The sequence below is a fragment of the Ochotona princeps genome, chromosome 2 (genome assembly GCF_030435755.1).
Source record: "Ochotona princeps isolate mOchPri1 chromosome 2, mOchPri1.hap1, whole genome shotgun sequence".
Classification (NCBI taxonomy): Eukaryota; Metazoa; Chordata; class Mammalia; order Lagomorpha; family Ochotonidae; genus Ochotona; species Ochotona princeps.
Genome location: NC_080833.1, coordinates 112,403,059 through 112,691,416, shown reverse-complemented (window position 1 = coordinate 112,691,416; position 288,358 = coordinate 112,403,059). Strand labels below are relative to the sequence as shown.

The 288,358-nt window shown below is 39.9% G+C and overlaps 13 protein-coding genes across 13 annotated transcripts; 10 read left to right on the top strand and 3 right to left on the bottom strand.

Annotated features, from left to right (window-relative positions):
• Window positions 1-19,591: 19,591 nt before the first annotated feature.
• On the bottom strand, window positions 19,592-34,822 carry LOC101535778 (myeloid cell nuclear differentiation antigen). The gene is made up of 7 exons (XM_012928137.3): window positions 34,617-34,822; window positions 29,626-29,910; window positions 28,793-28,938; window positions 27,827-27,991; window positions 23,463-23,873; window positions 21,967-22,155; window positions 19,592-19,729 (listed from the first exon to the last, which is right to left on the bottom strand). Exons 2-7 carry the CDS (start codon window positions 29,888-29,890, stop codon window positions 19,592-19,594), a joined length of 1,314 nt encoding a protein of 437 aa, XP_012783591.2. The 5' UTR covers window positions 29,891-29,910; window positions 34,617-34,822.
• Window positions 34,823-64,757: 29,935 nt separating this feature from the next.
• On the top strand, window positions 64,758-65,702 carry LOC101535545 (olfactory receptor 6N1-like). Its single transcript, XM_004589261.2, has one exon. It carries the CDS (start codon window positions 64,758-64,760, stop codon window positions 65,700-65,702), a length of 945 nt encoding a protein of 314 aa, XP_004589318.2.
• Window positions 65,703-72,927: 7,225 nt separating this feature from the next.
• Window positions 72,928-73,872, top strand: LOC101535296 (olfactory receptor 6N2-like). Its single transcript, XM_004589260.2, has one exon. It carries the CDS (start codon window positions 72,928-72,930, stop codon window positions 73,870-73,872), a length of 945 nt encoding a protein of 314 aa, XP_004589317.2.
• A 9,617-nt stretch (window positions 73,873-83,489) lies between these two features.
• On the top strand, window positions 83,490-86,062 carry LOC101525915 (olfactory receptor 6N2). The gene is made up of 2 exons (XM_004589059.2): window positions 83,490-83,572; window positions 84,968-86,062. Exon 2 carries the CDS (start codon window positions 84,974-84,976, stop codon window positions 85,925-85,927), a length of 954 nt encoding a protein of 317 aa, XP_004589116.2. The 5' UTR covers window positions 83,490-83,572; window positions 84,968-84,973; the 3' UTR covers window positions 85,928-86,062.
• LOC101525676 (olfactory receptor 6N1) lies at window positions 83,502-99,189 on the top strand. Its single transcript, XM_004589058.2, has 2 exons — window positions 83,502-83,572; window positions 98,187-99,189. Exon 2 carries the CDS (start codon window positions 98,205-98,207, stop codon window positions 99,141-99,143), a length of 939 nt encoding a protein of 312 aa, XP_004589115.2. The 5' UTR covers window positions 83,502-83,572; window positions 98,187-98,204; the 3' UTR covers window positions 99,144-99,189.
• A 7,328-nt stretch (window positions 99,190-106,517) lies between these two features.
• On the bottom strand, window positions 106,518-107,471 carry LOC101535046 (olfactory receptor 6K6). Its single transcript, XM_004589259.2, has one exon. It carries the CDS (start codon window positions 107,469-107,471, stop codon window positions 106,518-106,520), a length of 954 nt encoding a protein of 317 aa, XP_004589316.2.
• Window positions 107,472-118,497: 11,026 nt separating this feature from the next.
• On the top strand, window positions 118,498-119,537 carry LOC101534804 (olfactory receptor 6K3-like). Its single transcript, XM_004589258.4, has one exon. It carries the CDS (start codon window positions 118,553-118,555, stop codon window positions 119,510-119,512), a length of 960 nt encoding a protein of 319 aa, XP_004589315.3. The 5' UTR covers window positions 118,498-118,552; the 3' UTR covers window positions 119,513-119,537.
• A 9,787-nt stretch (window positions 119,538-129,324) lies between these two features.
• On the top strand, window positions 129,325-130,275 carry LOC101534559 (olfactory receptor 6K3). The gene has a single exon (XM_004589257.4). It carries the CDS (start codon window positions 129,334-129,336, stop codon window positions 130,273-130,275), a length of 942 nt encoding a protein of 313 aa, XP_004589314.2. The 5' UTR covers window positions 129,325-129,333.
• Window positions 130,276-142,478: 12,203 nt separating this feature from the next.
• LOC101534318 (olfactory receptor 6K2) lies at window positions 142,479-143,456 on the top strand. The gene has a single exon (XM_004589256.2). The coding sequence runs from the start codon at window positions 142,479-142,481 to the stop codon at window positions 143,454-143,456; it is 978 nt and encodes a 325-aa protein (XP_004589313.2).
• A 20,568-nt stretch (window positions 143,457-164,024) lies between these two features.
• Window positions 164,025-240,172, top strand: SPTA1 (spectrin alpha, erythrocytic 1). Its single transcript, XM_058660488.1, has 52 exons — window positions 164,025-164,206; window positions 165,794-166,033; window positions 167,721-167,846; window positions 170,452-170,592; window positions 171,316-171,462; window positions 173,313-173,446; window positions 173,978-174,122; window positions 175,774-175,928; window positions 176,872-177,007; window positions 177,111-177,212; window positions 178,907-179,044; window positions 179,622-179,732; window positions 180,592-180,669; window positions 180,809-180,964; window positions 182,649-182,853; window positions 184,232-184,413; window positions 186,155-186,398; window positions 187,550-187,672; window positions 193,246-193,463; window positions 194,315-194,407; window positions 197,230-197,367; window positions 198,583-198,734; window positions 199,343-199,529; window positions 202,355-202,456; window positions 204,963-205,054; window positions 205,866-206,010; window positions 206,939-207,120; window positions 209,380-209,479; window positions 209,590-209,787; window positions 210,804-210,947; window positions 211,819-211,922; window positions 212,579-212,741; window positions 213,019-213,150; window positions 213,940-214,077; window positions 214,261-214,365; window positions 215,593-215,801; window positions 216,940-217,060; window positions 217,602-217,723; window positions 218,710-218,842; window positions 222,508-222,606; window positions 223,386-223,548; window positions 225,051-225,127; window positions 229,292-229,501; window positions 232,453-232,749; window positions 233,562-233,674; window positions 234,976-234,993; window positions 235,521-235,572; window positions 236,766-236,953; window positions 237,858-237,911; window positions 238,221-238,367; window positions 238,814-238,958; window positions 239,655-240,172. The coding sequence occupies exons 1-52, from the start codon at window positions 164,183-164,185 to the stop codon at window positions 239,784-239,786; spliced, it is 7,260 nt and encodes a 2,419-aa protein (XP_058516471.1). The 5' UTR covers window positions 164,025-164,182; the 3' UTR covers window positions 239,787-240,172.
• A 7,561-nt stretch (window positions 240,173-247,733) lies between these two features.
• Window positions 247,734-248,675, bottom strand: LOC101525439 (olfactory receptor 10Z1). Its single transcript, XM_004589057.2, has one exon. The coding sequence runs from the start codon at window positions 248,673-248,675 to the stop codon at window positions 247,734-247,736; it is 942 nt and encodes a 313-aa protein (XP_004589114.2).
• Window positions 248,676-264,162: 15,487 nt separating this feature from the next.
• On the top strand, window positions 264,163-265,098 carry LOC105942062 (olfactory receptor 10X1). Its single transcript, XM_012928169.2, is given in 3 exon segments — window positions 264,163-264,421; window positions 264,424-264,769; window positions 264,771-265,098. Coding segments are annotated over 3 exon segments (912 nt in total). The 5' UTR covers window positions 264,163-264,183.
• Window positions 265,099-277,684: 12,586 nt separating this feature from the next.
• On the top strand, window positions 277,685-278,638 carry LOC101525199 (olfactory receptor 6P1). The gene has a single exon (XM_004589056.2). It carries the CDS (start codon window positions 277,685-277,687, stop codon window positions 278,636-278,638), a length of 954 nt encoding a protein of 317 aa, XP_004589113.2.
• The last annotated feature ends 9,720 nt before the right edge of the window (window positions 278,639-288,358 follow it).

Sequence of the window (288,358 nt, the reverse complement as noted above, 5' to 3'; positions counted from 1 at the left end):
TTCTTTTTTTTTTCTTTTTTTATTTATTTATTATTTTTAATTCATTAATTACATTGTATTATGTGACACAGTTTCATAGGTACTTGGCTTCTCCCCACCCCTCCTCAAACCCTCCCACCATGGTGGATTCCTCCACCTTGTTGCATAACCACAGTTCAAGTTCAGTTGAGATTCCCCCATTGCAAGCATATACCAAACATGGAGTCCAGCATCTTATTGACTGGACTCATTCTTTACCCCAAATACTGCAGTGTCCAGGTGGTTCTGCAATCTAGCTCGACAGGACTCCCCTCTCCCCAGTTCCAGCACTTGCCAGCTGATGCTGTGGCAAAGCCCAACCTTTCTGTCTTTATTCTGGCTCATGCTTGTATTACTGGGTACAATCAGTTAGCCCAGTTTGGCTCTCCTCCTAACTCAGCTCACATGTAGATCAACAGATGCTGTAGTCCTGCCCAGCCTGGTCTGCTGCCAGTTCCAGCTCTCACTCTCGCCAGCATGAGCAGTGTTCCAGCAGTGGAGTCCCCACTACTCCCCTCGCATACACTGGTGGGAACTGCAGCCCAGTCTGGTGTGGCCTGTCTCACCTTGGCATTTGCTGATGGGTGCTATAGCCTGGCTTGGCCCAGTCTGCTCCCATTCCAGTTTGCACCATCCGGAGCTGCTGCCCAACCCTGCACAGTCATCCCTCAGTTCTGGCCCTAATGTGAACCAGTTGATGATGCAGCCAGACCCAGCTTATCCTGCATCCCATCCTGTTTCTCACAGCTGCCAGTAGTGTTAGGTACTGGTCCAGTCTGGCTTGCCCTCATACCTGTGCCGCACGTATGCTGGCAGGTATTGTAACTACTGTAATCTGGTCTGTCGTGGACTACTCCTTGCTTTGGTTTTTGTGCTCACCTGTACTGACTGTGCCCCAACAAATAGAATTTCCCAAAGCTCCTGTCAGTGGCAGATCTCATGAACACAGGTGGGTCCTTGGCCCAGGTTGACTTAGTCCACCTCCTATCCTGGCAGGAACAATAGCCTTGCCCACCTGGCCCATACCCAATCCGGTTCATACTGTTGGATGTTATAGTCCAGCCAAACCTAGTCCCCACCAAGACACAGCTCTCATACGGCTTGTCCCACACCCATGCTGGCTGTCATGAGCACTAGTGGATGCTGGAGTCCAGTCCGCGCCAAGGGACACTGCAACCACTTGACTTGTTAGACCGAAAAATGTGATTCTCTCAAAGCCTAAGCCAAATTATTTTGTTCACGGAAAACTAACCCTTGTCTATCCAGTTCCTACATGAATGAGCTTCCACCTTGAAGTCTATGCCTTGAGGTCTATGCCTCATTGTGTCTGTCTTTTCTCTATTATCCAGTATTTCATATAAAGTTTTGAGTTACTTAATGACAGGGAAATATTCAGAGAAATGTGTCCTTAGTGGATTTTGCCATTGTGCAAACTTAGAAACCTGTAAGACCATGGTCATATATACATTTCATCGTTTACCAAAGTTTAGTTATGTGGCACATAACTACTGTGTTCTACTTGGTATGCATATCTCATATAATAATTGAAGTTACTATCTACTATGTTATAGGAATGTTAAGCTATGTAGACAGCCTTGTTGAGAGAGATGGGACACTCCTGTCAAATACGAGTGCACTGCATTAAAATGATGGTTGTTAGAACCAGAATTGAGAATGACCCTCAGCAATTGAAAGGGAAGTTTAGGCGAGAGAAAGAGGCAGACTCTCCAAATTGGCAGGCAAAGACTTATTCAGAGAAACTCATCTTAGGTGGAAACAAAATGAGGTGTCTCCAGCCTTGCAGCAGTGTCTTGCCAGCCTCTTTTACCATGGGTAGGAGAGGGAAAAGCAGAGGAGGGGAGGATCAGTGGTGTGTTTAAGCAGAGGGCTGCCATCTTGATCTGTTTGCTCTGTGCTTTATTTATGAACATTCAGAAGTAGAGGAGCATGCTTCCCAGAGAAGGTGTGTTGGTTCCCTGTGCTTTCTCAGCTTGCTGTCTCCTTTGATTTACTCTCTGCTCATCTACCCCTAATATTCTCGGCTCTCCCACTTGCTATTTAGTACTTATTTCTTGACATTCCATACTCTACATTAAAATTTTTCTTCTTTAACCCTCAAATACTGGGTGACTCAGATGGCTGAAAGAGCCTTGATAGTTTCAGGGATGCCCTTTTGAATCTGAATAGAATAACAAGGATGATAGGAAAGGAGAATGAAGCCTTATATAAATATCAAGGATGGTGTACTAGCAGATCAGCTTGACTTTTTAGCTGATTTACACCTACATATGTAGAATCAACATCATTAACCTTATCTTCGTCATAGTTCTCTGCGGAAATGTGAGAACTGACTTATTCAGACTTAGATTCTTTTACTTTTACCGCAATAGGCAGGGTGCTCTTCCGTTAGCATTTTCATGCTGCACCAACAGAAAACTACAAACAGGATATTCTATGAAGAACAGAAACATTTCTTTTGGTGGCAGAGGCTGGAAAATTCAAAATGAAGGCACTAATATTGGAGGGAGCCTTCTTGTTATGTCATCCTATAGCAGAAGAGTGAGCAAGGATAAATGACTCCTACAAATCCTTTTTACAGCCACATTAATGCATAGGTGAGGGAAGAGTCCCTGTGAGCTGAACAGTTCTCATCAGACCCAACCTCCCAACACCGCTGCATTGCAGATGAGTTTTGGAGGGAGCAAATACTTCCAAATCATAATGTCAACTTTTCTGCCTGTATCCCTGCTCTTTCCACTCTCCATTTGGCTCCTTCAATCCAAGATCATTCCCCAAAAGACCTTCTTGAGATTCCTGACCACACTCACCGTGAAACTGATGAGATTCTTTAAATGTTCCGTCTGGCAAACTCGCCACGTTAAACATTTAGATAGCTGTGGGAATTTCTATCTGAATTTACTAAAATCTATAATTTACTCAGCAGTAAAGGTAGAATGAATTTCTTTTTTAAAAATTTATTTTATTTTATTGTATAGTTGTTGACAATCTTTACATAGTTAATTATGGTTAACAAAAAAAGGTTCAGGGGGTATAGGGAAGTGGGTAATACTATTATGTCCATATTGTTTCCATCATGTATCCGAGGTAAAGGGGGATATTGAGGGAGAAGCCCCACCCGTTTCCCGCCCACCCCAAGTCCCAGATGTGGGGCATGCTCTGAGATATTTGCTCAAGTGGTTTTAATAGTTCTCCAGTTATGAATCGCTGCCAGTAGAATGAATTTCTTACATTTCCTACAATTCTTAATGCTCTTGTTTGATTTTGAATCTTGAGGAGAGAAAAACAATTTACAAGTGATAGAAAAGTGGTGTTTGTATCTACTTTCCTTACCGGTTTTGGATTTAAGACACAGAATCATTGATTCGAGGCTAGATACTCTTCCGCACTCAAATAAATGTCACTGAATTCTTAAGTATTTATCACTTTATGAATATGAGAAAGCAAAAAATAAATATATACATATTTATAGACAGGCAACTACAAGACAGAAAGTGGAGCCAAAGCCGACTGCCTTGACCTTTCTTGCTCCCAGTCAGTGGTAGGTAGCTAACTGTTACCCAGCCTAACAGGATCAAAAGCGATCCCATCACTTCACTCAGGGATTCTGGCTTTGAGAGAATGATCAGCTAAGAGCAGGAATCATGATGTGCATACAGATTTATCTCCCCCAGGTGCTTTGAATATGAAATTATTATTTAACATGAGGACGAGTTTTTGTATGATTTTGTAACTGCAGAATATTATGACACAGATGAAATTAAAGTACACCCAAAGCCTAAATAAACAGGGAATTATCCAGTAAAATTATGGTAAAAAGCAAATAATAATAGAAATATGAAATTAAAGCTCTCTCTATATTTTTTGGTTATAAAAATCTGTGTCAAGGGGTGAGCATTTGGCATGACTGATATAATGTCAGTTGGAAAGTCTGCATCCCGTATCAGATTGCCAGGGTTTGGGTTGTACCTTCACTTCCTGCTAATGTAACTTCGGGGAGACAGCAAGTGACAGATATATCTTCCATGGATCCCTACCGCTGATGTGGAAGGCCCAAATTGGGTTGCTAATTCCTGGCTTCAATATTTCATCCCTGGCTGAATTTGAATTTGGGACTTGAGCCAACAGATGAGATCTCTCTGTCTATGCCTTTCAAATAACTGGAATTAAGTAACAAAAGCTACATGTCTGCCATCTGCTTCAGGGAATTTCTCTGGGCTTCCCTGTAGTGGCCCCAGAGCAAATGTGTTTTCTCAGGAATATCCTCTCCTTCTAACTCAGGAATTCCTTTTCCTCCCTCTACATCCTTCCAGTGATGACAATGTAAATTGCCCACAACACAGAGGTTTCTGTTTATAGGATTAAAAACCACTGGAATCTCCATCTGAAGTATCTGCATTTGTTTAAACTTCTGAAGTTTCTCTACCCTATCCCCCTGAAGAACAACTGATGATCCTAACTTTATGTCTACATAATTTAAAACAATCATAAAACATCTAACTCATCCAAGGATTCCTCAAGATGAACACTTCCAAGTGCAACAATGTTAACACTTTTAGTTCAGCTTTGTTTAACAACCAAAATCGTGACAGTTTTTACATTGTGTGTGTGTGTGTGTTTACAGTGTGGATGACTTGGCTTCTCTTATGATTTCCAGGAAGGAGCAAATGAGGTCATCTGAATGATTACATAAATACCTGATTCTATAGGGAAATGAACTTCCAAGTAGTATAGCTTGTAATGAACTGTTTTCTATTTTCTAGCTAGAAGGTGTAGTTAGCAGGATGGCCACAAGGTGGGAGTAAATACATGCAATGAGCTAAAGCTACTTCTGCCCTGTAGATGAAATCAACTCAGTTCTGTTACAGCCCTGAAATCGCATTCGAGCTCACTCCCAAGTCTACTTTGTCTAGAAAATTTCTATGTGCCCCATGCCGTCCCTGGCTCTCATGTGACACCGGTTATTCTGAGTATTTCCTTTGTAATTCAGTCGAGAGAACCTCCTGTGGAGTATTATGCGTTTACATAGAGTGCTCGGTGCTATTCTGCTTACAGCCTGAACTCATGGAAGACAGAAAAAATCTGAAACGTAATTCAGAGCCGATAATCAGGCGTTGAGAAAGATCAGTAGATGGAAAGAAAGATGACAAATTAGAAGAATAGTTAAGCCTGGAAAAAAAGGAGCTGAGAGAGATAGCAGCAGCAGTTTATACAATGAAAACGGATGAAATAATTTAGAGGGAAAACCTGAATTTTATGAAGTAAAATGATATATGCAGTAGTCAGGAATGACTTTCCTCCAGTGTTGCCTTGGCTCTGCATTGTGTGAGATGTAATCTGGCTGGTGTGATAGAGCATGCTACAGTGATTTCCTTGGCCTCTGTTGCTGGTTTTCTCTTCTAACCTTTAAACACAGAAGGGAAACTCTTTCTAAGCCATGAGTTTCATGGAGCTACCCTTCCATGGAAAGATTAGTTTAACATTTTTGATATCCTTTTTCTGAGCTTCAACCACTTTCTGGTCTTTTTTTTTTCTTTTTAATTATTTTATTTTGAAAATCTTTACATAGTTGATTAAGGCACAAAGGGCCAAGGGCTACAGGAAAGTGTGTAAGACCAATGTTTCCACACTATTATTGTTGTTATTTTCTTCTGTATCTGGAATAAAGAGAAAGAAAAAGGATGAAGCCACATCCAGCCTCCCACCCATCCCAGGTCCCCAACGTGTAACATGCTCCGAGGGTCCTGCTCAAGTGGTTTTGATATTTCAACAGTTCTGAATTGCTGCCAATCTCCCCATCCAAGCATGATGAAATGTCTCCAGAATCCACTGGTTGACATAGTCCACCTTAGAGTCTCCATTTACCCAGATTTTTACTGACAACACATGGCTGGCATAGTTGAATGGTTTGTTCTGTCGTCTGTCCTCTATTGTGGTACTGGGTATCCTCTGCAGGATCCTATGGTCTGCCATATCCTCCATGTGCACCTGGATGTGCTGTCCATTGCTCCATCTGAGCCTCCGAGGAGTCTCAGCTTTGACACTTGCACTCCATGGTCAGACCATGGAACCTGCACTTTTCTATGGTTGGGGTTCTGAGATTAGCAGTTGAGTTGGAGTTGCCCAGACTCCTCCATCAGAACCTCTCCCAGTGCCAGATCTTGTGCATACCGGTGGGTCCATGAATCAGCCCTACTCAGTCCACCTCCTGTCCTAACAGGAACAGTGGCCTTTCCTGACTGGCCTTCAACCCATTCTGGTTCTCACTGTTGGATGTTTCAGCCCAGTCAAGGCTCATTCATACCCAGACACAGCTCACACATGGCTCAGTAGAGGCAGAGACCTAGCCTAGTCTGTAATACATCTACCCTGGTTCTCCAGAGCACCAGATGGTGCTGGAGTCTAGCTCAGCTTGGTGTGCCCAGTCCCAGTGCACACTTTTGCCAAAGGAGACTGCAGCCATATCCAGACCAAAATACAGCCCTCACTCTGGTCCCTACCCTCATCAGTGGGAACCCCAACTAAGCCAGGGTGTCCTCTTAGCTCCCCAACCAGGCCTGTTCCCAGCCATAGATTACGCACATATCAGTAGTTGCTCTGATCCAACTTGGCATAACCCCTAACCTGTCTTGTCTTTTGCCTTTGATGCTGTGGCCTAGCATCCCCGACTCATGCAGAACAGTAGGTATAAGAGCCTAGCTCAGCATGACCTGTGCTCCATCCTGATTTCTGTTCTTGCTTGTAAGTTGAGGTTTGCTCAGCCCTGCCCATTCTGTCCCCTTCCATAAGCAACTCACACATTAGCCAGCAGTAGGAGCTACTTTGCCCAACTTGCCTGATCCCCGTCTTGGACCATGTGATCATATGTGAGAGTCGTGACCCACTAGAGGAGTTTCTCAAGTTCCCCCAGTTGATCCACTCCCAGACACATATCTCATACATGCCAGTGGGTGTTAGGCCAGTGCCCTGTATAGTCTGCCCTTCCATTTTGGCCTTGTATAAGCTGGTGAACATTGCAGCCTGGCCTACGCCACATCCTGTTTTAGGATGCACATTTGGGTACTGCTGCCTTAACCAGCCCAGACTGTTGTCATTTCCTTTACCTGTGAGTGATGGCAGGTTCCATGGTCACACCTAACTCAACCCATCACCACCCCAACTCTTTTTTTTTTCTTTTTTTTTTTAATTAATTATTTTGCATTATGTGACAGTTTCATAGGATCTGGTAATCCCCCCACCCCTCCCTCTCCCCTCCCCCCTGGTGGATTCCTCCACCTTGATGCAGTATTACACCTCAAATTCAATCAAGATTCTTTCCTTGCAAACATATACCAAGCATAGAGTCCAGCTACTTATTGTCCAGATGAGTTGAACAGTTTCTTGGGGAGACCATTTCTGGTCCGAAGTTAGAGCTGGCAGAATACCATCCCAGTCAATTAAGAGTCCCAACATAACATCAACAGCAATTTGCAATATTATGGAATTGACATGGTTTTGAGTAACCAGTATGTTAAAAAAAAAAAAACTACCAAGCCCTAACCACAACCTATGATTAGTTCATTGACATTTCAATTTTAGTTTATATACAGCACCGGCTGCTATATACCTTAAAATGGCTATAAGGTACCATTCAGCTGTCTCGTGTCTATTTCATTCTAGTATTTAGCTATTTGTTGTGTTGAAGTATAATTTTGCTGATCTTGGCAGATTTTAGGATAATCTAGACTGGCTTGTAACTCTAACAAGATATTTGTTGACATTTAAGGTGCAGAACACATTTTTTGGGGGGGGGAGGGGTTGTGCAGGAAAATCTTCAACACCACAGTGAGGAGTAACTAATCTTTGTGTCCCACCCAGTGAGGCATGAGCCAATCCACGCCAGCTCTTTCCTGTCAGATTTCAAACTCTACTTTCTGTTGTTTGTCTATTTATTTTAGTTTTTTTTTTAATTTGTATGATTGTTTGTTTGCTGTGAGGGGTTTTCAAAGTGATCCCGATGGTCACTGCGAGGGAGGGCGGGGGTCCAGAGGTGGAGCCAGGCTCGGACCAGAGAAAGCTTTCCTCCCTGGTCCTGAAAGACATTTATTGTTCTTCTGTTTCTGCGGACCGCTCAGGGCTTCTGGTTGTCTTTCCGATTACGTTGGTTTCTGCGTGGTAGTGTTTGGACTTCTTCCATCCCTTGTGGAAGCTCCGGTTGGGGGTGGGTGACCTCAGAGTACTCGGCCTCCGAGGGCATCCAATTCCCTGTGGCCTCCTTGGCAGTTGGGATATAGTCCTTGTTGCTCGTATTAATAGTTTGTGGTGAAGGTCTGAGTGTCTTCATGGTTGACCACCCCAACTCTTGAGCTAACCAGTGGGTCTAGAATTTCCACAGGGTTTGGCCCACACATCCCCCACAGAAACTACCCCCGGACTTGGTTCTCTCTTGTGCTGGTTAGTGTCATGGCCCTGCCTAATGTGACCCAAGCCCTGATTCAGCTTTCTGTCAGCACTAGGATCTAGCCCTGCTAGACAAGCCCCCAGCCTTAGTTTTCACATAGACTTGTGGGTGGTGGTCAGCATTGTTCAGTGATAGCAAGTTCTACACAGGACTCATACGTAGGTTGGTGTATCACTCTTACACATACAGATAGTCCAGTCTCTTTCCTCCAAACCACCAGATCTCAGTACCCTTGCTTATCTTCAGGGAAATGTATTCTGTCATTGGGAGTCCTTCAGGACTGATTCACAATCCATAAGCACAATGGCCTCAACATGGACATACCTAGGCAGCAATTCCACACCCCTGGACCCCAGAGCTCAGCTCCAGGCAGCCAGCAGGCAGAGCCTAGACCCGCCTTGTTCCCCAGAGATCCCTTCCTAGCATACTCATCAGGAAGGGAGAAGCCTCTTGAGCCCAGTCAGGCCTAGGCCCAACTCACCACAAAGTCACAGTGGGTGGAGCAAGTATTGCAAACATGGAGTCTGACCTGGCCTGGGACTTCACAGCAGCCAACAGACTGCTGGAAGTTCCACTTTCTGGTCTTTGAAATGTGGTAACAGAATTTATTATGCTTCCTGAAACAGCTCATTATGTGCTTCTACGGTCCCACTAAATGAGCATAATAACTAGATCAGCATTAAATTCAAGTGGATTCAAGTGGATCATCTTATTACTTTTGGTTAGAACTGCTCGAATTCTACCAGAAATAAACTATTAATTTCACATGTCCTCTCCACTCGAGTATGCTTTAGTTAATTGAATATGACTGTCTTGCTGCATGCTGCTTTCCCTTTTGAAAAACTATTTATTTATTTGCTTGAAAGAATTGCACATAGAAAGAGGCAGAGACAGACACAGATCTCCACCTGCTGGCTCACTCCCCAGTTGTCTACAATGGCCTGGACTCGGCCAGGCCAAAATCAGGAACCAGGTCTCCTGCATAGGTTGCAGGGGTCCATACACTCATGCCTTTTTCTGCTGTTTTTCCTAGGTGATAATCATGGAATTGGATTGAAAGTGGAGCAACAGGGTCTGGCACAGTAGCTTAGTAGCTGGGATCCTCACCTTGCAGGTGTTGGGATTCCATATGGGCACCGGTTCTGACCCTGGCAGCCCCACTTCCCATCCAGTTCCCTGCTTGTGGCCTGAGAAAACAGTTGAGGACAGCCCAAGGCCTTGGGAAATAAATTAAAAAAAAAAAAGAAAAAGAAAAAGAAAGTGTAGCAGCAATAACATGAATAGGCATCCATATTGAATTCCATTGCTGCGGGCAATGCCTTTCCACGCTCCACATTACATACAACATTAGCTAAATACATCCTGTTTTAAAATAATAACCGAAAGCATATATTTTAAAAATATATTTATTTATTTTTATTGCAAAATCAGATATACAAAGAGAAGGAGAGACAGAGAGGATGCTCTTCTATCTGATAATTCACTCCCCAAGTGAGTGCAATGGCCAAAGCTGAGCCGATCTGAAGCCAGGAGCAAGGAACCTCCTCCAGGTTTCCCATGTGGGTGCAGAATCCAAAGGCAAATGGGAAGAACATCCCAGTAAAATGACAACAGAAGACTAAACCAATGAACAGCCCGTTCCTAAAATGACAGGACCAAAGTACCATCCATACGTATTAACCCTGAATGTAAATGGCTTAAGCTCAATCAGATGTCATAGATTAGTAGACTGGAGTAAAAAACAAAACCCATCTGCTTATTGTCTGGAGGAGACACACTTCAATAAAGATCAGCGGAAACTATATCACATGGGATTTGATATTTTCGGTTAGTTTCATCTCTTCAAAGCACTTTCTTCTGATTACATCATTCAATGACTCACAGATCATGAGTAGCATCATTTTCTTCAAGAAGGTTCTTGATTTTCATTTCTTCAGCTACATGTTAGTCATTTAGTAGCATGTTATTTAACTTCATAGTGTTGTTAATTTGTTTTTTCTCCCTGATGTTGATTTTGTTTTGTGGCTCTTCATCTAAGGGTATGTACAGTAGCTGTGTAATGGAGACTGTCATATCTAGTAACATGTTATTTAACTTCATGGCATTGTAAATTTCTATTTTTCTTTCTGTTGTTGATTTTGTATTATGACTTTTCATTTGAGGGCATGTACAGTAGCTGTGAAATGGGGACTAACATCCAGATGTGAGGATACAATGCAGTATGCATTTCTACTTCCAGACAAAGATGGGCTTACAATGAAACTGTGTAATATATCTTGAGAATAGGATGTTGGATTCTCTGCCATTGTCCATGCCCGCAATGATGGACATATGACTGTGTATGAAGAACTGTACTTTAATAATGATATAGAGGAACTAGGTGGTGGGGGGAATTGGGGCTGGGATAAGGGAAATACCAGGAGCGTATGAACTGTATCATAAAATGATAATAATAATAATAAATACTAAAATTATGAAAAAATAAAAAATAAAAGCATCATAAAAAAAAGAAAGTGAAGAAGCAACCAACAGAATGGGATAAAATACTTGCACACTACACAAGTAGTATGGGACTAATATCCAGGATTTACAAAGAGCTTCAGAAACCCAGGGACAGTAAAACAAAGAACCCTGTGAAGAAATAGACAAAGGAAATGTAAAGACGTCTTTCAAAACAACAGATTCAAATGGCTAAGAGACATATAGAAAGATACTCAAGCTCCCTAGCCATCAGGAGTTACAAATGAAAACCATGTTGAGGTACCACCTAACTCCAGTGAGACTGGCCTACATTCAGAACTCTACTTACAAACCTGCTGGTGTGGATGTGGGGAGAAAGGTACTCTCCTTCACTGCTGGTGGGAGTGCAGGCTAGTACAACCACTATTGAAATCGGTATGGAGAATGCTTAGAGAACTGCAAATAAACCTGCCATATGATCCAGCTGTTCTGCTCCTGGGAATATACCCAAAGGCAATGAAAACTCACATGAGAAGGGGATCTGTAATCCTATATTTACAGCAGCACAATCTACAATAGCAATGACATGGAAGCAATCAAGATGCCCATGCAAAGAGGGGTGGTTCAATAAATAAATCTTAAAACAAAAAAGAGAAAAAATATGCCTATATTTCCTTTAACAGAGCATTCACTGTTGGTCCTACGCTCAACTGTCGTGTCTTCTGGGATAAACATTTTCCTGAGACTTGTTAGAGTTTCCTGTACTTTGGTAAATTTTAATTGTTGTAAAAATTGTTTACTTCTTTCCTACCTAGACTCAAAAATTGCTTTAATATTTTCAAAATTCATAAACAGCTTTAAAGTAACTCTGGGTTAAATTTGTGATTATTATCTTTAAAAGATGCTTTTCTCTTAATTAAGAGGTGTTGAGGGACTGTTTAGGTTGTGAATTGAAAGAACCAGTTAAGCAGAAAACTGCGAGCATGAGAATGTAAGCTTAGTTATGGAAGGCTAAATGAAATTTTGGAAGAAGTTGTTCTTTTTTTGTTAGGGAGGGGAACTGAAGGAAGAAGCATGCTGTAGATGTTTTGTGGAAGTTGAGTGATGTGTAAGATTAGCCTGGGGCCCCGCATAATAGCGTAGTGGTTAAAATCCTCACCTTGAACGGGATCCCATATGTGCCCTGGTTCTAATCCCAGAGGCCCCGCTTCCCATCTAGCTCCCTGCTTGTGGCCTGGAAAAGCAGTTGAGGACAACCCAAAGCCTTGGGACCCTGCACCTGCGTGGGAGACCTGGAAGAGGCTCCTGACTTCGGGTTGGCTCAGCTTTGGCTGTTGCGACTGCTTGGGGAGTGAATCATTGGACGGAAGACGTTCCTCCCTGTCTCTCCTCCTCTCTGTGTGTCTGCCTTTCCAATAAAAATAAATAAATCTTTTAAAAAAATTACCTTGGATGGAATTTGAACCATAGTATTTCAGAGTTAGCTCTTCTGAAATAATAGCAGAATTGCTTGATTTTCTACCTCTTTATTCCATGACGTATGTAACTATTCTATGTGATAAGTTCATATGCTTTAATCTCATGCTTTTAAGAAAGGATTATTTTTAATTGCCCAATTAAGTTTTCCAAATAGAATGCACAACCTGTTAATCCTTTTAAATCAAGGTTTTTCTGTTTTGTAATTCACCAAAGTAGTAAAGTTTTATGCATCTCAGGAAAGTTTCATGTGTTTTTGTTGCCTTTATTGAATGTAATTGCCAAAGAAAGATTGAGTCTCTTTTTTTTAATGATTTATTTATTTTTATTACAAAGTTGGATATACAGAGAGGAAGATCTTCTGTCCGATGTTTCACTCCCCAAGTGGCCGCAACAGCTGGTGCTGCGCCAATCCGAAGCCGGGAACCAGGAACCTCTTCTGGGTCTCCCACGCGGGTGCAGGGTTCCAAGGCTTTGGGCCATCCTCGATTGCTTTCCCAGGCCACAAGCAGGGAGCTGGATGGGAAAGTGGAGCTGCCGGGATTAGAACCGGCACCTATATGGGATCACGGGGTGTTCAAGGCGAGGACTTTAGCCACTAGGCCACGCCGCCAGGCCCAGAAAGATTGAGTCTTAAAGAAGCTAACCATTTCTATTTCACATTTGTGCATGTCTAGTGTGCAGCATTGGCCAAGATGCTCAAGTTTGTCTCTGGCACTGTGTAGTGAGCAAAGCTGTCACCTACAGTGCTGACATCCTAAATGGACATCAGTTCAAGATTTCAAAGGAAGGCCGCTCCACTTCCAATCCAGCTCCCTGCTAATGTGGCTTAGAAAGCAACAGAGGATGGGCAGAGTGCTTGGGCCTCTTCATCCATATGTGAGACCTATCAAAGTAGCTTTTGGCTCCTAGCTTTGGGATGCTCCATTGCAGCCATTTGATACGGAGTTAGCCAGATAGCTGTTCAGAGTCATGGGTTTGAAAGCCTCAGTCTCCCACCTGTGTAATCCTTTCTGCCTGCCTGTGAGGCAAATGACACTTAACCTATCATTACCTGGGATGTGAGGGGGATAATGGTCTTTAAACACTCTCCTTGCAAGACCCTTAAAAACCCATGCAGAGAAGAGGCTTGCTTTTTATTGCTTCCCATTTTGAAGGTAATATATTATATTTAGACAAATTGAGATTCTAAGTGGGAGCTTAAAAACTATTCTAAATATATAGGCAGAAAATAGCTAAGGATTAAATGGAAAGCTGAGAAAATAAAATTCCCAAACTCTTATTTTCGTTTGTCGATTTGCATCTTAGTATCCCTTATATAAAGATCTTGAAGCAGGAATCATAAAAGGGTTAAATGGGGAAGCTGAGGCAAGTGTATTGCAGACTTAAAAAACGTTAACTTAGAATGTTGCCAAATAACACTCTAAACTGATTGCAGGTATTGTTCTTTAACCCCCAAACTGGGTCTCCTGCCCAATGTACATAATGCCAATTACTGATATCAGGGTGGGGGAAGAAAGTAGGTATTTATTGCAAAGCACAGAGCAAAGAGCCAGACAGCCTTTGTGTAACTCCCAGGCTCCCCAAAGAGTTAGGACTGAAGGTTCTTTTTTTTTAAAGATTTATTATTATTGGAAAGCCGGATATACAGAGAGGAGGAGAGACAGAGAGGAAGATCTTCCGTCCGATGTTGCACTCCCCAAGTGGCCGTAACGGCCGGTGCTGCGCCGATCCGAAGCCGGGAACCAGGAACCTCTTCTGGGTCTCCCACGTGGGTGCAGGGTCCCAAAGCTTTGGGCCATCCTTGACTGCTTTCCCAGGCCACAAGCAGGGAGCTGGATGGGAAGTGGAGCTGCCGGGATTAGAACTGGCGCCCATATGGGATCCCGGCGTGTTCAAGGCAAGGACTTTAGCCGCTAGACCACGCAGCCGGGCCTGAGGACTGAAGGTTCTTAAATATTGGAATTGGGGCTGAGAGGTGCATGATCAGCTTGTGTTCAAGTTCCTGGTTGGTCAATGGAGCTTGTAACCTCTCTGATTGATCAGTGATACTTTCTCGTTAGGAAGTTTGTGATGGCCAGGTGGGCTCCAGTTGGTCTGGGTTTTATGTGAATGCAACAGTTACACTCTACCCAGACCTGAAATTGCCCTGCACAAATCACTCTGGGACAATATTATCTATTGATGTCTTTACCCATTGTGGAATCAAATGACTCCTTGAGTCAGGTGATTAGAGGCTTGAAGGTCAGCTGGATCACTTCCTCGTGGCCGTCTCTTTTATCACTTCCTTTTGGTAAAAAGGGAATCTTTGTGCTCAGGGAAACAGATGGCTGAGGCCTGCTCTTACACGATATGATTTCAGTTTCAGTAAGGATGTCACTAGAGAAAATTCCAGGCAACAAGGAAGTAGGTAGAGAAAGGCATTAAGGAAGTCACTAGTGACAGAAAAGCCACTAGCAACTAGCAATTTAACTCACGCACACAAAAATTACAACTGATAATAGTCTGTGGAAGCAGCCCATGAGCTCTTAGCTCCTTTGACTTCCCAATGCAGCATATTTAAGAAACCTAACTCTGCTCACTCTATATGACAGTTCTGGGTAAATACTTTCACTTCCCAGAAGCCGGCCTCACTCAGTCACTTCCCATGATACACAGGAAACATCTGCTTATCAGGTTTTGCAGAAACACTGAAACTTCAAAATGGCAGTTTAATGAGTCTTCTTCTTACAAACTCAGATTTACTTCTGATTTTTCATGAGGCAGACAGCAATAACAAAATGACTGCAATAGCATTGTAAAATAGAGTTAAAATTAGAATTCAATATGGGTGTGAAATTTTGTGGCATAATTTGGGGCAATGGGTTGCTCCGAACTCCTGATATAACACCTAAATAGTGGCTGTTGGAACCTGCGTGGAATACACACACTAATGTTGGAAGAACAGGGCAATTAGTGAACAACCCTGATGCCATCAGACAGTGAAGTGCCATGTCATTTTTCTACCCCAAGGAAGAGGGTACAATGAAGAATTCTGAGAGGGGGGATATATGACAATAGTTGGAAGACAGCGGGTAGATCCAGAGGGTGGAGATGTTGAGCAACTTGCCATGTTATGCTAGAGGGAGCCTCTGCTAAACTTTCTCTCTCTGTCCTGCACCTCGGCCTCATCGTACTGACAGGCCTGGAGCTTGACACTCATGATGGTGATGAGTGGCAATGACCCAAGCCACACACTGGCCTCCGGAGCCCATTGTGATGGAAACAGCCTGGTGGGGTGGAGCAGGGCTGGTAGCAGAGGAGATCCATGCTGCCACCACTCCATCTCACTACCTCCGATGTCTTTGCTAAATCTTTCACTTTGTGCTCAAGAAAATGGACATTACTAAAGATTTCTTTGTTGTCTACTACCCGTTGGAAACCCAGGTCACGGGCTGGGTTCTTGAATGAAGTGCTGAGCTCATGTTGGCAGAAAAGTAGGTATTTGCTACCCTTACCCAAGTTGTGAGTCTCAAGTTTCCCCCAAATTCTCCCCTAGACATGGTAGATACTAAGAAAGAAAGTACTGCTAAGGTCAGAAAGATAAATAGCTGGGGAAGCAGGGCATGATACTGACACAGACCTTTTGTGAGGTGCCCTGCCTTGACCGAAGCATCTGAGGCTTTTGGAAATGACCTTGAATATCTCTCAAAGTAGAGCAGACTGAGCCCATGGTGCCGTGAAAACAATGTGAGATATCAATAGTCCTGGAAACACTTCAAGGAAGCAGTTTTCACCTAGGCTGATGGAACAGATGCATGTTCTGGAAGGTGGAGGAGGTCAAAATCTTCAGGAGCAATCCAACAGAAAATGTCGGACAGTCTTGACATTATCAGCCACATTCTCAAGATCAAGCTTCCATGGGTTATTTATTTCATCCTGGACACCAAAGCTATGGTTTGGGTCCAGAAAGAGTTCCAAGAGTTCACCACTGGCAAACACAAGAATGTCGTTTGGTTGTGTTTGTCAGCATTGATTTCATCTATCTTAACATAGATTCCATATTCCAAGTGCCCCTGTCCTGAGGCTGGGTACTACTGTAGGATACTGCTGAAAAGGCTAAGGAGAAGTTTCTGCTTCTCTGGACATGCAGAACGCTGACCAGATCTCCAAGTTGTTGGAGTAGTCTGTGAAAGGCATCTTTGAGGAGTTGATGGTGAAGACCCTGGGGATTGATGCCACCTACAAAACTGCATGATTGGCTAAAGCTATCTTGAGTGCGTGGAGGACACCCTGGACCACATGGTCATTGGTGCTTGCCTGGGCTGGAGAAAGTGATCCATCAACTATGCTGGTTGTGATGAGTATAGTGAGGAACAACAGGTCATATTCACGTTTGGGATTGGCCTTCACAATGTGGAGCTGCAGGAGCATCACCAAAAGGCTCTGACCTCTGCTGCTGCATGCTCTAAGCCTCTGTGAATGAACAGGTGGCTCAAAGCCTCCTGATCGCTGACTGGATCCCAGTGCTGTGCAGGAGGTCAAGTGCATCCTACTCTCCTTCTCCCCGAACTATCTTACTGCCTTGGACCTGGTTTATTGTGACACAGGATCTGCCTTATTTTCCCTTTGCATCCATATTTCTGGAAGGCAAGAAATGAAAGGAGGCTGTCACCAGTGCCAAAGTATGCTCCCAGGATTGGAAGAAAAACCATATTAAGAACTACCTAAAAAAACACTTGGATTTTGGCTTTGAAGCTGTCTACTAAGCCGTGTCTCACTGGAACAGAGCGCAGCAGTGGTGAGGGAATCCAGGTATATCACTTCTATTTTTAACAATCTGATTTTGCAGTCTACATGATTTTGGCAGTTAGATATGTGAGATTCATCTGATTATTTCTCCCAATAAATAAGTAGCAAACCAAAGAGAGTATGGAAATATTGCAGCTATGCTTCTGAGGAACTGTGATTGTGAAACAGACATTTTCAACTATATGTGTGTGTTTCTTTTCATGTTTTTTTCCAATTTCTCAACTGGGTTATTGTTTATTTTTTTATGTATTTATTTAATTTTATAAACTGCTGAATATAAAAATGAAACTAGACACGAGACAGCTGAATAGTACCCTATAACTATTCTAAGGTGTATAGCAGCCGGTTGTGTATAAGCTAAAATTGAAAAGTCAATGAAGTAGTCACAGGATGTGGTTAAGAACTTGCATTTACTTTTCATGTTTTATAAAATGCTGGTAATACCATGGAATAGGATTTTTCTGTGAGCAAGTGCTTTTTCTTCAATTGCATGTCATGGTAATTTTCATACCATTATCTTGTCTTTTACTCAGATGCCTCTCTGCCTATCATGATACCTGTTACTGGCAAAACTCAGTGGGTTCTTTCCTCAGTTGAACACAGAAATAAAAAGCTGAGAGAAGCAGAAGACAGGTATTATTTGTAAAGTGAACAAGAGAATGTGAAAGGAAGAGGAGAGAGGAGAATTCCTCCTGGGAGGAGGCCAGGAGATACAGTGTCTCCTGAAGGGAGAGAGGGAGAGACAATGGCCTTCAGAAAGTGTCTTGCATATTTTTAAAATACTGTGTTGCTCAGCTTGGTTGGGAACCCTTTGTGGCAAGCCAACGAGGGGGGTTTCCAATGAAGACCTTCCTCATCGGTCCTCCATAATCAGCCAGGAAATGGATGGGCAATTCTTGTGCATCCCACTCAAAAGTGATATTTTCCTGGGACGTGGTGACTGACAAATAGTGAGGTGACTGACAATTGGTGAGTTTTTCTCAAACACAAATCTCCTTCTCACTGAGGTGTCAGGGTTCTCAGGGTTTAAGCAACACCCTGTTTGTCAATACATGAGGTACGTGCACACACACATGGGGCAGTGAGATGGTGGCCCAGGGAAATGACCCCACGTGGCTTGCCCTAGACCTGACATAAGATTTTAGACTGCTTGGTTAGTCTCACTCTCTGTGCACCTTCCAGCCAAGAAAGCCTTCTTCTGAGAACCAGTCTCAAAATCTGCAATCATCAAAATGTGTTTTCTGTTTTTCCAGGCCTATGCTTTGATAGCACAGATATCTATTATCTTTCTAAGTGAAAGATTAGAATAAAAAATAGCAGTTTTCATGTGCTAAATATAATTCATAATATTCTGACTTCCATAACTCTGCCACCTAGGAAAACCAAAACTAATTTCCACCTGGTGATCTGGTTACAAACTAAGTTTCTTGATGTGTCTGTGTAAGTGCAAAAACTCATGGGATTTGCCTAGCCTGGGCTTAGACTAGGCAGACTAGATATTGAGATGCATGTCAAAAGTAGAGGACTCACTGGTTGCTTTAAGGGAGAGGATAAGAAATCAATAAAGATCATAAAATTGAACTTTAAAGTATGAATATCTCATGAATGAAAGGCAACAGAAAATGAAATATTTTCATCTCTAACAGGAAAAATAGCTCCAGTTAGTCACTTGGGGACTGGATCAGTGTCAGCCTTATGATTTTGGCCTGTCTCCCAGAAAAGAGGAATTATGTGATCCGAGTTGAGACTCCACCCACCAGGGTTCTTAGCTTTTGATTTCCTCAGCAGGGGAGACAGAATGGCTTCCTTCTTGTACTTGCATTAGTCATCATGAAAGATTCGAGCTGAGCTTTCTCTACAATGATTTTGTTGTCACAAATATCTGTAATCCCAGTACCTATGAAACTGTGTCACATAATACAATGCAATTAATGAATAAATTAAAAAAAAAGAAAAAAGGAGCTACATTAGAACTTTTAAGATGCTGTTAAATGAAGGGTAGAGAGTGGGATGAAGGAGGTTGGACATGATCCCAATCCAAAACCCGGCGCAAAGACACATACTATGAACACGACGAATCGCCAAAGTATGTGATATGAACATTCTGTCAGTTTCTCAGGAAACATGTCAATTAAATACTGAAATAAAACAGTTGTCAGAAAGAAAGGCTTTTAAATCCATATACTGTAGTTGAACTTTTACTATATAATAAGAAACTTACATATATTTATGATACACAATGTGATGTTTTAATACATCTCTATACTGAATAACTATTCATCTCCTTAAACATTTAATGTTTCTTCTAATGTGCTTATCTCAAAAAATATTTCTCTTAATTCTATGTTCCATGAACTTTATAAATCGGTGTTATCACTGATTAACTATTTAAAAGAGAGCCTCGGTTTCCACAGTAAGATCTTCCCATAAGTGAAGTTGACTTGGGGAGTACATCATTTCCTGAAAAGCATTCTGATTTAAATTGGCGTGCACGGGTGTATTCCTGTGTTTTTTTGCTTTGAAGACCTTGAAGAAGAGATAAAAAGACACGTTGACATCACAACAATGTGAAAAGCTCAACTTTCATGCACAACTATCAGTTTTTCCCCACAGGTTACATTAATCTCTTCTCTCAAGAACTGCTCATTTTTTCTCATTCATTTTCTCTCGCAGTACCTTTTGAGTGACACATTTGTCATCATCTAGAGCCTGAAAAGAGATCATTGTTTTTTCACATCTAGTATTTGAATCCAGTATCCAGTCATTTGAAAATTACCAGACTTCTTCAAGTAAGATCAAAGGAATGATTAAAAAAAGAGAAAAATTTATTCCATGTGAAGCACTGACTGTGTAAGAAAAATGGAAATTGTCAATATAAGGTATTGTGTTTTCTATTCTATTGCTTAGGATTAGCAGGTGGATATAAAATACAAGGAATCTTTCATTAGGGCATCTGAAAAATAGAACAACTCATATAAATATGAGTGTGTGTGTATGCGTGTGTCTGAATATAGGAATATGTCAGCATTGAATCAACTGAATCAACACTTGATTCATTGGGACTTAAATTTAGCTTTGATTTGTACTATCAAGAATACCATATGGGGCTTGGCAGTGTGGCCTGGTGGCTAAGTTCCTCGCCTTGATCCCATATGGCCGCTGGTTCTAATCCCGGCAGCTCCACTTCCTCTCTATCTCTCCTCCTCTCAGTATATCTGACTTTGTAATAAAAATAAAATAAATCTTTTAAAAAAAAAAGAATACCATATGAATGTCCAATGCTGTGGCTCAGTGGATTAAGCCAGCCAGTACCTTCCTATGCCAGCATCCTGTTTAAACACCAGCTCAAGTCCCAACTCCACTTCTGATTCAGCTGCCTGTTTTAGCGTTCTTGGGCCCTTGTCATCCACCTGGGAGACACAGAGTCCCTGGCTCCTGGGTTCATCCTGGCCTAGCTCCAGCTATTGCAGCCATCTAGGGAATTAACCAGCAGGTAGAATATGTTTTTCTCTGTCTTTCCTCTGTGTAACTCTTCCTTCCAAATCAATGAAATGAAACTTAAAAACCAAAGGCAAAAGAACCTCACAGTAGACTTCTTTAGATGTGATTATGGGAGTGTTTTTGAGTTTCAAAGACATCACAATGTCATGTAGATTGTGTATTAGCTTTCTCTTGTGAGCTGGGATGTGCATTTCATTAGAGAGTATTACCATCTGATTTTAGATACAAAATTCCAAGAGATTGGGACCCTTTGATTATTTGTTTCTATCATGAGATATTTGGCTCCTTTTCCCCAAGAGATCTATTTTGATGCTATTGATATGTATTTCCCATTTGAACTTTTCCCAGCCATTCCTAAGTATACATCACTCTTTTTACATGACTCCACCGTCATTGCCTGTTTTTACTCCTTTTGCATAAGAACCTGCCTCCTGGGAAGGGCATTCTCATCTGAATCTCAATCATATCATGTACTGGTTGTGTGTGGTAGGGCATAGTACTTATTTTTCCTGAGCATCAGGATCTATATTTTTTAATGTGGATAATTATTACAGTTCCAACATTGTATCAGTTCCAAACACACATTGAGTGCTTCACAGAAGATTTCTATTATCATATCATCATTAGTTACTTCAGACAATACCTCTCAAGTCCATAACTTTAACATGTATCCCTAAACTCACAAATGTAACAGACAACATCTGCAATCTGTAGGACCAACAATTTTTTTTGTCCTAATTCTGTATCTCTAGATCACAGCAAAGCTGTATCTTGGATACTATACAGAATGTCAGCTTTCTAGAACAGAACATGTTTTTTCTTGTACTATCTGGAATATCTCCAATGCTTCTCAAATCTATTTAAATATTTTAAAATTCAGGACAACCATTTCATTAAACTTAAGCCTATGTGAGTATTTATTCATTAACATCTCTTAGAACTCATTGCTGATGGCCCAAATGATTGGGCCCTTGCCGCACATTTGGGAGACCCAAATGGCGTTTCTGGCTCCTGGCTTCTGAGTCCCAGACCTGGTTGTTCACAGTATTTGGAGAGTGAACCAGCAGATGCAAGATCAGTCTCTCCCTCATTCTCATTACATTTCAAAAAATTACAAATTAATTTGCAAAAACTAAAATTAAAAAAACCCACCGCTTAGCAATAAGTGAAATAGCATTGCTTAAATTCTCCTTGTATTTGCTCCCCAGATCCAAACATAAGATTTCACTGTTTGCAAGCTCATTTTCCTGTCTAGTTCTCACCTTAATGAAACTGTGAATTCCAGATTTCAGCTTCATAGTCTTATCCACGGTTTTCAGTTGAAAGCAGAAGAGGTGAAGTGTATCACCTTCCTCACAATTCATTTTGTAGCATTGTCCTCTTCCCACAACCTCCATCTTTCCTGTTTTATCTTCTATTTCATAAGTTGTGGTTGTCCTTCTCACTGTTTTCTGAAAAACAAAATATTCAGCTCCTGTCATGTTTGAGAATCTAAAAACAAAAGCAATCAATTGTAGGTACAGACATATATGTGACTTTGACAAGGTTTCTCCAATTCCTCATCTTCTTTTTTTTCTTATTCTAGATTTTTCTGCGCAGGAATTCTAGAATGAGAATGTCTTCGATTTTCCAGTGCTTCCTTTTCCTTCACATGACATGTTTTAACTTCTTTTAAAGGACCTGGCATCAGAGGAATTATGACAATTTGGTAGATTTCTTTGGCCCCTCTTTTTATGCAGAAGTTAACGAAAATCTGTTACTGTTATGAACTCACTCCACATATTATGGGGAATTTATTTAACAAGCAATGTTCCAGGAGTTCAATAATTCCTTTTTGACCTCTTACTGATTTATGCATCTCAAGTTACATGATATGGTAGTTCATCTTCTACCCTTATCAAATTTATAGCAACATTTAGAAACATGATCTCTTGAAAAGGTAAAGGTAAAGGTTATAAAATGAAGGTGCTACACTGAAATAAAGATATATAGTTATGAAGCAGTAAGTTATATAATTGAATGAATTCATGAAAGTTTGTGAAGTTTTGCATTGATTGAATATATCATATAAATAGCATGATTTGGGGCAGTGAGATGTTAACCAAAATTTCTGCTTTTCTATACTTGTTTTTGGTAAATGAGCAGGTTACAAAAATGCTAATTATTGTGACATAAAAAAATTCTTAGTTGTTCTATAAATTCTTCTTAAACCAAAAATTAAAGGAATAAGCAGACGGTGTAATGGTTAGATCATTTGCCTAACTATTGAATATGTGTTTGTATTCAAAAGCATGTCATTCGATCTGTTTATTATTATGAGTACATATCATAAACAGAATTCTGCATTAGTGAAATCAATTCTTCAAGATAAAAAGAAAATGATGATTTATACAGTTGCAGTGGTGCTTGGGAAACATGGTAATTAGCAGAAGCATACTGTAGGCAGATAATAATCTTTGCTGGAATTAGATTTCTTAGTCAATATGTTTTACATAACTTACACAAAGGGTGCCTGGGGAAGCAGAATACAACAGACTACCTAATCCTATTTCTTATTGTGTGGGAAAATTTAACTATGTTTTTATGCATAAGACAATATCTTGAGTTTTAATATTCGGTCAAAATGCAAATCAGTTCTAATACGCAGTACAAAGCTTGGCAGACACAGCAAAAACCAGACCAAACTAAGCCAACAACAACAACAACAACAAAACGCAAACCAAACCCTCCCACCACCCCCGCCCCCAAATTGTGTTACCTTGTGCAGCTTGAAGGACCCATACACTATCGTTCCTGTTTTTTGTCTTTGGAGTTGTGCAATTGTGGGGCTTGTAGTTGCTCTACGCTTAATGTCGTTGGGGATCTCTATCTTTTGATCGGGACCAGCTTTAGACACAGATGATGTCTCATTTATCTCCAGGATTCCTTTTTCTTTGAAGTAATTGGAGATAATAATGACGTTATCTTTTGTGAACAGCTCTTTCAGGCTGGTGTCAAGCACCTTCACTTGGAAAAGCTCAGTCTTCGTAGCCACTGTTGCATGAAACATTTTGCCTTTTTCTTCTTCTGAAATCTCATATTCAAATGTACCTGTTGCTTTCAGGACCATCACTATTTTGGGGTCCTTTGGTTGCTCCCTTTGTCTGGCAGCCAACTGATGGCGGCTTTTCTGTGTCAAACAGACAGAAGAAAATAAACTTAACGCTTTTGTGCAGAGACTACAAAGTCATTTTCCTATGTCTCAAAACTCAATGATAACTCCTGGAGAAACTTAGAGCAAGAGAGATTACTCAACAGGGAAGAAAACCCCAGGATGAGCATAATTTTTAGCTAGAAAAAGTATAGGACAGCAGATAACAGTCAGAATTTGCAATACTGTCACTGAATAAGCTCTTTGAAATAAGAGATGATTCTCTGCATGCATAGTGTAGGATGGTGGGTGATGCTCATTTTAATGAGGTACTTAAGTGAAAGGTCACAACATAAAAATACATATATTGCAACCCACTTAACAATACCACAAATCGCAAATGGCAAAGGTTTTTGGTTACCAGTGGACTATCAGGACCATTTTGAGAGATCCTTTTTCCCGATAAATAGTGGTGTGATTTAAGTGATCAGAATGACATGGACTGTTTCAAACCCTGCCATTTAAAAGAGACTCAGGTACAGACACTGGGGTTAAAGCCACATTCATAAACATGAATAGGGACTTTTAAATCAGGAACAGACTTATACACCTCAATCTTCCTTTCTCCACAATATTCTGGCTCATTGATTTAGAGCAGAGTACTTCAATGGAAGAAGTATGCTGACCCTGAAAGAGAAGTGTGAGGCCAAGGTAGATTATAAGCTTTGCATATATAAGCATTTGGAGAAGTACTCGTTGTCTCACTGTGGTCTGAACTGTATTTCTACCCAAAATAATCTCCAGTGGCTGAAGGACTTCACTTGGATCGGTTGAAAGTTTCATCAATGTAAACAATTATCATCACACAAGAAAAACTTTGGAAAAGGAATATAGTCAATTATATGGATGCATATCTAAGAAAGACATTAATAATTATGAGGTTCAAATTGACAAGAAACCTGCAGATTATTCATAGAAGAAATGACACAGCTATTCTGAAGGACACAAAAGGAGTCCCAAAGGACACAAAGCCAGGTATATTCAGTAGGTCGTTTAGAATGGGATTCCAGCATGACAATCAACATAGAATTATTTATTAAGAAATTATTTTTTTTTTAAGATTTATTCATTTTTATTACAGCCAGATATACAGAGAGGAGGAAAGACAGAGAGGAAGATCTTCCGTCCGATGATTCACTCCCCAGGTGAGCCGCACGGGCCGGTGCGTGCCAATCCAAAGCTGGGAACCTGGAACCTCTTCCGGGTCTCCCACGAGGGTGCAGGGTCCCAATGCATTGGGCCATCCTCAACTGCTTTCCCAGGCCACAAGCAGAGAGCTGGATGGGAAGTGGAGCTGCCAGGACTAGAACCGGCGCCCATATGGGATCCCGGGGCTTTCAAGGTGAGAACTTTAGCCGCTAGGCCACGCCGCCGGGCCCAAGAAATTATTTTATATTGATGCAATTCAGCATCATATACTTATTAAATGATCACTTATACGTTATAATTTTTGAAGTTGATTATGATATGCTAGATAAAAAAGATAACAAATTGTGATAATTGTGGAAGATCATATTGATAAAACTTAGTAAGTGATCATGAACATAATTATTTGGAATGACACAATTTGATAATATTTGATTAGTACATATCCTGATAATGAAGTAAATTATTTGTAAGGTTTTATTTTAAAAGCAGATAGAAACATAAAGTCAGAGATGGAGAGAGGCATCTTTCATTGCGTTGTTCACTTCCCAAATGCTTGCAAGAGCAAAAGGTGAGCCAGATCAAAACCTGGTCAGGAACTCAGTCTGGGTCTCTCCGGTGAGTGCAGGGAGCCCAGAACCACCGCCACCATCTGGTTTATTCTCATGCATTAGTAGACTATGACTCTGCATTATTTTCCGTAGTACAGATGCCAGGGAGGAAAAGACTTCATTCTCAGAAATAAGAAGTGTTGACTTTTCCATGTGTTATCAGACAGACTTTTGTGTCACATATAACAATAAAGTGCCAGATCTACTCTGAAGGCAACACAAACCAAGAATGAACCTGAAGGTGGAAGCTCCAGCCCAAGACCTATCATGTAAAGCTACCTTTGTGTAGCTTTACATGATTTTTCACTCGATTTTTATAACTTCTACACAAGTTTTCCTAAATCCCTCAACTCTCCCTTTTAATCTTCTACTTTATCTGTTGCTGATTTTATAGATGGCTTTTTATTTTTGTGAAGTTGTATTTTAGTGCTTTAAGATATTATTGACAAGAGGGCCTGGTCTGCATGGTTTCACATGACAAACAGGACAGCCATAATCTTACAATGCCCAGTCAAGTGGGGACACACATTCAATAGTTTATAGTTGTCAGAGCTGTAGGAGGACAACTGATAAGATCTGTAAGAAAACAGTTGGTTAAGAAAGGGTGTTGGGAATCCTTGCCTGTGTGGAGCCAGAGCTAGTTGTGATTCTGCCGAAAAGGCCCCGGGAGCAGCTACTATGGAAACGAACCGGCATGAAATTCCTTCATCCTCAGATAGTAGATTATCCTTTGATAGTACATTAGATAGATGAGATAGTAGATTAGATAGTATATAGTAGATGAAAGAGAGGTGCTTCCTCCTCTAATCAGGGGAACAGGAATGAAAAGACTGAGGAAAGGAACCTGCAAGATGAACAAATTGTTCTGTTACTGTTGAAAAGTAAGTTCCTCAAACACCTCTCCCTGATGCCTACATGATCACCTGCCTTTAAAAAGTCTGATGCTATGGGCTTGGCAGCGTGGCCTAGTGGCTAAGGTCCTCGCCTTGATCCCATATGGCCGCTGGTTCTAATCCCGGCAGCTCCACTTCCTCTCTATCTCTCCTCCTCTCAGTATATCTGACTTTGTTAAAAAAAAAAAAAAAAAGTCTGATGCTGTCAATAGATTTTGGCTACTGACCATCAATTAGTAGTCCACATGTATTCTTACCAACTCCATGCACCAAGTCCATTGTTGCTAGACAGTGAATACATAACTGATAGGAAAAAATTAACTCCCATTAAGACTGAACAATACAGTTTTACCTCATTTGCAGGGGTTTCAAGAATGGATTGGATACTGATATTGGAATCCACAGGGAGGGTAGCTTTGTCCAGGTAAGAGTTATCCAGTGGAGTTTATCAGTCAGCTTTTTGAAGCTTTAGCTAATATATCTGAAAGACTGCTTGGTAAGGCAGAGGGCTTCTTTTGATGTAAAGGTTAAAGTCTCATAATCCAGTGAGTATACTAGGGAGTGGAAGCCATACACAGGAAGTGAGCCAGAGCGCACACACACACACACGCAGAGAGAGAGAGAGAGAGAGAGAGAGAGAAGAAGCATGCTGCTGTGTACAACCATCCCTCTCACTTGAACTGCCCTTTCAGAGCAAGCCTCCAGTGACCTAAAGATCTTCAACCGGGCCCACCTCTCAAAACATCACAATGAGAAGAATTGCTCATCTTTAAAACATCGACCATTGGCATTAACGCAAACTCTTAGCACAGGAGTTTGAGTTCCAGTATTTTCTTGAATTGGGAGAGCCAAATTCTGCTCAAGTCATAACACAGAGCAGATATGATGTAGAAATTTAGGACAAAAGGAGTATGGTGAGTGTTGCAGAAATTTTAATGTGTTTGTGAGGAACAGGTAGAGATGTGAAAACTGGGAAGAGGTGGTGATGTGCTCAGTGTTGCATCTGTACTATTCTGGGCACTACACCTCTCCCTTTCCCCTGCCACCCTGGAGCAGCATGGGACAGGAAACTTTGAAGAGTCAGAGATGATATGAAATTCATCAAGCATTTCTGTGGAAGCAAAATATAATGTTGTAAATTTTCAACATGCACATTTGATTCACTACTTAAATACTGTTATTTTTAAGTAGAGGATGGATGGATGGGGTGAGAATTGGAAGAAAGAATTCTCACATTTGAGGTTGAGAAGGATGAAGGAAAGGGAGAAGAGAAAGACATTACCTTAGTGGAAGGAGTATTTGGTGTTGATGATGAGATCTGTGGAGGTGGGACATGGTCCGTGTCTGTGGATGTGCTGGGTTCTGCAAGACTGGGAGGGCAAGCCTGCCCCTCAGGGACCTGCTTTCTTTTGGTTCCAGGATTTTGTCTGATTGTTTCAAGTATTTTCTGAAAATGGTTTAATTTTCTTGTTAGTAGTTTTCAGTACTAAATGAATTGAAAGAACATTTTCATTATTAGGTGTTAGGTAGTAGATTTATTCTATCTAAAATGTTTTCTTAAATATAGAGTGCTGTTCATTCCTTCACAGTGGCTTCATAACAAAGGTTAAATTTGGACATATATTTCCACTAACTTCCTCTTTCAAAGCTTGTGACTGTCTTTAACTGTCTCGGAATTAGGAAAATTATGCTTGGGAGTGGCCTGGTGGTGCAACAGGCTAATCATCTTCTCTGTGGCATCAGCTTCCTGTATGGGCTCCAGTTCCTATAGTGGCTGTTCCACTTCCAAACCGAATCCCTGCTTATGCCTTAGAAAAGCAACAGAAGATGGCTCAAGTCCTTGAGCCCCTGCACCCATGTGGGAGACTAAGAAGAAGGTCTTGACTCCCAGCTTTGTATCAGTACAGGTTTGACAAACTGCTACCTTTTGCAGAGTGAGCCCATTGGATGGAAGGTCTTCTCTCTTTTTCTCTCCTTTCAAATAAAAATAAATAAATCTTTTTTTTTTTAAAGAAAGTGCATTTTTCTTAACATAGGCAAGGTGGTTTCCTGTTGCATACCTCCCTAGCAGAGATGACGCTATCATATTTATGTAATACATATTTTCACGATATGGCTTAAGTCCTTAGCTTAATGCCTTGTATAAAGATGATTGATTATTATGCAGCTTGATAAATCTGAGACTATGGGACAGCCATGTCAGTGTTTTCTGTGAGACTGTTAGCCTGCTTCTCATCACGAGGCTTACCTTAGCTGCTGCAGTCTTCTTCACTCCTTGAGTGCTGGTAATAGTTCCTGTGGCTGGTGCAGATGCAGCATCATCCATTCCACATGGATTCTTTTTTTTCAATGGTGGTGTTTCTTTTGCTGATGTGCATTTATATTTCTTCACAACTAATCACATATACAAAAAAAACACACACACAAAAACTCAGAGCAGGTGGTCTAGGGCAGTGTGGGTAGCTCCTATACTATTTCGTCCCATCTCCAGGTGATGAATCTAGCTATGCTTGTGTCTACCTTTATTGTACTGACTCAACCAGCAAAAGGTGGTCCATGGTATCAAGATGGTCAGAAGCACTGTTTCTTGTGTTTTGATTCTTGGCTCCTGTGCTATGCAATGAGCACATGTTCCCATCTTCCAATCTTCATGCACTTCAACACTTCCTCAGTCCTGTTTTCCTGTCATCTCCTATGACACCTCTTAGATTTTTGTTGATTCTGACTAGTCATATTTTCCAAACAATCTACGCAAATTACATAAACCAGTAAAAGAAAATGAAAGTATCTTCAAAGAGCTATTGGAAAATCCATAATGAAAAACATTCATGGATTTTATGATTTTTGTTGCCCCAAATAAGCTTATTTTAATTCTATTTCTTAATGCACATTTGGAATTAGAAAAATACAGTGAGTTGTCAACTTGTTGACATCTGAAGCACCAAAAAAGCCATGGCCACTGAGTCATGAATTGGGAAAGATATTTATCAAGCCTGATCAAGGTGGGTTTCAGTTAAAGTTACAGAGGGGCAGAGAGGGTGGCAGGATAATAGCAAGGTACTGTTCCCTCCCCCTCCTTACTTTTTAACTTCTCTGTTTGCAGCTCTTTAGCAAGATCTTTAAGTTCTTCTGTATCCTTGAATATTTCTATTAGTTTGCTCAATCCAGCATCAACAGGGAACATGTCTGCCATTAAGTCGGCAATCTTAATTCTGTCACACTTGTCTTGCATGTCCTTATTAATTTTTAAATCTGGTGCCAGTATGAACATAATTGTGTGAAGCTGCTCGGTTCTGAGGCGATTTAATCCTTTCAGCAGAACAACTTGCCTGTATTTACTTTCCATCTTTTAAAATATAGGTAAACCTACAAGAGAAAAATAAACCATGGTGTCATATGTATCCAGAGAATTTCAAGAATGAGACTGCTTTTTCTGAGTGACCCAGGCCAGAGTTGGTCACAGGCTATGTGCCTAACAAGCAGGGACTTAATTTTTTATTAATTACATTGCATTATGTGACACAGTTTTATAGGTACTGGGATTTCCCCCACCCCTCCCCGTGCCCTCCCCCCATGGTGGATTCCTCCACCTTGTTGCATTACCACAGTTCAAGTTCACATGAGATTCTTTCATTGCAAGCATATACCAAGCATAGAGTCCAGCATCTTCTTGTCCAGACAAGTTCAACGGATTCTTGGGGAGACCATCTCTGGTCTGAAGGTAGAGCCGGCAGAGTATCATCCCGATCAATTAAAAGCCCCAACATTACATCAGCAACAATTTATAATGTTATGGAAATAATTGACATAGTATTGAGTAACCAATATGTTAAAAAACTGCAAGTTCTTAAACACATCCTGTGACTTCTTCATTGACATTTCGATTTTAGTTTATATACAACCGGGTACTATACACCTTAAAATGGCTATAGATTACTATTCAGCTGTCTCTTGCCTATTTTCATTATAGTATTTAGCATTTTATAGCGTTGAAGCATAATTTTGCTAAACCTGGCTTTTTTTCGGGTAGTCTAGACTGGCTTATAACTCTAACAAGACGTTTGTCAACAGTTTAGGTGCAGAACAGTCTTAGGAGGGGTGTGCCGAGAAATCTTCAATACCCTAGTGAGGAGTAACTAATCTTTGTGTCACACCTGGTAAGGTATAAGTGAATCCACGCTGACTGTTTCCTGTCTGATTCTAAGCTTTCCTTGTTGTTCTCTATCTATTCTAGAGTTTTTGTTTGTTTGTTTTGAGGGGTTTCCGGAGCGATCCTGATGGTCATTGCCAGAGAGGGTGGGGGTCCAAAGTTGGAACCAAGCCAGGACCAGAGAAAGCTCCCCTCCCTAATTCCTTGTGAGAGTCACAGCATTTATTGGCTAGCATATTGTGGTATGTATTTTCCTCCTTCTAAACTCAATTTTTTTCTTCTTCAGTTGTTTTCAGAATGCTGGCTATATCTACAAGCTACATTTGTACCCTCCTTGACGCAACTAAAGTTTTTCACTGTCTTTGGAAAATATTTTGCTATTTTGCCTGACATAGAATGCCATAGGTTTCTCAAAGGCTTTGCCAACTTAACAAATTTTGAAACTGGGCTTTTATATCTACCCAAAATGACAGTTAAAAGATGATGGTCTGTTGATCATTCTCTGATACTGGCTCACACAATTGAAATCAAGAGCAGTAACATTAAAACAGCTACCCACTAATCTTGTATAAAAAAAAATACCCAACCAAAAGAAAAGAAAAGAAAAGAAAAGAAAAGAAATAATAAAGAAACCTAGTTGAAAAATAAAATTCATTATGATGGTAATATGGGTTGGGTATATGATGTCCCCCAGGGGCTGGCATGGTGGCAGTAAGCAGGCTAATCTTCCACCCTGGCATTCCATAAGGGCACTAGTTCCAGTCTTGACTGCTCCACTTCTGATCCAGCTGTCTGCTTGTTGGCCTGGCAAAGCAGCAGAAGATGGTCTAAGTCCTTGTGATGCTGTGCCCTCCTGGCAGAAACTCCTGGCTTTGGATCAGCTCAGTTCTGGCCATTGTGCCCATTTGGGAAATGGAAGACCTTCTGTATCTCTCCTTCTTTCAGCATAAAATATGCCATTCAAATGAAAATGAATATAAATATTAAAATAAAAATGTCCCCCAATGTTCATTGTATTGAAGGTTTACCAAAACAGAGTGGGCTTTCGGTAGGTATAGAGTTTTCAGGAGTTAGGGCCTCGTGAGAAGTCCTTAAATCATTGAAGCTATACATTGAGAAGGCAACCCTTATTCACGTCTCAAATACCTACAACAACCCGAGGTAAGCCAGGCCAAAATCAGGAGCTGGGAACATGTTGGTGGCACTGAAACTCAAGCTTCCATTTGCTGCCAGGGTGTGCCTCAGTAGAAAGCTAGAACTAGGGGCAGAACTGAAACTGAAACCCAGGCACTCTTGGGTGTTCCAGCAACAACTCAAGTTATAGACCAAAGACCTATTGCAATTGGCTGTCTTCTATGTAAGAAACAAAGCCCTGAACAAGCAGGAATAAATTAGGAAATGGGTAGACAAGGTCAGGCGAATATAGTGAGGAAAGATGATATTAGGTTTTATTAAGTTATATGTGCTTGAGGGGAAGCTACAGATAAAATTTAAAATATTGGCAAAGGAGATACAGAAGGGAACACAGAATAAGTGCTCCAATTTGAACAAACATAGCAAGACTTAAAATTTAAGTTATATCAATGGATTTAATTGACATTTATCGGTAAACCCATTAAGAAATAGCTTTTCCAATCATCATCAGAGTGGAACTTTCACTATTTCATAATACTATGATTACCTTCAGAAACATGCAACAACTCTAATTATTATCACTTCATACAACTACATCTCATATTTTGTTAATGTAAACAATAACAGGCAGCATGCTTCTTTCTCTCGTTGGTCTATTTTAGGGTGTTCAAAACAAAATTGAAAAGGTAAGTCCATTTGGGAGTAAAGTTTTTGAGACTTAGCAAAATTTTTCATAATGTACACTTTCTAAGAATGTTTTTAGGTGGCTGGCTTGCAGAATTCCAATTTTTGGCCACAAAGTAAGCTCTGTCTGAACTCTGCTTTCTATGGATTCTTAGAATTTATATATATGTAATGTTAATGTTAAATATAGGAAAAAACTGATAAAACTTTTGATTCTATTTTAATATTCTAGCATTTGGTAGTCATGTTTTAGAAACCTGACATAATCTCATAATAAATGCAGTTTTATGGCCTGATTGTTTTTTTTAATTTTATTTTATTATTTTTTAAAATTCATTGATTACATTGTATTATGTGATACAGTTTCGTTGGAACTGGGAATCACCCCACCCCTCCCCCTGCCCTCCCCCCATGTGGAATATTCCACCTTGTTGCATATCCACTGATCAAGTACAGTTGAGATTCCCTCTTTGCAAGCATAGACTAAACATAGAGTCCAACATCTTATAGTCCAATCTAGTTCCTCAGTTTCCTCACTTACTTTTTTTTAGTGACACTTTGAATTTTTAGAAAATTATTACCATTGTAGAGAAAGAAAAGATTTCATGCATTTCACAGACACCGTTCTAAGAAGATACTGTACTCTCCTACCCATCCCTGCTTTAATCTCCCATCCTTTATTACCTTCTTATTTTTTCTTTCAAATTTTTTTGCAATAACAAAGTTTTTATTTTTTTTAAAAGATTTATTTATGTTTATTGGAAGTCAGATTACAGAGAGAAGGAGTGACAGAGAGGAAGATCTGTCTTTTGATTCACTCCCCAAGTGGCCACAATGGCTGGGGCTGAGCTGATCCGAAGCCAGGAGCCAGGAGTTTCCTCCAGGTTTCCAACATGGGTGCAGTGACCCAACACCCTGGGCCATCCTCTGTTGTTTTCCTAGGCCACAAGCAGAAAGCGGGATGGGAAGTGGGGCTGCCAGGATTAGAGCCGGTGCCCATATGGGTTCCTGGTGCATGCAGGGTGAGGGCTTAAGCCAGTAGGCTACTGTGACAGGCACTTAATTTGCTTTATAATCACAGGCTTAATGTAAAAAAGTCAAAAGTACAAAGACTACTATTCCACAGAAATATAAACAAGGGATATAAAAATTAGTCAAATCTGAAGATGTAAAATTCATTCTTATGCTTTATTACTGTCTTATATTAACTACTGCAGAGAGGAGAGAACATTTAACATTTGTCTTTTGGGGATTGCCTGTCTTTTGCAACGAAATAGATACCACTGGAGACCATTATGTTTAGTGAAATGTTATGATAGTTTCTTAATCTCATTATGTTGTCTGAAATTTTATCTCATCTCAATAAATGAAAATCAGTAAAAATATGTAAAAATCTGAAAATTAGCAACATGGCAAACATATTCAACTAGCATAAACATGAAGTTCATAAAATACTTACAGACATTTTAAAGTTACATGTAAATTAAAAAAAATTTTATGGCACAGTCATAAAGCATTTTATAATTTCCTACAAATTCTCACCCTGCCTCTGTTTTGAACAAAGCAGGAGGAACCAAAAAGATGGCTGCCTTTTATACAAAATGGAGTACAAAATGAAACTCAAGTGGAAGTTAGACACAAGTACAAATATGTGAAGACATATCTGGATAACTATGTGAAATATATGCCTTTTACCAAGTATGTGTGCATGCTGCAATATTAAGATGATCTTATTTAATATAGCTTTATATTCAGATTGTCTTTTTGTTTCAACATCAGAGTCACCAAGTTTACGTTGTGAAAGCTAAAGTTTTCTAGATGTCAACTTCTGTCAACACATGCTCAGAACATTTATTTTAAAATAACGGGATAACAGAAACACATTTTCCCTTGTTCAGGTCTCAGCTGTGATGGAACAAAAGATGTCTCTTGTTTCCTTAATCAGTGAACAATTAACACCAAACAGTTTTCAGTTTTCTGAATACAGTGGATTCCTCCTTATTCCTCCCACTTAGCCCATCTAAAGTAATCAATGCTGATTTCGCTTTCTCATCTAGATTTCAAGAAATAAACCAAATCTTCCTTGCAGAATGTGCTGACTTACCTCACGGGTGGCTTCCTCAACAGCGGTCCAGGAGTGAGATCTTCAGAAATGCAGGAAACAAATGCCTATTTTGAGAAGGAAGATAAATCAGTAAAGCTCTCAGAAACAGAACTGCAAATGAAGGTTCTACAGCCTGGAGATGGAATGGAAAGGAAGACAGCACTCTGTATAGTGCTTGCTAACTTGGCTGGTGTGGGGAGAGACTACCAGGCAGAGGAGTTACACAATCAGTGGAAACTCCTCCCATCAGAGTCCTTTCCAACACATCTTTTGGTTTTCTAATACCAGAGTAATGGATCAGTTTTTTTTGTCTAAATATCTTACTCTTGCCGAAAAAATTAAGCTGTATTTCCTGATGTTTAAAAAAATAAATACATTTGAGAAAGTACCAACTTTAGAATTTTATTATCTTGCATGCTGAGTTGTGAATCATTGAAAGGAAATGAGTGACTCACCCACTGCTCTCTCTTTCTTCATAGCTTTGCTATTTATATATGCAATTTCCCTATTTGCTTGTAATCTTTTGTCTAGTTTTGTAAGATAGAAATTAATATTATTTCTTTTGATGATTTTTGTTTTACTTATGCACAAGTAACCTGTTTTGTACCCCCTTTTCTGGAAGCACCACTTTTTGCTCTGTTAAGTTGTATTTGATGCGTTTTGTTTTTTCTAGTATTTGTTGCCAAGCATTCTTTCGTTTAAATGTGCTACAGTATGGAAGTTTAGTATGAGTGCATGCCAGAACATCGCTCTGTGATAGGATGTACTCTCCAAGACAAGGATTTTTTTCCTCATGTCTATTTATCAAAGTCTTTGAACATCCTCTCTTCTGAACTTTTTGTTATTATCATTTTATGATACAGTTCCATAAGCCCTAGGATCTCCCTTATGCCCTGCATAATTCCCTCCCCCTCTCTGAGTTCCTCTATATCAATACTGCGGTATAGTTCTTCATATACAGTCATATATCCATCATTGTGGGCATGGACAATGGCAGAGAGTCCAACAACCTGTTCTCAAAATACAGTAAACAGTTTCATTGGGAGTCCATTTTTATCTGGAAGTAGAGTTATATACTGCACTGCATCCTCTCATCAGGATATGATAGTCTCCATTATGCAGTCACTATACATCCCCTTAATGAAAAGACACAATACAAAATCAACAACAGGAAGAAAAATAGAAATTTACAATGTCATGAAGTAAAATAACATGCTGCTAGAAATGATAGTCTCCATTACACAGTTACTGTACATCTCCTTAAATGAAAAGCCATGAAACATAATCAACAACAGGAAGAAAAAAAATGAACAACACCATGAAGTTAAATAACATGTGACTGAATGACTAATGTGTCGCTGAAGAAATGAAAAAGAAAATCCAGAACCTTCTTGAAGAAAATGATGATATTGTATGATCCATAAATCATTGAATAACTTAATCAGAAGAAAATATTTTCAAGAGAAGAAACCAACAAAAATAATCAAAATTCATGAGATACAGTTTCTGCTGGAAAAGAATTGGGAAACAGCATCCAGGAGGGGCACAGAACTCCCAACAGGCTTGACCAAAAGTGATCTTCACCACGACACATGATAATCAAGCGTTCTTCATTCAAACATAAAGAAAAGATCTTTGTATGTGAAAAAAAATCAACTGACAGGAAATATCTTCCAATTCTAAGATTCTTCTGCCTCCTTCATTCTAGTTTGGAGACTCTCCACTGTGCTTTTAATTTGCTCCACTGCATTCTTCATTTCTGATATATCAGCTTTCCTTGGATTCATTTCCAGTGTGACATATTCCTTGAATGCCTGCTTTATGTACTTCTTGTTGTTGATAAGAAGCTTTATAACAAGTGTTTTGAATGTTGTATTCTCCATTTTCTCGATGTCTTCCACAGTTTACTCTGGGTTTGGCAATCGTTTTTGCTCCTCTGCAGCAGAGTCTTCAGTAAGAAACATTGGGCGGAATGAGATGATGGCCGACCATGGAGAGTTGGTATAGGGTGAAGTACGGAGAGAGGGTGACCGATCCAGCAGAGGAACAAACCAGGAGACACAGAATTGCAGGGAGAGGAGCGGGAAGGTCACTGGACTTCACTGAAGATCTACACAGCGTGGAGGGGCAGCCAAAAAAAAAAAAAAAAAAAAAAAAAAAAGAAAAGAAAAGAAAAGAAAAGAAAGAGAGAGAAAGAAAGAAAGGAAGGAAGGGCAGCACACCGCACAAAACTTGGTGACTTGCAGTGCTAGGAAGGCCAGTGGAGTCTCAGCCAATCCAGGCAAGACAAAGGCAGCTAGAAAACAAGTACCGACACCAGTGGGGGCCCCAGACCACTGGAGTGCTAGAGACCCTAGAGGTGGCTGCAGGACTGAACATAGGAGCCATCAACCTTGCAGAGGTTGAGGACAAGCAGGGGGGGTGGGGGTCCCAGCAGCCCCTCCCAACAGGTCAGCATCATTGAGAAAGTGCAGAGGGGACTGACGCCGCGCTCTGGGGCTGGGCCGCAGAAATCCCCGACTCAGCTCTGAACTGTGGACTAGCTGCTGGAGGACCCGGTGGAATTTCCTGTTGTTCTCAGCCAGAGCCCCAGAGGCGGGGCGCCACTCAACAGAGTCTGCCAGCCTGGACTGAGACGCAGGCTAGCAGGAACACGGCCGCAAGCCTCCCAACAGAGTAGCACCTTTGAGAGAGTGTAGCAGGGGAAGGAGCCTCACACTAGGGCCGGGCCTGCAGAACTTTCCAACCCAGCTCGGGGCTGCTGCTGACTCCCAGCCACAGGCAGCTGGAGACCCGGCCTAATCCCCTGCTGTGCTCAGCTCGAGCTCCGGAGGTGGGTCGCTGCTCAATAGAGTCTGCCGACCCAGACAGAGGCACAGGCTCGCAGGGATACAGCGGTGTGCCTCCCAGCCGAGCAGCAGCTTTGAGTGAGTGTAGCAGGGGAAGGAGCCTCGCACTAGGGCTGTGCCCACAGAGCTTCCTGACCCAGCCTGGGGCTGCTGCAGACTCTCAGCCACAGGCAGCTGGAGACTTGGGCTGAATCCCCTGCTGTGCTCAGCTCTCCGCTCAACAGAGTCTGCAGACCCAGACAGAGGCACAGGCTTGCAGGGATACAGCAGTGTGCCTACCAGTGGGGCAGCACCTTTGAGTGAGTGTAGCAGAGAGAGGAGCCTCGCACTAGGGCTGGACCGCAGAGCTTCCTGACCTAGCTCGGGCTGCGAACTCCAGACCCCAGCAGCAAGTGGCTGGAGACCCAGGCGGAACCCCCTGCTGTGCTCAACTTGAGCCCCAGAGGCAGAGCCGCCACCCAACAGAGTTTGGTAAGCTGGGCAGAGGTACAGGCAAGCGGGGCTACAGCAGCTTGCTTCCCAACGGGGGAGCACATTTGTGAGAGAGTAGTAGGGCGTGGAACTACACACTCTACATCTACCCAGAGCAAAGACAAGAAGCCCAAGGTTACAAAGTCTCTCATCTACACTCTATCCCTGTTGGCACACACAAGACAACACCTAACCAACTAGCTGCAAAGGAACCAGGTTGCAGAGATATAAACCCAGGGGCAAACGAAACAACCCAACACCCACCCCCACCATTGCCTGGTGTCCCCAATAGAGTAAGAAGAATTATGCTTCTGCCAACATTCCATGCAGTAGTAGCTCGATCATACCCCCTCTAGGCTACAGCACTGAGGGCAGCGGCTGTGGACAAGCAAGTCAGAGGCCAAAATCCCAAAACAACAAGAAACAACAACACAAAGAGGAGAAGTATCAGAAAAAGTAATGACTCAGAAGAAAGATCAAGCACTCCCCCCCCCCAAAAAAAAACAATAACTAATCTCAATCTCTGAGATGCGAGATGAAGACATGGAGGAATTACCAGATAAGGAATTTAAGAAAATAATGATGAAATTCATCAGAGACAGTGAGAAGCATTGGGAAGAGTCCAAGAAATTAGAAAACCTTGTCATTGCAGAAATAAATCAAGTCAAAAAGGGAATCCTTGATCTAGAACACAAAATTGAGAGCCTACCAATAGAATGAATACAGCAGAGGACAGAATATCAGAATTGGAAGACAATCAGAAGGAAAGTCAGCAGCTCATCAAACAGTTGGAGACAAACCTGAACAAAGCCAACAGGTCAATACAGGAAATGAAAGACAATCTCAAAAAGTCAAACATTAGAATAATGGGTCTTCCCAAAGGAATGGAAAAAGAGATAGGCTTGCAAGGGGTGCTCAATGAGATAATACAGGAGAACTTACCGAACACTGGAAATATAAATCCAGCACAAATCCAGGAAGGACAGAGAACCCCCATCAGATTCGACCCAAAGAGATCCTCACCCAGGTATGTGATCCTCAAACTCCCCTCAAGCGAATACAAGGATACTATTCTAAGACAAGTAAGAAGAAAGGATAAGATTACTTTCAGAGGAAGGCAAATCAGAATCACAGCCTATCTCTCATAAGAAACACTCCAAGCAAGGAGAGAATGGGGTAAATCCTTTCAAATCCTGAAGCAAAACAATTGCCAAGCGAGAATAATGTACCCAGCAAAGCTCTCATTTGTATTTGAGAATGAAATTAAATTCTTCAACAATAAAGAGAAACTCGAAGAATATGCCAGCATGAAACCAGCTCTAGAAACTCTCCTTAGGAAGGTGCTAAACCCAGAAAGAAAAAATGAAAACCAAAATCAAAGATGGCAAATGGAAAGACCTCCCCACTAAAATCCATACGAGGAAAGTCAACCTTATCAGAGATACTAATAGATGCAAATACACACTTGCACGTTTACACACGCTTGTGGCAGCTCAAAGTCACAACCTCTCAATATTATCCCTAAACACAAATGGCCTAAACTCATCAATCAAAAGACAGATTAACAGAATGGATCAACAAACAGAATGCAATCATATGTTACCTGCAGGAGACACATCTAACTAAAAAAGATGCGAAGAAACTGAAAGTGAAGGATGGAAAAAGATGTTTCACGCCAATAGACACGAAAAAAAGGCAGGAGTAGCTGTTCTAATCTCAGATGACTTAGACTTCAACGTGACAAACATTGAAAGAGATAGAGATGGACACTTCATATTCCTGAAGGGAACCTTCCAGCAGGAAATGATCACCATTATAAACATCTACGCACCAAACACAGGTGCACCCAGCTACGTGAAGCAATTGCTGATGGACTTAAGAGGGGACATAGATGCAAACACAATAATCGTAGGGGACCTCAACACCCCGTTAACACCAATAGACAGATCAATGAAACAAAAACTTAACAGAGAAACAGTAGAACTCACACAGACCATAGAAGTAATGGACTTGGTAGACATCTACAGAATCTTCCACCCCACAGACACAGAATATACATTTTTTTCAGCAGTACATGGCACCTCCTCCAGAATTGAACACATGATAGGGCACAAAGCAAGCCTCACTAACTTCAGAAAATCGGAATCATACCATGCACCTTCTCAGACCACAAAAGAGTGAAACTGGAAATCAATAAATCAAAATGCCCCAGGAAGCAAGTAAACACATGGAGGCTGAACAATATGCTACTAAATGAACAATGGGTCAGAGAAGAAATAAAGGACGAGATCAAAAAATTTATGGAAACCAATGAAAACTCAAATACAACATTCCAAAATTTGTGGGACACTGCCAAAGCAGTGTTGCGTGGTAAGTTCATAGCATTTGGTGCCTATGTCAAAGCCCAAGAAAGATAGCAATTACTAGAATTAGATACACAACTCCAGAAATTAGAGAAACAGCAACAAAAAACCCTTCAAACAAAAGGAAACAAGAAATCATCAAAACAAGGGAGGAGATAAACTAAATAGAAATAAAAAAAAACTAAAAACAAAATCAATAAATCAAAAAGCTGGTTCTTTGAGAAGATAAACAAAACAGTCCACTGGCCCTTTTTACAAAGAAAAAACAAGAGGAAACGAGAATTAATAGCATCAAGGATGCAAAAGGCTACATAACAACTGACACCACAACCAGTAAGAAAATAATCAGAAACTACTATGAACAACTGTACTCCAACAAATCAGAAGACCACCAAGAAATGGAAAGGTTCTTAGACTCCCACCACTTACCAAAACTTAGCCCAGAGGCAACAGAAGACCTGAACAAACCTATAACTGAGGCAGAGATCGAATCAGTGATTAAAGATCTCCCAACGAAGAAAAGCCCAGGACCACACGGTTTCACCCCAGAATTCTACAAAACATTCCAAGCAGAGCTAACCCCAATCCTCCACAAACTCTTCAAAGCAATAGAAAAGGAAGCAACCCTTCCAAACTCATTCTATGAGGCCCACATAACCTTAATCCCCAAACCGGACAAAGAACCAACAGAGAAGGAAAACTACAGACCTATCTCTCTGATGAACATTGATGATAAGATTCCCAACAAAATCCTAGCCAATAGAATCCAAAAAAACATCAGACTGATCATTCATCCGGACCAAGTAGGATTCATCCCTGGAATGCAGGGATGGTTCAACATTCAGAAATCCATAAATGCAATATACCACATCCAAAAACTGAGTAACAAATATCATATAATAGTATCAATTGATGCAGAAAAAGTTTTCGACAAAATCCAACACCATTTCATGCTAAAAACCCTAACCAGGGTAGGCATTGAAGGAACAATCCACAACATAATCAAAGCAATATATGAAAAACCCAACACCAGCATTATACCGAATGGAGAAAAACTGGAACCCTTCTCACTGAGATATGGAACAAGACAGGGATGTCTGCTATCACCACTATTATTCAACATAGTACTCACAGAGGCCATAAGACAAGACAAAGAAATCAAAGGAATACAAATGGGAAATGAAGAAGTCAAGCTTTCACTATTTGCAGATGACATGATCCTTTACATAGAAGAACCAAGAGACTCAATACAGAGAGTTCTAGAACTTATACAAGAGTTTGGTAGAATGGCAGAGTACAAAATAAATGAACAAAAAACAACAGCCATAGTGTATGCAAACAGCCCCAAGATGGAAAAAGATCTAACCAGCAGAATACCATTCAAAATAACAGAGAAGAGTATGAAGAATCTAGGAATATAACCTCACCAAAATCATAGGAGACCTCTTTGAAGAAAACTACAGTAAGCTTAAAAAAGAATTTGAGGAAGACTTCAAAAGATGGAGAAACATCCCATGCTTCAGGATAGGGAAAATCAACATCGTCAAGATGTCCATATAACCAAAAGCAATATACACATTCAACGCAATCCCAATCAAATTACCCAAAACATTCTTCATAGAACTCAAAAAAATGATACAAAGATTCATCTGGAAACACAAAAAACCTCAAATAGCTAGAAACATCCTGAAGAATAGGCAGTTAACATGGGGAATCACATTTCCGGACCTCTGGACCTCTGGACATACTACACAGCGGTGGTTATCAAAACAGCATGGTACTGGCACAGAGATAGAGAGGAGGACCAATGGAGCAGAATAGAAACAACAGATGGGAACCCATGCAGATACAACCAAATAATCTTTGACAAAAAAAAAAAAAAAGACGACAACCTATACAAATGGGAAGGTCTCTTCAATAAATGCTGTTGGGACAACTGGCTAATAGCCTGCAGAAACCAGAAGATAGACCCACATCTTTCACCATACACTAAGATCAAATCTAAATGGATAAAAGACCTAAACCTACATCCAGAAACCTTCAAACTTCTGGATGAAAATGTAAGAAATACGCTGTAAGATTTACGAGCAGGCCCTGACTTTCTAAATAGAACACCAAAAGCAAGAGCAGTCAAGACCAAAATAAACAAATGGGACTATATCAAACTAAGAAGCTTCTGCACAGCAAGGGAAACAATCAACAAAGTGAAAAACAACCCACAGAATGGGAGAAGATCTTTGCACACTACATAGGTGATAGAAGGCTAATCTCCAGAATATACAAAGAGCTACAAAACAATCAAAATGCCAAAACAAACAAGCCACTCAAGAAATGGGCACGGGAAATGGGCAGACATTTCACAAAGGAACAAACCCAAATGGCAAACAGGCATATGAAAAAATGCTCAAGTTCCCTGGCAATAAGGGAAATCTAAATTAAGACATCAATGAGGTACCACCTAACGCCAGTAAGAATGGCTCATATACAAAAATCCATCAACAACACTTGCTGGAGAGAATGTGGGGAATGGGGAGCCATACTCCACTGTTGGTGGGGCTGCAGGTTGGTGTAGCCTCTATGGAAACCAGTATGGAGAACACTCAAACAACTGAAAATCTGCATATCATATGATCCAGCAATAGCGCTCCTAAGAATATATCCAAAACACCTGCTACATGAGAAACCAACATGCACCCCAATGTTCATAGCAGCACAATCAATAATTGCAAAAACTGGAAGCAACCGAACTGCCCATCAACAGAAGACTGGATAAGAAAGCTGTGGTTTATTTACTCCATGGAATACTACTCAGCTATTAAAAAAAAAAAAAAAACAAAATGCAGTTCTTTGTGGCCAAATGGGTCCAACTGGAAACCATCATGCTAAGGGAAATGAGTCAATCCCAAAAGGTCAGATACCACATGTTTGCCTTAATTTAAGTTGAAATGCTGTCAATCTGAAAAATGGTACCTGTAAAATGTAGTATTATTTCAACCTCTAAAAACCTGTAACTCATTCAACAACATATTGTGATGTTATCAATGAACCAACAATCATTGTGAGGCAGACTGCTAATGATCTTCATAAAAAAACTGTAAAACCTAATGCAATTTTAAGACCCTGTGCTTCTCTGTAATGGGAAGGGAGATCAGACAGATCTTCCATCTCCCTAGAATGGGTGAGGCAGATGTAAAGCATAACCTGTCAAGACCATAACAGGTAACTTATAGACAACAGACTCGAATCAGCATTAGACAATAGTAAAACCACGAAGACATGGGGTGGGGGGTGTTAAGAGCGACCCTGTTTGGCCACAAAGAATTTATTTTTAACATGTTGGCTGCTTAATACTATGTCAATTAATTCCATACCGATGTTAATTGTTGCTGATAATGTTAATGCTTTTATTTGATCGGGATGATACTCTGCTGGCTCTGCCCTCAGACCAGAGAGGGTCTCCCCGATAAGCAGTTGGACTTGACTGGACTATAAGATGCTGGACTCTATGCTTGGCATATGCTTGCTAAGAGGGGATCTCAACTGAACTTTATGGTTACGCAACAAGGTGGAGGAACCCACCATCGGGGGAGGGTGTGGGGAAGTGGGGGGAGAATCCCAGTTCCTATGAAATTACAACACAATGTAATTAATGAATAAATTTAATTAAAAAAAACATAAAAATACAAGAGCGACCCTGACAACCTCTTAATAGGAGCTCATATGCACAGAGCAGGGGGGATTCCAGAGTGGAGCAGGAGGACAAGAGGAGACCTATATTCCAACCCTAGAGACTTCCAGATCCTTACCAAGGACTACCAGTATTGGCACCAAGGGCTACATCCCAACTGTCAAGGACACCACGGGGAATTGGAGTACCTCTGGAGGCTAAGTACTCTGTGGTCATCTGTCCCCACTTGAATCTTCCACATGGGATAGAAGAAGTCCAAATCCCTCCTGGCAGAGCCCAATGTCACTGGAACAACAGCCAGGAGCCCTGAGGGGTCTACAGAAACAGAAAAACAATAAACTCCCTCTGAGACCAGGGAGAGGAGCTCTCTTGGGTCCTTGCTTAGTTCCAGTACTGGATCCCCACCCTCTCTTGCAATGACCATCAGGGTCACCCTGGAGCCCCCTCCCCAAACAAAACAAAACAAACAACAAACAAAAAAAATTAGAATAGACGGAGAGCAACTAGGAAAGCTTAGAACTAGACAGGAAATGATCAGTGGGGACTCATACTTACCTTACTAGGTAGGACACGAAATTAAGCTACTCCTAACTAGGGTATGGAGGATTTCTCTGCACACCCCTCCCAACAGTGTTCTATGCCTCAACGGGTGTCACATGCCTTGCTAAAAGGATAAGCCAATTTGGACTAGCCTAAAATCTGCCAAGTTCAGTAAAAATTATGCTTCAACACAATAAACTGCTAAATACTAAAATGAAATAGACATGAAGTAGCTGAATGGTATCCTATAGCCAATTTAAGGTACATAGAAGCTAGTTGTATATAAACTGTATTTGAAATGTTAATGAAGTAGTCTCAGGAGGTTGTTAAGCACTCACATTGCCTAGCATATCAGTCACTCAATACAATGTTAATTAACCCCATAATGTTGGAAACTGTTGTTGATGTTATGATCTGGCATTTAATTGGTCAGAATGATATTCTGCCAGCTATGTCTTCAGACCAGAGTTGGTCTCCCCAAGAAAGTGTTGAATTGAGCTGGACAATAAGATACTAGACTATGCATGGCACATGCTTGCAATGAAAGAAACAAGACAAGATTTGAACTGTAATACTGCAATACGGTGGAGCAATCCACCATGGGGGAAGGGCATGGGGAGGGGATGGGGGAAGCTCAGAGCCTATGAAACATTGTTACAAAATGAAATGCAATAAAAAAAATATATATATATATAAAGAAACATTGTGTGTCTGTCTTGTCTTTTGCTCTTGGTCATTGTGCTTCTCGTTATCAGATTCTTCTCCTTGGGATAGGATTTACAAGCTGTGTCATCCACAGGTCTATAGTTCAATTTTACTTGTTGCAGTTCATACACGGCTGTTTGTTTACAGTCACCTGTACCACTACCTCCAGCGAGTTCCAGGTCTGGGTTCTTATGTTCGACTTACAGCATCATCTCCATAGCCACAGCTCTTGACTCACTAGTCTCCACGTGCTGTGATACCATGCTGAGGCTGTACCATTGTCTATACAACCTTTCTCCACTTCCGGTTGTAGCAGGTCCCAGGATTAGGGAAGATACCAGGTGTCCTATATAGTCAGGTTATTGTTGGCACTGATCTTGCCAGAACCTGTTGGCCATTAGGTCTGAGGGCCACATGGAGCTATTTTGACCCATATGATGCCAAAGTTGGTATTATTTTCCTGTGGGAACAGTGCAATGTACTGAACTCAGTGAGTTCTTGCCAAGCTCAGCACATGTGTAGCTCACTGTTGCCCATGCAGTCTTAAAGTTTTTCACACTGTAGAAAATGGCTCCAATTTGGCTCTAGGGTGCTGACTGGGTTGTGAAATCCACTCTGTTCCTGCACTGCCCATCTGAGACCTGCTGCTCTGTCTCTTCTCTTGGTCAAATCAAACACACCAGCAGGACAGGCAATTCGTTGTCTGAGTTTAGCTCCTGAGGTCCTGGTAAACATCCATTACCACCTTCTTGCTGGTGGAGTTCTGGCTGTGGGTGGATTTTAGATTGTGGCTTTCTGAATGCCGCTGGGGTACCAGTTACCGCAACACCACACCATCATGTCTGCTGCTTTCCTGTATCTGTCCTCAGAGTCTGTCCGTGGGAAGCCGGAGAGCAAGCAGGTACTGGGGAGGCAAAGAAATGAGAGCGCTAGAGCGATAGAAGCACCTGACCAAGAGCATCCCCTCTAATTTGAACAATCTGATATTGCACTCTACATGGTTTGGGGGAGTTAGATGTTTGAGATTCATCTGATTATTTCTCCCAATAAATAAATAGCAAACTGTTAGGAGCCACAGACTTATGGGCCTTAGACTTGGCCTACCTGACAGCCTGTTGCATTGCAAAGTCTGCCTTGGGCAAGCAGGGCCACAGCAAGCAGGATATTAGGCCAGAACATCCTGTGTAGGGCAAGCAGGAATAGAACCTCCACCCTTGTTCCTCTTTCGATGATTAGTTCCTCCCCTGCTTCAATGAAGATAATTAGTTCCAGGAAACCCTTCCCTTTCTCCTCCTCCCCTAGAGAAGAAGGTATATATTTGAGGAGTAAAATAAAGAGAAAGAGGCACTCTTTTCCACCAAGTACGTGTGTCCATGTGTTTCTTGGGCCAGCAGCCCGGGGCTAGCAGCCCGGCATTCCCAGTCCACCCTCAGGGTTTGAGTGTTGTGTCCTGCAAGTCAGGACAGCAAACCAAAGAGAGTATGGAAATATTACAGTCATGCATGTGAAGAACTGTGCTTATGAAACTGAGACATTTTCAACTGCATGAGTGCATTTTCTAATGTTTTATAAAATGCTGGCAATACCATGGAATAGGATTTTTCTGTGAGCAAGTGCTTTTTCTTCAATTGCATGTCATGGTAATTTTCATACCATTATCTTGTCTTTTACTCAGATGCCTCTCTGCCTATCATGATACCTGTTACTGGCAAAACTCAGTGGGTTCTTTCCTCAGTTGAACACAGAAATAAAAAGCTGAGAGAAGCAGAAGACAGGTATTATTTGTAAAGTGAACAAGAGAATGTGAAAGGAAGAGGAGAGAGGAGAATTCCTCCTGGGAGGAGGCCAGGAGATACAGTGTCTCCTGAAGGGAGAGAGGGAGAGACAATGGCCTTCAGGAAGTGTCTTGCATATTTTTAAAATACTGTGTTGCTCAGCTTGGTTGGGAACCCTTTGTGGCAAGCCAACGAGGGGGGTTTCCAATGAAGACCTTCCTCATCGGTCCTCCATAATCAGCCAGGAAATGGATGGGCAATTCTTGTGCATCCCACTCAAAAGTGATATTTTCCTGGGACGTGGTGACTGACAAATAGTGAGGTGACTGACAATTGGTGAGTTTTTCTCAAACACAAATCTCCTTCTCACTGAGGTGTCAGGGTTCTCAGGGTTTAAGCAACACCCTGTTTGTCAATACATGAGGTATGTGCACACACACATGGGGCAGTGAGATGGTGACCCAGGGAAATGACCCCACGTGGCTTGCCCTAGACCTGACATAAGATTTTAGACTGCTTGGTTAGTCTCACTCTCTGTGCACCTTCCAGCCAAGAAAGCCTTCTTCTGAGAACCAGTCTCAAAATCTGCAATCATCAAAATGTGTTTTCTGTTTTTCCAGGCCTATGCTTTGATAGCACAGATATCTATTATCTTTCTAAGTGAAAGATTAGAATAAAAAATAGCAGTTTTCATGTGCTAAATATAATTCATAACATTCTGACTTCCATAACTCTGCCACCTAGAAAAACCAAAACTAATTGGTGATCTGGTTACAAACTAAGTTTCTTGATGTGTCTGTGTAAGTGCAAAAACTCATGGGATTTGCCTAGCCTGGGCTTAGACTAGGCAGACTAGATATTGAGATGCATGTCAAAAGTAGAGGACTCACTGGTTGCTTTAAGGGAGAGGATAAGAAATCAATAAAGATCATAAAATTGACCTTATAGTATGAATATCTCATGAATGAAAGGCAACAGAAAATGAAATATTTTCATCTCTAACAGGAAAAATAGCTCCAGTTAGTCACTTGGGGACTGGATCAGTGTCAGCCTTATGATTTTGGCCTGTCTCCCAGAAAAGAGGAATTATGAGATCCGAGTTGAGACTCCACCCACCAGGGTTCTTAGCTTTTGATTTCCTCAGCAGGGGAGACAGAATGGCTTCCTTCTTGTACTTGCATTAGTCATCATGAAAGATTCGAGCTGAGTTTTCTCTACAATGATTTTGTTGTCACAAATATCTGTAATTCCAGTACCTATGAAACTGTGTCACATAATACAATGTAATTAATGAATAAATTAAAAAAAAAGAAAAAAGGAGCTACATTAGAACTTTTAAGATGCTGTTAAATGAAGGGTAGAGAGTGGGATGAAGGAGGTTGGACATGATCCCAATCCAAAACCCGGCGCAAAGACACAAACTATGAACACGACGAATCACCAATACTAGGAATCTTTCATTAGAACATCTGAAAAATAGAACAACTCATATAAATATGAGTGTGTGTGTATGCATGTGTCTGAATATAGGAATATGTTAGCAGTGAATCATCTGAATCAACACTTGATTCATTGGGACTTAAATTTAGCTTTGATTTGTACTATCAAGAATATCATATGAAAGTCCAGTGCTGTGGCTCAGTGGATTAAGCCAGTCAGTACCTTCCTATGTCAACATCCTGTTTAAATACCAGCTCAAGTCCCAACTCCACTTCTGATTCAGCTGCCTGTTTTAGCGTTCTTGGGCCCTTGTCATCCACCTGGGAGACACAGAGTCCCTGGCTCCTGGGTTCATCCTGGCCTAGTTCCAGGTATTGCAGCCATCTAGGGAATTAACCAGCAGGTAGAAAATGTTTCTCTCTGTCTCTCCTCTGTGTAACTCTTCCTTCCAAATCAATGAAATGAAACTTAAAAAACAAAGGCAAAGGAACCTCACAGTAGACTTCTTTAGATGTGATTATGGGAGTGTTTTTGAGTTTCAAAGACATCACAACGTCACGTAGATTGTGTATTAGCTTTCTGTTGTGAGCTGGGATGTGCATTTCATTAGAAAGTATTACCATCTGATTTTAGATACAAAATTCCAAGAGATTGGGACCCTTTGATTATTTGTTTCTATCATGAGATATTTGGCTCTTTTCCCCACGAGATCTATTTTGATGCTATTGATACGTACTTCCCATTTGAACTTTTCCCAGCCACTCCTAAATATACATCATTCTTTTTACATGACTCCACCCTCACTGCCTGTTCTGGTCCTCTCATAACTTTGGATGTTGCATTCATCAGTGAGAGGTCTACAGTGACAGGGAGTCCCCAGCGTTTCCCTAAACATCCCGTCCCCAGCCCTAGGTATTTTGTCTGCTGTCATGTGCTTTGATCCAACCTGGCATAGCTTTTTCTGGATGGAAATTTATTGTAGTCTAGCCCATCTAGGCATGGCTCACATTCTTTCCTGGCTCTTGTGTATACTAGCGGGTGTTCTGAGGTCTGGCCCAACCTGTCCTGTCCCCAGATCTGATGCACACAAGTATTGAGTGCTGCATACCTGCTGCCCTAACCTTATCATAATTTTGGCTCTTTTTCTCCCCACCAGGAGTTGTTGCCTAGTAGGGGAGATCCCCATGTTCCCGTAGCAGATCTGTTGCCAGCCTTGGATCACATTAATGCAATGGGGGCAGCAGCCCTATTTGGCATGGTCTGCCCTCAGTCTCTGCCCTTGCATGTGCTGGCACTTGCTAGAGCCTGGCCCCAACCAGCCTTGTTCCTCCTTCAGTTCCTGGGAGTATCAGGTGGGTTCTTGCTAGATGAGCTCTATGATTTAGCCTGGTCAACCTACTACCACTTCAAGATCTCCATGTAAATCAGTAGGTGCTGCATTCCCACAGAGGTGAACCCACAATTCCTCTATAGAATCTAACCCCAGATATGGTACCCTGGCATATTTGTGGGCATCTGCTGCCCAGTCTGACATGGCCCACTTCTTGGTCCAACCCTCACAACTGGGTACTGTGCAAAATCCAACCAGACATGCCCATAGTCCCAGCTTTTGTGAGAACCAATGGACAGTAGGTGATACCATTTAGCTGAGCTCAGGTTCCCCACATGGGCGGGTGCCTTAGTGTGACCCAGATATGGCCCCTGCTCTCTGGTCTCCCCTACCCCGCCCAAATCGCTAATTTTCAACTCTCCTACCTGTGGGTACATTCGCCTAGGATATGGAAGACCTCAAAAGTCATTTCTCCCCTGTCAAATATGCCCTTGGCTGCTCCCATTTCAATATGTCTTCAGACCCCCTTCCCAGGGCAATCTGCAGCTCCCCCTGTCCCGCTGCCCAATGGGGCCAGTATGGTGTGTCCTGGCACAGAGTTCTCTGCCTTCCCTACTTATCTTACAAGAAAAAGAAGAATAAGCAACTAAGCTGACATACTGCTATAGTTAGCACAAATTTGGCATTAACCAGGCCCAGATTTCTGGCTGGTTATTGGCTGCTTTTCTGCCAGCTTAGGTACAAGGCAACCTACACAGTTACCTACAGTTGGGAATCCAATGTATTTGTGTTGCCCTGATGATTGTTAAAGTTGAGCACATTTTCATACATCTGAGATATAAGAACATTGGTTTTACACTTCATATTTAGTTTCAAAAGACCCAGAACAGAAAACATAATATAAAAGCAGAAAAAGACAGGTCTGTAAAATGGTGGGTCCCGTATTTACCACTAACTAGCAAAACTGACAGAAAAACTCATAGAGAAAAAGTCTAAGAATCCTTCCTGCTGATATGCACTCCTTACAATAGCAGACTTTTGCAAATGGAGTTTTACAGTCTATATTTAAAAATTGTATGTTTGTAACAAATAAAGTATGCAGAAAAGTGGGAAAAAAAGCAGAAAAACAAAATTGGATCACTGATACTACTTGACTTCTGGAATAACTTATTAGTAATTAAGACAGTATAGTATTGGTGAAATAATAGAGAAACAGGTTAATGAAGATAGCTCAGAAACAGACTAATACAAATAAAGTCAATAAAGAACAAGCTAGTTTAATGGATACATATTAAGATTTTCAGCAAATGAAGCTGGAGCAACTAAATAATCACATTCAAAAATAATTTAAAAGAAGAATCTAGGATTAGACATTGCACTTTTTTGCAAAATCCATGGGCCTTGTAATGTAAAAAACATCGCTTTATATAATTTCTGAAATATAACAAACAGAAAATGTAGATGACATGGAATAAAGTGATTATTTTCAGCTATAATACCAAAGGCATCCAGAAAAGCAATAATTGTTAGCCTGAACCTCATTAAAGTAAAACGTCTCATTCTGCAAAAGAACTACCATAAGAATGAGAGGACAAACCATAAGGAGAAAGCATCCTTAAAAGGCATGTTATAACAGACTATAATAGGAGCCCAGAGTGATAGTCTTGTGGATAAAGTCCTTGTCTTGCATGTGCCAGGAACCCATATGGGCACCAGTTCATGTCCTGGCTGCTCCACTTCCCATCCAGCTCCCTGCTTGTGGCCTGGGAAAGCAGTCAAGGATGGGCTAAGGCCTTGGAACCCTACATCCTAGTAGGAGACGTGGAAGAAGCTCCTGGCTGCAGATCGGCTTAGCTCTGATCATTGCGATCACTTGGGGAGTGAACCAGTGGATGGAAGATCTTTGTCTCTCCTTCTCTCTGTATATCTGCCTTTCCAATAGAAAAATAAATAAATCTTTTAAAAAAAAAGACTAAGAAAAATAATAAAAGAAAATTACTAAAACGCATGTAGGAAAATGAACACCCTGTTAATATAGAATATGACATGTTTTGAGTAACATGTAGTTTAGTACATAGCTATAAATATGGTTCATGGAATCATACTATGTAAATTGCTATGTAAGTATGTGTAAACAATATGTGTAAAATATATTGTTAGATAATCTTCTTTTGTCTCGTTGTGAGCAATGTCATTTATCCCTCACTTCACAATAACATCTCTGTTTTCAAAAGAAGATGTAGCTATATATATACACATATATATGTGTGTATACAATACCTTAATATGTAAGTATATATATCCATCCATCCATCCATCCATCCATATGTTTATATATGTGTGGGTATATATGCATATATACTACCATATATATAGATATATACAACACTACACACATGTGCATGAATACACACCTGCATATAGACTAATATACATATATATATATATATACTACCATATGTACGTGTGTGTGTGTATTTGTACATACCATAAAAGATTACCCCATAGAAATTTCAATGGTCTGGGTAGAGCTGAAAGGAAAGAGAATTTTATGTTAACTGAATTTCTTTTCTAACAGGGCTATCATCAGGGTCCTTTTTTATGTCTCCTTACCTTTCTTCCCAATCACTCCTTGAGACTAATAGCCCAAGTTGGGCCATGGTTTTTTGCTGTTTTCTCTTTCTGGGTCATAACTGAAACATATCCTGGTTGGCTTGTTTCTGTCAGAAGTTAAGTTTATCTCCTCAAAGAGCTGAATCTGGTTCTGTTTCAGAAGTAGCTTTGACAGCAGCCTGTAAGATGGTCATCTGTGTATAGCTATAGGGCTTCTAATGGGAACCATATTGACAAAGAACTAATAACAGTGGAATTTTAGTCTTTTGTTGACTCTCCAATGACATGATACTGTTACGGACTTAAAATCAACAAAGCTAGATAATATTTCTATGTCAGATATAGTATGTAAATTTAAATTATCTTAATTTTACCAGTAATCATATATGTTGATGCTATTTTCAGATTCACAAAAGGCAAAAGTAGTATGAAAATGCACATTAAAAAAAAAATTCATTGATCTGCTGGGACAAAAGCAGCTATCATCAGGATAGCAGGCATCCTGAGCTGGTTAATGCCAAATTTGCGTTAACTATACCCATGTGCCAGCATAGTCACCGATCCTTATTTTATTTTCCTTTTTTTATTACTTTAAGATATGTGAGAGAGCAGACACTGGCCTGCCAACAGACAGGGTATGGGGAGCTGCGCATGAGTGTGTGTGGGCACTGGGCAGTCAGGCAGAGAAATGGGCCTGGGTGGCTGTGAGTCGCTCACGGAAGTAGGTCTGCAGATATGTCACAGGGAGGGCTGCTGAGAATGTGGCAAGTGAGGAGTGACTTCTGGGGGACTTCCATCACACTGCCTACTGTACTTGCCAGTAAACGAGGGGGCCAATCCGGTGGTTTATGGAGGGAAACCAGAGAACCTTTTGGGGCCAAACCAATATATTCACCCAGTACCCACCAGTGAGTGTTGGGATAGGAGGTGGATGATGTTAGGCTGGGTCATGACACTAACCAGCTCATGAGAGAACTAGATCTGGGAGTAGATTCTTTGGGGATTGTGGCTCACCCCTGTGTGACTGCCATTCCAGCTGGTTTGCTTAAGAGTGGGCAGTAGTAACAAGCCTAACTAGGTTTGATCATGGAATTCAACAACACTCATGGGTACTGGGGCTGGGAACAGTCCAGGCTGGCCAGGTTGTTATACCTGCAGACACACCCAAGAATTGAGTGTGGGGTGGGCCAGGCTGCAACGTCCACCAGCACACACAAAGGCCTACACTTAGGGGCAGACTGTGTTGGGTAAGCACCCACTGGCATGCTTTCTTTAGACCTGGGTCTAGGAGTTGGCCTGGCAGGGCAAGTTGGGGAACTCCCCTGGTGAGCATGAGAGTCAGGGCTAGGTGTTGGTCAGTTTGGACAGGGCTGTTTCACTTGTCAGCAGGTGTGTGGGTTGGCTCTGAAGGATGCAGACCAGGCATGGCCAGGAGAAACCATAGCACACTGGTTTGTGCAGGAGCCAGGGTGGAGTGTGGGCCATGCCAAGCTAGTCTAGGCTAGGCTATCACACCTACCAGTTTGCATGAAAGCCAGTAATGGGAGCAGATTGGGCAAGGCTAGGCTGTGGCATCTACCAGTTAGAGTTGGGAATGGGGAAAGACCAGGCCAGACCTGGCTGCAGCATCTGATGGCAAAGGCCAAGCTGGGTGATGGGTTATGCCAGGTTTGGAATAACCACTGGCATGTGCAAGATCTGTGGCTGGGAGTGAGTTTGGTCAGGGAGATAAGGTAGCACCGCTACTGGACTGTGATCTGCATTGGTGAGCATGGCACCTGGAATGGGGGTGGCAAGCTGGGCTGGACATAGCTGCAACATCCATGAATGTGAACTGGATCTGGGGTTTACCAAACTGGGCTAGGTTCCAATATTCACTGGTGCTCACAAGAGTCAGACCTGGTGTAGGTGAGGCTGGGAAAGGTCTCTGCACCTGCTGAACCATGTGAGAGCTAGGTCTGGTGGTGGACCAGGTGGGGCTGGGGCAGTAGCACCCAACAGTAAGTGCCAGAATGGGTGAGGGCCTGTTGGGCAGGGCCACTGCTAGGACAGGAATTTGGGCCACGTCAGTCTGGACTAAGGACCCATTGGTGTGCACTAGATTTGCCACTGGGAGGTGACCTGATGGAGGAGCTTGAGGAGCTGTCTGGATGCAATTCCTGTATGTGAGCACAAGAACCAAAGCTGGGTGCATCCCAGATTAAGCCAGATTATAGTATCTGCTGGCATAAGTGTGGGTCAGATCTGTGGGTGGGCTAGGCTGGGCCAGTTCACAGCATCCACTGGCAGATGTGAGAACTAGGACAGGGTGCAAGACAGGCAAGGTTGGACTGCAACATCACTAGTTCACATTTGGGCCAGGACTTGGGGCTAGCTGGGCTGGGTTAGGCTATAGCATCCATCAGCATGAGCTGAAACTGGGGGTAGTTTGGGCCTTGCCAGACTGCAGCACCCTCGGGTGGATGCTGAGGTGAAGCAAGCTATGCTGGTTTTGGCTGCAGCTCCCACTGGCATATTTAAGATCTGGGATTGGGGGTGAGCTCAGCAGGGGAGCTGCAGGGGCTGTATGTATCCTCTGGTGCAGGCATGAGCCAGAGTAGTGCAGGCTAGTTGGGCTTTGCCTCATCATCAGCTGGCAAATATTGGGACTAGGGGTGAGTCCTGTAGAACCATTGAACCACCTGAAGAGTGGAAGATCCAGGGCTGGGAGTTGGCTCAGAATGGAAACTGTGACACCTCCCACTGGTTAGCATAAGAACCAGGGCTAGGGTGGGCCTGGCTAGACAGGTGGTAGCATCCACTGGCATGAGGGTGAGCTGGATAGTTAGTTGGGTTGAGCTAGGTTGTAAAGCTCATGATGTATATGAGAGCTGAAAGGGATCTGGGACAGACTGGACTAGTCTGCTACACATACTGGCAAGCAAAGGAACCAGGGCTGGGGGGTTGGGCCTAGTAGGATTATTGGAGGGTTGCTCTGACTAGCTTGCAGTTCCTGCTGATGTATGTGACAGCAGAATGTGTGGTGGGCAAGGTTAGGATGGGCTGCAGCATCCATGTGCATATGAGATGGGACTGGGGACAGAACTGACCAGGTGACTGCAACCACCAGCGTGCATGTAGACTGATGTGGGTAGTGGACTGAGCCAGACCGTATACTGGCTGGCACACATAGAAGTCAGGTCTGGAGCCACCTCTGGTGAGGTTTCTTTGGGAATCTCCCTAACTGGATCACTGGATTCAGAATTCCAACTGTGGTGAAAGTCACAGGATCTGTGGTATGTCCATGAGGTGTATGTGCCACAACTGGGTCTCCACAATTGCTGAGGCCTATGAGGTGGATGGCATTCCCAGATGCTCATTGGGGACATGCCAACCAGTTCATGGAGGACTGCAGAAGACAGCTAGTACCATGGAGGACAGAACATGGAGAGCCCTACCAGATAAGTATCTGGGTGAATCAAGACTCTAAGGTGGACTATGTCAGTCGATGGACCTTAGAAGAAGTTCCTTAACCTTGAAGCAATGAAATCAACAGCACCTCAGAACTACAAAAACCACTTAAGCAGCATGCTCCAAACATGCTCCACATAGGGGACCCTGCAATGACATTGGGTGGCCTCCTCCATTCCTGGGTGCTGCTGCAGTTGCTTTGCTGGGGGTAGCCCTCTTCCCTTTACTCCACTTTCCCCAGATACTAGAAGGAAAAAAGGGATTTGGAGCAGTTGTCTTATCTATTTTTTCCCATTTCTCAACCATCCCCACCCTAACTGACAGTCCACATGGGCATGCATCCTTCTGAACTATGTAGACATCAAAAATAGAATGAATTATTATTTTAAAAACAAGCAAAAACAAAAAACCAAATTTTATCCATTTGAAAGTCAGAGAGGAAATAGAGACACAGAGAGTAAGAGAGAGAAGGGAAAAACAAGAAGAGAGAGAGAGAGAATTTTCCATTCTCTGATTCATTCCCCAGATGCAAGCTAGGGCTGGGTAGGCCAAAGCCAGAAATCAGAAGTTTCACCCAGGTCTACCATATGGTATCATTAGCTATGACTTTTAGCCTAACTTCTGCTATTTTCCCAGGTTGTTAACAGGGAATTGTATCAGAAATGGAGTTATCTTGGACATGAACTAGTACCCAAAGGAATGTAAGTGTTGAGGGCAAAGGCTTTACGTACTATGCCACAATGCTGACCACAAAATGCACTAACTTTTACTATTGCTGATTTGTGGAACCTAAATTAAACTCCAAGATTTTCTAATTACATGTTTTGCTTCATTACTCTCAACACTGAAAGCTGCATTGTTTTTTTCTTTAATTCTGTTGCTAGTGGTATCTGAAAGTCATGAGAAGCTGTGCTGTTACATGTAACTGCACGTGCAGAGATAGGTAGACATGTGGGTAATCAAATTGCTTCTTTTTTTAAAAAAAAAGAAAACATAGATTGTTTAACTTTATAAAAGGAAATGAGAGTATAAAAGTTCTGAAGAAATCAATGAGCATAGTCAGATTTTGTTTTGTTAAAATTCACACGTCATGTGTTCCTCTTTTTGGTATGTTGATGGGGGAAGTGTTTTGACAGTTTTAAGTCACTTGATTTAGTTATCATTGCTTAGAAAAATTATTTCTCAATGAAATCAAAGATTCATGAACATCAGTCACTCTACATATTGAACACAACAAACAACAACAGCAAGAGGTGAAGTCAGGGAAAACATGTGAGCTCCTTGCGCTGGCACAAAGGCAGAACCGTTTAATGCCAGACCTCCTGCCCTCCCATCTACAGTCCCTGTGCCTCCTGTGAGAGTAACAGCCGCTCTTCTCTGAGATTCAGGCAGTCTAGGAAAGGGACTCTTAGCAGGATTGTATTCCAGAGCTGCTTCTTTGACGTCTCGCTTTGCATTCCCATGTTCCCAATTAGCATTAATTGAAGGATGTATAAAGCAAAAACTGAGGCTTCCCAAAAGCTCTCTGTTCCCTAACTCAAGCAGTGAGTGGTCTCTGCTGAGAAAACGCTGATAATTACTGAAGTTGAAGTTGTACATCATTAAGCTGGCACATGCCACCTCTGGGGACCAGTTCCCTTTCCTCTCCTTCTGCTTGTCCCAGCTCAATTAGAAGCTTGTTTGCCTACTCATTAACAAACTTGTTAGCCCTTTGCTCTGTTCCCCAGAGTTACTCACGAGAAAAGTTTTGTGGAAACTTTATCTTTCAATTCCGTTTTCTGCAAACTTTTAGTTGCACAGCCCTGGTAAGAAGCAAGTCCAGCTGTCTTGCAGAGATCAAAGAACATTCCCTAGAAATCATCTACTCCATACTTTCAAAAAAAATGCTGCATTTGAGGACTAATATGGAATCCAGAAAAAATTCAAAGCAGTCAATAGACTGGAGAGGAAAGACCAAGGGGGCTGAAAATCCTTATTAGTACCTTAGCCTCCTTCCATTCTGGCTTCCCCCTCACTTCCTATACTGGGATGATTTTAGTTAAAACCTCTTATTTTTATGAGTAAATTGAGGACCAAGGAGGAAACATGAAGGGCCAAAATAAACACAAGCTCATTGCTGACCAAGACAAACTGGAACTTAGAAGGAACTGAAATTACATAAAGAGGTTACAGATTCAATTATAGAGTGAACTGGTTGTGCAATTCTGGGAAAAACCTGAACTTTTCTTTAGCCATGGTTCTTGCTTTAAAATTGTGGATTGGTTTAATCAATTTGAAAGGCAGAGAGATAGAGTTGGGCCTGAGGAAAGACAAAAGGAGAGGAGAGGGAGAGAAGGAGAGAGAGGAAGAGAGCTGGGGAGATAGAGAAGAAAGGGCAGGAGAGAGGGAAAGAAAAGGGGTGAGAGAAAAATACAGGGAACAATATAGATGATAGGCATCATCTGATTAATGAGAGCTTCTAGCTAACGGGGTTTTGGTCTGTTATCATATTGCCTTTCTAAAGATAGTTGAAATAACAATCTTCCTCCTGAAGATTGTGGTACCTTTCCAACTTTCTCCCGTGTTAGATACTAAATCTAAGATATCTTCCTTCCTCTCCGACTATTGGCCCCATCAGGCATTTCTTTTTTTTTATATGTAAGATTTATTCCTTTTGTTACAGCCAGATATACACAGAGGAGGAGAGACAGAGAGGAAGATCTTCCGTCCGATGATTCACTCCCCAAGTGAGCCGCAACGGGCCGATGCGCGCCGATCCGAAGCCGGGAACCTGGAACCTCTTCCAGGTCTCCCACGCGGGTGCAGTGTCCCAATGCATTGGGCCGTCCTCAACTGCTTTCCCAGGCCACAAGCAGGGAGCTGGATGGGAAGTGGAGCTGCCGGGATTAGAACCGGCGCCCATACGGGATCCCGGGGCTTTCAAGGCGAGGACTTTAGCCGCTAGGCCATGCCGCCGGGCCCATCAGGCATTTCTATGCCTTTAGTACTAAGAGGAGCAGGGGGAGCTAGAGGGAGACAGAGGGAATAAGAGAGAGGGACAGGGAGGCAGAGAGGTAAAGAGGAAGGGAGAGGGGAAGAGAGTAACAGAATGAAAGGGAGACAGCAAAGAAGTGGGGGCGGAGGGAAGACGAAGAAGGGAGAAGAAGCAGAGAGAGGAGGAGCTTAAAATTCAGTCTGGGTCTCCTGTATCAGTGGCAGGATGCAAATACTTGAGTTGTCATCTGCTGCTTCTCAGAGTGAGCACCAGCAGGAAGTTAGATTCAAACAGGAAGCAGACCTGGGGTCTAGACGCTCCCATATGGAATGTAGGTACTCCAAGCATCATCTTAACCGATGTGCCAGATGACTCTCTCCTGATTGGTTTTAAGCATTTACTATTTTTTTTCTTTATTTGAAAAGCAGATTTACAGAGAGAAGAAGAAGAGATGGAGAAAGAGCTTTCATCCACTGTTGCACTCTCCAAATGGCTGCAATGGCTGAGACTGGGCCAGCCTGAAACTAGAAGCCAGGGTCTCCCACATGGGTGCAGGGGCCAGGGGACTTGAACCATGCTCTACTGTTTTCCCAGGCCATAATTAAGGAGTTGAATCAGAACTGGAACAACCAGAGCAAGAACTGGTGCCCAGCGCAGCAGGCAGAGGCTTAGTCTACTGTCCCCTGGTGCCTCCTTCCCCAACACTGACTTTTTTAAAGTCATAATTTAGTTTTATTTCAAATTGACAGATATTGTGTAAAACACTCACATCTTCCAATATTACAACACAGCATTTCAATGGAATATTTCTCACAATGAATAAGATCTTGCTGGTTCATATCACTGAAATAACAGTTTACATTCTTCAAGGTTAAGTAGGATGACTTAGTACATGATTGTTTAAAAATCTTTAAATTCAGACAACCATGGCGTCATGATCAATATCCCTATATTACCTATTACTAAATTATTTACATGACCAACTAGCACTCATTTATAAAGATGCATTGTTAGGACTGTGCAATATTGGAATATAGCAGAAAATCAACACAGTTCAGAAATACTTAGCATTCATTTTTGTACATATTAAACAATGTGGTAAAAACACCACAGGACATGATTCTGATTAACATTTAATGGTCATAAATTTGTCTTCATTAATTTTTTGTTAGTAATCTAGGAATTTTGAATATTCAAAATCAAATGATTATATTACATAAGCAAGAAAACTAATCATTAAAGAACATTTTGCTTAAATGAAACTTAATAAATTCATTGAGAGATAAAGCAGTTTTTCTAATGGATTGCTCATTTCCTATGGTAGCAGGTTTGAAACAAATATGCAGAAAGCAAACTCTACGCTACTAGGAAACAAAATCATTTCAGAAATTAGTTTTTCAGAGTGGAGTTAACAATTCCAGAACATAATGGAATATGACCTAATTATTCTTCCAGTTGTATACAAGAAAAATAAAAACACAAAATAAGATGTTACCTGGATAAAAAGTTGTAACCACTCAGCAGGGTTCACGTTTAGATTAAAATATAATTATTTGAAATACTTTATACAGGAAATTTTAAGTAATTGTTTTCTTTTACAGTGTAAATAGATTTTCAGTATCATTGCTCTGTGATTCAGATGTCAAATTATAGCATTATTCACAACAGATGCCTACGATAGGGAAGCAATATTTGGTGTGCTAGGAAGGGCAATTCAGAAAGAACATTGTTTTTGTAACAGAAAGGAGAAAAGAATATTACACATAAATGGTATCAAGGAAAAATCTGGTCTGTAAAAGGACCATTATTTGAAGGGAACGATATCACTTTTTATTGACTCTTAGAAGCATTTTTCCTATTATCAGGAATAATAGGATACTTTCATTTTATGAATTATAATCATTACATGTATTAGTGCATATTTAAAAATACAGTCAATGAATGGCAACTAAGCAACTGTGGAGTAAATCCAGGCTAAGTCACAATGTGTAATAGTATTTTATATCATAACGGCTCATTCATACATGCACATTTTTTCCTTAAGCTTACTATTAATTTTCAAATCATGTAATAAAGAATCAGACTATGGTATTTTATTATGTGGCTAAATTACAGTTAAGAAAAAGAAGCTAACTGCTTCGCCTATATTACTATCAGTAGACTGTGGGTCATACTTATACAAATGCATGCATAGAAACTGAAATAAGATATATACTTGCTGTGATAGGGACATTATTTAGTTAACGTCTTTGGCATGCAATTATAAAATATTTAACACTGCAAATATCAGAAGTTTCAGGACCAGGCACAGGAAGATGCTAAAACTGTACTACAATGACACAGATATTCTTCTGCACTAGGTCGGACCCTCAATAATGTCAATCATTTGGACGTAGGGGTTTATCAGTGAATTACTTGGTATCCATCATTTCCTGCTAACATGAGCTGCGTGTCATGCCTTCACAAATTTGGAACATTATGTTGGTTGGATTTGTCAATGTTTTTAGTCTTTCTTTTATTGTTTTAAAGATTTTTATTGATTTTTATTGGTACAGAGAGGAGAGACAGAGAGGAAGATCTTCCGTCCGATGATTCACTCCCCAAGTGACCGCAACGGCTGGTGCTGCACTGATTCTGGGTCTCCCACATGGGTGCAGGGTCCCAAAGCTTTTGGCAGTCAAGACTGCTTTTCCAGGCCACAAGCAGGGAGCTGGATGGGAAGTGCATCTGCAAGGACTAGAACCGGTGCCCATAAGGGATCCCTGAGCATTCAAGGCGAGGACCTTAACCACTACACTATCTTGCCGGGTCCTAGTCTTTCTGCTGTAAGAGACCCAAACAGTGAAAATGAAGGGTTGTGATTGTCATGGCACTGGAGAGTAGAAATATCTCTATTAATACCATGGATAAGATCTTGTGGACAGGAAGCCAGAAGTGGAAACCAGCAACCAAGTGCAGTGACACCTGCCAGTTTCTGCTGAGTAGTAAGAACAATGTACAAGGATAAAGCTCCCATGGGCCTGGCAGTGTGACCTAGCAGCTTAAGCTTCGCCCTGAACACTCCGGGATCCCATATGGGCGTAGGTTCTAATCCCGGCAGCTCCACTTCCCATCCAGCTCCCTGCTGTGGCCTGGGAAAGCAGCCAAGGACGGCCCAAGGCTTTGGGACCCTGCACCTGCATGGGAGACCTGGAGGAAGTTCCTGGCTCCTGGCTTCACATTGGCACAGCACCGGCCATTGCGGTCACTTGGGGAGTGAATCATCAAATGGAAGATCTTCCTCTCTGTCTCTCCTCCTCTCTATATATCTGACTTTCCAATAAAAATAAAATAAATATAAAAAAAGGGGATAAAGCTCCCCACCCCTCCTCCAAGAAATTCCTCCCCAAATAATTTGGTTAGAAGGAATGACTTTTTCTTCCTTCCTTCCTTCCTTCCTTCCTTCCTTCCTTCCTTCCTTCCTTCCTTCCTTTCTTCCTTTAGATTCATTATTTATTTTTATTTTTTTAGGATTCATTTTTTAAATTGGACAGTCAGATTCTATGGAGAGAAAGAGAGACAGAGAGGAATATCTTCCATCTGCCAGTTCACACCCAGTGGCCACAATGGCCAGAACTGAGCTGATCTGAAGCCAGGAGCCAGGAGATTTTTTCTGGTCTCCCATGCAGGTGCAGGTTCCCAAGGCTTTGGGTCATCTTCCACTGCTTTCCCAGGCAACAAGTAGGGAGCTGGAAGGGAAGTGGAACAGCTGAGATATCAACTGGCTTTCATAAGGGATCCTGGTACATGCAAGATGAGAACTTCAGCCATTAGGCTGCCACACTGGGCCCTTTTTTTATTTTTTGGAGCTACAGATCCATAGGCTCAGGAATTTCCTTTTCCTCCCTCCCTATTCCCCCACTGTCTATATGATTTCCCTATATGATTACAATAGCATGGTCCTTCAATAAGTCACAAGTCCAACATTCTGGTATTTAAGTGTTTCCTGACATTGTAGATTTAGACAATGGTATAAAGTCTGATATCCTATTGTCAGGATATATACCTGCCCACATCCCCTACCTTCCATCCTCCTTATTTATTCTTTCTCTTTTTAAAAATTGTTTACAATGACACACTTAAAATTTACTTTGCAACCAAAGATTTAATATTCCAGTAGGTAAAGAACTTAGTTTTGCAACAAAACAGATACAACTGGAAACTACCATGCTTGGTGAAACAAGCTGGTCCCCAAAAGACAAACACCATGTTTTCCCTGATCTTTGCTCAGTAATACACAGAGCACCATTGACATTTTGTGATTTGGCTTATAGAGTTCCTGTTCTCTAGGAACAGCAGGCCTTTCTTGGTCTGCCATGCACTGATGATGCTTCGAATGCCTGCAACAAGCAGGATTAGGCCTGACAGAAGCTAGGAAACGGAGTCAGTCCTAGGATTCTACATGATTGGCAAGGACTCAACCTCTGGAGCTTTCGCTTGCTGCTTCAGAAGATGATCACTAGGAGCAAAATGAAATTGAAAGCAGAGGGGTCAGGGTTTGAATCTTGCATACTAACCTAGAATTCAGTCATCTCAGGAGGCATCCTAACCATCCCACCAAATGCCTACCCCAGGATTTCAATGTTTTTATGCCTGCAAATGGCATTTTATTAAACTAAGAAGTTTCTGCATAGTAAACCCTTGTGTGTTCAAGTATTAGCCATCATATCATGAATTGACTCTCGAAACTTAACACTGTAGCAAATTCTCTCTCTTGCTACATCATGAATTTCTTGAGGGACATGTTGGGTTTTTTTAAGTTGGTAGAGATAGAGAGTTGGTGTGTTTTACAACCCTGTGCCTCACTTTCTGCCGCTGAGGGACACTCTTACTGAAAGAATTAGCAGTGAACAACTCCAGGGACTCACAACCAGGAGTCCCTGGGAGGCCAGCATTTCTGGGAGTCTGAATTATAAGTAGGGGAGTGCTTTGTGGGTAAAATGAATGTTAAAGATATTGCTGCAAAGCTCTATTGTCATCAAAACCACCAGGGAAAGGGCAGGAGTGTGGAGACAGTGGAGAGGAACACTACTGAAAGAGACCTGCAAGAGGGCGTTGACCTTTCCAGGTGAATCCTCATGGGGTGTGGGAACAAAATCCAAGGTACATTCGTGTTGCTGTCTTTCAAAATCTGTAGCCAGTTTCCAATAATGTTAGGGCAGCACACGTTAGCTGTGCTGCGAGAGGTCTAGAAAACAACCATTGAAGCCTTGTGTTATTTTTGAGATGAGCAAGGCTTGCAGAAGTTCCTTGTCTCAAGGCTCATGGGTGAATAGTGATGAGCAAGTTCACAAAGATGGATCCTGGCTTCAGAGAAAGCCATTTCTGGGGAATTCTGACCCAGTGGATTTTCACTGAGATCTTTGGGCACATATTTGCTTTGAGGGACTGTTTCCTAGGGTGCCATCAGACAACAGAGATCTCTGTTTTCAGAGTTGCTGTTTACTAGTTTTCTTCCTTCTTTTATTCCTACCAGGATAATGTATAAACTCCAGAAAGTGTTGCTGAAAGAAGTCTTAACAACCAACTTTACATTGCTTTTCCTTGTTCTACACTATCTACATTGCTGATTGTTTTGTCATTGGAATCTACAGAAGGGTAGAAGTTTTCTCTCTTCTGTTACTTGACAGTGGAGGAAGGGGACATTCAGCTATTCAGGTTGGTAGAGTTCAGGAAAGCATTGAACTGGGTTTTCCCCCTAATAACCATAAACTTTACCATATGGGGTCAATTATTTCTGCTTTGGGACCTCTGGTTCCTCTTTCTCAAAATAAGGAACATTGACTAGTTAATGCCCAGGTTTCTTTCACATGTTCTCAATTAATGCCCCTGGCAATAGAAATGTTTTCCAAACTGAGGAAGAAGCTTAGAGTAGTTAAGCTTTATCGCTTCTTCCTAGGCGTCATGGATCACATCAATCACACCTGGACCAAGAGTTTCATCCTTGCTGGTTTTACTCTCTCTGGGACCCTACAACCTCTGGCTTTCTTGGGAACCCTGGGCATCTATCTGCTCACCTTTGCAGGAAACGTGTTCATCATTGTCCTGGTCAAAGCAGATTCTGGACTGTCCACACCCATGTACTTCTTTATCAGCGTCCTCTCTTTCCTGGAACTCTGGTATGTCAGTACCACTGTGCCCACACTGCTACACACTCTGCTGCATGGGTGCTCACCTATCTCTTCAGCTGCATGCTTTATCCAGCTGTATGTCTTCCATTCCCTGGGCATGACTGAGTGCTATCTGTTGGGTGTCATGGCACTGGATCGCTATCTTGCCATTTGCCGCCCACTGCACTACCACGTGCTGATGAGCAGACGGGTGCAGGTCTGGCTGGCTTTGGCCAGTTGGGTGGCTGGCTTCTCAGCTGCACTTGTGCCAGCCATTCTCACAGCCACGTTGCCTTTCTGCTTGAAAGTGGTTTCCCATTACTTTTGTGATCTGGGGCCTCTAATGCAGTTGGCATGTGTGGACACAAGCTGGCATGCTCGAATCCATGGGGCAGTGATTGGTGTAGCCACTGGTTGCAACTTTGTGCTGATTTTGGGTCTCTATGGGGGCATTTTGAAAGCGGTACTGATGCTGCCCTCAGCTGCTAGTCGTGCCAAAGCCTTCTCTACCTGTTCATCACATATGACTGTAGTGGCGCTATTCTATGGTTCTGCTTTTACGGTATATGTGGGTTCACCTGGGAATCGAGCTGAAGGAACTGATAAACTTATTGCCTTAGTATATACACTTCTTACTCCTTTCCTAAATCCCATTATCTATTCTCTTCGTAACAAAGAGGTAAAAGAGGCTGTGAGGAGGGTTATTAACCGAATCAGTACTGTTTTGAGGGAAGCCTGATGGTGTCTACTTCTCATAACCCAGCTTCTTGCTAGCTGGGGATAATCTGATTGGTTTGCCAACAATCATAAAAGTAAATGCTGTCCAGAAAAGTAAATGCTACTAGGTGTAGATATTTGATCTAGTGGTTAAAGCATCTGACTCCCAGCTCAGACTATCTGGGTTCAATTTCTGGGTATTCCTTCTGATTTTAACTCTGTTAGCACAGACATGAGAAGGAGTGGTGATGGCTTAGAGGATGGGTACCCCACAACTCACATGGGGAACCTGGCTTGAGCTTCTGCTTAGAGGCATTTGCAATGTGAATCCATATATGGGCTCTCTCTCTCTGTATGTGTGCATGTGTCTTCTCTGTCAGCTTTCTCAAACAGATTAGCAAACAATACGAAGAAGCAAGTCCCATTAAATAAACAATAAAACCATTAGTCAATCATGCTACAAACACCCATTGCCGGACTGATCAGAAATAGAACACAGAGAAAAGGGAGTTTTGGTCTGATCCCAGTGCAAATGGGGTAGAGTGATCACGAAGAAGGAAAAAGCTGTTACCAAGAAGTGTTTTACCTGAACTGATCAGTTAAAGAGTATAATACAGAAAGAAAGAAGAAAAACTAAGGCAGGAAGTGACAGCACTGGTCAACAAAATACGATTCCTACAGAAAAGTTATTAGGGTAAATAATAACCCTGTGAAGTGGAGACTAAAACTGCATCTTGATGAAAGTTTCAGAAAGTATTGAGCCTTGGGCAGAAAGCTTATCAGTTTGGTGGGATACATTGCTCATGATTTATCTTGTCACCAAAAGCACAGTAGTATAGGAAAGAACTGTACAGGCAGTGGCTGGAAGCTAGAAATGATAATTTACTGTCTCATTGGGACAGGAGTAGGGTATTGGAGACTCAGAGTGTTGTCTGAGTTGTTTCCCAACTTTACAGAAAACACTTGAAGTACAATCATTAGAATAAAGTCGAAAGCTGGGCCCGGCTGCGTGGCCTAGCGGCTAAAGTCCTCACCTTCAACGCCCCAGGATCCCATATGGGCGCTGGTTCTAATCCAGGCAGCTCCACTTTCCATCCAGCTCCCTGCTTGTGGCCTGGGAAAGCAGTCGAGGATGGCTCAAGGCTTTAGGACCCTACACCGGTGTGGGAGACCCAGAAAGAAGTTCCTGGTTCCTGGCATTGGATTGGCGCAGCACCAGCTGCTGCGGTCACTTGGGGAGTGAATCACCAAATGGAAGCTCTTCCTCTCTATCTCTCCTCCTCTCTGTATATCCTCCTCTCCAACAAAAATAAATAAATCTTTTTTTTAAAAAAAGAATAAAGTTGAAAGCTTAATGAGCCTTCTTCAAAGAGTATGCATAAGAAATTGACTTAGAAAGTAGGGACACAAAAGTAAATTCCTATGATACCTTGTATCACATTTCTCCCACATGTTCCCCACTTATTCCTCAGCAGAGCAAAGTTTGAAAGCTTTTTTTTTTTTTTAATACCAAGCTCAGTCTAATAATTCAACAATTGGTGAATTTGTCATAATATCTGTTAAAGAATAATCACAAAATTCTATGTTCAGTGTACATAAGGAATTGAAATATAGAGATAGGGATCTGAAGCTCTAGTCATGCCTTATGTCATCACTCTTTCTCCATACTTTTTCAGTAAGTTCATCTGCTGAACATTGTTTGAAAGTTAACGAGTGAATTCTATGTCAAATAATTGTTCAATTTAGAACCAAGTCCTTGCTAAATAATGTTACGTAACTAGGTAAGAAAGATAGGGCCATAATCTTGGCAGAGACAAGACACTGTCTGGGTCTTGCATATCCTCCATTTTTCTCTTTGTCATATAAAAAAAATCAAATATGTTTGTCTCTGGTCTATGGTATGAACAGTTTACTAGCTGTTTTAAAAATATTTCTTGGGTTCCTGGGGTAATAGTGTAACGGCTAAAGTCCTCGTCTTGAAAAGCACTGGGATCCCATATGGGTGCCTGGAAACAGTCAAGGATAGCCCAAAGCCTTGGGACCCTGTAACCACGTGGGAGACTCTGAAGAAGCTCCTGGCTTCAGATCGACTCAGTCCGGCCATTGTGGTCACTTGGGGAGTGAATCAGCAGATGGAGGAAGATCTTTGTCTCTCCTCCTCCCTGTATATCTGACTTTCTAATAAATAACTCTTTAAAGAATAGTTCTTTACTTACTGCTAAAATCATCCCTCTGTAGAGGGAAGAATCACACTGATATTTATCCAGTAAAAGAAATATTAGTGGAATTGCAGCAAAGAAGCTCAGATTCAGCAGATTAAATTCTAGGTCCATGGCAACCATCTGGGTGACTGTGGCGGCAGCACTGTGTCAGCTTAACTTTTAGTTTTTAAAAAGAGTGGCTGGCAGTGGATGGTGGCTTACACTTCTTTAAGCCTAGGAGCTTTGATTCTCTGTCTGCAACACTTACTAAAAATAGGTAGGGTCTGAGTAGGGCTCAAATATGTAAAATCTTAATATCCAGAACAGAATGAGAAAGGTACTGACTCCAATTCAAGTATTTCTATTTATTTTCCATAGAAACAGTGGGAAAAATCAGAACAAACAAGCAAAGAAAATAGCTGTGTCTGACCTTAGCTTTTGTTTTGTTAAAAAAAAATCTAACAAAGTATTCTAAGGATAAAAAGAAATAGCATATATCAAGTGTTCAATAAATATAATTTCCTACCATCTCAGAGTCTACGATGGGTGAAGACTGAACTTTGAATTTATTTTGCCTAGGGTCACATACTGATGCTATCATTCACTTTCTATGTGACTTCAGAGAATGCATTTAATTCCCCATGTCTCACTTGTCTGTAAAATTGGGTAATAGTAGGAGCTAGATAACTATAAAAACATTAATCATTACTGCAGAGTTTAATCACACACATTTTTATGTTGAGGGATTTATTTTCTTGTGAATTCTTTATACATATATGCTGTGTTTTTATTATGTCTGTAGGATCAGTAGAATTAGTAACACTACACAGGAAGCATCTCATTTTGACCTAAAGTTTGCAATACAATCAGATTATCTTCAGGGCATAACTTGAGCCCTACTGCTTGCCTTCAAGAAGTCTATATGGATTCTCCACCCTGCTTGGGGTTCACTTTTTTTTTTTTTAAATTTGGACCTCATTTCCTTTGGATTATGTTTCTCTCTGTCTTTCTTTCTCTGTGTTTTAGTTTTTTAAGGTATAACAGAAGTTTCTTTGTTTCTTGGAAGCTGCTTATCCTTGCAATAGTTTGGGTAATATTGACTAAAAGCTAGGTGGATCTATACTATGCATTGAGCCTCGAGGACTTAGAATCCTAATATGGAACATAGCTTGCATTTAAAACCTTAAGGCATCACATAGCTCACCACTGACTTCTAGTACAGTGTTCCACATTCATTTGATTTTGAGCAAATGAATTAATCAGTGAGTCAGTAAATGTGGAAAAGAATAAATGCCCCTCCAACATCTTCACTGAAGTACTCTCTTTTGTAGATTCATTTTGAAATAATTTTCCTGATATTTCAAAAGCTGTTTTCTAATTTCTGTGAATTATTCAAATTGCTTAATCCTGCTTTTCTTCACTTGTGTTTTTCACATAGATAATCATAGAAGTCATCTTTCTCCCCAGACTTACAGAGGCATTAGAACATGTTCCCCTTCTCTCCTGTTGCATTCCTGATACAGAATGTGTATGAAATAAACAGTCCGTCCTAGAGATGATGACACGTAAGAGAAGAAAGACTCTGCTGATTAAATAAGGATTGTGCTTGGATACCTCAGTTGCTTAGTCAAATTTTTCTCTCCTCTGATTCTAGATAATATCTATGATTCCTGTGCTCAGGTATTTCTATCAGCCTGCTGAAGACAGGTACCCAGACATCTTATTCTACCCAATGAATCCAAGGCATTCAGATGTGCAATTGGAGGCCACACACAATCACGTCTCTCTTTGATTCTGTTTCACATAAGCGTGATATAGAGGTGCCAATACGAAGTTGGTAAATGGAGCAACAAAAGTTGAATGAGAATACAGAACATTTATCCATCTGAAGAGTTTTGAGAAAAGCCAGTTTATACAAACATGTGAATCAGAGACAAAAACAAACGGTGTTTTGGTGGTTGAGGCTGTGGGAGGTGCAGCAGTTTTGGCGAAAAATTGCAACTGTCCATTCTGGAGAATAGTCAGAGCCTTTACAAATGAGATGTAGCCCAAAGGTAGGTTAACATTGAGTATCCCAGGGGTCCAGCACAGTGGCCTAGCAGCTAAAGTTCTTGCCTTGAACATGGTGGGATCCCATATGGGTGTCAGCTCTAATCCCGGCAGCTCCACTTCCCATCCAGCTCCCTGCTGGATGGCAGTCGAGGACGGCCCAAAGCCTTGGGACCCTGCATCTTACATTGGAGACCTGGAGGAAGTTCCTGGCTCAGCACTGGCTGTTGCGGTCATTTGGGGAGGGGATCATCCGACAGAAGATCTTCCTCTCTGTCTCTCCTCCTCTCTGTATATCTGACTTTGCAATAAATAATAAATAAATCTAAAGAAAAAGCATTGAGTATCCCAGTACTCAAGAGATTCCTCCTGTCCTGAAGTCACACTGGAGCTCTCAAGATAGATACCTTCCTCTCATTTATCTCTAAAATCTCCAGTTCCCTCAGGAAGCTTTTCTGCTTTGAACTCAGTACTTGCTATGTTTCTTTCTTTTTGATATTATCTACTTGTTAATAATTTATGGCTTTTCCCTTTATTGTCATTTAGCAAGTGCTTTTTGTCCCCACATTCTGTTTCTGAAAAATAAAATATTTGGATTTTTGAGTGATTCGAATACCTTACTTCCATTGGATAATATTCTATTATTTATATATTTAATTCTTATTCTATTATTTATCCTGTGCTGGTACCTGCTCGTAGGTATGACTCAGTTAATATCAGGATTTTTGATAAAAATATTGAGCATATGAATACCAATGAAAGTCACCCTGAAAAATACACTGTATCATAATAATGATCTGGGTTATAACAGTCTTGCCAATTCATAACACACAGCCTGATGCTCTACTTCTAACCAGCTTGAAGCTTACAGCCTTGGAAAGCAGCAGAGGATGGTTTAAGTCCTTAGGGCCCTCACCCACATGGGAGACCTGGAAGAAGCTCTTAGATCCTGGTTTCAGATCAACTTGATTCCAACTATTGTGATCATTTAGGGAGGGAACCAGCATATGCAATGTATCTCTGACTCTATTTTTGTCTGTAAATGTGTCATTAAAATAAAAAAAAAGTAAATGTAGTCTTCGCAGATTTGGAGAATCAGCACAGCATTTTAGCTGTTTGATAAGTAATAATTGCCAGAATGAGTAAATGATAATGAACATGGTGAAGGTCAGGGTGATGTTGACAGTAATGGAGGCAGAAAGTGAAGCACATGTGGGTTAGGGATTCACATGACAGTGATGTTCCTACCAATGGATAGCAAATCACGTGGAGTACCCAAGCTGTAATTCTCCAAGTATGCAACTTGAGTTCTTACTCCTCATGAAAGCTGATGAGCCTTTCAAGGCAACTAGATATCCAGATGAAGACATGGGCTAGAGAATGGAATTCAATGTTCTGCAGAATTGAAGAGTGGAGAAAAATCATTTGGGAAATTGGCATGTTCTGTTTCATCTCCCTGTGTCCGAATTCATGTCCCAGTGGAACTTTTGCTAAAAATCAGTTACACTGAGAAACTCCAGAGAACACAAAATCAGTAATCCATGGCAGTAAGCATTTCTGGGAACTTGAAATTTTAAGGGAGGGAATGGCTTGGGGGGAAAAGATGCTCAGGAACATGCTACAAGTTCTAATATCATCCTTACAGGCAGGTCACGGGCAGGGGTGGTGCAGAAGCTATGAGAGTAGTTGAAGACAAGCAGGACAGGAAAACTCTGGGCACATTGATGACATTGACTATCCCCAAACACACTGCAAAAACGTCTTTCAATAACTTTGAGAAGTATAAATTATCAGGGTCATAGGGGCTTTATAATGCATCTATTTATAGATATTCACATTTTTCAAAGTTTTACTTAGTAAATGAGAGAGAGAGAGAGAGAGAGAGAGAGAGAGAGAGAGAATTTCCATCTGCTGGTTCACTCCTCACAGCAGTTCAAATACCAGGGCTAGATCGGGATGAAACCAGGAGCCAGGAGCTTATTCTGTGTATCACATATGGGTAGCAGGAGCCATATCCTACTCATTTCCTAGACATATTAGACAGGAATTGGTTTGGAAGTTAAGTAGCCAAGACACACACACACACAATATCCACATGGGATCCCATGTGGTGGCTTAACCCATTCCACAACAAAGTCAGCCCCTAGAGTTCTTTATTTTAAACATAAACTTAGGGTAAAGACAGGAGTAATGATTGGTCCAATATTCTTTTTTCAAGTTTTGCAAAACAAGCTTAGAAAGCCAAGTCCCAAAGAGAATATCCTTTGTGTTAATAATATTTCCCAGCTAGACCTATGTCACAGGAGTCTTGCCTCAACAATTTTTTTGCCATCCATCCCCTTTGAGAATTTCTGATGCATGTTTTCCATGGGGATCATCCATTAAAATTTATCCTGTCTGCTCATGCATGCTACATTTGACTCTATAGTTGTGAGATTTTACAAATAATCACGTTTCTGTCTTTTCCCTTCTCTTGCTTCTTCAATTCTTAATGAAAACACTGATGAGTTATAGCCAGGGTCTATGAAGGAGCCTTTGCAGTCATGGTTTAGAAACTGTGCATGGTTTAGATTGATACTGATGATGCTTGGACAGAGAATATATTATGAGTGGATGTTTAGGGTATCCTGCACAGCCTCCTCAAGGACTGAGAAGGGATGGGCATGGAAATGTTCCCTTCTCCCTAGTTCTTTGGTGTTGATGTGGGGAAAATTTCTGGGAATCAAGACTCCAGGGCCAGAGCTTATACAACTGAAAAAAGCATTGATATGTGAATTGGGAAATCTGAAATTCATTCACTCAAGTTCCATCAGCAATAAATATTGAGCAGCTCACTTCTTCCTTCTATTTTCACTTACTTTTTGAAAGTGAAGGGAGCTGCTTTAATCATCCTTGTGTGTAGGCTCATACACTCTACACTTTTGTCTCAAGAAATTTCCAAAGAGGGAGAAACTTGGAGAAGTTTATCTTCTGTTGTATTCCTTCTTCCTAGGCGCCATGGATCACATCAATCACACCTGGACCAAGAGTTTCATCCTTGCTGGTTTTACTCTCTCTGGGACCCTACAACCTCTGGCTTTCTTGGGAACCCTGGGCATCTATCTGCTCACCTTTGCAGGAAACGTGTTCATCATTGTCCTGGTCAAAGCAGATTCTGGACTGTCCACACCCATGTACTTCTTTATCAGCGTCCTCTCTTTCCTGGAACTCTGGTATGTCAGTACCACTGTGCCCACACTGCTACACACTCTGCTGCATGGGTGCTCACCTATCTCTTCAGCTGCATGCTTTATCCAGCTATATGTCTTCCATTCCCTGGGCATGACTGAGTGCTATCTGTTGGGTGTCATGGCACTGGATCGCTATCTTGCCATTTGCCGCCCACTGCACTACCACGCGCTGATGAGCAGACGGGTGCAGGTCTGGCTGGCTTTGGCCAGTTGGGTGGCTGGCTTCTCAGCTGCACTTGTGCCAGCCATTCTCACAGCCACGTTGCCTTTCTGCTTGAAAGTGGTTTCCCACTACTTTTGTGATCTGGGGCCTCTAATGCAGTTGGCATGTGTGGACACAAGCTGGCACGCTCAAGTGTATATAGCTGTGATAGGTATGATTAACATATGTGACCTTGTTCTCATTTTAGGACTTTATGGGGGCATCCTCAAAGCTGTGCTGAAACTGCCCTCAGCTGCTAGTCGTGCTAAGGCCTTTTCTACATGTTCTTCTCACATAACCGTAGTTGTTCTGTTCTTTGGCTCTGCTTTCATAGTCTATGTGGGGCCACCTGGAATTCAAGCTCAGGGCACAGACAAGGTTATTGCCTTAGTGTATACTTTTCTTACCCCTTTTCTCAACCCCATTATATACACCCTTCGTAACAAAGATGTTAAGGACGCTGCCCGAAGGATTGCTCAGAGAATTAATACTGCTTTGAAGAAACTCTGAGGATTTGTAGCATCATTCTGCATTCATTTGGTTATCACAGAATTCATAGAATTGATCAGTTGCATCATCCTATCAACAATCTAATCAATAAAGATTTGTGAAGTAGAAAATCAAAGCAACAGGAATCTTGGATCAAGAAGGACTGATAAATGTGAAGTTAGGAGAAATGTAGTCTTTGTTCCGATGCAGAAGGAAGGACATTTGTGAAAAACTACCAAAAAAGGGGGGTATGAAGAAATTTGTATAGAGCTAAGAATTAGGAAAATATTCCTTTGTGTTGAGAGAATTTATCAGATCCTGTCTATGAGGCATCAGTCAAGACATTTTTTCCTGAGAAATGTCTGGAAGATAGCTGTGAAATTAACCAAAAATATCATATCCATTATGATAAATGCTCATATGTACTTGTGAGCTGTAAGGTGAGGAATCAGATTGTGAAACTGAACATTCAGGGGCAAATAAGCATTTGTGAAGCTGAAATTGAAAATGTTCTGTCTAAACAGGAAAAGCAGAATATTGAAAATTAGCGGCTAACTCTACTGATGATCTAAAGTGAATTACAGAAATGCACACTGTATTTTGAATTTGAAATTTTACTCAACCAGGAAACATCATTAGCATAGTTCCTTCTGGACAAAACTAGTGTTGGGCACCAGGAGATTTAAAAAGTAGGCACAATTTCTGTTTTCAAAGACCTTACACTTTTGTTTTGAGAAATTAATCCTGTCTCTTTTCTTTTCTCTTTTCTACTTCTCCTCTGTCCCTCTCACCACTGACATCAGGACTAGTGGCAATACACTGACAAACACCAATAGCCAGCCTTTTTGTGCTTTGCTGTATGTGCATCCATGGTGGTGATAGGTCATGAAAAATCGTGGGGAAGAGCAGCGTGACTGACCTGGAATAGAATGTAAATTGCATAACATGTTTTTCAAAAGTGGAGTCTTACTCTTCTAGAAACCTATTTGGCACTCCTTTGAGAGGTCTCTTCAGGCAAGGGATGGAACTATGGTACCCTCCCAGGAGATTTCTGTGTCAGAATAAGAAGGACACAACTCTACTGAAAACATCTGAAGAAAATTAAATTGTGTAATTAGAAGCTCTGGGAACAATTATGTGCCTTTTTAAAAAAAGTAGTAGGACAAAAGAGATTTTGGTTTTCTATTTTTGGAAAATTACATCAAAGTGTCTTTCAATGAAAGGGTGTATTAGTGTTTAGTTGGTTTTGAGAGGAAATGTGTGTATAGAAGTAATTGTGTTTGATATGGCGTGTTTTGGCGTTGGGATCCTTGTAAACTCAGCAATCCTGACTAAGAGGACATCATGTTCTTTAACCTCCATGTAGTCAATGGAGATCGATTGTTCAATCTGAGATCTTAGAATGGGAGTATCGCCTCAGATAACTTTTCACTGACCAACCAGTTTAGACCTCACTATATCCTCTGACATTTAATATGCTCTACTTAAAGCGAAAACCCATGACATTATTACAAGGACAAGACCAATCTTTAAGAAGAAAAACCAGTTGTAAAAACAAAAAACCTTTAATTCTTTTACTTTCCATGTCAAAACAGTTTTTCTTTTGTGATGAACAGTGGATAAGTTGAAGGCTCAGGATAAATCAAGCATGCGGTGTTTGAAGACTTACCTTGAGTCAATGCTGATTGCAGCAGAAGATCACTGAACTTGAGTTTCAGATAGTGCTTAAACAGGTATCTGTTCAAAGTCTCTCTTCACTGATCATCCTAAAGTCAAAAAGTGGGAAGCAAAACTCAACTATATTACTGGACAATTTAGAAAAATTCTGAGACTAGGATAGCACAAAGGTTTGCCAGCCCATTTCATGATACCATTATCTCATTTGGGCTCTAAATTTCCATTATTTGCCATGTTTGTTCAGGGCAGACTGAGTACCATTCAGCAGAAGTGGGTGAAATGTGGAATCAGCAAGCCAAATAGACTCTCTCTGGATCCCATCGTTCCCACAGAGTAATCCTGAATGAGTGGAAGTCATGGTCTGCCATAGAATTTTGAAAGGCTTTGCTTATTAGTCTGTTTACCCTTGACCTCTTGCAATTTCAACATACTCTTTTTCCCTGGAAGTAACTCTGAACTCTGCAGCTAACAGGGCCATGCTATGCCATCTGCTCGTGTAGTAATCTATGGTTCCACAGACATTTTTTACAGGTGAATATAAAAGAATATGCCTCATTAACTCTCCTAGAGTGGAGAAATGGATAAATGTCTTTCCAAAATCAATTGGGAGAATCGAAACTCAGTTTAAAAGCCAAGAACGAATTGATTATGCTGTATTGTTGTGGTAAAGAACATCACTGTAGAAATAAAAAAGCAAACAGAAACATACTTGGAAAGAATGAAAATGAAACATAATATATAAAAAACTTGTGGGGTACAGCAAAAGCAGTGATAAAAGGGAAGTTTATAATGCCAAATGTTTACCTTAGAAAACTAAATGTCTCAGATAAATGATCTAATGAGAGATCAAGAGCAAACCAAACCCCAAATTGACAGGAGGTAAGAAATAATAAAAATGAAAGCAGTGATAGATAAATTTGAACTAAAAAACAACACAAGAGATTAAAAAAATATTTTTGAGAAGCAGACAAGCCGTTAGATTATTAAAGACAAAAAGAAAACTGAAATAAATAGAATTAGGATGAAAAAGGAGGCAATGCAACCCAAACCATTGAATTAAAAAGAATCGTAACAAACATGTTTGGAAAACTATATGCTAAAATTGCTGGAAAACTTTGAAGAAATGGGAAAATTTCTGGAAACAGCTATGAAATAATACACAATGAGTTCAGTTTGAAAACTGACAGAGACCATTTCTTTTTTTTTTAGGCCTTTTTTTTATTATTAATTTCATTGCATTATGTGACACATTTTTTTATGCACTGGGATCCCCCCCGCCCCTCCCCAAAACCTCCCCCCACCACGGTGGATTGCTCCACCTTGTTGCATTTCCATAGTTCAAATTCAGTTGAGATTCTTTCGTTGGAGGTTTTGACCAAGCATAAAGTCCAGCATCTTATTGTCCTGGTAAGTTCAATGGTTTCTTGGTGAGACCATTTCTGGTCTGAAGGTAGAGGCAGCAGAGTATCATCCCAATCAAGTAAAAAACCCAACATAATATTTACAACCATTTACAACATCATGGCATTAATTGACATGGTATTGATTAACCAATATGTTATTAGGGAAATGCAGGTTCTCAACCACAACCTGTGACTTCCTCATAGACATTTCAATTTTGGTTTATATTCAACCATGTTCTATATACCTTAAAATGGCTATAGATTGCTATTCAGCTGTCTCTTGTCTATTTCAATGTTAGTATTTAGCATTTTATAGCATTGAAGCATGATCCTGCTAAACCTGGTTGTTTTTTTGGGTAGTCTAACTCTATAACTTTAACAGGACCAATGTCAACAGTTTAGGTGAACGTTTTTTGGGAGGGGTGTGCAGAGAAATCCTCAACACCCCAGAGAGGAGTAACTGATCTTTGTGTCCCACCCAGTGAGTTATAAGTGCATCCCGGCTGACTGCTTCCTGTCTGTTTCTAAGCTTTCCTAGTTGTTCTCTGTCTATCTATTCTAGTTTGTTTGTTCATTTGTTTGTTTGTTTTGAGGGGTTTCTGGAGCGATCCTGATGGTTCTTATGATAGAGGGTGGGGACCCAAAGTTGGAAGCAGGCAAGGGCCAGAGAAAGCTCCTCTCCCTAGTCCCGAAGGAAGTTTACTGTTCTTCTGTTTCTGTGGACCGCTCAGGGATCCTGGTTGTTGTTCCGATGACCCTGGATCCTGCAAGGCAGGAACTGGGCTTCTTCCATCCCACATTGTAGATCAAAATGGGGGTGAGTGACCTCAGAGTTCTTGGCCTCCGAAGGCACTCCATTTCCCCCGTGCGGAGACCATTTCAATTCAAGGTTTTAAGGGTTCCATACACATGCAGCAAGGGGAAAGTAAAATGTTTTTACCACTTTTGAAATTGTATTCTGAAAGCTTGTATTTTTGTCTGTTGTAAAAATAAAGACAACAATTTATTGCTTAGGACTATTGGGAGAAGAAATGATTGATGGTAAAGATAATTTAGAAATTGTTCTTAATTTTAGTACTAGCTATGCTTCAAGACCTTCTACAGTCTTTTAATAATGTTTTACTACTCAGGAGAAGCATGAAGGTTTATATTTTAATTGCATAATAAAAATTAAAAGAAATACTCTATTTCTTTCTTTCTTTATCTGAATAGAAAGAAGCTACATTAGCTCTGTGCTGTTTGAGTTTTATTTGTCACAGATTCTAATGTATGTACCTATGGTCTGTTAGCTTAAATTTTATCAATTGGTACATTTTTGTGGTTTGAATAATTAATGCTATTATTTATTTGTTATATCTTACATGCCTCATTACAATTCTTCTTAACTACAAAATATTTTAGATACACAGCAAAAGTGATATAAATGCTCTTATAATTCTTCATGTACTATTTTGCCATATTTGCTTCTGATATTTAAATAATTAAAATGCTACTCTTCTGTAAGGAAAGAAGAAAAAACCATTTATTTAGTTACTGAGAAAGAAGGAAAAACTGAGAGATCTCCCCATTCACTGTTGTATTATTCATACAGCAAAATTGTGCAGGTTTGGGCGAGGCTAAAACCAGCAGCCGGGAGCTTCATCTGCATCTCCCACTTGGGAGTGGGGTTGAAGAGCTTGGCTCATTTCTGCTGCTTTCCCAGGCATGTTAACATGAAGCAGGACTGGAAGTGCAATAGCTGAGACTTGGAGAAAATGCCCACAGTAGATGCCAAGTCACAGGTGGCAAATGAGCCTTCTGTGCCACAATGCTGGCCCTCTGAGCTTGACAGCTACTACTACTTCTCTCTTTTTTTTCCCTTAGGATTCATTCATGTTACTTGGAAGGAGAGAAAGAGAGAGAGAGAGAGAGAGAGAGAGAGCGAGCGAGCGCGAGCTACTCCATCCCCTGATTCATCCCAGAACTGGACCTATCTGAAACTGGGAACCAGGAGCTTCTTCCAGGTCTCCCATGTGAGTGCAGGGTCCGAAGGCTTTGGGTAGTCCTCAACTACTTTCCCAGGCCACAAGCCGGGAGCTGGAAGGGAAATGGAGCAGCCAGGATATGAACAGGTGCCCAGATGGGATGCCTGTGTTGGCAGGAAAAGCATTAGCCTGTTATGTTAGCTCACCAGCCCTGTGACCTTTACTTAAAGGCACAGTTCTTCCTTTGTAAAATGAAGCTCTGTCAATAAATTACTGCTAAACCAGTCTTGTTTGGCTCTCTTACATACCTTGGCTCATCAAATACTTGCTAGGTTAATTATTTAGAGGAGTCTAACAGCAAAATATATTCCATATCTACTATGTGAAACAGGAAGTGTAGACTGACAGGTATTAAAAATGACGAGGAATTGTAAATAGAGTGGTTGAGATACCTTTAACGCATACCAGAGTGCCAAGGTTTCACTCCCCTATCTGGCTCCCAAATAAGCTTTCTGGAATTGTAGATACTGAGAGACAAATGATGTTTCTGTTGGTCAGATTCTTGTCACCCACATGGGAAGCCTAGATTGAGTTCCCAGTTCCAACCATTGCTGTCATTTAGAGCTCACACCAGAAAAAGTCTCTCTCTCTCTTTCTCTTTCTCTTTCTCTCTCTCTTCCTTTCCTTCCTCTCCACACCCCTCTATGTGCATGTGTGTCTGCCTCTTAAATAAAATATTTTACAAACCTATACACTTAATTTTTGTATTTTATAGTACTTATCTGTCACAACCCAAATCCACATTATATGAAATGTGGCTGAAAGAAAAAGCCAGTGATGACCACAGGACACACAGATATTCAGTTGTGCCAGTGAACACAACAGGTCCTTCACTTAGGGTGTCGGCAAATAAACAGCCTCAAGTGAGATCTGCCCTGAGAAAAGCTTCCTTTACTTGTGACAAGTGAAGGAGATGGTAATGACTTACAGTCCTCTAAATTAATCACTTCCCCTAGAAGTAGTATTCTAGAACTTGTATAGTAAATATTGGAGAAGTAAACAGGATTTAGAAAGTAGGGGAGAGCTTTGCCTGCTCGGTGCACATTCTAATACACTTTGTGTTCAAAATTTGGCTCATGTTGATTTATAGCTTTAATATAGTGGTCTGCTTCTCTGTGAACACAATGGCGCAGCATAAGTTTTAGTGGTATACCATCTGAAAAACAAGTTCAGGAGCAATCCTTTCAGATTCTCTGCCAGTGGTCCCAACATTCTCTTTTGAGAAAACATTCTACACAATTCGTTTAAAATAGTGGTCAAGGCCTTGAATGAGGTGCTGTTCTAGGGACGTGATCCTCTGATTGCAGAGCCTCAGAAATGGTAGTGTGAGTTACGATCTCAATATAAGACCCCATTTAGTAACACTTGCTAAGTAACTCATGTCATTCAAAGCACAATGTAACGTGATTCTCACAAATGCTATATGAGGTTCCTTTTTTCTTAAGGTTTGTTAATGTTTATTGGACAGAAAATCTACAGACAGAAGGAGATACAGAGAGAAAGATTCTCCATCCATTGGCCCACTCCCCAGTGGCTGCAACAGCTGGAGCTGAGCCGATCCAAAACCAGGAGTTTCCTTCAGATCTCCCACATGAATGCAGGATCCCAAGCCTTTGGTCATCCTCCACTGCTTTCCCAGGCCACAAGCAGGGAGCTGGAAGGGAAGTGGAGCAGCCAAGACATGAAACAGTGTCCATATGGGATCCCAGAGTGTGCAAGGTGAGGATTTAGGCACTGGGCTACCACATATGGGCTCTATGCAGTTCCTTTGATTGTTATTTTCATTTTATATTTGAGTCATACAAGGACCCATGTCAGGATTATAAACCCAAACAGCCCAGAGTCCATGATCACCACTTCCAAGCTCCACCACTTCTTTAAGTGTTGATAGTTTTATCAGAGAGACTTCTCAAAGAATGACATTGGATGGGACCACGCACAGGATGAAGAAACAAAACTGGCTAAAAGCATGTGAGGAAATACAGAAACTCTTTAGAGTTCTGAGGCAACACAGAGCAAAATGTTTGCAGGAACAAAGACAGGGAGATTGGGACCATAATCTAAGAATCTGTGTTACATCACTGGAGGTGGAGGTTACACAAGGCTGACAGAGATGGGGATGAAGTTGCCTTCATTTTCTGAACATGCGTATCCAGGTGGGAGACCTTATCAGTTTGTCATCAAGTCCCCTCCCAAGAGCCTACCCTGAGTCTGACTCTCACTTTCCTCTGGGTGTTGGAGTCTTCCCCTTCCCTTTACCCCTTGTGACTTGAAACAGTGTTGGCTCAGGGGACTCTGTCAATTGGGATAAGACTCACTTAAGAGTAAGAAAGGCTCTCAGATCCTGCCTCACCCCCCACATATCCTGAATCAGGCAAGACCAAAGCAAACATTGATCGGTTCATTGTTTGGTAGGTGATCTGGGGAGTACACTAACTGTAACAATTGGGATTCTGAGAGATGGGACTAATAGTGAAGGATTTGAAACAAATATTATTTTCAGAGTATAGTGGAAAGATGACTTCAATAATTGTGATTTGGAATATTCATCTCTGTGAAATCAGAGCAATAAATTTGAAAGAGATTCTATTTTCAACAAATGTATTTGCTTTATTTAAAACTGAGAGGTACGGAGAGAGAAAGAGCAAAATAGAGAAAGAGAGAGAGAGTGAGAGTATTGCATTTTCCGTTCATTTCCTAGATAGCTGCAACAGCCAAGGCTGGACCAGGATGAAGCCAGGAACCAGGAGCTGTTGGGTCTTCCACCTGGGCGGCAGGGTCCCAAACACTTGAATCATTTTCCACTGCTTCTCCTGGGCCATTATCAGAAAACTGTATCAGAAATGGAGCTGTTAAGACATGACCCAGTTTCCATATGGGATGTTGAGGTTGAAGGCAGCGGGTTTACTCACTATGCTACAGTGCTGGCCCTAGAAGACACTGTAACGGTCATCTTATACATTCTTCTTTTGATTTTTAAATCCATTATACAACAAAAAGACATTGGGAATATTTGAAAGAATGTTTGAAAGTGTTGGGAGAAGGAAGTTGTCCTTTATGCTGCTATAAACTAGCTAGGTGTTGGCATGGGTGGCAGAAAGCCAAGTTTTTTGAAATGTCATTCATGACACAGCAGCTGTGACTAAGATCTGATGTGGTCTGATGTTGTTTCAGGAAGAGATGCTCTTGATAAGCTGCACAGTGGGTGAGAGAACCTTACACAGGTTTGTTAAGCAGATGATTGAAGACACTTGGTGATGCAAAAGTTTATTTTCTAGAGATCGGCTGAGTGCTCCTGAAATTGTCTCATAGAGATGCTAACCTTTAGAAAGAAGAAACATCAGTGACAGTTCCTTGTAAGTAAAAGATGATCAAAAACATTTCTTATAGTTTCTCTGAGTCAATGGGCGTAGAGGAAGTGAGACTAAATTAAACTTCAGACACTAGCTCATTTTGACAAACAGAGCTTGATGTGCTCAGTTGCAACTGAAACAACAAAAATAATCTAAATTGAGGCTACAGAAAGTCAAATCCATTTAAGAAACATTAATTAACTTTATGGTTCTCTGCTTATTGTTCTTGGTATCAGTAGGGGAGACAAGTCACCATTTAATACTCTATTCTCTAAGGTCTTACCCATTAATGGACTCACAGACCCGGTGAAGAGCATTAACTTCGTAAGTGGACAAAGTAGGTGTTACAGGAACATAGAAAAATAAAAACAAGCGGCTTTTTCTGGAGTCAGGACAGCCCATTATTAAGGAGCCAGCATTTGACCAGACTCTGAAGTGGGAGAAAGGCTAGGACAGGAGGAAGAGAATTAAGGAAGCACCATGTGATCAGGGTTTGAAGGTACCAGAAACGTCAGGAATCAACGACCTCTGTTTTAAAGTGTCTGTCTTTCAGAAAGGTGGACGCAGTGTCCCTTTAGAAGAAAACACATGGAAAAAGGGACTTGAGTATCATTTTGAGTGAATTCAATACTTAAGATATCAAAACCCAAAGTTTGTTTCTGGTACAGGTAATTTGGATTTGGAAGGGATATTTAAGGTTCAGTGAGTTGTATAAATAGGAGGCAAAGTATTACTAGGCTATGGATTAAATTGGTTAGTTTAACATCTTTTTTATTTATTAACCTTAATGTCACAATCATTATGTCATAGATTACAATAAAAAAAGCCAGAAACTGCTAACAGAGATTGCTAACAGAAACTGAAGAAGGAGAGAAAGATAGGGCATAACCGGCCCTAGCCACTATTTTATACATTTAAAGGCACATTGTATCTTCTCTTTTCATTTCTATTTTTCTTTTTGTGTCTGCTACACATTGTGTATGAGGACAGTTAGAATGTCTAACTATGTATTTCTTACCTGTCTTAATATGTGTATTTTGGAAATACAGGGTTTATTCTCATACCACTTTATGATTTTTTGTTGTTGTTATTCCTTCAAATCTGCATTATCCAAGTGTGGTAATTACTCCTGTTCATCTTCTATCAGGAAAACCCAGATGGTAAACTGAGTTTGAGATCAAAATTCATTTCAAGATGCTTTAAAAATATTCATCTGAACATTTGGTCATTTGCAAATGTTCCTCAGTGATGCCTACATTTTTGGGTGAGTTTTCTGAACTCCTTTGCTATACAGAATACATGCTTCCCTAACTCAAGTAGCCTCCTTTTTGTCTGAAAACTGTTTTTTTTTCCTATTTTATTCAGTTGATAATTATTTTTCTTTAAAACTCAGCTCAGGCCCAATGAAGCAGCGTAGCGGCTAAAGTCCTCACCTTGCACGCACTGGGATCCCATATGGGCACTGGTTCTAATCCTGGCAGTCCCCCTTCCCATGCAGCTCCCTGCTTGTGGCTTGGGAAAGTAGTCGAGGACAGCCCAAAGCCTTGGGACCTTGCACTCACGTGGAAGACCCAGAAGAGGCTCCAGGATCCTGGCTTCACATTGGTTCAACGCCAACCATTGCATCTGATTAGGGACTGAGTCAACAGACGGAAGTACTTCCTCTCTGTCTCTCCTCTCTGTATATCTGATTTTCCAATGAGAATAAAATAAATCTTAAAAAAATCAGCTCAAGAGATTCTTCTGAGAAGCCATCTTTAGTCTTCCCAGTATGACAAACGACACCTACCATTGATAGTCTGCAATGTACTCTATTTCATAGTCTACACAAGGATGCATGATTGATGTTAGCTATTTGATCAATGCCAGTGTACGTTCATTGTTGAAATTTATATTCATTATGGTTAACACACATTTTTTCCAATTTATGTGTATAAAAGTTAACTAAGTAAAAAGAAATGATGCAGTATTCTATGAATCTCATGTACAAAATTTACTCCTATAGACTTGACTGAAGAAATCAAGACTGGAGAAAAGAGAGTATATAAGAAAGCCCAGCAAAATGAAACTAGAGAGTATAATTTTATACTTCGTATCTGTAATGTAGTATCCTTATGAAACAGAAATAGGTAAGAATCTTTCCAGTCTCTCTCCTATGAGTTTTCTCATCTGTAACAATGGTATTTATTAGATGCATTTACATTAATATGTTGAATCTAAAGCACTTGTTAAAGTGCTAATATGAAGGTATGTTAGAAGTTCATGCAAAATGGAATGAAAGGGGGCCAGGCATGACAACCTGGTGTTTAAAGTCCTTGCCTTGCATGTGCTGGGATCCCAAATGTATGCCAGACCCTGCACCTGCCTGGGAAACCCAAACATCTTCCTCTCTGTCTCTCCTCCTCTCTGTATATCTGACTTCCCACTAAAACTAAATCTTTTAAAAAATGGAATGAAATGATACATTTATTTTGATACAAAATTGCTGAAATTCATGCAGAGCGTTCTTATGAATTAATGTTAATAAGGTAGTATTAACAATAATATTAACAATAATGGTAAGGAACGTGACACTGAGTTGAGAGATATATGAATTTTTCACCTGTGTTTGGATATCGTGTTAATTCATTTTTTTTTCTCCTTTCTTTCTCCACCTCAGCGTCTCATGGAGCAACACAACCACTCCAGTTTGACTGAATTTGTGCTCCTTGGCTTCCCCAATGTGGGGCATGTCAGGGGCTGGCTATTTGTCCTGCTACTTATAGCATATTTATTCACCATCTGTGGCAACCTGCTTATCTTCTTGGTCATACGACTGAATGCAGCGCTTCACACACCCATGTACCACTTTGTCAGTGTTCTTTCCTTCTTAGAGCTGTGGTATACAGCTACCACCATCCCAAAGATGCTGGCTAATCTTCTCAGTGAGAAGAAGACCATTTCTTTTGCAGGCTGTCTGCTTCAGACATATTTCTTCCACTCCTTAGGGGCTTCTGAATGCTACCTTCTCACAGCCATGGCCTATGACCGGTATCTGGCCATCTGCCGACCCCTCCATTATCCTGCCATTATGACCACAGCACTCTGTGCCAAGATGGCTGCCAGTTGTTGGACTTGTGGCTTCCTGTGTCCCATTTCTGAAGTTATCCTGGTTTCCCAGCTCCCCTTCTGCAACTACAATGAAATCCCCCACATCTTCTGTGACTTTCCACCTCTGCTGAGCCTGGCCTGCAAGGATACATCTATTAACGTTCTGGTGGATTTTGCCATCAATGCATTTATTATCCTCATCACCTTTCTTTTTATCATGGTTTCCTATGGGCGGATCATTGGGGCTGTGTTGAAAATAAAAACAGCAGCAGGAAGAAAGAAGGCTTTCTCCACGTGTGCCTCACATCTCATTGTGGTCCTCATCTTCTTTGGGAGCATCATCTTCATGTATGTGAGGCTAAAGGAAAGCTACTCACTGACCCTTGACCGGACACTTGCTGTAGTGTATTCTGTACTAACACCACTGGCAAACCCAATAATCTACAGCCTTCGTAACAAGGAACTCATTAAAGCCATCAAGAGAACCATCTTCCAGAAAGAGGTCAAAAGTAGTCCAATACACCACTGACTTTCTACTGAGATCCTTGCTTCATGTCCAGGTTCACCTTATGAAATGTTTAGGCTACTTAGCCTGGTCTTGAATACTCTTCCATTGTCACATGTAAGCAGAATCATGTCTCCTCTTACTTTCTTACACACTTTATATTTGTGACATTTTTTCCCACCACGTCTATACATTATCTGTTTGAAGACAAATTAAAAATACTTATTTTAGATGGAGAAAAAGAAAGAAAGAGAGAGAAGGAGATATCACTCACCCAGCTGGGTCTAACCTGACCAAAACAGTAGTGTAAACTATGTTCATGTCTCCCACATGAATGATAGGAATCCAAACACTTATAATGTTACTCTCGGTCTCTCAGGATGCACATTAGTAGAAAACTGAAAACAGAAGTGAAATCAAGACACCAACCTAGGCCTTTGACACCTGAACTCTGTCTGACACTTTAACACACAATGGCTGTCCCAACTTTTTACATTTTCTTATTTGTTCATTGGGTTGGTTATTCCTGAACAGTAGAGTTTTCCCATTCTTTAAGGGAAGTAGATATATTTCCTTGGACACACATTCACATTTAATTAAAAATTTTCTGAGCTCTTTCCAAACGAACCTCCAAACACAATCTATTTCTCCATCTTTTAATTCATTCCACTCTGGCTTTGGCTCAGACCTTACATTGAATATTTTGCTGAAATTTAATGTTTTCCATGCTTCCAAATCCATTAGATCATTCTTGTTCTTTCTTTTTTTAATTCTTGATACGTTTTAAGATTTATTTATTTATCCGAAAGAGTCATAGGGAGAAACAGAGGAAGAGACAGATTTTATGTCTGTTGAATTATAATCCTCCCACTCTCTGCCTCCTCAATAGTCAAAAAGAAGGGTCATGCTGAATCCGAAGGTAAAAGCTTCTGATGGGGCTTCCACTTGGGTGACAGAGAATCACACACTTGGGCCATCTTCAGGTCATTAGCAGAGAGCTACTGCCCAGCAGTGATGGACTTGATGCATGGCAGTGATAATCATACACATGGACTACTGACTGATTGTTAGTGAGTGAAGTTTATTAACAGCATCAGGTTTTTAAAACCTGAAGGTCAGGCAGCCATAATGGAGGAGGGTTTGAGGAATTTACATAGCAGTTCAGAGGGAGTTTACTAGTAAACCATTTGTTTGTCTAGCAGGTGCCTTTCCTTGGTCTGTTAATTCCCATTCCCATGCCTGCCAGATTTAGCACCTCTCTTTGATTTGTTATCTATTACCTGAGGATTAGGGAGCCTCTGGCTTGTGCATTTCCATATCAACAAGTCCCAGAGCATTCCCAACAGAATTGCAACTGGCCATGGCTCCACACTGGCAAGGCTTCCCAATATCCTCTCAATCAATATCTTCCTACAGACCAATCAATTGTCCTACAGATTGGAAGTGAGCAGCTGGGATATAAACCAGCATGCATATGGATTGCTGATGCTGTTGGCCACAACTTAACCTACCACATAATGTTAGTTCCCTCAATGTATTTGTCCAGTCTTCACCACTGGAAAACATTTTCTCCTGGTTTCCATAGCACCATATCCTTCTATTTTTCCTTAGCTCTCCAAACAACTTTTCTAAATGTTCTTTCTCTTATAGCACTCTTCAGCTAAATGTCCAGTTTTTGTTTTTAAATGGCTTTAAATACCATCTGTTCTGTGCAAACAACTCCTAGGTTTCTATCTCTACACTAGACACTGTTTTGAGCTTTTGACACATATGTAACTACAAACTTGAGAACACTATTTGATGACTCATGGGGATTTAAAATTTTATATTTTGAAGAATGAAATTTCCAAATTTCCAGCCCTGGATACTATATGCTATGAATTTCCCAAATTTGTGCCAGAAGTTATAAGATTTTATTTATTTATTTGAAAGGGAGACAGAAGGAGCACTCTTACCCCTGCTCTTTTCCCTAAAGGTGTAGAGTATCTGTGTCTACACGAAGACTGAAGCTAGGACCTGGGAACTGACTCTAGGAATCCCATGCAAGTGGCAAGGACCCAATTACTTGAGCCATCACCACTGCTTTGGTCATTGGGAAGTGAGAGTCAGGAACCTTATGTAGGACTCAAACCCATGGATTCTAATATGGATGGCAAGAATCCTAATTCCTAGACCAAACATCTGCCCACAAGTGATATATTGAAATATAAATTATCAATGCTATTCCTAAGGCCGTTCCCAATTGGATGTAAGATAAAACCTAGTGTCTCACCATATTTTATGAGGCTAACAAAATACTTTACTGTCGGAGAATCAAGATGGCGGAATAGGGTAAGGACACATTTAAACGGACAGAAAAACAGTTAATCAGGATGAAACAGAGAGGACATATTCCAGGAAATAGGAAAGGACAGAACAACAGCAGAGGGGTACCTGGATACTGACATACACAGGAAAGCAGCGGACATAACGGTGTGGTGTCGCCGTGACTGATACTCCAGCGGCATTCAGCTAGCAGCGATCTGAACTCCACGAGCAGCCGGAACTCCACCAGCAACCAGGTGGCAAGGGACTTTCACTGGGAGCTTGGGAGGTGAGCCCAAAGAATTGTCTATCCTGCTGGTCCATTTGATTTGACCAGGAGCAGAGACAGAGCAGCAGATCCCAGACAGACAGTGCGAGAACAGGGCGGATTTCACAGCCCAGTCAGCCCCCTAGAGCTGAATTGGGCACCATTTTGGGTAAGGAGGCAAAGGCAAGGGAAAGGACTGAGCATACACTGAGCTGGGAGTGAACTCATTTCTGACTCAGTGAACTACAGCAACGTGGAATTCTACAGGTTCCACCCAAGACAAGTCTGGGTAGCCCTAAGTCCTGACAGCCAGCAGATCAAGAAATCTAGTAGTAGTACATCAGTTGCCATTTTGTACACTGTGGCAAATGCTTTAGGACTGCAGGGGACAACAGTGAAGTGTGCATATTATGAGCTCGCGAAAACTCACTGAATTCCATGGATTGCACTGGTCCTGCAGGAAAATAACACCGACTGTGGCATTGTACCAGTCAAAATAGGTCTGTGTAGCACCCAGACATAATGTCCAACAGGTTCCAGCAAGATCAGTGCCACCAACAACCTAACTATATAGGACACCTGGTGTCTCTCTAATCCTGGGACCTGCTCCATCTGAAAGTGGGAGAAAGGTTGCAGAGACAATGGTGCAGCCTCAGTACGGCATCATGAGAGGAAGAGACTGGTGAACCAGGAGCTGGGGCTGTGGAGACCATGGTGGAAATCTAACATAAGAACCCAGACCTGGAACTCGCTGGAGGTTGTGGCACAAGTGGCTGCAAGCAAAGAGTTGTGTACCAACTGCAATAAGTAAAATCGAATTGTAGACCTGTGGGTGACACAGCTTAGAAACCTGCCCCAAGGAGAAGACTCTGCTAACCAGAAGTACAATGACCAAGAGCCAAAGAAGAGACAAAAGCACAATGAATATTACCAAAAACTTCCCTGCAAAGGAGCAAAACCCTATGCCAACCTCAGAGTTAACTGAGGAAGACATTAAGAAAATGGAGCACACAGAATCCATAAGACTGGTTTTAAAGCTTCTGATCAACAATGAGAAGCACATGCAAGATTCCAAAGAATTTAAGGAAGCAATAAAGCAAATCAAGGCTGATATATCAGAAATTAAGAACACAGTAGAGCAAATTAAAAGTACAATGGAGCATCTCCAAAATAGAATGAAGCAAGCAGAAGAAAGAATCTCAGAATTGGAAGATATTTCCTGTCATCAGGGGAAAGCAAACAACAACAACAACAACAACCAAATGGAAGCATTGCTGGATCAGGCCAAAAAAGTATTCAAGAATTGATAGACACTATTAAAAGGCCAAATATAAGAGTTATGGGAGTCCCAGAAGGTGCAGAAAGAGAAGCTGAGTTTGCAAATGTATTTAATAAAATAATAAAGGAAAATTTCCCTAATCTAGAGAAAGAATTGGGAAACAAGTTCCAGGAGGGGCACCTCCCAACAGTCTATCAAAAGCAATCTTCACCAAGACACATGATCATCAAGCTCTCTTCAATCGAACATAAGGAAAAGATTTTGAAATGTGCACGCGAAAAAAATCAGTTAACATATAAAGGAATGTCAATTAAACTCACAGGAGATCTCTCACAGGAAACTCTACAGGCAAGAAGGGAATGGAGTAACATATTCCAGATTCTAAAAGAAAAAAAGTGTCGGCCTAGGATAACATATCCAGCAAAGCTTTCTTTTGTCTTTGAAAATGAAATAAAATTCTTCCACAGTCAAGAAAAGTTAAAAGAATTTGCCTCGTTCAAACCTGCCCTACAAATGATGCTTCAAGATGTTCTCTTGACAGAGAAGAGGAATAGCACCCAACAAAATCAGAGGCAAATGGGAAGAACATCCCAGTAAAATGACAACAGAAGACTAAACCAATGAACAACCCATTCCTAAAATGACAGGACCAAAGTACCATCCATACGTATTGACCCTGAATGTAAATGGCTTAAGCTCAATCAGATGTCATAGATTAGTAGACTGGATTAAAAGCAAAACCCATCTATTTATTGTCTACAAGAGACACACCTCACCAACAAAAATCAGTGGAAACTATATCGCATGGGATTTGTTGTTTTCTGTTGGTTTCATCTCTTCAAAACACTTTCTTCTGAATACATCATTCAATGACTCACAGATCATACAGTAGCATCATTTTCTTCAAGAAGATTCTTGATTTTCATTTCTTCAGCTACACATTAGTCATTTAGTAGCATGTTATTTAACTTCATGGTGTTGCTAATTTCTTTTTTTCTTCCTGATGTTGATTTTGTTTTGTGGCTCTTCATTTAAGGGGATGTATAGCAGCTGTGTAATGGAGACTGTCATATCTAGTAACATGTTATTTAACTTCATGGTATTGTAAATTTCTATTTTTCTTTCTATTGTTGAGTTGGTGTTATGGCTTCATTTGAGGGGATAACATATCTAGATGTGAGGATACAATGCAGTATGCATTTCTACTTCCAGACAAAGATGGACTTGCAATGAAACTGTTTACTATATCTTGACAATAGGATGTTAGACTCTTTGCTATTGTCCATGCCCGCAATGATGGACATATGACTGTGTATGAAGAACTATATATTAGTAATAATATAGAGGAACTAGGTGGTGGGAGGGAAAAGGGAAATGCCAGGAGCCTATGAAATTGTATCATAGAATGATAATAAAAACAATAAAATGTAAAAAAAATACTTTACTGTCATTCTCTCCAACTTTGACTCTCATTTCTTTACCCTTGTTTTATTCTTCCCTAGCCAGATTGCCTCTTTTATTCTTTCAGACACTAAACTCTTTCTGGATTCAGTCTTTTCCATTTTACTTTATTTGGTTCATTCCTTTTGTGTGTTCAAATATCACTTTCGAAAGACATTATCTTTGAGGAGAATTCTGAACACCCAACTGAATTCCTGCTACTCATTTTCAACTTTTAAATTGTTTTATTTTTCTTCAAAACAGATGTAATCAATTTTGTGTATGTACTTTTGTATATAAGTAGAACAATGTATATATTATATAAAGTAGAAAAATAGGTTTATACATATATATATATATATAGTTTTACATTCTCTCCTAGCAATGTACAAACTGTATTTGTTCTGATTTCATTTCAGATTTGTTGTTTGCTATTTTTCTAGAATTTAGAATGTCTAAATGTATTATTTGGAACAACTGGTAAAAAAAATGTAATGAATCATATTCATTCCTGTCAGTTTTGTCATTGATCTTCAGTGATCCCAGCCTGATTCCTATCATTACTAGAACTCCTGGGTTCCAGGAAATACTGTGGGTTATTATAGTTGTACTCATCTGCCTCACAAACCATCAGTCGCAGTTTGTTCTATGTCATCCATTGGGTCCCTTTGAATACTCGTCTTTATGTGAAAACCAGTTGTGTATCACACTAGGTTATCTTTTTTATTTTAAAGATTTATTTTATTTTTAATTTTGGGGGGAAGTCACATATACAGAGAGGAGGAGAGACAAAGTGGAAGTACTTCTGTCTGTTGATTCACTCTCCAATCAGCCACAATGGTTGGACCTGAGTCAATCCGAAGTCAGGACTTCAGAACCTTGTTCAGGTCTCCCATGCTGGTTCAGGGTCCCAAGGCTTTGGGTCATCCTTGATTGCTTTTCCAGGTCAGAAGCAGGGAGATGGATGGGGAGCAAGGCTGCTGGGATTAGAACTGACCCCCATATAGGAGCCTGGTACGTGCTAGGCAAGGACTTTAGCAGCTAGGCTACTGTGCTGGACCCTAGGTTATAATCACTTGATATGCATTTATTTACTCTCAAATTATGTTGAATAGGTAAGCAATCTCCAGATAAGCTTCTTGTAAAATTAAGTAGGTCAAAGTTACTATTTAACTCTTTATTTTCTGTTGTGGCAGTATTGGTTTTGAATTTCAAAGCTAGCAATTAATCATTAAGTGGGATTTTATTTCTCAGTCACTAATTTCTTAGAATCTTTGGAGCTTCCTAAAATATCTTCTAATACTTTTTGATATTCTAATAACTACTTCAATTTCAAGACCTTTTTTCACCTACTTTTTTTTTCTCCTGTGTCTGCTGAGGAGAGAAGGGAAGGGTGCTGCTCCTTGCACTCAAACTACATCAGCACCTGGAGATTGGGGGACAGCCATTTGGTAATGCCTGAGAGCCCCAATCTTGGGAGAGTGTTCCGAGGGTGTTATTGAGTGATTTTGATAGCTCTGAGACATTGTTGGCTTCCTTACAGCAGAGTTGAAAAAATCCTTCCAAGACCTACTGACTGACCAAATCCATCCCAGTGTGCATCATCCATAGACCCAGACACTTGCTGTAAGGCTTGGCCAGGAGAGTTGTTCAAACTCTTCTGCTTTCCATTCTTTGATGAGGCACTTGATGTCCTCTGCTGGCCTAGAGGAGTTGGCTGTCATGGTCCTGTGTATATCCAGACATGCTGTCCACTGCACAGGCATCAGCAACTGATGAGATTCAGTCCCAAAACATGCATTCCCAAGGTTGGAGCACGTATTTTGGGATTTTCTCTGTGGTCAGGATTTGAGCCAGGCTATCTAGTTGGAGAGTCCCTTATGGAATCTTGCATGAGGTGACCTCAGACTTGACTCCTTTGTGTGGAAGCTAGTGTAGAGTCAGGTTCTACCACAGCCCATGCACACACCAGTGGATGCAGTTCACTAGTCAGTTCTGCCATCAGTCCCATTTCTTGTGTGAACTGATGGGCACTCTTGCCTTGCCCAGCCAAGTCCAGCATAAACTCAGTCTTCATGTGGCTGAGTATGGAAGAACCTCCACAATTTCTTACCTAGCTTGCTCCCAGCCACGGTTTTAGCATGTGTTGACTTATGTTGCAGCCTAGCCTGGTCTCTCTTGCATCCCATCTGGCTCTAGTGCACCCATGGGTCGTGCAACTTAACTCAGTGTTAGACTTAAACAGATCAGGGTCATGCATGCTGACGGGTGTTGTCATCTTGACTAGCCTGACCTGCATATAGCCTTTGAGTGTGTCTGCAGGTGCTGCAGACTGTCCCAGGTAAGCCTCCTCCCTGTCTCAGCTCCCACAAGTGTCAGGTGAGTTCCTGTTAAGCAAGGTGTACAGTCCACGCTGACTCAGCCTGTCACTACTCCCCCAACTCTTGCATAAACAGGTGGGTGATGTAGTTATACGGAGGCGAACCCACAAATCCTTTACAGATGCTGCCCCAGATACAGTTCTCTTGCATTCTGGTGAGTACTGCAGCCTAGCCTGGTGGCCCATCAGCTGGTGATGTAAAGTATTTACAAGCATGTCCACCTACAAATGCTTTAAATCAGGGCCCTTCCCCAAAAGAAGGAGAAACCAATGATAAACAAGGGATGATATTAATAAAAGGGTGAAGATGCATTTTAAACAGAACTTAACTACTAAAATAGGGTGTTAAGTATGTGTTTATATAATTAATAATCAAATCAAACTAATGTGTTCATCCCTAACATGTTGATCATTTATTTTTGATCATAATTTTAAAATCTTTTCCCCTAACATTTTAAAACTCAAACACCAAATGAAGTGCTGATGTTACATAGCCAGCTAAAAGAATATCAAGAATTTTAAATCCTAGATAGTGAGAAAAAACTCTTTTGGGGGGTAAGTTAATGCTAAGAGGAAACTTGTGTTTTCTTGAGAAAAGTTAAAATTGGCACAGATAGGAGCAGCAGACAAAATTGGCAATATTTGTGCCATCCACACCCTGTCTTCATCCTTTTGAGATCCAAGAACATTAGAAAGAAATTTCCTGTTATCATTAGGAGGTATATGTTTTCTCCCAAATCACACAAATTACCTTTCCCTGGAATTTCCACATTTCATTTTTGTTCAAGGAAAGCATTCAAGTCTATTGAAAGAAAACTTGAAGTGGTAGTTATTGCAGTAGTGAGCTAACAGGTAATGAAGGACTATTGGCTAATAATCTTCCTAGATGTCAGTTTGCCCTAAGAGACCACTTGTGCAACCCCGGGAGGCCTTCTCAGAGACCCAGGAGCTTCTGTCCAATCAAGAATGTAGCTAATGGGAGAAGAATGTTTCATGTTTGACTTCCTCCCACAGGTTTCATCAAATGCTAAGCTTTAACTTGTCCAGGCTTCAGGAGTGAGTGGATATACTACTTCCAAAGAGAGCTAGAATGTGAACAGGGAGTTTCTTTGAGTTTATGAGTTTATGATTCTGCAGTGATTGGGCTCCCAGAGGCAAGCCAGAGCAGATTTCTCTTCCTCACCAACAAGCTAGGGTAAGCACTTGGTCAGCTAGGTATTGGACCCTGTTCCTTCCTAGTCTAAACATTGGGAATGCACTTACAGCTTTCAGAAGTTAGAATAGGTGTTGAATAACTCAGATTTATGGGGCACATCATTCAGAACACAGAAATACTATTTATAGGAAAACAAGTGTTCTGTTTATCAAATGCTACAGTGTAGTGTCCAGGTTCAGATTTAACTAATTGTAAAAGTATAACTCTTATCTGAATGACCTCCTCTTTATGAGTTCCAGTTTCCTTTGTCGCAAAACGAAGACACTGAATAAGGTGAATTCTAAAGATATACCCATCACCCTTTTTATTCCTATACCTAAAATAGTCATGGACTATGGGTAAAATAATTACAATATCTAGAATGCAAGGGACTTATTCTCTAAGTTTATTGGTGTGAGCAGAATTAAATATAATTGTAAGTAACCAAGGTAAGATAAATGCTGAGTTGTACATGTAGCCTGGTTTTAAGGATCCTGACTTCAGTATCAAGAAAGTGAAGGAATTAATCAGGAACTAATGAGTCAAGGAAATAAATGTTATATTGTTCATCATCATCTTTATTATTAGGATATCAGACAATTTTCTGGGCACTTTTGGAGGTAAGGGTACATATGAGATTTATTCATTTGTCTCACCAAGCTCACTGTGTTGCTGTAGTATAAGATGAATATATGAAAATAAGCACAATTCATACAAGAGTATGATTGGAGGAGCAGTGCAGAAGGATGGCTGAGCGCTCAGAGGTGAGGAACAGCATGTTTACCTTGAACAGAAAGGGAAGGAAAGTGACAGATATGATGGAAAGCAGTTTAGGTTTCCCAGAATGACTTGGGATAAAATATTTTTCCAGCGACAACACCCAGGAAACCAAGACATCGCCATTTGTCAAGTCATGAAATTTCTATGATAATGACAATAATGGTTAAAGGCTAATTTACTTTTCTCTCAGTCTCTACTACATGTGCATATTGCTATTTATCTGACAAAATTTACATATTCATTGGACAAACACTTATTGGTCTATTGTAATGTAAGACTCAGTTGTGTGTACCTGAAATACATCAGGGAACAAAACAGTAAAATAATGTTTTTCATAACTGTTTTCCTCAGGGAGAAACAATAAATAATAGGAATGATAGATAAGCACATTTTATGAACATTGTTTTTATTTAGTATTAAGAATGTTTACATTGCATAATACATATACGTATAGCCATACATATACATTACCTTTTAGAAGATCATAGCTCTTATGGCAAAGAAAAAAAATTGGAGTCAAAAAAGGTGATGATATTGCAAGATATAGGTATTAAGATGAAGGCAGGTCACACTTTTAATAAGGCAGTCCAGGTAAGGTCAAGTAAAATGCTAAGATATGAAGGAATAAAAACTTTAAATAAATGAAGGAATTATCTGAATGTATACCTATTGAAAAACATAAGAAGACATGTTGGAAATAAATTCAAGTAACACAAGTCAAAGATAATAGTGATTCAAACCAAGGTGAAGAAAAACTGTTGAATCATTGGCTTATGGAGAAAAACAGGAATCATAAATGAGGATTTTGACCTGTCAGCTAAAAGACACAAATTACCATAATCTGAAATGGAGAAAGCTGTGGCTAGAGTCACAGTTTGGTTTCAGTTTGATATGGCTATATGACAACCGAGAGATGTGGGTAGGCAATTAAATATCTATGACTCTTGAATATGGGAGAGAAATGTTGGCTGAGAAGTTGAATCAGAGGTTGTCAGTCTATATACAGTGCTTAAAGCTGTGATTTAGTTGATATCACATCATTTATATAGAACAGAGCAATCGATCAGTTGTCTTTAGGAAATGTGACATTAAAAAGGTAAGACAAAGAAGACGAAATATCAACAAAGAAAGAAAAAAGGATGACTAGTAGTGTAGGAAGACACTGAAAGCAAAAGGACCACAGGAAGACAATATTTCAAGAGCCAAGATAGATCAACATTGTCAAAAACCTCTGATGGCCACAGTCATCTAAAGGTTAGAAGTGACATCTGAGATAATTCACACCCATGAGGCAGGGAGTTTTCATGAAACTGTGGTGGGAAATGGCCAATGAACATGGTTTTATGAAGCTACTGTGAGAGAAGAATTAAAATTCAATGTTGAAGTTTTGTTTTGGGGACTTGGGAAGGAAATTGAGCAATGATTGTGAGATACATAAGAGGAAGAGTCTGGAAGTTTATTTTTGCTTAAATAAGTGAGCTTGATAATAAGTTTCTCTATGGACAGAATCTTGCAGTAAAGATGTACATAATAATAGTTATCTATTTTTTTCTTATTGGAATTTTAGATTTTTGCACAACATGGTTGGTTATGGTTGTGAACAATATATTGCCTTCTTAGAAAGCAAGCATAGATGATATCAAATGTTCTTAACACAAAAGTAACTATGTGTATATTAAGTAATCGTTCCTTAATGCATACGTTATTCAAAACATTATGTTGGATGTGAAAATATGCAGTATTTTCTAGCAACTTATAAATAACTATGAGAGAAAAAGGGCTATTCATTTTTAATATTGTTGTCTTATTTACCCATTTAATCCTTCTTCTAAGTAGAATGTCTAGAATACAAAATTGCCTAACAATTTTGTTACATAGACCTCAACAAGTTGATATAAATATTTACTCTCTCCAGAAGCAATAAATCATAAAAGTGTACTGGAGTAAATGGTGGGGATGTGGCACAAAAGATCAGTGAGTAGGTTACTGTAGAGAAAAATTCAGTGAAGTCAATTTGCTTTCTGCCTTTCTGGGCAGTGTTAGCCTTTATGGGAGTTCTCAGCAGTGCGCTGAAGAGCTCCATCCTCACACTGATTTTTCATGCTCCTAACCGATGATGTTAGTGCAAGCACTTCCAGAAGGAAATGGAAAAAAGCAGAATGTGAAATAATTATTTTGTTTATAGTCTGAAATTGAAGGATGCATTAGTTGAAATTAGAAACGGCAAAATTTAATTTAAATGATGCATTATTGATCCAGTTTTCTAGTAATATTTTGTCAGTTTAATTGTGATTTACTATTTAAATGAAAAAATGCATGTGATGGTATATAGCATAGATAAAGGGCCCTGGAATTTATAAAACCTGTGTTGATCCCATCAAGCAAGGCAATTTTGTTATAGGATTGAATATGAATGACCCAAATCAGGATGTGTTAATCAGAAAAAGGTACTACAATTGTAAGGGTGAATGCTCAGAAAGAAGCTGTTGACCAGAGAAGAGGGAGGTGGAGAATCGAAATGCTGGCCTCTCAAAACATTTAATAGTAGAGGTTTAAAGGTAGAGAACAAATATTTGGAAAGTTTCCTTTATGTTGGGGCTTCTATGGCTCAACTTTCTTCTTTACTTCACATTCTAGGGACATGAACTGTGAACGATGGACATTGGCAACTGGAGCCAAGTAACAGAATTCATCATCTTAGGCTTCCCCCATCTTCAGGGAGTCCAGACTTACCTCTTTCTCTTGCTCCTTCTCATTTATCTCACCACCATAATGGGCAACCTGCTGATATTCCTGGTGGTCCGCCTGGACTCCCGGCTCCACACACCCATGTACCACTTTATCAGCGTTCTCTCCCTCTTAGAACTTGGCTACACAGCTGCCACCATCCCCAAGATGCTGGCAAACCTGCTCAGTGAGGAGAAGACCATTTCATTCTCGGGTTGTCTTCTGCAGATATATTTCTTTCACTCCCTTGGAGCTACTGAGTGTTATCTACTGACAGCTATGGCTTATGATAGGTATTTAGCAATCTGCAGGCCCCTCCACTACCCCACCCTTATGAGTTCAACACTCTGTGCCAAGATTACTGTTGGTTGTTGGTTGGGAGGTTTGGCTGGGCCAGTGGTTGAAATTTCCTTGGTCTCTCGACTTCCCTTCTGTGGTCCTAATCATATTCAACACATCTTTTGTGATTTCCCTCCTGTCCTGAGCTTGGCGTGTACTGACACATCAGTCAATGTCCTGGTAGATTTCATTATAAACTCCTGCAAGATCCTGGCAACCTTCCTGCTGATCCTCAGCTCCTACATGCAGATCATCCGCACAGTACTGAGAATCCCTTCAGCTGCAGGCAGAAAGAAGGCTTTCTCTACCTGTGCCTCACACCTCACTGTCGTTCTCATATTCTATGGTAGCATTCTGTTTATGTACGTGCGGTTGAAGAAGAGCTATTCCCTGGACTATGATCGGGCACTGGCAGTGGTCTACTCTGTGCTTACACCCTTCCTCAATCCTTTCATCTACAGCTTGCGCAACAAGGAGATCAAAGAGGCCATGAAGAGGCAGCTAAAGAGAACAACCATAGTAAGATGACCCTGGAAGGCAGGGAAGGGGCAGGTCAAGGCTGGAATAGCACTGTGGTGACCCAATGGGTAACTGGTTGCCTCAGATGAGAAATAAAATTCTCAATGATTTTACATATGGAATAGTAGAGTTGGGACAAATGATACTGGACTTTCAAAGTTACTTGATCCTTGCACTTTCCTGGAATCACAAACAGTTTGACACTAGAGACTAGAAAAGCCAAACTTGCAATTTGTTACAGTGACATGATTAGAAGTCTCAGATATTTGTTTCATGCTCATGTGTCTTACATGTGATATAGTCCTGTAAAATTTACTGAGTTTAATATACATTAATTTAATAATGTCCCAAATATAAATTCAGCAAAATAAATGATTTCTTACACATTACTCACAATCACAATATGAAGACAGCATCTGTGAAATAAAGAATTTTAAAATCCTAGTTCATCCAGTCACTGATCAGTTGAATGATGTGTGGAGGTAACTCAATCTCCACAATAACATCATTTAAGAATATTTTCTAACAAGACTATGTTGAAAGCAAAAAGGTCCATAAGCCACATTACTCAATATCTGGTTTAGAACTTGTAATAAAATAAAAGTATATTTAATTTTATTTATGTTATTTTGCCCAGGATTCTCATTTACACCTTATGTTTCAGAAAAAAAAATCCAGAAAAATAAATGGAGGTAATATTCAGGTAATTTCATGTAAAGGAAAAAAGAAAAATGGACAGATTACTTGTGAAAAGGGAGAGCTTGTTGCATTTGTACTCCAGCCAATGATATATGTTAGTCTTAGTCCTGTTACCTATACGCCTCATACAAAGTATGAAAAATGCAGAACTGGGCAAGTATGATGACTCAGTTGGCTGATCCTCTGCTTGCATGTGCTGCTATCACCTATGGGCACCAGTTCCTGACCTGGCTGCTTCACTTCCCACCCACTTTCCTGCTTGTGCCCTCGGAAGGCACTGGAGGATGGCTTGAGACCTTGGGGGCCATGTGGGAGACTTGAACGATACTCCTTGCTTTGGATTGGCTCAGCTCTGGCCATTGTGGCCATTTGGGAAGTGAACCAGTAGATGGAAGATCTTTGTCTCTGGCTTTCAGTGTCTCTGTAAATATGCTTTTCCTGTGAAAATGAACAAATCTTACAAAAAGGAAAGAAAATGCAGGACTTGAGTCAATGAGTTGAGTTTACAGGCATTGAAATTATACTTACTTTATAATTAGTTATGCTTAAGTATAACTTAATGGGCATTGAAATTATACTGTATAATTTTTTATGCTTAAGTATAACTGGGACAATTTGTAATAAGAAAAATATACATTCTCTTCATTTAAGCTGAAAAGTGAAGTGAAATCAGTTATCTAGTCAAGAATGCATTAATAGCAATTATTTTTTGCTAAAACTGTAAATTTAGATCTAGATTGATAAAATGATTTCCGTAAGTATCAAGCAAGTGAGAGTCAGGACTCTGAAACAAAGAATGCAAAATTTGTTTTTATCTTCCCTTTCATGCCTTGTAGTCTTTAAAAGGTGTGGAAAAGAAAATGAAAAACAGAAGCAGTCAATATAACAAGTAAAATATGACAATTTGGATATGGGTCTGGAAAGAAATAGGCAATGGTAGCTAGGAGATTGACATTTTTTTAAAAAAAGATTTACTTATTTTTATTGGAAAATCAGATATACAGAGAGGAGAGACAAAGATTTTCCATCCACGGATTCACTTCCGTGGTGGCCCCAATAGCTGATCCAAAGCCAGGAGCCAAGAGTTTCTTCTGGGTCTCCCATGTTGAGTGCAGGGGCCCAAGTGTTTGGGAGGTCTTTGACTGCTTTCTCAGGTCACAGGCAGGGAGATGGATGGGAAACAGGCTGGCCGGAACACAATGCCCTTGTAGGATCCTGTTATGTGCAAGGCGAAGACTTTAGCCGCTAGGCTACTGTGTGGGGCCCAGGAGGTTGACTTCTAAGGAACTGCAAAAACAAAAGTGAAAAGTTAGCCTCTCTGTTTTGAAAGCAAAACGAAATGCACATAGTAGGAGAAAATATTTGTAATACATCTGATCTAACACACATAGTGTGTAATTTGGATTCAATAATAAAAAGTCAAATAATTCCATCAAATTGGCGAATAATCTGAATAGATGTTTCTTTACAGAAGGTACACCTGGAGGTAAGCTGACAATGTTTTCTCTGACACCTAGGACATGGCAAGGATGCCCACTGTAACCACTCTTACTTAATAACTGAAGTTCAAACACAGCTACCGGGTAGGGAATGAAAGTATTCCAAACTGGAAGGAAGCAAGGCAAATTGTTCCTAATTTCAAATGAAATAATCTTATAAACAGAAAATCTAAACAATGACAGAGCTAATAACTGAATTCAGTAAAGTTGACAGACCAAAATATAAACAAATAATAAATAAATAAAATTATAATTGTTGCAATATACAATAACGAATCTACTAATAAATAAATTAAAAACTTAATCGCATGTATAGTAGCTGTGAAAGATACCCGAGAATAAATTAAACTGGAAAGTATAAAACCAAGTGATGACTGGAATTGAAAGCAGCACAAATATGTTGGGTAGTATTTCATGTTCCCAAATTGATACAATTAAAGCTGTTGAAATGTCCATATGAACCAAAGCAATTTACAGAGCAATATAATTATTGGGGATACCTATAACATTCCTCAGAGAAACAGAAAATTTTTGAAAGTTTCTATGAATCCACAAAAGGTCCAGAATAGTTAAAGAGAACCGTGTGCTTATACGTAAAACACAAAACAAGAACCTCCCCCTTCCACTTTCCTCTCATGCTTGTGTTCCAGGCAACATCACCCGGTATTGATGGGCATGGCATTGAGCAGTGAGGCCACATCAGCAGCAGACAGATCAAAGCAAGGAGAGCTTTGATCCTACTCCCAAGCTGCACTGGTCTCGTTTGGTTGAGGACTCAGTGTTGATGACTGAGCATCATGACACCTGTGTGCAATGGACACATGGGACCATGTGGTACTTTTGTGTCACAGGCCCAAGAAGAGGCTTGTGGGACAGACTGACTCCTTATAGGCCTTTTCTAAAAGTTCATATGGAACAACTCATGAACAGAACATTTTGGAAGAATTCGAGTTCAGTGGAGTATTTTAAGACCAAATAAGTGAAGCATTTCAAAGCAGACTTGGAGCAAACCTTGACTTAGGGTTCTATCTAGTGCTGAAATAGCAGAAGTATTGATAGAATAAGAGAAAATCGGCACACAGATCAGGGGTTCTATAAGGAGAGTCACACATGGTGGCATAATATTACAATGAATCCTCCAATGTGTAGATGATGCTATATACCAAGCAGCATCAGGAATTTCCAGTGACCCATGATTTCATCTAAAGAGTAAAATAAGGTGCCAAAAGTCAACCTTCTAGGAATTCGGTTTTCCAAAATTTCATGCAAAGGCTTCCAAACAACTCTTTTTAGGAAGCTCAGCAAAATTTAAGAGGACACATAGAAAAGATTCAACATTATGACAGAAATATTTGAAAGAGAGATGGGAACAATCAAACAAAACGAATGCTAAGTAAAATGAAATGCAACAGAAGGCATTAGAAACAATAGATCAAGCATAAGAATCAGTGACCGCAAAAATCATTTGAAAATATACATTTGGAAAAGAAAAAAGGAAAAGATAGTGAAGGTAAATGAACAAAGCTTATAGAAAACATGGACCAGAATAAAAGAATAAATAGTTGAAGGATGGGGTTTCAAGAAGGACTTGAGGATGTAAAGGGGTGGAAGACATACTCAAAGAAATAAGGACAGAAAAGTTCCAAAACACAGAGAATGATCCAACTATCCAGGTACATGGTGACAGAAGATCATTAGTAAGATTCAGCCCAGGCAAGTGCACCCTACGATACATAGTCAGGAGTTCCAGGGTTAATGAAAGAAATAGTGATACTTCAAAGCAACAAGATTAAAGGAGCGAATAGCACATAAAGAGGTCCCCACTCATCTGACTGCGGACTTCTCTTTATAGGTCAAGAGGGCACTTGATGCTGCTTTTACAGGACTTGAAGGGGAAAAAATGCCAGCCATGAATACTGTGTCTAGCCAAACTGCCTACAGCTACGCAGGAGAGTCAAACACATTCCCAAACACTATCAGTTTATCACCACCAGACCTGTTACACGAAATGCCAAAGAACTTGAAGAACAAAGCATCAATAATTAAGAAGAAAATATAAGAAAGTAGAATATTCACCACTAAGAATAATCACAACAATAAATTCAGAATGTTTTAATACCACAAACGTGGTGTGTAAATCATTTATCCTTACTGTGAAGATGAAAAATTAGTTATAATCACTACATTAAATGTTAAGAGACAGGCAATGTTGAGGGAGATAAGATGTAGCATCAAAACTTCAAAATGTGGAGAAGAAATATCAATGGGTTAAATTTTTAAAATAAAAGATATAGAATGGATAGCTTGAGTAAATAGAGCTGAAATGTCTACTGCCTAAGAGAAACTCACTTCACCTCTGAGGAACAATGAAATTGAAACAACGGAGCCAAATGCGTTGTACAAGTGGAACCCAAGAGAAATTAGGAGCATCCATACTTCTATCAAATCAAACAAATATTAAATTGAAGGCAATAAGAAGACAACAGAAAACTTAGTGTATCATTATAAAGCTTTCAATCTAGGAAAAGGAAATAACAAATTACAAATGTAAAAATATATGCTCATCAAACATTACAAAACCCAAATGATCATGCTATTAACGTTCATTATGCTAATGATAATATTATTAGCCACATATTAATATACCTAAAGCAAGAGACAGACTCAAAAGCAATTATAGTAGGTTCCTTCACTTTCAGAAATAGATAATCTAGAAAGAAAATCAAAGAAACTGTAGAGTCATATGCACCCCAGGTCAATTGAACAGGATTTTTCACCTGGGATGAAGCTAATGTTACATACTCTTATTTGATCATTACTCATTGTTTTTCCTGTATTAAATTATCATAACATTACATGAATATATGTGATTGATATATACATTTAAAATAAAAATGCATGCAAATTTACAACAAAAACATGTTAAGATATAAGACATCACTACCTACCAGGGAATGCAAATCAAACTATGGTGACTTAACAATATGCTCCCCATGAATGACTGGAGTCAATAAATAATAGAAACATTTATTTTAAAGGAGGTCAGGAAATAAGAAGTCTCATACACTGCTAATAGGAATGCAAGATATTATGTCTACTTAGATAACTTGTTACAAAATGATCCAGAAATTCCACCCTTAAATTTACAACCAAATGACATGAAAATAAATATGTACAGAGAAACTTAAAAATGGTGAACAAGACAAAGATAAACTTCCATACAATATTTAAGTTAAAAGGACAGAAATAATAAAAAATATCCTATATTTGCATGTGTGAAGAATTAATGGTGCTAAAATGCCCATAATAACTCCATCAATCTGTAAATTCAATGTAATTCCTACCATAACTCCAATGGTATTTTTTTCACAGAAATTGTAAAGTAATCCTAAAATTTCTGTAGAACCACAAGTGACCCTAAATAACCAAAGCAATTTTGCTTGTTTATTTATTCATTTATTTTTATTAGAAAGGCATATCAAATTTACAGGGAAACGCTGAGAGAAAGATCTTCCATCCATTGGCTCATACAGCAAATGGCCACAACAGCTGAAGCTGAGTTAATCTGAAGCCACACCAGAAGCTTTGTCCAGGTGGAGGGTCCCAAGGCTTTGGGCCATCCTTGACTGTTTTCCCAGGCCACAAACAGGGAGCTGGATGGGAAGTGTAATTGCCGGGATTAGAATCAGAGCCCATGTATGGGATCCTGGCGCATGCAAGGCAAGGACCTTAGCTGCCAGGCTACCATGCTGGGCCCATAAGCAGATGAAATTTTGCCTGACTCCTGATTTCAGCTTGGTTCAGTTCTAGCTGGAGGCAGAGGTAGAAATAATTTAAGCAATTTGTATTTATTTGCAGCAACATTGAGCAGGGGAAAATAGTGTTAAAAATGATCATTTCTGAAATTCAACCCTAAGGATAAAGGATGTTCACCCCCTTTTTAAATTTAATTTGTTTCAAAGAATTACAGAGAGAAAGAAGGAAAGATAGCCAGAGATGAGGTCTTTCACCCGCTGTTTCATTCCCGCAAATGGCCATGATGACTAGTTCTGGGTCGAGCCAGGTCTCCAACAAGGGTTGCAGGGTCCTAAGCACTTGGACCACCTTCTACTGCTTTTCTTGGTGTGTTAACATGAGCTGGATCTGAATCGCAACAAATGGGATTTCAAATTGGCACTCAAATGGGATGCTGGTGTTGCAGACAGTGGCTTAATTTACTGTTCCACAATGCTGGCTGCCAAGGATATCTTTGTGAAATTAATCAATGTTTGAGGTTGAATTATGGGGAAAAAAGTAAAAGGTATACATTGAAAAATAGTTTGAAATGCGAAAACCTGATTCTAAAAGGTTTAGAGGAGATAAAATAAGTTCCAGTTCCTTAGGATGGGTAATAATGAGTATGTAGGAATTACCATATGATTAGAAAGACAATGAAACAAACAGACAATAGCATTTTATTAACAGTGGCAAGAATAACTTGCTGGGTTTTAAGGTGTCCTAAGACATGGAACATTTAGGTGACAGTCAAAATTTATGTGAAGTCTATGTACCTAACAGTACTCGAAGTTAAGATCCAACTCTGGCGTTATTTGCTCATGTGACCTTGGGAATTAAACTTTATTTAGCATTAATCTCAACATATAGCTAGTAGTGATATTTGATCTTTTTATTTCAGGATATTTTGAATTTCAAAAGAATTCATTTAAGTGAAAGTATGTTTAGTAGTAATAGGTTACAGAAATATAATGTTTTAGTATTTACATTTGTAGAACACCTTTGGGACTAAAATTCTATAACTAGTCATGTATATGATTGGCCAATGATTGCTGAACTGAGTATGTGAATTAAATAAGTGAAAAGCAGAGAATGTTTTTCTCCAATGTGAAGTAGTTTATTTTTATGGGAGGCTAAAATGGTGGAGGGTTTCGCCACAGAAAAGGAATTGGGGGCATGCCTATAGTAGCAATTATGTCTAATGATTCTTTTGACTTGCTTTCTGACCTCACCAGGATATGGACCCACAGAAGCGGAGGGTGGAAGTGCAGTTGGTGGAGGTTAAGGAGGAGGCTAACCTAAGCTGTAAAGCAGAATTGACACACATAGTTTCAGTTAACAGAGAGTTGAGCTACACAGGCTATACCCTGTTTCTAGCAAGGAACATGAACACATAATTGTATCATTCTTGTTAATTACTGCGGGGCCGTTTATGATAGTGGAAAAGCCTTGCAATGGCATCTTTCATGTCTTTATTTCTCAGGCTGTAAATGATGGGATTGAGGAAGGGAGCAAGGATAACAAAAGATACAGCAATTGCTGTGTCCCAGAACACTGAGTAGGTGACTGAGAATCGCAAATACATGAGAGCCACACTGCCAAAAAACAGTAGGAACACAGCAAGATGGGCAGCACAGGTGGAAAAGGCCTTGTGGCGGCCTTCAGCTGATGGCATCTTCAGGATCACCACAATGATCCGAATGTAGGACAAAGCAATGACCAGGAAGGAGGCCAGGATCTCCACTGCGTGGATGGCATCGACAATGACGACTAAGGATGTATCTGTGCAGGCCAAGCTCAGCACAGGTGTGAAGTCACAGAAGATCTGTTGGATCTGATTGGAGCCACAGAAAGGTAAGGTGGCGATCCATACAATTTCAGGGAGTACAAGAAGGAAGCCACAGAGACAGGATCCAGCTGTTAGCTGAATACAAAACTTGGGAATCATGATCGTTGGATAACGGAGGGGATTGCAAATAGCTATGTACCGATCAACAGCCATTGCTGTCAGGACACAGCCTTCTGAGATACCAAGGGAGTGGAAGAAGTACATCTGCAACAGGCAGCCCACAAGAGAGATGGTCTTCTGCTCACTGACTAGGAGGTGCAGCATCTTAGGGATGGTGGTTGTGGTGTACCAGATCTCCAGGAACGAAAGGACACTGATGAAGAAATACATGGGGGTCTTTAGGGCTGCATCCAGCTGGATGACAATGAATATCACAAGGTTGCCAGTTAGGATAAATCCATAGATGAGCAGCAAGGGGATGAAGAATAAGAGGCCACCTTCATGCAGACGTGGAAATAGAGAGAATAGGAACTCAGTCACCATTGTCTGATTCTCACTGATCATCAACAATGTCATCTGTGAGGTGAAGGAAGTAAATGAAGAAACCTGTAAAACTGGAAATTGATTATTCATTGAAAATCGTTTCGATTCTGTATGTAAAGAGCTACTCATTCAGAATCTTTCATTTAAAAAATCCAGCTAAAATACTTCTTAAGCTGTACCCCCATGCCAGCAACATTTGAGATACTTGGGTTTAGACTGCTGAATGATCATTTTGTATATATCTTCAACTGATGCAAGTAAAAAAGACAACTTGGAAATTTTATTATCTGGAAATACTTTTTACAAGTTCGATTTGTTTTGAACACCAATTTTGTAATGATTTTTTTTCCTTATCATATGAAGGGCTCTATACTTCACAATGGAAGACACTGTAAAAGAGGAATGTTTTCCACCACTATGCCATTTACTTTGGAGGAAATCTCTGAGTCCTTCCAACCTCTAGAACAGACTTACCCTTCGTTTTCATTGGCCTGATTTCTTCTTCAATCTCTGTTGTGCTCACTCCCAGCAGTTCGGAGAACAGCCTTAAAACTTGTACTTCTGTTTTCTTGCGTAAATGTTCTTCAGTCCTGTGCTTTAGAAGAATTGTTAATAATAATAATAATAAAACAGAGGGGTTGGCACAGCAAATTAAGCTGCCATCTACAACTTAGGCATCCCATATGATTCAAGACTCTGTTGTTTCACTTCAGTTTCAACTCCCTACTAATGCACCTGGAAAAGCAGCAAAAGACAGTCAAATGTCTGAACCCCTGATACCCGTGAGTTCTTGGCTTCTGGCATTGGCTTGGCTCAATCATGACCATTGTGGTCATTTGAAATATGAACTAATCCATAGAAGATCTCTTTTTGTAACTCTGCCTTTCAAATACATAGATTGTATTTTTAAATGGACATGAAAAGTCCTTCAAATAAAAACACAAAAAATATCTTCATGAGTCTCCCAATAATTATTTGTTACTTTTCTCATTTTCCCAGCCCTCATATCTAGCCTTAATCTAGATGAAATGATGATCTTTATTTCTCTGCCTTTCGTTGTGGATCTCATACTAGCATGTTTGTTTCTGCGAAGATGACAAGTACCCAAATACTGCAGACTTGCTTTTCTGTATGCCTCTGTTTTCTTCGTAAGCTTCTTTTTTGTTCCCCCCGTCTGTCAATGCTTGATATTGACAGTTCCCCAAACTAAGAATCCTTCCAGAATCATTGCGCCACTGGTGCCTAGACAAGCATATAACCCTTTCCATATACCCCCATTGGTCTGTGAAGGTCACACCTTATAGCCAAGATAAGAGAATTTTTGGAGTACAGAAAAAATAGTGTCTACCATAACTATGACTATCATGGGAAAGAAGTGTTACAAAAACCATATTCAATGGAAATCAAACCAGTATTGATTTATATAGAAGGGGAAATTAAAGTTTTACAAGGTTAATAAAGTTAGTGGCAACAATAAGCATTGCCTCTCACTTTGGCTACTACAACATCTATTTCAAAGGTCTCCTTAATGCTCACAAGTCATTCTATTACATACATATATATGTATGTATTAGAATGTATTATATATGTATTAGAATGTAACATATATATGTTGTATTAGAATATATAATATATACTAAATATTAGAATATATAACATATATAATATATTATATAATATATAACACATATATTAGAATATATATATTTCTAACCATTGCATTTTCTGCCCCCCTTTTCACAAAAGCTTTCAAGAAAAAAGCTCAAGAACAACAAACAGAAAACAGATGTAGCAAGGCACAGAGCAACACTTTTATCACATTTTTTTATTTCTTAAAGATAATCACACACACGATTTGCATTGGTTAATGTGTCTTGCATATTTAAGGAAAGCATAAGATTCTACATTTACTTTCTACAGTTCTCTGTGACTTGATAATCTTTTATTTTGTAATACATGGACTTTTCTTGGGTGTGTTTCTCATGCATAAAAAGAAGCGTTTGCCTAATCCTCAGCCACTTTAATCAGACTGCCATCAAATTTTGGAGTCAAAAACCCTTCTCTTTATTCAGCAAATCAGCCCAATAGTTCTGGTATTCTTCATTTCTTACTTCATTCCCTCTTCCCATTGTCTCAATCTCCTGTAAGAATTCCGGCTGTCAATGCCCTCTAAGTGATTCTATTATGAAAGTCTCATGTATCCCCACTGCTGCAATCATCACTTTTCCTCTGATTCCCCCCAAATGCTTCACTTTCCCTGCTTTAGGATGTCCAATAGCTTTCCCTTGCTTCTTAAATGCTTGCCTGTCAGTATTACTCTGCCAACTAGACAGAAAATTCCTGTAAGAGGAATTGTACAAGGATGTGCCACAGTGTCACTGAACAGTTCCCAAGTGACCATCATGGTGCAAGGCACTTTACACACTTATGTGCTTCATTTTATTTGTTTTTGCTTTTGATGGAAAGAGTGTTACTATTGTTTAAAAGGTATAGGAACCAGAAGAAGATATAATGTGTCCAAATTCACATAGCAAGGCCCCAAATAGCTTACGAGTCAGATCTGTTCAGGAGTTCACTACCACATATAGAGAAACACAGGCCAGGATTCATCAGCCATTTGCTTTTTTCCTTTGAATATCCTTGGATGTTTAACACTGTGTGGGTAAATTGTGGAGGAGCTGATAGGGTTTCTTCAGGAGGCCAAAATGGATTCTAATTAAAAGACTAGGAAAATCAATGTGTTGAGGAAGTGTTTTGTTCCTCAAGTTTTGAGGAAGAAAGGAGCAACAGACAAGTAACAGTGCTCAGCAGAAGGGCAGAGCTTGCTGCGGGAAGAGTGCAAATGCCAGAGGTGTCCTCACACTGGTGCGTCGCTTCTCTGTCCTTTTTCAATCCAAAGCAACAGAAAACTGTCATGCTTAGTAGATGCACAGAGTAGGACACCAGAGCATGGGGAAAGATACAAAAAGCCAGGACTAAGTCAACATCAACACCAAATGGAGTGACAATATCTTACTCTAAGCTTGGGACCTTCCTCCCTGGAAAGGCTGAATACTTGTTCATCATGTATTAAGAGATTCTGTTACATGCTAATTACTGCCACACAGCTCTGGGCTCCTGGCTTTGAATCAGCACAGCTCCGGCCGTTGTGGCCACTTGGGGAGTGAATCAATGGATGGAAGATCTGCCTGTCTCTGTCTCTCCTCCTCTTTGTATATCTGACTTTCCAATAAAAATAAATAAATCTTTTTAAAAATGATAAAATGGGTGCATTATCCTAAAAGACAGATAGCAACTGAATTCTGAGGAAAGCCTAAAGAAAGTACTGGATACGTACAGGAGGAAGGCTCAGGTGGATGATGCATCTTCAGTTTCATCAGCTCTGTCATAATCTTTCCCTTTTCTTGTTTATTTAAAAGATATAAATAGCTTTGAAACCTCTCCAGGGGATATTTCAAATGAAAAGATTATCTTCTCTGGGAGACTCTCTTTGGGTGATGTTGTATCTGAAGGAAAATAGTGCTGAAATTTTCAGTCTTCCCTCCAAGGGACAAATTAGAAGAAAATAATTAGGCATTTTGCATGGTCTTGTCTCCATAACTTTTGTGTGAGTACAAATTTTGTCTTTCATAGAGAAGCATACAGTTAGGACCTTGCACCATGCACTTCCGTAATGATCAGAATACACTTAGTCTGGATGAAGATTTGCTGAGACAAATCTGACAAGTGAATGTTGTTTTCTCTGAGGTTTTTTACTCATTTTTCACTATGGTTTCCATTCTCTGTGCTTACATAATAAATCACAATAATAGTAATAATGATATAATACAAATGTATTTAAAATTTTAACATGCACATCCCAACTTACTCTTTAAAAAGATTTTTTAAAAAGATTTATTTATTTTTACTGGAAAGGCACATAAACAAAGAAAAAGAGAGACAGAAAGATCTGTCTGCTGGTTCACTCCAAGTAAAGAATTGAAGAAATGGGAGTTCTTATTTTTCAGATGGAAACACATTCTCCAGTTCACCCAGACAATATAACATGGATAAAAAATTGCGTATTGATCATCTGCATTCAAATCTAGCTAATTATTAATTTAACCATTGAATATACTTCTACCAATATTTCAATGGTATGTGACATGCCTAGATATTTCTTTAACTCCTAGTATCATTTAAGAACACTTGGTTTATTTAAAAAGAAAGAACAAGGAAGAGAAGATGACATCTCTGCTCATATCTCACATCTCTTGTTCGCTTCTGCAGTAGTCTAAGATAAAGGGCAAAGCCAGAGTCACACCGTGGAGGCATGGATAAACACCATAGAAATAGTTGTGAACCTAACATCTCTGGGATTTGACATCTGACTATATTTGGCCATGTTGGAAAAAAAACCACTAGATATGATATGTTTAAGCCAATATTAATTTACCAGATTATAATTTAGAGATAATTAATCAAAAAGCAAAAGCTAGTAGTGAAAAATTATGAAGATTCATTTCAGGTGTGTTATTTTGACAATGTACAACAGCTCTTCAGTGGAAACGTCTGATAGCCATGAACAATGAAGGACAAGAGTTAAAAGTGAGTGGGCACAGGCTTGTTTTACTAAACTGATTGATTTTAATTGTAGTATGAAAATGCACAAGATATTCTAAAGACCAGATGATTACAACTGGTAGAAGAAAGAAGAGGAAGAGAAGGAAGGAGAAGGGAGAGAAGAAGAAAGGAAGGAAGGCAGGCAGGCAGGAAGTCCTACTATGTTAGAATTGCTTCTATGAACTACATATAAATAAACAACTAAATAAACAGGAAAAATGTATTTCAAAAACATTTTGAGTAGGATGCCATATTTTACATGTGTGCAATTAGCATTAGGTGTGGTTAATTTTTCAGTATAATTGCCAAGTGTCGTAGGTCCTAGAAGAGAAGAATGAGCTTGCATATGAATAATATTAAATGGTGATATGCACTGACATAGTGGTTTTGTAACTGTGAGAGTAAGTGAGGAAAACGGGGTATTATTAGAAGACATTAAAGCAGTTACAACAACAGGAAATAGAACGACCACATAGACTGAATCAGAAACAACATTAAGACTTTTGTAACATAGCTGTAAGAGACAGACTAAGGTTGCTACTTCTATGTGTTGTGCCAAGGAGAATGTAGTTTGCACTGTAGTATGTAAAGAAGCAACATTCTTCCCTGGCCAGAGGAAGAGCGATCAACATAACTTGTGTCAGCACCAGCATGATCTTTTTGTAGTTCTTGAACTCAAGGACTCTAAAGCCTGTGGTTTTTCTTAAGGAGCCACCGGGGAGTCCATACAGGCAAATCAGATTTCCATTGGACAGATACTGGTGAGGGTTTAATAAACTCAATGGCCCCTAAGAAAAACCCAGCCCACATCAGCCATGACTTTGTTTTATTGTAACTGGTTCTGTGTTCTGATAATTTTTCCCTAAGCCTTTGCTGGGGCAATATCCGTGCTATTCATTATACACTGATGGGGAAGGAAATTGAACTTCAGCATTCCATTGTTGTAACTGATTTCTTCTCACAAATGAATGGGAATGAGAGCAACATCAGGTTTAATGATGCCTTGTAAGTTTTCAGGGCCAACACATCCTGACTTTTTTGTACTAATACAAAGCATAGTGGCACTCATTGCACCTACACCCTGAAGACCACACTCAGCAGGTTCAACAGACCAATTAGATCATTTTTGGTTTAAAATAATTGAAATATCAGCTCCAGCATCTAATAAACCAGACAATTTTTGCCATTAATGGTCAATTTGAGAGTGGGTCATTTTCCTTCAGCTGTAAGAGTTGTTAAATTTATATGTTTATTAGTGCAACCAAACTCCCTAACTCTCATGATTAGAGGAATTGAGCATGTAATACAGCAAAAACAAGAGCTGTGCACTTATTTTTTCTGCCTTAAGGGATCAGGTCCAGATACAGGGGACTATAATCATCAATGAAATTTCTCCTTCATAATTAGAATCAATAGCTCACAGGTATGCATTAATATATTTTTCACACTAAGGCTGCTGTGTCCAATTATTAAGCCAACTGTGTCTTCAGGAATGGGTCTAAAAATTCCAGGAGGTGTTTTAAAAGAGCATTGAAAGGGAGTGACTGTGAAGCCCTGAGAGATATCAATGCCTCAAGCAGTGCTTCCAATAGCAGTTGGTTTGAAATCTGTGACTCTCCTGCAGACACAAGTTGAACAGATGTTGGCATCTACAATCCCCTGATTGTTGGGAGCTTGGAGTTGGCCCTGCTGGGAATTTCCGGGAAGCAGAGGTTGGCCCTCATGATCAGTCTTAGATTTTCAATCTTTTGTCCAATGTCAGCCTTGATGATATTTAGGACATATTCTTGGGAAACTGTTGTTAGTAGGATTAGCGCCATATTTTGAGTTAAAGTAAGCATTCAGCATTGTTTTCAAAAGTGCCCAGGTTTATCACAAGTAAAACATTAAGCTTTCACTTGCTTTTTAATAGGAAAGGGTTCAAGAGCCACTAGCGGGCACAATGTTGGTGGAGCCTTCTGTTATGAGAGGCTGGCTTTCAGAGTAGCATGAGAAAATAATTCTTCCCCCCTCCCATTAAAAAATGTTTTTAAGATTTATTTATGTGTTGGAAAGTCAGATATACAGTGACACCCTCCTTTTTAAAAAAAATTCTATATAAGTTAGTGAGGCTAGGTGAGCAGGAACTCAATGCCTGTCTGTGATAGGACTCCACCAAGAAGAAGGCCCATGTGAGCCAGCCACGCTCAGACCCCTGCATGGCCTTTGGCAGTGCAGGCCACTCGTTGGTATTTCTACCATTCTATTAGATAATTAATGTCTCATGCCTGCCTTATATCTCTTTTTGTAAGAGAGGCTAAAACATTTTTTTCATGATATATTTCTCTTTTCCCCTGTTTTTATCCATGTGGAGGTAAATATTTAGTGAAATTTCAGGAAAATAAAGTTTCCTTTGCATGTATTCTCCTCCCATAACACACAGGATTTTTCAAACCCAGAATCTGTCGTATGTGCTCCTCAATGTAGCTGGGAAGACTGTTCAAATCCTTTTATGACCCCAGGCCCTTGGGAATATCTGCTACAGTGAGCGCTAGAACATGCGCTGTCTCATAGGAATCCCGTATCCCTCCAACTGCTGCTGACCCATTGGGATCCCTGGAACTTATCAAAGAAATACTGCTCCACTGGGCTGGGGTGGATCTGTGAACCACCCCCTCCCCAGCCCCATTGCAGGGCATTGCTGGACTATGAACAACTGTGACTCCATCTTAACCTGGTAACCCAAATTCCTACCCCCTAGATCAAGAGCCAAGAGAAAGACAAGTCCTGGATAAATGGCCCGTGATTAAAAGCCTGTTTTTGACTAGAACACTTGACCCCAATAACCACTGCTTTCACTTCTCTAACTGATTTATGACTCCCAGCTCCACCATCTGTGCCCTTATCTCGTTAGTTATGACTTGTCTGTTCTTCCTGCCTGAAATGTGGTCTGAGCATTTAAAAAAACCTTCACTTTGGAGGCTTGAGGGCCTTTGGTGGGTGGTGATGGTGGTGTATCTGGCATGGTCTCTTTGAGCCTGTCACAGGATCTACTATTTATGACTTTTTTGTGATATCAGTGAACTGATCTAATATTTTTTTCAGTGCGTAATGAAGAAAATCCTATTGCCTCTTAATTCTACTTTGTTAGTTTGATTTCTTCTTCTTTTTTTTTTTTTTACTATTTTATCGTAGCTGATGCTTTATAAGATAATCAATTCTTTCATTGCTTGAGCAGAAAGAAGTGCAAGTATCTATTTCTACCTGATTTCTATCCTGCCTTAAAAACTCAAGATCCCATAGATGTAGATTTCTTAAAAGGAGGTGTGTCAGCAAGTGTTTCCCTAGTTGGCGCCATGGGGAGTTGTTTTCTGCTAGACACCAGGGGAAAACTCTCTAGAGAACTCTTACTCCTATTTGGCTAATCCAGGAGAAACCTTGAGTTGTGGCTGTGGTTATAAGCTTCCTACTCATGCTACAGAGTACTTACGAAGAAGACATTTGAAAACCGGGAGGAGGAAGCTCTCAGTTTCTGGACGAGGTGGGTATGGGTTGAAGAGTAAATAGCCTTTTTGACTGAATATTGAGACTTTCAGAGTCATGTTTTCTTAGGCTTAAATAAATAAAAACACTTTGAAATTTTGTGGAAGATTTGAATGCACAATGGAGAATGTAAAATGGAGGAAAGAACTAAATCAGTGGAAGTGAGTTTGGTGAATCTGTGTATGAAGACAAAAGATGGTTATATGATATTTATCACCTGTACAAATTACCTACTAAATGTTGGGTTGGCTCTAACTTCGAATCATTTCACTTGTATTGATTTCTGGGTTAAATACATACCTAGGCATCGGTGTTTTATTTGATGGTGTCAGTAACCCCATTCCCCTTCCTTTCCTTAGAATGAAATATTTGCAGGATAACCAGTGGGACTTGCTAGTTGAGTTTCTAGGCAGCAACCCTGCTAGGTATAATTTTGCTTATAAGTATCTTCACAAAGTTGTCCTCCTGTGTATACCTTTCCTTATTAAAGATTCCAGTCCCTAATCTTTAATAATCTTTTCTGTCTCCACATTTTAATTTCCATTTCCAAAATACATCAGCTATAGACTATAACATTAGCTTCCCTATTTATCTCTCTACTTCTTCTGATATGGAAACAAAAAATTTTACAGCCGCTATTGTGTATCATAACCAGAAAAACATAGTAGAGACAACACACACGAAGATATTGAGTTGTAGGAGGTACTTAAGAATCTCATGTGTATTCATAATATTTGCCATAAAAGTTCCCATTTGATTTGGCAGCCTAAATACAGGTTGCATATAATTTTTAGATAGAAGGTTGACATCTTTGGTTTTAAGAAGTCTTACTTTAGTACTCAAGTGGAGAAAAAAACAGAGTAGTGCAAGTCTGAAAACAATGAATCCAGAAACATTAAGATAAGAAATAATAACAGCATAAATTCTCTTTTCTTTCAAAACTATTGTTTTGGTAGAAGTATACTTTAAAAAAAACACAGGGGAAATTTTTGTCTCAAAAACTCCCCTATCTCAATATAGGTTTAATGCTGTTTTGTGTATGTAAAAACAGAGAAAAAAATTGGTAGCTGTGCATTGGCCCAACTTTTGTATTGGAAAATAATTTTTCCAATTTTTATATCTGCCAGCTGTTTCTAATTGTCCATCTCCTTTATGGAAAATATCAATAGTTACCTCCCTTTAGCAGTCCATCTTCACAACTTTACTGCTGAGTAGTTTAACACAATGAAATTGAATCTCAGAATGAGGCTGTGCAAGAAAGCACTTATTAACAAATAGACCTAAACACTGTTAAACCTGTTTGCAAAATCTCATGAGGGATTTTGATTCCCTTTCCTTTAAGCTTTCAGATTAGTTTAATGAATAAAATGTTGCATCAGAGACAAAATGTAAACAAATGTTGGGTCTGGCATTGTGTGATGCTACAAGTTAAGCCAGTAACTCAATGAGTTAATCTGTTGCTTGGAATATCTGCATTGCATCTGAGCACATGTTCAGATCCGGGCTGCCATACTTCCAATCCAGTTTCCTATCAATGAACCTGGGAAAGTACCGAAAGGTTACCCAAGTATTGGGGCCTCTGCCACCTACGAGGAAGAATGACATTGTTTCAGGCTACTGGCCTAGGCCTGGCCCAGTCCCAGTGTGGCAGCCGGTTGGGAACTGAAACAGCAGTTGGAAGTTCCCTGTCTGTCTGTCTCTACCTCTCTGTAACTCTGCTTTTGGAAAAAACCACATAGATCTTTCTAAAAATGCAGCAAAATCCTTACAGACAGAAAATCCAAATGTATAGTTAGATTGTGTGATATATCCCTTACAAAGGGAGGAACATAGAAATGAATGAGTACTGTTCCTATTGCAATCCTTTGTGTGTGTAGGTTGCTTGATTCACTATAACCTTCTATCTCTTCAAGCAAGGGGTTAGGTGTATTTTCAGCTAATCAACACAACTAGGTCACTTGGTTTTTCATAAAGAAAAATTTAAATGAGTGTTTCCAATTCTCAATTAACTCAGATTTTTTGCCCAGAGTTTTAGCAGTTTCCAAGGCCATCTTAGTCATGGTTGGGGGATGGTCCTGTGCTACTGACCTGCTATACATGCTTTAATGCACACATACACTCTTTGCTTCCTTCAGCCATGAATAATGTGGCCCAACATGGAAATGTCACTAAGCTGAGAAAACTTTCTTTGTGTTAGTTAATAAGGTCTAGAATTTGGATACATGTAAAGATATTGAAGCTCTTGCCAAGTCTCTGTCTGTAGGCTGTCACTGAATGTGCTTTCTGGCTCAGTGTACTTCAATTGCTAACTGCCTTTAGAGAACACAACTGGAGCAAAAAGGTAGCTCGTAGGGGTGTTGACTGTTGTGTTTTAAAGTAAATTATATTCAGTATGATATTTGGATTTATCTTTTTCACTGAATTATTGATATTAAAGCAAACCAAGTAAATTCAGTTTCTGTGACTTAGTTTTTGAGGGACCCACCTTAAAATCATTCTGATTAACAAAGCGGAGTTTTGCCACAACTCATTTTGTGTCTTCAAGCATTTAATATCAAAAAGTAAAATTTTCCCTTCCCTAAATGTTTCTAAATTACTATTATAATACATATTTCAGTGCATATCTTTTCAACCACTTTTAAATATCTAAAATATGTTCTTTTATTTACATAAGAAAAAGTAGATTCCAAGCAGTCTTAAGGCTCTCAATAGAAACTACTGAGTAAAAAATTGAGAGAATTTGTACCAATTTAAATATAAAATCACTGAAACCACTGACTAGAGAATAATTCACAGCATCAGATATTGTGACTGCTAAGAAGCATTTGAATATCTGACTGGATCACTTCATAATTTGCAATTTATGTACAATATTTTATTTAATGTACACTATTTCAGAGTTGGTCAGCTGTTTGCAAAGGAAGTTTCTATTTATCTTTGATCATACTTAGACTTTTAATTGTATTTTATTCCATCAGCTGATAAATGAAATGACTGAAAATAAGAATCAGCAGAATCAGACAATGGTGACTGAATTTCATTTCTCTGATTTTCCTCATCTTGAGAATGGCAGCCTCTTCTTCTTCTTCCCTTTGCTCTTCATTTACATGTTCATTGTTGTTGGAAATCTCATCATCTTCTTTGCTGTCCGGCTGGATACCCGACTTCACAATCCCATGTATAATTTCATCAGCATCTTCTCCTTCTTGGAGATCTGGTACACCACAGTGACCATCCCCAAGATGCTCTCCAACCTGGTCAGTGAGCAAAAGACCATCTCTTTCACTGGGTGCATCCTGCAGATGTATTTTTTCCACTCACTTGGGGTCACAGAGGGCCTCATCCTCACTCTGATGGCCATTGACAGATACGTTGCCATCTGCAATCCCCTGCGCTATGCAGTTGTGGTGACCTCTCGATTGTGCATTCAGCTCTCTTCCGCCTCTTGTGTTTTTGGTTTCCTTATGTTGCTTCCAGAAATTGTGTGGATTTCAACTCTGCCTTTCTGTGGCCCCAATCAGATCCATCAACTCTTCTGTGACTTTAAACCCGTGCTGCATTTGGCCTGTACAGATACATCACTGATTCTTGTGGAAGACATGATCCATGCTATTTCCATCTTGACATCTATCTCCATCATCACCCTTTCCTATTTAAAGATCATCGCTGTGATCTTGAGGATTCCCTCAGGAGAGAGCCGTCAGAAGGCATTCTCTACCTGTGCAGCACATATTACTATTTTCTTGATGTTTTTTGGCAGTGTGGCATTCATGTATCTGCGCTTCTCCATCACAGTCCCACCACTTCTGGATAAAGCCATAGCACTGATGTTTGCCGTCCTTGCCCCATTTTTCAATCCAATAATCTACAGTCTGAGGAACAAGGACATGAAAGAGGCCATCAAGAAAATATTCTGTTCTCCAAAGACGTCTAGTTCCTTTGGGTGCTGATGAAAATTCATACACAGGTGTTCAAATAAATTGCATCATTATCATAAATTTGAAATGGTAACTGATAAGATATCAAAAATCACTGCGTACATTTTTCTTCATTTGGCAAATGGTTCTTTTCAATTTTCCAAGTTAGAACTACATTATGCATATTGTGTATGTAAAATTAATCCTACATTCTAAGCCCTTTAAATATTTCCATATGGTGGTTGACAAATTATTATTATTTTAAATATTTATTTATTTTTATTGCAAAGTCGAATATACACAGAGGAGGAAAGACAGAGAGGAAGATATTCCATCAGTTGATTGACTCCTCAAGTGACTGCAACAACTGGAGTTGCACCGATCTGAAGCCAGGAGCCAAGAGCTACTTCTGGGTCTCCCACACAGGTGCAGGGTCCCAAGGCTTTGGGCCATCCTTGACTGCTTTCCCAGGCCACAAGCAGGGAGCTGGATGGGAAGCAGGGCTCCCAGAATTAGAACTGGCACCCACATGGGATCCCAGTGCGTGCGAGATGAGGAGTTTAGCTGCTAGGACACCACGCCGGACCCTATATATTTTTTTTTTTGAACGTAAAATGCTAAGCCTTGATAAAGGTGTGATTTTGCTTACTTAAAAGATAGACAGAAAGAAAAAGAGAGAGAGAGAGGAGAGAGAGAGAGGCTTTCTGTCTGTTGAGTATTCTCCCAAATGCTCACAGGAGCTATCTGGCCTCCCATATGACTGGCAGGGAAGCAGGTACAGTGCCATTTTTTGCTTCCTTCCCAGTTGCCTTAGCAGGAAGTTCGATTGGAATCAGAATAGCCAGGACTCAAACCACCATTCTGATATGGGACATACATAGCTAACACACGTGGCAACGTAACCCACTACAAAGGCTCATTCCCAATTTCATTGACTATAAATATTAACTCAATTATATTGACTTAAAACATAAGTCTAAATGATTTCCTCAATTAAAAATCTTAAATCTGATGCACAAAGTATATTTTTTGATAAACTAAACTATTTTAAATAATGCAAACACAGATTTATTAAATGTGAGCTATTTCAAAAAATTTTATACAAAATGGAAATAAACATTAGGATTATTTTCATGCAAAAGTGTTTACTACAACTGTTTCCTAGTTAGAACGCAGCCCCCATTCCAGCACATGTGCCCCTTGGTGGGAACCTCAACCCAGTTAGGGTGTCCCCACAGCTCTTCAACTTGGCCTGCTCCTAGCTGCAGATCACACACCCGACAGTGGCTGTTCTGACTCAGCTTGTCTCAGGCCCTCACTTGTCCTGGCCTCTGCCTCAGACACTGTGGCCCAGCATCCCTGACGAAAGTAGACCAGTAGGTGCAAGCGCAAAGTTACATGTCCCTATCACTGGCAATTGCCAGGAATTCATGTCTCACCTATACTAAAGTTGCTCTAATTCATGAGTGTCCCTTAGCAGCTATTACAAATCATAAAAACCCCAGAGCTCGCCACTGGGCAGCCAGCAGGCAGAGCCTGGCACCAATTGGTGCACTGACCACCCGAAACCAAGGGCTCATCCACCACCTTGCGGGGTGGTTTTGGCTTGAGCCCTTAGCCGGATCCCACTTAGCAGAGATACCTCCCCGCAGCTGCCACCTTGCGGGGTGGTTCAACAACTGCAAATTGAAACAAGAAAGATCCATTTCCTAAGAGGATGAGCAAAACAACCCCTAGTCATATTAGCATTGAACATCACCAGGGGACAATCATGAGAGACAGAAAAAGTCAGAGTGAAACATACCCACTCCCAACTTTCCGCCTACACACACACACACACACACACACAGCACTCCCAACACACACACACACACACAAACACACACACACACACACATAGCCCTCCCAACTTCTAAGTATCCTATGGAATTGCCACAATAACTGGAACAGGTGTATGCTGAAACTCAAAGTCAGGAACTTCAGCTACATCTCCTACACAGGTAGCAGGCACCCGAGTACTGATCCTTACACGCAGCGCCCAGCTTAAGCATTAGTAGGAAGCTGGAGTTAGGTGTGAGGCTGTCTTGAATCCAGTAATTTCGATGTGACATTCAGTCATGTATTGGCCTGCATGTCAAATGCCCACTGGTCCACTAGACACCTAACAATATATTGGGTGGATTGTTAAAGCCGTTAAGGCTTGGAATGTAACATCTGGGTGATTCTTGAGCATATTTATTTGAAAAGTCATGAGACTTAATAATAGTAATCTGAGTTTTGGAGAATCCACTATTATGGATACTGGAAAATACGAAGATTCAGAAATAAAACTAAGAAGAAATGAACAGTAAAAAGAGCACTGAAAATTGTGTTTAGCAACCTGGAGATCATGATTAAACTTAATAAATGAACTTGGCAAGGGATGGTAGAGGAGCCCAATATGAGAGGAAAAAGATCTAGTGCAGTAGCCTAGTGGTTAAAGTCCTCACCTTGCACATGCCGGGATTCCATATGGGTGCTGATTTGCTATCCTGCTTCCCATCCAATTCCCTGCTTGTGGCCTGGGAAAGCAGTCAAGGACGGCCCAAAGCCTTGGGACCCTGCACCCACGTGGGAGATCTGGAGGAGAATAATGGCTCCTGGCTTTGGATCAGCTCATCTCCGGCCATTGCAGCCACTTGGGCAGTGGATCAGCGGATGGAGGATCTTCTGTGTCTCTCCTCTCTGTATTTCTGGCTTTCCAATAAAAATAAGTCTTTAAAAAAGATTTTCAGCAATCACTGAAAATTTCAACTAAAATTTTGGAATTTTACTACCAATGAGAGAAGAGAATTGGGGTAATAAGTAGAATCATTAAAATATATTGTTGAATTTATTGTGATTCACAATAAAGAATACATTTTAAATTATAGAACACATATACATTCGTATAGGAAACACTTTTGTTCAAAATGATACTTATATTTATTGCATATGATACTTCTGATACTTTCATTTTCTATCTCATTAAAAACATTTGAAACTGATTTCACCACTCACTAATGAGTTGTGATTCAGAATGTAAACACAAGGATGGTGCAACTTTTTTTTTAAGATGTACTTACTTTTGCTGAAAAGGCAGATAAGACTTACGGAGAGAAGGAGAGACAGCTGGAATGATCTTTCATCTGCTGGTTCACTCACCAAATGGCTGCAATGGCCAGAGCTGAGCTGATCTGAAGCCAGGAGCCAGGAAGTTCTTCTGGGTCTCCCATGTGGGTGCAGGGCTTGAAGGTGCTGGGCTGTCCTCTACTGCTTTCCCAGGCCACAAGCTGGGAGCTGGAAGGGAAGTGGAGCAGCTGGGACATGAACTGATGCTCATAAAGGATACCAGCACTCACAAGGCAAGAATTTAGTCACTGAGCCATTGCGCCTAGCCCAGGAAATCAAATCTTTAATCCTGATTAACTTTGAGTACAAATTTAGCAGATGATCTCTATTTTTAATTTTGTGCTTATTCATAATTTTGAATTTATTTACAGTGATGTGTATTTAAAACTCAATTATTTCAAAAATTGTTTAGTATCTAATGCTGTTCCATTTTAACTCCCCTTTCAGAAATCAGGGAAGTTATGTACATTTATACATGAACACATGCATATATTTCTATTTATGTATCTGTATCTATAAATCCTTCATTTTATGAAAATAATTCTTCATAAAGATACTCATTCAAATAACCTTCTGATGCTGAGCATATGCATCAAAAGAGGCCTATACCTCACTAAGACTCCTAGAGTTCACAACACTAAGGAACATTAATGAGAAGACTATCAAAGGAGCGATTCCCATTAATTAAACCATGGGGAAATAGACTTGCACTGCTTTTTCTTGTTATCAATGGGAAATACCCCAGTGGAGAGTATCACTAAGAACCTTTTAAACAGTTACAGCAACTTTCCCTGTTAAATTGAAGTGATTTAAGCAGCATCAGCCTGGAACAGGAACAGAAGCCTACTGCCTTTACCAGAGGTAAGAGAACTCATGTGAGTGCAGAATGTGGGGTTGAATATAAAACACCAAAGCAGAAAGAAAAGAATACTTTCCTAGTATTCCTTCTGTGGATTTAACAATATTGTTGAGTATATTTGAAATTGTGCAGTGGTTGAATGGATTTAATTTCATTGTGAAGGATAAAGAATGCTACAGTTAGTAATCAGTGATGTTCCATTTTTCTGTGGTGTGACAAATTGAATAATGTCAATTCACTGGTAATGGTCTTGTTTCTGATTTCACACCTGCTGAGTTTTCTAAATTAGTCTGTTTTTGCAAAATTTCTATGTCTACTTTTCATTGAGCTAGATATCTATGTCTATATCTCTATCAAGATAAATAATCTTTTTTAAGATTTATTTTTATTGGAAAGAGAAGAGAAGAAGAGATGGAAAGAAAGATCCTCCATTTGCTGGTTCACATCCCGAATGGCCACAATGACCAGAACTGAGCCAATGTAAAGCCAGGAGCCAGGAGACTCTTCTGGGTCTCCCACATGGCTGAAGGCCCAAGGACTTGGGCTGTCTTCCACTGTTTTCCCAGGCTGTTAGCTGGATAGGAACAGGAGCAGCCGGGAAATAAACCATATGGTATATCGGTACTTGTAGACAGAGGATTAGTCGGTTGAGCTGTTGTTCCAGCCCCAGTTGATAGTCTTCCAAATAGATTATGATCTTGGAGGATACTACTTTATATCCTGGTTCTGGAAGCAGCCAAGTGGAAATAAACTAGTAAGAACATTACTGAAATAAATAGTGCAGATATATCAAAGGAGCCTGTTAATGAAAATCAACCCAAGATATTGACTCAAACAGAGGAAGTTCCATATCCCAAGCTAGATTTTTAGTGTGCTTATCTTCAAGTAGAATTGGTTGACTTTTTTCTCCTGGCAGTATCTGATAGATTGATTTATACTTCACATGTTTGTTTCTGAAGAGTGTAACTCTAATTTTGCTAAAGCATAGAAACCTCTATTTTATTGAAAGAACTAACATCGAATATTTTAGGCATAAAGAGGGACTCCCTCGGGCAAAAACAAACAAACAAAAAAACCAGCAACAACAAAAACAAAAGTTGAGACAAAATTTCTGACTATTTCAAAGGCCCAATGCCACCGCTTTCAGAAATGTATGGTCTGTACATGGTTTTGAAAATGAAAACAGCATGAATCTTTCCACCTTTGTTTAATCTTTTATGTATGTAGTTCAGGATCGTAGTAGAGTTGAGAGAGCAAGAGCTGTTCCAAGAGTTGGGACAGGTAAGTAAAATAAAGACCCTCAAGAGTAAACAGTCCACAATGTTATGAGTAAGAAGATGGAATCCGAGGAATGGTGTGCTGTCTTCCTTTCTGTCACAGGCTGGCACCCCCGTCCAGGCCAGGTGAACCAATGCCCACAGGGGATAGTCTCAGTATTCAGGCAGCCCTTAGAGTCGTGAACACTTTCCTAGGAGAAAGCAAATAGCTTTCTCATTCTGCATTCTCCTTCAGTAGACTTAAGGTCTTACCTTGTGGCTATTGGTAAGTAAGTTATTATTTCCTGACGAGTCACTTTTTAATATAATAAAATCTATTTATATTGAGTGTACATATGCACTTGTTTATTTTCTCCATCAATTCATCAATGGTAACTAGCTTGAAGTGAGTGAAAACTGATAATTTTGCACCATCCATTTTCATTAACTCAGAATTTTATCTTTAAAATTATTATACTGAATGACTTGTGAATTTGCTGTCAGGTTGATCAACTGTCTCAATACCATATGAGTCACACATTTTACAGTTTGCATAATATCAAAGAACTAGCAAATATCAATCTTTAAATAGTTCAGAGTTAAAAGAAGAGTTGAAGATTACTCTGAAAAATTTTATTCATTGCAAGTTAAAAAGTTAAAAATCATCCGAAAGTAGCGGATGATGCAACAACAATCGGTATCTGCAGAGCAATAACATTTTCCTGTTTGTAATAATTCTTTCATGAAAATCTAAGGGATTAGCACAACAATAAGTCCTAATTCTCTGATGCCATTTGATTGACCAGAAGCTGCTAAGTAATGTCTGACAAACTCCGTCAACATAAACTAGTTCCTTATTGAATTTATTCAAGATTGTGTTTTATTCTGAAACAAGATCCATGAAAAATGTTAATGCATGCTAAAAATTATGCACTAGTTTCATCTTAGTTTTCCAATGCAATTCTTATTATTTATTTATTTATTTATTTCATTGCATTATGTGACACATTTTTTTTTATGCACTGGAATTCCCCCTGCCCCTCCCCAAACCCTCCCCCCAACGGTGGATTGCTCCACCTTGTTGCATTTCCATAGTTCAAATTCAGTTGAGATTCTTTCATTGGAGGTTTTGACCAAGCATAAAGTCCAGCATCTTATTGTCCTGGCAAGTTCAATGGCTTCTTGGTGAGACCATCTCTGGTCTGAAGGTGGAACCAGCAGAGTATCATCCCAATCAACTAAAAAACCCAACATAATAGTTACAACCATTTACAACATTATGGCATTAATTGACGTGGCATTGATTAACCAATATGTTACTAGGGAAATGCAGGTTCTCAACCACAACCTGTGACTTCCTCATAGACATTTCAATTTTGGTTTATATTCAACCATGTTCCATATACCCTAAAATGGCTATAGATTGCTATTCAGCTGTCTCTTGTCTATTTCAATGTTAGTATTTAGCATTTTATAGCATTGAAGCATGATCCTGCTAAACCTGGTTGTTTTTCGGGTAGTCTAACTCTATAACTTTAACAGGACATATGTCAACAGTTTAGGTGAACGTTTTTTGGGAGGGGTGTGCAGAGAAATCCTCAACACCCCAGAGAGGAGTAACTGATCTTTGTGTCCCACCCAGTGAGTTATAAGTGCATCCCGGCTGACTGCTTCCTGTCTGTTTCTAAGCATTCCTAGTTGTTCTCTGTCTATATATTCTAGTTTGTTTGTTCATATGTTTGTTTGTTATGAGGGGTTTCTGGAGCAATCCTGATGGTCTTTACAAAAGAGGGTGGGGACCCAAAGTTGGAAGCAGGCAAGGGCCAGAGAAAGCTCCTCTCCCTAGTTCCGAAGGAAGTTTACTGTTCTGTTTCTGTGGACCGCTCAGGGATCCTGGTTGTTGTTCCGATGACCCTGGATCCTGCAAGGCAGGAATTGGGCTTCTTCCATCCCACATTGTAGGTCCAAATGGGGGTGGGTGACCTCAGAGTTCTTGGCCTCCGATGGCACTCATTTTCCCCCGTGGTCTCCTTGGCAGTAGGGATGTAGTCCTCGGTGGTCGTACTGAAAGTCCTTGGTGAGGCTCCGGGAGTCTTCAGGGTTGGGATACAAGCCTCCTCCTGTCCCCCTGCTCCACTCTGGGGTCCCCCCCGCTCTATGCTTATGACCTCCTGTTAAGAGGTTGTTAGGATTGCTCCTGATTCCCCCCACATGTCTTTGTAGTTTTGCTATTGTCTAATGCTGACTCGAGTCTGCTGTTTATGAGTTACCAGTTATGATCCTGATGGGTTATCCTTCTCCCGTCTTCCTCACACCTACTGGGGTGGTGTAAGATTTCTCTGCTCTCCCTCCCCATTTCCAAGTATCATAGGGCCTTACAAGTTTATTAGGTTTTACATTTCTTAATGTAGATCATAAGCAATCTGACTCATATCGATTGTTGGTTCATTGGTTACTTCACAATGTCTTATTGCATGAGATACAGGCTGTTTGGGGTTGAAATAATATTACTGTTTCCTGGATTGACATCAGTTCATAACAGCCACATCAATCACAACAACAACAACATCAACAACAGAGTATAGCACCCTGATAAAATAATGCACCTCTGAGTAACCAATACATGCTTAATTAAAAGGAAACACAGAAGTCTTTTGGGAAAAATGATGCCATCATCTGCTTCATGAGCACGTGATGAATTCTACTAGTGGAAAGAGATTATTTGGGAGCAATCAGACTGACATAAAAAATCGCAGTCTTGTTCAGTCTGTCCCACCTCTCATTAAACTCTGGAAATTATTGAAGCCCAAATCGACCCGACCAGCCCCCTATCCAACCCAGATAAATACTGGCATATGCATTTCTGTTTAGCAATCCCACCCCTATCTTGGTTTCATGTTCATCAGAGGGATAGTTACCTAGGAGGAAGATGCCCACTATTTCCCAACTAGGCCACTCGAGCTTCTGGGTCTTGGTTTGGTTGGTAACTCAATCTGGTTCTAAAGTTCTTATGGGTACTCTCATTCAAACCTTCATGTCTCAGTCCCACTGTTGCCCTAGTGTTTATGTTTACCATTGCTGGGAATCACCAGAAATTCATCTCTGACCTACACAAAGGCTGGCCTTATTCAAGAGTGTCCCTGGGCAGCTTTTTCTGATCGTAAAAACTCTGTAGCTGGCCGCCCAAAGCCAGGGACCCCTCACTGCCTTTCGGCTGTGGTCTTGGCATGCTGGGTCCTCGTTCTCGGGTCTGGCCTGGCTGGGCTGCTCCCCCAGGGCTGCCCCTAGCCCTGGGGGGCAGCCAGCCGTCCCCAGGCCAGGAAGGTTCCGGTCCCTCCAATGCAATTCTTAAACAAACCTACATGAAATATAAAACTAATGTCCCTTTATAAGGAATGCTAAAAATTGTATTTGCTCATGAAAAGTATTTGCTGTCTTAAAAGGGAAATGTTAACATGGCATAGACAAGAGTTACTTATTGGTGTAAGAAGTTCTTCTCTCCCATCCAAGTGTGAATGAGGCCTGACTGCTTAGATTCAGAGATCAGATGAGATCAGGTGTGTTTGGGGTGATATGGCTATAGGCAGAAGTCCATTTTTTTTATTCTGTATTTTCCTCAGAAAGATAATGTCTTCGTATTTTTCTAACTGCTTTAGTGTGCTAAGCACTTGTGCTTGACTGAAACCCTGTCTGCTGGTTTGACCAGTTCCCTGGCTTACCTGAATAATACTTCCTGATTTTAAGACAACATCTTCATGTCAGTTTCAAGGGAACATGGCATCAAGAGACCTGAATTGTGTTAGAACTTCATATTCTGGCCTCTACTTTCCCATTCCTTAATAGTCGACTTCAGAATACATAGATTTAGGTACTTTGGAAAAATCTTGGATTGATTTCACTATCCTTTGTAATCTGGCAGTTGGCAGCTTAATTTAAAACAAACTATTTCTGCCGCTAAATGAATCACTAGCCTCTTCTTTTTTGTGGCAGTTCGTTTCTGTTAATTTTTTTTTTCTATTGCTGGGAATAGTGTTTGCTACTAAATTTTTACCTGGATACTTCTGCCTCTGTAACTTATCCTCTTTACACAAAACCAAAGCCACAATGTGGTACAATAAAAGATAAGAATTCTGAAAATGGAAACCAGGAAAATGCAGAATGGATCTCATAATAATTGTATAGTGAATAAGAGAACTCACTGTTTTGTTTGATCTGTAGCCAAGAACAATCCAGGAAATTATTACAAGCAGTTGTTGTTAGTAACTCTACTATTTAGACCCTACTATTTTAGTCAATTCAGTTAGTATACATGATAGTCTTGGTATCTGATTTTCTTATTGTATCTTTTGTTAGAACTTAAGCTTAACGAAAGTAGAGACTATTTTCTTCATTGCCAAATTCAACAAACCTACTTTGTGCTCAACACCTCTTAGCTATTACATGAATGATTCAAAAATTAATCTAGAAATAAAGGTTCTTGGTCTACCTAAAGGGCATTCTCATTTGAGCAAATGCATGTACTTGCCTTTCATCTACAAAGACAGGTGTGCTGTGTCTTTCTGTATATAACAGCTGAAATTTCTAAAATCATGATGACAAGCAACCAAACAGCTGCAGTGACAGAATTCCTCTTCTGTGGATTCCTCGAGTTTGAAGATGGTAGCATCCTTGTCTTCATTCTTTTGTTAGTCATATACATATTCATTGTTACTGGAAATCTCACCGTGTTTTTTGCTGTCAGGATGGACAGTAGTCTCCACAACCCTATGTATAACTTCATCAGCATCTTCTCATTTTTGGAGATATGGTATACTACAGCTACCATCCCCAAAATGCTCTCCAACCTCATTAGTGAGCAGAGGACCATCTCCATGACTGGATGCCTCTTGCAGATGTACTTCTTTCATTCTCTTGGAAATTCTGAAGGGATTCTGCTGACCACCATGGCCATTGACAGGTATGTTGCCATCTGTAACCCTCTCCGTTATCCAACCATCATGACACCGCGGCTGTGTGGTCAGCTTTGTGCAGGTTCCTGTATCTTTGGCTTTCTTGTATTGCTCCCAGAGATTGCATGGATTTCCACACTACCTTTCTGTGGGCCCAATCAAATCCATCAAATTTTCTGTGACTTTGAACCTGTGCTGCGCTTGGCCTGCACGGACACATCCATGATCCTGGTTGAGGATGTGATCCATGCTGTGGCCATCATCTTCTCCATTCTGGTAATTGCCCTCTCTTATATCAGAATCATCAGAGTGATCCTGAGGATCCCCTCTGTGGAGGGCCGTCAGAAGGCATTTTCTACCTGTGCAGCCCATCTGGGTGTTTTTCTGATGTTCTATGGCAGTGTGTCTCTCATGTATCTTCGTTTTTCTGCCGTCTTCCCGCCTATCCTGGACACAACCATTGCATTGATGTTTGCAGTTCTTGCTCCTCTTTTCAACCCGATCATCTATAGCTTAAGAAATAAGGACATGAAGATTGCAATTAAGAAACTCCTCTGCCATCAGAAGGTGTTTGCTGAATAGATGGATTAATGCCAGCTTCCGAGCATTGCTTACTGTGGATGTCATACTCACATACTAAACCAGAACATTGGCTTATGAGTCATTCACTATTGCCTATTATTTGGCATCTCTTTATCCCAGTTTTTCCATTCTGTTTATGCACATTTAGTCTGTTTATAGCATGTCTGATTGTGATAATATAGACTATCTTGAATTGCATTGATAAATATAGAGAGAAAAACAATGGCTGGGCCCGGCGGCGTAGCCTAGTGGCTAAAGTCCTCGCCTTGAAAGCCCCGGGATCCCATATGGGCGCCGGTTCTAATCCCGGCAGCTCCACTTCCCATCCAGCTCCCTGCTTGTGGCCTGGGAAAGCAGTTGAGGACGGCCCAATGCTTTGGGACCCTGCACCCGTGTGGGAGACCCGGAAGAGGTTCCTGGTTCCCGGCATCGGATCGGCGCACACCGGCCCGTTGCGGCTCACTTGGGGAGTGAATCATTGGACGGAAGATCTTCCTCTCTGTCTCTCCTCCTCTCTGTATATCCGGCTGTAATAAAATGAATAAATCTTTTTAAAAAAAACAATGGCTATGGTAATAAAAATGTCTTATAAACATTAATTGTATGAATTATAAAAATTAATCTTACTCCTTAAGTGTTATAGCATGTGTGAACTGAAATATCTTCAGATTATAAAATATGATAGCTAAAAAGGTAAGATCTTGAGAAAAGGCTAAATCTGTATTTAATAGCTTGCTCAGGGCTACAATTTTTCCACATACGAGATTTTTTTTATATATGAAGGCAAAATTAAAAAGATCTTAAGCTATGATTCTTTTAAATGAATTATTCTATGTAAGTGCTTTTAATATTGCATAAAACAGCACTAGAAAAATAACTGTTAGTGTTAATACCACCTGCCAATTTATAGTCCATTTTGAGGGATATACAAAAATTGAGACTGGATAATTCATAAACAAAGGAACATTTCGCATAGTTTTGGAGCTGAAGAAGTTCAAGATTACGGTAAAGGCATTTAGCAGGGACCTCCGTGCTGCATGATAGCATAGTGGAAGAGAGCTAAACTTACATAAAGGGACATGCATGAGCGAAGACTGAACTCACTTTCACAATAATGCACTCTCTCAGTACCAAAGCCACTGCTTAACAGTGCTGTTCATCCTTCCATAAGGACAAAGCTCTCATGGCTGAATCCCCTGATAAAAGCTCCACCTCTTAGTACAGGTTAAAATGACCATTACATTTTAATCTAAGTTTTGGAGAGAACATTCAAACCATAGCAGTCGTTGGTCATTATCTTTTGTTACCAGTGTGCTAAAGATTGTTACAATAAAAAGTGATGAACTAAAAACAAAAATTATTTTGAAGACTTTGTAATAATTACTATTTAAAATAAGCTTTGCTATTATTTCTTCAGCACTGAGTAGTAACAAAACTTGATTTTACTTTGACTCCTTTCAATTTGTTTGAATTAAGCTATTTAAGTGGCCTCACAAACATTCTGAAGTGATCAGATCTAGAAATATGCTTATAAGCTGCATTGCTCTATTTTCGCTTTCTTTGAAATACATTCCAAATATTGCCATCAAAAATCAATTTGCTTATTTAAAAATCATTTTATTTTTGATATTGTTTAGATACTTGAAAAGGATGTACGCCCTTGTGGACTGCTGATTAGGGTGGGGAGGACTGAGGCATAGGGGAAAGTGAGTGAAACAAATACTTTCAACTTTTTTTCCTTCTGTATGTCGGGAGTAGGGAGGAGGGAGAAATTCCTAGCCCCAAACTGCATCAGATACCCTGAGATGGGAGAAGGGCACTTGATGTCCTTCTAGAATTTCTGATGTGGAGAATATTCCAACAGGGCGTGGCACTGGAAACCTATATGGGCTCTGGCTCCTGTCCTGGCTGCTCCACTTTCCATCCAGCTCCCTGCATGTGGCCTGGGAAAGCAGTCAAGGATGGCCCAAAGCCTTGGGACCCTGCACCCATGTGGGAGACCTGGAAGAAGCTCCTGATTCCTGACTTCGGATTGGTTCAGCTCCGGCCTTTGCAGCCACTTGGGGAGTGAATCATTGGACGGAAGATCTTCCTCTCTGCCTCACATTCTCTCTGTACCTCTGCCTTTCCAATAAAAATAAATAAATCATAAAAAACATTTCAATGATATTACTTAAGTGATCTCAGAAGTTCCAAGGTGCTGTTGATTTCATTGCTCCAAGGTTGAGAAAATCTTCCCAAGGTCCATTGGCTAACATCGTTCACCGTAGTCTATTCACTCCCTGAAATACTTGCTGTCAAAGCTTGATCATAAGAGTTGTCCAATTTGTTTCACCCTTCATCCTCTGACGTGGCGTTGACATCTTCTGCAGGCCTCAGTGAAGGGCTGTCATGTCTCTTGTGCATCTGGCCGTAGCTGTCCACTACACAGGCACCTGCAGCTGAGCAGGCTGATTCCGGATACACATACTCCAAGGCTGCAGCACAAATTCTGTGATTTTTCTCTGTGGTCAGAGTGTTGAGTCCAGTGGCACTGTCTGGGTTGGTTCCTCCAAAAAACCTTACTGGAGGGGATCCCAGACCCGACTCATGTGTATGACAGCCAGTGTGGGGTTTGGCAAAGTCTGTCACCCATATAAGCCTACACACACACTGGTGGTTTCAACCACCTGGGTAGTTTTATCTCCAATCCCATCTCATCTGCAAACTAATGGATTCTGCAACCCAGCACTAACTCTGCCCAGCACACACTTGGCCTTTGCACACATGGGTGGGAACTTCCCCTTTATTCCCCACCAAGACAGCCCTCAGCTGTGGTTCTCACAGTCATGGGTCGGACCAGCAGTCCATCAGAGGACTGCTCACAGTTTTCCTATAAGGCCCACTCTCAGCCCAGATCTTGCACTTTCTAGGTGATACTGTGGTCCAGTCTGACATGACTTACATCCAGTCCCAGCACTTGCTAGCAGATGTTGCAGTAAAGCCTGACCAGCCTACACTTATTCTGGTTCTTGTACATACCAATTGATGTGTCCTACCCCAGCCCAGCTGTCCCTGAAACAACTCACAAACAGGCTAACAAGTGTTGTTCTGCCCAGCCTGCTTTGCCCTAGTCCAAGATCTCATTCTCACCAGTGGGAGTCGTGGTCTAGTAGGAAAGCCCCTGCAGCTCCCATACCAGGTTCACCCCAGAGAGTCTTACATATACTGGTAGATGCTGCAGCCCAGTGTGGCATGGCTTGCCTCACCTCGACAGTTATATGCAGGTGCTGTAGCCTGGTTCCACCTGGTCTGCTTCCAGTTCCGGCTCATAGTGGTGGGTGCCGCAGCTTGTCCCAGCCCAGGCAGCCCACAGTCCTGGTGCTAATGAGAACTTGTGGGTGTTGCAGTCCAATCTGGATTATCCTGCACCCTGCCCTGGCTCTCTCTCATCCCTGTCAGCGAATCCTGTGAACTGGCACAGCCTGGCTAACCCCTAGACTTAACGACGTGTATTGCTTATGTTTATTGTTGCGCAGCCTAGTGCTTGTGCTCACCAGTGAGTTTCCCAAAGTCCTCTCTCAGGCTGCCTCCCAGTCCAAATCTCACATGCACTGGTGGGTGCTTGACCAGGCCTGATTTGGCCTGCCTCCTTTTCTGACATTCATGGCAGATGTAGCAGCCTTGCCCAACAGACCCACACCTTTCCAGCTCTTACTGGTGCATGCTTCAGTTTAGTCTTGCCTGGTCTATCCCCCAGACCTGCCTCTCATGTGGTTCAGTGAATGCCATGCTCTAACCCAACCTGTCCCACACCCATTCTGGCTCTCATGAGCTCTGTCAGGTGCTATAGCCTAGTCCAATCTGGCACACTCCCAGACCCAGCCCACACACATGCCAAGGGATACTGAATCCATGCCTATTCTGGCATGTCTTACACACTGTCCTGGCTCCCACACATAGCAGTGCGTGCCGTGACTCAACCTAGTATTGTCCACACACTTGCCAGCCAGCCTACACACCTGCCAGCCTTACCCTCAGCCCTCCCTACCCCTGAGCCAGCTCACACACCAGCTGACAAGTGGGGCATTTTTGCCTGCTCTGCCCAACAGCTAACCTCAACTCTCATGCTCACCTGCAAAAGCTACAACCTAGTAAGGGAGATCCCCAAGTTCTGCGCCCAGACCTGGATCTCATATGTGTCAGTGGGTGCTAGGCCTTTGCTGGCGCATGCAGCATCCTGTTCCACCCCCACACCTAGTTCTTGGGTGAGCCTGTGGGTACTTCAATCTCAGCCAACCTAGCCTATTCAAAACTCAAGTTCCCATGAATACTGGAGAGTTCTGTGGTCATGCCTAGCTTGTCACCACCCCTAGCTCTCACAATACAGTAGGTATTGCAGTCCCACAGAGATGAACCTACAACTTCTTCACAGAATCTATTCCCACACCCAGTTCTCTTTGAGTGTGATGGCCCAAGCCAGCGTGGCCCACCCACTCTCGAGACCCTCAGGGGTGGAAGCATTGACCTGGTCCTGATAGCCAAGTCCTCCAGCCCTGGTTTTTGTGTGCATCATTGGGCTATGGTTAATGCCAGCTAGTCCATTCCAGGTTGCCCCCTGTGGGTGGGTGTCCTGGGTTGATCCAGACACGTCTTCCAGTTCCCCTCTGCAGACCAAACAGTATCAGCTCCTTTGTTTACTTGCAGTTGCAGTGGCCCGGTCAGTGGAAGTCCTCCAGAAGTTGTTCCTCACCTGTAATGTACTTCTTCAGCACTCTGCTCTTCCACATATTCCCATTCTGGACAATATTCCAAGTGTTGAGAAGAATGAATGTTCAACCTACTATGATATGTCATTGTTCATTTTCTGCCTGAATGGCCTATTCAGACAAATACCAGGAGCTTCAAATTCCATCCAGGTTTCTCACAAATGTGTCAGGCACGCAAACACATGTGAAAGCATTTGCTGCTTATGTGAGAGCATTATCAGGGGACAGAATTACTAGTGGAGTAAGAAGGATTCAGATCAGCACAGCGATATATGATGATGATACCAGAAACAGCAGCTTAGCCTGATTAATAAAGTGTCTATGTCATGGTTACCATTTTATAAGAAATGTTTATTTATTTGTTTGAAAACAGAAAGCGCAGAAGACAAGCAGAAATATCATTTTTTGCTGATTCATTTATTCAAATATCCACAACAGTGAAAGGTAGTCCAGGCCAAAGACACCAGCGAGAAAATTCCAGCTAGGTCTTCCATATGGGCAATCCCAAATTCTTTGAAGGTTTTTGTGGTTGTTGATTAAAATGGAAAGCTTTTTTGTTTTGTTTAGAATGCAAAGGTTTTTTTAATCATTATTCAAGACCTTGCATAAATCATGCTAATATCTTCTGGCCTGTAAGGTTTCTGCACAGAAGCTGATTATTTCCTTAGTGGCTTTTTGAAAGATGTAACATTTTTTGTTTTGTTGTGTTTAGGATTCATTTCTTGTCCTTAACCATTGATAATTTGACCAGAATATTCTCTAGAGAGGTATGTCTTTGTTCAGTATGATTGGGATCCTTTGTCCTTCCTACATCTGGATATCTGCATCCCAAGAATTTTGGGCATTTCTATTATTGCTCCATTAAATAGATGATCAACGCCTTGCTCTTCTTTTCTCATTCAAATATCCCTGTAATACAAATATTTATTCACTTGATATTATTCCATGTGTCCATATGTTTTATCAAACATATGGAATATGTCCTGCAATGTGTGAGAAGCAGTTTTTCTATCTTATCAGTGCCAGGTTCTAGTAATTCTGAGGAATATATTATTAATCATCATAGTCTTCAAACTACAGGATAGGCCACAAAGGAAAAGTTTACAGTATGTGAAAGATTGTGTCCTTCAAGCCATGGGCATGAAGCAGTGAACCAGAGAGGGAGCCTTTCCCACGTCCCAAGGGCAAATATAACTTTTTGAGACTTATGTCCAATGGTTACAGTTTCAGAGCTGCAGTATATTGTGCAGTTCTTAGTTAAGTCCCATATTTTCACTTGCAGATTGTTATTGTCATTGTACACTGGCAGACATGAGTTTGCAGTAATGGAATTAAAATATGGTGCTCCCCAAATCTCAGAAGCTGAATTTAGGTGACTTTAGAACACATTTCAAACATTCAACTCAGGGGAGGCCTTAACTAGGTCCCATGGTTTTATAACAGATTATTCTGCGGTTGTACACTAGCAAGTGAAAATTCAGATTTTGGTATGCACATTCCATGCCCCAAGTATGAAATAGCTGTCTCTGGGACTAAGCAAGCAAAACACAGTAGGGGTTTTACCTACTTTCTTCGTAGCTGATTCAGGTGATGCTGTGTGATATAGCTCCAATAGTCATATCTGCACAATTGTAGAACTTGGAAGGGTAGCTTATCTTGGTGTCACATGGTGATCACAGTTTATAGTCAGGTTTGTGCACTAACAAGTGCAGGCCTATCTTACACACTATACAAACATTAACTCACAACAGATTAAGGATCTAAATGTAAACACACAAAATCATCATACATCGGAAAAATACTTTAGGACATTGGCATAATCAAAATTTCTTGGATAAGACTCCAGCAACATAGGCAATGAATGCAAAAGTAGATTAATGGGATTATATAAGAAGCTTCTACACAGGAAAAGAAAATTCAACAAAAATAGGCAATTAATAATTGGATAAAATCTTTGCAAGATATACATCTGAAAAAATAATTAATATTCTGAATATGTAAAGAGCCTAAGAAACTCAACAATAAGTCAAGCAATTCATTTAAGACATGTTATAACCAGATGAATAGGTACTTTTCATAGGATGGAATAGAAAATGCCAGTGGATTCATGAAGAAATTCTCCGAGTCAATAGCTATCAGAAAAATGCAACAAAGACTACATTGTTGTCTTCATTGCACCAGGGTTGAGAAAATCTTTCCAAGGTCTGTTGGATGACGAAGTTCATCTCAGTGTGCATTCATAGACCCAGACATTCTGTGCAAAGCTTGGCAAAAAGAATTGTCCAATCTGTTCTGCTTTCTAACCTGCTATGAGGTGCTCAACATCTTCTGCTGGCCTAGGTGAGCTGGTTATCATGTCCTGCATATGCATCTGGGCATGCTGTCCACTGCACAGGCATCAGCAACTGAGGGAATACAGTCTCAATACTTGCACTCTTAAGTCAGACTTCCTGTGGCTGAGGTCAAAGTCCAGTGATCTGGTTTGGGAGTCTCCCAAGAAACCTCACCTGAGGTGACCTGAACTTGTCTCTTGTGTATGCCAGCTAAAGCAGAGTCTGGTTCAGTCCTGCAGCATGCAATGCACATACTACTGAATGAAGCTGACTGGTTAGTTCCACCCAAGCCCCATCTCTCACATGAACTGATGGGTGCCCAGCCCAGCCTTAGGGCCAGTCTTCACACACCAGTAGCTGCTGCAGCCTAGTTGGGATGACCCCAATAATCCTCTCTAGGCCAGCTCCAAGCCCAGTTTTTGTATGTGCCACATGTGCTGTGGCTTAGCCTGGTCTGTCTCACATCTCATCTGACTCTCATGAACACAGGCCTGCTACAGGCCTATACCTTAAGCATGCTGGTGGATGCTTCAATCCAGTCTGGCATGGCTTACCCTTGCACATTCTAGCAGGATTGCAGCCTCTCCCTGCCTAGTCTACCTCCAGCCCTGGGTCCCACAAGTATCAGGGAAGTTCCTGTCATGTGGGTTCTTGTGGTCCAGCCTGGCTCAGCCCAGCACCACCCTTAGCTCTCCGCTCTCCATACAGAGGCAAGCCCACAATTCTACAGAATTTACCCTAGATCTGGTTTTGTTGCATTCTGATGTGCACTGAGTTCCAGCCTGATGTGATTTTGCCCCTGCCTCAACACTTGCAAGCAGGTACTGTGACCTTGTCCAACCAGGCATGTCCTCCTGCCCCAGCTTTTTCATGTGCTGGTGGGTGGCGGGTGATGCTATTCAGCCCAGCATTTTGATTAATTAAAGATCAATCAAATAGAATCACCACAGAAAGCAAATTTTAAAACAAAGTAATTTGAGTTCAATGTCTAGAAGTTGCCAGGCATTTGGCCTTGATTGGAGTTCCCAGGGATTGACATTTTCCTAATTAACAGCCTAAACTGCTTTTCTTAATTGGATTCATTAAGAAAATGGTTGTTTTTCTACTTGACTTAAATTATCCTTGTAGAATTCCCAAGATAGCCCATCTAGTTATATTCAGCTAGAGTGGAAGCAAGGTAAAAGAGAGAAAGTATAAAAAGAAAAATTGCACAGAGAAAGGCACACGTATATGTCACATGTTAATGGAGAAATTTAGTTTAGGCAGAGAGCACAAAATAGAAATAAAAGAACAAAATTATATATATATATATATATATATACATATATATATATATATATATATATATAGTTAGTTAGTTAGTTAGTTAGTTAGTTAGTTAGTTTAGCAGTTCTAGATGCCCCAAATCAATGTCGGGAAAGATACAGTCTTCACTCATGAGTGCTATTCTAACTCTGGAATCCAACTGCAGCAAGGTCAGTGAAATAGCTCATTTTGGGAAATGGGAGTTTATTCAGAGAACTAGCAACATATCTCCACATCACTAGACACTCCTAATAGACCCATTGATACTGTGAGTAGCTGTTAGCAAGGTTTTAAATAAAAAATTATACGCAAATTAGTACAAAGTGTAAAACTTTTAATGATTAATTTTCCAGGGACCTGGGGTAAGATCTAAGTTGAGCAAATGCTCAAAGGATTGCTTTGAAACCACAGAAGGCCATTGCTATGGGTTTCTGAAATGCTCAGAAATGGTTGTCTCAACAAGCAGGTCAGGTTTTCCATTGGCTCTTGAGCAATGACATTTGTACTACACTTCTCATTATTGAATTTTGGATAAAAATGGAGGAGAACTTAGTGTGCAAAACTGATCTATTTTTTTCTTTTTGGTTCAGGTGTTCTTTGCTTTTCTTTTGTTTAGCTGTACCTCCTTAGTTTTGGGTCTGTTCAGAAGATAATTACTTGAATGGTGTAGCAGATTGTTGCTACAGGTGATGAGGGCATCAGAATTTGTGGGTAAATAAGATCTACAATAGATCCCTGCAAGGTGCCTGATACATGTAATGTTTATTTTTTAAAACTGGAAGACAGACATGTGGAATTCAGAAAAAAAGGAGGCATAAATTCAAAGGGAGATAAAAGGAGGATATTTCAAGGAAAGATTTGTCTTAAGGAAACTTAGATACCACAAAATTCATTTCCTTTATCTAAAATTAACACTTCTGATCGACTAGATAGGTAAGTAGCAAGTTGTTACAGCAACAAGAAAAACAATCATGGCTTAATTTCTATAGAATAACAACAAAAATTAAATATAGCGTTAAAATAAGGTGACATTTGACGTTGTGTGTAAAAAAATAGGAGTTTGATGAGGTTTAATCACAAAATCCAATAATACAATCATGACTAAAAGAAGTAGCAAACTATTAACAAACTATTTAGTATAAGATACCCATAAACAAGATAATTGTTAATGCTAGGCAATTAATTCAATCATTAGGAAGGAATTATCCAAGATGATTTGAAACAATGTCTTTTTTAAAGAAAGAATAGTTTGGAAGAAGAGCATGCAAAAAAAAATCAAGCTTAGAGTACAGGTGTGGAAGAGCAGTTACATGAAGGCAGTGATGTTCTTACATGGCTGATCTTTGGAAACAGAGGTCTTCGTAAAGGACAGTAAGACTGGAAGCAGACACATTTAAAAACACACTACAACCCTGCAAGTATTTTTTGCTGACTGTAAATCAGAGTAACGACAGTGGAATGAAATACATTATTGAGCTAGCAGGAACAAGCAAGTCATACAGACCTTGCCAATTTTTTTAAAGAGATATAAATTCTATTTAATAGATATAAACATAACAAAATCGGCATCTGAGTTAAAAAAAAAAGAAATTCAGAGAAGAAAACTGGTTAGACACCAATGATTAGGTGGTATATTAGTCTGTTCAGAAAACCCTACCAAAGTTTTGTGTAGCTTAAACAGCAGAAATATATATTTTTCACATTCCTGGCAACTGTGAATCAGAGATTAAGGTTTCAGAATTTTTTCTCTCTCCTCAATTTGTAGCTGGCAGTCTTCTCTCAGAGTCTTTCTAGGTTTCTTCCACTGAAACTACGTCCAAAGTTTCTCTTTACTGCTGTTACCTTGGATTAAGATTTCCTCTAATAATCACACTTAATTTAATTTAATTGTACACGGCCATCTTTGTAAACATAATCTTATTCTCAGGTACTGCAAATTGGAAACTCAACACATCAATTTAGGTCAGGAAACAGCTTGACCTATAATAGGTGAAGCTAGGACATGTGAGTTAAGGGGGGATGTATAAGTGCAAGCGTACTAGGAAAAGGGTGCAGCTCAAAAGCAAGACCCCAAAGGAAAGAATTTCATTGTGAATTGTTCATTGTGAATGAGAGTAGCAGGTCAATGGAAGATGGTAAATATCCTTAAACTATTGAAGTCTTAAAGTATCTATCTGTGGGAAATATAGTGAGAAGAAAAGAACGTACAACTTAATTCAGGATTACCTTTATGTTCTGAAAGTGAAAAGCAGTACATTCATGAGAGGAGAGATTTTCATAGATAGGATAATTGACCCTTGAAGGCTAGTGGCAAGGAGGACAAGGTGAGGCTGCTGACTCTGTTTTAATTTATTTACTTATGTAAGGAGGACTAGTTTCACGTATTTTATGTTACAGATCTAGGAGCCTGATTGTACTTTTCATTCTAACTTCCCTCCCATCTATACTTGCTCTCTTCCTCCTCTTTCTTTTTTTTTTCAATTTTTACAATGACATATCTTCAGTTTATTGTATGATTATAGGCTTACCTCTCCACTAGATAAATTTTTCAACAAGTAGTATGTAGAAGACACACTGTTCTTCAAAGTAGAGGGGATAGCTGTAAACAATAATCAAGTAGTAATAAGTAATCAAATCATTGATAATCAAACTTCAAAATGTCAATAATTCAGTCCTGAAAAGTCTGCTGACGTTTTTAAGCAGGGAGTCACTAGTATGCATTAAGAAAGAAAACATGGACAGGTTGAGTTAGGTAAATTTTTCAAAAGGATTCAAGAGAAGCAATTAGGATAATAAATATGCAGTCCATACTAGAAAATGTGGTTTTTGTACAAGAGACAAAATTAGTCTAAGTAGAGACAATTTCCCCTAAAAAAGAAAATATGGGAATATTTGATAGCTGAAGAGAAAAACTTAACACAGCAATAAAACATAAAATTCTTAAAATGGAACAAATGGATAGGGCAATATTCTATAAAATAGGCATTCAATTACAGTCCATAGAATTCTATAGTTTTAGATTCCATTTAACACCCCATGTAATTATATTAGAATAGCTCTATATTTATTTCATAACATATTCAGTTTTCATGAATTATTTTCCTTGGAAATGATCTTTCAAATGTGAAATAATCTAGATAATCCCTTTCCTAGAATATGCAGAATAGACAGTGTAAGAGGAAACAGAATGATCCATCTTTCAAAAGAAAATAAAATAACATTCAAACATTGCTATAGTTTTTCTCCTTTGCATATTCTTTGAGCCATTGTTACCAGTCAACATTTGAAGACAGGGAGTCATTCAGAGAGGTAGGATGGGAGGAAGGGAGGAAGGGAGGAAGGGAGGAAGGGAGGAAGGAAGGAAAGGCAGAAGGGTTCACAAGTGATAGTTTTGTCTTTATCAGTGAAATAACGAATCAAAGCATATGCTAATAATTATATGAACTGAGAGCTTGAGGAAATAATTTTCAATCACTTGTGGACAAATAGAATATCAGTAATACTGGAAAACAGAGAAGAACATTATCTTAACTGTTGGTTATTTTTTCAATGCTTTGTCTAATTCTTTGAATATAGGGGCTTTAGTAGTGGTTCCCCTAACCAGGAAGATCAACACTGCGTGAACATGTGCTAGAATGTCATATTCTCAAATTATAAGCCGTGACCTCCGGACCATTTCTTTCTTTTGTTTTCCCTTCCTCCTCACTGCAGGAATCTATCCAAAGGCTGACTGTGTAAGTGTACCTATTCCCTCAGCAACAGTGGGAACCTCCTAAGAGGCTGGAATACTCCAGGAGTTGAAACACTCCTCTTGGACATGGAGAAGCCCAATTGGACCTCCTCCCAGGAGTTTATCTTTTCTGCTTTCCCTCATTCCTGGGTAGACTCTGTTATTTGCTTCATTCCCCTGCTTTTCATCTATACTTTCATTGTTGTTGGAAACCTCGTCATCATCACTGTGGTCCAGCTGAACACTCACTTGCACAAGCCCATGTACTTCTTCATCAGTGCCCTGTCTTTCCTGGAGATTTGGTACACCACAGCCACCATCCCAAAGATGCTCTCCGTCCTGCTTAGTGCGCACAGAAGCATTTCCTTAAATGGCTGTCTCCTGCAGATGTATTTCTTTCATTGCACAGGCATCAGTGAAGTCTGTCTCTTAACAGCTATGGCCTTTGATCGCTACCTGGCCATCTGCAGCCCTCTTCATTACCCCACTCTCATGACCCCCAAGCTGTGTGCCCAGCTGACTTTCTGCTGCTGTGTCTGTGGCTTTATCACACCCCTCCCCGAGATTGCCTGGATCTCTACCCTGCCGTTTTGTGGCTCGAACGTCCTTGAGCACATCTTCTGCGATTTCCTCCCAGTGCTGCGCTTGGCCTGCACAGACACTCAAGCCATCATCATGATTCAGGCGGTGGACATTGTTCATGCGGTAGAGATTATCACAGCTGTGATGCTAATTTTCATGTCCTATGTTGGTATCGTGGCTGTCATTCTACGTATCCGGTCAGCTGAAGGCCGCCGCAAAGCCTTTTCCACCTGTGTCTCCCATCTCACCGTCTTTTTGCTCTTCTTCGGCAGCGTGGCGCTCATGTATCTGCGCTTTTCTGCTACCTACTCTTTATTCTGGGATACAGCCATTGCGCTGGCCTTTGCGGTTTTGTCGCCCTTTTTTAACCCCATTATTTATAGTCTGAGGAATAAAGAGATAAAGGAAGCTATCAAAAAGCACATGGGTCAAGCTAAAATCTTTTTTTTCACGACATCACGACCTCCAAAAAAGAGATCTTAGTCAAGAGGCTATAGTACGTATTAATGATTCCTCCTATATATCTTTCAGAAATCTGTCTTTTCCCATCAGTTTGTTAATAGCTAAATTTGATAGCTTTTCAATCTTTATCCAACGTAACATATTTTCAGAAAGGATTGTTATAATTAAACTTTCTGCCATTCATTTTAAATGACATCAACAAATGGCTAATTTTAATCCAATCAAAGCTTTTGTTTGTAGTGGGACCTCATAATTAATAGTCAGTTTGATAACTACTGCACTCTTTTCCTGTTGCCTCCATAGTACGTAGTTGAAGAGTGACTGTAATTTTTGAATAATTAAAGTATTGATCTAGAGGTAGCCAGAGTAATTTATAATATGATAAAATTTTTATGACAAGAGACTTATCCTTGTTTTCACAGTGACAAAACACATTATATAAACCAAGTAATTATGCAATGATTCTTCCTGTTGAGTGGCTATTACCAATGCCACAATGCTAAACTCTGGTTATTTTAATCAATAGACTACATTAAGCAACAAGCCTTTGTTTTCAAATTCACTCCTTAGTTTCTAGAATTCTGGATTCTATTTTAGTTTGTGTTGAGGTCTCCTTTCTTTTGCTAATACTTCTTATCACACATGCTTCATAAATGTGATTGTTTTCCAGATCTTATGCCTGATTTTGGATTTCACAAAAAAGGTTATTTCATTTTTGAAAAAGATTTGTTTATTTTTATAGCAAAGTCAAATAGATAGATAGATAGATAGATGGATAATTAGGGGAGATAAGCAGGAAGATCTTCCCTCCAATGATTCAACCCCCCCCACCCCAAGTGGCTGCAATGGCTAGTGCTGTGCTGATCTGAAGCCAGGAGCCAGGAACTTCCTCCAGGTCCCCCATGTGGGTGCAGGGACCCAAGGCTTTGGGCTGTCCTTGACTGCCTTCCCAAGCCACAAGCAAGGAACTGGATGAGAAGTGAGGCCACCAGGATTAGAACCGGCACCCATATGGGATCCCGGTGCATATAAGGTGAGGAATTTAGCTGCTAGGCCACCGCGCCAGGTCCAAAAAGGTTATTTCTAAGTGTGGGCCCTGGAGAGGACTCAGGACTTGAGATACAGGAGCACTGCTGGTTGAAGAAAGACACAGGAGACCAAGAAGTAGGAATCCAAGGAGCAAAATTTATGCAGTGCATTTTTATCCTATACTTTTTACATAAAGCCAGGATATCTGAACAATACTAAGGAAAACATTATCTCAAAGCAGATCTGCAGTACACATTGGCATTCATCAGGTTGTTTTAAAGAATACTTGTCAGGAAACGCTTTCTTCTTGCAAGCCATTATTTGTTACGGGTCAACAGGTGCAGGCTGTATTCCAGAAACTGGGATAGACTGTAGCCAAGGGAAAAGTAGTCAGAACATAGCCTATGCACCCATTTTCAGGCACACATCCCTGAGTTTTCTCAAGGGTTGAGCAACTCCTCTGGGGTTGCTCAAGCTTCTGCTAATCCTTGTGCCATCCTTATCCCAGCTTGATTATGTCTGAGAAAGCAGTTGACCTAAAATATTTATTTGAAGAGAAGAGAGCTCAAAAGAGAGAAACAGAAATCAAGAAAGAAATCATTTGCTGGTTTACTGCCCCCCGCTCCCAATAGCTTCAATAGACAGATCTTGGATAGGTCAAAATCAGGATCCAGGAGCTTCTTTGTTATCTTCTACATGGTTTGTAGAATCCCAAATACTTGGATCATTTTCTGCTGTCTTCTTAAATTCATTAGCAGGAAACTAGATTGGAAGTAGAGCATCCAGGACTTGAACTCTGATAGAGGATGCTGAAATTGCTGGTGGTGGTTTGACTCACTGTGTTACAACACCAATCCACATTAGTTAGCTCATGAACACAAATCCTATAGTTATCAATCCAATTTCCCCACTTCTGTGCCTTATCCTTTTTCCACCCTCTTTTCTTCAATTCAGATGGAAACACAGATGTACAGGGTAGGGATTACTAAAAATAAGTTCTGATAAAGATTTGGAAGAGATAAGAGAAGAAAAATGAGAAATCTAAGTTAATGAATGACTTCAAAGAATACTTAGTTTAAGGAAACAAAGAAAGAACAAAAGGAAAAAAGTGAGAAATACTGATTAGTTAAAGTAGTCACAGCTGGCACTGTGCCATAGTAGGCTCTTTCCCTCCCTGTTGCATTGGTATCCCTTATGGGCACTAGTTCCTATCCTAGTTGCTCCACTTCCCCTTCACGCTCCCTGCTTATGACCTTGGAAAACAGTGGAGGATGACTCAATTCCTTGGGTTCCTGCACCCACATGGGGGATCCAAAATGAAGTTCCTGCTTCCTGGCTTCATATTGGCTCATTTCTGGCCATAGTAGCCACTTGGGGAGTGATGGAAGACCTGTCTCAGGCTTTCCTCTCTGTAAAAATATGCCTTTCAAACAAGCAAAAAAATATAAATATTTAAGCATTGTATTTTTGATGCTCTTCAAAAGACATGAGGAATGACATTACTTTATTGATATATTATTAACAGATTATTTTAACTGCTAGTGTAAATACACCACTCTTACAAGATCAGTACACATAGACACCCATTTTATAAAGCGTTCACACCTGGGACAGCACACAGCATGGTAGCCTAGTGACGAAAGTCTTGGCCTTGCATGCACCAGGATCCCATATGGGCACTGGGTCATGTCCTGGCTGCTCCACTTCTCATTTGTAGGAGGCCCCTGGCTTCAAAACAACTCAGCTCTGGCAGTTACAGCCACTTGGCGAATGAATTAGCAGATGGAAGATTTCTTTCTCTCTCTCTCTCTCTCTCTCTCTCTCTCTCTCTATATATATATATATATATATATATATATATATATATATATATATATATATAATTGTATATACATAATCTTCCTGCAGTTGGGGACAGTGTTGTTATATGGAGGTTATGCTGCCACTTGTGAAATCAGTATTCCCTATTGGGCTACTGGCTCCAGTCGTGACTGCTTCATCTCCCACCCACCTTCTTGCTAATGCACTTGGTAAGACGCCAACAGTGGCACCAGTATTCATCCCTGCACCCACATAAGAGACCAGAGTTTCCTTCTCCTGATCCATATCCAGTAGTTGTGGCCATTTGTGGAATTAACCAGTGAATGAAAGCGCTCTCTGTCTCTTCCTTTCTGCCTACTGTTTCGCTTTTTAAAATAGATAAATTTCTGTGATTAAATCCACCTTTATTATAAATTATGCACGTAAAGTGATTTTACTAGGTAATTTCAGTGTGTGTGTGTATGTGTGTGTATGTGTGTTGTGTTGTGTATAGAATATTCATTTCAAGATGAAGGAAAAACAAAGACAACAATGAAGGAAAGCTCATTCATGTGTTGACATTCATGTTACCTTGAAAATGTGCTCTTACTGTATACACAAAACTAAGGAAGAAATGAATCTTCTGAATCCAAAAGAACAATAATAATTCACTCATTCTTGATTTTACATATATTAATCTTACTAAAAACTGCTGTAATTAGCTAAAATTTTTACTTTCAGCAAAATAAAATAAGCATTCACAATTTTAATTCTACTTATTGATAATATCAATGATAAGCTATTTTTTCTTATTGTGTCCTCTGCATAGGTAAAACATTGAACTAAATATCTCCTTTCACATGTTATTATATAGTAATCCTTTCTAACAGATACTCCTGTACCTTTTAATTTATAAGAGAGGAAACTGACTTATGAGAGTTCGGTAATATGTTCTAAGAGCACATTTTTCTTTTCTTTTTTAATTAATTAATTATTTTGCATTATGTGACAGTTTCATAGACTCTGAGAACCCCCCACCTCTCCCCATGCCCTTCCCACATGGTGGATTCTTCCACCTTGTTGCAGTATTACAGTTCAAATTCAATCAAGGTTCTTTCTTTGCAAACATATACCAAGCATAGACTCCAGCAACTTATTGTCTAGATGGATTGAACAGTTTCTTGGGGAGGCTATTTCTGGTCTGAAGGTAGAGCTGGCAGACTATCATCCCAATCAATTAAGAGTCCCAACATAACATCAACAACAATTTACAACATTATGGAATTGACATGGTTTTGAGTAACCAGTATGTTAAAAAAAATGCAAGTTCTTAACCACATCCTATGATTAGCTCATTGACATTTCAATTTTAGTTTATATACAGAACCAGCTGCTATACACCTTAAAATGGCTATAGGGTACTATTCAGCTATCTCGTTTCTATTTTCATTTTAATAGTTAGCCGTTTGTTGTGTTGAAGTATAATTTTGCTGATCTTGGCAGATTTTAAGATAATCTAGACTGGCTTATAACTCTAATAAGACATTTGTCGACAATTAAGGTGCAGAACATTTTTTTTCTTTTGGAGGGGTGTGCAGACAAATCTTCAACATCATGGTGAGGAGTGACTAATCTTTGTGTCCCACCCAGCGAGGCATGAGCAAATCCACGCCTGCTCTTTCCTGTCAGATTCCAAGCTCTACTTTTTGTTGTTTGTCTATTTATTTTAGGTTTTTTTAGTTTGTATGTTTGTTTGTTTGCTATGAGGGGTTTCCGGAGCAATCCCGATGGTCATTGCAAGGGAGGGTGGGGGTCCAGAGCTGGAGCCAGGCTAGGACCAGAGAAAGCTCTCCTCCCTGGTCCCGGAGACGTTTATTGTTCTTCTGTTTCTGCAGACCGCTCAGGGCTTCTGGTTGACGTTGGTTTCTGCACGGTAGTGTTTGGACTTCTTCCATCCCCTGTGGAAGCTCCGGTTGGGGGTGGGTGACCTCAGAGTTCTCGGCCTCCGAGGGCATCCAATTCCCTGTAGCCTCCTTGGCAGTTGGGATATAGTCCTTGTTGCTCATATTAATAGTCTGTGGTGAAGATCTGGGAGTCTTCATGGTTGGGATCCAAGCCTCCTCCTTTCCACCTGCTCCACTCAGGAAAGAGCACATTTTTCTTCGTGGATTAACTATGATTCAAACCTAGGTCTATTATTCCTGTTCTTATATCCCATTTTATATTCCCTTATGTTATGACTATTTTTTTAGGAAATCAGTAAATAGTGTGAAGTTTAGCTACTGTCCTTCAGAGAAAGAGAGCCAATGTATTAGATATCTAGAGACATTTATTTGGGAATTGACTCTAGAAATTATTTGTACTAAGAATTACTATGACCTGACATCCATAAGCAGATGGGCCAGAAAAACCCATGATTTAATGCAGTCTGAGAACTCAGAGAATTTATGGTGTAAGCCCAACTCCAAAAGTCTGAGGATCAGTATGTCAAGTCTAGAAGATAGATATCTCAGGTAACTGAAGTGAACGTAGCAAACCGTTAAATGTTTATTCAACTTTAAAAAGGGAAAGAAACTTATGGTTAAATGATTTTTTTTGGTTAAATGATTTTTAAAGGTCAGAAAAAATAACCACTGCAAGCCAATTAATAATTCAACTAAAATAATTTGAATAAATAAATAATTGAGAAAAAAACGAGAGAAGCAATTTTTCCTTTCCTCCTCCACCTTTTGGTTATATTCAGATTGGAGAGATTTGCCAGTGAATTGCATTGGGCCTGTCTACATTGGTGAGAATGGGGTTGTATATGTACAGACATGCCCAGAAACAATTTTACCACTTCCTGGCTCCTCTTAGACTAGCTAAGATAATATATAAAATTCACTGTCTCAAGTTCATGTCTTATCAATTTTGTACCTAAATTCTGCTCTTAAATTGAATTTGACCTCCAAGAAAACACTATATCAAGGTCATAATTTTTCCTAAAATAAAACAGCCACCTGATCAATAACTAAAAAAAACAAGGATAGAAGTCCTTGCCTGACATTTACTCTTCCCCTGGAATCTCATTACTTAAATGCTGATGCAATCTTACCAATACTTAAATACTAACAAAGTGTCCTAAATTAAAGACAACAAGAAAGCTTGGAGCCCAGAACTTAATCTGGGGTCCCCTTGTGAGAGCCAGGGATCCAAAGACTCTCGCTAACACCTTCTGTCTCTCACAATATAGGTTAGCCGGAAGCTGGACTGGGGGTGGAGACGGCATTCCAGTATGGGGTGCAGATGTCTCAAGAGATTTCTTCCTGATGCACTGAACACTCACTCTTCCCCAGGAGCATTTTAATTACTACACTGACATTCTTGGAAATCTGTAACAACAAGACTGAAAATGTTCCACAAGTTAATAAGTGATGTCCACAGATTAATCAGACTTCATTCTGAAACTGCATCCTTCACAAGTTGCTTGGAACCTCAGAACAGGATTCCCTGAGGCCATATGTTGACTCCTCCACCGCATTCCAAACTGTGGCTTGTATGACTAGCAAGAAATCTATTGAATTGTGGCTCAAACCAAATGGAAAACATCTTCAGAGGAGTTACTAAGAAACACAGTTTGTCCCAGTGATAAAGCAGCAGCATGCTTTGGCAATGGTAAGGATGAAACAGAAAGAAGGTCTCTGGCCTTAGAATCATCCACCAGCATACACAAGACCCAGGACTGGAAACAGACTTTGTAGGGGAACTCAGGAGATTCCCCTGCTGGGCTGCAGCTCCTGGTGGTGAATGTGAGAACCAAGGGTCGGGGCAGACTAAGCTGCACCAGGCTGCAGCACTCATAGGCATGCATGGGTCTGAGCATGGGTCAGATGAGGCAAGGTTCCATCCCTACTGATGATTGGGAGAGCAGCAATGGATGTGGGACAAGCCAAGCTAAAGTGCAGCACCCGCAGCACCACATGACAGCTGGATCTAGGGGTGAGCCAGGCTGAGCTAGGCTGTAACACCATTGTTGTGAGATGGAATGGGTGTAGGCCAATTGGACAAGGCTGCATCACCCATTAGTGGGTGTCAGGACTGGGGTTAGCCATGTCAGTCTGTATAACAACACCCACTGACATACACAAGATCCATTGCTTGGGTGGGTCCAGTAGAACATGAAGAAATCCCATGCTAGCCACAGCTCCCACTGGTGAGTCCCAGGGCTGGGGTTGGGAGCAGGCTAGACCAGGCTGGGCTGCATCACCAGTTGGCATACAGATGAAATAGGTCTGGGCGCTACCAGGCAGAGTCACTCCACAGCACACATTGGGACAAGTGAGAGATAGGATGGGGTGCAACATCTGGCAGTTCACATGAGGGCTGGGGCTTGGAGTGAGCCAGGCTGGGCTAGGCTATTGCACCCATAAGTGAGAGCTAGGACTGGCAGGCAGGGAGCAATCAGGGAAAGTGGGCCTGGCAGTGAGAGCCAGGCTGTAGCACCTGCTGGCAAAATGGCAAGACTGCAGGTGGGCCATCTTAGAATGGGCCACAGCACCTGTTGGCACATATAAGACCCAGAGCTGGGAGCAGGCCTTGTAGTGGAACTTTGGGGGCTCTGCTACTAAATTGCTGCTTCCACTGGTGAGCATAAAAGCTGGGTCTGGAGCTGACTCAGGCTGGGGTAGGCTGCTGAGCCTGCTGGTGTACATAAAAGACAAGATGGATATAGGCCAGCAGAACTGTGCAGTAGCACCATCTGGTGAGTGCTAGGACTAAGTACGAGTTATGTCAGGCTGGACCACAAAGCCCTCTGACAGGCACAAGATCCAGGATTGATAACATGTCTTGCAGGGAAACTGTGGACACTCTGTTGCTAAGCTTTACTTATTGTTGGTGAGCACAAGAACCAGGGCTGAGGGTTAGGCCAGGCTGGAGAAGGTAGCGGCACCTGTTGGAATACACGAGAGCTGGGTCGGGGGATAGGTCAGGCTGAGCTAAGTTGCAGCACCCATAGGTCTGCCTGAGAGCTGGATGGGTTGTGGGTTGGGCTTGGCTGCAGCAAAGGCAAGGCCAGGGCCTCAATGGGGGATATTGGGGATCACCACAAGCAGGCCACAACACCTGCTACTATGTTTGAGGGTCAGTTCTGTGGCAGGCTGGCTGGGTTGGGCTAGAACCAGTCAATTTGCATGAGATATGGGGCAGGTTTATCCACCATAATGTGCATTGGCTGGTACAGAGAACATACCACACCTGATCCTGTACCAGCTGGTGCACACGAGTCAAGACTGAGTTCACTCCAGGCGAGGTTTCTTGGGGCCTCCCTGACTAGACCACTGCAGTCAGATCCTGGCTACTAGGAAAAAATCACAGAATGTGTGATCTCACCTTGTAATGCATGTATCGGGACTGGGCTCCTCAGTTGCTGATATCTATGTGAAATGCAGCATGTCAAGATACACATCTAGGACAGCAGGGATATCGAGTGGTTTGAAAGAGAATGGAAAGCAGAACAATTGGACAATTTTCTTGGCTAAGCCTTGCAGCATGTTGCTGCATCCGTGGATGCAATAAATCTTTCAACCTATAAACCTTGGAAAGATTTCCTTAACCTTGGTGCCATAAAGCCAACAATTTCTCAGAATTGCTAAAACCACTAAAGTAACACCCTCTGAACACTATTTCCTACATCAAGGTCTCTAAAGTGTCACCAAAGGACCATCACCCATCCCGGGTGATGATGTAGTTTGATAGCAAGGATCAGACACTTCTGCCTCCCATACCTGCAGACACAGGAGGAAAAAAAAAGAAAGAAAGAAAAGAAGAAAGGAAGGAAGGAAGGAAGGAAGGAAGGAAGGAAGGAAGGAAGGAAGGAAGGAAGAAAGAAAGAAAGAAAGAAATATGTCTCACCCACTTTCTTCTATACTTGACCCTCCCCAACCAATTCAGATGCCCACATGGACGTGCACTCCTCTCAACTATGTAAACATTATTAGAAAGAAAATTAGTGTTTTAAAATGTATAATAATAGAACAAGTGAACAAAACAAGCCTGATTCAATTTTTGGAAGTTTCTAATCACAGAAGCTCTATGTAGTGCTACTTCAGCATTGCTAGTAATGGTGTATTCTCCCCAATAAAAAATAATTTTTGCTTTATGCTTCTAGAGAATGTGAAAACATAATTCTTCTGATTGTAACAAACACTTATTGTCTCTGTGTGTCTGTGTGCTAAATCGTGGTGTGTTGGTAGCAATTACTCTGCGTAATGCTTACAAGGTAGTGAGGCAAGTAGTCTAGTTTTTATCTGGTTTACAATTGTAAACACAGAAACCGAGAGCAGAAAATATAACCTTCTCAAAAAGTAGTGGAATCTAAGCTTGAAATCCAGTTCTGCAACTCCACAAAAAATGAGCAGTAAGTTCTCTAAAATCTTTATGAATTTTGTACTCTCTCTGGCTCTGCTCTCTTCCTTGGATTAGCATTAATACACCAGATGTGTACCCCAGTCACCAATAAGTAATGTCTGCATTGATTCTTCTGTGTAGCCCTAAGTGTCACATAGCAAAAACCCCGATAAGGGACTATAAATGCATAATTCACAATTTTGATTTTTTGTATTAGTCTGAAAATTGATGAAATGTGAATAAGGTGCTAGGAGTGACCTCTCATTTTTTGACATTTTCTTCCTCTTCAATGGTTGGAAGAACATGTTTTTCAAAGACTTGACTATTTACACAGAGGAAATGAATTCCTAGAAGAAATAAGATATGGTTTGAAAAAATATTTACAGGCTCAATTATCTCACTGTAAGAATTACATATGCATAAACTAAAGCTTTCTTGTAATGTAGAGGCTTAAAACATTGATCATTCCGCGATTGGGAAATTATGTATTTCCTAGGTATGTTAGTCAAACCCAAAACATTAGCTCCTTCTCAGAGCCTGATAGCACTAACATGTTCAACATACTTCTTTTATGAGAATGTCTTTCTAATTTCAAATTTTCATCTGTCATAAAAACTTTGAACAATTCCTACCTTGAACATTAGGGAGAAAATAGTCTAAAGACACAAGAAATGTGGGAAAATACTGAACATATATCAGCAATTATTAAATTAAAATTAGTTAACTGGTACATGCCAACTCTGTTTCAACTACTAGTTTTAGGCATTTCATATATGTTTCTTTAAAAAACAGAAATTCTTATACTCATAGAGACTATATGTGAATAAATGATTATAACATCCAAAAACCACATATTCAATGATAATACGTTATACAGAAAATAACAGTGTATGGCTAGGAAAAAGGGAGATTGGGCTAGAATGTGGTTAGTTTTTCCTAAGGCCATTGAGAATGGCTTCCATCAGCAGCTAATATAATTATGCTGAATATGCAGTAAAAATGGTACAGCACAAAAGAATGGATGCTCAAAACCTGAGACAGTAACATTTCATGAGGAATTTGTCTCAAAAAAGATTATGTTTTGGAGAAATTAGTATGTGTATCCAGAATCAGTTTGTGAACAAGTGTATTAAAATAACAACCCGGAGAAAATACAGTCTCTTCAATGAATGTCATTGGGAAAATTGGATCTCCACATACAAAAGTTTGAAATAAGTACACCCTATATAAAAGAAAAACTACAATGGACCAAAAATCTAATCTGAGAACTGAAATTACTAGATAAGACCCCAGAAGTACAAACAACAGCAATAAAAATAGATAAATGGAATTACTTGAAGCTAATGAGCTTTTACATACCTAAATAATCCCCCAACAAAGTAGAGGTAAAAAACAAAATGAAAGAAAATATTTGCAAATTATATATCTTATAAAGTATTAATATCCAAAATATACAAGGAGTTCAATAAAACAAAACAATAACAATAGAAGTCAAAAATCCATTTAAGAAATGTGCTAAGAATATGAGCAGACATTTTTTAAAATATGAAATACAAATAGCCAATAGATACATGAAAAGTTGTTCAGGATCACTAGCCATGATCCCAGTTAGAATGACTATCATTCAGAAATCAAAAAATAGCAAATGCTGTCAAGGATGTGTGGAAAAGCTATTCTCTTATACTGCTTGTTGGGAATGTAAACTGGCGTGACTATTGAGGTAGGCAGTTTGGAGATTTCTCAGAAATCTTAAAACTGATAAATCACATAAGCCATGTATCTCATGTTAGGAAATATACACAAAGGATATAAAATCAGCAAATGAAAGATCTAGCTGTACTCTCGTTTTTTAAATACATTTTATTGTTGTTATTATTTTATAATACAATTTCATATTCCCTTATCCTCTCCCAGTTCCCCCCCCCCCCAGTTCCTCTGTATCATTACTAACATATAGTTCTTCATACTCAGTCTTATGTCCATCATTGCGGGCATTGACAATGGCAGAGAGTCCAGAGTCCTATTGTCAAGATATGGTAAACAGTTTCATTGTAAGTCCATCTTTGTCTGGAAGTAGAAATGGATACCACACTACATCCTCATATCTGGATGTTAGTCTCCATTTCACAGCTACTGTACATCTCCTTAAATGAAAAGTCATGATTCAAAATCAACAATAGAAAGAAAGGAAGATACTTACAATGCCATGAAGTTAAATGGCATGTTACTAGATATGCCAGTCTCCATTACACAACTACTGTACATCCCCTTAAAGGAAAAGTCATGATACAAAATCAACAATAAAAAGAAAAATAGAAATTTACAATGCCTGAAGTTAAATGACATGTTACTAGATATGACAGTCTCCATCACACAGCTGCTATACATCCCCTTAAATGAAGAGCCACAAAACAAAATCAACATCAGGGAGAAAAAAGAAATTAACAACATCAAGAAGTTAAATAACATGCTACTAAATGACTAATGTGTAGCTGAAGAAATGAAAATCAAGAACCTTCTTGAAGAAAATGATGCCACTGCATGATCTACGAGTCATTGAATGATTTAATCAGAAGGAAGTGTTTTGAACAGATGAAAACAACAGAAAACAACAAAACCCAAGTAACATAGTTTCCGCTGATCTTTGTTGAAGTGTGTCTCTTCCAGACAATAAGCAGATGGATTTTGTTTTTTTTAATCCAGAGTACTAATCTATGATGTTTGATTGAGCTTAATCCATTCACATTCACAGTTTAATATATATGGGTGGTACTTTGGTCCTGTCATTTTAGGAATGGGTTGTTCATTGGTTTAGTCTTCTGTTGTCATTTTACTGGGATCTTCTTCCCATTTGCCTTTGGTTTTGGTAGGTGCTATTCCTCTTTTCTGTCAAGAGAACTTCTTGAAGTATCATTTGTAGGGCAGGTTTGGAAGAGACAAATTCTTTTAGCTTTTCTTTACTGTGGAAGAATTTTATTTCATTTTCAAAGAAAAAGAAAGTTTTGCTGGGTATGTTATCCTAGGCCGACAATGTTTTTCTTTTAGAATCTGGAATATGTCCCTCCATTCTCTTCTTGCCTGTAGAGTTTCCTGTGAAAGGTCTCCTGTGAGCTTAATTGGCATTCCTTTATATGTCAATTGATTTTTTTCACGTGCACATTTAAGGATTTTTTTCCTTATGTTCAATTGAAGAGAGCTTGAAGATCATATGTTGTGGTGAAGATGGCTTTTGATCAAGCCTGTTGGGAGTTCTGTGTCCCTCCTGGAACTTGTTTCCCAATTCTTACTTCAGATTAGGGAAATGGCAGAATAGGGTAAGGACACGTTTATGCGGAATCAAGATGGCAGAATAGGGTAAGGACACGTTTATGCAGATGGAAAAACATTTAATCAGGATGAAGCAGAGAGGACATATTTCAGGAAATAAGAAAGGACAGAAGAACAGCAGAGGGCTACCTGGAGACTGACAGACACAGGAAAGCAGCGGACACAATGGTGTGGTGTTGCAGAGACTGATACTCCAGCATGGCGATCTGAACACCACCAGCATCCGGAACTCCACCAGCAACCAGGTAGGAAGGGACTTTCACTGGGAGCTTGGGTGGTGAACCCAGACAAAGAACTGTCCATTCTACTGGTACGTTTGATTTGATCAGGAGCAGACACAGAGCAGCAGATCTCAGATAGAGTGGATTCCGTAGTCCAGTCAGCCCCTTAGAGCTGAATTGGGTGCCATTTTGCACAAGGAGGAAAGGGCAAGGAAGGGACTGAGCATGCGCTGAGCTGGCAGTGAGCTCATTTCTGACTCAGTGAACTGCAATGATGTGGCATTCTACGGATTCCACCCAGGGCAGGTCTGGGTAGCTCGCGGATCTGACGGCCAGCAGATCAAGAACTGTAGTGGTTGTATATCAGGCACCATTTTGGGTACTGTGGCAATAGCTTTGGGACTGCAGGAGACAACAGTGAACTGCGCATGTGCTGATCTCGCGAGAACTTGCTGAGGTCTGTGATTGCACTGGTCCCGCAGGAAAATAATACCAACTGTGGCAGACTACCGGTCAAAATAGGTCCGTGTGGCACCCAAACCTAATGTCCAACAGGTTCCAGCAAGATCAGGACCACCAATAACCTAATTATATTAGACACCTGGTGTTTCTCTAATCCTGGGACCTGCTACAACCAGAAGTGGGAGAAAGGTTGCAAACACAATAGTGCAGCCTCAGCACGGTATCACAGGAAGTTGAGAGTGGTGAGATAAGAGCTGGGGCTGTGGAGACCATGGTGGAAATCTGATATAAGAACCCAGACCTGGAACTCACTGGAGGTTGTGGCACAAGTGGCTCCAACCAAAAAGTTGTGTACCAACCGCAATAAGTAAAACAGCACTGTAGACCTGTGGGTGACACAGCTTAGAAACCTGCCCCAAGGAGAAGACTGTTAACCAGAAGTGCAATGACCAAGAGCAAAAGAAGAGACAAAAGCACAATGAATATTACTGAAAACTCCCCTGCACAGGAGCAAAACCCTTTGCCAACCTCAGAGTTAACTGAGGAAGACATCAAGAAAATGGGGCACACAGAATCCATAAGACTCATTTTAAAGCTTCTGATCAACAATGAGAAGCTCATGCAAGAGTTCAAGGAATTTAAAGAAGCAGTAAAGCAAATCAAGGCTGGTATATCAAAAATTAAGAACACAGTAGAGCAAATTAAGAGTACCTTGGAGAGTCTCCAAAATAGAATGAAGCAAGCAGAAGAAAGAATCTCAGGATTGGAAGATATTTCCTGTCATCAGGGGGAAACAAACAAAAAGCTGGAAGCAGAGCTGGATCAGGCCAAAAAAAGTATTCAAGAATTGAAAGACACTATTAAGAGGCCAAATATAAGAGTTATGGGAGTCCCAGAAGGTGTAGAAAGAGAAGCTGAGTTTGCAAATGTATTTAATGAAATACTCTCGTGTTTGTAACAGCCCAATTTTCCATAGCTACGGTTAGGACTCAACCTAAACATCTATAAATGGATGCTGGATGAAGAAAACATACATTTAACAGAATATTACTCAGCCTTAAAAAAGAATGGAATACTGGGGCCCGGTGCATTGGCCTAGCGGCTAAAGTCTTCACCTTAAATGCGCCAGGATCCTATATTGGCCACCGGTTCTAATCCCTGCAGCTCCACTTCCCATCCAGCTCCCTGCTTGTGGCCTGAGAAAGCAGTCGAGGACGGCCCAAAGCCTTGGGACCCTGCACCAGCGTAGCAGACTCGGAAGAGGATCTGGGCTCCTGGCTTCAGACTGGCACAGTACCAGCCGTTGTGGTCACTTGGGGAGTGAATCAATGGACAGAAGATCATCCTTTCTGACGCTCCTCCTCTCTGTATATGTGACTTAGCAGTAAAAAAAAAAAGTCTTAAAAAAAAAAAAGACATGCAATTGCCATTATGCTTAATGAAATAAGCCAAACCCTCAAAGGTAAATAATTTATGTTTTCTATGATTTGTGGAAGCTAATGTATATAGAACAAATGCAATAAAAAAATGAGTAAATTTGACATCTTCAGATTGGGTTATTGTTAATAATCTTCGTGTATACTTCTCCGGAACATTTGTCTTTCTATTTTCTACTTGTTGAATAATTATTTAGTGGAGGATTAAACTTGTAATTATAAAATAAATTAAAAGTATGTTCTCAAAATAAATGAAAAAAATAAGAAAATGAAGCGGAGCCTCCATAATGTAAAAAGCATGGCTCAGCTTTCCCCTAACTCCAGGTGGCCTTATCTGCCTCCCTTAGCACAAAGTGTCCTGGCTTGCCTTTTGTCAAAAGAAATTCATAGACTTAAGGGAGTGGTTCGCCAGGTGTCACTTGCCATTATTGTCTCGAAGGAAATCCAATTAACTACTTTCAAGTGTCCCCCATTTCATGGGTTGGAGCTTAACAGATCATCATCATAAATTCCCTAAAGATCCCTGTATTGCTGATCAATCAGGAACCTTGCAAGTATGTACCTGTCAACCCAACAGACTGTAAGAACTCACACTTGTAACTACTCAGGGAGCCTGGGAGTTAAGCAATAGATGCCCAGCTCACTGCTATGCAGTTATGAAGGAAGACGTACTTTCTTCTGCCACCCCAATGTCAGTGATTGGCTTTCTGTGAGTTGGGTGAGCAGACCCAGTTTGGGGGTTCCATAATAATGCTTCCAGCCAATTTAGTGTGTTACTTGGCAACAGTAGGAAGGAGAAGGAGGAAAGGGGAAGAGGGAGGGGGGATCCCCATCATTATGTTCTTAAAGCCAAATATATATATACATATATATTTTATTATATATTATGTATAATAAATGAAATCTGTACTGTTTATCAATAAATAATTTACAGAAGGTAAAGAGAATATACCGATTCCTCGAGGCTCTACTCCATGTGTTGCTTTCATTCTAATGAAGGAATAATGTTTTTCGATTGAATTCCTTTAATTTTCCTTTACTGGGACCATGCCATACAATCTAATTGTTTGTTGTTGTTGTTGTGATTATTAGGAATGGGAAATTGGCAGAAAGAGATTCTATTAGCTACCATGGTTCTTCTCACACATAAAGAATTTCCATGCAGACAAAACAGTGAGCCAGGCAAGATTTATCAAAGACAGAAACCTCTTGCTGCAGCAATCAATAGAGGGTCTCTAAAAGAGGAAAACCTGAGAAAATGGTTGAAGAGGCGTCTTTTTAACACAGTGCAGGTGACTGCAATAGCAGCTAACAATCAACAAGAGAGCAGGATAAAATTCACCAAATGGCCAGAATTTGCTGCTTTGCTTGCTCAAGATAAAACCAGAAAGCCATTAGAAGGATGTAATCAATAACTTCTTTTTAGTGTCAGGATGAACTAGAAACTTGTCTTACTAAACGTATTTTCTGGGCAGAAACAATCTTGAACACTTTTAAAGGGACTCCCCATTTTCTTAGTCTAACAGGGAAGTGACCCTAACTACCTTTCACTGAGAAGTTTAGGCTTACATTATTTTGTCAAGGTTGTTAGAAGTAACAATTAGTGGTTGGAAATGTCAAGCATTTTTATTCAGCTCTACTTGACATACTGCTAGTCATTCCTTCCATGCTAAGACTTTTGTGTCATGGGGAATTATCAAATATGAAACTTCTTACCTTCACGCTTTAATTTTAAAATGGAATACATAACTTGAAGTGGTAAAAACATATGCAATTGACATTACTGACATCAATTAAATATAAAAATAAGAAAAGACACTTTCTAATCTATTGCTAAATTTAGACACATATTAATTCTTTGAGTAGGTAGGCTAGTCATTACTATCTCTGTTATATACTTCATAAAATTTAAATGAATTCCCGGCATTTATTTCTCCATTAAATGGTGGCATCATATTCAAATCAGATGGTTAAATTTAAACCTAGAGACTTTAGGCTGTCTTCCAACTTCAATTACATAGTTTGCTTTTAAGAAGATTAATTGAAAGACTTTCAAAATTTTAAATGTGTTTTCTACTGTTTGATTCTTAAAATTGGAATTGTCTTCAAGGGAATTGGTTTTAAGAAAAAAATAAAAGTAACAAAATAGTGGATTTGTATTAAAAAAGAAAATTAATTTTATATTAAAACTAAGATTACATTTGTTGACAAATGGATTGGTAAAGATGAATTCTAAAGCATTCATAACAAATTATCAATTTTAGTGAATTAAATTTTTAAGAATTTAGAAAATTAGAATGTGAGTCACCTCTTGGCATTTCTGAGCCCAGGAAAAGATGTATACGTTACTATGTTCTAACGTCTGAGAGGCGACTCAACATGGCCTGCTCATGGCTGATTACCTTGTGTGGCGAGCAGACCTGCTGGAGCTGATAATCGTGGCAAACAGCTCTCCGAATTACTGCTACCCTGTCAGGATGTGTAAAAAGACTTCTCTTTTAAAAATCTAATTTAATCATATCTATAACATGTGACTCTTGAATAGGTTATGCTGCTCGCTATCTATTTAAAAATGTTAAAATATGTTTTGCAGTCAACCGCACTACCCACTTGATCACTTAAGATTCTTTAAAATACTATTTCAAATTTAGTTAATACTAAAGTTTGCAACATTCTAATAAAATACCAGAACACTTTCTTTTTTGAACCAGCTCTTTAATGAAGCCATGATCAACTTGAACTTCTTGTAACTTCTTAGCATTTGTTTCAGCAGAGCACAGAACAACATTTAATGCAGTGTTCATGGCTTTATGCCTTCACAGTATGCACCAGGAAAATTCTTTGTACCTCTTTTTTCTTTCTAATTCAAATCTGTAGTGGTAGAAACAATATTCTTGGGAGATAAAAAGATCAATGTTCAAAGTGTTTATAGCCACCAGGGCACAATATTTTCTCATTATACCTGTCCATTTATCTCAAGGATGTATTCTTTTTTTAAAAGATTTATTGATTTTTATTACAAAATCAGAATAACAGAAAGGAGGAGAGATAGAGAGGAAGATCTTCCGCCCGATGATTCACTCCCCAAGTGACCTCAACGGCTGGTGCTGTGCCAATCCAGAGCCAGAAGCCAGGAAAGTCCTCCAGGTCTCCCACGCGGGTGCAGAGTCCCAAGGCTTTGGGCCAGCCTTGACTGCTTTCCCAGGCCACAAGCAGGGAGCTGGATGGGAAGTGGAGCTGCAGGGATTAGAACCGGTGGCCAATATAGGATCCTGGTGTGTTCAAGGCGAGGACTTAAGCTGCTAGGCCATGCCGGCGGGCCCAAGGATGTATTCTTGCAGTGATAATGACAAACAGTGCTCTAAGACTGGACAATTTATCAGTCTCAGGGATGAGGGATCCAGGTTGGGACTGAGTGTAAAGTTAGAAGCTTCCATAGCAATAACCAGAATGCTCTCAGAGGAACTTTATCATGACTGCCTCCTTACTACAATTACTGAAAATTTAAACAGTTGGTCTGTTTTGATAATATCTAATTGCCCCCACAAATGTGTCTTATACACTTCCACATCACCACCTTGCTATAAAGACAGTGACTTTTACCAATTAAAGACATTTTGTAAGGAGATGTAAAGTGATAACTACCATCTTAAGAAAATCTAGGTGTGTGACACAGCATCAATAGTTAACACTAACGCAGTTTGTGGAAAAGCACACTGCTGTACCTCATATCTCTAGAATTTCATCAATTGTGTAATTGAAACATTATGTGCATTTAGTAGCAACCACCCAGTGCCCATCTTCTCTGATAGCCATTCTGTGTTATGCTTCTGTGAGTCAAAATGCTTTATACATCATATAAATAGTACCAAGGAATATTTTCCCTTTACCACCAGCATATTTTAATTATAATATTCTCCTAAAGTTTCACCCAACTCATTTCATATGGCAGGATTTCCTTCTTTTATTAAAAATAAATAATATTCTATTGCATTTATAACATGGTTTTTTTATTCCACTTATCTCTTAATAGATACTTCTGCTGTTTCCATATTCTGGACATTGTGAATATTGCCATAATGAACGCTGGAACACAAATATCAGTTCAAGATCATAATTTCAATTCCTTCATTTATATGTATAATGTAGTACTGTATTCTACAGTGTTTATGTTTAACTTTCCGTTTCCATAATGGATGCATTGTTCTGCATTCCAATCAACAATGTATAGAGGTTTCAGTTTCTCCGCATCCTCAGTAACGTTTGTGTTTGCTTCGTCTCTCTCTCCATCTGTCTGAGACAATAACCATCCTAACAGGCATTCGCTAATATGTTCTTGTGGTTTTCACTTGCATTGCCCTGATGGCTGATGTTCATCTTTTCATACACTTGTTCACCATTTGCATAATTTCTTAGGAAAATATCTATTCAGGCCCTTTGCTTAATTTAAAAATGTTTTTGGAGTTTTTCTGCTATTGTTGTTTAGCTATTGGATTGGAGTTTCTTATTTATTGTGCATATTCACTGCGTACCAAATAAATTTGAATGTTTTCTTTCATTTTGCCTTTACATTCTGTTGAGTGTTTCCTTTGGTACAGAGTTTTTGTTCTATGCAGTCTCATTTATTTCCCAAGAAATAATTCCAAGGCTATTAATATGATGTTATCTATCATATTTTCTTCTTGAATTTTACAATTTCAGATCTTACATTTTAGTCGTCAATTCACTTTAACTTGATGTTGGGGTGTGGTATATAAGTTTTGAGTTGGCACACATTTCCCCAATACTTCATGTATAAAAGATTTTTTTTTTCATGATGACTAATCCTGCCTATTTGATCATAGTATTTCTTGATAACAAGGTTATCCCTACTATTGAGATTGGTGAAATGATTAGAACAGGAAAATGAAACAGGAATTTGACTAAGAAAAAGTGGACTAAAAATAATGAGGAGAATGACATGAACATAGAATGAACTCCTCATTAATTTCGAAACTAAAGAGCAGAGGAAAACATTTTTACTTTCAGGAAAACACTTTCTCACGTGGATGAGGATGGTAGCTGGTTTGGAGAACCTTCTCGAATTCAAACAGTAGTATACTTTAATCATGTGTATATGTAACAGTGTATTTTAGAAACTCAATAGGCATAGCTTCCAGCCAGAAGTTTCACAGAACTGTTGCAGGCTTTTGAACCAACTGACGAAAAATCTCTTCCTCTCTATTTCTCTGCATATCAAGTGGGTGAAATTGAAAAGTAAGCATTAGAAATAAAAATAAACATAAAGGAAGAGATTACCCCAAATATAGAATTCAGTCCCACTTTTGTGACAGTAGCTTTTGAAAGGATGTATGCAAATTTTTGCTTCATGAAATGTCAGCACATTTACATATGTCACCTTTTTTGTTCCTTTTACTCAAATAAAAAGGTTACAAACTAAATGGAATTTTTCAAAACCTAATTTGTGAAGGCAGGGTACAGTCTTATTTTGAAAAAGTAAGGACAATTTGTTAATTCGGTTAAAAATTTTACTTATGTTTGGTGAAATTGCTGAGCTGTACTTTCTAAAAACTGATTGGACCAAAAATTTTCATGTGCCCTGAGGCCTTACAGTTCTCTACTGAAATGAGTCAGGAGAAAGGAAAGCAGAACTTCTCATCAGTTTATTTTTCAGGAGAAATAAAATCTAAAATAAATAAGACAAAATGCAATTTTAATATAATGTTTTGTTTTGCAATCTATGGCTTTTTATTCCTAATTTTTTTCATTTTAAAACCTTGCTTTCATGATTTTGCTAAAGGGCTGTTGAAGAACTCTGAGAGTCTTAGACCCCCAAAACTGCTGAGCCATCCAACGTCTGTGAAAGATAACAGCCGCTCCTGCTGAATTCTGCTGAGCATGTCTCTAATAGATAATGTGAATTGTCTGTAGCTGTGGGATTCTTAGATCAAGCAAGAGAATTTTTTTTCTGCCTTTACCACATACTTAATGTTTCTGTCATCTCTATTTGAACTATTTGAACTGTGTGTTTTTCTTCCTTAGTCTCTCTGTTTTATATTGTCAAATTCAACATTTCTAAGAAAAAATGGAGCACTTTCCAAAGGATACTGTGAGTACAGAATTCTCTTCAGTGCAATACGCCATTAATTCTACTAGGAAAGCTCTCTCCTTTGAACTTCTTAAACTATTTCGAGAGTCATGAAAAAAAAAATTTAGGTTTTTGAGTAGAAACTCTTTTAAGAAAAAATTAACTCTGTTTTTGTGAACATCTTACTTTAAATAATGCATTCGTTTATATCTGTAAAATACCAAAATTCAGCAATGACTTAATTGATCCAGGAAAACATAGAGAATAATTAGATAACTTGGAACAAATTTCTACCTATTAAATATTTTACTACTTATAAAATTATTTGACTTTACCCTCACAGTGCAAGTGGCCAGCCACAGAGTTAAGACTATGTTTAGGGAGAATAGAAAGGCTGAAATGTAAACTCTATTTTGAGTGTTCTGGCTATAGTAAGAAGGGTAAAACAAAACCGTTATTCAAATGAGTGAATGAACTGATGGGATTGTTGCAAGTGAGTTGGATTTTTCACAGGAAAGGGATATTTTGTGTTGCTTGAGAGTAGACAGTCTTATATTTTAAAGACAAATAAGTTGAGATGCTAATGACTCGAAATTTGTGATAATCTAGTCAAACATGCACTCAACTTTGTTGTATAATATTTGTGAATAATTAACTAAATAATATAAAGGACGTTTGGGAAGTTTTAAGCATATCATTAATAAGTTAATAGCACATCATTCTTAGCCATTTATTAAATTCATATTAAAATGATTAACTTGTCAATTTTTTTAGTTAGAAAACAATCCATTTTTAATCTGTCCCAAACTGTGAATTTTAATAATTTTTACTCGCTTCATCACCAGCCCACTGCTGCTGAATCCATTACAGAATTCATATATTTTTAAATATTTGTCTATTTCTAATTGAGAGGCAAAATTGCAGAGATAGCAGGAGAAACAGAGAGAGTGAGAGGTTTTCCATCGTCTGGTCCATTCTCCAAATGGCTGCAGCAATTAGAACTAGGTCAGTCTGAAGCCAGGAGCCTGCAGCTTCTAATGAGCTTTTCATGTGGATGAAAGTTCCCACGGACTTGAGACATATACTGTTTTGTTTTGTTTTGTATTGTTTTGCACACTAGCAGGGGGCTAGATCACAGGTGGAGCAGCCAGGACTCAAACCCACACTCATATGGGATGTCAACTTTGCAAGAAAAGGCTTAACTCACTAAACCACTATGCTGGCCCCATTTGTAGAATTTAGTACATGTTGGAACAGATTTATGTGAAAAGTTGAGAGACTCTTCTACATGAGTAAGAATTATTGTCTTAAATAATGGGTCCACATAATGAAACATTATATAAATATATGCACATCTTCTAACAGATAGGGTATGTGATATTAAAGATATCTAAAAAAAAAGATCTGATAGGAGTAATGCCTTGGAACCTAGAAGAGGGGCAACATACTAAAGATTTTTAAAGTAACAGTGTATAGAAGCTTTACAGAAAGACACTGCATTTGCTTTATTTTATTTGACACACAATAGCTGTACATACTCATGGTGCATACTATAATATTCAAATATATAGAGGGAGTGTTGTGAACTATTATTATTTTACTTTACAGGTTCTAGAAAGCAGTGGGCCAAAGCTTTTGGAGACAGCTGAAGAAATCCAGGAGAGGCGCCAGGAAGTATTGAGTAGATACCAGAAATTCAAAGACCTGGTTGTTAAGAGGGGTCAGAAGCTTGAAGAGTCTTATTACTATCAAGTTTTCAGACAAGAAGCAGAGGACTTTGAGAAGTGGATCATGGAGAAACTCACCATTGCAAATGATAAGAGCTATGAAGACCCAACTAATATCCAGGTCATCCAGTTCCTTTACTTACCCAGACAAGACCTTAAGACATCTAGAGAGGGATACAGGTTTTTTTTAAATCAGTGTTGAAAAGTTTGTGTGAGGTTTGGAAGCAAAGCAATACCAAACAAATGAATAAATATGAGCACATGGACTGGGAAACTAAATAATGAACAAAAGAGAAGGTGTATATCCCCTTGTAAATTTAAAGCAGTGAAAGTGAGAAAGGAAAAATCAAAGAGAAAATGATTATTTATCAAAAATTGGAAGCAGAGAACTGTTCACTATAGTAAATTTGCGTACACCACTTGCCCTCTTTGAATGTAGATTTATCTCTGGCTAACTACAGAGAGAAAACATAATGAAAGATTAGATGGTCTGTTAGAGATAGCGATGCTTCATTTAAACTGTCCATTTCTTCAACTTCAACTTTTTAAGCTTCTGGATTTTATTTGCAAGGGATATTCTTTCTAGATAGCATTTGGTGGATGTGCCATTCATCTGAAGTAACTTATTGGCAAAACAGTCAATTAGAGGTAAAAAAAAAAATTAAACAGCATATGATTTCAATATTGAATCATGTTAAGGATAAGATTAGGATGGAGAGCCATTACTGCCTGTAAAGCAACTGCTCTCCAAACTCCTTGAAAAGGCAATGATTAATCGGATTTTTATAATTCCCCACCCTCCAGCCCATATTACAACTTATGTCACTTGCTAAATTCATCTGCAAGGTCCCAGAAGAAGTAGTTTGGGAAAAGATCTCATACTTCTCTCTTGATTTGGTAGGATCTGTTGATCAGGTGAGACTGCAGGAAAAGATTGTGCCTGTACACACAAATTAACAGAGCATAGGAAGTATCTGAACAAGATCAATTAGTGTATATGAAATGGAGTAATTCATGTCTAACAATAGAAGCATAACACAGGTCACAATAAAAAAATTTAGAATGTCATTATTAGAACTGTAATTTCCTCCTGTGTGTTATGTTTTAAAGACATCAGATATCCTTTTGTTTCTGAAGAGGAGGAATAGTACACATTGCACTGTCATTGTCACAGAAATCTCCTCACCTTTTAAAATAATAAGGTTTCAGGGCCCGGCAGCATGGCCTAGCGGCTAAAGTCCTCGCCTTGAACGCCCCGGGATCCCATATGGACGCCGGTTCTAATCCCAGCAGCTCCACTTCCCATCCAGCTCCCTGCTTGTGGCCTGGGAAAGCAGTCGAGGACGGCCCAATGCATTGGGACCCTGCACCCGCGTGGGAGACCCGGAAGAGGTTCCAGGTTCCCGGCATCGGATCGGCGTGCATTGGCCCGTTGCGGCTCACTTGGGGAATGAATCATCAGACGGAAGATCTTCCTCTCTGTCTCTCCTCTCTGTATATCTGACTTTGTAATAAAATGAATAAATCTTTAAAAAAAGATTAATAAAATAATAAGGTATTTATTGAAAATACCCCAAATGCCATAGGTTCAGAAAAAGGCCCTATAAATGGCCTCTGACTTTAGCCAAGACACCTTGAAAACCTGTATCCATGGGATCTGCCTAGAGTGACAATTGCTTTTATATTGTGAGTATTCCAGCCATGGGATACAAATAGTTGTGTCTAAAGGTAGGAGAGACACATTGCGTATTTTATTATCCACAAAGACCATGCTTCATTACCTATAAACTCTGATTTTCAAATTTCAGGGGAAATATCAGAAGCACCAATCCTTCAAAGCAGAGGTCGAAGCAAAATCAGGGGTCATTTCTGATCTGGAGGAACGGAGAGAAACCCGATTTGCCGAAGGTCATTTTGCCCATGAGACTATCAAGGTAACCATGTGGTAGAGCCTGAAAGAGAATTTTTAAGTTGTTGGGTCTTTTATTACAATGTTAATGAATTATATCAGATATAAACCTTGACATAAATGCCTTGGAATCAAGGTTCCATCCACTTACCTGTTATTGGGATTGATATTTAAGCTTTTCTTGAAAAATTTGGCAGGATGTCCTCATATTCCTTGATGTGGGGAAAATAACTTTCACTGGACGGCATCCCACACCACCCTAACCACTGCAGGATAATATGGTTCAATATTAAACACACTCACCCTATTCCATATTTCCCAGAAGAACTGGCTTTTCCAAAATCTTTTTTGAATTATTTCTTCTTGCTTCAGTGTCTCTGTCCTTTAATTCTTTTTTTTTACTTATTTTTATTATTATAATTTTGCAATAGAGTTCCATAGGCTCTGGGGTTCCCCTTCCTCCCTCCTCAAATCCCTTATCCTCACTAATTCCCCCCTTATTATTACAAAATTGTACTCCTTAATAAACCGTCACATGTCCATCTTTCTGCTATTTCAGTGTAACCTGACACTGTAGGTATAAACACAGATGCACTAGAGGTTAGAGATCAGGGTCTTCTGTTGACATGATCTATGACATTAAAAAAAAATGATCATTGCATTTTTCCTCTAAATTCAAGCTTCTGCAAGATACAAAGGAAGATTAAATGGCACAGCTATTTGAAAGAGCCTAATAAAACCAGCTAGTAGAGTTCTCATAAATGTTCTGATGAGGAATGTGTCATCCTCAAACTGCTATTTTAGCATAAAGATTAATTTGAGCTAAAGGCACTTGAGAAAAAGTAGGTGCAAGAAGGACATTCAATTGCTTTTAATACACAGAAAGTCAGAGGGCATATTTGGAAGTTCACGGAGGCAGTCTGTGCAGCCCACAGAATGGGAGCTTTGGGTGGTATAGAGAAAGAGGTCTGGGAAGTTATCAAATAGTAAGAGAGTTTGGGCGGTACTGGCTGTGCAAGGCTGTCTTGTGGAGGCTGGCCAGCCTGGCTGAACTGCTATGCTGTTATGCTGTGTGTTTGTCAGAGAGGTTGGCTGGTGTTGTCACAATGATTAGACACAACTGCTATGCCAGATCTGGCCTTTGTGGGCCATTTGGGGAGTCAACCAGTGGATGGAAGATTTCTCTCTGTGTCTCTTCCTCTCTGTGACTGTTTCAAATAAATTAATAAATCTAAAATTAATCTTTTTAAAAAATATTTATTATTATTGGAAAGCCGGATATACAGAAAGGAGGAGAGACAGAGAGGAAGATCTTCCATCCAATGTTTCACTCCCCAAGTGAGCTGCAACGGGCCAATGCACGCCGATCCGAAGCCGGGAACCAGGAACCTCTTCCAGGTCTCCCACATGGGTGCAGGGTCCCAATGCATTGGGCTGTCCTCGCTGCTTTCCCAGGCCACAAGCAGGGAGCTGGATGGGAAGTGGAGCTGCCGGGATTAGAACCGGCGTCCATATGGGATCCCGGGGCGTTCAAGGCGAGGACTTTAGCCGCTAGGCCACGCCGCCGGGCCCTAAAATTAATCTTTAAAACAACATGTAATAACCAATGAAAAGCATACAAATTTATGTTTTGCATAACAAAGATATCTTTATTAAGAAATGAAGACCTGGACAAGAAGCAAGAATTAAATGCTTTTATATTTGCTAGAACAAACAGGAGCTATTGTAAAAACATAGCTTATTTTTTCAGAAGGTTCAAAGAAGATATCAATAATTTTTAATGAAATTTGTTTATATAAAATTATTTCAGCTATGACTCACTGCCAACAAGTGAAGGCTGCAGTACTTTGAGGCCTGCCATACATGTGGGTGATCCACTTGGATTGAGTTTTCAGATCCTGGCATCAGCCTAGCAAAGCCCCAGGTGTTACAACAGGTCATTTTGGAAATGAACCAGCAGAGGGTAGATTTCTGTCTGTCTCATTTGCAAATACCTTTAAAACCCATTAACAAATGTTTGAAACATCTTCATTATCTGTCATAAATATTAGGATTTATAATTTTGTAGCATGAATGGTTTCAGGGATAGATAGGGTTCCCATGCTAATTAAGCAATGGAGAATAAGAAGTAAAAGACATGACATAGTAACCTCAGGTTCCCAGAATAGATGACACAATGTTTGGGGCTAACTTGTCATTCAAAGCCTTCAAAATATCTTACAATTCAACAAAATTTTAATTTTATTTTTTCTGACTAGTTTCTTACTTGTTGTCATTGTCTCTTACACTTTAAATACTCTCTACTTATTACCTGTCAAAAATCATCAACTTCTCTGTTCAAATGAGCAAGTCTTTCATGCATCCTTTCTCCTTTACATCTTATTGTTTTAATTATTCCATCCTATATAGTTTCAAAGCATTTTTCATAACTTTTTATATTGGAAAATCATATTTGGTTTGATTTAGTAGCTACATCTATTTTTATGCTATTTACTCCTTTATTTATTGAGAATCAATGTATGAATCAATGCCAAGAGGACCTTCTCTGCAGGTCCTCGTTTTACAAGTCTGAATCTGCACCTGTCTCATGGCCTTCATGCCTAAATGATTTTTTTCTCTTTTCTGCAAAGGCCCATCTGGAACAACTGCGCCATCTTTGGGATCTGCTATGGGAGCTGACCCAGGAGAAGGACTTCTTGTTGCTGCGGGCCTTGAAGCTCCAGAATTACTTACAGGAGTGTGCTGACATCTTGGAGTGGATCAGAGACAAGGTTTAGGACTTAACAACATGCTTTGGGGACATCCCAACTCTAGCAACTTATTTTAGACCACTCAAAAAAAGTGAGAGCTTCTGTTCCTAGACTTTGTCCTTGGGAAGAAAACAGAATGGATATTATGCAAGATAAAGAAAATGGAGGGGAAAAGACAGAATATATATATCTCCAATTGTAGAAAAGTCAAGATGTGCACAGACTGTGCATTGAAATTTGATCTATGTTCATCCTCCTTACACCAATGATAGCATCTTCTAGGTTTGCTCTCTTATGTATGTAGCCTGGTGGAGCATATTATCAATCCTTTCTCTAATCCCTTGAGTCCCAGTTCCTATATTTTATTTTGTTTCTAAAATGTTTTTTTTTTAAAATCTTACATGGGACTGAGGATCTACATAAGTAGTGAAGTTCTTTGTAGATATTTAGTAATATTGAATGGAATAGGACAAAAAGATGAATGTATTACTCCTGCTCCACAATTAAAAAAAAAGATGTTTCCATGGATTCTTGCCAGCAGTGCCCATGATTTTCTGAAGAAGTATTCCAAAGGACACGATTCCCTTGGCTAAGGTGTCACCTCAGGAAATACAAATTTGTTTTTGGCTCTTCCCAAGAGATGTTTTCCCAAATGTTCATGAAATGTACACAGGTTTTGGGCTTTGGACCTGTGTGAACTTCTTAATATTTTTGTTAACTCAATTAACATTTCTGTGTCTAAAGGAAGCTATAGTGACCTCAGTGGAGCTGGGTGAGGACTGGGAGCGCACAGAAGTTCTGCATAAGAAGTTTGAAGAATTCCAAGTGGATCTGGCAGTTCGAAAGGGGAGAGTGGATGAAGTCAACCAATATGCCAATGAATGTGCAGAGGTGAGGCACAGCAAAAGTCACTCAGTGAAAAGGGCTCAGGTGTTCAAGCGTAACACTGGGCACAGTTTGGTGGAATGTGAAGGAGCTGCATCTCTCAAATAAAATGGCCCGGGCAGTTTCTGCTCCCTTTGATTCCACCTCTTGTTAGTGCAGACCATAAAAATAGATAGTTGGGTGTTTGTGTATGTGTATGTGTAGGAATTAAATTCCAATGAGCAATTGAGTATTTCCTATTCCGTATAGTACAGTAATTGTTTGTCTTAAGGGAAAGTTTTCATTAAAAAAATAAAACTAAAGTAACAGAGAAGATAAAGTTGAACAATAATTATATGTATCTTTCATCTATCACCTATGATATCAGTAGATATACATGATTATTTTAGGAGAGTAGACACAGGCTTATGGTAGGAATAAAAACTCAAAGAAACTTGGAAGCCAATCTGAGAATATGAGTATAAATAGCAGATAAAATGAATTTTACATTGGGCTTGTGTTATGATTTTTCCTTTGTGGTTTCATTTTATGGACGATCTTTTTGTTAATGAAATCAGTGTTCTAAGAGGAGTAGGTACCGGAGTAGAGAAGAGAGCCTGTTTGTACTAATTTTTCCCTAGGCAATCTTTTTAATGGTCTCTAGATTTTCTCCTTCCATGTAACTTCAATCTGTTGTTATGGAAATTTTTCACTTGTCTACTACTTTCTAACAAACCACACAAAATGCAAAATAGCAATTTCACCTGTTCATAATTCAGTGGCTCAGATCTTTGAGGAACTCAGTGGGATCATTTTCCTGACGTCATTTTGTTTTTCCTGGTGGCTACACCTACTTGGTGGCTCACCTGGGGGTGGAGGAGCCAAAATGCCCCTTTTCTATAGCAAGGATATTTCAGCTTCCTTGGCAAGAATGATTAAAGTTGTCTCCATGTGATTGTCCAACCTTCAGCAGCCCAGGCTTGTTTCTATGTCAATGTACCCAGAGAGTAAGAACAGAAGTCAGAAGACTTCTTAAGCACCGGGTACTGATGTTCACTGAAAATTATTTCTCCCACATTCTGCTGGTGAGTGAATCAAAGGTCATTCTGAATTCAAGGCAAGAAAGGGCAGACTTCACTTTTGGAAGGGAAGAGTAGAAAAACACTACAGCTTTTCCTCAATGAATCACATAAAGGATGAAGGCAACAGTTTGAGGATGTCTTCTGCTCTTTTGGAGCAATTTTCAGCTCTAATAAGAACTAACCTAGAAATGTAGAAAATGCTGTCTGGACAGATTATGGAATTGAAGTCAAAACAGAAAGAAATGTGGACAGGAGGATAGGGAGTTGGAGATAAGAACCACTCAAAAACTCAAAGTAGGCTGGTGCTATTGCCTTAATATACTGTTCATAGATCTATTTGCTTCAGTTAATTTGCAAAAATAGCCTTAGATTTCCTTGCAATTATGTGAATATATGCATAGGTGTATACTTCTGTGATGAGGGAAGCACCATTCATTTGATTTGCAGCTGTTGGGACTATGAAAAAGTTAAGAACTACATTACTCATCACATTTTGAAAAAAATTCACAAAGGGATTCTGTCTCTTCCTTGGTTATGAGGATTACTGGGAAATGTAGCAGGCATCAAAAAGTTGACATGAAAATAACATTGCAGCCAGGCACCCTGTGTAGTGGGCTAGTCCCGTACTGTCAGTGCAGGATGTTTTATATTTTGTTAATGATGACAGTGAATTTCAGTATCTTGCTATAATGGCTATTGTGCAGCTATGGCAAAAGACTAACAGTGCAAAATACTTGAGCGATTATTCATACCACTCCCTGATTGCCTGACTCTGGCCCGTGGTTTCCTTCCCAGGAGAATCATCCTGAGCTCCCACTGATTAAGTCAAAACAGGATGAGGTAAACGCTGCATGGGAGCGACTGCACGGCCTGGCTCTCCAGAGAAAGGAAATCCTGTCTGATGCTGCGGACCTCCAGCGATTCAAAAGGTATGACTTTGAACACTGTGTAGTACAACACCCTGAAGGAGCCTTGTGTGGGGTTGTTTGTAGCAGGCTCATTTATGTATTTATTTATTTGTTTGTTAGCAATTGGTAGTTAAAACCTCAAAACAAATAGATTACTTAAGAAAACTGTGGTCCATTATGTGGCTAACATTGTAAAGATTGCAGGCCAGCACACTAAAAATTTGCATTAGTGGCCAACTAGTGAAGGAAGCTAAGCAGAGACAGTGGGAGTGAGGAAGGGTGATACCCAGACAGATGATAAATTGGGGGAGAAGAAAATTCAAGAGTCATTGACCCAATTTGTAAAGTGTCGCCAGAGGTTCATCTGTCAGGATGCCAAAGTCCCCTAACACTTCATTAGAAACAACCAAAAAGTAAAAACTCCTTCAATTGCTTTTTGCTAGACTGTAGGAGGGCAGAGGAATTGTTTTCTGGGTGGAGACCAGTCCTTCCTATGTGCTCTGTTGCTGCTGGCCCTGCAATGCCTGCCTTCTCACTGTTCATGTCTGGCAGGGATGTGACCGAAGCCATCCAGTGGATCAAGGAGAAAGAGCCTCAACTCACTTCCGAGGACTATGGCAAAGACCTCATCACCTCCGAGTCTCTGTTTCATAGTCACAAGGGCCTAGAGAGGAACCTTGCCGTCATGGAGGACAAGGTAAGCCACTGCTGGGGGAATTGCCGACCCCTCCAACTGGAAAGAATTTGGTGATTCTCCTTTTTAACACTGAAGCTCTACAGGGCACAATAAATTTGCAAAATCTTCAATGCAGATTAATTCTGTGGTGCTTGAATATACTTCCTCACCCTACTTTGTGGCTACTAGTTACTTATTTTTGTTCAAATCACTTTTTTAAAGATTTATTTATTTTTACTACAAACTCAGATATACAGAGAGGAGGAGAGACAGAGAGGAAGATCTTCCATTTGATGATTCACTCCCCAAGTGACTGCAACGGCCAGTGCTGCGCAGATCCGAAGCCGGGAACCTGGAACCTCTTCTGGGTCTCCCACGTGGGTGCAGTGTCCCAAATCTTTGGGCCATCCTTGACTGCTTTCCCAGGCCACAAGCAGGGAGCTGGATGGGAAGTGGAGCTGCCGGGATTATAACCGGCACCCATATGGGATCCCGGCGCTTTCAAGGCGAGGTCTTAAGCTGCTACGCCATGGTGCCGGGCCCATGTTCAAATCATTTTTATGTAAATGTATATTTTGTTTTATATTCTCTTGTCTTTATAACACATTTCATAATTTAAAAATTAAATAAAAATGCCGGCCAAGGTGATTTCCTAATCGGTTTGGAGAAATGCATCATGACCAGGGAATGTTTTCTTTCACTTAATGACACTGGCTTCTGTTGCAACTGAATTCTCTTTATGTTCTTCTTCATTGACTAGAAAAGGAGGACATTCCCTCTCCACCTTTAATAATGAACTTTGACTAATTTAAAACTAAATTCTCCTGTAGGCTCCCTTGTCATGACTGGAAAGCTGCTGCTTCCATGAGGGTTGGTATAGGCATATAGCAGCATGGCACAAATCCAAGCTCCTAAGTCATTTCCATCCCTCTTCCTCTCCCAGCTTTCATTACATTGTAAACCAATGCCTACTGAGGGCACTTGATATGCTGAATTATAGCCCTGTTCCTGGTTTTAGTTTTAGCAAACTTCCACAATTTTATTTGTTTCATTGTGTGTGTGTGTGTGTGTGTGTGTGTGTGTGTGAGTGTTGGCCATTTTTCTAATAACACAAACAGAATTTGATAAATAATTTTAATTATATTCCAAGCGCTTAATCTTATAATTTAATACAACGAAGGCACGAACGGACATATGAAGGCAACACATATCCATGTTTTCCCCAGTTTTCCTGATTCTTGGGAACTATATTGAAACAAATCTGGAACTACTACAATTTTCTTGGCCTTGTTGGCAAAAGTGTCTTTCTGACACCCACGATACTGTTTAGGGAAATATCCCAGAAGGGGAGAATAGCAGAATAGGTTAAACTTGGCTTTGACTCTTCATGGCTGAATGATCTGAGGAAATTTACTTCTCTGCTAAAAAAGCGCGGGGGGGGCGGGACGACAAAAATAATTTCTACCTCATGTCATTATCCAATGAGAAATGTAAAGTAAGAAAACAATTAGCACACCAAGAGAGAAAATAAGTCATAAATTGTTAGTGAAATACTGTATTCATGTACTAACTTATCAGTATGTTTATAAATTGTTGCCTTCCATATGATTGCTTTGTAATCCAGCTTCCACAAACCTTACATTCTCTGACAAGCTTCTTTTTCATCCTAAAGGTGAAGGAGTTGTATGCCAAAGCAGACAAGCTGATGATTTCTCATCCTTCAGATGCCCCTGTGATACAGCGGATGAAAGAGGAACTGGCCTCCAACTGGAAGCACATCCGTGCCTTGGCTACCATCCGATATGCCAAGCTCCAGGCTTCCTTTTGGTGGGGAATCTTTCCTTTAGATTAGTCTAACTGTACCTACAAGGGCCCAAGCATAATATGAAAACCAGAAATCAGAGTAAGGAGAGTCAACAGAGTGGAGCTTGGCTCTCCTGTCTGTTCACAGTATAGGACAAAGGAGCTTTACTTTGCCAAGTGAAGTCCTTGTTGGAGCCATGGCCCTGCTCAGCAGCTCGCCTCCACCTTACCACTTGCCTCTGCCATGCTCAGTTAGTGCAGCTATAGAATTTGATAAAGTCTGAAAAACTGAACACACGAAGACAGCTGTAGCCAAGCAACTGAAATATATGTCCAAGTAGAAGAGCATAAAAGTAGTGCCAGAATTATCTTAAAAGCAGCAACAGCTCTGATACTAAAGCACATTTTCAGTTGTTAAATCTTACCATTAGTAGTTAAATCTTCAGAGTATTGTATTTACCTGATAACGATGTAAAAGCAAATGGTGAACATTTAACTGGCTTGAATTGGAAAACCATTGTAACAGTTCTCGTTTTTATTAATAGGTTGGTAATGAGCTAACATACACTAGGAATCCTACCTCTAATCCCAGCTCCCTTTCTCTAAGGAGCTTCCAGTTATTTCTATAACATGGATTTATTCATCAGAAGCACTGGGAGTGCTTCACTCTGTTTAAAATACCACTAGAGTAGGCATGACCTTGTGGTGTTGGAGAGATTTATACTCAGGCACTACATCACACAAGTGTACCTACCTTAGGAATGAAGCTTTAGCACTGCTAAAGCTATTTTGCAAATAACAACAACAACAACAACAAAAAACCCACATCAGTGGAAAGGATGAGGTAGAGTTCAGCTGAAGAGTAAATACTTTGTACAAGTTTACCCAACCCAACGCTCACTCCTTACTAAAATTGCTTTTCCCATCTGGCCCACCCTTTTGGTGCTTTACCTCAACTTTCTCACAGGTATCAGCGATTCTTATCTGACTATGATGAGCTCTCAGAGTGGATAGAAGAGAAGACAGCCTTGATCAACGCTGATGAGCTGCCAACAGACGTGGCAGGTGGGGAAGCCCTGCTGGACAGGCATCAGCAACACAAGGTATGGCGCAAAGGTCATCTTGGTGGGGAGCGATGGAGCGGACTGGTTCAATGGCAGGAATAACAGTTCCTGCACCTTGAGACACTGTGTTTTATGACCACAGCATGAAATTGACTCTTATCATGACCGATTTCAAACTGCTGCTGAGACTGGGAACGCCCTATTGGATGCCAATCATGAAGCGTCAGATGAAGTTCAGCAAAAGGTAGTCTGGATTACCAGGTTTTCTGGATTTTTTTCCCCTCATTGAATCTCACTTTAATAATCTCTGAATAGGAAGTAAATACAAATCTTCTGAATATTTAATAATATACACACCTAAGTTTCAAACCGTTCCCTCTCATAACTACTTTAGCTACACTGCATCCTTTGGGACTCTCAGGATATGATGAATGCTTCCTTACCTTTGAAACTTCTGCTTTATTAACCTGCTGGTTATCACCTCTCTGGAAACTCCCATACCATATAGCCTCATCACGTATGCTCTGCCTTATTCCATTCCAATGCTTGTTTGTGCCTGGGAGAGTGTGCCTTATGGACTTTTGGTTCGTGAAACTGCCTAGAATAGTGCCTAGCACATGGCTGGCCTCTCTACCTTTTCTTATTGCCTATGTGTGACCTCACATCAAACTGAGTCCCTTACTTGTTCTGTCTGTATTTCTGAAATTCACTTTTAAAGCAATAAAGCTGGAAGCAGTCATAAGTACACTGACTGGTGACATAAAGTTTGCCAGCCTCCAAAGCTCCTGGGTCACAGGTGCTCACCTCAGCCCCTGCCCTGCAGAAGCTGTGCTCTGTTCACAGAGCCCAAGCACTTAGTGTCTCTGTGTCTCACTTAGTTCCTTGTGCAGGTTTTAGGACAGTGTTACAGGTGAGACTGGAAGAACTGCATTCTGAATTTCTTCAGGAACTCTGTGATGATATAGCACAATTTTTTTTGAGTCCACAGTATTTGAAGATTTAAACCAGTATCCTGGCATTCTTGAAATTTGTGTTGCTTTTTGATGAAGTTAACAACAACATTTAAGAGATGTTGTAATTTTTTTTGAGCAAATACAGGGCCAGAAGCACTTTTTTTCCTGTGTCTAAGAAGTTCTCTGTTCTCCTTTTCAGTAATTTACATAATTTTCAGAATAAAATGCAACTTCTCAGACATTTTAAGTGCTATATAAACTTGAACTTTGTGAAAAGTTCACTTTTCTGTCACTGCATTTCTTTCCTGAGTCTGCTGCATAATCTAACAGAGACCTTTAATGTGGATTTTTTTTGAAAAAAAGATTTATTTATTTTTATTGGAAAATCAGATATGCAGAGAGGAAGATCTGTGTGTTGCTTCACTCCCCAAGTGGCTGCAATAGCTGGAGCTGAGCCAATCAGAAGCCAGAAGCCCAGGGCCTCTTCTGGGTCTCCCACACAGGTGCAGGTCCCAAGGCTTTGGGCAGTCCTTGACTGCTTTCCCAGGCCACAAGCAGGGAGCTGGAAGGGAAGTGGGGCCACAGGGACACAAACCCATACAGGAATCATACAGGCATGGTCAAGACGAGGACTCTAGCTGCTGGGCCACAGCACTGGGCCCCTCTCTTGTTTTTATGTTCTTCTGTTACCTTGATACTCCTTTCTCATCTTTTATAATGCTGTCTGGTAGAACAGCAAATTCTAATTTCTTAATCTTTCTACCCAAAGTTACTATTTTTAAACTCAAAAAGTGCCTTGTATCTTCTTTATGGCAGTTATCTATTTTTCTTGTGCTGTGATCAGTAACTGGAACCTGAAAGTGAAAAGCCCATTTCCCTTTACTCAGCTTCTGTATCTTTAAAATGACTTTACTTTTATTGTTCAGGAAAAACAGTTTATTTAAATTAAATATCTTCCTGATACATTGTGTCTTCCTTTCAAAAGATGGCAACGCTTGATAACAACTGGGCCGCCCTGCGGAAATTGTGGGAACAGCGACAGCATCAGTATGCGCAGTGCTTGGACTTGCACCTCTTCTACAGAAACAGTGAGCAAGTGGACAGCTGGATGAGCAGGCAAGAGGTAACAAGAGGGCTCTCCCACTCTGTAGAATCCATTCCTCTCCCCTGTTATTTGCGATACGACTACTATCAGCATCGCATCAACTCTTTCTATGCGAACATGGCTGTTCCAGGAAATCAGGAATGATCCATGAAAAGAAGAAAAGATGATATCTTTATATAAGGATTCTAATCGACAAATACAGATAAAAATATTTAAGAGTGTTGAACACAGGATTTAATATTGAATTGGTAAGGGGTCAAGAAGCCAAAATTGTGATGAGTTAGGCAGGGCTCTTCTGAGAAAATGTCTTAAGTAATTATCTGAAGCCGACTTGAAAGCTCAAGCACACGTCAGCACTGCTGGGAGGGTTCTGTAAGGACAGAGTCAGTAACTGAACAACCAGGTATCATGAGCACATTGGGAGGAGGGCTGAAGATCGTGGGGTCTGAGTCTCCCTACACTGTTGTAGATTGCGCTGTTTCTTACCTTGCTCTGTAGCCCCAATTCCTCAGTCCTGGGACCATCCTTCAGATATTCCTGGAGAAACATTGCTCCCAGTGAGACACAGATGGGATGTGTTTTCTGTGTTTCACAGGCTTTTCTGGAAAATGAGGACCTGGGAAACTCTCTAGGCAGTGTGGAAGCCCTTCTCCAGAAACACGACGACTTTGAGGAAGCATTTACTGCCCAGGAAGAGAAAATCACAGTAAGATGATCTGCCTGGTGTGGCCTTCTGCTTCATGTCTGCAAACAGCATCTCCTCACATAAACGTCTGTAGATAGAATATCTTTTAATGTCAGGAATAATATGAGGATTATTTTTACTAAATGTAAACTTATTGTTTCTTGTTAGTAACATTTACTTATATGTGTTAAAACTTAAATTTTGGCCTTTGCTTTCTGATGAGATTCATAGTCTTATTTTATATTAACTAATGGCCTAATCTCACTTAATAATGAGATGAACTATAGAAAAAGAAAAACATCAAAGTTAACAGGAATATAGGCAATGACTATTATCAATAATCAAATGTCAGATAATTTAATTTTATAAGCATAAACAATGTTTACACAACATGAAGGCTGAAACTTAACAAAAACTTTTCTTTAGGAGAAACAAAATCCAGAAAAATCACCTGTTTATTTCATTGGCACGTTTATTATGCTATAAAACATATTTGGAAAGGTTTTTAGGATGCTAAGGCATTATTTTTCTTATAACATGATAGGACAAACAGATACATAGTTAATAAATGGACTGACTACAGAACATGGCTATATTATTGACAGTATTTCTCTGTAATTATTTAAGATAAATAAAATGCATCTTTGGTGACGTCTGAAAACATTCACTCTCATGTACTTTAAAATATTGTGACACACAGAAGGTGACTAACACGCCTAATGTGTATATTTTGAAAACAATTATTACAGAAATCGGATGTAAAACATGGGTCTTTCGCCCTCTAATTTGTCCTTCCACATTGCTATGCTTCATTTTTAAACTGCTGTGTAACTGGCTACTTCTCAGCAGTCACTAAGGGAAAAACACTTCTTTTTTTCAGACGTTAGACAACACTGCAACAAAACTGATTGATGATAATCATTATGATTCAGAGAACATCGCTGCTATCCGTGATGGGGTATGTCTGAAGGCCAGGGCTTCTGCCTGGCTGAGCGCTGGGGTCAGGGATAATCTTTTGGGTCTGTTGACAAGGGCTGTCGATGAATCTCTTGTGTCTATACTTGCCTTTAGCATCAATTTACTTATGCTTTTCACAGCTGTTAGCCCGGAGGGATGCTCTTCGGGACAGGGCCGCCACTCGAAGAAGAATGCTGGAGGATTCTTTGATTCTACAACAACTGTTCCAAGATTCAGATGACTTGAAAAACTGGATCAACAAGAAAAAGAAGTTGACAGACGATGAAGATTACAAGGTAGGCAATTAGAATGCTTATCACTAGACACACTTGTTAGGATGGTAAGTCATTTCGTGGAATTACCATATGGGAGCTGAGTGAACTTTAGTGTTCAGCTGATGAGATGTCTTGTATATATGAAGAAACAGAGACACAGAGAAAGGTAAAAACATTCCTAGATGTAACTGAATCACAGGAATCTAACTTTAGGTTTGCCCATTATCCCTTTTCACTGGCACAACTTCCAGTAATCCTTATCAGAATGTAAGAAGGAAGGCCTTGCTCCTTCTTCTGATTTTTAGTGTCCCCATTTCCTCTAAACCTTTATAGTAGAAAAAGAAGTGTCTAATAACAAGATACTACAATTTTTAAAAAGTGTTGAAATTTTAAAAGTAATCTGATGTTTCTCTAATGTAATCTTATAAAGTTTTGTAGCTTATAGACAGCAATCTTGTTTTACAAATGAGGAAGCCAAGATCTGAGTTGCAAAATCTATCATCAGTATTTGTTCAGTAATTTAGATGGTGGTTTAACACAAATCTTAGAAGTATGAGTTCCACAGAAAGTGAATCTAGATTTGAATTCTCTCCATTATTTCAATTTCTGTGTCTCTGGAAATTCCAAAGTTGTCTCTGAGCTAGATTTTTGTTCCATGGAGCTGAATAAAACATACTTAAAATTCACAAATCTTACATGACATAAATTGTAATGCACACACATATACATGGAAAACTTCACATTTATAGTCAAGATTAAAATTAGCCTCTTGATTTCTAACCAACACCTATGAAGTGTTTACTTTAAAAATATATCAATATAAAGAGAATAGTTTTACTGTATTTCATGCATATGATTGTTTGCTTTTGTAGCTATCAATTCATCATTAACACACATCTTTTTTTAAGATTTATTTATCTTATTGGAAAGCCAGATGTATAGAGAGGAGGAGAGACAGAGAGGAAGATCTCCTGTCTGTTGATTCACTCCCCAGGTGGCCAAAATGGCTGGAGCTGAGCTGAGCCAAAGCCAGTAGCCCAGATCCTCTTCTGAGTCTCCCATGTGGTTGCAGAGTCCCAAGGCTTTGGGCCATCCTCTACTGCTTTCCCAGGCCACAGGCAGGGAGCTGGATGGGAAGCAGAGCTGCCAGGGTTAGAACCAGCACCCATATGGAATCCTAGTGCGTTCAAGGTGAGGACTTTATCTGCTAGGCCACCTCACCGAGCCCAACACACATCTTGGTCCTTTTCTTCTAACTTCACAGAGTATCTTACTGTATGTTTTACTCTGTGAAAGTAGTGGGTGTTCCCTGGAGGAATTATGGTTCCAGTGTATGTAGATGAAATAGGTCTCTGAATGAACCAAACTTTGTAGTTTCATGTATTAAGAGAGGAACTAAAAAACAAAGTCTTTCATGATAACTGTGATTGCTTGTCAATATGTGTGTAGGGTGACATACTCAAAGCCATCTTCAACTCATATGCAGGCTCAGTTGAAATAAACACTGCATTGATTAAACTTGCCTATCATGTTCATAAAAATGGGATTGGTCAGATGTGTCCCCCAGCCTTTGGACGTGGACAATTTTCTTTTACATTTTCTTTGTACACTTCACAGACTTATAGTGAGGAATAAACTCATTCCTTCAAAATACCTCCACACAATGATTCCTTTGATTGATGATTGGTGTTTTGAACTTCCTTAGGATGTGCAGAACTTGAAGAGCCGGGTTGAAAAGCAGCAAGTCTTTGAAGAGGAACTGGCAGCTAATGAGATCATGCTCAATAACATACAAAAAACTGGTCAGGAAATGATTGAGAACAATCACTATGCCTCTGACAGTGTGGCTGCTCGTTTGAGTGAAGTTGCCAGTCTGTGGAAGGAGCTGCTGGATGCTACAGAACAGAAAGGTGAGACACAAGAGGTTCTGTGAAGAGACGAATTCTTGTAAAACCTTTCACTTTCATCTTTTGCCACCGTGGATTTTCCCGATGAGCCCTAAGAGGTGGGTTGCCTCCCATTGGTTACCTTTGGCTTCCTGCTTGGTCAAGCAGCTTATAAGATTCAGCACAAATGTATCACATGACAGGTGAGTACTAATGTATTTTAGTTTTTCTTCAGAAGTGAAGGAGTGTTTTCAGCCATGTTGCTTTCTCACTCTTCACTATTCTTTCTTCTCTTCATGAAACATGAACCTTCATGAAGCATGAATTCAGTATAATTTTGTATTTAAATCTATTGGTCTTAAATACAATTTAAGTCCTATAAACCAGGCAAGACACTATAACCCAAGGTATTAAATTAGACTTTAAAATATTGGTGATCTCACATATGATAATCGTATACCGTGCTCTTACACAGCTTCATCACTTGTAGCTTTTTTTTTTTTTACCTGTGTGAAAGTGTTCAGCTACAGACTCTAAAAGTTTTTTTTTTTAGCATGTTTGCTTAAATAATTTCCACTTAACTTTTACCTGAACTCTTTTTCTGGAAATTAATCAATAGTTGTCTATGATCATGCATAAAGAGCTTCTCTATTATTGCCCACCCCCAGCCTTGCTAAGAACGTGACTGTAATTGTCACAAAACAAACAAACAAGAAAAAGATATGACTGTGCTTGTTGCAAAAGAAATCCGTCATGCTAGAATTTTGAGTGTCATTCTGATTTGGGGTTCAGGAACAAAATATCAACTCAGAATGTCTCAGTGAGTTGACACTGGTATTTGCCACCATCAGAAGACACAGTGGCTGCTTTGTAGAAATAATGTAAATAATTCGCATAAGGTCATAGAATTAAGATTTTAGCTGAACAGTGCAAATAATGAATGCATTTTATAGAAGAGGCCTGAGTTGTGATGAAGAAAGGCAGCAAAATTCATGAAGGCATTTCTAAGAAAACTTTCCGTATTTCATATTGCACTGACCATGCGTATTATGCTTCTCCTGGAGAATGTCATGTCTTCAGTTTTAATCCATTTCTAAGAGTCCTGAGTGTATAGTAAGAATGATATGCAAACACTCAAGAAGCTTAAACCATGACACAGTAGAACTTTGCCAGGGAGTAGAACTTACTCTTCACCTGTTTTGCGATAACGTTATTATGTTCAAAACCAGATATCACCACGATTCTGAGTTTCCTCTGATTTCTCAAATGATCCTATTAGACAGCTTTCATGTTTTCCTCCTTGGAATATCAAAAAAACTTTGTTGTTTATTGAGGAGAGGTATTTCAGACTTTGTACAGCAATTACAGTTCTTAATACCTTATATCTAATATCTTCTCCTAGGGACCCAGTTGCAAGAAGCTAACAAGAAACTGCAATTTGAAAATAATGCAGAAGACCTGACACGTTGGCTGGAGGAGGTGGAGGTGCAAGCTACCTCTGAGGATTATGGGAAAGCCCTGACAGATGCACAGAATCTACTCAGGAAACATGGCCTCCTGGAATCAGCCATGGCTGCTCGTCAGGTTTGTAGTTAGCTCTGCGGGTCACAGTTGGCTATTGGTGTACATTCTCCAAGCATATTGACAATAGTTGCTACTCAGAAAACAAGAAACCAAATGTAGAGTTTACAATTTTGGTTGTTCAGCTTCCTCTTTCCAGTATGTCCTCCAATCCAGCCATTATCCTGAATGTCCAGTGTCTGTTGTCAGCTGATTTTGACTTTCACTGCAGAACATGAGCTTGGGAAAAAATTGCTTTTTTTCTGTTCTAGTATTTAGGAATTTAAACCTTAAAAACATACCTTTGTTTCCAGTGACTAAAATTGAAACCCAGGGAGATGGATAGACTTTACCCTGGTCAACAAACTACCAACAGAGTCAGAAGGATGACATAATTTTTCAGTTTCCTAGTTTCAGGGTTATTCCCCACAACATCCCACTAAACTGTCACTAAAAGTGAAGAAATACAATGAGTTTCCGCAACATATGAATTTTGGTAACACATTTGGAAAACCACTTTCAGTTGACTTGATTTTTCATTCATTTAAAAATTATTCCACCATTTCCCAGAAGATTCCCCCTAGTCTGTCATGCTGAAATACAGTATTATGACATCTGCTGTTTGGTAACAGAAAGCAGAATAAAATGCAGAAAATGTGTCTATAAACCTACATATGTCATATATAAGATTTATATATAACTATATATGTAGCACATATGTTTAAAACTGTATAATGTTCTGATGACTCACTTGATTTTAAATAAAACAAATGGCTGGAAGTAAGAAGTCTGTGCAAAGATGGCTTTGAAATCTATATGGAAAAAGAGTTGAAACATATTTTCAAATGAGGAAATGATAAGGCTGGTCCCTTTTGTTGAAGGATTACTTTTATGTATAAAAATAAGCAAAAAGAACACCTTGAAGAAGATTAACACTGTGTGTGCATGCTTTGAAAAAAATAGATGTGTGAACCGTACTTGGAAAGCGGGGGCATCTGATCACAAGGCATTGGTCTCCTGATTGAAGAAGAAGCCAAGAGACAGTGTTTACAAAGGAGATTTTTGAAGCATATTATTGAAGTAGAAAATATCTTCAGGATCCTCTAGATAACAGAGCTCATTTGACAGATGAGTGCACTGAGATCAAAATAGGTGAGCAAGATTTCCAAAAAATCCAAGTAGCAATTGATGGCAGCCAAGAGCAGCAGCCAGCTCTCCAAACTTCTTGTCTCGAGGCATCCTGCATGACTTAAGAGGCTTTTTATAAAGAGGGCCGATTCACAGATGGTGATGATGAACTTTGCTTTTAAATCACTGTATTATACTAGCAAGGTATTCAAACTACCCCAAGAGATAGGGACAGTTAGTTAGATTTTAATTTATCATCAAACTTTTGTTTCTTTATGGAGACATGAGCATATGTTTTTAAGATGTTACTTATAGTCAGAAGTTTGTTTTGAAACCTCAATATGCGGGCCTGGTGGCGTGGCCTAGCGGCTAAAGTCCTCGCCTTGAAAGCCCCGGGATCCCATATAAGTATGATTTGTCTAGTTTCCTTGGAGCTTTTATAAGCATTTCTTCTTCTGCAATGTGGTTTGCAAAATATTTTTTTGTACAGACCTCTTGACTGGATGAGGTGATCCTTCATGTAATCTCTAGCCTGCACACACTCTCTCTGTCTCTCTCTCTCTCCATTTAATTGATTTTATAGATCCTTCTTACTAAACGATTGGATTTTCTGGCACCCATTCCATTTTCCTCCTAGGATCAAGTGGACACCCTGACAGATCTGGCTGCCTATTTTGAAGAAATAGGCCATCCTGATTCTGGGGACGTACGGGTAAGGCAGGAGTCTCTGGTGTCTCGCTTTGAAGCTCTGAAGGAGCCACTGGCCACCCGCAAGAAGAAACTTGTCGACCTGCTCCGTCTGCAACAGATCTACAGAGACACAGAGGATGAGGAGGCCTGGATCCAAGAGACTGAACCCTCAGCAGCCTCCACCAACCTAGGTTAGAACAACGCAAGCCAACAGAGCTCCAAGGAGAGGAGCGAGATGTGCGGAGTGTTCTAGAGATTTGGGATATGGTAGTGAGCGAGCAGAAACGTTGCTCTCAGTTCTTTTCATATTCATGAACATTTTCTGGTATCCTGTAAACATAAATATAAATCATTCAAATTCATCTTCTAAAACTAAACAAAAATGATTTGTTGAATTAAGGAAAAGCTAGAGTATTCAACTTTTCGCTCTTGTTCTAAAACGTAAGATATTGTAGGAGTCTTTGAACAGTCATGACTAATATTTGCGGCACCAAGTATTTTTTTTTTTAATTTGGCAGCCACCTTTTATAGCTTTATGGACCATTGTGTGGGTAAAAGGAGCAAAATAATGATACATAAAGGTGTCTTATCCTTTGGAAATAACTGGTTAGTCAGTGTCAGTAATGAAAGCTTTTAGTTATGTGTAAAATAGAATACACATACATGTAGCATGGCTATCTACATAGGTATGGGGAATAGCTGAGTGAGACAGGCAGTAATGCAAATGAAATGATTATTCTGGGAAAACTTCCTAGCAGAGAGAAAAAGTCTCATATTTATCAAGAAGATAGAGTTTCTGACAGGCTGTTTTGACATGATTAGGGTACAAAATAGATGAATTGGACAGTAGGAATGGAAAGAGAGGGAATTCACAGTAGGTAGTAGATTTGAGTAATTTTAGTTCTGGCAATACAGCATTAAAAGTTATTACTAATCTTTACCAAAACAAACAAAACATTTAAACTTGTAGCAGTGTGTTTTTTTCATGATGACGCAAGTCATATTTAGAAGACTCAGCAAGCAACTTTCTGAAGTCCAGAAACTTCACTGTGTGAAATGGAGCGTTGGGGTTAGAGAGTTGTTTATCTTTCTACCCATCATCCAAAGACAAAAGTGATGTCCTCATTGTAGTTCCTTAGAATAATGAACTGCATTTTTTGAGGACAAAGAGGCAGAAGTACTAAGTAGAGTAGAATGAATTCAGCCAGGATGGTTTTAGAAAGCTCACTCAATGATCAGAGGTTCAAAGTGAAGAAACTGATTCAATGGTTTTACAAAGTTGGGGAGGTTGTTTCCATTTACCACGATAATCTAAACCCTTGAAATTCCTTTTTCTATTTAGGCAAGGACCTGATTTCCACCAAGAATCTTCTAAATAGGCACCAGGTCATCTTGGCAGACATTACCAGCCATCAGCCACGCATTCAAGCAATAACAGAAAAAGGAAACAAAATGGTCGAGGAAGGTATGTATGATTCACATTGACATGGCCAAACATCACTCTACCAGACAATGGGGAGGAAATTTGTGTCATCTGCAGTCTTCATTGTAGGTTAAAATATCGGATCCATCTGCCATCTGATGTTGATATTCTTTGGGAAATGTGTACATTTCAGTTATAGGAATCTCTCAGTGTCATGAGGCAGCTCTCTTTACCTTTCATAAGATAAGATTGTGAAAATGTTTTTAAGTAAAACTTTTTCTGTGTAGTTTACAGAATTCGTGTCCTAAGTTCAAAGGCTTTGTGGGACAAATCAGGTCCCTTTTTCATGTGGGAACGCCTAGTTCTGGGAAGGCAGAACTTTGGTTAACAGGGTTTTTTTTATTGTGATGGTATAGCATGGCCTTTGTTTGCATTTGCCCTTGTTGAGTTTCAATCTCTCCTTATTCTGGCGTTCTACATTCAGAATCCTCAGATAATGAAATACAGTACTCAAAATTGAACATTGTAGGTCAAGTTTGGAATGAGTAATACGTTTTACTTTGGGATTCTCCCTATACTGATCAAAGAACTTACATTGTCATCCAGTTTTCAAATATGTAAGTTAAAATTCGCAAGTTCAGATCTCAACTAAGTGACTCAAATCAGCAAGTGCTTATTTGGGATTTCTGCAGTACTGTAGAAACTTACCTTTTTTCCTTTCCAATCTTTGACCTCAGTTGCGTGTTTTGCTTTTTTTTTCTTTTGGCCTGTCCAATTATGTTTCCGGTCTTTTGAAGCTTTCTTGACATATGCATACACATTTGCATAAGGTATTTTGATGACTTTAAGTCTTTGTATTGCAAAGCACTCATTTTATTCCTGGTGTTGTGGCCTAGCTATAATCTCTTATTTCTGAATTCATTTTGTTGATGGTATTAGGATAGTGGAAACTGTATTTGCTAATGGTGTTTAGGGAAGGAGTCTTTGGAAACTCTTTAGGTTATATTAGGTTATTAGAGTGTCTCCATATATATATTTTTAATACTGACATTTCAACAAGGAAGGGGAGAAAGACCACACAGATACAGACTTTCATGCATACTCCCACCACGATATAATGTAGCCAATGCAAGTCCTTGGCAAAACCTGTGTTTGCCACATGGATTTGAATCTTCAGAACCATGAGCCAAACAAGCCTCTGCGCCATTTATTTATTTGTTTTGTATTTATTATTATTACACTTACTTTTCATGATACTTTTTTTTAGGTGCAGGGATGTCCTTCCATTATCTCTTCCTCTCTCCCCATTTTCTTTCATTTTTTTTATTATATTGTTGACAATCTTTACATAGTTAATTACAGCAAAAAGGTTCAGGGGTATAGGGAAGTGGGTAAGACTATTATGTCCATATTGTTTCCTTCTTGTATCTGAGGTTAAGGGGGATATTGAGGGAGAAGCCCCACCCAGTTTTCCACCCACCCCAACTCCCAGATGTGGGGCATGCTCTGAGATTCTTGCTCAGGTGGTTTTAATAGTTCACCAGTTATGAATCGCTGCCATTTTCGCCACTCCCAGCTCAGTCAGGTCGTTGAAGAATCCACTAATTGACATAGTCCATCACAGAGTCTTCATTTGCCCAGTATTTTGCTGCCAACATATAGCTGAGGTGGTTGATTGACTTGTTCTTTTTTCTGTCTTTTCTTGGCTAGGGTTCTGAGTCCAGCATTTCGATTGGGGAGATCCCCAAAGAAACTTTGAGGTATTCCCAGCCCAGATTCTTATATGTTCTAGCAAGCACAGGGCCTGGCACAGTCCATCTCCATGATCAGCTAGTGGTTGTAGTTGCTGGGTTGGTTCTGTGTTCAGTCCCGACTTCCACTGGAACCAATGGGTGTTGCAGTCCAGCCTGGTTCTGCCCAGCACATACTTGGCCCTCACATAAACCAGTGAGAGCTGCAGCCTAGTCGGAGCGACCCACAATAACCCCCACCAGGCGCACTCCCTACCCTGGTTTGCCAGTATGTATAGCAGACTAGTCCAGGCTGTCCCACATCCCATTTGGCTCTCATACCAGTCAATGGGTATTAAAGCTTAGTTCCATCTAACCAGCTCAACTATCCAGCCCTCATGGATGTTGTTGCGTGCCTCTCTGTCTAGCCACCCCAGCCCCATCCTAGTTTTCATGCCCTCCCACGGGAGTAGTAACCCAAGAGGGGGGACCCACTATTTCCCTCCCAGGTCTCTCTCAATCCTGGTTTATGCATTCTTCGGGTGGTTCTGTGGTTTGACTTGACAGAATTAGCCCCCAGAGCCAGCTTCTGCCATCTGATGCTGTGGCTAAGCCCCAGCAACCCTCACCCACTCTAATTTATGCTTGTACCAGTAGGAATAATCAGCCCAGCCTGGCTTTTCCCTGATCTAACCCACATGCGGCACACAGGTGTTGTAGCCCTGCCTAGTTTGGTCTGTCCTCATCCCAGCTCACGCTCTCCAGTGGGAGTAGCTGTCTAGCAAGTGGACCAGCCCCTTAATCCCCCTGCCAGCTCTGCCCCTCCCTTCCTGGTTCTCACGTGTGCTGGTTGGGTGCTGCAGTCACATCCAGTACAGGCAACCTCACCCTGGCATTCCATATTGTACACTGGTTTTTGTCATGACGAAACCTGGCTAGACCCACACTCTGTTCTGGTGTTTGGATTTGCCAGTGGATGACAAGAACTGATTCAGCCTGGTCTGCCCCTGACCCATGCCAACTGTATGCCAGTGGGAAACTTTCCATGGCCTATTCTGGGCTGTTTCCTATCATGCTTCTTGCGCTTACCTGCAGGGATTGTGTCCTGCCAGAGGAGTTGCCCAGGCTCCTCCATCAGAACCCCTCCCAATGCCAGATTTTGCGCATACCAGGGGGTCCATGAGCCAGCCCTACCCAGTTTACCTCCTGTTTTAGCAGGAACAGTGGCTTTTCTTGGCTGGTTTTCAACCCTTTCTGGTTCTTGTTGGATGTTTCAGCCCAGCCATGGCTCGTCCATACCCACATACAGCTCACGCATGGCTAAGTAGGGGGTTGAGACCTAGCCTAGTCAGTCCCACATCTAACCTGGTTCTCCAGGACACCAGACGGTGTTGGGATCTGGTCTGGTGCATCCATTTCCAGTCCACATTAGTGCCACAGGAGACTACAACTGTTTCCTAGTTAGAACGCAGCCCCCATTCCAGCACACGAGCCCCTTGGTGGGAACCTCAACCCAGTTTGGGTGTCCCCTTAACTCCCCAAACAGGCCCACTCCCAGCCACAGATCACGCGCATGCCAGTGGCTGCTCTGACTCAGCGCGGCCCAGTCCCTCACTTGTCCTGGCCTCCGCCCCAGACACTTTGGCTTAGCATCTTCGACTCATACAGACCAGTAGGTGTAAGACCCCAGCTCGGCATGATCTGTGCTCCATCCTGGCTTCTAATTTCGCTTGTAGGCTAAGGTTTGCTCAGTCCTACCCAGTACATCCTGTTCCATTACCAATTTACACATTAGGCAACTGTTGGAGCTACTTTGCCCAGCTTGTCTGACCCCCAGGTCTGGACCACATGTTCACCAGCGGGAGCTATGACTCCCCAGGAGAGTTTCCCAAGTTCCTCCACCTGATCCACTCCCAGACCCAGTTCTCATACATGCCAATGGGTTTAGCCCAGTGCCCGGCGCAGTCTGGCCTTCCATTTGGCCGTATATGAGCTGGTGAAGGTTGCAGCCCGGCCCAACCCACACCCTATTCAGGATGCACATTCGGGTGCTGCTGCCTTGACAAGTCCAGACTGTTGCGGGTTCCTTTACCTGTTATTGATGGCAGGTTCCTTGGTCACACCTAGTTTAATCCAAAACCACCCAAACTCTTGGGCTTACCAGTGGGGCTAGACTTTCCACAGGGTGTGGCCCACACATGCCACACAGAATCTACCCCCGGATATGGCTCTCAAGTGCTGCTTAATGTTATGGCCCTGCCTAATGTGACCAGTCTCCTGATCCATCATTATGTCAGGTAAAAGAATATCCTGCTGGACAAGCCCCGAGCCTTAGCTTTTGCATGAACTGGGGTTCACTGCTCAGCATTGTTAAGTGATTACAAGTTCTTCAAAGGAAGCATTACTGCCAATGGGAATCTTTAGGATTGACTCAGATCCCAGAAGCATACTGGGATCAACCCGGAGCTACCTAAGCAGCGATTCAGACAATGAATACCCCAGAGGTCCCCAGCCGAGTGGCCAGCAGGCAAATGGCACACTGGCCACCTGGGGACAGCTCACCACATGCACATGGTGGCTGGAGTCGGGATCCGAGCAGGACGCCCCATCGTCGAGCCCACCAACGGCCTCTCGGCTGCTGGAAGTTTAAATCCCCAGGCCCAAGGTCACTCCTCTCCCCAATCCCATTCACTGACCAATGAGGGCGGTGGGTGGGCCCCAGACCTACCCAGTCACGGAGACTTCCCCCCTCGGTGTACTCACTCCCAAAGGAAGCAGCACCCGAACCCAGGCAGGCCCGGGGACAGCTCACCATGTGCACATGGTGGCTGGAGTCGGGATCTGAGCAGGATGCCCCATCCTGGAGCCCATCTCTCTCCCCATTTTCAACCTCCCACCATATTTTGCCAAACTATTACAAAGTATGATCTGTCTGCAATAGCCTCCTTCTTAAAGTGTCCTATGTGGTGTTTCTGTCGTGCTCATGAAAAGTTGGTTAGCACATCCAGTGACTTGATTTTACTCTGAAATATCAGAGTGACTTTCATATAACCACTCGAGATGTCTTTTGAGTATATGGTATGTATTTTTTCCAAATATATTTTTGTGCTCTATTTATAAAGGGAGATTCTTACAGACACACACAAGCAGGACTTGTTTTTGTTTCACCCAACCTGGTAATTTCTCAATTTTAAATTTAGATCATTTATACTTAATGCATTTATCAGTATAGTTGAATTCAAATCTAGCACACCTCCTGGGCTGTTTTTACAATTATGTATAAATGAGTAATTAGATACCCTATGAGACTTTACTACATCTCTGTTTCTCCAAGATTCTGTCCCGATCTGTGATTCCTCAATTCTATATCAACACTAGGTTCATCCCCCCTTGCACACCAGCTCAGAAATTATCCGTGAAAGAAGTTTATACAAGGGGATTTGCATCGTATTTTTTTTCTTCCTCTACACATTGTCTGAGAACTATTTTATATTACAGTGTCTTCTGCTGTCTAGTTGGCTAGAGAGGAAGAGCAATTCCTATACTCATAAACCGTTCAGAGGCAAAAGAGAAAACCTGTTGATTTTTCTGTTTAGACTGGAGAAGACAGGCTTTTGGAACTCTGAGCCTTATTAAGGCACAAGTGTTCTGTTTTTAGGTCTGTATTTCCTAGACTACACCAACATGTTCATTACTAGATATACATGTCTATTTCCAATGAGCAGTTCCTCACTTAAAACATTTCAGCTTCTAGGGAGCTAAAAAAAGAATGTGAAATTGATTAAATCTATCACCATCCTCATGCCTCTTTCTCACAGATTCACTAAAACGGTCACAATACGGTGAATGCTGATGAGGGTTACACTCACCTTTTCTTTGTCATAGAACACTTTGCTGCAGAAGATGTGGCTTCTAGGGTGGAGAATTTGAACAAGAATATGGAGTCTCTCTGTGCTCGAGCTGCTAGGCGGCAGAATGACCTTGAGGCCAATGTCCAGTTCCAGCAGTACATGGCAAACCTGCAAGATGCAGATGCATGGATTAGTGAGAAGGAGCCTATAGCAGACAGCACCAACTATGGGGCAGATGAAGAAGCAGCAGGGGTAAGAGGGGGTCAAAAGGAACATTGCCTAATGAATGTTCACCAAGGGATCTGAAAGCATTAATTAGCAGTTTGCTTAGTTGTGAGGCAACTAAAAGTTCTGTTAGACTATTTAGAGTTCCCAGAATGATGAACTTTGATTTGTATCTTCTGGAATACATTTAGAGCTGACAGGGTTTCCAAAAGATACACTATATTTTTCTAGCTGTTCAGAGATTCATAACATTATTTAGAGGTTATCTAAATCCAAAAGATGGGACCGGAGATCTATATCTGTCATGATCCAATTCTAAGCTTTTCAAAGTAACCTTAGGCTTTCATAAATCAACTATGGTTTTAAGATAAAAGCATACTAATGGCTTTATTAAAATAAAATTATGCAGCTATATTGAGCCAAAAAGAACTTCAAAGACCATAATTATTCTTTATATGTGTGTCTTGGTTTTGATTCTTGTCCTTGGAAATCCACTAAAGTATTTCACAAACTGTAAGTGCTGGAAAAAATGATTATTTAATGTTATGCTAATGCTTATCCTACAAAGAAGCCACATTATCAACTATATTTTATCTCCGTGATGGCATGTATTGATAAGTTCTCACATATTGAAATTGTGCTTCAGAAATGTGTTCAGTTCTTGCAACCTCAGCTATATTTTTATGCTAGGAAATGTATTGAAAATTTTATTTATCTATTAACTCCCATTTGTTCTGAAGTCTTGAATATTCGGGAATAAAAAGGACTCTAATTGAAGGAAAGGAGTTCTTTTAAGGATTTGTAACTGTTGCTCCCTCCCACTGATGTTTTTGGTGTGCCTTTTATATTCATTCTGGTGATCTCATCAACAAATTCAGGTTCTTCTAAAGAGACATGAGGCCTTCCTGGTGGATCTCAAGGCATTCGGAAAAACCATTCAGGCTCTCCGAGATCAGGCGGAGGCATGCCAGGTAAGAAGAATTTAGTGATAATAGGCGTGTTTCTCGACCACACTGGAAAACAAATTAATTTTACATCTGATTTTTACTTCCTAAAACCTGCTGCCAAAATACTCTAAAAATTAGTTGGAGGTACGGCTGTAGAACCCACAGATCTGGAACAACTCGCCCAACACACAGAAAAATCAATCACTGACATGTGGTGACGGGACAAAGCATGTGCTTATTGCAAAGCGCAAAACAAGGAACTAAACAGCTATTGCTGAATTCCCAGGCTCGCTGGGGAGTTAAGGTGGAGGTTCTAGGTTCTCACATATTGAAATTGTGCTTCAGAAGTGTGTTCAGACCTTGCAAAAGTTGATGCTTGATCAGAGGTGCTAACGACTTTAATGTGATTGGTCAGCAATGAAGTGCACCTTGGAGGAATTATCTGTGTGTTTGTCTCTCTCTTTCTCTCTTTCTTTCTTTCTTTCTTTCTTTCTTTCTCTCTTTCTTTCTTTCTTTCTTTCTTCCTTTCTTTCTTTCGTTTTCTCTTTTTTCCTTAATATAGACACAACAGATTTCATGTATTCATAGGTACGGTTCCAAGAAAACAATCAGATTTCCCACTTTGGGGACTTTTTTGATTGCCAAAGGCCTTTGTCCTGGAAGGTTACATATAAGTGGCAGGTACTTTATTCCTTAGACCTGGAATTTCCCTGCTTGGGACTGGAATTCCACTAAACAAGCATCTCCTGAAAATACTTGCCAAAAGTATTTTTATCTGTTGCAAAACAGATGACTTCTTCACTTGATCTTAGCCAAAAGGCCGAGAAGCGATAAAACAGATGACTTCTTGAATCCTGCTGTCAGAACCTTGTAGGGACAGCTGTGCAACTATGCCAATTCAGTCAATTCCATTTGATAAAGGACAGAAAATGAAATCTTGGACTAAGGGAGACAGAGGAGAAGCTGAGGCTTGCCTTTACAAAAGATCAATCCAGGAGACAAAAAGAAAATACTGAATTTTGTAACTCTTACAGCAGTGATGCAGTGATTGTAACATCTCATAGTATCCACAGAGAATAAGCTTCAAGATTTTTTAAAAGATTTTTTATTTTTTATTGGAAAGGCAGATTTTTACAGAGAGAAGGAGAGACAAAGAGAAAGATCTTCAGCCCTCTGATTTTACTCCCCAAGTGGCCACAATGGCCAGAGCTGAGCTGATCCAAAGCCAGGAGAGTAGATCTTATTGTGTCTTCATTGATATTTTTGTTGCTTTCTTTTCCTTTCCTTTTGTACTTCTGCTTTTTCCTCCTTTTCCTTTATTATTTTTCTTAGTTCCCCTTCTTTATTATTCCTTGATTTAAAAAAGTACCCCATTTCCTTGAATGGTGAAAAGGGGACAATGGTTTAAATAAGTGCTTACAAATAGGATGTATCACAAAGAAAGGAGGCTGCCTGGGCCTGGCACAATGGATCAGTGGCTAAATCCCTACCTAGCAAGCACTGGATCCCATATTGGTGCTCCTTTGTGTCCCAGCTGCTCCACTTCCCATCCGGTTCCCTGGTTATGGCCTGTGGAAGCAATGGGGGATGGACCAAAACCTTAAGACCCTGTGCTCGTGTGGGTGACTTCAAAGAAGTTCCTGACTCCTGGCTTTAGGTCAGCTCGGTTCTGGCCTTTGTGGCTATTTGGGGAATGAACCAGAGGGTAAAAGATCTTTCTCTCTGTCTCTCCTTCTTTCCATAAATCTGATCTGTCTTTCCAATCAAAAATAAATATAGATCTGGAAAGAGAGAGGTGTCCTTTCTCCTGAAATAAGAGTGCGAGCTGGTAAGAAAATATCCATAGTTGAGGTGAACAATTTAAAGGCCTTTTTTTTCAGTTAATCATTCACCAGAATAAATACAGAACACTGCCAATCAAATGCACTCAGACAATGGCAAATCCAAAATGATTGGGAATATGGAAATAACTGGGGAATGGGGGTGAAAGAGAGTGTCATGACAAATGAGGGCTCTAGTATAAAATAAATGAGGCAACAGTGCCATGAGCACACTGTTACATGTTAGAAATGTGTTCCAGTGAGAGGCTAAGAACTCATACATCAGGAGTGAACAGAACCTCGCAGGTCAACATGATATATATGTGCAGAGTGCCTATGCTGCACTTCCCTACCCAAACAAGAACAGATGTGGTGTGGGCTAACATAGTATACGTTATGAGGAAACACACTATTTAAAGTAGACAGAATCAGGTGGATATGCGAAAAGAAATACATCTTCCAATTCCATCTGTGGAAAGATTACATTTTGTTCATTTTCTCAGAGATACGACAGTCAAGGAAAATAAAACCACAGAAAATTCCACTTTGGAGAACAGGTTATTTGCTAAAGAGAGACTAAACGTGTCCTTAAGTTCCTGTCCTTGGTTTTTAGAATTCTGTGTCCTTTCCTGTGCTGTGAATCATACATTTGTAAAGGAAAAGATCCGCAGTTCCTTGATAAGGTGACTTGCAGTTGAAGGAGTAGGGAAGGATTGGTGGTGGAGGCTCCGAGAAAGAAGTCGGATGACAGCAACTTTCTCAAGCAAGTTGCTGAAATTTTGCCATAATTATCCCTCTTAAAACTTCTTGAGGAACGATATTATTTCTACCACTTTAAAGACCAGATGCTTAGAGCGCTGCAGTACCTTGGAACATCACATATTTCAATCTCTGGTAGCCACGGAAGAGATTCCAGATGCGACTGTCTTCAGTGAAGCACCTAGTACTGCACACAGCGGTAGGCTAAAGGAAGATGTTGGCAATGAAGGCACTCCTGAAATCAGCTTTCGTTTTGTTATCCTTCAGCAACAACAAGCTGCACCAGCAGAGGGAGCTGCTCGCGAGGAGAGGGTTCTGGCTTTGTATGACTTCCAGGCCCGAAGTGACAGAGAAGTTACCATGAAGAAAGATGATGTCTTAATTCTGCTCAGCTCCATCAACAAGGTAGTATTTCCTGCTGATTTTCCCATTAACCAATAGGCTTTTCCATAGCCATTTCTCCCAGGTCATCTAGATAGTCATAATATCATTACCCAAAATTTTATCGCTTCATCTCTTATACAGTCGTAAATTGTTGAATAGCATCTTTCATCCAGGTGCTGGGCAAGATGCTGTACATATCTTTTGGTATTATAATTAAATTTTTATGAGTAAACTTGTAAATAACCAAAAGTTTAAAATAATTAACCTAGACATAAATATGAGCATATATTACAGGACTAACTTGTTCATTATAAGTCCTTTTCTTACTCATTTCTTTTCTAGTCCAGTATTCTTTCATAATGATTAAACAGCAGTGTCTTGTTTTAGCAGGGATTTGTTAAAAAGATGGGTTTTTATCAATTTAATTTTCTTTAAGCCTTATACCCATGAAAACAACAATCAGGTATTGACTGATACTGTTTATCTATATATTCATCGATATCTATATAAATATATAGATATATTTTTTCATATAGATTCATATAGATGTATATATATAGCAAGAAAGCAAGTCTGTTTTGCATTATAGCACCTAATTTGTGCAAAAATCTGAGAGGGTGATAGTTTGAGACGCTGTTGCTCTTAACTTACACTACTTTATGTTTTTCTAGAAAAAAAGAGGTTTCACTATCAAATATCCTGTGTGCCAGTTCCCCTTTCACTTTGCCTAGACATTTCCAATAGTTCGCAATTGTCTAAGGGAATTACTTCTAGAGTTGTTAGTATAGGAATACCACCCCACCCGCCAGACACACTAGATTTCATATGAACAAATTTCACGAAAGATCTCTAGAAAGGGATTAAAGAGGAAACACGTTGGTATAATACTGTCATATGCAAATATTCCACCACAAAGCTCAGTTATATTTTGGCACCATGTTTTGAGCATTCCTGTTGAGCAAAGTGTGCCGTAACTATGAGAATTCTTTTTCACTTTTTCATATCCTTCCCAAAGTGAAAGATCTGACGTCAAATGCCACATTACTGAATGGCAGAGACTTGGCTGCTGTTCCTGCAATGCTTCAGGAACTTTGCATGCAACTTGTAACGACACTTACCTTCCTTTAGCTATTAGCCCATCCTTGTATCTAACTACTTAACTATATGAGTGGGATGCTCTCCTTTTTGGGTTTTTCCAAAGAATTAAGAAAATCGTGGGGTCTAATCTTTCTTCAGGACTGGTGGAAGGTTGAAGCTGATGACCATCAGGGCTTTGTTCCAGCTGTGTATGTCAGGAAACTGACTCATGATGAGTTCCCTACTCTTCCACGTCGACGGAGGGAAGAGCCAGTCAACATCGCTCAACACCAGAAGCAGATTGAGGATAGGTAAGTTCTACAGGCTGGAGAACCAAATAATGTTTGCCCCAAATTTTCTATTGGTCAAATATATATTTTCCCATGACTCTACATCTGTTTGATTTGTGATCTCACAGCAAACCCACAGATAGGATTAGGATGAAGTAAATGAAGACCCTTCAGATTCTTCAGGGTTTTGTGTGTGTCTGTGTGTGTGTGTGTGTGTGTGAGAGAGAGAGAGAGAGAGAGAGAGAGAGAGAGAGAGAGAGAGAGAGAGAGATGGGAAACCCTTAATCAGCAAGCTAGATATTTGAAGTCAGACACCTGATAGTGCCATACCTTCTGACTCCCTATCAAGGATTCTTTGAAGTTGATTACAAAGTCTTCTGACATTCATGTGAACTCTGTAAATTAACAGACTCTGTTAGATACAATTATCAGTTGACATGTACACATTTTATTTATATAGGATGGGAAAGGATGTTACCAGCCATTGATGCATTTGTATAACTTTACTGGTCTTCTTCCCTCCCCTCCTGCCATTTTTTTGTCTGTACTTCTCTCATTGTGTTTTGCATCCTCTGTGTTTTCTCCATTTTTCATTCTACTTTTCTTGCTCTCTTAACTTACCTGCCCAGATACCGCTCCCTCTTGGATCGAGCAGATGAACGCAGACGTCGTCTGGCACAACGGTACAATGAGTATTTTCTGGCCTATGAGGCAAGAGACATGCTGGATTGGATCCGAGAGAAAAAGGCTGAAAACACTGGTGTGGAATTAGATGATGTTTGGGAACTGCAGAAAAAGTTTGATGAATTTCAAACGGTAAGAAGAATCTTCTCCAGACACTTTTTGAAAGGCTGCCACTGCTTCATTTTGTTCTGTGTCTCCTCCTGTGTAACTCTTTCATTCATTGCACTTTTTTTATTTTCCGTAACTTTTCCAATTTAATTGACATATAGTTATATGTATTTATGAAGTACAGTGTGATATATATTGAGTGGACTGATTACATTCCGTTAATTAACAAATGAGTAGTTTCACATTCCATTTATTTTGTGGTGAGGATATAAAATACCTACTCTGTTAGTAATTTTCAAATACATAATAGGGTATTATTGACCACAGCCAGTACACTGTGCAACAAAGCTCGGAAGTTTTTTCTTCTTGTTTAATAGAAATTTCACACATTGTGACAAAAACCTCCCTTCTGTCTTACCTCCCAATGTGAGTCCTTAACCACCAACAAACTGTTTGCCTTTGTGGATTTTCGTTTCCATGTTGTCTGCGTCTGGTTTATTTGACTTGCTATAAGCCTCTCCAGTTCATTCATGTTGCTATATGTAGCAGAATTCCCTTGTTTTCAAAGGCTCTGTGGTAGTAAATTGTGAATCTAAACCACATTTTTTAATCCATAAAAAACAAGATCATGATTCAACCAGGAAATATCTTTTGATCATTTTGTGAACCACCCTCACTGGTGTCTGGTATATATCAGTGGGCTGTCTTCTCCAAAACTACTGAAGAGCCCCATTGCCCAGATTCTCCTCTGAGTATTGTAATCAATAATAGTTAGAAGGAAAATTGGGATGGATGTTAGTTATTTTAGTTTTATCACCTTTGATCGTTACCACTTCCGAATCTTCCTAGGAGAACTCTCATTTCTTTACAATTTACCCTGTACCACATTGTGTTCCTGAGACTGTTTGAGATGAAGTGTGGAGGTTCTGTGTGTGAGGTCATACTATGTGACAGGAGTCATGGTAAAGAGAGGGGAGGATCACATTGCATTATGTGACATGGTTTTATAGGCCCTGCGATTCTCCCTCTCACCCGCATGGTGTATTCCTCCACCTTGTTGCATTACCACAGATCAAATTCAGTTGAGATTCTTTCATTGCGTGCATCTACCAGGCAAGAAGTCTAGCATCTTATTGTCCAGAAAAGCTCATCAGTTTCTTGGGAAGACCATCTCTGGTCCGAAGGTAGAGCCGGCAGAGTGGTTTTTGATAGTTCCACAGAACTGTATTGCTGCCACTCTCACCACTCCAGGCACGATGCGGTCGTTGGAAAATCCACTGATTGATATGGTCCATCATATAGTCTCCAGGTGCCCCGTCTTTTCATTGCCAACATATAGCTGAGGTGGTTGATTGACTTGTTCTGTCCTCTGTCATTTGATGTTTAGCATCCGGAAACCGAAAGCTCGACTGGGGGGATCCCAGAAGAAACTTTGTATGAGGTATTCCCAGACCAGATTCCTGTATGCACCAGCAAGCATAGGGCCCAGCACAGTCCATCGCCCCTATCGGCTGGTGGTTGCAGTTGCTGGGTTGGTTCCGCTTCCATCCCTGTTTTCTACTGGAACCAATGGGTGTTTGCTGTCCAGCCCAGTTCTGACCATCACATACTGGGCCCTCGCATAAACTAGTGGGGGCTGCAGCCCAGCCTAGTTGGAGCGACCCACAATAACCCCAGCCAGGCCCGCCCTCACACATGCTGGCAAACCAGGGTAGAGGGCGGACCTGGTTGGGGTTATTGTGGGTCACTCCAACTAGGCTGGGCTGCAGCCCCCACTGGTTTATGCGAGGGCTCAGTATGTAATACAGCAACAAGGTGGAGGAATCCACCGTGGGGGGAGGGTACGGGGAGGGGTTGGAGCATCCCCAGAGCCTATGAAACTGTGTCACATAATGTAATGTAATTAATAAAATATATATATTAATATAAAAAAGGAAATTAAAAAAAAGAGAGGGGAGGATCTTTACAGCCAATTAGTAAATTGTCAATCTAGAATTTATTCATCATGTTTTCTTCTCCTGGATTTACCCATTTCCTTAACTAGTGATGAGTCTAAATTCCTTCATTGCTTTTTTATTTTGACATGATCTGCCACAAAAAGAAAATCAGAATTTAATATCAGGGGGCCAGAATTGTGGCTCAGCAAATTTAGTTGTCCCTTATAACCCTGGCATCTTGTATTGGGGTGCTGGTTCTTGAGTGTTCTAGAAGCAGAGCAGTGGCAGCTCTGCTGCTAACCCAGTTCCTGCTATGGTATATAGGAAAGAAGTAGATGGGCGCCTTCCATTCACATGGGAGACTTCCATGGAGTTTTGCCTTGTGTGTTGGACCCAGCCAAGCTCTGGCCACTGTGGCCATCTGGGGAGTAAAACAGCAGATGGAAGGTCACTCTCTGTCTCCCTTCCACTCACCCCTTTCTCCCTGTTTCTTTCTGTCATTCAAATAAATTTTCAAAAGTCAAAATCAGCACACTGGAGCTATTGCTTCCTACAGGCTTTTAACACAGGAAAACTGTAATTCAGTCAATGAACAGAGAAGTTGCTAGGGACTTAAAAGAATATTACACAGGTTAAGTATGCTTCCTTCTGATGGTTTACTTACTCTAGGGAGAAATGTTATGAAATACAGGAAAACGGAATATCTTTCAAGCGCCTTGTGATTAATCATCTTGACAAGTAAGGAGTCGAAACTCACTGTCAGAGTGTTTCTTGGCACTCATTTAGGGGGACACTGTAGCAAGGAAGCAACATGCTTTACCATTTAGCAGAGAGGAAATCAAGAAAGTCAGGTGAGTAGGCAAGACACTTGAGCAAGGGTTTATACTGCTTTGGACAAATTCTCCCATGCAGGATTTGAAGACCAATGAGCCCCGGCTAAGGAATATCAACCAGTTAGCTGATGATCTGCTGTTTGAAGACCTACTAACCCCCGAGGGAGCTCAAATCCGGCAGGTAACCAAGCCTCCCTTCATTTGTTCTTACCACCAGGTTGAGTTTTTGGAGCTTTCATTCTAGTTTTAGATAATCAACTTCGTACTCCACAGGTACCTTACATTGTGCAAAATAAAATTGCAGCATGCAACTGGCCATCACAAAGCCAAAGATAATTGATATTGTCTAGATGAACTGTCTAAATGAACTCCTTCCTGTCTACCTTAAACTCAGAGACCTGTTGGAACCTGATCCTCCAAAATTTGTTACCAGCATGAAAAACAATCTAGACTTCACAGGCACCGTACTGAGCTGGTGTCCCTCCAAAGATGGTGGATCTTCAGATAGATTATTCTGCCAGTTCAATTCATTTTCTGAAAGGGTCAGCTTGTGACAGGTTATCAAACAACTTGCTAAATATGAAAAGTCAGCCCTCACCAATAACTTTCCCTTTCAAGAGCATCAGTTGAAGATCCCATTGGGTTGTGTAGTTGCTTTCTGATTGTGGTAGTCGATTGAGGAGGGAGTTGAAGGTGGTTGTATACTGTTCGTGACTGCCCATGTCCTGGCTGAAATGCCATGACTGTTTATGAAAAGAACCTTTAAGCTGGATACAGTTTGGCTTGGAACAAAAGAAGTATGGGGAAACATATGATATTTGTCCTGTTGGAATTGGCTTATTTCACTGAGCCTGATGGTCTCTAATTTTGCCATTGCCTATACCTATAATGTCAGGAAACACTTAAATAGCAGAATAATGGATTTATTTGCTTTTAAAAGGGCTATATAAAATATAGAGAAATTGGGCATGGCCTCTAGCCCAGTGGCTGAAGTCCTAGCCTAGAAAATGCTGGGATTCCATATGGGTGCCATTTCTAATCCTGGCAGCCACACTTCCCACTCAGCTCCCTACTTGTGGCCTGGGAAAGCAGTCGAGGACAGCCAAAGCCTTGGGACCCTGCACCTGCGTGGCAGACCTGGAAGAGGCCCCAAGTTCCTGGCTTCGGCTCAGCTCAGCTTCTGCTGTTGTAGCCGCTTGGGGAGTGAATCAACTCTCTCTGTCTCTCCTCCTCTCTGTATATCTGACTTTTCAATAAAAATATAAATAAAAAAACTATATATTATATATATATGGAAATCATTGGGAGGGGGAGGGGAATTTGAGATGGCAGTAGGGAAAATCCCTAAGTTTATGGAACTCTATCATTAAATAAATAAATAAATAAATAACCATTTAAAATTACCAAAAAAAAAAAAAAACAAAAAAAGAAATATGGGGGATACTAAACAGACATCAAGAAACAAGGTTTAAGCCTTGGTTCTATTTCTAGCTAAGTGTTTGCTCTTGGGCAAGTCACTTTGACACCTTGTTTCTAATGTTCTTAGCTTTAACGTGAAAAATGTAAGTGCTGTGTGTTATTGAGACTTGAAATTCAGTTGTACTCAATAGGTAATTTTACTAAATTTAGGAAATAGTATACAGCAAGAAAAAAAGATTTAGGCACTGGTTGTATCCAAATCACTCAAGTTCCTTTAGATTTTTTTTTAAATCTGTGCTCCATCAAATTGATTATAAAGTTCTTAACTCATTCTCCCATAACTTCTTTGGAACATAAAAATAAATAAGTAAAGAAAGAAATTATATATATACACATATATGTGTATACACACATACATACACATATGTGTGTATGCACATATACATATATATACATATATACACACATATGTTTGAACTGAACTGAAATGCTAACATTAAAACACACTTCACCCCCCACCCATTGCCACTTGCACAAGAAACTGAGTGCTCAAAGACATGAATGCAATGACAATGCAGATAACCTGTGACAATGAGAAGAGGTTCTTACAGGCAGTTTACTGAAAGAGTTGGATTCTCAGAACGTAGTGAATATGAAGGACAGAGATTAGTAAAGGTGAGGTCTGGAGAACCTTGGTGGGATTTGATTGTATCTGTGATTTCATCAAGTACTTAATGAACATCACTGAAGAACACTAGCTCTTCCGATTTTCTGTGATTCACCAGGAAGGATGACGTCCTTTTGCATTGGTTGTCATGGAATAAGAAGCAGAGGGAATGTGCACAGTAACAACATGCGCATCCCCTACAAAAAACACTGCTGTGGGAGGCCAATAGGTTTATTCAATGCAAGATAGAGAAAGAAATTCTATTTTCTTCAGAAGAATACTACTGGCTTTAACTTACCAAGGTGAATCTCTCAAATTTTTGGAAGCTATGCTATGCTTTTGGTAGCAACTGTCATTGATTACTGCTTCCAGGTTGGCGGGTCACCTTGGAATATCAATTTGGAAAGAAAAGAAATCCTATTTTCTGCTGAACTGGGATACATGAGGCCCAAACTCAGACTACCCAAGGAGGATGTGAAGTTATACAGTATCTGAAAGAGCATGAAAGTAGTCATGGTTTATACCCCAAATGCTCTTTGAACATCATGGTGCTATGCAATCTTACTCTATGTGTAAAGTATGATTTTTGCATCTCTTTTAGGAATTGAATGCTCGCTGGGGTTCCTTGCAGAGGCTTGCAGAGGAACAGCGGCAGCTGCTGGGCAGTGCCCATGCTGTACAGATGTTTCACAGGTAAGAATTTTAGCTTTCAAAAGCACTGATGCTCCAGAACCCCGCATAGCTGCTATGGAGGAGCCATAACTTTTAATATAACCGTTCTTCCTGAAGTAGAGACAACTTTCCATCAGGGTATGAATTTGGGGGGTAGTATATTCCTCAGTTAATACATGAGATTGTCTCACACAAATAGCTTGGTTTTTCTCATGCTTAGCCTTAATTCTTATTATTGAATTAGTAGTCTCTATGGTGTGTGCTGTAAAAGGAATAAAGACTGAAGTAGAAATAAAAGTTACCTAATCATATTTTAGAACTGGAAGCATGCAATGGACGGCAAACTGTTCATTTATCTTTTTTGGGGGGGTTACCCCCAAACACACGCATATCCAAAGTAAGAAATGTACATGCTGAAGATAAGTAAACAAGGGAAAACTGGAAGCTAAGCATATTTACTGTGTATAAAACATGTGAAGTTTCAATAAGGTGGGGAACTCAGACTGGTCTGGATTTTTTAATATTGTTTACTTCAAAAAGCTGTGAAGTATGATGGTTACATTCCCAGACCACCTGGTTCAAACTTAGGGTTCACTATTTAGCAGTTATATAGCATTGCGAAAATATGTATTCTTAAGTCTAAGTTTTCTGCTGTGTGTGATGGGAATAGTAAAAGTGCCTGCGCCTCTGGGAACTGTGGGAGTTCAGTGAGTGTAATATCTGGCCCATAAAGATGGATGCCAACATTAGTGGCAGTTTCCTTGTGAACCCCAGGTAGTCTTCCCCTGGTGCAATCACTGGTTTGAAATAGTTCTCCTCTTTTTGGTACCAGAGATGCAGATGACACGAAGGAGCAGATTGAGAAGAAGTGCCAGGCCCTCGGTGCTGCAGAGCCTGGCTCAGACCTGTTCAGTGTTCAGGCCCTTCAGCGGCAGCATGAGGGTTTTGAAAGAGATATTGTAACCCTGGGAGAGAAGGTGAGAGCTTCTGCTTCGAAGCATTGTCCTGTATTTCCTTTTTACACGTGTGTAGTTACACCAATGTCTCCTTTTCTGATTTTTTTTCCTCATTAACTGCTTCTTGCATTTCTTTTTTTTTCCTACATTGTATTTGTTCTTCTGCCATATCTAAGTCAGAACAATTGAAAATGTAAGCCTTGTGACCTCTATAACGGTAACGGGGAACACTAGATTCCCACTGTTCATATGAGCAAGCTATGCCCCTGTACTTTTTTCTTGAGTTCCAAGTGCTCGATGCTGTGTAAACAAATTGGAACTGTGTGACCAGGGAGAAATTCAAATGCCTGTATGCACAGTGGCTGGTCTGTGTCTTTAGTCAGGAACTGAATGAGGCTGATTCTATCCCACCCTCACAGCAAATTCTGGAGTTCAGCAGGTACATGGGACGCATCCTATGGCTTGGCATTATCATGCAAAACAAAAGGTACCGAAGAAGCCTATATTAGAAATGTTCTCCCATAAAGAATCAGAGCCTTGGTGATCTCTAATTGATGTTGCTTCTTTATTTGCATTCTCTGTTTTAATTTTTATTTTTATTAATTTCAATTTTTCAAAACAAAAATTGTTAACTACTAACACAATGCATTCCCATACTTTCTTTAATCTCTGTTCCCTCTGTCCATTTGCACTAATGATGAACCATCACAGATTCTACCAACAGTAGAATCCCCTAATCACTGATTCCTTATAATCTTACTAATTTGAAAAATATGGTAATGTCAATTTTGACTGTTTCAGAAATATGTCATGTGAACTCAAACATTTTTATGATTTTATAAACTGTTAGGACATCTTATCACCTCTGTCTGTTTGAGGAAAGGCACATATATTTGGAGAGATTCAATGAGAGTTTAGGATAATTATCAGAGCTCTTGTATATTTCCAGGTGACCATTCTGGGGGAAACAGCAGAGCGGCTCTGTGAATCCCATCCTGACGCCACTGAGGATTTGCAGAGACAGCGGACGGAGCTGAACGAGGCCTGGGACAAGCTGCAAGGCCTAGCAGAGGACCGTAAAGACAGCCTGAATGAGGCTCAGAAATTGTACATGTTCCTCAACAAGGCCAGGTAAAGCTTGAGAGTAGGATGGCATCAGGTGGTGGGGAGGGGGATCAGTTCGTGTCTGACCTGCGAGTAAAATGTCCAGGGACAGTCTGGTGCAGCAGCTTTCCACTTCCGAATTAGGACAGCAGGAGTGTGTCCCACGCCTCATCTTTAGCAAGGTGCCAGGAGTTCAGGTTCAATACTAAAAACCATAAAATCTAGAAGTTGGGAGGAATGTGAGACTATCTAGGCTAATGAAGTAAATTTCTGTAAAGTTTATGTTATATATAAGGCACTACATCAGAAGCTGAGGTTACAGGACTTTTCATTCTGGAGATGCAAAGAAAAAAATAATAACCTCAGAAAAAGATACAATGTCTCAAAGCATAATTCCTAATGAACAGTGGGTTGGAATTCAGAGGCAGAGAGAACAGATGATATAAATGATGCCTGATAAGTAACAAAGCATTTTATTGAGCCTTGTTGGTCAGTATCCTAACACAAGAAAAGGCTATTCATCTAGATGGTAATATGCAAATAAAGGCACAAGGCTGAGAAAGATGCTATACAAGCAGGGGTACCCAGAACATTTTTTTGCCTGTTTTTGTTTTAAAGATTCATATATTTTCATCTGGAAGGCAAATGGTTCACTCCCCAAATGGCTAGAGCTGAGCCACTCTGAAGCCAGGAGTCAGGAACCTTTTCCAGGTCTTCTCTGTGGTACAGGGGCCCAAGGACTTAAGCCAACCGCCACTGCTTTCCCAAGTGATAAACAGGGAGCTGCCTGGGAAGTGGAGCAGCCAGGACACCATAGGAAATGTGAATGCCACAGATGGATATTAGCCGGCACCTGGAACTCAAGTTTCGTGTATTGAGGGGATGGGTAAAGAAGTAAGAGCTGGAGGTAAACACAAACCACTAAGATTACAGATTAAATGACTCCCTCTTCCATTACAAGTAATTGCTTATCAATATGGGAGAAGTTATACCTTCAGCATCAAGATATATATATATATATATACACACATATATATATATATACACACTAGCTTATTATGACACTTCATGATATTTTGCTTTTGTTCTTCGATATATTCATTTTTAAATTTATTTGAAAGAATCATAAAGAGAAAATGAGAGACAAAGAAATATCTTGTGTCTATCGATTCATTCCCCAAATGGCGGTTATGCCAGAGCTTGGTCATGCTAAAGCCAGGAACAAGGAATTTGATCTGGGTCTCTCACATGGGTACAAAGATCCAAATGCTGGGACTATTTTCCACTGCTCTCCCAGATGCATTAGCAGGGAGCTGGCTTGGAATTGGAGCAGACAAGACTCCAACCGTCATTGCTACAGAATGTCAGCATTGCCAGTAGCAGCTTGGCCCACTGTATCACACTGCCAGCAAGCCCTCGTTTCAGTCTTTTTAATAACTCTTAGTGTCTGTTCTTTTTGTCTCAACCTAAGCTGCTAGTTCTTAGTGGGTACAATTTTGTCTTTTGTGTTTTTTTAGTAAGTAAGCATCCTACAAAACATAGTTACCTGAATAGATGAATACATTATTTTATAAAAATAAGCTTCTCTTCGCTAGAGCTAAGGATTCTATCAAGCAAGTAAGAATAACTGCATTCATCATGAAAAGATTAACTTAAATATTTGCTTTCAAGTTCATGCATTGATATTTGCCAATTTGCTTTGTCTAAATCATTACTACTTAGTGGAAAAAAAGTCTCGATTTAATCAATGGTTGGCATGCATGTGTGTGTGTTGGGCAGAAGTCTGCAAAATATCTTTTAAAAGAGAAAAGACATACCTTTCTAGCAACTTTCCAATAATGCATACTCTTTGACCTAAGAAATCACTTAAAGGGAATGAGAATGATTAGCAGTAATGGAATATGTGCTGGTCCTGACTTCCCAGGTCTGCATTCTAGCCCAGATGTCTGTTTTTGCTTATACCACATTGGCAATACTTACCTTTCCTTTTGTAAGCTGACTTTTTATCTGGTGTATGGAAATAAGAGTTCCCACTGTACTCAATAGGATTATTTCACAAAGTGGTAAAGGTTATTTATATGAATGTGCTCTCAAACACAAAGGATGTCTATCGTTAAGTGGCACAGTAAAAATACATACCTAAGATCTATGAAGTGTACAAGATGTTATTCTGGAATCTGGAAAGATATTGTTTAACAGAGTTCTGGAGATGGGAATGTCATAGAATACATACCCGGTAGTGAATGAAATGGTTTTCCTGACAGTCCCAATGTGTCTTTTCTCAAGGGACCTACAGAACTGGATCGTGGGCCTTGGAGCCATGGTATCATCACCAGAACTGGCTGAAGACTTAACCGGCACAGAGTTCTTGCTTGAGCGACACCAGGTATGGCTACAAGAGTCACAGTCACTGATTATTGGGCCTCAAAACCTCCCCTCATGTTTTAGCATGAAGTGGAATTGGCCTTAGCTGTATCTGCCCCTCCTTTTCCCCAGGAACATCGTGCTGAAATGGAGGCAGAGTCCCCAACATTCCAGGCCTTGGAGGACTATGGTGCAGAACTTATTGCCAGTGGACACCGTGATAGCCCTGACATTGAAGAAAAGATTTTAGAGGTCCGACTACAGAGAGAAAATTTGGAAAAGGCTTGGGAACAACGCAAAAAGAGCCTAGACCAATGCCTGGAGTTGCAGGTAGAACAAATTCCCTAACTTTAAGCACATTTGACATTTGTCTACTCTTTCATGAAGTTTTGCATGGTTGTTATAGACTCTTGATTCACTAGATATTCCTCCTTGTAAATATATAACATTTCTCGACTATCTGGCATTATACTGTGGTTTGTAAAACAAGATGTAGTCAGTCCTGGACATGAAGTGGGTTCAATATTAATGATTTATTTATCAGTAATGTACTGTGTTCTGGGCCTGATGCCACAAACATAAGCAATGTAGGATAATTTTTCTTTCTTTCTTTATTTTTTTTAAGATTTTTATTTAATTTTATTGGAAAGGAAGATATACAGAGAGGAGGAGATACAGAGAGGAAGATCTTCCCTCCGATGGTTCATTCCCCAAGGGGCCACAACAGCTGGAGCTAAATCAATCCGAAGCCAGGAACTCAGAGCTTGTTCCAGGCCTCCCACGTGGGTGCAGGGTCCCAAAGCTTTGGGCCATGCTTGACTGCATTCCCAGACCACTGGGAGCTGGATGAGAAGCAGGGCCGCCGGGATTAGAACCAGCGTCCATATAGGATCCTAGCGCATGCAAGGCGAGGACTTTAACCACTATGCTATCGCTCCAGACCCAAATAATTTTTCTTATGTAGCCAAGTTAGTTGGGTAGTTCAGATCATTCCGGTACAGTGAGATGAATATTTGCTTTAAAAAATTGAGTATGACTAAAGAGGAGGAAGTAATTAGAGCTTTGGGAGGAGGAGAATGGGAATGTCACAGATTATGAAATAGCCATAGTTAAGGGAAACGGCACCCTGAGAGTCGGACATAGTGTGTTTAAAAACAAAGTATGTGTTCAGGAAGAACAGCCATTCTAGTGGAGTTCAGATTCATTGTATGTGTGTCCTGGGAGAATATAAACATTCCTTGCAGGATCCTTTGCGTTTATGTCAAAAGAGAAGAGTAAGAAAATTGCCTTTGTTCTTCTTGAATAAATATACCATGTGGTCCTAATTTCATCCCCACCTCCTGTAGCTGTTCCGAGGGGACTGTGATAAGGCTGAGAGCTGGATGGCAGCACGTGAGAATATCCTGAAGTCAGAAGACGCGAGTTCCTTGGACAGTCTGGAGGCTTTGATGAAGAAACGTGATAGTTTGGACAAAACCATCGCTGCTCAGGTAATTAAAGCTAAGAGTCCTAATAATAACTATTAGTGATAATAGGATAGATGTTACACATGTTTGTATGTTTATAATTTTTAAGTGTTTTGATTCATAGTTGCTTCTTACAGAAAACTCAGGAGCAGGCAGGGCATTTGATACTGTATTGCTCAAGCTACTTGTGGCAATTGTATTTTCTTATTCTAAAGCTACTCTTCTGAAACCCAAGTTTTAAAGAATTGAAAAATGTGTTCGGGCCCGGCGGCGTGGCCTAGCGACTAAAGTCCTCGCCTTGAAAGCCCCGGGATCCCATATGGGCGCCGGTTCTAATCCCGGCAGCTCCACTTCCCATCCAGCTCCCTGCCTGTGGCCTGGGAAAGCAGTCGAGGACGGCCCAAAGCTTTGGGACCCTGCACCCGCGTGGGAGACCCGGAAGAGGTTCCTGGTCCCGGCTTCGGATCGGCGTGTACCCGTTGCGGCTGACTTGGGGAGTGAAACATCGGATGGAAGATCTTCCTCTCTGTCTCTCCTGCTCTCTGTATATCCGGCTTTCCAATAATAATAAAATCTTTAAAAAAAAAAGAAAAGAAAAATGTGTTCATGCATTATCTGTCTCAGTGATCCACCCAAAGCAAGAGACACCCTCTACAATGGTGATGGGAAGCATCTGGAACTCAAATGTTCATAACAAATACTCATCTCAGTATGATTGTCAGGTGTTTCTCTTCTGTGCAGCTGGAACCAACTTCCCTATAAGGCATTTACTGTTTGGTCTTGAATGTATCCCTGAAGCCGTAAAGAGCATCCCCGTATCTGTTTCTGTCTAGGAAAGAATCAGATTTCAACAATGGCCTAATATCCAGGTGTTGGATTCTTTTCTTTTATCCAGGAAGAAAAGATCACTCAGCTAGAACATTTTGCTGAGCGACTCATAGCTGACGACCACTATGCCAAGGATGAGATTGCTGCCCGGATCCGACAATTGTTAGACAGGTCTGACCTGAAACTACAGGAAAATGTGTCTTTGCTTGCGTTGTGGTGAGGAGAACACACTGGGTTTTTGTTCTTTCCCAGATGCCTTAAAAACTGTCCTGGCATCTTAGGAAACTTTCATTCCAGACTTATAGAATGAGAAGCATTAAACATATGTTAGAATTGAGCTGGCTTAAATAATGCATTTTATATTTAAAAAACAGATTCTAGGGCTGACGCGATAGCCTAGTGGCTAAAGTCCTGGCTTTGCACACGCCCAAATCCCATATGGGTACGTGTTCTGATCCTTGTGGCCATACTTCCCATCCAGCTCCCTGCTTGTAGCTTGGGAAAGGACTGGCTGTGGTGGACAGCCCAAAGCCTTGGAACCTTGCACCTGCGTGAGACACCCAAAAGAGGCTCCGAGCTCCTGGCTTCAGCTTGGCTCAGCTCTGGCCATTGTGGCCGCTTGGGGAGTGAATCAATGAACAGAAGATCTCCTTCTCTGTCTCTTCTATTCTCTGTATATCTGACTTTCCAATAAAATAAACCTTAAAAAAAAAAACTCAGACTGTGTAAGAGGAAAAGGGACACATTAGAAAAACAGGAGAATTCATTTGACTTCAGAGCCAGGGAATAGCATGGAGCACAAAAAGTGATCTGGCTCCCTCTTCCAGATGGAAATCTCTCAAACAACAGTTGATGGTTGAGCGGACAAAACTTGGAGACTATGCTGACCTAAAACAATTCTACCACAATCTCGAGGAGCTTAAAGAATGGATCGGTGAGATGCTGCCCATTGCATGTGATGAATCCTACAAAGACCCCACGAACATTCAGGCAAGTTGAAACAAGGAATTTACAACATGCCATGCTTTACAGCCTGCTTATTAAGTGGTCATTCCATGAGACTGAATTCTCTTTGGAGGTCCCTGTGACTGCCCTCAAGGATTTCTGTCTCTTCGGGAACAGATCCCTCACAAGTCATCATGTTGGCTGTGGCAGAAAGAGTGCCCATGAACACCTGTTTTTTTGGTTTTGTTTTGTTTTTTAAGATAATGTGTCTCAAATCACTTTCCTAAATGAGAAGGTAATTTTGTTTCTGTTTCTCCTGTAGAGGAAATACCTAAAACATCAAACCTTTGAGAATGAGGTCAATGGGCGAGCTGAGCAAGTGGAAGGAGTCATTAACCTGGGGAACTCCCTGATCGAACGAGGGGCATGTGATGGCAATGAGGACGCTGTGAAAGTAAGGCTTCTGTTGGACATGAGTTGTATACTAAAAAGGGAACAGGAGGAGGAGCCACACTGTGGTCTCTAGTTGTCCTTCTGATGTTAAAGATGAAAGAAATCAGTTTCTCAGACTATCCTATCATACTCTGTACCTAAAAACTCCAAGAAAGCTGTAAATTTTCATGTTTGTTTCACATTTCTCTATCCTCTTTAGGCACACATTAAGAAAAAATTTATTTATCTCTGTAAAAAGACAAAATCACAAAGGGAGGGAGGAAGTGACAAAGACCTTCCATCTGCTGAAGGGCTAGGCCAAAGCAAGGAGCCAGGAACTCTATCCATATCTCACGCATGGGTGGCACGAGTGGCATGGGTGGCATGAGTGGCATGGGTGCATGAGCCATCTTCTGCCACTTTCCCAGGCACATTATCCCGTGGCTGTATCAGAAGCAGAGCAATTGTTAATCAAACTGGTGTTCACCTAGCAGGCCTTCCAGCATATAGACATGGCAGGCAGTGGTTTAACTCACTGTAGCACTATGCCAATCCTGAGCCCAGAATCTTTTAGCGTATGTGTATCAGTTCTTGAAATCAACTCAAGGCTTTTTATTCAACCTTTAGCTTTCCTCCAACATCTCCTGCTATTTTTCCAGATTGAGTATAATTGCTTTGAATGTACGCTGCTCAAGTTATCGAAAAATTTTGGCTGATTCCTGCCACTAGGACCTCTTTATATTATTCTGTCAAATAGTGACATGACTCAGGTTCCTGAGACCATACTGACATCCCATATTTTCTGGATTAGGAGCAACTGGAGGAGCTGGAGAAACAATGGGATCTCTTGCTCGAGAGAACGCTGGACAAAGGGCAGAAGCTTGACGAAGCTAGTCGTCAGCAGAGGTTCAACACAGGCATTCGGGATTTTGAGTTCTGGCTGTCAGAGGTGATTGCACCTGAAACTGATAGAAGCATGGGGATTTAATGAATAATTATCAAGTAAATGAATTTACATCAGAGCACTTCCCTTGACAATTCTTGGGAAAAGTTTCGGGAAATAGATGGCAATCTTATTCTATGTACAGTTATTCTCGTCTGTAAGCCTTATGGTTTCTCTCTCCCTTAACAGGCAGAGACGTTGCTAGCCATGAAAGATCAAGCCAGGGACTTGGCTTCAGCTGGAAATCTGCTCAAGAAGCATCAGCTATTAGAAACAGAGATGTTGGCTCGAGAGGTAAATGGTGCTGGGCTCTCATGTCACTGGGTGAATTGGAAACAGTTTCAATTCCTCCCTCCTGTCTTAGGATGTTATCTGAGACTAAATCCTTGCAAATATGACCTTAGTGTCCTAAACCTAAATTTCCAAATTTGGGGAGTCAATCAGAGAGAGAGCACATCCACTGTTCATTCCTTAAATCTCTACAAGATCCAGGGTTGTGCCAAGGCTAGGGATAGAGAAAAGAGCTGGGACCTGAATCCAGCTCCCCAGCATGGGTGGGAAGGACTTCCCTGCCTGAACCATCCTCTTGTACATCCCAAGGCCTGCACTGCTGGGAAACTAGGGTGTGGAGCTGGGTGTGAAAACAGATATCAGCATTTTAATGTGAGATGCAAACATCCTAACCGATGTCTTGATCACTAAGCACAATGCTCATCTTTCCAGCAATTATTATAACTAGATAAAATCCATACTCTGCACATCCACTTTAACAGTCACTGCTAAATTGTTTAGATATACATAGATTCTATGACACCAGAAAGAGTTCTGAAACTTGTCTTTTTTTATTGATACATGCATATAAATTCATCATATCCCAAAGCTAGAAACCTTGTGAATAATCCTATTTGCATCTTAACATCAAACAAAAAAATTGGTTCTGTGTAGATACAGAAATACTGGCAAGAGTTAACTTTGTACAGGGAAGTATTGACATCAATTTTACTTGACAATACAAGTATACACAGAAAGAGCTAGAAAATAAGCGCCCTATGGGCTTATGTGTTCAGGATTGGATATTTTTGGATTGGGTTTTAATGGGAAAAGACACAGAGGATCCTGGGTATGTTCTGTGGCTGGCCTAACAGTGTGACTAACAAATTATTTCTTCTAAAATATTCCATTCAATTAATTAATATATGATTGTGAAAGGAGATAGATCCTTAAGGGTACAAGTGCCTGCTCACACAAATCTTCATTAAATCTATTAACAAAATAGAATGCATCTATTCTTTTTTCTTTAGATCCAACATTCCCAACTGATCTATCTTCAAATGTATTGACACTTTATTCTATCAACTTCATGTGTTGTCAGGAAAATTAATACATTTCTCAAATTCATTATTTTTAAAAACAATCTACTTGACCTTGTTTTTTAAAAGGAGCCAGCAGGGGTTAACATCTATCTGGGCTCTGTGTAGTAACCATAGTTTGCCATTCACTGAGCACGCTGGGACTTTTCAGGCCGCACTCAAGGACCTGAATAATTTGGCTCAAGAGCTGCTGTCCAGTGGGACTTTCAATGTGGAACAGATTGTTGAGAAGATGGAAAGCGTCAATGAGCGCTTCAATAATGTCCAGAGCTTGGCAACGGCACACCACGAGAAGCTGAAAGAAACCTTCGCCTTGTTCCAGTTCTTCCAGGATCTTGACGATGAGGAATCCTGGATACAGTGGGTATCACTAACTCACAGTGTATGCATTACCAAAATAGTGCTTTGATGATCCACTAAGCAGGCTTCAATGTATGCGGAAATGACACATGTACTACTAGCAGTTATATTACTTATGAATCAGTTTGATCCAGCCTTACTGTGAGTTTCTGATTTTCCCAATTCCCCAACTAGATTTAACAGGAGACAGAGGAAGAGGGAGTAGAGAGCAGTTATTCTGGAAATAAAATGAAGTCTTACACATTTCTTCTACATACTTCATGGGATGCGTAATGCTCACAGAAATGTCAGGACATTTTTAGCTTTGCCAGCTGATCAATCATTGTCATCTTCTTCCATTACCCAGCTTATCTTCTGCGACATCAAACTAGACACCCTAAAGATGATGTTATGCAATATTCACCATGGTTGCATTGCTAATCCAATTTCTGTTGTAAAATAGATGATGAAAAAAATCTTAGTAAAGAAAGTTCCTTGGCTTACTTCATATTTAACCTGTTTTATCATGCATTTATTCTGTAGAATGAATGCATAAATGTAATGAATGAATAAATGGAAGCAGAATGCTAAGAGTAATGAATAGGACATACGGAGAAGCTTTTTAGAAGCCATGATATCGATGATTTCGTCTCTGTCATGTTTGTGCTTCTCAGTGATTTTCAAATATTTTTTCTTAGATTCATACCAATAACTATGATTTCTACAATAGCAGCCGTTTGTATCACTTCTGGCTAACTATTATTTACATTAGTAAAAAGAACAAAATACTTGAAGCTCATATGCATTTTTTGAAAAGAGACTCATTGGTATATGTTCCTGCACAAAGGTAACAGGTCGACAGGCAAAGGAAATACTGGAAATGCCATATTGGCAGTGTGTATGCTGGGAAACAGTATGTTATTCTGATTTTTATTGGCATAAATTAGACTATTTTACTGAAATATCTGCCACTAATTATCATTTTTAGGGGGGGGGAATGTTGCACCTGGGTGTTGCAGGACTCATCATCACTCCCATTTCTTTCTCTCACCCTCCCTCTTGCTATTTCTTTCTCCCTTGTCTCTCAGAAAAGCCCATTGCTCCAGGGTGATCTCACATGTCTAAACTTCAGATTTTTCATTTTCTTCCTTGATCTCAGGGAGAAGTTAGTACGAGTGAGCTCCCAGGACTATGGGAGAGATCTGCAAGGTGTTCAGAACTTACTGAAGAAGCATAAACGCCTAGAGGGAGAGCTAGTGGCACATGAACCTGCCATACAGGTAGGACAAGAACATTATACCTAAAAAGATGTAAATAATCTAATAGTGGTATCTTAAGATACAGTTAAATATGATAGTGACACAAAATGTAAAAATAGTATGTTGCAGTTGTAGTAAATTACAGATCCTTTGCATACATTTCCCACCCGCCTTGATCTCTTGTGACTGTTAACGGTTCCGGGCAGGAACCCAAGTTCTTCCCTGTAAGGAGCAGCTGTAACACTGATGCATGCTTATTGACAGTTAACACTCAGAATGGAACATCTGAGAAAGCACTGCTCTTGAATCTCAGGAGAAGGAGGTAACTTGATCTGACTTGGTAACAGGTTTCCTTAACACAAATGCTGATTTTGTCAGCATAGCTGGGAGAATTGAGAATGCCAGACCTCAGTAGATATTCTTCGTATTCAGGACAATCCTGAGTCCTGTAGAAACTGTAAGTGATCTACAGGGTAAGAAAGACTAGATCCTTTGCTAGGGGCTTAGGGATGCATGGGGAGCAAAGTGGGATAATGAGACATCAAGTGCCTATATTCCTCAGAATGTACTGACTATGGCAGAAGAACTGGGAGATAAGGCTGCTGTGGGACAAGAGGAGATCCAGGAGCGGTTGGCACAGTTTGTTCAACATTGGGAGGAGCTTCAAGAGTTGGCCAAGGCTCGGTGAGTTGGAATTGAAAGCAAATTTCATTGTGGGGTTTTACCCTGGTTTTGCTCTGGTTTCAGGAGGCTGCTCTGGTGTCTGGTCAGCTTTTTCGGTTCTCTCCAAGACCCACCCTCCAGGGCCTCTCTTCCGAATCTGCCCAGAATGCAGTGATCATTTTGTCGGTCCTGAATAGACCTCTCTTTCCACACTTACATGAACTTGGTTTTAGTTTTTTTCTACACGAATAATTTTTTAAGATATATGTATATATGTCATATGATTATTTTACATCATTTCTTAAAGATTTTATTTATTTTGTAAAATTTTCATTTGAAAGGCAGTTACAGACAGAAGAAGAGACAGAGTAAGTAAGAGAGAAAAGAGACCTTCCATGCTCTGGTACACTACCTAAATGGCCACAATGACTGGAGCTGGACCAACAAGAAGCCAAGAGCTAAAGGTTTCCTAAGGGTCTCCGACTTGGGTCAGGTCGATATAGGGATCCAATTACCCCTCCATACTGTGATGCAAATTCTTTGGAGTAATGTATAATATAGGGGTAGAAGGTGATTTCTTAAAATCTGTGAGCCATCTGGTAGACCCATATGGAGTTCCTGGTGCCTGTTTTGAACTTGGCTGAGCCCCAGTTTAAGGACTTTTGAACATTATACTAGTCAATAGATCTCTGTCTGAATTTAAAAACAAATTAAAAATGAGCATTTATTTTAAAAATTCAAAGTGGAAAATGTAGAGAGATGCAGAAGTACCCACAGGTTTACAACCCAGACTCCAGAGATTGAATTTTAGGCTCCTGGTTTCATTCTGGCTCAATGATACCTGTTGTGGACATTTGCAGAGTGGGCCCGAGGCATGTATTAGATTGTACTCTGTCCTGGTGTGAGAGTGAGCTGGCCCACTTTGTTGGGATGGTGCCATAGAGCTAGACAGCTTAACTTACCAGTTGCTTCTGATCCTTATTGTTCTGGCTCACCACCTGGTACAGTGGGATTCAGTTGGAGGAGTCCCTAAAATATTTGCAATTCATGGAGAATGCTGAAGAAGAAGAAGCTTGGATTAGTGAAAAGGAAGCTATGGTGGCCCGAGGAGATTCTGGAGACACACTGGCTGCTACTCAGGTGAGGAACAAGGAACCTGGATCAGGTTTCTTCTCTTTCATTTGTCTCTCTCCACTAATAGTGTTTTCATATCTACAGTTGTAACCTGATTCCTGGTTGGAGGAGAAGGAACTAGTGTTCCCAATTGTAAATATGAAAACAAAATCAAGATGCAAAACTGACTTACCCAAAGTCATGTAGACGATCATATTTGAAGGCAAAACTCAAATTTCAGTTGCATCATCTATGTTCTGTGAATAAAGACTTGTGATTAAAGGTCTTTCCTTACAGGTTAGATTCTTCATGGGTTATAGTTTTCTGTAGTTCCCTCAATATCTGATATTATAATGATGTGGAAAATACATCTTGAGAGATGCAATAGTTCCTTATACACATATTTTGCAGATTAAATCCCCATAAGAGGAACAATTTATATAAACTGTCATTCTGAAAGTTGCCTTTTGTCTTTGTTGCAGAGAACTTTTAATGTTGTATAGAGTTCCACCCATTTGTTTCTGGATTCGTTACCTGGGCTGCTGCTTGTGTAATATCCATGCAATCATTGCCGAGTCCAAGATCATGAAGCTTGTATCTTACATTTTCTTTCAGGAGTTTGGCTGTTTTAGATCTTACATTTAGGCTCTCATGAGTTATTTTGGAGCATATAAGAAATGGTTCAGTCTCATTCTTTTAAAACCTGGAATTCAGTTTTCCTTGCAATTTTGTTCGAGATAAAGGTGTCAACGCTGCCAAACATTAGTTGATGAACAATGTGTGGCTTTATCTCTAGGCTGTATAATCTGTTGTGCTAGCCTGTATCTGGCTTTATGGAAGCACCATGCTGTTTTGATTACTGAAACTTTGTCTTTATTTTGAAACCAGGAAGTGTGGTCCTTCTAGCTTTGTTCTTGCTTTTCAAGATTGTTTACATTATGTGTGCTCTTTTCTAGTTCCATATGAATTTTCAAATTATTTTTTCTGTGTCTGTAACACTATTACTTGATTTTATTAAACAGTCTATCAAATATGTAGGCCATTTTGGACAGTAATGATGCTTTAAAAATATTGCCTACCATGCTAGAAGCATGGTATGTTCAATTTTTTTAACATCTTTAATTCTTCTGTATTGTTTGGCTTTCAGTGTACAAATGTTTTTACCTTCTTGGCTATTTTTAAGTTTTTTTATTCATTGTGATATAAGTACAAAATGGATTGTTATAACTTGATTTATTTTTCAAGTTGTTCATTGGTAGTATATTGAAATTCAGCTGATTTCATTTAAAAATTTAACATAAAAAGAGATTTTGTACAATCCATAGGTAACAATTCCTTGAAGAACTGTTCCTGTATGAAGTATGAAGACCATACTTCCCTCATACCCCTGCTCTCCCTCAGCTAATTTCTATATGCTGAATTTTTTATCCTGCAATTTTGTTGATTGGTTTGTTCTGTGACTTTTTTTAAATGAAGTCTTCAGAGTTTTCTCTGAGTAAGATCATGTAATTTGCAAGCAGAACTCTTGGCTTCTTTCCTCCTGAGATGCCTTTTGTCTCTGTTTTGCTAACTGCTCTGGATAGGACTTTTGGTACTATAGTGAATGTAACTAGCAAGAGTGGCTTTGTATTTGCAATTTCCTGATCTTAGAGGAAGAGTGTATGGCGTATGATGTCATTGCGGCCATTTCACATACAGATTGTTAGGGTTTAGGGTTAGGGCTTAGGGCTTAGGGTTAGGTCATGCTGAGGCACTATCTATCTATTACTAGTTTGCTGAGGGTTTTTTTTAATGATGAAAAGATACTAACCTTTATCAAATATTTCGTGCATTATTGCAAAGTTCATATTTTTGTTTCATTCTGTTATTGTGGCGAATCATATGTATTGGTTTGCACAGGTAGAACTGTCCCTTGCATCACACTTGCTCTTTTAATTGCTTCTGACTTCAGTTTGTTAGTTAATGTTAGGGATTTTTGTATTTGTAATAATTAATGATATTCACATGTATTTCTGTTTTCTTATGATGTTTATGTCTGCTTGAGATATAAGGATAATGCTGACCTCATAAAAAGTGCATGGAAATGTTTTTCTTCTTTCTACTTTTGAAAGAGTTTAAGAAGGATTGACATGAATTCATGTGATATAGGCAATTATTTTTTAAGATACTTTTTAAAAATTCTGATTTGTTCACTACACTGCTTGTGGGCCTATTTGTCTTGCTTTCTTTTTAAAATAATTTGTGTTTATTGCATGTCCTCCCTCTCTTCTAGGCTATCCAGTTCATTAGTATATAATTATTCATCACAGTTTCTTGTGATTCTTTTGCTTCTGATAGATAAGTTCTAATGCTTCTTTTGTTTATTGTTAGAATTCATTATTTGAAAATTAATTATTTAGAAATAAGGGACGAAGATGTTAAAGGAACTTTATTTCATGTGGAATATATATATAAACTAATTCAGAAATGCAATGTAATAAATTGAATTAGTTTTCCAAACTGTATTTATTGTTGCTGCAAAAGATAAAATATCATGTTATTATAAACAGGATAGTTTATCTTGTTTTAAATAACTTAATTTAATTCCTAAGAACAAAAAGTATTAATTCATAAGAATTCAATGTATAATGCTTAGAGTTGCATCCATGAACTTTATTGAATCTGTTAAAAACCAATCAAAAATCAAAACATCAAATCATTTAAAAATTCTGAAGAACACCAAGTATTCTTTTCTTTTAAACATTTTTCTAATTTTTAAAAAGATTTATTTACTTATTAGAAACTCACAGTAGCTATGGTTGGGCCAGTCTGAGGTCAGGAGCCAGGAGTTTCACCCTGTCTCTCACCTACGTGGCAGGAGTTCAGGTGTTTGGGACATCTTTTGCTGCTCTTTTCAGACCACTAGTAGCGAGTTGGAGCTGCAGTGGGGCAGCTGAAACAGGATCCAGTGTCCATAAAGCCATTGGTGTCACAGGCAACAGCTTAACGCACCAGGCTGCAAAAATGACCTCTTGGGTAATGATTTTGAAAGGTGTTTGACTCACAAATGTTTCTTTTTCCTGAGTTGTTCTATTGTGTAGAAATTAAAAATAGGCTACCTTTTGACCAAAAGGGAGTAAAAGCTCCATCGGTGGTATGGATGAAGGCTGGTATAGAGGCGTCAGAGGAAAATAACATCACAAGATTGAGAAGTCCTGATCTTCACTGCCATTCCCATTTCCTCTTCTGATTCCGTCTGAAGATATCATGCTTCCAAAAACCAATGAATAACAGAGAGAATATGAATGAATATTCAAAGACCACTCTCTTTTTTTATCTGCACTTCTACCTCAGTTCTTCATGAGGGATGTTCTTGACGTCTGTTTCCTAAAACTTAGTCAGTCTAAATATAGAGGAATCACCTTGATCAGTCCTCATTTCAAAATTTGAATAACGCTAAGGACACAGCAGTTTGAAAGTGTCATTTGTACTCCTTTTATTCTACCTTGCCTCCCTGGTCCCTGCCCTCCTCCTGCTGGGTTAAATGGGTTCTTTCCTTACTGAAAAGATTGGGGAAGGATATTCAGTGACCACTCCCCTGGTTTGCCAACATAGCTGAGTCAACCCTAGTAATGGACATCAATGAACCTGGATATGAGAGCAGTTAGATTTCCCAGGCTCAGATGTTGATTCTTCTTGATTCTTTCATGCAGAGCTTGCTAAAGAAACATGACACTTTGGATAGCGACTTTGCCGTCCATGAGACACGAGTGCAAGAAGTGTGTGCACAAGGAGAAGACATCCTGAGTAAGGTAAAGTTTCTCAGAAATTCCAAGTCTGACTGTGAGTTTTGAACTGGGATTGGTCTAAATTGGAGCATCACGAGCACTCTTAATCACAAAGTGCCTGTTTTATGGAATTTATTTTTTAATGGAACTTACTGTTTTCTGGAAATTATTTTTCAGGTTCTTACAAATATATATTTCATCTTTCTTTAAATCAGTTGTTCATTCATTTGCTTTTTTATGTACAACATGATGCTTATAAATATTGTCTTGCTACCTTTAGCCAACCGAATACTATCTAGATATGAAGAAATCTCTCTAACCCTCTAGGGAAGCAAAGGACACTGAAGTTGCTGCATAACTGAAGGATAATTCTTCTGTTAAATGCTGATTCTTCTTCTTTTTTTTTTTTTTACAAAGTCTCTTTGATTGAAGTGTTGTTGATGACTCCTAAACCAAAGGAAAGCCATGTCTTTTAGAACCATGCACACTTACAGATCAACAACACAAGATTCCCAAATGCTGAACTGGAAATAAATTTCTGGGGCATGAATACATTTGACCTAGAGACTACATATATGTGTGTAATATATATATATTATATATATATATTATATATATTATATATATATTCATTTTATATATATATCTCTCTCCACACACAATGGATTATTTAGATTACATACACACACACATACATACTGAGGGAAGGAGGGTTTTAATGACGTTAAAGCATTTGCATTTCTGGCCTTAGACAGTGGTGAGTATGTACCTTCTCTCCATCTCCCCTCACCTTGTTGCTATAGGAAGAAAGTCGAAATAAAGAGAAGATTTCTGCCAAGATAGTGGCTCTGGAGGAAAAGACTCCTTCTCTGGCCAAAGCCATAGCTACTTGGAAGTCACAATTGGAGGATGATTATGCCTTTCAGCATTTTAACTGGAAAGCTGATGTAGCAGAATCCTGGATAGGTACGATGGTTGGGAACAGGGTCCCTGGGGCTGAAGAGTTCCTAATAGAGGTGAGCATTGGGGACACCTATACCCCTTAACAGAGTGCTAGATTCAAGTCCCAGTATTACTCTTGATCCCGGCTTGTATTGCTTGATACTCTGGGAAGCAGCAATGATGAATCCTTGGGTCCCTGCCATCCACGTGGGACACCTGCACGGGGTTCCAGGCTCTTGATGTTGCCCTGACCACTGCAGAAATTTGAGAATTGAACCCATGAGTGAAAGATCTTCTCTCTGTCCCATTTCCTCTCTTTTCATAGCTCCCTTTACTTCTCCCTCATCCTCTCTGCCTCTCTCAAGTAAATAAAGTACAAACCCAAAACTTAAAAATGAGAATCGATCTTAATTGTTCTCTTTTATAGGATAGTCTCTGGATCTCATTTACTCCATGGAAAAAGGATGTTCCCTTAATCACTAGGTCTTATCCTTGTTTGGACACATGTGACCACACACTTAAAGAGATAACTAAATGTTTTGTGATAACAAAACATTTTAAGAAATAAGCTAGGTTTGATTTACTTACAATATGTGCTTAGCATATATTTCATGAGACACTCAAAAATTGTTAGTTCCAGCCCTGTTTTAGTCAATTCATTGTATGGAAGTCCTGAGAAGGCACATGGTTCCCACTGCTACCATATTCCAGTGAATCCTGTAATTACACTTTGAATCCTTTCTTGGTTTTTTTTTTAAGATTTATTTACTTTTATTGGAAAGTCAGATATACAGAGAGGAGGAGAGACAGAGAGGGAAGATCTTTTATCTGTTGATTCACTCCGTAAGTGACCTTAATGGCCGGGAGCTGAACCAATCTGTTTTATTATCATTTTTAAAGATTTATTTATTTATTTTTATTATAAAGGCAGATATACAGAGAAGAGGAGAGATAGAAAGGAAGATATTCGTCCGATGGTTCATTCCCCAAGTGGCTGCAATGGCTGGAGCTGATCCAATCTGAAGCCAGGAGCTTCTTCTGGGTCTCCCACATGGGTGCAGGATCCCAAGGCTTTGGACTGTCATTGACTGCTTTCTCAGGCCACAAGCCAGGAAGCTGTGTGGCAAGCGGGGCTTCCGGGATAAGAACCAGTGCCCATCTGGGATCTGGGCATTTTTAAGGCCACGACTTTAGTTGCTAGGCTATTGTGCTGGGCCCAGTTGAGCCAATCTGCAGCAAAGAGCAAAGAACCTCCTCTGAGTCTCCCACGCTGGTGCAGGGTCCCAAGGTTTTGGGCCATCCTTGACTGCTTTCCCAGGCCACAAACAGGGAGCTGGAAGGGAAGCAGGGCCGCTGGGATTAGAACTGGCACCCATATGGGATCCCAGTGTATGCAAAACGAGGATTTTAGCCACTAGGCTATTGTGCCGGCTGTCTTGTTTTCTTTTATAAATATTCCTTTTCTTGTTACCAGTACTTGTATAAAACCAGCAATCTTTCCCTTATTGGTTGTCTCTGCCTTTTAGCTGACAAGGAAGCTGTCTTGAGGATCGAAGGCAATGGTACGGACCTCTCTGCCCTCTTCACTCTCCTTGCCAAGCAGGTAAGGGCAGGAAGCAAGGATGACGAGATCAGGGAGGCCTGAAGCGCCCATCACACAGAGCCGCAGTCCCCGGGATTATCTATTTACTATTCACATGACTTATGTTTTTGTCTTCCACTTGTAATACTATTCCAATGAACTTTCCTGATATTGGCAATGAGCCAATTTTTCACCTCAGTTCTTGATGCTGTGCTTATCATCTTGTTAGAAAAATAAATTCTAGCTTTTAAATTTTCCTCTTTATTTGTATATTCTTATCAACATATTTTTATAGATTTATAAAAATGATTATTTTTACATTATTTTAGGCTTTTATTATCTTTTGACAGATATGGGGTGATTAGTTCTAAATACGATTCTCAGAATGTCCCACAGTTTTTTTTCTTCTTCTTTTCTGTCTGAATTGAGATAACATTTTAAATTTACACTATAGTATAGAAAGCTTCATATTTCATGCAATGAGAAGTTCAAGAAGCACAAAGTGAAGAGAACTGGTTTTATGAGAATATTGACAATTGATATAAACAATAATGGAATGGAAAAGTAGTCATTTTATTGCAATATAACTTAATGAAGATTTTTTTAAAAATTGACATGGATTAATGATCAAAATTGTAGTCACTCTTCCTTTGTAATTTGGCTTATATAACACAGTTTCCCTCTAAGAAAAGCTTTAGCAACTTTTCACAAAATTCACATTATTTAAAAAATCATTCCTTTGGAAGTTTCTGTCATTTGTAGTTTCTATTTTGAACTATTGATTATTTGGTATTGCACTATTTAGTATCCAAATATATTGAAATTAAACTAAACACATTTATATCTACTTTAAATCAATATATAATATATTATATATATATATATATATATATATATATTTACTTGAACAAGTTACAGAGAGAGAGAGAGAGACAGAAGAGACAGAAATAGAGATCTTTCACCCACTGGTTCATTTTCCAAACCTGGGAGCAAGGACTGTGCTGGCAGACCCCATTATGGGTGCAGGGCCCTAAGACTGTGGGCCATCCTCTGCTGCTTTCCCAGGCCTGTATCAGGGTGCTGGATTGGAAGTGGAGCAGCCAGGACTTGAAGTGGTGCCCTTAGGGGATGTCAGAACCTGAGGTGGATGATTGGCCACTACACTGACCCCAATCCCACTATCATTTAAAAGCATGCTTTATCTTATGTCAGAAATTTGATTTATGTCTTGCAAGTGGTCTTTTTTTAGTGAATATTCTACATGTATTTGACAATAGTATGCATTTATAGTAGTTTATATAATCAATTATGATTATTAATTATGCTGTTTATATACTTCATTATGGGGCTAGATGAAAAGTTGTGCTGCCATTTCAATCTGAAAAGTGTCTCATCTGTCACAGTAGATTTTGGATATCTCTTTCCTACTTCAAAATCAAGGAACAATGAGATTTGAACAATAGGATCCAATTGGAGGATTCTCTTTGAAGCTGAATAAATAAACTATACTCAAAAAAATCATCTTAATGAATTGACACTTTTAAATGTGTTTCTCTTTATTTACTTTATCGTTAAATTTTATTTTCTTTTAATGTTTGAGAGGTGTTTTTTATTTCTATCATTGTTATTATCTTATGCTCATTTAAATGGCAGAGCCACAGAGAGGAGGAGAGGCAGGGGGAGGGAGCTTCTACATACTAGTTCACTCCCCCTTACCACAATGGCTGGAGCTGAGCCAATAAGGGCCAGGAGAGATCCCTGGACCTTGATTAAGGCTGTGAGGACCAAATGACCTGAGCCACTCTCGATTGCTTTCCAAGGCCACAACCATAGAACTGGATTGGAGTTGGAACCCTCAGGAATGAACCAGAGCTGATTTGGGTTGCTGGGAGCCATAGGCTGCCAGAGCACGGCCCATTGACATTTTTTTCTGTTGATGCTTAAGTGTGTTTCATTATAATCTCATGGCTGAGCATTGGTTATTTGCCTGACTTATTGGAGAAGTAAGCCCATTTACATTTAAATTAACTCATAAATTTTCATTTAAAGTTATAATTTAATACTTCTTCTTTCAAAATCCTCTTTTTACTCAGAGTTGAAATAATTCAAGCCATAGTTATTAGCTTTATTGTTTGTATATCATCCTACTTTTAAAGTCTTGGGAATTTCAGTTAAAAACCCGTAACCAGGACTGCTCCTCCTGGTTGGGAGTTAAGGTCAGCGCTGACATTTCAAGCTACCACGTTGAAGGTTTAGCTTTCACATATGGTATGCTTTTGAGACTTGTATTCTCTCTCTCTTTTTTTTAAAGATTTACTTACTTTCATTGGAAAGTTAGATATGCATAGAGGAGGAGAGACAGAGAGAAAGATCTTTTGTCCAATGATTCAATCCCCCAACTGACTGCAATGGCTGGAGTTGAGCCGATCCAAAGCTAGGTTTCTCTTCTGGGCCTCCCAAGGCTTTGGGCCATCCTCAACTGCTTTCCCAGGCCACAAGCAGGGAGCTGGATGGGAAGTGGAGCTGCCAGGATTAGAACCAGTGCCCACATGGGATTCTGGCACATGTAAAGGGAGGGCTGCAGCCACTAGGCAGCCGCTCTGTGCCTAAGACTTGTATCCTGTAGGGTCTAGTAATCTACTACGTTTGAGAGGAGAATATAAACGAAAATTGAACCTGATTTCTTGCATTTTCCTTTTTATGACAGCTCATATTCTGATGGTATCATGTTCCAGAATGTCCACTTTTGTTCTTTCATTTGAAGGGGACTGTCAAAAGCTCTGGGAAAGGTTTTCTCTTCAGCCTGCTTCCCTGTATATCACGTGTGTGAGACAGAAATTCAGAGAAAAAAATTTCTTCGAGGTTCTTTCTATCTGGGTTTTCTGACCCTTGAGTTGTAGCTCCCTGTGTTGTACTGTGATCCCTTCCAAACAGCTGTTTCTGTTTATTTTTATTTTCATGCAGTTTTAAAAGTGTTTCTTAATGAGAGAATTGGCAGTACATGCTGCTTTGTTAAAACTGAAGGTGAAGGGCCCAGCTTGGTAACCTAGTGGCTAAAGTCCTTGCCTTGCACATGCCTGGATCCCATATGGGTGCCGCTTCTAATCCTGGCAGCCCTGCTTCCCATCCAGCTCCCTGCTTGTGGCCTGGGAAAGCAGTCGAGGATCACCAAAAGCTTTGAGACCCTGCACCCACTTGGGAGACCTAGAAGAGCTCCTGGCTCCTGGCTTTGGATCAGCTGAGTTCTCACTGTTGCAGCCACTTGGGGAGTAAATCAGTGGATGGAAGATCTTCCTTTCTGTCTGTCCTGCTCTCTGTATCTGACTTTCTAACAAAAATAAAATAAATTTTTAAAAATCCTTAAGGTGAAGTTTGCTGAATTTTTTGATTTTGATATCAATGTTCTTTTTTAATCATCTTATATTCACAAGGTGAATTCACCCATAGGTATAATATTCAACAATAGAAAATAGGAACACTACATATACAAAGAGTGTTAACAAGAGGTAAAAATGATAGCCATAACCCAAAATTTCCATTTTATTCCTATGAATTTTATACTTTATATTAATTGCCGTATTACAGAAAGAAAAAAACTGATTTTTTTTTTTGAGGCGACTCAGATGTCTGTTAACTGGTGACTAGATAAATAAGATATGGTATATATACATGATGAGATAGTACTCAGCCATAAAAAGAATGAAATCTTGTCTTTTGCAACAAAATGGATGCAACTGATAGCATCTGTAAAGAAGCAGTTTGTATTATACATACCTGAGTAGGCTGTTTGCTACTTTGTGCACTATCCAAGTCCTTAGTACTGCACTCAGACCTAATAATGGCACAGATAAATTGAATGATTGAAAAAAGTGTTGAAAAGGATGTGTGTCATTGAAAGCATTTAGTTTTGATTATGAAGATTTGCAACATTGCATTCTATTCAAATATTCCTTTAATCTTATTTTTTAGGGGAAACCCAGCATTTAATTATAAGACACACACACCTAGACCTTGCATATAGTTCCAGTCCAGACTGTAGTTTAGGGCTCCAAGCTGTATTGTCTTTACTTGATCATCATTCTAACTCTTCCATTATTATCATCTTCTCCATGGTAGAAATCACTAAAATATAGGTATGCTTGGCACATAGACCTTTTCTTGTCATGGCTTCTCTGTTTTACTCAGGACACACTGGATGCCACTCTACAGAGCTTTCAGCAAGAGAGACTTTCTGAGATCACAGAGCTGAAGGACCAGCTGGTTTCTGCTGGACACAGCCAGAGTGAAGCCATTGAGGAACGCCACGCTGCCCTGCTGAAGCGCTGGGAGCAATTGTTGGAAGCCGCTGCTGCCCACAGGCAGAGACTGCTGGAGAAGCAGCTACCTCTAAAGAAGGTAAAGAGAGAGAGAGAGAGAGAGACTTAATCAAGCCTCCATTACCTATAAATTAATCATAAAGTGATAGATATTAGACACCCAATTTACACAATCTATCAATATCTTAATATATTGAAAAAGGTTAAGAAGACATTATTCTTGTCCAAAATGTACTTAATTTTTTATAGATCAATAGAAAGGCTATATATCTGTGTGTGTGTGTGTGAGTGTGTGTGTACATGTGTGTTTGTAGACACACACACATTGTTCAATGGCACATCTGGACTGACATGGACTATGAGTACATGTAGTGGATAGATTGATGAGCCAGTAGGTTAGAGACCTCTGTATGGGTAGAACTCAGTCTTGCAGGAAACCACCCTTGTACTTTTTATAAATCAAATTAAAGAACAATGGGCAAGTCATAAATCATGTTGACATGCTCTCAATTCATGTTGACAGTTCCTGGATGAGAGGCCTTGTAGATATAACGCAAAGTCAGTTATCTCTCCACTTAGGAAATAGATATATTACCATCATCTCCAGAATTTGTGTCTTATTACTATTGAATGAAGTAACACTGAAGTTCACTGTAAGGGCTGGGCACTGTAGCACATCAGGTAAGCCGTCTTGAGGTCCACATGCCTTGTCTTGGAATGCTGGTCTAAGTCTTCACCTCTGCTTCTAATCAGGCTTACTGCTGCTAGTGCACCTGGGAAAGCAGGAGATGGTGGTCCAAGTACTTGTGGCTTTGCCACCCACAGAGGAGACCCAGATGGAATTCTAGGCTCCTATATTCATACTGGCCCAGCCCTACCTTTTATGGGCATTTGGAAAGTGAACCAGTAGGTGGAAGATCTCCCTTTGTCTCTCCCTTTGTCTCTCTGTTCTTTTTCTCTTCTCTTTCCCTCCTTCTCTGCCTTTCAAATGAATAATTTAAGAAAATAATTCAGTATAAACTTTTACTTTCTATATTGGTATGCACGATTAAAATCTTCTCAGTAGTAGCTGCCAACGTATTGAGTGTGGACCATACTGTGTAAAGGTACTTTGAAAAGTCCATGAAGGGCCCAGCAGCGTGGCCTAGCAACTTAAGTCCTCACCTTGAACGCACCAGGATCCCATATGGATGCCGGTTCTAATCCCGGCAGCTCCACTTCCCATCCAGCTCCCTGCTTGTGGCCTGGGAAAGCAGTCGAGAATGGCCCAAAGACTTGGGATCCTGCACCCATGTGGGAGACCTGGAAGAAGTTCCTGGCTCCTGGCTCGGGATCGGCATAGCACCGGCTATTGTGGTCACTTGGGGAGTGAACCATTGGATGTAAGATCTTCCTCTCTATCTCTCCTCCTCTCTGTATATCTGACTTAGTAATGAAAATAAATAAATCTTTAAAAAAGTCCATGAAACAGAAATAATTAGTATTAATTTTATTTTGCTACAAAATAGTTTTAAGTCCATGTTTGTTTACTTTTTGAAAAACATAGGATCTGAAGAAATCAATTCTAAATGAAAGCATAAATGGGCAACTTTACACATAAGTATATGTGCCACAAACACAGCTGTTTCACATCCTCATTCTATTTTGCTTAACTTTCTAACTGTGGGTTGTTTAAAGCTAGTTTTCTGATTATGAAATATTCAGTGAACCTATAATGTAAAAGATGATATAAAGTCTTTTATAGATTTTCATGTCCTTTCTGTGTAGAGAACATATTAACATTTTCTCAGTAGAGAGTGTTGACATGAGTACAAAGTAATCTGGGTCGATTTTCCTCCTTTTAACTTCCTTGTTTCAGAATGAAAACTCATTTTCATATTTTTTCCAGACGAATTTTTTTCAGATGAACAATCTGCTTACCCAAATTCTATGATGAATTTTGTATAGAAAACTATTTTTGTCACCTGCTGTTCAGAAAACTCCGCGCTATGTGTCTCATTCAGTAACACAGACAAGTCATAGGCATTTAGACAACATACACAATGCCAGACAGCAGAATAGGATATATAAATTTATTTTAAGCATGTAGGTTAAAGAGTGGAAAATAGGTGTAAGGGCTAGCTTAAAAAGTTTTAGTATGGCGCTTGTGTTGTGATATAGTGAGTAAAACCATATCCTGCAACACTAGTATACCATATGGGGTAGATAGGAGACCCTGCTGCTCCACTTCCAATCCAGTTTCCTGCTAACATCCCTGGGAAAGCAGCAGAATATGGCCGAAATACTTGGACCCTTATATGCACGTAGGAGGATCAGAAGAAAGTCCAGGCTTCTGGCTTTGGCTTGAAATAGCCCTGACCATTGTGGCCATTTAGGAAGTGAACCTGTGGGTTAAAGCTGCCTTTCAAATAAATACAAAATCTTACAATGAGAAGAGCAGACTGAAATAGAATCAGAAAAGAAGATGAGAAGATTACTTAATATAGTCAAAGACATCAGTAGGGTAAAGTATACAGAAGTTCAAAGCAGAAACAAATGCTTAAAGGGCAGAACAGGTTTGCCTGTTTTCTCATTCAATTACTTTCCACTATTTGTTTATTTGTTTGCGTGTTCATCATGTGCCAAGTTGAACTGGAACACAAACTTTAGATTAAGAAACCAGATAATTGAAAACTACCCTAGTCGTTCACAAAATTTTAGATCTGATATTGCTTTAAAAGTTATTCAAATTCCTCAATTGCACATGCTGGAAAGCATGACTAATTTACAGGATAAAAAAATACCATCAGAAGGACTTTCACCTATAGTTTATACACCCACCACAGATCCTCCAGTTCCCATTGGTTATAGTTCTACCTTTCTAGAATCCTGGCCCTAAAAATATGTGAAAAGTGTTATGATTTTCATTTTCCTTATTCACTTACTCAATTTATTTATTTATTACTTTATTCTGTTTTTATTCACTGTGTCATTTCTCTTTTGAGAGGTTTTTATCAGGAAACAACAGAGGTGTCTTTTTGCCCTCTGCAGGCTGAAGATCTGTTTATGGAATTTGCACAAAGGGCTTCAGCTTTTAATAACTGGTGTGAAAATGCAGAGGAGAATCTGTCAGAACCAGTGCACTGCATCTCTCTGAATGAAATTCGACAACTGAAGAAGGATCACGAAGAGTTCTTGGCTTCTTTGGTTGGAGCTCAAGCCGACTTCAACCATTTGGTGGAACTGGATCAACAAATCAAGGCTTTAAATGTGCCTACTAGTCCTTACACCTGGCTAACAGTGGAGGTGCTGGAAAGGATTTGGAAGCATCTTCCTGATGTCATCAAAGTGAGTGGGGCAGAGCAGAGACTTCTCTTGGCTGGCTTGTGACTTTAGTTTGTTATTTAAGGTAGGAGACATTGGAGAAAAAGAGAGTCATTATTAATAATTATATTAGGTAGCAATCATGAATTGGAACTCACGTTGGGAGATATGTTCACAACCTGATTTATCTTACACCTCACAATTTGGACAGTCTCATACCTCTCAATATCATGCAATGATCTAGGGGAAGCTAGCAGAATTTTTAAGAGGTAGTTTGGTAATAAACTGTGAAAAATTTGTGAGGTCTTGTGCGTGTGTGTGTGTGTGTGTGTAGTCACAGTCATAGATTCCTATTTTCTTAAACTGGATATATTTTCTATTTTGTACACACCTCCAAAAGATTCATTTTAATTTGCTTATTTGTAAGTTTTGTTTCTCTTTAGTAAGGTAATTTATGGAAGGCAATGTTTTAAAGTTTCAGTAAGAAAGCAATCAATACAGTATCACTGTTTTTAAATGACAAGTTCTGCTACTATCCTTCCTTTTGAGGCTAATTTAAATTAAATGTCATCGCTTCCCTCACAGCAAAATGTTGACAATAGAAGAGGTTTGCTTTTATTACCAGTTTGTTCTTACTGGAAGTGATAAAAGCCATTTTCACATTTTGGAGGTGAGAACAGACGGTCCATAAGAAAGACGAACACACGCAAGCTCTTGACTGTGGAAGCTAGGCTAGACTTGGAAATGGAAGATGGACAGCAGAGTTAAAAAAAGATTCTTGTATAAAAGTGAAAGGCATTTAAAGTGTATCCCTATGTCTGTGGTATGGGTTTTAGGAACGGGAACAGGAGCTGCAAAAGGAAGAGGAAAGGCAGATGAAGAACTTTGAGATGTGCCAGGAGTTTGAACAGAGTGCCAGCGCTTTCCTTCAGTGGGTCCTGGATACCAGGTGCTCTCCGTCATCTCCGAAGCTCCTGACTCCTAGGCCACATACACCATTTGCTGTGGGAACAAAATGTGCATGTGAAGGGGGAGCTAAAGGACTTCAAAAGCGTATGATCACCCCTAAAATCACCACGTTGTGCCTGTGCCTTACATTTGCATCTGAATATTGTCTGAAATAATACTTGCAAAATCAGGAAATAGGAATTTCATCCTGCTACCCGCCGTCTATTCTTCTGCATGCTCTCCTTGGCAGTCTCATCTTTCCTTCTGTTGCCTGGAATTGTTGTCTAGATAATAGCAAACCTTTATGTTTACATGCCACCTTGCATTTTACAAATAACATCCATATCCGTTAAACCACTTAACTTTCAGAGCAACCTTGAAAAGTATACAGAGCTGGTCTTATTGCTTCTGTTTCCAAATATGAAATGAAGTTCAGATAGATAAATTAACCTATTGAAGGTCGTGTATGTAATTGTTGTTGGCACAATCAGAAGCAGCAACTGCTGTTAACGATAAATAGGAAGTTACTATGTTGCTTATCAATCAAAGCTGTGATGATAATCAGCTGAGATAATGTACATTAATTGAGTTTATTAAACATATAGTGTTCTCTACATGAAGATAACATTTTTCATATGCTCTGGAGTAAATGACCTAGACAAATAAGAGATAGAAGGGAAGTAATATGTTACAATAAATGATCAAAGTTCATATACTGTATCCAGGAGGTAAATCAGAAGTGTATTTTGAGGCTGAAAGTCCTGATTTAAACAATCCATGATCTACAAGGGTACTTCAAAAAAGTTTGTGCAGAATGGAATTAAACTTATGCTTATTTTGATGCAAAGATTTCAAATTCAAACATGTTTCATACTATGTATTCTCCCGAGCCTTTAGAAGATCCCAAAGCAAGAAAGATTTTTGTTTAATTTGCACAAAATAACCTTTCCTTTTAATTCAATTTTCGATGAACTTTCTTGAAGTACTCCAGCATACAGTTTCTACCCAATTACTGACAAGGGCAAATCAGAGAATCCAGGTAAAATTTCTTTCTCATGTCTGAAAAGCATATCCTTTTCCATCTGTGCTTTTGTCCACGAGCAAAGATCTTCAAAGGCAGTGCCGATTTTCTCAGGGTAGGAAAGATTCTGGAATGAGTTGGTGGATGGATTCCTGTTTGTAGCCATGAAGGATTTAGAATGTTTCATGAATCTAAGGAAACAAGACCGTTGAAGTATTCCATGCTGATTTATGATTTTCCTTTTCTTCCTTCTGATTTTGGTTCCGGGCCTCCACTTCCAGAGCTTATTTTCTGGATGGGTCAGTAGTTTATGTTCCTATGTTTGTTTTTTGTTGTTATATCATGTCATGTTGTCATGTCATGTCATGTCATGTTAGCATTTGTAGTAAGAAATTTTTATTCCACATGATTTGATGATGACTAAATAAAAGTGTGATTAAAGGAGAAGCTGATTGCTTCTTCATTTTGTAGCTATACTTCACCAGGTAGAGTCTGACCCATATTGTATCAGTGTATATTTGAGAATAAAAAATAGGATGAACGTGTGTGTGTGTGTGTGTGTGTGTGTGTGTGTGTGTTTGGGTGGGGGGCTTCTCCCAGGCAGAGTAGGAAAGAACCAGGCCTCATCTCCACCTCACCGATCTGCCAAGGTTGCTGATAGGAGGGTTTGGTTAAAAAGATTTGTTTTTGTGAAACTTCACTTTGTAGAAGCCATGCAAGCCAGAAGAAGTAGAAGCTGAGACTTGTTGGGGCTTTGTGTTGATATCTCTGTGGATTATACTGCTTCTGACATCACGAATGATGTTTTCATTTCATTCTTAATTAGATCTTTGCTAAAAGAAAAAGGAACTCTGGAGTCCCAGTTGGAAGCAAATAAAGTAAGTGTTACTGGTTTATTAAGTAAGAATATTTCCAGAATTATAAAGATAGCAATAAAAAATAATTAAAACAAACCCTGATAATGCATGTATCAAATCAAGTCAGAAACAATGGCTGCTTTTTAAATTTTATTTCATTTTAAATTTTATTTTTGATAATTTTTGCATATTTGATTAGGGTGTGAAGGGTCAAATGAGACCATTGTTTTGACATTCTCTTTTTCATCCTGTGTTTGGGGGAAGGGGAGGGTTAAGGGGAGAAGCCACACCCAGCCTCCCTGCCAACAGCTTGATTTTTTCTACAATCAACAACTTTTGTGGTTATGGGCCTCAACTTATTTAGATCTCTCAAGTTCAATTTCTGTACACACACAATAGAGTAAATAGTAACTTCATTATAAAATTACCATAATGACTAAGTAAAGAAACAAAGGTAAAACTTCTTAGTCCATGACCTGAAACATTGGCAATTTTGTTACTGCCTGATATTGTAAGATGAGAAAATGGAATCTACATCTTTCTGCAATCACATGAAGTAACAGGCTAAAAGATGTTTTTAGATGCCATTGTAATTATTTCTTGTCACAGAGAGAATTAGGTTAAATTTCGCCGCAATCATGTTGGATACATATGCACAACCATGCAATAAGGAAGACATTCTCACTCTTCACCTATAATGTGCTCCTTCCTGTCTTGGGATACAATATCTCCTCATTAGGATATCATGGATAAGATGCAGAAATTTGAGAAACAATGTGCATCTATAATAGGAACAGCCTGTGCACATCTGCACAAACTGATGGAGGAGGCCCAGGAGTGAGTACTTGGAAGCATAAATGAGTCTGAGACCTCAACTGCAATCAGTCGTGCTTGTAATTCACAGTTAAGGTCATTCAGAGTTGATATGCTGGGTCCTGGAAATCTGACTTTCTGTCCATCATGTACAATTCCCCACTTCATATTGTAGAAAACCCTTAGAGTGGGAGTCATTTCACTGTAATTCCATGCCATATGTGACAATTACATGTGTGGCTTTTCTGAGTAGCTCATCTTTAACTGAAAGCAAAAAGATCCCAGAAGATAATTTAAAAGAGGGATTAAGGGAATATCAAAACTTATAAGTTGTTCACTACTGTGTACTTAGAACTAACAGTCAGTCTAAGAGACTGTTTCTCTTCTGTGTCTTTTCCCAGAGGAAACAGAAAGAAATTCAGGCAATGAAACGTCAGCTGACCAAGATTGAGGACCTAGGAGACAACCTAGAAGAGGCTCTGATCCTTGACATCAAATATAGCACCATTGGCCTCGCCCAGCAGTGGGACCAACTCCACCAGCTTGGGATGCGGATGCAGCACAACCTGGAACAACAGATTCAAGCCAAGTACTGAGAATCTAAGGCTAGGGCAGGGCAGGGTAAATGTGGTACTCAGCGTTAGAAAGGTAACTGAAATCCATGATTGGAGGCAGCAGATAAGAGAGCTGCTTCAGAGACATCACATTCACCTTCACCTTCTTAGAACCTGGGTTTTTTTTCTTTTTACTCTACCACAGAATGACTGTGTCTCTTTGTGCTAAAGTTGCTCAAAGATGACATTATCCCAGTATCCCTGGGTTTGGCCATACCTGTTTGCATAACTTAACTCCTGCATCTATTTCTTAAAGTCTCTTTGTTGTCTTCTGTGGTATGTCAGAAGTCAATCCCATTTGAAAAACCCCATGTAAAATACAATGTCTAAAATGATAGAAATAGTCCAAGTGTGGTCTAGAAGAGCGGAAGTTCAATTTTTCTAGATTAATCATATTCAAGTACTTTTAAATGTCAACAGTTTTTCCTTTTATGATATTTTTCCTCTAAATCAAGGGTTGACAAACTTTTTCCTGTGCAGGGCCTAGCAATAAATAATCTGGACATTGTAAGTCATACAACTAATATTGTAAATTTTTAGCTGTGCTGTTGTGTTAAAAAGAAAACTAACCATCCGTGTATCTTAAGTGAATGGACATGACCATGCATCAATGAAACCTTGTGAATGCTGAATTGTGAATTTCATGTAACTTTCACAAAATCTTTTGATTAGTTTCATCAACTGCAAATGTGAAAGCTCACATTCAGATCAGGTGCACGTTGCATGCTAGATTTAGCCCAAAGAGCATAGTTTGCCAACCACCGAATTAGATGATTCTAACATGTTGTCCATCAACGCTTTTTTCATCTCTCTTAATCACATGGGCATACCTTTTTCCATTATTTTATTTTATGGATTAATTCATGCTTTTCCTTTCAGGGACACCATAGGTGTGAGTGAGGAGACATTGAAAGAATTTAGCACAACTTATAAGTAAGTATAATCTCATGGTTCTTTTCCTTCTGGAATACTCAGGCTATGACAAATGCTGTTCTCCTTTTGTATAAGTTGGTGCAATCCTATTTGAAAATCCAGATCATGAGTCCTAATATTTTATGTGACGCTTTTGACGTTGAATAAAATATATGTTTTAATGTTTTGTGCTTTTACTTCCGTTAGGTTAGAGATACAGATTCTGTATTCGGCGATCTGACAAGCATATTGATGATGTTGAGAAAACATAATGCTTTCTGTTCTCATCTAGTTTTCTGTGGAATGTAACAAACTGCTTATGTTCTTCAGACACTTTGATGAGAATCTGACAGGCCGATTAACTCACAAAGAGTTCCGATCCTGCCTGAGAGGGCTCAATTACTACTTGCCCATGGTGGAAGAGGATGAACATGAGCCCAAGTTTGAGAAGTTCCTGGATGCCGTGGATCCAAGCAGGTAGAAAGAAGTCCAAGGAACACAATGTCTGTGAGATCTTCAATAAGCTAGGCTGAATTATAGGCCAACCCACGAAGGGGGGACTGCTGTGTGCCTGTGGGACGCCTCACAATTGTAAAAGGCTCAAGTGATATTGGGAACAGATTCTTCCTAATACTAAGGGCCACATAAATTCAGTGCTTAGGGATTAATGCTGATGGGATATTCTAAAACCTTTTTAAAAAATGAATCTTAATTACACGAGTGAAACAGAATCTGGATCTTAGAGAAAAATGCCTATTTGTTTAAAAGTGAAAGGGTGGGAAATCAAGTGGAGAGGTGACTTATTGTCTCAGACAACTTAGAAGAACACATTGACTTGAGGTTGCCCCTGCTTCTGGGATGTTTAGAATGAGAAAGCGACCTGCTGTTTGCCTTACTCTTGATAAGATCCATTTCTTTCACAGGAAGGGTTATATCTCACTGGAGGACTATACATCTTTCCTGATTGATAAGGAGTCAGAGAACATCAAGTCCAGCGGTGAAATAGAGAATGCTTTCCAAGCCCTGGCAGAAGGCAAAGCCTACATTACCAAAGATGACCTGAAGCAGGTCAGATTCCAGTCGTTTCCTCTCCTACGTAATCACCTGAATCTTAGAATCTGTTCATCTTAGGCCTGGTTTCCTCCTTTGAAAATATGTAATCAACCACCCATTTATTTCTATTATTTATTTATTTGTTTGTTTTATGATACAGGTCCATGGGTTTGGGATTTCCCTTCTCCCCTCCCTAAATCCCTTCTCCCCTCACTGAGTATGATCCTTCATAAACAGTCATAAGTCCATGCTTTTGCTAAATAAGTGTATCCTGACATTGCAGGTATGGACAATGACCACCAATCCATTTTTACCATTAGACCTTCTTTGGAGCAAGATATCATTTGTGTTTGTCAGTGTTTTTGTCTTTTTGTCAGCTCAAAAATGTACAGTGTCTCTCTTCTTATTATCAGAGTCAATCTAAAACTTTTAACTCAGTTTTAAAAGTTACTTCTTTTTCCTTCTATTTGATACATCAACTTTAAGGACTTGGACATAGCAAATGGTTGAAGTGAATGAACTTTTTTCTTCAATAAATAATGGAATTGAAAAGCTTATCTTATATATTAGAAATCATACAGTTATTGGAAAAGTATGTGACAGGAGCATGACTTGGTTCTTCTTCCAAGTATACTTCACCTTCTGTGTTTAGAGTATATCAGATCTCAAAGAACCAGTTATGTCTGTAATTATGATTTTTATGTATTTCAGGCACTAACTCCAGAACAAGTGTCATTTTGCACTGTACATATGCAGCAATATATGGATCCACAAGGTCGAAGCCATCCCGCTGGTTATGACTACGTTGGTTTTACCAATTCCTACTTTGGAAATAATTCATAAGCAGATCCTTGTTCTCCAAAGATAATCTTGGTGTGTTGTAAAGCACTGAATGACCAAATGGACAGTCAAGTGTAGGGAATAAAGATGGCCATGTGTGACAGTGTGTGTGTGTGGGGGGGTGGGGTGGGTGTAACAGTTCCTGCAGTACCTTATAAGAATCTCAAGCTTAGGAAGCATAAGACATTAATAGAGTTCACATAGTGGACGTTATGGCTTATTATGTGTAAAGCTAATCATTGTCAACAGGCTCCAAGCCCTCCATGTTAGTTTGATCTATGTGTGTGTTGTGATGATTTGATTTTGCTGTGGTTATACGATAATATATTTTTATTAAAGTAAATGTATTTCTTTTAAAAGGTCAAAGGTAAATAAAATGTTTCTGATCCAAGTGAATGTGTCTATTTTGGCATCTGTATTTTTTTTAAATATAAACGGCCTGTGTGAATACTTGGTATAGAGTTAAGCCAGTGCAGAACATGCTTACCTGAGTACATGGGTTAGGACACTGACTCCATTATCCACAGCATCTGCCTAGTAATGTGCCTCTTTGGAAAGAGAAGCTCATGGCTCACATACTTGTTTCCCTAGGGCCCATATGGAAGCCCTGGTTCTGGTTCCAAGCTGCTGAATTTGGCCTGGCTTAACCCTGCCAGTTGTGGGAGTTTACAGAATGAACCACTGGACAAGATATCTTTCTTTATCTCTCTCTAAGTTTCAAAATAAATACACAAATAAATAAGTAAACAGTAAATAATTCAGTAAATATGAACAGATAATTATGCTGTAAGGAAGGACAATGATAGGATAGATTAAATAATAAAATCCATGGTGATTTAAGACAATTTCTTTTTACCTTTGGAATGCGTTTAAATTCTTAGTTTGAAGATACTTAACAATCTGGTGAATGTCATAATTTCTTCTGTAATATTGAACCTCTTGAAGACCAAAATAACACACACTTTTAAAACAGATTCCTTTACATATCTCATCGTTTTTTATTTTGTTGTTTTAAAGGTAATCTCATATTTCACCATTATAATAGAAATTCTTATTCTCAAAATGACAAAATTCTGGCCTGGAATGGCTTCCTTCTTTCTTCCACATTCCTGAATTTCCTCTTGGGTTAATGTAGCAAAAGAAACATTCAAATTGATCTACTTCCATCTCCTGCTGAAGCAGGAACCTGTAGAATTGTTTACAAAATTTAGAATTATGAAAGATCAAGAGGTGGTGCTGTCTCTAAGAATTTTCAGGCCAGTTTTGGTGTGAATAGGTTCAAATGCTAACATTCTGACCTAGTTAATAATTTACCAATGTGATGTTCACATTTACCAATGTGAATTTTTAGATCAGTTCTTTTCCTTAGATAAAACTACTGGTATCTTATACAATTTCCCCTTCCCCCACCTCCCAATCTATGAATTTTGTCACTTGATTGAGAGTTTAAACTAATCCCTTTCTCTGCATGGAAATTATCCGTCTAGTTCCTTTCACAACATGCATTTTAAAAAAAAAAATGTTTAAAACTGAAGTTGTTTTGCTCCTAAATTTTAGAACAATTTTATTGATTTCTGTGTAGATAATCAAATGTAACCTGAAACAGATTTTGAAAATGAATATGAAATGATTTCTTAATTGTCTTGTAAGTTATCAAAATATGTTTACAGTTTGAAAAAAGTATACTATAGACTATTCACTATTCACTAATTGTGAATGCACTTTAACTTGTAACTAAAACACCCATTTTTCATGTGGTAGTGCATGAGTTCAGCACCTGTTTCCTGCTCTTGACCCCAACTTCAGCTAATACAGAGCCTGGGTGACAGCAGTAACAATAGGAAACTGTGTTTCTGGTTCCTACATGAAGTACAATGTATTAAGTTTCTGTCTCCTGATTTCAGCCTGGCCCAGGATGAGCCTCTCTTCCTCACACTCTCCCTACCAATAAGATAATTTAAGAAAAAAAACTTAAAATCACTTATTTTCACTACAATAGTTATCGTGTATGGAAAATCTAAAAAAGCAAGTCAAAATAAAACAAAAAAAGGAAATAATGGAGTCCTCAACACAGTCAAAATCAAAGGTGTAAATGATTCTGCCTTGCTTTTAAACTCCAATCCTATGAAAAATTTTCAAATATAAATAATACAATTAAGTGTGGAATGGGTGAAAATAAATATGACAAAAAGAACAATGAATACCTTAAGAGAACAAAAGGAGCCTGCATGATGGTGTACCAATAAAATTGCACCCATATGTGTGCCAGTCCAAGTATAGTCTGCTCCACTTCCCATCAAACTTCCTCTTAATGGGCCTGGAAAAACACAAGAATGGTTCAAGTTCTTGGACCCCTGAACACATGTGGGAGCCCAGGAAGAAGCCCCCAGCCTCAGGCTAGCCCAGTCCCGGCCACTGCAGACATTTGGGAAGTGAACCAGCAGATCCAAGATCTCCCTTTTTCGTGTGTGTCTCTCTCTTCCTAACCCTGCATCTCAAATCAAATATATCCTTTATAATAAATAAAAATTAAAGAGATTGACTAATACAGATGATAGAATGAGTGTTTATCTGAAGAAGTAATGAAACTAACAAAATATGAAATTGACAAAGCTGCATTCAGCATCTTTGATCTCCTATGTCCTCAAACAGGGCATGGTGATCTCACAACCAGCGCACAGAACACAGCAGCAGACTACAAACATTCAGGGAAGGATACGTAACAGAATGCACACCAAACTGTCTTCTTAATCTCAGAGTTAAGGACCTTCTAATTAATACTCTTCCCATTTTCTATTTTAATTTGGCATCATTGCCTTTCTCCTGCTGACCCTTTACAATTACAGATAGAAGCCTATCCCTGAATCTCATTTTGGCTGATCTATGATCCGTGATCCGAGATCTCCATAGTTTTATTCTCAGTTATTCCTGCTTGTTTGGTCTCCCATGTTCTTCTACTTCTAAGAAACATTCTCTAGGGAAACGTACTTCTAAGAAAAAAATTTTATGGAGCTTTGTGATGCCATCTGATTCTTGGGCTACCTAGAGTTTTATCTATTTTCCAATATGAAAGACTTGATTTCTGGGTTCAAGATACAGCCCTGTCTTCTCTCCTCAGACAAAGTATCAGACAAACTATTTTAGTTATTTATTTATATTTTGTCCAGCTCTATAAAGAAATATAAGTTACTTTTTACTTTAGGTATATAAGCAAATAAATTAATCTGACTCAGACTTAGCCTATCACTTTGATAAAGTCATATGTCCGTTCAGCTTTTTATTAGTTAATGTAAGTTTTATTTTTAATTTTTGAATATAACAAGAAAATTGTGTAGATATATTTTCCATTTTATAAGGTACTATTTTTAAAAGATCAGGTTTGAATATTTGAATACAAAGTTGCATTCTATTAGAAACTAGTATATGTATTTTTTGCAAAATATATTAGTTACATTGAAGCTAACCTATAGCAAACTGGGTGATAAGTCTATAAAGAAATGAACAAAGAGAATACTATGAAAACCTACCTAGAAGTTAGGATTGGGGTTTCTCAATGTCAGGTTGCTGTGGTGGTTGGCAAAGGTATTTTCTTGATTGAAGTGGTAACTAAGTTGATATGAACCAAATAATACTCTTAAGTTATATAGTTTCCAATGTCATATTTTACAATTAAAATGCCTAAAAAATAAACTAAAAAACAGAAATACAGATGCTATAGTTTTCTGACTCTAGTTTCTTCCCAGCATCACCAAGACAAAAAAAAAAAAAAAAAAAAAATAGGGCAGTTTAAGGTGACAGTGTCTGGAAACTCCAAATAATAATAGGTCATCAAGTTGAAACCAAAGTGTGTAGTTGAATTTGTTCTGAAAATTGTAACATTAATTTGCATCAAAGTACTGTCAAGGGGTCAGGACAACGGCAGGCTAAACCTCTGCCTGTGGTGCCAACATTTCACAGGGGAGCAGATTCAAGTCCCACCTACTCCACTTCCAATCCAGCTTCCTGCTCAAGAAAGCAGCAAAGGCTGGTCCAAGTCCTTGAGCCTCTGTACCTGCATGGAAAACCCAGAGGAACCCGCAGAGTTCTGGATTTAGACCAGATCAATCCTGGCCATTGTGGTACTCTGAGGAGGGAAGAGGTGAATGGAAGATATCTCTCTGTCTCTCCTCTCTCTGTAACTCTGCCTTTCCAATATAAACAAACAAATAAAATGTTATCAAATAGGTTCTATTTTCAATTAATTCTACCATTAAAAAAATAGAGGCTGTAATGCCATAAGTCATACATGGAAAATGAAGCAAAACCTCACATTTAGCTCAATGAAATTGACTTCACATATTTGGTAGTAATTAGCTCCTTCAACAGACCATTAACTGAGGAATATGTGATCATATTCCAATTGAGAAACTTATGAAAAAAAAGTTTGTCCTTTGTTAGCACAGGCGAAGTTTCAGGTCTTTTATTAAGCAAGGAAACTTGAATCACCTGGCAAGAGTTTGCAGTGTATTTTTGTTGTCTCCACCTGATATCTGTAATTTGAAAACTGTAGGGATAGATACATAAAATGTTTATTCTGGGGCCTGGCGACGTGGCCTAGTGGCTAAAGTCCTTGCCTTGAATGCGCCAGGATCCCATATGGGTGCCGGTTCTAATCCCGGCAGTTCCACTTCCCATCCAGCTCCCTGCTTGTGGCCTGGGAAAGCCACAAAGCTTTGGGACCCTGCACCCGTGTGGGAGACCCGAAAGAGATTCCTGGTTCCTGGCTTCGGATCGGTGCAGCACTGGCCGTTGCAGTCACTTGGGGAGTGAATCATCAGACAGAAGATCTTCCTCTCTATCTCTCCTCCTGTCTGTATATCTGACTTTGTAATAAAAATAAATAAATCTTTAAAAAAATAATGTTTATTCTGAAAAGTCCTCCCAAGTGTATTTCATATACTATCAAAATTAAGACTAGTACATTTGACTGTTATGTGAGTCTTTGAATGTTATATAGAAATTAGAATATTCATATCCACCTTTAATGTGCACACCTAGGGAATTTAGGCTGGGTGAACTCAATAGACTATAGGAATCAATTTGATCAATTATCTTTAATGCAATGGAAGATGGTCTCCATCTTAAACTCAATGATCTATTCTGCACTCAGGCCCTTTCTGCCTTCTGACCTTCTCTCTAATTTGTTTTTCAGGCAAGCTTCTTTCTTCTCACACACTTGATTTTCATGGAAACAAGAAACATGGAGTCCACTCAAACTCTGTCTCTCTCTCCCCTCTCTCTCTTTCTCTCTCTCTCTCTCTCTCTCTCTCTATATATATATATATATATATATATACACACACACATATATACTCTCTATATATTCTCTTTATATACATACTCACACACATATGTGTGTATAGATCTGTGTATATATATAGAAATGTATATATGTGTGTATAACATATATATACATAAATGTAATATAAGCTTTAATTTTTCACTTGTGTCTCAAATTCATCCTACTCTTAACTCATTGATATACTATGTGAAACTTACCTTTCATAGTCTCAGGTTCATAATTTTCTTCAGTTATCACCACCAGTTTGTACATTTAGGCCACATTGCCCTCCTTTAGTAAGATGGCATTACATTGGCTACTAATTTTGCTTCTGGTATTTTCCTTGCTGAAGTTTTTCATCCCTTCTGCTTCTTGGTTAATCTTTCTTAATCTCTCCAAGACAGCACTTTAATCTATTGGGAAAGGCTTTTTGTGTTTTGTTCCCTAATAGCAAAAATCATTACAACTGAAGCAAAGTACTTAAATTGCGTCCCACCACAACAAAGAAGCCTTGACTGAAGGCAACTTTTCAGTACTATCTACTGTACCACCCCCTCCGTACAACTCACAACTCTCTTAAATAGGCCTAGACAGTCTTAACATTTAGTTGTTACTATTTTGTTCTCTCTTCTATAAATGTTCTCTCTCCCTACTGAATGCATTTAAAACTCACACACTTTTAGAAAGAAGTTCAAGAATTATTGGTATAGTTCAGGGTCATGAGTTTGAAAGCCACACTTCCCCTACCTATGAAATCCCTTCTGCCAGCCTGTGTCAGTCCAATGATGCTTTTCCACTGAATGCCTCTCATTGCCTGGGATCTAAGTGTGGCAGTGCTACATTGCAAGCCCTTGAATAGCCTATTCTGAGCAGTGTCTTGGGATCTCTCTTCTTTCCTTATGGGCTGATGAACTCCAAGGACAAAAGGTAGAATACTCACTCTCCCTCCCCTTTTCCGCTCCTCTCCCATTCTCCCTGAACACGGCGCATGTGTGTCTATATTTGTCACCTTCTGAATAAACCTGACTGCTGTCTTAAGTTGTGCCTGTGCTTAAAATGGTTTTTAAGTAAGAGACAAAAGCCTAAAATATAAATGTTAGACTAACTTAGACTACCACACTTGCTTAGAATGAAGCCTTATATGATCATCCATCTAGAATATCTCTCCCTAGATTCAAGGACAATATCTCTTTCCTTAATATGTTATTTATAGCTCCTGATATTTATTAAAAGATCATTATGGCCAAAGAATTATGATAGAATGTTTTAGTTTATAATCCTATTTACTGCCAACATAAATTTATAATATTACACCTATTTTACAATGATGACTTTGAAGTTATTAAAATGAAGTTTATGAATTACCTAGTGTTACACTCTTAGGAAGTTTAAGAGTTTACACTCAAACTCCTCCCTGACAGCCGTGTGTCGTTACATCCTATCCCTGCTAATGTCTGGCCTTGTAAGGAGTTAGCAGGGCTGCTAGGAAGATAGTGCCATGTCCCTGAAAAAAGTTTCTTTAAAAGGGAACAAGATGATTTTTCTCCTCGAAAGCCACATGTAACCGGGTCAAAACGCCCAGCCCACTCTGAGTTTCTAGTTTTATCATGAGAATAGCAACTGAATAAATAAATCCTACTTTCCTCCCTGAACTGTCCAAATGGAAATTCTTTTCTGTAAGAAAAGGACGGCGGCAGTTTTTGTTTCTGTTGTACCATTTTCCCCGCAACAGCTTCAGGTATGACACTTCGTGGGATGCAAAACAGGAAAAACGGCTAGTTCTACAAGAAATTCCAAAGGATGGTATCCAGTTTGGGATGATGGAATTGGAGAAAAGTTTTGACACCCAGTATTACAAGACTGCCAGAAAGCAAGCAAACATTAAAAGAACCTAATAAGATAAAAGGAGGGAGGGTAAGAGTGAAGGAAGAAAAGCAGGATGCTCTTAAAATTAAACACATGGAATATGTTCCCTATTTATAAATAAAACATTAGAAACAGGAGGTGTGAACATATATATATTTTTGAAATATAACCTGTACAGCTTCGATACTGCATCAAAATAAAGAGGGCAAAATAATAATGACTCAGAACTCATTGAAAAAATATCTATTAGCAGAAATAGTAATCTTTCTTTTCTTTTAGAAATTACTAGACTAATTTGTCAAAATGTTATCACTGAATTACGATGTTGGAAGAATATTACTATTGAAATAGTCTATCATGCACCCATTCAAAAGTCTCTGTAGTAACCCTGATAAAGCCCCTGCCAGCACTGCCTTGAACTTGAACGCGCTAAGTTTTAGTTTTTGGTTAAGTTCAGTTAACAAAAATTATAATAACTTTAATGAATTTTCACAATGTTTACATTTTAATGGGCTTTAGAAACTATGGGTGCTGCCTTTGATTCTGAATGCAAACTTTCAGATTTTGAGTTTGTTGTAAGATGAACATAGTAAAGGAGCAAACGCTGCCCTGGGTTGCCCAGTAACCTGAAGCAAAGGCAGGCAATGGGATGGGATTCTCAAGAACCTGCAAGTGAAGCACCTTGGGCCCAGGGCCCTGCATATCTGGCCTCAGATTCTGATCTGTGGTTGATCTCCAAAGAAAGCAGTGTCCATTTTAGCTAATCATCCTTTTCCCAGAAAACTCCCCTGGAATGCATGTCTTATAGCTGTCTGCACAGCCCGATTCCTTAGACTATAAACAATAGGGTTCAAGAGAGGGGTAACCACAGTGTAGGTAACAGCAATAAGCTGATCCCGCTCAAGCGAGTAGCTAGCTTTGGGCCTCAGGTACATGAAAGAGGCACAGCCGTAGTGAATAATGACCACGGTGAGGTGTGAGGCACAGGTAGAGAAAGCCTTCCTGCGGCCGTCAGCAGAAGGAATCTTCAGGATTGCCACAAGAATATATGCATAAGAGATGACAATGAAGAAGAAGGAGACCAAGAGCACCAGCAGGCTGAGGATAAGAATCCCCAGTTCACTCAGTTCTGTATCCCCACAGGCCAGGCTTAACACAGGAGGTGTGTCACAAAAGAAATGTTGAATCTCATGGGAACTGCAGAAGGAGAGGCAGAAAATGACCAGTGTCATTCCCAACCCAAAGAGGTATCCACTTAGGAAGGAGATACTGATCAGCTGAACACAGAGTGTGGGACTCATGCGGCTGGTATAGTGCAGTGGGGCACAGATGGCCACATATCTGTCAAAGCCCATGACAGCCAGAAGGAAGCAGTTGGTACAGGCCCACGAGGCAGAGAAGAACATCTGTGTAGCGCAACCCACATAGGAGATCGCCTGGACCCCCATAACCAGGCCAAAGAGCATCCTGGGTATGATACCCAAAGTGTAGCAGGTCTCAGAGAAGGACAAGAATGAAAGGAAGAGGTACATTGGGGTGTGTAAGTGAGTATCCAACCTGATGATTATAATAATAAAGACATTGCTAGTCAGGGTGACAAGATATAGTGAGAGGAACAAGGCAAATAGCAGAAGTTGCAGGTTTCCAAAGCTGGAGAAGCCAAGGAAGACAAAGCCCTTCCAGTAAGTTGCATTGAATTGCCGCATTCTGAGTGAAGTTTCAGACTTGCTGATTCTTTCCACGTTATCATTTGATGTGTAGCTTCTTCAAAATACAGGATGAGATAGATTCTCTCTACCTTGAACCTGTTGTAATTTGAAAAGGAATCTTTGATTTAGAACGCAGTCAAGCTTTAGAAAGATATTTGTGATATTAGATATAAATGAGGAAGCATCCTGAAATGAATGTGTGTGCACATGTATTTACATATGCACAGATACACTATCATGAAATATGTATATATGTATACATTTGCATATAATATTATGAGTAAATGCACAAATACATGCACACAGAGAAAGGCACAATTATGGGCAAGTCATATCAAGACCATATCCACAAATATGTTAGGTATTCCTATTCATAACAAATGCATGTCTATTTGGACATACATCTATTTGTACAGCAATTCACCACCCATATGTAACATTGATCCTGTAGATTTATTTTCACTTAAAAATATGTTAGTCAGTCTACGTACACTGCCTCTTAGAACGTTGGATAGAAATACAGTCTTGATTACCATTATTTTGTAGGTTAAGCGACAAAAGTGAGATTAAATAACTTCCATAAAGCCACACAGAAGGAAGACGAGAAAAATGAGTGTTGTGAGTCCTAATCAAAATGCTCTTACCCCATACAGTGACTGATTTCCTCATAGACAGTGAGCCGCTCACTCTTCAGAATAAAGACTAAAAAACATTTTGTTTAACACCACTAACTTGTTACTAAGCAGTCCCTTTCTCAAATCATTTTACCTTTTCAAGATTCCTCGGGCAGATTGGGACTGGCCCCTTTGACGTGGTTGTGCCCAGTATCAGAGAAAAACGGGACTTGGAGAAGGCTGTGCATCAGACATTTCTCAACTCAAATCTCAGGCATCAAACTCTGCTACCTACCAAAAAACACCTTCTCTGAACCAAATCATGGTGAGCTTAGTCAAGCAAGGGCTCTCCACTCACCCGAAAAAGGCTCACAGAGACAACAGGTCCTGTCTCTGAGCAGCCAAGCCGTAGATGGTCTTCAGATAAGGAGGGCCTGCACAAAGTAGACCCGAGGCTCATCCCAGATGCTCTTTTGCCAAGCAGAGTGATGTGCCTAACTGACAGCAAGAACCTCTTTTCTCTAGCCCCAAGTGGTGTACCACATCTGCTTCCATCAGCTTGTCTCTCAAAGGAATCCCTAATCCCAGTGGGTTCTATGTGAGCAAGTGCATCTAATTGCACATCTCATCATTAGTCATTCATATCCTTTGGGAGAAAATAGAAAAGGGAATGTGAACAAAGACATGCTTAGATCATTATTCAGGCAATCATGTGTTTATCATGAACTAAATATCTTTATTTTCAAACAATGTGTTTATTTTAAAGCCTACCTCAACCTGGCGGAAGTAAATAGCCAATTCAATCTGAGAAAATTGGAATGATCAGTCTAACATCACAGAATTCAGGATTTACACTCTTTAAAAGAGATATTTATCCCTATTGGAAAGTCAGAGTTAGAGAGAGATCTTCCATCCAGTGTTGACTCTCAAATGGCTGCAAGGGCCAGCGCTGGGCTGCTCCAAAGACAGAAGCAGGAGCGTTTTCCGGATCTTGCATGTGGACAGAGTAGCCCCAAATCTTAGGCCATCCTCTGTCTCATTCCTAGACCTTTTAACAGGGAAATGAACCAGAAGTGAAGCAGGCATGATTCACATCGGCACCCAGATGGCATGCCAGGACCACAGACCGAGGACTAACTTGCTCTGCCACTGTGCCAGTCCCCAGAATTTGTGCTTTTAAACTCCAAGTATAAGATGCATCGTTTCAAAAATAAAAATTAACAAGAATTCACCTCCTCATATTGTTTTTTCAAGAGTTCATCTGAGTTTTCATGTAAGTGTGTCCAGTTTCTAAAGTCATGCTCAAGCATATCATGTCTCTTTCAGGGTCAATTTCATTCTGTGTCCTCATCTATTTACTCTCACTTTTTAAAAAAATTTGCAAAGTGCATCTTTTCTTTTTAAGTTTGCCTTTTATCTTCTTTTTCTTTGTTCCACAGTGCTTCAGTATTGGCATCATATTCATAAGCCATTTTCCACATTGAGTTGTCCAAAATCCTAAAAACATCCCAGAAATCACCAAGGTTGATCAATTACCTGAATTTGTCATTCTCAAAAATGTGTGTTTCTACAATATATCAATATTTTTTTCATTTTTCACCTCCAATACACATTTTCAGTCATTCAGCAATTCAATAATAATGATTTATAATATGTTTTAACATATAATACTTACTAAATTTAATAGAACAGTTAAGAATTATCATCACTATTTTTTAGGTAAAAAAACTAAGGAAAAAGTGAATTGCCTGAGATTACAAAACCTACTGATGATACAGTACAAGTGGACTCAAGAACCTTTTCTCATAACTCTTATAATATTCCTGGGACTTTGCATTTGGTCAGGAGGGTCTAAAGATGATTAAGATGTGGAAATGAATAGAATATTGTTAATAATTATTAACTGCTAAATCATTGTACTGCATACAGTTTTAGATGCTGGTCTGCTAATTTCAGCCTGCATTTTTAAAAAAGATTTATTTATTTTTACTGGAAAGGCAGGTTTCAGAGAGGAGAAGACACAGTGAGAAAGATCTTCCATTCACTAGCTCACTCCCCATACAGCTACAATGGCTAGAACTGAGTGGATCTGAGGCCAGGAGCCAGAAGGTGCTTCTGGGTCTCCCACATGCGTATAGGGTTCCGAGGCTTTGGGGGCCACCCTCCATTATTGCTTTCCCAGGCCATAAGTAAGAAGATAACTCAGAAGTAGAGCAACTGGGACGTGAACTGGTGCCCATCTGGGATGCTGGCACTTGAAGGCAGAGTAAGAGTAGCCCCTCAGCTTGCATTTTGAACATTACCTACTTAAACAAGATTGAATCACTTCCAGTAAAATAAAGACCATTTGAAATGGCATAATTCTAGTTATGCCAATCCGCTGATAGATGGTCATATTTTAAGATATGTGTGCTGTTTTGAATAAACTAGGAGAAAAGATTATTTGAAGTCTTTTATACTAAATCAAAGTATAACATTTTCAGTGCTTTTTATTCTTTCTGCTTGTACTATTCACTTTTCTTCACACTGGAGAAATTTCTTACAATTTCTTACAATTCCTTACTAAACATGTTTTCTCTCTATTTTTATTTACTTGAAAATTCATTTTTTCTAAACTTGTGAAATGTAGAAATGATGAATATAAAGTTCTTTTTCAAGCTTTTAAAAACTTTTTTATATGTGTCATTGATGTATCTGTTTTATTCTGTAAACTGTCCTAATGCTACCAATAACTGCATCCTTATTTCACTCTGTCATGTGTCGCTTTTCGTGTGCTTTTTCAATAGGTTTTCAAGATACACCTCTTTTTTCTAACATGATTATCAATACTGTGCATGAAAGATTAACTGTTTCACTGTAAAGTTTTAGTTTTAATTTTATTAATAACAGATTACATGTGTTTTATATGTGCAGTTCTTTCTTTAAGCTTTATTTATTTTTTATTACAAAGTCAGATATACAGAGAGGAAGAGAGACAGAGAGGAAGATCTTTCATCTTCCGGTTCACTCCCCAAGTGACCGCAATGGCCAATGCTGTGCCGTTCTGAAGCCAGGAGCCAGGAACTTCCTCCAGGTCTCCCACAGGGGTGCAGGGTCCCAAGTCTTTGAGCCGTCCTCGACTGCTTTCCCAGGCCACAAGCAGGGAGCTGGATGGGAAGTGGAGCTGCCGGGATTAGAACCAGTGCCCATATAGGATCCTGGCACGTTCAAGGCGAGGACTTCAGCCACTAGGCGACGTCGCCGGGCCCCATATGTTTACTTCTGACAAAATAATCATGCTTCCCTTAAACTCTCTGCTTTCCCTTAATCCTCCTCCTTCTTCCCTTTTCTTTTTTTCTTTGATTTTTAAAGGCATGCTTTCAATCCACCCTGTTATCATAGACTTGGTTTACTATCAATTCTTCCAAATTCAAATTCTCTTCTTTATGGGTCCTAAATTTGTGTTCTCCTGTTTGAAAGCTGAAGCTGACAAGGTTTCCACTCTCAGCCCTCAATCTGATTCAAAGTTACATCAAAAGCAATATCGTGAGTCACGCAGGCTAATTTCTGTCCTTTTGTTATTTAAATTTTTATTTATATGTAGCATTTATATATTGTATGGAGTACAGTACAGTATATGCACATCATAAACCAATGTAACCAAGCTACTTTGTTTCCAATTCCTTTCTTGCTGTTAGTATATTATCATTAACCATGGTTCTCTCACTGTGCCATGGAACAATAGAACAGTTTATCCAACCTCCCACCATCTCCCAAAACCCTACCTTTCCTAAGTTTTGATAATCACTATTCTAAGTTCTTACATATTAATTTTGAAACTTTAATATGTGAGAGAATGTACAATTATAATCTTTTTGTATCTGACTTACACTTTTACATTATGATTTCCAATTCAAGAGCATATTTCTTTTTCATTTTATTCTGTATTTACTGGGCTTCCTGTGATAATGTGGGGTTTGAGTAGAGATAATAATAGATTTGTTGTTTCAGCTACTATAAATTACATAACTTCATTTTTGAAAACTTTGTTTCTGCTCTAAACTCTGCTCCTTGGGAGTCTGATGGGGTATACTGGGAACTACTACTAAGCAAGGAAACTCCAAACTCACAGTCCTTCATAATGTAAGAAAACAGAAATCTTTTAAAACTTTTTTATCAGAATAATTTTAAATTTACAAAGCAAAAGTAATGAAGTGTTACAAACGTATCTCATATATCTCACATCTACCTTCCAGTGTTATTGACCTCTTCAGCAATATATTTGTTATAATGGGAAAAAAGACAATGGCACAGGATACATAAACCAAGCTAGATAAACAGAATCATATAAAACACCAATATTTTAATATTAACTGTCTTAAACTTCTAACTGTCTTATTTCCAATAACTTCAAATCATTGTTCCTAACTGCTTTGTCCATATTTCATAATTCTTATGAATAAGAGCAATCACTGGGTTGTTTTACCTCATTATTCACTACTTCTTTTCTGTTTGTTGCTCAGCACCCTCTCTCCCCACATCACTGGTTTAATATCTTGTACATTCAACTAAGACCTCAGTCCAAGGACCACCTGACAGTAGCTAGGTTAATCAAAGTGTGTTGTTTTCTGGATTTAATGTTCTATACAAATAGAGGGCAGATGCTCCGTCAGGGTCTTCGGATACAGTTTTTCTATAACCTAATTTATGTTCAAATAGTAATAAACAGAAAAACCACTTCTGGTTAATCAGTATTAAACATAGCAAGTGCTGGGATGGCCATGTGGTATGGTGGTGATAATCACATAAAGTGGAAAGTCTATATCCCATCCTTGAACTTCTGAGTTTGTATCTTGGCTGTGCTCCTGACTCCGGCTTCCTACTGAGGCACACCCTGAGAGGGCGAAGTGATGGCACAAGTGGTTGGGATCTGCTCACCCCAGACAGAGACCTGCATCAGGTTCCTTAAGCCTGGCTTTGACCTCGCCCGTCTCTAGTTGCTGCAGGTAATTGGGAGTGAATCAAGTGGATGGACATCCTCTGTCTTCCTCTTTACCATTCATGTATAATAAATTAACAAAATGATTTTATCTGTGCCTTATAATTTAGAATGTAAAATAAATAGTAACCTAAATTAATTGAAAATAAAAATAGCAGATTTGAAATGCTTAGGAAATTGATCAATCTCCAACAATAGTCATCAGAGATGAAGAGAAAGGAAATGCCAAAAACAGAGATAATAGAGGGAATAATAGTGCACATACTGGAAATAATTAGAATATACTGTAAATATGCTGTAAATCAGTTTTTGAGTGCTACAACACTTAAAAATTTACATAAAAGGCATAGGATACTGGAAGTGGTAAAAAATAAATAGAAAATTTGAACAGCCAAAATTTTGAAACAAGAAAAGGGACTTCCCATAGCTTTAGCCAATGACAAGGTTGCCTTGTTCCTACACAAGTGTTGTGCTGCTGAGAGAAAGGCAGCCAATAGCTGACAGGCATTCTGGGCCAAATGTGCATTGCCTATACTACCATACCATCATAGTTGCCTATTCTTTTTTTTTTTTTAGATTTATTCATTTTTTTTTATTACAACCAGATATACACAGAGGAGGAGAGACAGAGAGGAAGATCTTCCATCCGATGATTCACTCCCCAAGTGAGCCGCAATGGGCCGATGCGCGCCGATCCGAAGCCGGGAACCTGGAACCTCTTCCGGGTCTCCCACGTGGGTGCAGTGTCCCAAGGTATTGGGCCGTCCTCGACTGCTTTCCCAGGCCACAAGCAGGGAGCTGGATGGGAAGTGGAGCTGCCGGGATTAGAACTGGCTCCCATATGGGATCCCGGGGCTTTCAAGGCGAGGACTTTAGCCGCTAGGCCACGCCGCCGGGCCCGTTGCCTATTCTTTTTATTTATTTTTTTTTAAGATATATGAGGAAGGTGTGGAGCACAGGGCCAGGACATGTTTCCAGGTGGGAGCTTAGGAAATGCTGGTTGCCTGGGGTAAGGGGACTGTGGGCATATTGTAGTAGAAGCAGCTGTGGGCATATTGGACAGGGAAAGAATGACTGCTGAGGTTTTCCACTGATCAGACCACTGTACTTGCAGGCAGATGAGGGAACTGAGACCAAATGGTTTAGAGGGACGAAACTGAATGGCATGGGTGAAGATTAGCCAGGCTAGGCTGCAACACAAACTGGCAAATAACTAGGACTGAGTGTGAGTCATGTCAGCCTAGACAGCAACACCCACTGAAAGGCACAAAGATCCAGGGCTGGGAGCATATCTGGAAGGGGAAATGTGGGCACTATGGACTGTACCTGTGGCTGTGAGCACGAGAACTGGATCTGGGGGCAGGACAGGCTGGACAAGGTGGCAGCACCTGGGGCCAAGTCTGGAGGCAGGTGAGGCTGAGCTTAGCTGTAGCACCCATAAGTAATCACGATAGCTCTCAACCAGTTGTCCCAACAGCATTATTGAAGAGGCCTTCCCATTTGCCTGGATTGTTGTCTGGTTTTTTGTGAAAGGTTATTTGGCTGTATCTGTGTGGGTTCCCATCTGTTGCTTCTATTCTGCTCCTTTGATCCTCCTCTCTACCTTTGCGCCAGTACCAGGCTGTTTTGATAACCATTACCCTATAGTATGTCCAGAAATCCGGAATTGTGATCCCCCCTGTTAACTTCCTATTTTTCAGGATGGTTCTAGCTATTCGTGTTTTTTTTTGTGTGTGTGTGCTTCCAGATGAACCTTTGTATAAATTTTTCCAGTTCTGTGAAGAATGTTTTGGGTAATTTGATTGGGATTGCGTTGAATGTAAGAGATTTATGCTAAATAGGCTTAAATTAAAGGCAGGACAGGAGGATCAGGTATCATGTTAACAGGTAATTAGAGAAGAAACATTTAATTAAATATCAAGAGTGATCAGATTTTAAAAGTAAGGAATTCTTTCCAATGTGTTTTAGCAAACTCATTGAGGAAATTCATATCCAGCAAGAGTGGACACTGAAGCCCAGAGTCAAAGTCTGGTGAGCAGAAGACTAGAGGAGTCCTATTAAAGTTCGGTCTAGAGGAACACCTAAATTGAAGAGTGAACTGAGTGAGCATTAGAGATAAAACTGTCATCTCCCCTTCAGCCCCCACACCAAATCAGAACTTACATAGGCAAAGAAGAGGCTTTATTTGTTTGCTTTCATGAGTAGCTCATGAACTCTGCAAGTTTACAATCCCCAAAGATTCCGAATAGAGCTTTTACAAGTCACATGCTACACAAAACCCTGTGACTAATGAGAGCAAATTACAAAGTTCTCTGAACTCTGTTCTGAAAGATGAGAGGCATGAATCCCTTGTGCTCTCTCAAGCAAAACCAAACCTCTAGAACTGCAGAATCTTGGCGCTTGATAACAATCAGATAGCATCTCTAAGTGGTTGAAAAAATGCCTTCATAAACTATCATGTTTTGGTGGGTGGAAGGTGCTGATCGCAGCATCCGTGGCCCAATGTGGCCACTCGTGTCTCAAGATCCCGGCGCCACAGCAAGCTTGCACCAACTCCAGATCCTCTTTCCTGTGTCCTAGCTGGGGAAATTCAGAGTCAAAGCAGGCTGAAGCTTTCCCAAGGTTTTTAAGTGACAAAAATAAGAATCCATACTCATAGAGTGGGGATTTTATTTTTTATTTTTCCTGGAAAAGCGGTTGTACAGAGAGGAGGAGAGACAGAGGCGAAGATCTTCCGTCTGATCGTTCACTCCCCAAGTGACCACAATGGCTGGACCTGAGCCAATCTGAAGCCAGGATCCCCCATGCGGGTGCAGGGTACCAAGGCTTTGGGCCATCCTCAATTGCTTTCCCAAGCCTCAAGCAGGGAGTTGAATGAGAAGCAGGGCTGCTGAGATTAGAACTGGTGACCATATGGGAACCTGGCATGTGCAAGGTGAGGACTTTAGCCAATACGCTATCGTGCCGGGCCTGGGGATTTTCATACTAAGTTAAATTATTTATTTCGAGTAGAGGATGAAACATGTTTCTAAAAATTAGGTGAAGACTGTACTTTTGGAAAATATAATTGTTTCAGTGAATTAACCTTTGATACCTGACTCCCCCCCCAAAAAAAATACAGGGTAAGGATATTTTTATTGGTTTGGCAGTTTCTGCTCTCATAATTAATTATCACCGCAAAAAAGAAAGAATCCTTCAGATAAGATTGCATATTTTGTCCCAATCACCATCTCTTGAATTTTTGAAAGTGTCTGTCGATATGTTACTATTGTAATTTTTATCTTTTGCTCATACATAAACATTGTATATGTCTATCACTTCAAATGCATCCTTTCTTTATGATGAAGACATTCAAAATTATATTTCTACCTTTTAAAATATGTACAGTATCTAGAATCACTCTGCTGTGATATGGAACACCAGGACCTCTTTCTCCTGTCTAACTGCATCCCAGTACCTGCTAATCTTTCTACATCTCTTTCTCTTCCCTATTCTCCCCAGGCTCTGGTAATCGCTATTTTTTTCTCACCTATGATATAAGCTTTTTAAAGACTTTTGTATATGCAGCTGTCACTCACCTATGTATGCAAATATCAAATTAAATTTGATGCATGTCACTTGGGGGTAACTTTAGAGATAGGGTAGAGTGGATATAGTCAGTTACTGCCACAGTTTGCCCCACTATATACATTACTTTCTTTTTTTTTTTTTTTGCTTTGAAATGTTCTTTTTTTATTTATTACATTGCATTATGTGACACAGTTTTATAGGTACTGGGATTCCCCCAACCCCTCCCCCAAACCCTCCCCCCATGGTGGATTCCTCCACCTGTTGCAGTATTACAGATCAAGTTCAGTTGAGATTCTTTCATTGCAAGCATATACCAAGCATAGAGTCCAGCATCTTCTTGTCCAGATAAGTTCAACGGATTCTTGGGGAGACCATCTCTGGTCTGAAGGTAGAGCCGGCAGAGTATCATCCCAATCAATTAAAAGCCCCAACATAACATCAGCAATAATTTATAACATTGTGGAATTAAATGACATACTATTGAGTAACCAATATGTTAAAAAAAATGCAAATTCTTAACCACATCCTGTGACTTCTTCATTGACATTTCAATTTTAGTTTATATACAACCGGGTTCTATACACCTTAAATGGCTATAAATTACTATTCAGCTATCTTGTGTCTATTTTTATTATAGTATTTAGCACTTTATAGCATTGAAGCATAATTTTGTTGAACATGGCTTTTTTTCGGGTAGTCTAGACTAGCTTATAAATCTAACAAGACATTTGTCAACAGTTCAGGTGCAGAACTGTTTTAGGAGGGGTGTGCAGAGAAATCTTCAATATCTTAGTGAGGAATAACTAATCTTTGTGTCACACCTAGTAAGGTGTAAGTGAATCCACGCTGACTGTTTCCTGTCTGATTCTAAGCTTTCCTTGTTGTTCTCTATCTATTCTATATTTTTGTTTGTTTGTTTGTTTGTTTGTTTGTTTTGCAGTATTTCCAGAGCTATCCTGATGGTCATTGCCAGACAGGGTGGGGATCCAAAGTTGGAACCAAGTCAGGACCAGAGAAAGCTCCCCTCCCTAATCCCGAAGGAAATTTACTGTTCCTTCTGTTTCTGCGGACTGCTCAGGGCTCCTGGTTGTTGTTCTGATGCCCTTGGATCCCGAGAGGAAGGATTTGGACTTCTTCCATCCCATGTGGTAGATCCAAGTGGGAGTGGATAACCTCAGAGTTCTTGGCCTCCAAAGGTACTCCATTTCCCCGTGGTCTCCTTGGCAGTTGGGATGTAGTCCTTGGTGCTCGCACTGATAGTCCTTGGTGAGGATCCGGGATTCTTCAGGGTTGGGATATTAGCCTCCTCCTGTCCTCCTTCTCTGCTCTAGGGTACCCTCTTCTCCATGCATATGACCTCCTGTTAAGAGGTTGTCAGGATCGCTCTTGATTCCCCCATATGTCTTTGTAGTTTAACTATTGTCTAATGCTGATTCGAGTCTGTTGTGTATGAGTTACCGGTTTTGAACCTGGTAGGTTATATTTCATGTCTTCCTCACACATTCTAGGGAAATTGAAGATTTCCCTGCTCTCCCGCCCCATTACGGAATAACATAGGGTATTAAAATATATTAGGTTTTACAGTTCTTTGATGTAGATCATATAGCAACTTGACTCACATTGATTGTTGGTACATTGGTTACTTCACAATATCTTATTGAATGTGAGATGGGCTGTTTGAGGTTGAGATAATATTACATTTTGCAGGTACTGTTTTTCATGTTGACATCATTTCATCTTAAATTAAGGCAAACATGTGGTATCTAACCTTTTGGGATTGACTCATTTCCCTTAGCATTATGGTTTCCAGTTGGGCCCATTTGGCCACAAAGAACTGCATTTTGTTTTTGTTTTTTTTTTTTTAATAGCCGAGTAGTATTCCGTGGAGTAAATGAATCATAGCTTTCTTATCCAGTCTTCTGCTGATGGGCATTTCGGTTGCTTCCATGTTTTTGCAATTACTGATTGTGCTGCTATGAGCATAGGAGTGCATGTTGATTTCTCATGTAACAGGTGTTTTGGATATATTCCTAGGAATGCTTTGCTGGATCATACGGTATGTCAATTTTGAGTTGTTTGAATGTTCTCCATACTGATTTCCATAGAGGCTGTACCAACCTGCAGTCCCACCAGCAGTGGAGTAGGGTTCCCTTTTCCCCGCAACCTCGCCAACAAGTGATGTTGGTGCTTTTTCGTATGTGGGCCAATCTTACTGGCGTTAGGTGGTACCTCATTGATGTTTTAATTTGGATTTCCCTTATTGCCAGGGAACTTGAGCACTTTTTCATGTGTTTGTTTGCCATTTGGGTTTGTTCCTTTGTGAAGTGTTTGCCCATTTCCCGTGCCCATTTCTGGAGTGGCTTATTTGTTTTGGTATTTTGGTTGTTTTGTAGTTCTTTGTACATTCTGGAGATTAGCCCTCTATCACCTATGTAGTGTGCAAAGACCTTCTCCCATTCTGTGGGTTGCTTTTTTACTTTGTTGATTGTTTCCCTTGCTGTGCAGAAGCTTCTTAGTTTGATGAGGTCCAATTTGTTTATTTTGGTTTTGATTGTTACTGCTTTTGGTGTCCCTTTTAGGAAGTAGGGACCTACCCCTAGATCTTGCAGGGTATTTCCAACATTTCCTTCCAAAAGTTTGAAGGTTTCTGGATGTAGGTTTAGGTCTTTTATTGGAAGTACAAGGATGTTCTGACATTCATACTCTGCTGCTGATGATGACCAATATAAATATTTAGCAGAGTTAAGAAGATCTAAAAAGGAAGGTCTGAATTTGTATTGGCAGCCATTTGTATATTGGAATGCCTTTTAACTTGATGAGGACTTTGAAAACATCCCTATATGCCATAGTTACATTTGAAGGGAGAGGACGCATGCGGAATCTGATTGCTCTTCAGGCAATGTTTAAAAATGTCTGTGTTTTTGTTAGGGTGGTATTGTGGCGAGTAGGTAAAATGATTGTTTGCAACGCTGGCATCACAAAACAGAATGCCGGTTCAAGTCCTGCCTGTTTGTTTCATTTTACAGCTTCCTAATAATGTACCTGTGTGGCAATGGAGAATAGCCCAGATTAATGGGATATTGTCATCCTTGTGAGGGATCAGATTGCTGTTTTGGGCTCCTGCTTTGGTCTGGAATATCTCAGACCATTATAGCCATTTTAGGAATGAATCAGAGGATGGAAGATTCTCTCTCTCTTTTTCCCTGTCACTCTGCTTTAAAAGTAAATAAATTAATCCCTTTAAAGCCAGAGTTATAGAGAAAGGAGGAGAGGAAAAGTAATCTTCTGTCTGCTGGTTCATTCTGCAAGTGGCCATAATGGCTGGAGCTGGACCACCTTGAAGCCAGGAGCCTGAAGCTTTATCTGGGTCTCCTATGTTGGTGCAGAGGGCAATGTATTTGGGCCATCGTCCACTGCTTTCTCAGGTGCATTAATATGCAGTTGGATTGAAAACAGAGCAGCCAGGACACAGGTGCCCACCTGGGATGTTAAAGTCAAGTGGAGGCTTAGCTTACTACAGCAAAATGTAAGCCTCATCAAAACAACTTCTTGTTTTGTCAACACACTGTATATATTTCTTCCTTTGATATCTTTAATTTTTTCCTTAAATAGATTTGTTTTTATCTGAATGGCAGAGTTATACAGAGGGAAGAAGAGACACAGAAATCTCCCATCTGCTGGTTTACTCCCCAAATAGTTGTAATAGCTGGAGCTGAACTTGTAAAACTGGGAGTCAGGGGTTGCTTGTGTGTTTCCCACATAAATGCAGGGTTCCAAGCACTTGGACCATCCTCTCCTGTTTCCCCAGGTCATAAACAGGGAGCTGGATCAGAAGTGAAATGGCTAGGACATGAGCCAGTTCCCATATGGGATGCTAGACTCACAGATGAAAGTTTAGCTTGCTATTCCCTGATGCATCCCTAAACTCCCCATCTGCCCCACTTAATTTTTCTGCTCTAGAGTCCACATAATTGCCTTTCTTATAGAGTGACCAAGAAGAGTAGAGAGACTGCACATTCTCAGTGTATGGATGACAGGAACTTTGCATGAGTTCACATTTCTGGGAAAAATGAGATTACAATCTTCCAAAGACTTTGGAAACCTAGAAGTTTGCATTAAATTGAATACTAGAGAATTTTTTTTCCTTTTTTTATTAAATTTATTCATTAATTACATTGTGTTGTAATTACATAGAATCTGGGATTCTCCCCCCACCCTCCCCCCATGGTGGGTTCCTCCACCTTGTTGCATAACCATAGTTCAAGTTCAGTTGAAATTCCCTCTTTGCAAGTATATGCCATAGAGAAATTTTTAATGGAAGACATCATAAGTAAGCCTTTTGGTCCCTTACACATGATCTCTGAAAATATGCCGTTAAGACAAGAGAGTAGACATTCTCTCTTGTCTACTCACTTTGAGATGGTTACCCACAGGTAAAGAGATGTGGATACATCTAGAAAAGCAGGATGAAGAATGATTTTATGGGTGATAGGAGAAGATCAGGTCATGTCTAGATCATGACTAGGAAATATTAAGGTTTTTTTTTTTCAAATTGAGAAGACAAAGATAAATAAAAAAGTAGAATGTATCAGGTAGAGTCCACGGGGTTGTGGATTATTTCTTGAGTCCTTTATAATTGAGACTATTTTTTTTTTGTCTTTCCTGGATCTCAGTAACATATTAGATTCTGCCATAGAATTTTTAAACTTAGCCTGAAGCAAACCTAAACACAGTGAATAGATCATCGCCACACTCAAAAATTATATGCTGGGAGTGGGTTGGTGCCGAGTGAGAAAAGCCAGTGCCTGCTCCACATGCACCCTATATGGGCGCTAATTTGTGTCTCAGGGCTCTGCTTCCGATCCAGATCCCTGCTAATGTGCCTGGGAAAGCAGCAGAGAATGGGCCAGGTGCTTGATCCCCTAACTCATGTGGCATGCAGAAGGAAGCTTCTGGCTCCTGGCTTGGGGCTGGCACAATCCCATCAGTGTGGCCATTTGGAAAGTGAACCAGTGGGTGGAAGACCTCTCTGTCTTTCTCACATGCTCTGTGTTTAAGTGAATGAGAATCAGTATTAAAAAATTACTTGCTATTCGGGGCTGAATAATAAAAGCAAAATATAAAATATAAAAATTATTTATACATGCAACATTTCCGGGACTTAATACCTTTTCCAAATTCCTCTATGTTATCTCCGTGAGAAGTACAGAAATGTATGACTCGCACATTGACTTTTCATAAGGAGGAGTCATTGATAAATGGGAAATTAAGCCATCAAAGTAAAAGCAATTTGATTCTGCTTGCAATGTATTTCTAGATATAGTTCTTATCTTTAAGCAAAATTGTCACAGCTGCCTTGCACATTCCAGAGCTCTCCTAAATGTCAGAAAAAATTAGGAAAAAACCATACTTTATAAACATTAGTCATGAAATATATTGACATGTGGCTAGAGTACAAAGTTGAAAGAATGTGTTAAATATAAATTCAAGTACCATGTAAGTCAGACATTGTAAAGATTAAAACAGAGGTAGAATTATTATAGGATTCATCCAGTGACAAAGTACAATTAATCTTTAAAAATACTGACATGGCGTTAGTGAAATGGGATAATCTAGAATGTAACTTGCGCTATGTTTGTATAAAGAGTGCTTATGAATATTGCTTGCACACACTTGAATTGATCGACATCAATCCTAAGAGTCCTGTGATATTGTATTTTTTTCTTTTTTCACCTCTCTTCATAGTAGGAAGAAAAAAACCATGTTATTTAATCCTCTTTCTTATTTTATGGAATAAACAGCTTCTCTAGAAATAACCATGAGTTTGGCCTATTGCAACAGTTGTAAATCATTGCCCAACTTTGGTCCTAAAGTGTCTAAGAAATCAATTTTTAGCATTTAGGCAATGGATATTAGCAGACCATATATTGTGAGAAAACTTCTGTGTTGTGTTGTGCTCAGCCACTCATCTCTACTTCCAGTTTTCAGAATCTGATTAAATTTGATTCACCTAATACCTCTCCCTCTAAACACCAAATGAATGTGTTTCTCTTATTTTTCAGTAGTCAGCAAAATTCTCTTGAAAATACTCTAGGAAATGCCTCTGGTCACACAATAATTCATCAAATATTAGTTGCTGAATACAAGAAACAATAAAAGAGTAAAACAAAATGCACAAAAATGTATCATCTGCACGTACTGGTTTTACTAAGCAGAATGAAAGAGCAGTTGCTACTCGTAACTTGGATGATTTGTTTTCATTTGTTTTAAATTGATTATAGGAACTTTCTCATGTAGAGTTGAATGTCTCTTTCATTTTTTTCCAATTCCAGATATTCAAACAATGAAGATCCACCAGACAATTCTGAGGGACTTTATTCTTGTTGGCTTCTCTGCTGATGCACACATACAGGCATTTCTCTCTGTGGCTTTCTTATGGCTTTATGTTCTCACCCTGATTGGCAGTTGGCTCATTTTGGTTCTTACATGGTTGGATAGGTCTCTCCACACTCCTATGTATCTCTTCCTTAGTGCACTTTCCTTCTTGGTGACCTGCTACACATGGTCTGTCATCCCCAAGATGCTGAAGATCTGTCGGCCCAGAAAAGCAACATTTCAGTCGCAGATTGTGGCTTTCAGATGTGTTTCTTCTTGGGACTTGGTGGCACCAACTGTATCATACTCACTTTGATGCGCTATTACTGCTTCCTGGCCACTTGCAACCCTCTCAGATACCCACTGCTTATGATCAACACTGTATGTGGAAAACTTGTGGCCTCTGCCTGGGCTGGAGGGTTCCTCATCTCTCTGATGGAGACTGCACTGATCTTCAGGGGTTCTTTCTGCAGATCCGCCCTCGTCAAACACTTCTTTTGCCATTTGCCGGCAGTTGTGGGGCTGTCTTGTACAGGCAATGACCCCTCAGAATTCAGTGTCGGGCTTGCTAGGGACTTTCCTGCTTATTTGTATGACTTACGTTTTCATTCTTTCCACTGTCCTCAGGATCCCTTCAGCTGAGGGTAAGCAGAAAGCTTTTTCAACATGTGCCGCCCACCTCACAGTGGTAGTCGTTCATTTCGGCTTTGCTTCTATTGTTTTTCTGAAGCCAGAAGCCTCTGGGGGAGATGATACCTTCATAGCAGTCCCTTACACTGTCATTACCCCTTTCCTCAGCCCTGTAATATTCAACCTCAGGAACAAGGACATGAAAAATGCTTTTAGAAAGATCATTGGAAAGATAGTTGCCCTGAAACGATAATCTTAGATTATTGCTGTCCTTTTAAAGTGTGTCTCAGAGCTGAATATCAATCTAAGCCATTTTAAGGTGTATTGAACACGATTGAATATAAACCAAAATTGAAATGTCTATGAAGAAGTCACAGGTTGTGGTTGAGAACCTGCATTTTCCTATTAATATATTGGTTAATTAATACCATGTCAATTAATGCCACGATGTTGTAAATGGTTGGAAATACTATGTTGGGGCTTTTAATTGATTGGGATGATACTCTGCTGGCTCTACCTTCAGACCAGAGATGGTCTCACCAAGACACCATTGAACTTATCTGGACAATAAGATGCTGGACTTTATGCTTGGTAAATACCTCCAATGAAAGAATGTCGACTGAATTTGAACTATGGAAATGCAACAAGGTGGAGCAATCCACCGTGGTGGGAGGGTGTGGGGAGGGGCGGGGGGAATCCCAGTGCATAAAAAATGTATCACATAATGCAATGTAATTAATTTAAAAAATGAAATGCAATAAAAATCTGTTTAAAAAAAATAAATAAAGTGTGTCTCAGTTTCCCAAGGACTCAGTGGGACATTGAATTTGTGATCATTGGAGAAGAGAATCTCACTTTCCCTTTTCAGAGGTTAACATATGGGGAACAAGTGACTGAGTCAGGAATCTCAAACATCACTAGCATTTTCTCAGGCTGTTAAAGATATTGTTCCAGCCTGCTACTGTCCATTATTTGTGGAATAATGCCGCTGCAGATTCTGCCAACCAATATATAACTTTCTTGAATCATTCATGAAATGGGGGAAAAAGGTATGAAAGGGAAGCAAACAAACCAACAAATATATCCACTAAACTCAAAAATTTCAAACATCTAGAAACATAAAGTTTGAAGGAGTTTTTCCAGGCTAGTTTGTGATACACTGAGTTGCAAATTAAGGAGATGAAATAATTACTGATGAAATTTATAACATGTGCAAATACAAACTGCTTGTGCAGTCCATAAAAATGGAATTGCAAGACACATTTATTTTGGGGAAAAATAGTTTGAGAGGCAAGTGTGATACAATAGTTTGCAGTGCTAACATCCTATATCTGGGTGCTGCTTGAAGCGCCAGGTGTACCACTTCATGCTACTACACCTTGAAAGATACAGAAGATGCTTCAAGTTCTTGGACTCCTGCCACTAACATGGGAGACCTCAGTGGATTTCCTGGCTCCTAGCTTTGGCTTAATCAGACCTGACTGCTGCTGTCATGTAGGAAGTGAACCAGCAAATGGAAGCTCTCTTTCTCTTTCTCTTTTTTTTTTAAACATCTTTATTTGCTTTAAAAACATAAGACTTCTTGTACAATAAAGCATAAGCATGTTTCATCTACAAAGTCAGAATATCTTCCTCTCCATCCTTATCTCAGTCACCCTGCCTTTCAAACAAAATAGTAAGTCTTTTAAAAAAACATTTTAAAGTATGTGGTTTATTCATAGCGCACATTTCCTATGAAATTTCTTGAGTTCTTTTATATTCATGAATTTATGTTTTTGCACCAAAACGAACTTACCTTTTATTTCAATTTTCCACTAAGTTTCTAAACTTTACATGTTTGTCCTCATGTACAAATTAAATACCTGTGCAAAACTGATTCCTAAATGCTTTCAACAACAGCCTATTAAACACTGTGACTGAATCAGTCACAGTGAGTGAATCAGTGGATGGAAGATCTTTCTCTCTGTCCCTCCTCTCAGCTGCCTTCCCAATAAAAAATGTGAAAAATTTTGTTATTTTCTGAATTCCATTAATGTATAGGGCTAAAGACATTGACATAAGCATTTTTAGGCACGGGCGGCTGATATTGTGTTATAACGTGATAAAGTTGCAACTTGCAATGGCAGCATTCCAAACTGGAGTCCGTTCCAAAGTCCCAGTTGCTTTCTTTCTCATGCAATTTCCTGTCAATGTGTTTGGGAATGAAGTAAAGGATGTCATAAGTACTTGTGTCCCTATCATGAATATGGGAGACCTGGATGAAGTTTCTGGCTTCAGCATATCCCAGCCTAACTGTTGTGGCCATTTGGAAAACACACAAGTGGCAGAGGCTCTTTGTTCTCTCTCTAACTCTTCCTTCCCTTCAGTCTTCCTTTTCCGTTCACTCCCTCAACCTCCTTTTAAATAAGTAAAAAAAGAACTTAAATAAATATTTCATATTGAAATTTAAATTTATTTAAACAAATGCAACTTTACACGTTACTGTTCACATCAGTGCAAGAAGGCTTTTCCTTATTTTAATTTCACTCCTGGAAACTGGTTACTGCATCTGGAGAAGGTGTAAGTCTGTGAAATAAGTAGTACAATTATTCATTCACAGTGGATACAGAGCTGTTATATTAAATGTGGGCTCAGTTTCCTGGACCTGTATATATTTTTTAATTAACCTGCTTTTGCCTGATATATTGACCGTGGCAGAGATTAGTGATTGCTTGCTTCACATCCACTAGTGAGCTAGAAATAAGTCTTTATATGGAAGCTGGGAAATATCAAAACGCAAACATAAAACATGGACACTTGCTTTATGGCAAATGTAGTGTTACGAAACACTAAGAAAAGGACACACTTTAATTAAGTCATGCTATAAAAGTAGTATATCCATATGGGAAAAATAAAACCAGAGAAAACCAGTTTGGGATAATCAGAAAAATAGATTGGAAAGCCAAAACAATAAAACTTTCAAAATTTGATATAAAAACATCTTCATCAATGTAAAATAGAAAAGATGTAACTTGTCCATGAGAGTTGGCACTATGGCATTGCAAATTAAGTTGTTAATTACAAAGTTGATATTCTACCTTAGAGTAGAGGGCTGGTTTGTCTCCCAGCCACCCAAGTCCTGCTAATGAGCCTAGGAAGGCAGTGGAAGAGGACCACTGTTGTATACCTGCCAACAACATGAAAGACCTGGCTGTTGCATCATTTGGGTGTGAACCAGGGATGGCAAGATACATGTTTCTCCATGTTTCTTCCTATCAATATGGCTTTCAAATAAGTGATTTTTAAAAAACATAAAAATCTTAAATGAAAGTGGAGAAATTGATTAAATGTGGTAAGTTTCATCTGGCAAAAAGAATCTGGGGACTAGACAGACAAGCCACATAATAAAACAACAGAGAGAAGGACCTGGCGCAGTAGCCCAGCTACTAAGTTCCTAGCCTGGAATGTGTCAGGATCCCATATGGGCGCCAGTTCATATCCCAGCAGCCCTGCTTCCCATCCAACTCCCTACTTGTGGCCTGGAAAAGCAATCGAGGACCACTCAAAGCCTTGGGACCCTGTACCCTCGTGGGAGACCTGGAAGAAGTTACTGGATCCTGGCTTTGAATTGGCTCACCGCCATCTATTATATCCAATTGAGCAGTGGATCAGAGGACAGAAGATCTTCCCCTCTGTCTATTTTCCTTTCTGTATATCTGATTTCCCAATAAAAATAAATAAATCTCTTTAAAATTGCATTAACAAACTATTGAAGTTTTTATGCTTCTAATAACATTATATATTGGTCTAGAAACTTTCAGAAACAATTTATTTTTGCAGCATTATTTTGTGATACCTTGGAGCCAAGCTTCTCTATTTCTGTTGTATACCGTGGAGGAATGTGTGCACGTGTTTTTTGTAAGACACATGCAGAAATACTCATTGACATACTGTTTGCAAAACTGCTAAAGCTAAAAATTATTCTAATAATTCACCAAATTACAGCACATTCATATATATATCAGCATGCAGTATTCATGTAGATGAATTATAGCTTCATTCTTCAACATGCTTATTAAACTCCTTTTTCTCTGTTATTATATGTGTTTCATCAATAATTCAGCATTAGGTACAAAGACTTTTCCTCTGATACAATTTTTCTACATTTTTATGCCATGAAATGCCCTTAATGAAAAGATGTGAAAATATTTTCTGTCTTCCATGAGGAACATATCATACCAAGTAATTGAATAGAAAATAAACATCTGCTTTTCTCCATTGAAATGTGAAGAATATTCATTTGTTTATTCTATGTATTAAAAAAGTTATTCTATTTAAGACACTGAGCTAGGCATGGGGGAAATAAGAGCAACAAGAAATCCTAATTCTATTGGTAAGGAGACTGAGAAATTGTAATCTAAATGGATTAACACACAGAGGTTTATGAGAACCTTCATCAAAATGAATTACAATGTTAATCAATATCCCTACACATATCATTCTAGCTGGATTTCTATTGACTTAGGAAGCCCTTTCAACAGGAGAAAAAAATCCTATAGGATAAACCTTTGAAAAGCCAGACCAAATCATAAATGCAACATCACGTATTCTCCAGTCATATAAACCCTGAGTTTAGCTGAATTTTTCTGCTAAAAAAAAAAAAAACTTGCATTACATAGGATTGTTGAAAATAACAGCGTGATCAGTAATCAGTATTAGAAGTTTCAACTGTGTATGGTCTGGAAAATGGACACTCATTTTGGGTACTGCCAAAACTACTGCTATCCCAGAGTGACTATGTGTATATGTGTGTGCATGACTGTGTGTGTAGTTATGCATACTGAAAAATGACATCATACATTTCACTTTGCAGTGGCATTGCAGCATGCATTTCACTAAAGTAATTCAGTAGTCAATCATCAAGCAAACAAGAAAATAACAAAATCCAGGTCTGAAGTAAAGGTGTGAGGCTAGTAACGAGAGTTTTGACAATAATATTCTATATAATACCCAGTTCCAACAGTGGAAGTGAAAATATTATTGATGTAAATATGGAAAAAAACATGGTACATTTTCAGAACAAAATGTGAGCAAAAATCACCTGTGAGAATGAATAGATACCACATTTCAATGATACAGACATTGTCTTCTGTCCAGCAGTGAAGGACTTGGTGATTGAGGGTCATGTTGGCACAATGGAGGCGGGTTGGGGGAATTTACACATCTACAGCAAGAGCAAGTTTACTAGTAAACAATTTGTTCATGTAGCAGATGCCTTGCCATGCTCTGTTAGTTCCTGTTCCATTGCCTGCAAGAGGAAGCTCCCCTCTCTTTTTATGTTTGTTTATTTACTTATTCATTTATTTATTTGATGATACAATTCCACAGACTCTGAGATTTCCCTTCCCACCTCCCTCGAGTTCCCTTCCCTCACTAATCTTCACCATATTATTACAGTAGTATACTCTTTTATAGACAGTCACATGTTCATCATTCTGCTGTCTAAGTGTATCCTGACATTGTAGGCATGGACAATGGCAGATGGTCCAGCATCCTTTATCATTATTATTATTATCATTATTAATTACATTGCATTATGTGACACAGTGTCATAGGCTCAGGGATTCCCCCAATCCCTGCCTGTACCCTCCCCCCCATGGTGGATTCCTCCACCTTGTTATAGTATTACAGTTCAAATTCAGTCAAGATTCTTTCATTGCAAGCATATACCAAGCACAGAGACTAGCATCTTATTATACAGATATATTCAATGGTTTCATCTCTGGTCTGAACGCAGAGCTGGCAGAGCTGGCAGAGCTGGCAGAATCCTGATCAATTAAAAGCCCCAACATAATATCAACAACAATTTACAACGTTATGGAGCTAATTGACATGGTATTGAATAACAAACATGGTAAAATATGCAAGTTCTTAACCACATCCTGTGATTACTTCATTGACATTTCAATTTTAGTTTATATACAACCAGGTTCTATACACCTTAAAATGGCTATAGGGTACTATTCAGCTGTCTCATGTCTATTTTCATTTTAGTATTTAGCAGTTTATAGTGTTGAAGCATAATTTTGCTGAACTTGGCAGATTTTAGGATAGTCTAAACTGGCTTATAAGAGTCCAGCATCCTAATGTCAAGATGCAGTTAACAGTTTCATTGGAAAGCCCATCTTTGATTTGGAAGTAGAGATGCATATTGTGTTGTATCTTCCCATCTGAATATGATAGTCTCTATTACATAGTTACTGTTCATCCCCTCAAATGAAAAGCCGTAAGACAAAAACAACAGCAGGAAGAAAGATAAAAAAAATTTACAATGCTGTGAAGTCAAATAACATGATACTGAATGACCACTGTGTTGCTGAAAAATCTGTTTTACCCTAGTTCACTGCCTCCTGACTATTGCATCTTTCAAGGGTCTCTTGGGCTCTTGAGCACTTCTAGTGATAGGGGAGCCTAGAAAAATTTTCAGGAGGTAAACTATCTAAGGTATTAAAAACCCAGTAGGCCAAGAATCAAGGACTGTAAGTGAACAGCAACCAAAGAACCAAGAGTTGTGAGGCAAAGAAAACACATGTGCCATTATTTTACAAAGAAGAAACTAGCTGAACAAGAATGAGGAATCTGCTGCCGCTCCTCTGCGCATCCTCACTCCAGTCATCTTCAGGTCTTCATTAAATACCTTCCTAACCCAGTATTACTTATAGAAGGTTACAAAACGTTAGAGAAAGAGAAGACACTCCTGATGGAGCCTATGGAATGCATCATCCTCTCACAAATAGACACAGAGAAGTGATACAATACAAATGTGCCCAGAGTTTCGCATGTAATTTCTTCAAAAATGCATGGTCTAATGAATTTCAGAATTCATTTACCTACAACACATTCACTTTATTATTTTGTTTCTTCAATTGCATTTGACTTGAATTGTCATACTTATCTGTTTCAACACTTCTAAAAATGAGTTTTGTGGGTTTTCTACATGAGTGATACTCAGACATTGAACTATATTCTACTTCACTGCTAATCTAAGTAACTCTAAGCCTTGCTGTTCCTATCTCCTGTGCCCTAGAAGGAATATTCCCTGAGGTGACTTGGATTCAGTCTTGTTGGGAAGAGACAGGTCACCATGACAATATGTCCTAAGGGACTATGTCCCTGATGTTGGACACCCCTGAAGATAAGTGTTGGCTACTGCTGTCCCGGTAGGTGGCATAGCCCCATCTGCAAGTCTCTGTCCTGTCCTGCCACAGAAAACTCAGCAACTCGCATAAAGTGCCATCTTCATTGAAGAAGACTGAGAGCCAACTGACCCTGTGCAGAAGAAACAGGTAACCAGACAACTGACAGACATCCAAACACAGGGTAAGCAGGTGAATATGGAGGACCAGCAAGAGAAGAGTTAGAGTCACTGTGGAAATTTTGACCTTAATTAAAATTAGACCACTTAAATTCTCTCATTTCTGATATCTCACCCACCCCCTAAAGTCTTTGGAATTTCCCAAATCTAAAATATGAAAAAAACCCTAGCAATTTAAATGTTTCACAGTGACTACCTTTCCATTTCAATCTTATTTATGATTATGGAGATGGCACTAGGGAATTCATTCAAAATGTTAAAAAAAAGTAAAGAACATTTTTAGTGTGTCGAAGTGGCAAAATTCCAGGACTTTATGAAGATGCCGAACAAGGAAGTGAATTGTCTATGGGAACCCTGAAAGCAAGAGGAAACAGTAACAGCCAGGAACCAATATTAGCACATTTAGTGGTTAGAACTTTTCTTGCCCCCAAGTCCACACCTAAAGTCCATTTATACAGTTTAAATTCAAATGAAATTCCTCTCTTATCCCCACCACCCAATAAAGCTATTTACTGATTTTTACTACCGTGCTTGGATAAGCCAAACTACAAGCGCTTTTGTATATGAATGAGTCTGGATATACCCATGGACATTTATTTATGTCATAAGGATGCCTACAGTAGAGGGTGTTTACTGTAATACCTCAGTAGCCAGATTGCCTATCTATTCCATCTCCACAGAAGCATGATCTTAAAGAAAAAAATACCACTCTTCTTTCTAAACCATTTGTACCTAGAGATAATCATTGTAAAATTCTTCGGACTTGCATGAGAATTAAGTCAGCATTCTACCCTTTATGTATAGTAATACATTTTACTATTGTGTTTTCTCTATATGTTACTTACATGCAAATGAAGGCAATAATTATAATAATTATAATATTGCCAGGCTGTCATACCGGTTACTGAAGGTTCCCTTTATGCAACATTCAGGAGTTAGACATTAGATGGGAATTCAGCTAACTTTTCTGGTTTAAATAACCAATGTGATTGCTCCTAGTGATGTTTAATTGGTTCTAAGACTATCTAAAGACTTATGAAATTAAATATGGCAGTTTTGAAATAAATTATTTGTTCCACTTTGTGGGTAAATCAGCTTGAACTAAATTGTCGTGTCACAAGAACTATTAATGTAGGAATAGCAGACATCATTAGCAACAACCAGAATATGTATCCACAGACAAGAAAACAAGCTAAATTTTCTATTTCTGGATGAGAGAAGGATCACTTAATGTCCACACACTTATGTTACTCTTTTATTAACTCATTTGCTAAATATTTGTTCATTATTTCTCCTGTACAAAACACTGAATTAAATAGGACTGGGAAACAAGTGGTCTTCTACTCTTAAGGAGGAAAAATCAGATGAAGACATAAGCATGCCCAAGATATCAATAGAGTCAATCACAAGAACAGAAGCTAGGGATCCATGGGAAGAGTCTTCATAGAGACAGACGTTTATTATGTTCATTCCTGTGCAGAAGACCAGATGCAGAAACCACAATGGGTTCTTAAATAACTCTGATGTGACTGGATGTTACATAGAGGGATGAGTAGCACTTGTGAAGAGCCTGGTGATGGTGAAAAGGAGCGTCCGAGAGCAATGAATGCAACATCACATCAGAACCATTGAGTCCTGAAAAGAGCTATGTGCAAAGATTTCCTTGGTTCTGAGTGAAAATAAAACAGGGGCAACCCCATAGTTATCAGCTTTTTCTATCATTACTAGAAGTAGTAATGTGTTATGAGTTAGTTTTCAGAATCCAAGCTGTCCAACGACAGAGTCATGATTAAAGAGCTCACCGTGCCACTGTTAACATGGTAAGCTTAGTTGAGCAGTGCTGCCTGCCCTGGCAATAATTGTGTCCTGAAGTCATGGAAAGCTTCCAGTGCTAACAGAGTGAGACAGTGAGTCTTAAACTTGTGAGCCAGAAAAACGCAACTCAGTAATTAATGTGAATGGGCCCTTCTCTCAGGTTTGTGTTGCATAAAAAAGCCTATGTAAGCTGTGGTGGGCTGCAGAGAATGAAGTGCACAGTGATTTCCCTAGGTCACCTCTCACTTCACAACTCCATTTTCCAACAACTTTTTCATTTGACCCTCAGGACCAATCCTGGATAAGTTAAAATTGCCACCAAATTTCCTTCAGTGGTGTAAGTGGGAAGCAATCATAGTTTTTATTTAGTTCAGTCGACTAAATGTGCCAAACACATATCTAAATGAAGTAACTTATCTAATGTTATGTAAGACAGGACAGAAACTCATTCCACCAACATTTACTGAGTGTTTATTGTACTTTATGCACTGCTCTGTTTCCTGAGACTAGAGTAATGGACACAAGCCCCTTTCAGGATTTCTGGCATCGCTTATCTGCTTCAGCACCTCATTCCCTGGCACTGGTTCCTGGGTTTCTCCAGCCATCCAATACCATTTTTGAGTTTTCCTTGTCCTCTGCTATTGACTATTCTGAGACATTCTGAGCTTCCTTCTTAGCCCGTCTCCACCATCATCACCTATACATCCTCTGACAACCCTTTTTCAGAAAACCATCTGACACAGCAGTGAGATTTGTGGGTCACTGAGGGTACAATGTTTTTCTAAGGTTCAAAGGAATTATCCGATCTTTAACTCCCTATAACCACATCTTAAAATCAATGTTTTTTTTTTTCTGTTGTTGCTGTTGTCTTGGCAAGAAAATAGACTTGAATTATCTTTATTTTTATTAAAAAAAGTTTATATGTATATTTATAATGATTTACAGTATCCAATATACACAAGTCATTTAATGTTCAGTTAAGGTAAATATATATGTATATTCCATTTCAAGCACTTTTTATGATGAAAACATCTCCAAATTCTATATATTGTCTGTTTTTAGAGAGAAATATGCAGTAAATTGACATTGTTCTTCATCCGATCAAGAAAGTGTTTTATTTTTCCTTTCCCATTTTCTCCCTCTTTATGAAGAAAGACATAAAATAATCCTACCACGTAGAAGTGACACAGTGTGAAAATTAGTGATAGTAGAAATATCAGTGCTAAAAAAATTAGGAACACCTGATACCAAATCATTTTGTTATTTGGTGGTTTCCAATCTATTTCTTTCAACATCAATGGAATTAAAGGTAATTGAATTGTCACCTAGCAGATCAATAAGAAAGGTTTGGATGAAATATTACAGCATCATTTCTGGGATATAACTAATAAAATGTTCAGGTAATTTAGTGTTATTACCATAACAAAATAGCTCTCATTCCAGGGGCCTTGCTACTTCAATGTCATTGGTGTGAACTAATTTTCTCAGGCTTTATAGTTTTTAAATGAAAAGCAAAAAATAAATTGCTGCTAAATCTTTCTTACTTGTAGTAATATTCTCAATGGATTCACCCATGAAGTGAAAAAGGTGCAATCAATATTATAAGACAATTTTTCCAAAACTGATCATATAAAAATTATTTTGGTTTAATATGTGATAATTATTTAGTGTTTAAAAAGAAATTTTCTATAACATTATCATGTAAGAACAGAAGACAAGAAGCATGTGTATAGTTATAAAGAAACCAATAAGAAATTTAGAGTTATAAAACTGTCCTATAACATTGTCATTTTAAAGACAAATTTATATCATTTTACAATAATTATTACTAGGTATCATACCAATGACATTTATATGCTATTCAACATATTAGGGATTAGTGAAATGGATTCATTTAAAAGGTTAGCACCCATAATTCATTTAATAGCTTCATTTAAAAGGTTAACACTCATAATTCAGAGCCCTGTAACATTCAAATATCTATAACAAATGGATCTCATGTTAAAACTACAGAAGCTGATTTCTTTCTTTTAAAATTATTTTCTTAAAGAAAAAAATATGAAGAAAACTGCAAAGCCCAATCAAAAATGAAAGTGATTAGTAATAACATTTTACATATTTGTAACTGAATCAGAAGCCCCCTGAAGATATCAGACCCTGACACTGTTGATGGGAAATGGGAAAGTCGCAGAAGGATGGTCTGGGACAAGATGTTGCCTCTTCTGTTTTGCTGCCAGCTCCATCAGTTTCTGGCGCCTGCCCTAGTTGCTTACTTTGAATCTAATAATTTTAAATCAGCAAGGGATTACTGATCACTCTCTTACAGCCCTGGATTCCAGGAGTCTGTAAACATTACTACTTGTTAGAAGTCCAGGTGTTAGGGTCCCAGGACAGAATAAGCTTCTGGTGGCCACTGGTATTTCTTATATTGAGACCACATTATTCCTTTAGTGCAGATCATTTTTTTTTGTCTGTTTGTTTTTCTTTTTCAAATTTCTGTGTTCCACTCTGAATATCTTTCTGTAAACCTTTTTCAGATTATCTTGTAACTTTCTTTGTTTTCTTTTTTTTAAGATTTAGTTAATACTTTGATTGACAAGTCAGATTTATAAAGAGGAGATACAGAGAAAAATCTTCCATCTGCTGGATCACTCCCCCAAGTGGCAGCAATGACCAGAAGTGAGTTGATTTAAAGCTAGGAGCCAGGAGCATCTTCCAGAAGGTTCTTCTTCTTCTACCACAGGGTTGCAGGATTCCAAGATTTTGGGCTGTCCTTGACTGCTTTCCCAGGCCACAAACAGGAAGCCGGAAGGGAAGTGGAGCAGCCAGGATACAAACTGCTGCCCATATGGAATCTAGGCATGTGCAAGGCGAGGACTTTATCCACTAGGCACTCTGGAAGGCCTCTAAATAATCAAGATTTTATTTAAATTCAGCCTGAATAAGCCAGAATTGACTCTCCATCTCAAATTCCTTCATTTAATCACATTTACAGAGTCTTTGGAATGTTTACAAGTTCCGGGGTTAAGAACTCGTACAACTTTTGGGGTGCTACTTTTTCACCTACCATGCCCATCCTGCAAATGAGGCAATCCAACTCTGGCACCGAGCGTGTACTCATAAACAGGTGGGAAAGCATGCCTTCTTGGAGCGCAACAGTCATTTTATGTACCAAGGCTTTTCCTGTCCTACCACTTTGTACTACGAACTCAGCAATTTTTTTTGAGTGATGACTTCCTGAGTCCAGTTTCCTTTGAGAGATAACCTTCCAAGCTATGGCTTATTGTCACAATTTTTTTAAAAAAACTTTTTTATTTTACAAACATTGAATACAGGTGCTGTAACACGTAGGCGACTGCAGGTGTTTCTGAGGGAATTGAGGAGAGAATATGCCATGAACGAGACAAGAAAAAAATACAAAGGCTAATTGTGAAAACAGGCATAAGCATTTATAAATATCTACTGCAGGGAAGGCTGGCCGTTACAGAATGTAAGTTCAAATCTGAGACTCTTTTCCTTCAAATTGGGAATGGAACAAATATGACAATAACTGATCATACCCGGAATCACCATATTTTGAGGTTATTGTCTGTGAGGGGTTGTTAGTAGCTAGATCCACCGATCCATCTTTTTTTTTCCTATTTTTCAGACACTCAAGTGGGCAGAAATCATGAGAAATTTGAGTGGTGGCCACGTAGTGGACTTTGTCTTGGTGGGTTTCCCTACGTCACCACCCCTGCAGCTTCTCCTCTTCATCTTCTTTTTTGCAATTTACCTGTTAACGTTGTTAGAGAATACACTTATTGTCTCCACCATCTGGTTCACTCCAAGCCTTCATCGCCCCATGTACTTTTTTCTTGGCCATCTCTCCTTCTTAGAGCTTTGGTACATCAATGTCACCATTCCTCGGCTGTTGGGAGCATTTCTTACACAGGATGGTAGAGTCTCCTACACAGGATGCATGACCCAACTCTACTTCTTCATTGCTTTAGCGTGCACCGAGTGTGTCCTGCTGGCCATGATGGCCTATGACCGTTACCTTGCCATCTGCGAGCCTCTTCGTTACCCTAGTCTCATGCCTGCCAGCTTGTCCACTCGCCTTGCTGCTGCCTCTTGGGGCAGTGGCTTCTTCAGTTCTATGATGAAGCTTCTTTTCATTTCCCGACTGTCCTACTGCGGACCTAACATCATCAACCATTTTTTCTGTGATATCTCTCCGCTGCTCAACCTCACCTGCTCTGACAAGGAGCAAGCAGAACTAGTAGATTTCCTCCTGGCCCTGGTGATGATTCTACTCCCTCTGTTGGCTGTGGTTTCGTCATACGCTGCAATCATTGCCGCCATTTTGAGGATCCCTACAGCCCAGGGACGCCACAGAGCCTTCTCCACCTGTGCCTCTCACCTGGCTGTGGTTGTTATTTACTACTCATCCACTCTCTTCACGTATGCACGGCCCCGAGCTATGTACATGTTCAACCATAACAAGATCATCTCTGTGCTCTACACTGTCATTGTACCATTCCTCAACCCAGCTATCTACTGCCTGAGAAATACAGAGGTGAAGGATGCCTTTAGGAAGACAGTACTGGGAAGATGTCACTGTCATAGGGATGTTCCCGACTGAGGCACCGCGTGTCCTGCAAGGGGGAAATACATTAGAGTTTTAACAGAACCCTCCTAAGGAATTATAGAAAGGGCTTAAAGGAAACATAAAATATCAATCAGTCCGATTTCTCTAAATGCTGTCCGATAATTTCTAATGGAACCCAGTGTTGCTGAAGCGTTGATTTTTTGCAGATCTTTCCAAATAAGGCTGAGCTAGCTCTGTAAGAGCCATCTGTATGTTTTTTTAAATGAAGAGTACCAAAAAAGGTATGTGAAAAGTTTGAGTGAGTGTGTTTGGATGATAATCCTGCCATGTATAAATTTCGAAACTTCCTAGACACTCTGTTTCACAGGAAACCTGAGGTTTCTTATTCTATGGCAAGTCAATTTTGTCACAAGTGAGAAAAATCTACTAAGAGAAAAAACACATGTAATCAAGTTTGACTGTTACTTAGATGAGAGAATGACATAAATGCATGATGTTCAAAATCGAATAAGCATGCATTATTGACCAACATACATTTGCTTATTTTAATGAATCTTTGGCCACTAAGGAAAACTATCTGATTATTAATAACTTCAGGTTTTTAATAATAATAATGATAATAGTAATAATAGTGAAATGTTACTATTATGAGTTATCTGAGAGCAACTTAAATTACATTACATTCTCTTCTGCTTTCAGAGAGTTAGGGAAGTCATGGAGCTCATGTTAAAAGAATTAAAACATTTCAGTCTGACCCTGGTTTTACCACGAATAAATTATACTTACATGATCACAGGCAAATACGTACTAATTTCTGCTCTTAGTTTTTCCCTTTGTAAATGAAAAGAGTGTCTCCTCATATATAATGTTGAGATTATTAAATAAATAATGCATTTGCAAGCGAAAGATTAACAAATACGTTTTTCTCCTTTTTTATGAATAAATGTGATCTTGAGTTAGTCCTATTCCTGGTGCCTTGGAAGCCTAATAAATGTTACTAGAAGCAAATCACCTTCCTAAATAACCTGTTATCAGTGTGACAAAAAATATAAATAAGCAGGGAGAAACCACAATTTCAAGCAATTTTTGTAACTTGGCATACTTTTTATAGGAAATTCTGGAAAGAGTAGATGCCCTTGAAGCTGGGACAAAGGCATTCATGCTAATGACTTGAGGATTCTAAGTCATAATTGGAATAATTTATGTCAATCTCATATTCTCATAGCTCAGCCATCACTTTGAATAACAGATTTTAGCCAATGAACTGCTTTTAGAATTTCTTTTCCAAAAGAGATCTCCTGATGTTGGCCTCACTTTGTTTCCTAGTCTGTGCTTTTCTGTTTTAGGTGAGTGTGGCTGTTTCAGTGTGTGAGTTTAATTGCGAGGTCTAACAAGACCTTCAGGCCTAAAATACAAGTGGGTACCAATAAGCATCCCAATCACATTTTCTCATTATTAACATCATTACGTGCTTTCCAATAGATGTGTTTGTTTTATCAACATATTTAATTCACTATTGAATTTGGAAAATTGCTTTCTCTAAAACATACCTGGGATATAAAGCTCTAAGCATCCTCATAACTACGGAAATGGTAGCAAACTGATTAAAGCATTTAACACTCCTAGACCTAGTATAAACACTCAGTTGGCTAATCCTCCCCTTGCAAAGTGTCAGGAACCCATATAGGCTCTGGATGATGTCCCGGCTGCTCTATATCTCATCCAGCTCTCTGCTTATGGCCTGGGAAAGCAGTAGAGATGGCCCAAAGCCTTGGGACCCACACCCATGTGGGAGACCCAGAAGAAGCTCCTGGCTTCTAATGGATTAGCTCTGTTTGGGCAGCTGAAGCCATTTGGGGAATGAACCACCAGACAGAAGATCTTTCTGTTTGTCTCTCCTTCTCTCTGTAAAACCACTTTCCCAATAAAAATAAATATTGAAAAAATAATTGTTAAATAAAATAAAATAATTATTCTGAGTTATCTTTTTGTTGAACCAGTGACATTCACTTTAAAAATTACCAGAATGGAGTCCAGGGAAGTCTGAGCAGCGGCACGCCACGGATGTTTGGTTCTCCCAGTCACATTGCTGTGGCTGGGAGTACCCATGCCAGCCCAGGCTTTCTGCTAGGGATCCTAGCTCCCTATGTGGTGCTACTAGGCGGGGGAGAGTCCTGGGCTTGTGGGCCAAGAGTGCCAACCGGCCCTGAGCTTTGCCCGCTAGCCACCCTTCAGCAAGCTTTGGGGTCTTGGGGGTATGGAATTACTGTCTAGGGACATCCATGGATAAGGCCACAATACATGTAGGTGAGTAATGAATCCTGAGGGACACCCAATGACAAGGCCACTGCTTGCAAATAAGTGAGGGGACAGAGACCTGGTGGCAGTTTGGAGGGGAGAGACCTGAAGATGTTTTTGGGTCAAATTGGATCAAATAATATTTGATGCACCAGGCCACATAAAAGTCCCGAATTGGATCTGTTAGCATGGAACATGGCTGACCACCACACATCAGCACACTCATAAGCTATGGCTGGTGGCCTGTCTGGCTGGGCTAGATCCCAGTACCTGACAGTGAGTGTGAGATTAGGGATGGGTCACACTAGACTAGGCCATGACATCAACCAGCACGCAAGATAACCAGGTCCAGGGGTGGATATGTGGGCCCAACCCTATGGAATTACAAGTTCCACTGGTTAGCTTGAGAGTTGGGATGATGATGGGCTGAGCTAGGCATGACCATGGAACTCACCAATGCTCACTGGTACTGGGGCTGGGAACAAGCGGGCAGATCCAGGCTCCAGCATTCTCATGGGCACCCTAAAACAGGGTGTAAAGCAAGCTGGGTCGCACCAGCTGATACAAAGGCCAGGACAAATGGTAAGGTCCAAGAACCCTCTGGCATGAGTGAGATCTGGGTCTGGGAATGACCCAATTGGGGGAACCTGGGAAACTCCTTTAGTGGGTCACAGCTACCGCTGATGAGCACATGGTCCAGGCCTGGGTGTTGGGCAGGATAGACAGAGTAGTTCCATCTGTCAGCAAGTAGATGAGTTGATTTTAGAAGGGGGCAACGAGAGTTTGGACTGTGGGCTGGTTAGGCCAGGCCAGAATGCAACATCTGAAGGCAAAGGCCAAGACAGGGCAGGGACTATGCCAAGCTGGGTCACAGCAACCACCGGCATGCACAAGATCAGTGGCTGGAATCAGGCCTGGTTGGGGAGCTAAGGAGATGCTCTGGCTGGGTTGTGGTTCCCACTGGTGAGCGAAGGGGCCGGAGTTGGGGATGTGATCTGGTTGGGTATGCATGCAGTCTTCCTCTGCCTGGGTGTGGACTGGATCTGAGGCATGCAAGACTGGGCTAGACTCCAGCACCTACTGGAACTTGTGAAAACCAGGATGAGTGTAGGATGGGCTGGGCTGTAGGTCTCTGTCCCTGCTGAGCCTTGTGTGAGCTGGGTCTGGGTATGGACCAGGCTTGGCTGGGCTGTAGCACCCAACAATGAGAATCAGAATGGGTGAGGGCCGATCAGCAAAGGCCACTGTTTCTGCTAGGACAGGAGGTAGACTAAGTAGGGCTAGCCCATGGACCCACCAGTATGTGCAAAATCTGGCATTGGGAGAGGTTCTGATGGAGGAGCTTGGGGAACTCCTCTGTTGGGACGCAGTCCCTACACGTAAGTGCAAGAACCAAGACAGGGAGCAGTCCAGACCAGGCCAGGTTACAGTATCCATAGACTTAGCTTTGGCTCAAGTCTGAGGAGAGACTGACTGGACCAGTTCATATCACCTGCTGGTAAATCTGAGAACCAGAATGGTGTGGACTATGTCACCTGGTTGTCTGGAGATATTTCTTTATGACTAGAGTGGCAAGATCAATAGCAATACAGAATTGTTAAGCTATTAAAACCACTCAGGACCCTCGGAGCATGCCTCACATCAGGGACCCTGGTGTGATTGGGCGGCTGGGTGGGGCTTCTCTCTTTATCTCTCCCCTCTTTCCAGATACAGGAAGGAAAAAAGAGAATGCCAAAACAATGGTCACACCCACTTTCCTCTAGCCCTTGACCTTTCTCACCCTAATCAAATATGTAACAAGTATCAAAAATAAAATGTGTACAACTAAAAAAATGAAAAAAATAAATTACCAGGACATGCCATAACTCATTTTTTTTTGACAGTCAAGCACAGGATATTACTCTGGGTCCTTTTAGGCTTGACAACAATTATTGAAAGTTATTGAGTTTTCAAAATTTGTGTGACATGCAACATCAGAGGGGCAGAGAAATATCCTTAATTCACTGACTCATCACACAAATGTTCCCCACAGCCAGGCTAGAATGAGCTAGACCAAGATCAAAGTTGTGGAACACAATCAGAGTAGGCCCACTGGAGGGCATGGTCACCAATATGCATGAGCAATGCAGCACTTCTGGCTTGCGGAGTACACATTATTAAGACAGGCATCTGAAAGAGTAGCCAGGAATTGAATGCAAACATTCCAAGATGGGCTGAGGCTGTCCCAAGCAGCATTTTAATTCCTGTGTTCAACCTCCACTCGGAGCCTTGCATTTTGTTTTTGATACCATTCTCATGTTGAGTGGGGAAAAAGCACAATCCAAAACTGATGTTACCTGTATGAATCTTATCATACTCCATTCTTTTCCATTAATAGATGATACTGTTGTTGATCTATCCTTCCTATAGCATGTGAGGTTCCCATGGTGCTTTAATCGCTGTTAACTGACCTAACACAAGACAGTTCTGGCAGAAACTTACACATTACCACAGCAGCTGCTACGGATCCTTGCAAGACAATCCAGTTGTAACACTCAAACTTTGCTTTGTGTGTCCTGCACAAGCAAGCCTTTGGTGAACTACCATGGGCCCCTTCTTTCTTCTGTGTGGTAGAAACCACAAGTTCCACATTGCTTCACACTAGGAACCAGTACAGTTGGAAATATCCAATGTGATTATAGGCTGATCCCCACAATGACCTTGAAATCATTGCTGCATCATTACAATAAATCAGTGTGGCCAGCTTTCCCACTCCCATTATGCTTCTGACACCATGGCACTTTTGATATTTCTGACACAGAGAATAGAAAAGGGTAATATTTCAGTCATATCCCAAACTGCACCCTTTTGGAATATTCCATTACGTTCCCACTCCAGAAATCAACACCTATGAGTCTGATAGGTAAGGACTTTTGTTCTTTTTTAATCATTTTTATTGCAAAATCATACAGAGAGGAGGAGAGATAGAGATGAAGATCTTCTATTTGCTGATTCACTCCCCAAGCAGCCTCAATGGCTGGAGCTGCACCAATCCAAAGCCATGAGCTAAGAGCCTCTTTTGGCTCTCCCATGCAGGTACAGGGTCCCAACACTTTGGGCCATCCTCGACTGCTTTCCCAGGCCACAAACAGGGAGCTGGATGGGAAGTGGAGCTGCCAGGATTAGAACCGGCGCCCATATGGGATCCTGACGCTTGCAAGGCGAAGACTTTGGATGCTAGGCTGGGCCTGCTTTTGTTCACTTTTTCTCTCACTCAAATCTTGTGTGTTATGCACCTGTTTTTTCATTTTCATCTCTCCCACTCTCCTTAGCTTACCTGTGACTGTTTCTGGAGTATATACTTTGCACCCAATAAATTCTGCTTCATTGTGTATGCTTATGCCTCCACATGCTTTTTGAAGTCTTTCACCTGTGCGATGGGGATCAGGGAATAAACTCATTCATGGCCCATTTTCCCATGGCAGTAGAGTTGAAAAACTGACCAAACACCAAAAACAACATACGTTTCTAGTTTTCATTAGATGATAAAAATTGGCTCCTATATGTGGAAGTCAATATAAATTTTGTTTTGCTTAAGTTTAATTGATGTAGTATAATGATGTAGTTTTTCTTGCCTTCTTTCAGAAATTTTCAAATTGTTTTTAAATTTAAATTTTTCTTTTTTTAAATAACTTATTTTTATATTTTCAGGGAAAAGTCATGACTCCTGCACCAACCTCATGTCTTGTTATTCTCCCAAGCATGTTATCCACTATTTCTACAAGTTGTAACTCAGAAGATGAGCCAGAGAAAGCTTCATTCTTTTTATACACTACCTGAACTTTCAGTAGTCACTGCTGAGTGAATTTTACTTTACAATGGTTTGTTTTCCTTCTTTTACTTTTAATTTATTCTGTTTCTTTGTATTTCCTTTCCTTTTGTGAAAGAAAACAATAAAAAGTAAACTTTAAAAACTCTCACTTTAAGTACTTCTGCATTTAAGATTATTTTCAATTATCTGTATCACTTTTCCCTTATCTATATCAGGGATATGACATTACAACTGAATGGTGCTAAATCTGTTTCCTTTTTACTAGTGTCTTGTTAGCAAGAGTTTGATCTCTGAATTGCATCACCATATTTATAAACATCGAGCAACCCTAACAGTAAAAATATTTGAAATGGTGAGTAAAACATGATCACAATTCCTCACACTTAAAAGAAACTCAATGTGTATTTTTGACTGATTGATTTGGCTCTTTCTCGTGAATAATACAGAACTATAGAACATCAGTAATAGCTATAAGCTTAGCCAGAAACAAAATTCCAGTGGGTTGCTTTGAAATTGTTTCTTGTCACTGTCCTGCAGTGAAGGACTTGATGTAAGGAGCTGATAATCACACACATAGCTACAGGCTGATGGTCAACAGCCAAAGTAATTGGACTTTTAAAAACTGAGGGTCATGTAGCCATAAAAAGGAGGGTCTGCAAGAGAGGTTAATCAGCAGACATGTGTTCTAACAGCAGGCTACTAATAACTAAGCTGTGTATATCAGAAAAAAACAAAAACAAAAACAAAGCTTGAGGAATCCTCATCAGGTAGTTCCTACGCTCATGCCTTTCTGTTCCATCCCCTTCAGGACCTGAACTCCTGGAACTTTCTCACAAGATTACAACTGTTATGGATTTGCGCTAGTGAAGTTCCCAATTACCCCCCTACATTCTATTTGTTTATTTGAAAGATAGGGGAGAGGATTAGTGGTATACAGGACAGGAAGGTAGAAACAGAGATCTTCCATCTTATTTCCTTCTTGCAGAACCCTACAACAACTAGAACTGGGCCAGGTTGAAGCCAGGGACCAGGAAAATCCAGGCTGTCTTTTTTGGGCGAGAAGTAATCAAGTACTTGAATCTTCATTTAGCTGTTTCATGGCATGCCTTAGCAGAAAGATTGAACTGGGAATGAAGTTGGGACTCTAAGCCAGGTCCTCCTATGTGGCATGTGAGCATTTCAAGGCAAACATCAATGTAACCCTGGTGTTTGGTGGGTGACATTTTCTTTTGTAATTTTTATAAAACTGAAAAATAATGAGGGCTAAATAATTGTTGCTTCTAAAAATATTTACCAGGACTTTGGCAATTTGAGAAATTTGTTGCTCTTCCTTAGGGGGATTAGACAATGCAGAGAAAGCTGAAATTTTTAAGATACTTATTTATCTTTATTGCAAAGGATGGATTACAGAGGAATAAGGAGAGACACAGACAGAGAGATCTTCCGTCTGCTGATTCACTCCCCCAGATGAGCACATTGGCCAGATCTGGGCCGATCTGATCCAGGAACCAGGAGCTTCTTGCTGGTCTCCCATGTGTGTACAGGGGCTTAAGGATTTGGGCTAGCCTCTGTTGCTTTTCCAGGCTGTAAACAGGGAGCTACAGCACAAATAGAGCAGCCAGGGCAAAAATTGATGCCCATGTGGGATGCTGATCCTGCGGGATCAGGCTTAGGATGATAGGCTATTGTACCAGCCCCCAAAGCTGAATTTCATCTTCAGGGATTTTTTTTCTTTTAATTTTTCATGATACAGTTCCATAGGTGCAAAGGTTTCTCCTTACACGGACCCCATCCCTTCTTTTCCTCCTCTCCTACTGATTTCTTCTGTATTATTACAATAGTATAGTCCTTTACAACAGTCACAAAAGAAAGAAATTGTTTAATGTATATTTAGGGATTTTATCCTCCCTTCAATAAATCTCTTGTCTCCAACTTCAGAAACGTGCAGAGTCCAACATACTTCATAGCACAAAAATATCAAATCCCAACAGATCCTTTTCATTTTCTGCTATAATACTATTTCTGTGGTTCTGAGGATAGCCATCTCCGAACATGTTAGGCATGCTCACCTACAAAGCAACTGACATATCTAAAGAGAAAATTACCCATTTCCATACAGGCTTACATCCCTCCATCTTCTCTGAACACCTTTGTGTGCCTCTGAATGTGCACCAGTTATAGATAGCAGAAAATATAGCTCTTCTTAATCTTTTCTTTTTAATACAGAAATCACCGGAGGCAGTGTTTATTGTTCACACTTGCTGAGTTCCTCATGCATGAGCATTACGGCGGTGGGTAGATACCTGTGGGCACAGTAGCTCAGTGTGTTTACTGTTTGTGTGTACTTTTAGATTAAGTCTTCAAATAAGGATGGGTAAATATCATGCTTACTTTCTGAATGACTTGGGTTGTAGCATCACCATCGCCCAACCCCCCCAGAGGGTCTTGTTCTATTGCGAGATCTTTTCACAAAAGCAGAGGAAGACACACAGGCAGTTTGTGTTCACCCTGCCCTTCCCCACAGTCTGGTTGGGAAAGAATAGAAAGGCACTTTTGGTCAAAGTTCTGTCTTGTGCCTTCAGATGATACTTAATATTGATTTTCTCTTCCTTTGAAATAACAATTTCCTCAGGGCTGTGTCACTTGGGAAGTCCTGTCTGGATTACGAGGGAGTTCAATCCTGCTTGTTCACCAGCAACTAAATTGGTAGCACAGAGATAACTCCAATCAGAGCCTTATTTAAACTCAGTAAAGACAAAGAAGACATTGATTGAGACTATTGGACTTAGGGACACTGTTGCCCTCTTCCTGGCCTGTAAGATTTCTCCTTTCTCCGTGTAAGCTGGCCATCCTTGACGAGCCTAGGAGAGTGAAGTCAATACGAAAATGGTGAGTTGAAATAAAGCCTCTCAGGTAATTCTGAAAGTGGAGTTTGGTCAGCTTTTAATAATTCATTATTTTCAAGGGAGGCATGAAAAAATTGAAAGTGGTTTTAGATAAATTATTATTTTATCAGAATTTTGATTTGATAGATTTTTAATAAATAATCTACCTTCTATTAGCCTATGATGAATAGATGAGGGGATGTGGACAGAGAGGGGACTTAGTGCATTATTTATATTAATCTCAATTTAATAATATTTATTATTTGTATATATCAAGTCATATGAAAAAAATAGTAGGAACACAGTGATGTTTTGTGGTATAGATTTTCACATCATTTTAAGCCTGTACTTGAGGTGGTTTCTTCTGAAAAAAAAATACCCATTTAATGAAGCAACTCAGCTTTTGTTGTGCAACATGCTGGATGCAGCTTTACCCTGACTATACCTAAAGAGAGAAAGTGGAGAATACAGAAATAAATAAGGGTATGTTAGGAGTGACGGACATGAGACAGTCATGCAAGTGTGTGCTTTGCTGTTACATAAGCACAGTCACTTACCACAAAGACAACAAAGACAGTGATTGAAGAAATGTTGATGCTCAAATCCATTCCAATTATCTAAGGGATAAGAGATAAGACACTGTTTTTACTGTGTAAATTATTCAAAAGTTTCAGTCACATTTCTCCTGAACCAGAAATCTTAGAAATAACTTGTCAAGAATAACTATGCTCAACAAGAAGCCTGAGATCTATAGGATTT

Bases quoted from the DNA above. Each gene is read 5' to 3' on its own strand.
- LOC101535778 (XM_012928137.3), bottom strand. From the start codon at position 29,890: ATGGAAAGTAAATACAGGCAAGTTGTTCTGCTGAAAGGATTAAATCGC. The intron at 27,992-28,792 runs GTAAGCCTCGTG...AACCATTTTCAG, and splicing joins AGAAGACTGCAGCAGCTAAG to AAAATACTTGAAACAATCAG. The intron at 22,156-23,462 runs GTAACACAATTT...TTTGTTTTTCAG, and splicing joins GGTCCTTCAAGCTGCACAAG to AAAACAGTGAGAAGGACAAC.
- LOC101535545 (XM_004589261.2), top strand. From the start codon at position 64,758: ATGGATCACATCAATCACACCTGGACCAAGAGTTTCATCCTTGCTGGT.
- LOC101535296 (XM_004589260.2), top strand. From the start codon at position 72,928: ATGGATCACATCAATCACACCTGGACCAAGAGTTTCATCCTTGCTGGT.
- LOC101525915 (XM_004589059.2), top strand. From the start codon at position 84,974: ATGGAGCAACACAACCACTCCAGTTTGACTGAATTTGTGCTCCTTGGC.
- LOC101525676 (XM_004589058.2), top strand. From the start codon at position 98,205: ATGGACATTGGCAACTGGAGCCAAGTAACAGAATTCATCATCTTAGGC.
- LOC101535046 (XM_004589259.2), bottom strand. From the start codon at position 107,471: ATGACATTGTTGATGATCAGTGAGAATCAGACAATGGTGACTGAGTTC.
- LOC101534804 (XM_004589258.4), top strand. From the start codon at position 118,553: ATGACTGAAAATAAGAATCAGCAGAATCAGACAATGGTGACTGAATTT.
- LOC101534559 (XM_004589257.4), top strand. From the start codon at position 129,334: ATGATGACAAGCAACCAAACAGCTGCAGTGACAGAATTCCTCTTCTGT.
- LOC101534318 (XM_004589256.2), top strand. From the start codon at position 142,479: ATGGAGAAGCCCAATTGGACCTCCTCCCAGGAGTTTATCTTTTCTGCT.
- SPTA1 (XM_058660488.1), top strand. From the start codon at position 164,183: ATGGAGCACTTTCCAAAGGATACT. The intron at 170,593-171,315 runs GTTTAGGACTTA...CTGTGTCTAAAG, and splicing joins TGGAGTGGATCAGAGACAAG to GAAGCTATAGTGACCTCAGT. The intron at 213,151-213,939 runs GTAAGGCTTCTG...TTTCTGGATTAG, and splicing joins GCAATGAGGACGCTGTGAAA to GAGCAACTGGAGGAGCTGGA.
- LOC101525439 (XM_004589057.2), bottom strand. From the start codon at position 248,675: ATGCGGCAATTCAATGCAACTTACTGGAAGGGCTTTGTCTTCCTTGGC.
- LOC101525199 (XM_004589056.2), top strand. From the start codon at position 277,685: ATGAGAAATTTGAGTGGTGGCCACGTAGTGGACTTTGTCTTGGTGGGT.